Source organism: Ictidomys tridecemlineatus, chromosome 6, assembly GCF_052094955.1.
Source record: "Ictidomys tridecemlineatus isolate mIctTri1 chromosome 6, mIctTri1.hap1, whole genome shotgun sequence".
NCBI classification, from domain to species: Eukaryota; Metazoa; Chordata; class Mammalia; order Rodentia; family Sciuridae; genus Ictidomys; species Ictidomys tridecemlineatus.
Genome location: NC_135482.1, coordinates 36,457,086 through 36,745,443, shown reverse-complemented (window position 1 = coordinate 36,745,443; position 288,358 = coordinate 36,457,086). Strand labels below are relative to the sequence as shown.

Here is a 288,358-nt window from a genome sequence, read left to right as displayed (position 1 = left end):
CTGAAAATTGTTTTCATAGCTCTGCTGTTTTCTTGCTTTATTTATTTTTAATAAAGCACCATAGAATGTTATAAAGTTTGCCTCCATTTCTCTTACAAAAGTTTTTTTGGGGGACCTTTTTAAAAAATTTATAAATGACCAGCAGAATGCATTACAATTCTTATTACATATATAGAGCACAATTTTTTTGTATCTCTGGTTGTATACATAGTATATTCACACCAATTCGTGTCTTCATACATGTACTTTGGGTAATATTGATCATCACATTCCACCATCATTAATAACCCCATGTTCCCTCTCTTCCCCTCCAGCCCCTCTGGCCTATCTATTCCTTCCATGTTCCCGCTCCCTGTCTCGCTATGAATCAGCCTCCTTATATCAAAGAAAACATTTGGCATTTGGTTTTTGGGATTGGCTAACTTCACTCTTATAAAAGTTTGATGTGTCTTATATTACTTATGATCTATGAGACTTAACTAAGAAAACAAGGACACCCAACTCGGAGACTGATTTGCTAATCCAATTAAGTTTAATTAAATTGAGTTTGTATATTTATGCTCTTAATATACAAAGTGATTTCACATTCACTCTATAATCCCCATAATACCTTGGGAGGAAAGAATCACTACTGTCATTTTGAAGATATAGAAGTGGAAACTTAATGAATTTTTCAAGCTTCCCAGCAAGATTTTATTGTGGTGATAAAAAGGGACTTAGGTCTATTGTTGTCCAGACATTAATGTGCATGAAAATATGTATCACTAGTACTAACAGTGAAGTCAGAAGCCTATCTTGTCTGATAAAAATGATTACACAGTTAACAAAAACATCATTTGTGTTCAGTTTTAGGCATATGTGATCCTTTTGTAATTTTCTTTGAAGATAGTACAAATGATAAGAATAAGCCTTCAGTTGGCAATGTTCTTTAATTTGGTGGTCTGCACTTATTGCTAAACCAAACATGTTCTAAATGTGGGTGTGTAAGACGTAAACCCAAGTTGTAAACCCATGACTCCATGGGAAGCTAGGACTGGGATCGAAGCAGGTGTTAAATCTGTAACCAAAATACATGCAGGGATTCCTCAGAATTTTAGAAATCCACAAGTATCTGATATTATCTCTGGTTATAGAATGAAAGTGAAGGTCAGCAATGTGGGCAGGGAACTCTTCTCTGATTTTGCAAATCTGCCTCCCTGAAAATCGAGTTGGGGCAGATGCACAGGGAATAAGACTGCTCAAGGTTAACAGCTGCTTTGGGTAGCTGGTGGCAGTGGTGGTGGTGGCAATTCTGGTGGTGTGGATGTCCCTCAAGCCAAGGAATATGTCAGGATTGTTATGGAAAAAGAAACCCCAGAAGAATAAGCACAATTATTTATTGTGATGCCTGGACCAGGGAAGGTGGGACTTAAGAGCTTTTTCCAGTGGTGGTAGAGTGAGGAATAGGGTTAGTGTCTGAGTTCCTTTAGGTCAGAGCCTAGAGAATAAAACCTCACTGGTAATCATGGGTGTCACAGGGGTGGCTGTTGATTAGATATGTAACAGTAGCCTTCTTAGGGCTTCTGTAAGGGGGCTTCAAGAAAAAGCACTGTGATGGTGGAGAATGAGGACTGAGAAGTGATGGGAAAAGGGTCTGATAAATAGGTCTTGCTTACTCCAAGAACTGGAGGTGTGTGTCAATCATTCTCTTTAGTTTGGGAAGAAGGAAGAGGGAAGATCAAGCTACATATGTCAGTGTTACTCAACAAAACAGCTGTCAATTATATTTAAATGTATGCTAGTAGCTAAGAGCTGGATTGTTACTTTTCATAATCTCAGGGATATATTTTTTTTGTGCCATTTTTGACCTATTTGGAGGTAATACTGGTAGATTACCCTTTCTAGGTTGCTAACCTCATTAACTGGAGACTTTTCAAGGTTTCTGACCTTGCACTCCTTAACTTCATGGGAGTGTGTCTCTAAATCCCATTCCCTAAAACCTTTCTACACCTTCATCCCTATGATTCTATGAGGATCTCTAGACATTGGAAATAAATCAAAGGGTGACTCTTGGAACTCTCAGTACAAAAGCAAAACACTCTCAAGTAAGTTATTACTCTTTTCCATTCTGTAACCTCTGAACTATTTCTCATTCTTCCAGGCTACAGTAAGGAGGAAATGTAAAAGCCATAACAAAATCACTAATTATGTCCTTTGTTGGGTTTTATTCACTTATATATTATCCCTAATAAGGAATGAATTAGAAATTTTGGAGTCAAATCTCTTTTGCTTGTCAATTGTTCAAATTAGCTTCTGATCAATTAGTAATTCAAGTATATGTGATTTTTATAAATATATTTAAGATGAGAGCGATCAAAAGCCATGCATGAAATTCTCTGTTGTATATAATACACACTAAGGTATGATATAAAAAGAGCCACCTGACTTGGCCAGGTCTCCCCTTCTGCTTTGCTCTGTGTGTAGAAGCTTGTTGTTTTTAGAGAACTGAGTCTCTCCTTCTGTTCTACCCTTGAAGAGCAACTTTTGTAACATTTAGGAATCTATAGCTTTGTCTTAAAAAAAATTGCTCTATAATTTGTCCCACAAAACTTCCTCACAGTTATTCTGATAGTTTTGCCAGATAATCAAGGATAGCTTTCTATTTGTCTTTACTAGTAGCAATATCTAATGCCTTTATTCTGAAATATTCTACAATATAAACTGTAGATTTTTTTTCAGTGTTCCAGCTTTTTTTTTTTTTCTTTTTCACATTGCCTTCTGAAAGTATGTTAAAAAGGTCAGCTCATTTTCTTTAAGTTGTTTAACTTTTTGGCCTATGAGTGCTCATAACTTGTGCTATAAATCTTTTAATGTCTATAAGATTTCTAGTGATATACCATTTTAACTTTGTAATATTTACTATTTGTGTTCTTTCTCTATATTTCTTAGAGTAACTATGAGTTTATCAATTTTGTCAGTCTTTATAAAGAATTAGTTTTTAGCTTTATCAATTTTTCTATTGTTTGTATTCTATTTCATTGATTTTTTTCTTTATTATTTCCTCTTTTTTTTCATAGCTTCCCAATGTGATTTTATACCTTACTTCTTTTCTAATACAAGCATTTTAGACTGTAAATTTCCTTATAAGTAAAACTTTTTGTTATATATTGTCTTGATATATTGTCATTTTGTAACAGAAATTTGGAAATACTAAATTTTCATTGCCATTATTTATGATATATTTTCCAATTTTCTTTGTGACTTCTTAACTGACACACAGGTTTTTAAAAGTATGCTGTTATGTTAATTTATAAATATTTTAGGTACATTTCATATTTTATAATTTTTATTGAATTACTTCTAAATTATTTCCCATTGTGGTCAGAGAACAAACACTACCTAGGGTTTCAATCCTTTAAATTTATTTAATATTTATTACCTTTTTTGAGGTGTGTCTTACTATGTTCCCCAAACTGGTCTCAAACTTATGAGCTCAAGTGATTCTTTTGCTTCAGCCTCTCAATAGCTGGAAACACAAGCATATTCCTCCATGCCCAATCTTTTTTTAGAACTTAGAATATGCTCTATTTTGGTCAGTGATCAAAAGAACTTGAAAAGAATGTGCTTTTCACTCTTGTTTGGTGTTTGTGTGTGGGTGTGTAAAACCTTATTTTTCTCTCATTGTTTTAATAGGTGCACTATAATTATAAATATTGATGGGATTTGTTACATATTTATAATGTTCTATAAATATCTTTAGGTTAGGTAGACTGATACTGTTGTTCAATTCTATGATTTTTCCAAATTCATGTAGTTGTTGTTTCAATTGCTGATAGAAGGGTATTAAAATCTCCAATTATGTCTTTGTTAATATATCCACTTAATTTTTGTTTTATGAGTTTTGAAGCTATGTCATTATTAACCATATGTATATTTATCATTGTTATGTATTTCTGATTAATTGAGCTTTTAACAAATATGATCTCTATTTCTAATAATGATTTTATCTGGAAGACTATTTGAACAGATAACATAGCCCTCCAGACTCCTTATGCTTACTATTTGCATGATATATCTTTTTCTGTTCAATTGCTTTTATCCTATCTTTATTTTTATGTTTAAAGTTGTCTTTTGTAGGCAGTATTTAGATACTGCTTTTAAATTTATTCTGACAACCTCTTCCTTTACAATTTTCATTTCAATTTTTTCTTGTCTTATTTTGTTGGTAGAGTCTCTAGTATTACATTGAATACTAGCAGTGACAGCACTATTGTCTTGTTCTGGGGTCTTAGGAAATGTAGCTAAATTTTCACCATTAAATGTAATGTTTGCCCAATTAGTGTTCTGAGCCTTTTCTGTAGTATATTTTAAAGTTATCAAGTATCTGCTTTTTTATCTACTGAAATTATCATTTTTTTTTCTTATTTGGCTTTGAAGAAACAAAATAAGTTAGTTTTTGCACATCATTGTTTTTTGAAATAATTTGTACAAGAAAGGAACTACCTCTTACATGAATTTTTAGAAGCAGGCACATGTAAAACCGTTTGTGAGGCAAGCATTCTCCTAGCTTTTCCCCCTTGTGAAACCATTTGTAACTGGAGCTTCCTCCCCCCTCCCCCCACAGTGATTTGAGGAGATCTTTGATTAATATTTCAACTTATAGTTATTAATTTATTAAAATTCCTATTTTAATTTTAAATTTATTTTCATCTAGTTTTTAATATTTGTTAGTGTATAATTTTTTTTAAATTTATTTTTTAGGTGTAGATGGACACAACGTAATACCTTTATTTTTATGTGGTGCTAGGTGCTAGGATTGAATCCGGGCCCTGCTGGTGCTAGGTGAGCACTGCTGAGCCACAATCCCAGCCCTAGTGTTTATTTTTTGATAATTTTTTTCAGCTTCTGTTATATTTGCAGTTTTGTATTTCCCTTTTGTGTATTTTTAAAAGGCCTAGATTACACTTCTTCAAGTGAGGGAGGAAAAATGATTCCGGTTTTCCCTCCTTTTCCATCTCCCATCAAGTGTTCCATTCCAGTGACTCCTCCCTGAGCAGATTTTCTTAAAGGATAGATCTCTCTCAGCTGTAATAAGAATCTTATAGGGGAGTCAAGGAAGTGGAGGAGGAGTGGTAAACAAAAGGTGAAGAAATGAGAGATGGAAATGCTCAGTATCCAGCCTGCCTGTGCTTAAGAGTTTATCATCCGTATTTCCACTGAGCTCCTAAATTCCCTTGATGTTATTCTCTCCCATCCTGGTGGTTCTAGACTGGTTCTGTTTTGCTTTGGTAAAGAGATAGACAATAACATGTTAGGTTAGTGCTGTGAAAAAAATGGGCATCCACCATTAGAAAGTATTTTGTTAGCTTCTCCCCTACCCTGTCACTCCATCTCAGTCTTCTGAGTTATGTTGCCATTTTACTCTCAACCAATTATACCTTGCCCCAGGCCTCCCTTTCTTTTGCTACATGCTTCCTATACTTTTGATGGAAAGTTCTGGAATTCTTCAACCTCCCATCTTATTTTTGTGGCATCTTCAGAGTTTGGATTTAGTGGTGGCAACTTTGCTATTCTGCTATCTTTTATGGAACAATCAATAGACTATTTGTAAGATAAACTGTTTACCATGTACCCAATTATTTTCTAAAATTTAAAAAAAATATTGTGATAGTGATAAAGGCTGGCCAACAAACTGTTTTTATTTCTTTTCCTGGGCACATGGCAGGCTGGTATTTTCCTATGCCCTTGCTGAACAATTCAATGTAGTTATATGATTTGCTTTGAACAATGAGTGGTAAGCCAAAATCAGTGTGTCACTTCTGATGGAAGCCGTAGGATTTAGTATATGACTTGCCATTTTCTCTTTTACTGTCTACTATTGTGATCACCCATATTTCTAGTTCAATGATTGGCAGATCTATTTTTTTCTTTCTGTAAAGAACCAGATAATAAATATTTTAGATAACGTAGGCCCTATGATCTCTGTTGCAATGACTCAGATATACTAGTGCAAACACAGCCACAGGTGATACATAAACGAATGAGTATTGTTGAATTCTAATAACACTTCTTTCATGGACACTGAAATTTGAATTTTATGTAATTCTCACATGTTACAAAATATTATTCTATAAAAACTTATTATTTTTTGTCTCTTTAAAAGTGTAAAAGTTATTCTTAGCCATTCATTTTATCCTGGGTCAGACGGAATCAGGCAGCAGGTCAATTTGGTCCATAGGCCATAGTTTGTCAGCCTCTTTCTAGATGAAGGCTACTTCAAAAATCTGATTCCCAGAGGGAGGTAACACAGAGCAATGCCCCCAGCTGACCCACAAAGGATATCCTGTGTATGTAAAAAAAAAAAAAAAAAAAAAAAAAAGAAAGAAGGAAAGAAAGAAAACTTGTTGTTTTAAGCCACTAAAATTGTTTTTCAAATTGCACCATAACCAAGTTCAATTTAATACACTAATTCTGTTTTTGAATATAAGGCAGCAATGAACGACTAGAAGACAAAGGTCAATGGAAAGAAAGGGAAGCTGAGAAAAGACCGGGAGGAGTTTGAACTGAAAGTTAAAGAGCTCATTAAAATTCGGAGAGTTCATCCATTCTTTTCATTTGAACTGCTTCACTTTAAATTCTGAGCATCTGCCTATTTACAGATTTCATAATGTATCTTCTCTTTCAGGGGTGTTGGAATGTTGATTGTTTCAAATAATTACAAAAAAAAAAAAAAAAGAAAGAAAAGAAAAGAAAGTCATGGCAGGGTTTTAAAGCAGATCTGTAAACTGCGTCAGAAAGTCAGGAAGGCCAAAAGAAGGAGCTCTGTTAAAAGACATTCCATCAACAAAAATATCTCTCCTCTCTCTGCCATGGCAACTCCAAAATAGTAAAGAATATGTAATATGCAGCTATCCTTATTTGAACCAGGATGCTGAGGATTGTGCAGCCAGCAAAATGTCTATTTTGGTGGCAAGAAGGGGAAGATTCTGAAAAGAGATTGTTCTGATTCTGTAGCATTTTATGAGCTTTCTCAATTGTTAGTGGCAGAATTCCAGAGATACTCTCCATTGGCTTATAACTGTGCAGTCACCTTGTGTATCTTTGTAATCGTTGGGGCCCTAATTCAAATCTGGTTTGTGTGTGTTAAATAATCTTTTTCACTGGACGTGCCAGAGCAGGAAAGAGAAGAGATGTTTATTGTGATAAAAGTTACACTTGTCAGAGCCTCTTGCCTTAGAAATGTTGGTGGGGAAACAGTCCTTATTTGATCATTTTTGGGGTGAGGGAAATGAAATAAGTTGTGCGCAGAATCTCTAACTCCCTCAGGGCAGCTGAGTGGGAGAAAGAGGCTCTTTGGAAAATCTACAGTTTATTCTTACAAAACAATGTAGCCTCTAAGAAGTTGAAAACATTTGGAGAAAGTACAGAAATGAAAAGCATTATTGTGTGAAGTTCAAACTCTGGGGGTTGCTCTATCAGAGGCTCAGACTTTACTTTTTGCCTTGGAAATCCTCTGGTGCTATAATATGATTTGTTTAAAATATGGCACTTAAATATTTAAATGTAGCAGGCCCTATGTGTTTAATTTCTTTGTTTAACTGATGCATAGTTTCCCAACTATGTAGTGACTGGTGTAAAGTGTGAAGCTGTTCTATATTTATGTGGTTCAGCTTTCCAGAATATTTGGATACCAGCCTTAAATATGTACAGTATTATTCCTTTCTAGCAGTGTTGACAATGCCCAACTTTATTAATATTTTATCTTGATAGTCCACTTTTCTGACATGTGTTTAACAAGGAGAAAAGTAAATTAAATTTATGAAGTAGCATATCCAAAATGGAGGGACTTCAGAAAATTTCAAAGTAAAATTTCTGTTTACTATGTGAAAAGTCAGATGCCTGGTAAACCTTTTAATTATTTGTATTTTAAACAATTGTGCCTTTAGTATGTGAATTCTTTATGCAATGTTAGTATATAATCTGATGGAGTTACAGTCAATTAATAATATGAAACAGAGCAGGGCATTAAGAATTTTAAAAACATAATAATTATTTAGCTGATTTCATGTCAGAAGTAATGAAAAAAAAAACTTTTGGAAGAGGGAAAGAAAAAAAAAAAGAAATGTTACTCTCCAGTGAATGGTTTTATACAGAAATAAAGCTGTCACCCAACAAAGGTTTGATTATACTGGTGCCCTGTGGCACCAATACATTCTTCTAAAGTGGAGAGAAGTGAACGTGGATGCCACAATCTGGTCATTCCACTTTCCTGAACATGTGGAACCTCTCCCTGAGGCAGATTTTCACTGGAGTGAGGTCAGCAATGAGAATTTGACCTTGAAGAACCAAGACTTGATGAGCAGTCACAGAATCTGAAAAGGTATAGTTTCTACCAATGGGCCCTTCTTAATTTCTAGGGAGATTGCATATGTTTTAGAGAAATAATTCCAATCCCAGGAATTGGAGCCCAGGGCAAAAGTGAATGACAGAATAGGAAAACAGCCTGAGAGACAAAAGAGAGCTAAGCAGAGTTGATTTTATAAAGCATGTACTGGATTCTGTAATGTCCAATGTTCAAAGTAAACATAATTTTCAATGATACAGACATTTCTAAGATATAAAGTGTGTTGTGGTTCTGCTTTTAGGAAGAATCTAAAAATAGTCTTCTAGTTCAGCTAATAGGATATTATGTTTCTGTGTATTCTATAGGAGGCCATTAATCCAAAAGGTTCTGTACAGCTTCCTAAAATACTTTATTAACTCTCGAAGAATCTGTTTCCTAAAGGACTATGTTTTATTTTTTATCACCGCTTGTCTAAATTTAGAGAAGATGAGTATGAATTGTGTCCTGCCCCCTAATTCAGATGTTTAAGTCTTAATCCTCAGTACCTCAGAATGTGACTATATTTTAAGTTAGAGACTTTAAACAGATGCTTAATAAAATTGGGGCTTCTAGAGTGGTTGCAATCCAATCTGACTGCTGTTCTTATAAGAAGCGAAAACTCAAGAACAAAAAGAAACACCAGGGATGTGTGTGCAGAGGAAAGGCCATGTGTGGATACAGGAAGAAGGCCAAGGAGAGAGGTCTCAAGACAAACCAAACCTGCAGACTCCTCAATCTTGCATTAATGGCCTCCAGAACTGTGAGAAAATAAATCTGTTGTTTAAGCCACCAGGGTATTTTGCTGTGGCAGCCAGACACAATAAAGTTTTCCCTTGACCCAAAGGTAGGAGTTCATGATTGGGAAGAGAATAAAGAGATCGCAGGAAAAATGGATTAAATTTGGATAGGCCTTTTGCTTTGTTTCACTTGACCACAAATCCCAGTGTGATCTTCATTGAAAATGTGAGGATGAAGAGATTGGGAAACTGGACTTTATATCGTTAGTCAAGAAAAAGCATCCACTGATTTTTCCAAGAAAAACAAATCAATACTTTAAGTATCTGAGTCTCTCTGATAACCTGGTATTCAGAGATGACTACTTATTTTTATACCAGTTTTTAACATTAAAAATATGTTATATGGGGAAAAAACAGGAAAAGTGGACTTTTATATAACTGTAAAATATTAAAAAATGTACATGGGGCTATAGCTGTTATTTTCATTTTGAAGGTATATGAAGGAAGCTATTTGAAGACTAGGAAATTTTTTGTGATTCCCCTAGGTCAAAAGCCTTTGACAAGGTGAAGACTTATATTTTTCAGATTTATTTTTGTGGATTTATGGCAGGAGAAAACCTGAGGAAGACAGTGTTCTGGAAAATGTTATTCATCTCACTACACATAAAGTGAAATCAGAGCATGCGGCATGCTTGGAGAAAGCGTGGAGGGGTTAGGGTGGCCTTGTTCAAAGTTGTGGGGATAGGCAGGGTAACAAAAAGCCAGAGTTAAAGTTGGAATCATGGTCAAACACACACACCAAATCTATGCTTCTAAACCACACAACAGAAGTCTAGGGGTCAGTGGGGTGGTCCTACAATAAGACAAGTTTGCATATCAGCCAGGCAGTGAAATCCAGGAATTAAGTGGAAAGGACACTATCCCAATGTAATCACAGCTCATAATGGCATAAAGTGAAAAGCCAAGTTACAGCAGGGCAGCAATATCAGTTCAAAAACACGTGTTAAGAGACTTGATGTTTACAATGATTTTGTGATTGAAGCTAATATTCACTTGTTCATTTGATACATGAAATGATTATCTCAGCTGGTTCATGATTTCACAGTCTCTTTCCCAAACTTGCGGCCAATTTCAAATACCATATATGTCATATCCATGCAGTGGTGTAGAGAGCATCTGAGGATTTATATCCTGCCTGGGTTATTTTAACCAATCCATCCAGAAATATATAAAGATGGACATTATCTGTCTCCTATTTATCAATCCTTGCAGGATGCTGCCAAACTGTCTCTTGGTCTTGGGAGAAGTGTTGTTTGATTGCTAGTCCTCCCACTGTACACCATAGGATCTCTTTTACACTTTTTTCGCCTATGCATTCTCTGCAGCCAATATTATTCCACTGGTCCTGAACTTTACAGAGCCCTAAAGCTCTTGAGTATTATCTGAGAAAGGGGAATACAATTCTCTCACTCTCTCTCCTACCCCAAACCCTGGATTTAGCTTGGGGATTAGGGAACAGGACTCCTCTGGAGTTCCGGAGTCCAAATCTTTCTTGCATTTTCTCAGTTTCCTCACCCAGCCATTATCATTTTCAGGTCTGATTTCCAATGGGAGTCATAAACACTGCCTCTGACTGATAACATGAGTCACAAAGATATTACTAACAGCATATATTTATGACCCTGAGTTCTGAGTTTCTCCCACCCTAAATTTATTAAGGCATATTTGTCAGATTAATATATATATATATATATATATATATATATATATATATGTGTGTGTGTGTGTGTGTGTATATATATACACATATTTATGTGTATATTAAATATATACACATATATATTTAAGATACACAACATGATAATTATAAAACAATTATCAAAATCAAGTTATTAACACATTCTTCATCTCATATGGTTAATTTATTTTTTGAGAATTTTAAGATCTACTTAGTAAATTTCAAGTACACAATCCATTAACTATAATCACCATGCTGTATAGTAGATGCCCCAAACTTCTTATAACTGAAAGTTTTCTCCATTTGTCTAACATCTTTTTTTCCTTTACCCTAGTCCCCTGCTAATGACCCATATTCTCCTTGTTTTTATGAGTTTGACTTTTTGCTTTTTTAGATTCTACATATAAGTGAGGTCAAGCACTATTTGTCTTTCTATGTTTGGCTTATTTCACTTATCATAATGTTCAATAATGACCTCCAGATTTATCCATCTGGTTATAAATAACATCATTTTCTTTTTTTAAGAAGCTGAGTACTACTGCATTTATCATACATGTTTGTGTGTATTTTATCTGTTTATTAGTCCACTAGATTGCCTCCATATCTTGACTATGGTGAATAATGCTGCAGTGAATATGGAAGTACAGATAGCAATTTGACATACTGACTTCATTTCCTTTGTGTTTATATCCAGTATATGATTGCTTGATCCTATGGCAATTTTATTTTTAATTTTTTGTTTTCAATAATGACTGAACCAATTTATATTCCCATGAATGGCAGGAAAATGCTTCCCAAGGGTCTTACCTCTTAACATCATCTTGAAGGTTATAATTTTAACATCAATCATTGAGATCATAATACATATTTAATTTACTGAGGATTTTTAAAATCATGAACGTAAGTTGAATTTTGTCAAATGCTTTTTATCTGTTGGGAAGGTGGTATGAATTTTTATTATTTATTCTGTTAATGAGACATGTCACATTTATTGATTTGTATATTTTGAACTATCCCTGAATCCCAGACATAAATTTTATTTGATGATGGTATATGATCCCTTTAATGTGCTGTTGGATTTAATTTGCTAGTATTTTGCTCAATATTTTTGCATCTATGTTTATAAGGAATATTGGCCTTTAATTTTCCTTCTTTTTTTTTAATTGTAGTATGTCTGGCTTAGTATTGGACTAATGCTGGTATTGTAAAATGAGTTTGGAAATGTTCTCTTCAGTTTGATATTTTGGAAAAGTTTGAGAATGACTGATATTTTAAAAAATATTTGGTAGGATTCAATAGTAAAATCATAAGATTGTGGGCTTTTTCTTGATGGGAGACTTTTTTGGGGGGTGGGTATCAAGGATTGAACTCAGGGGCACTTGGCCACTGAGCCACATCCCCAGCCCTATTTTGTATTTTATTTAGAGACAGGGTCTCACTGAGTTGCTTAGCATCTTGCTTTTGCTGAGGCTGGCTTTGAACTTTTGATCCTCCTGCCTCAGCCTCCTGAGCCTCTGGAATTACAGGCATATGCCACTGAGTCAGGCTGGTAGGAGACATTTAATTACTGATTCAATCTTCTTACTCATATTGATTTGTTTATATTTTTATTTCTTCATGATATAGTCTTGGTAGATATTTGTCTAGGAACTTATCCATTTCTTCTAGGTTATTCAGTTTATTGGCATATTTTTTCAGAGTGGTCTCTGTTGTATTTCTGTGGCATTAGTTGTAAGGTCTCCTCTTTCATTTATGATTTTATTTATTTCATGCTTCTTTCTCCTTTTTCTTTCTTTCTTTTTTGGTGCTGGGATTGAACACAGAGGTGCTTGACCACTGAGTTACATATCTAGCTCTTTTTAAAAATGTTTTTATTTTAAGACAGAGTCTTACTAAGTTGCTTAGGGTCTCACAAATTGTTGAGGCTGGTCAAATGCAATCCTCCTGCCTCAGCCTCCCAAGCTGCTGAGATTACAGGCATGTACCACCACTGGCTTTTCTCTTCTTTTTTCTCAATCTAGCTAAAGGTTTGTTGATATTGTTTATCTTTTCAAAAATTGAACTATTAGTTTTATTACCTTTTCTATTGTTTTTCCAATATCTATTTCATTTACTTCTATTCTCAGCTTTGTGCTTTACTTCTTCTGTTAACTTTGAACTTAATTCTTCTTTTTCTTGCACTTTGAAGTGTAAGAGTAGATTATTTATTTAAGGTCTTTTTTTTTCTTACTGAGGGACTTTATACACAAATTTCTCTCTTAGAACTGCTTTGTTGCAACTCATAGATTTTGGTATGTTGTGCTTTCAGTTTCAGTGGTCTGAAAGTATTTTTTGATTTCTTTTCTGGCCTGTTGGTTGTTCAGTACTATGTTAATTTCCATATACATTTGAATATTCCAATTGTCCTTCTGCTTTGTATTTCTAATTTCATACTGTTGTATTTAGAAAGGACACTTAACGTGACTTGAATCTTCTTAAATTTGTTAAGATTTGTTTTGTGACCTAACAAATTTTATCCTAGCATGGGAATGTTCAGGTCTACTTGAGAATGAGTGCATTCTGCTTCTGTTAGATGGAATGTTCAAAATGCCTTTTAGGTCTAAAGTCTAAAGTGTAAAGTCTAATGTTTTCTTATTACTTTCCTGTTTGAATGATCTATCCATTACTAAAAGTGGAATATCAAAGTCCTCTACTATTATTGTATGCCATCTATTTCTCCCTTTCTAGCTACTAATATTTGCTTTATATGATTAAGATGCTTTGATATTGGTAACTTATACCTACAATTGTTGAATTATCAATTAATGAATTTATTCTTTTATCATTTTAATTTTAGTTTTTGATTTAACATCTATTTATCTAGTACAAGTATAGCAACCCTGCTCACTTTTGGTTTTTATTTGCATAGTATATCTGTTCCCTATCCTTTCCTTTCGGTTTATGTGTGTCCTCAAAGTCTTGTAGTCATCATATAGTTTTGGTTTTTTTTAACCCATTCAGTCACTCTGTTCTTTGAAGAACTTAATCCATTTCCAGTTAAAGTAATTATTGATATATAAAGACTAGTGACATTTTGTTAATTATCTTCTGGCTATTTTGCAGTTATTTTTGTCCTTTCTTTCTCTCTTGTTGTCTTCCTTTGTGATTTGATTATTTTTTTTCAGAGTGGTATGTTTTGATTCATTTTTCCTTATGTTTTGTGTATCTCCTACAGGTGTTTGCATTGTGGTTACAATGAGGCTTACATAAAACATAGCTATAATAGTCAATTTAAAACTGAGTAACAACTTAACTTTGCATACAAAACTATACTTTTATTTTCTACCCCTTTTATAATATCATAATTCATGTTTTTATGTTGTGTGTCCCTTGATGAATTGTTATAGCTATATTTTAAATACTTTGTCTTTTAATCATTACACTAGCCTCAAAAGTAATTTATTTCCCATCATTATAGTATTAAACTATTCCAAGTTTGACTAGACACTGACCTTTACCAGTAATTTTTATGCTTTGATGACTTTTTGTTTTTGGTACCAGGGATTGAATTCAGGGGCATTTAATTACTGAGCCACACCCCACCCTTTTTTATGTTTTATTTAGAGACAGGGTCTCACTGAGTTGCTTAGGGCCTCACTAAGTTTCTGAGGCTGGTTTTGAACTTGCAATCCTCCTGCCTCAGCCTCCTGAGCCACTGACATTATAGGTGTGTGGCACCATGCCCAGCTTCATAAGTTTTAATGTTATTAATCATTGTCCTTTTGTTTCAACTTGATGAACTACCTTTAGTATTTCTTATAAGACAATTGTAGTGGTGATGAATTCTGTCAGGTTTTGTTTTTTTGAGAGAATCTTTACGTATCCTTCATTTCCACAAGACATGCCAGATAAAGCATTTTTGCATGATAACTTTTTCTTTCAGTACTTTAAATATATCATTTGACTCTTTTCTGACCTGCAAAGTTTATGCCAAGAAATCCACCAACAGTCTTATGAGTATTTTCTTGTAATGATGGTTTATTTTTCTCTTGCTGCTTTCAAAATTTTGTCTGATTTTTGATAGTTTGAATATGATGTATTCACTGAAGTCCTTTTGGGGTTGATTTTAACTGAGGACTTTTGAGTTTCATGTACTGGATGTACATAACTCTCTTTCTCTTCTCCTTCAGATACTCCCACTTGCTTGTGTTACCTTTATTGACTGTGCTCCTTAAATCTTGTAGACTTTTGTTAGTCTTTTTCATTTTTTTTCTTTTTTTCTCTTCTGATTTTCTAATTATAACTGATCCGTATTTGAGTTCACAGAGTCTCTCTATGGCTTGATGAAATCTGCTGCTGGCATTCTTTTGTTGCCTTTTTAATTTTTATTATTCAATCTACAGATTTCTCTTTGGTCATTTTTTAGGACTTCTATCTCTTTGTTGAGATTCTTATTTTGTTCATGCATTATTTTCCTGATGTTGTTGAGTTGTCTACCTGTGTTCTCTTGCACCTCGATGAACTTCTTATTTTGAATCCTTTTTTGGGGGGCAACTTTTAGATCGCTATTTATTTAGTATTGTTTGTTGGAGCTTTATTAGTTTCTTTTGGTGGTGTCATTTTTTTTTGATTCTTCATGATCCATGTAACTTTTCACTGATGTCTGTACATTTGAAGGAGCAAACATTTCTCCTATTTTTACACATTTGTTTTATTATGTAAAGACCTTCTCCCACATGGTTCTTGGGATGCTGGGACTGCCTCTGGGATTGTAGTTGATTGGGTTTGGATACAGGTTCTATCACTGTTCCTAAGTCTGCAGATGGATCCATGGTTGGCAGACCTATCATCAGACTGAATCCCCAAATAAACAGGACTACTTCTGAGTCCATATCTGGGCAGGGATGGAGCAGCTTACAAAGCCATGTGTGGTCTTCAGTTCAGTCTGCAGATGGTGGGCTGATTACCAGGTGTACCTTTGTACTTTGGCATACGATGCAGTTTGCAGGACCATGGATAAGTAGGGTTGGAGCTGGATCCATAGAGAAATGGGGCTATTTGTGGGTCTGGAGTTGAGACTATGGTCAACAGGCTTACCTTGGATGTAAGCCTGCTTTCTTAAAACAGCTTTCCTTGGTTTGGGGCTCTGTTAGAATTTTGCAACCTCCTACCTGTATCCCAAAGCTCCTACAGAGGGACTGAAGTCCAAATGAGCAAGGGACCTCATATTCTACTAACTTGCTGTTTTTCTTCCCTAACTCTTAGCTACTTTTGATGTTCTAAAGCCCAGCTCTTAGAAACTCAAAAGCCCAACATTTTAACATGTTTCTCCCCTAAATTGCTTACACTGTACCTATACTGTTGCCTAAATGGGAGAATGGGTCATGTAAACAGGAATATGGAACAATGAAAGCAAACCAAGCCAAACTAAACAACAATAACCAATCAACCAACCAAACAACCAAAAAAGCCCCCTAACACCCTCCCCACCAAAACAAAAACACAAAAAAGAAATGTAACCAACCAACCAACCAACAACAACAATAAAATATCATTGATTACAACAAAAGAAGAATGCATAGGATTGAAACTTTAATTTAAGCTTTCAAGACAAAAGTCTGGTTGCCAAAGCAAAGAAGGTAACCACAAAACTAGACACATTGTAGTACATCTATGTATTTATCCTTTAAAATTCATAAGCCTAGAAAGGTTTAAGTAGGCTTGAATTGAAATTAGGTATACTCATCAGTGGCAATGAAAGATCAGAAGCAGGATTAAATAATTTTAAAAGCTCATTAAAGGCAATTAAAGGCAATAACTTCTTCCTGTTGGCTTATTTTCAGGCCCTATGGTCAGGGCAAATTCTGAGTGGTTAAAGGTAGGGAAGGACAGAAGTTCTGGTTATCAATTGAATCTATAAATGTCAAGTGAGGTCTTATGGGTCCAGATGGGATATTAATAATACCCAAATGGGGTTCATACTTTTAACTCAGAACTTTATAATGGTAATACATGGATAACAATGACTAAGATCATACTAAAAAATAGATTTTGTCAAGTTTACATGAACTAAAAGTGGTATGGTTCAGTGATAATGAACATGGACCTCGAAGTCCTATAACTTGAGCTAGAAACTTAATTTATCACTTTATCTTTTATCTTGGGAAGATTCTTTGCTTTCTTGAATTTATATTTCTTTATCTGCAAAAAAGAAATAATAATAGTAGTCACCCAATAAGGGTCTTATTAGGATTCAAAGTTTAAATTAATGAATTTGCTTAAAATACTTTCTGTAATTTCTTATAAAATTAAACTATAATAGTAAAATTATACCATCATTATCATGTAATATTTCTGACTCCACCAGTCTGCTGGTAAAATTCTTAAGGAGGTGTCATTAAGTGAAATGACACTTCATTCATTCTTGTTCTTATTTTTGTTGTTTTTCTTCTTCTTTTCTAAAATTTATTTCCCTGTAACTTACTGATTCTCCTCTATATTTCATGTAAATTCATCTTCCACTTAATTTTTTTTAAAATTTGTTCTAATTAGTTATACATGATAGCAGAAAGCATTTTGATTTATTATACACAAATGAAGCACAACTCTTCATTGCTGTGATTGCACATGATGTAGAGTCACACAGTCATACCTAGGGTAATGATGTTCTTCTCATTCCACCATCTTTCCTACCCCCATGCGCCATCCCCATCTCTCTTTCCCCTTTGCCCAATTAAAGTTCCTCCATTTTTCCCATGCATACCTCCTCCCAGTTATGGATCAGCATCCACTTATCAGAGAGAACATTTGGACTTTGGTTTTTTGGGGGATTGACTTACTTTGCTTAGCATGATATTCTCCAGCTCCATCCATTTATGTACAAATGCCATGATTTTATTCTCTTTTAATGTTGAGTAATATTCCACTGTGTATATATACCACGGTTTCTTTATCCATTCATCTACTGAAGGGCATCTAGGTTGGTTTCACAATTTAGCTATTGTGAATTGTGCTGCTATAAATATTGATGTGGCTGCATAACTGTAGCATGTTGTTTTTAAGTTCTTTGGGTATAAACCATGGAGTGGGATAGCTGGGTCAAATGGTGGTTCCATTCCAAGTTTTCTAAGGAATCTCCATCCTGCTTTCCAGATTGGTTGCACCAATTTGCAGTCCCACCAGCAATATATGATTGTGCCTTTTCCCTCGCATCCTTGCCAACACTTATTGTTGCTTGTATTATTGATAACTACCATTCTGACTGGAGTAAGATGAAATCTTAGAGTAGTTTTGATTTGATTTGCATTTCTCTAATTGCTAGAGATGTTGTTTTTCACATATTTGTTGATTGATTATATATCCTCTTCTGAGAAGTGTCTGTTCAGTTCCTTGGCCCATTTATTGATTGGGTTACTTGTTTTTTGGTGTTAAGTTTTTTGAGTTCTTTATATATCCTAAAGATTAGTGCTCTGTTTAATGTGTGTGTGTGACAAAAATTTGCTCCAAAAATGTAGGCTGTCTGTTCAACTCACTGATTGTTTCTTTTGCTGAGAAGAAGGTTTTTAGTTTGAATCCATTCCATTTACTGATTCTTGATTTTTATTTCTTGTGCTTTAGGAGTCTTGTTAAGGAATTCAGGGCCTAATCCTACATGATAAAGACTTGGGCCTACTTTTTTTTTCTGTTAGGCAGAGGGTCTCTAGTCTAATTCCTAGGTCCTTGATCCATTTTGAGTTGAGTTTTATGCATGGTGAGAGAGAGGGGTTTAGTTTCATTTTGCTGCTTATGGATTTTGAGTTGTCCCAGCATCATTTGTTGAAGAGGCTATTTTTTCTCCAATTCATCTTCCATTCTTTATCATGTTGGAATGATTGCTTTGATTATCAGGAATATCCCCACCTCCTCTCACTCACAGAAGATTATCAGTCTTTCAATCAGCACTTGCTTAAATTTCATTCTTTCAATTGTTATTAGCACCCATTTTATTTCTGCAGCTCTCTTTCTACTTAGGATTGTCAGCATTTGTACAATTACTGAAACTATAGGGACTCAACCTCATTCATCAACAGTATTTATTGAGCTCTCTTTTTATTTCTGCAGCTCTCTTTCTACTTAGGATTGTCAGCATTTGTACAATTACTGAAACTATAGGGACTCAACCTCATTCATCAACAGTATTTATTGAGCTCCTCATGTGTGTCAGGAACTGTGCCAGGTGCTGCAGCACAGGGTTTCTGTTCTCATGGAACTTTAGAGAACAGATTCTGTAAAATGCCTATAACAAGTGCTCTCTTCCCTGGGGATGACTGAGATGCAACCTCCTTCTTCTACATGTTCTTGTATAGGCTAATGAGGGAAATATTTTTATACTTTGCCTTGGCATGGAGGTAAAAGCAAAGAGATCTCCACTGTCTTTCCTGGTGCACAAAATTTATTAATTCCATGATTCTTGTTGCTGTGCTGCAACAATGCCTCCTGGGACCTAGTAGCACTGAAGCCTTCTCACACTCATTATTGTTTTGCCCATTCTTTATAAGGACTTATTTTGGGCAGTTTTTCATCACAGTGTCCAAAATACATGAACAACTTAAAGGAGAAAATATTTATTTTGGCTCATGGTTTCAGTTCATGGTTGGATGGCTCTATTGCTTTGGGCCCGAGATGAGCCAGAACATCATGGTGGAAGGGTGTGGTGGGAGAAAGCTGCTCAGTTCATGAGAGGCAGGAAGGAGGGAAGGAGAGAATGAGAGACAAAAGAAGAGGAGAAGAGAAGAGGAGGGAAGAGGGATAGGACAAAAACATAGCCTTCCAGGTCACACTCCCTGTGATCCACTTCCTTCAACAGGTTATACCTCCTACAGTTTCTGTCACCTCCCAATAGTGCATTCACATTATGAATCTACCAGCCAGGAATGGTGGTACACACATGTAATCCCAGAGATTTGGGAAGCTAAGATTGGAGGGGGATCATGAGCTTGAGGTCAGATTCAGCACTTAATGAGATTCTGTCTCAAAGTAAAAGGGCCATGGATGTAGCTCAGTGGTAGAGCCTCCCTGGGATCAATCCTGGGTATTAAAAAAAATTATTAATTTATCAAATGGCTTAATCTACTGATAAGATTTGGACCCTTATGATTCAGTCACTTCCTAAAAGTCACACCTCTGAACATTGCTGGACTGGGGACCAAATGTTCAGTGCGTGAGCCTTTGAGGCTTCTATCCAAATGCTTCTATCCAAACTGAAAAAGACTCAAATACAAAACTTTGTTTCTCTAAGTCTGTATATATTGTATTTAAAAACGAATTATATTGAAATATATAGACTTGGTATGGTGGAAAGTTTATTTGGGAGTCAGCTAAATTGGTGTTTCAATCCTGACCCTTGAGTTTGTTACTGTGTGTCTTTGGGTTGTATTATTCTTTGTAGTTCTCAGACTCCTATTTTCTCATGTATAAAAAAGATCAATCACCCTTACTTTTCTATAAGAAAAGAGATAATGACTTTAAAGTTCATGGTGCTGTGCCTCAAATTTGGCACTAAAAATGGAAGTTTATATCGCATTATGCAACTGATTCTGTTATTTGTATTCTGATGCTGTGAAGGTCTATCAGCATTGATTGTATGCTGTAGTACTTCTGGGCATGATTCAGAGTTTAAGGGAAAATATCCAGATGGCCCTGTCCTTTAAGTCAGGAAAAATCAAGGAAGAAAAGAAAGAAAGAAAAAAAAAGAATAGGAAGATGAAAATAGAGTAAAGAAATCATAATCAGGGATTTTTTTTTGTTGTAAAACAAAATCCTAGTCATTCTAGCTTGAACCAAGAGGAGATTAGTTTAAGATTCTGAAGTATCCTGAAGGAGTCAAGGTTGGAAAATGTATCTGTTACATTTATAAAAAAAGTAAAATTGTCAATAATTAATAAAAATTTGTTCGACATTATGTTTTTGGTCTTGATTTTGCTTCCTCTTGTCACGTGGCCTCACGTCTCTGCTTGTTTCTGAATAAGACCACCCTAACTTCTGACATAACCATAGCTTGGTAGCGCTCACTGTACATGGTTCTGGGACCATACAGGTACTCAAGGAAGAGGATATGATGGGACTAGCATGAGGGTCAGACGTCTACCTCTGTTCTATCAGCTCTCAGGGAGGAATGAGGCTTTGTGATATAAACAACTGGGACTGGAGAGAGAAGGAGGAGGCAGCTCTTGGAGATGGGGGCATGCACTGGGCAGGCATCTAAAATGTGTTGACGACATGTAATCTGACAAATACCCAGGATGGTTTTAATTCAGAGCACGGTTGCTGAGGAACAGTTTGGAAAAACAGCTTATGGCAAAAGTTCTCTCTCCCCCCCCTTCTCTCTCTCTCTCTCTCTCTCTCTCTCTCTCTGTGTGTGTGTGTGTGTGTGTGTGTGTGTGTGAGAGAGAGAGAGAGAGAGAGAGAGAGAAAGAGAGAGAGAGAGAGAGAGAGAGAGAGAGAGAGCCGAATTCCCATTATAGAATCCAGGCCTAAACAGGAAGGAAACTAATCTTCCAGATACCAAAAATGGATCTAAGAACAGTAGCTTCTGATAGGACCAAAGGGTAGAATTTATTTGGACTCCAGAGAAAACTGGACCCTGGAAGAGCATAGATTCTAAAAGGAAAGCTTTCTAATTTCACGATGTGTATGACAAGGACTCTTAGAAACAATGTTTTAGTGTAGCTTATCTTTCACATGTGCTTGGAGAGGCCTCTTGTACCCTCTAAGAGGCTCAATTCTGCTAGCCCTCCAACCCTTTATGTGAGAGCTTCTGGGAACACATGATAAAAATGAGAAGTTGATAGAAATAAATAAGGGGGGGTATTGACTGACATATTAAACTGAGACTGAGCTAAGAATTGGGAAACTACTTCAGATACATGAACTTTCTTAAAATCTCACACCCAGAAGTCCCATCCAGTGTGGTGAGTTAGCTGCATCTGTGAATTGTGTATTTGTGTTGGGAGAAAGAGTTCCTACTAGAGAAGAACCAAAAGAGAAAGTTCTGGATCCAGGGATTTCATTTTTTTTTTTCTGGGAAAATTTTTTTACAAAAATTTGGTGGGGTGGTAACATAGAGTGCATTCAATTTCTAACAATAAATGAGCTGAGTTTCAAAATCTAATACGTGTTGTAAAGCAAAAAATTAAAAATATATATCGATACAAGAAAGTGTTAGCAATGATTATTTCTGGGGAAATAGAACTGAAGGAATTTGAGGAAGAGGTAGAAGAATATTTATACTTTTTTTGTAGCATATAACTTTAAAAGTAATAAAAAATATCATTTGTGTTCAAAATTCATAAAAGTACGCTAATAGTGTTACCTAATATTTCCAGCTTGATTAAGGCCTTAGATTTTGGTATAAGTATTCCTTATATGTACATCTGAAGTTTACCATGCTGCAACAGAAACATTTTAACTTTTTTGAGTGAAAAATTTCTCTAAGGTACTTGCTGCTCTTTTGCCATATCAGAAAATGTATTACGCACTTGGGACTATGATGATCACAAGGTAGAAAAACTCAAAGAGAAAAGGTTACAAAGTTGAGTGCCTTGAATTTTATGTGAGTTTCTGTTTTAAAATAGAAACACAGCCTAAAGCACCATTGTAACATAGTTATTCTTTTTAGAGCTCATCACCTGCTTCCAGTATTCTGGAATGAAAGTACAGAAAACAATGACAAAAATAAATCTATTGAATAATCGTGATCCCATCAGAGCTGATTGTTCTTAAGTATTTTAATATTGAATGAGAAAAAGACAGTAGTGTTTTATTATTATAACCATAGTACTCTTTTTAAAAATGCCTGGAAACCAAATCAAACCTAACCTGTTGCCTAACAACTGTAAGAAACAAACACTTTGTTTCTTAAGCTAACATTAAAATACTACCAAGATTCCTAAAAATACCTGCTTAGAGTTCAGTTGTCTGTTAATATTTTTATTCTCAAGCATACTTTCTCCCTCCTCTTAGAACATGTGACATTTTAAGTGGTAAGATTCACTTTAGTAAGTGAATCAGTAACTCACTAACTTTTCTTGTTACATCTTTAAATGAGTATATTTGCTATTTATTTTCAGTATTAGTACTCTAACATCTCATAGCAGGATTATGAAAAGTTGTGTCTTCTAGATTGGGGCCTAAATAGGAAGTCTAGAAGTCACCTGAACAAGAGACAGCTATGTGACTCTCTAGGGGAAGTTAGGTTATGTGCCTGCCAGAAGAAATATCAGTAATTCATTGTTTTTTAAGATACTTTTTAGAAAACACTATTACAACAAGAATAAATTATTGTTTTTGTCTCATTTGCTTGGAGACAAATGGAAGTAAATCAGGTGGACAGGGTAGAACATGGGTATAAAAATGTTTCTCCAAAAAATTTGGAGAAACAATAATGATGCTTCCTAATATGAGTGTGTATTAGGTGCTGGGTACTGGTTAAATGCAATACATTTAACTCTCATAATTATGTTTGAAATCAATAGCTAATTCTATTAATTTTAAATGTAAATAATTAATAGATAGAAAGTTTAGGCATCTTGCCCAAGGTCACACATATAAAGTGGCAGAATCAGTTTCAATACTGAGCCTATCCCGGTGCCAAAGGCTTTGTTTATGACCATGAACATACATTGAAGTGCTCATCTATTGTTGAGTATTAGGTAATTGGTCTATATTAATAGTTTTTAATTCTATTTTGAAGTTTAAGAATGTCAGATAATAAAGAGACCACAAGTTTCTTGGAAAGTAGGCCATTTGCTTTTTGTTGAATTTAATCAAGTTTTTAAAAAAGCCATAATAAAAAAAAAACTCGTGGGGCTGGGATTGTGACTCAGCGGTAGAGCGATTGCCTCACACGTGCGAGGCCGTGGGTTTGCCACATAAAAATAAATAAATAAAGGTATTGTATCCAACTACAGTTAAAAAACAAACAAACAACAACAACAACAAAAAAACTAGTAAGAACAAATAATTTCATCTTACACATGTGGGCTTTATACCAACTCACCTTAATTTATGCCTTTTAGTATATAATATATTGATTTGTCAAGATCTAAATGTGTTAGCAACACAGAAGCACTGTGAGTCATAGTAACTGCTAGTGCATCTACAGTGGTTTGAGGTGTTGAACTCTGATTTAAATGATTTGCATACTTTATTTAGCTTATTTAATCCTCATGATAACCCCATGAAATAGGTACTGGTATCCCTGTCATTTCATTTTATTTTACTTTTTGGGGTCCTGGGGATTGAACTCAGAGGCACTCAACCACTGAGCCACATCTCCAGCCTTGTTTTATATTTTATTTAGAGATAGGGTCTCACTGAGTTGCTTAGTGACTTGCTGTTGCTGAGGCTGGCTTTGAACTTGCAATCCTCCTGCTTCAGCCTTCTGAGCTGGGATTATAGGCATGCACCACTGCATCTGGCTTGGTGTACCTATTTTATAGATGAAAAATCTAAAGCAGGAAGACATTAAGAAACTGTCCACAGTGATATGATTTGTAAATAGTAAGTAGTAGAACCAGGATTTGCACACAAGTCATCTCACTCTAGAGACTTATTATCTGTAGGCTGCAGTCTCCCAATGGGCCAAAGGAGTATTAAATAGTGCCAGCTTTATTTGAAAGCATCAAATTGAATTTCCTTTCCCTTTCTCTTTGTCTAATATTACAACTTTCTCTGTGCTTCTCCCTAATTCCTTCACTCTCTTTAAAAAAATTTTTTTAAATGTTATTTATTCTTATTTGTTATATATGACAGCAGAAAGTGATTCAATTCATATTACACATATAGAGCACAATTTTTCATGTCCCTGGTTGTACACAAAGTAGTGTCACACCATTCTTGTCTTCATACATGTACTTAGGGTAATGATGACCATCTCATTTCACCATCTTCCCTACCCTCATGCCCCTTCCCTTCTTCTCCCCTTAGTCCTATCTAAAGTTTGTTTATTCCTCCCATGCTCCCCACCCCATCCCCATTATGAATCAGCATCCTTATATCAGAGAAAATATTCGGCCTTTGGTTTTTTGGGATTGGTTTACTTGGCTTAGCATGATATTCTCCAACTCCATTCATTTACCTGCAAATGCCATGATTTTATTCTCTTTTAATGCTGAGTAATATTCCTTTCTTTATTTTTAATTTTTATTGATTTGAAAAAATAAATGACAGTGGAATGCATTACAATTCTTACTACATGTATACAGCACAGTTTTTCATATCTCTGGTTGTATATAAAGTATATTCATACCAATTTGTGTCTTCATACATGTACTTTGGATAATGATGTCTATCACATTCCATCTTCCTTGTTAATCCCCTGTCCCCTCCCTTCCCCTCTCACCCCTCTGCCCTATCTAGAATTCATCTATTCCTCCCATGCTCCCCATCCCTACCCAACTTGAGTCAGCCTCCTTATATCAGAGAAAACATTCGGCATTTGTTTTTTGGTATTGGCTAACTTCACTTAGCATTATCTTCTCTAACTCCATCTATTTACCTGCAGATGCCATGATTTTATTCTCTTTTATTGCTGAGTAAAATTCCAGTGTGTATATATGCCACATTTTTGAATCCATTTATCTATTGAAGGGCATCTAGGTTGGTTCCACAATTTAGTTATTGTGAATTGTACTATTATAAACATTGATGAGGCTGTGTCCCTGTAGTATGCTGATTTTTAAGTCCTTTGGGTATAGACCGAGGAGAGGGATGGCTGGGTCAAATGATGGTTCCATTCCCAGTTTTCCAAGGAATCACCATACTGCTTTTCATATTGGCTACACCAATTTGCAGTCCCACCAGCAATGTATGAGTTTCCTTTTCCCTCACAACCTTGCCAACATTTATTGTTGTTTGTATTCTTTTTTTAAATATTTATTTTTTAGTTTTGGGCGGACACAACATCTTTGTTTGTATGTGGTGCTGAGGATCGAACCCGGGCCACACGCATGCCAGGCGAATGCGATACCGCTTGAGCCACATCCCCAGCCCCTGTTGTTTGTATTCTTGATACCTGCAATTCTGACTGGAGTCAGATGAAATCTTAGAGTAGTTTTGATTTGCATTTCTCTAATTATTAGAGATGTTGAACTTTTTTTATATTTGTTGATCGATTGTATTTCTTCTTTTGAGCAGTGTCTGTTCAGTTCCTTAGCTCATTTATTGATTGTGTTATTTGTTTTTTGGTGTTAAGTTTTTTGAGTTCTTTATATATCCTGAAGATAGTTCTCTATCTGATGTGTGTGTGGCAAAAATTTGCTCCCAAAATGTAGGCTGTCTGTTCAACCAACTGATTGTTTCTTTTGCTGAGAAGAAGGTTTTTAGTTTGAATCCATCCCATTTATTGGTTCTTGATTTTAATTCTTGCACTATAGGAGTCTTACTAAGGAAGTTGGGGCCTAATCCGAGAACATGGAGATTTGGGCCTACTTTTACTTCTATTAGGTGCAGGATCTCTGATCTAATTCCTAGGTCCTTGATCCACTTTGAGTTGAGTTTTATGCATGGTGAGAGATAGGGGTTTGATTTCATTTTGCTGAATATGGATTTTCAATTTTCCCTGCATCATTTGTTGAAGAGGCTATTTTTTTCTCCATTATATGTTTTTGGTGCCTTTGTCTAATATAAGATAACTATAATTATGTGGGTTTGTCTTTCTGTTCTCTATTCTGTATCATTTGTCTACAAGTCTATTTTGGTGCCAATACCACACCATTTTTGTTACTATTGCTCTGTAGTATGGTTTAAGGTCTGGTATAGTGATGCCACCTGCTTCACTCTTCTTGCTAAGGATTGCTTTAGCTATTCTGTGTCTTTTATTTTTCCAAATGGATTTCATGACTGCTCTTTCTATTTCTGTGAGGAATGTCATTGGGATTTTGATTGAGATTGCATTAAATCTGTATAGTGCTTTTGGTAGTATGATCATTTTGACAATATTAATTCTGCCTATGTAAGAACAAGGGAGATCTTTCCATCTTCTAAGATCTTCTTCTGCAGTTTTCATTGTAGATATCTTTTACCACTTTAAGTTGATTTCCAATTATTATTTTTTTAGGCTATTGGGGTAGTTTTCCTTATTTCTCTTTCAGAGTATATGTCACTGATACTTGTGGGTATTGATTTTATATCCTTCTACTTTGATGAATTCATTTATTGGTTCTAGGAGTTTTCTGGTGGATTTTTTTTGATCTTTTAGGGAAAAAATCATATCGTTAGCAAATAGTGCTAATTTGAGTTCTTCTTTCCCTATTCGTATCCCCTCAATTTCTATTTCCTAATCTGGGATCTTTCTCTCCAGAGATCTTGTGGGTTGTGCTCTGGTGGCTCCACACCTATCTTGGAGAGCTATTTTGCATTGGGCAGTTACTGTGTGGGGTTAGCGGCTGCTGGGGAGAGTGGGGAGTTCGGGAGTATGGGTACTTGCCCAGCCAATATTCCAAGCTGGGAGTTTCCCTAACTAAAAATGGCGAGAAAGTTGTCCCAAGATGGAGGCAACTGCTTTTAGTGATGGGGTATCGGGTTGGGTGTGTGAGGGGGCAGATGGAGGTGATGGGTGATGTGTTCAAAGATGCAGCTCTGTGGCATGCAGTGTTATGGCTGTCAGCTGTTCTGGACCCAGTTGGGAACTCCGCAGGTGTTGGCGGGGCTGTTCTTGGCCTCCCTTCACTCTCTTCCAAGAAGAAATGTACCCAGGGTTACTATCTTAGTTTAAGTTGCTATAATATGTTACTATGGACAGAGTGGATTATAAACAGCAGAGATTTGTTTCTTATAGTTTTGGATGCTGGATGCCCTAGATCAAGGTGCCAGTATGGTTGGACTCGAGGGAGAACACTTTTCGGGGGAGTTGCAGATTGTTAACTTTTTATTGTATCCTTACATAGAAAAGAAAGAGGTTGAGAGCCCTGCTGGGGCTTCTTTTAAAAGGGCACTAATGTTATTCATGAAGGTTCCATTCTTACAACCTGTCTTCCAGAGGTCTCACCTTCTTACACACGCACAAGAGACTTAGGAGTTCAACAAATGAATTTGGTGTGGGGAAAGTAAAAGCCAATGTTAATTGGATAGGCCATGACAGAAAGCATAAACCTGGCCCACTCTCCTGGAAATTGGGATTTAGGGTCACCATATATATGCAGTAGCTGTGTTTTGTCTTTTTCTTTGGTGTTTGAAATTGTATAATGTAAGGAGTTTTGTCAGTCTCTATTGAAGGATGTTAAGCTGTGTTTAATAGTTTGCAATGGAAAAAAAGTGGCAATGCATGTTCTTATATTTTCATATTTTACACTTTTGCAAGTAAATCAGTAGGATAATCTTAGAATGTATGCTAAGCTAAAGAGTGCATTTGATAGCCATTACTAAATCACATTCCAAAGAGTGTAATTTTTTTTTGTGTGTGTGGTGTTGAGGATTGAACTCAGGGCCTTGTGCATGCAAGGCAGGCACTCTACCAACTGAATTATATCCCCAGCCTGAAAGCCTATAATTTTTTACCAATGTCTATTCCTGTCAACATAAATGAGAGTGCATATTGTCTACTTGCCAACAGAGTATGCAATAAAACTTTTTGATCTTTGCCTATTTGGTGGGTGAGAAATGATATTTCCATGGGGAGCTTATTTACTTTTTTCTTATTTGACTTCCTTTTCTATGAATTATATAATTGTACTCTTTCCTATTTTATTCTCTTGGGTAGATGGTTTTGCTATTTAGATTTGTTTGAGTCTTTAATGTACTACCTTCATGATACTTGTTGAATATATATTTTCCATATCTGTCACTTGTTCTGCATTTTGCTAGTGATAGTTTTTGCTTTGCAAATTTTTACTTTCTCATAGTTGTATTTACTTATTCTGTTATGCTTTTAGGTATTAAGCCAGGTGTAGAAGATCTTTTTAATTTTTTTTATAGATGGATACTATACCTTTATTTTATTTATTCATTTTTATTTGGTACTGAGGCTTGAACCCAGAGCCTCCTCACACAGGCTAGGCAAGTGCTCTACCACTGAGTCACAACTCCAGCCCCTTTAGGAGGCTTTTTTTTATACCTTATGATTACATTTTCTAAAAACCTATCACAATTCTTCTATAAATTTATTATTTCATTTCCTACATTTTATAATCTGTCCATCTGAAATTTATTTGGTGCAAAGGTGCTATAGATAGAATAAACGTGTTTTCTAGATAACTACTAAGTTTCCCAACACCATTTATAAGTGTATCTTTCCCACACAATTTGTAATGTCATTCTATTATATTAAATTTTGATAAGTATTTAGGTCTAATTCTGAGGTCATTCCATAGCAAAACCATATAGATAATAGTTCTGCTGATTTCTCTGTTCAGTCATTTGTAGATATGGTTTGTTTTAATTATTTTAGCTTTATAATATAGTTTAAATATTCAATAAATCTAGTACCTCCACTTTATATATCTTTCTTGGAATTGTCCTGTTTTTACTATTTATTTTATATAGGAACTTTGGTATCAGTTTACTCAGTTGCTTTTAACATTTTAATAAGATCATGCTAATTGTATAAATAGTTGAGAAAATTGGTGTTCTTATTTTACTGTGTGCTTTTGTATATGAATATGGCTTTCCTTTCCACCTGTCCAAATCTTCTTATTCTTTTAGTGCTTTAAATTTTTTCATATAAATTTTGCAACTTTTATGTTTATTTCTTATAAATTCATCTCTGGATGCTATTGTACATGGGATTTTCTAAACCTCAAACCATACATAAATAAATTTCCTCCCTCCAGAAAACCTAAATTACCCCACGTGCTATTCTATGGCATTGAATATTCAGATACAACAGAGTAGATAAAGATTCAATAAGAAAATCATTGCACCTATATTACTTTTGGTATATCTTTAAATTATCATAGAGCTTTCCTTCCATCTACACTGAGACTGTTAATTGTCTCCAATTTATTAGGAAGAACAGTTTTTCAGCTAGCTAGTAAAGTTGAGAGAATTCCAACTTAAATTTACTTCCTTTCTTTTAGTTTCTATCTCCCTTTCCTGAAGAATATCAAGGTGTATCCGTGATAGCAACATTTCAATTTTTTTTTCAGAAAAGAAAGTAAGAGGGAAAAATAACTGAAAAATGCACTGTTCCAAAAAAAAAAATTCTTTGTCCCCTCAGTGCCAGAGGAACGTTTGGGAAATCATTTCTTTCTGTGATAGAATCTTGTTGGACTTAGACCATGTTTACCCAACTGAAGCAAGGGAAGAAATCTTCCTTTTAGTAATTAATGTGTTTTACTTCTCATGGTTCCACAGTCATTATAGTGAAATAAAAACAGAGCTTTGTGTTTAGTCCACACCACTCTCTTCTTTCCCATAATTATTCTGCTTACTGATACCACATTGCCATTCTTTCCAGAGAACCCTGCCGCCTCACGTGGTTAAGGTTTTTTCTTCTTGCCTTTCTTGGTGACTGTACCAGCATTGGTACCAGAAAGAGAGGTGTTGACACATAGCCTATGTGCACAAGGCTGTCGGCTGGCAGGAGATTATTGCTCTCCTGTGGCTTTCCCCCCCCCCCCTCTGGCTGAGGCTGGCCTTATTTGATTTCTGTCCCAAATGAAGTTTTTGGAATATTGGAGGAAAAATCCTTCAGTTAGAGAAAACAAACAAAATAAGAAAACAAAAAAAAAAAAGAATTTTTTATTTTTTACCCTCACCATCACAAGTCTTTGTTATGATTTTGTTCCTGAAGATAATTTTAGAAAACCATTTCTGTATCATGAGAACACAAATTTGCCCCTGGTTCTTGACAGCCCAAAGTGTTCAAGACAAGGACTTCTCTAAACAAGTGGCTTAATGTGAAGATGATTTTTGAATGTTTGGAAATTCCAAGCTGGATGTGTAGAGAGGAAAGTGTCACTATGTTAGGAGGTGAATGTTTCTGCTTGTACTGAATGCATACCAATGTCTTGCAAAGGAAATATTAACTGTACAATAGTTGAGGATGTAATTACGATGTAGTTTTCTAGCCAAATGGTGCCATAAGGCAGCCTTCAAAGTCAGACAGACCCGGTTAGGAACTGCGGCTTCTCAACATCTAAGAATCATGAGCTTGGTTATATCCTTTAATCTCTGTAGATTTTAGTTTCTCAATCATTAACTTGCATGCACAAGCATGTGTGTGTGTGAGAATGCTAAGTGTATTGAATTAGCTAATAAATACAGAAAACCTAACAAAATGCTTTAAAAATAATATAGACTATTTTAAATTTTAAAATGGTTATGGTAAGAGTATAACAACAACATTTAAAAAACCTGGGTGTACTACCATCACAGAGTCAGAACTATAGGCATGTACCGGTAGTCCTCAGTACCGGGAAGCTGAGGCAGGAATATTGCTTGAACTCAGAAGTTTGAGGCCAACCTGGGCAACACAGCAACACTCCCATGAATAAAAATAAAATACCATCCCCTCCCCTAAATCAATGGACAATTTTATTTAACTACATTGAATTATTATCAACGTTGTGCTATAGTACTATGGGGATAAAACAGTGTGGGGACTATTTTCTTGGAGTAAAACTTGGGGCCAACTGTGAGTCAAAGGAGAAAAATATTAAACAATAACTGTATTAATCAGTCATTTTTTGCCACTGTGACCAAAAAGCCCGGCATAAACTACTTAGAGGAAGACAAGATTTATTTTGGTTCATGGTTTCAATCCATGGTTGACTGGCTCCAAGGCAGAAACATCACGGTGGAAGGGCAAGGGGGAGAAAAGTTGCTGAGCTCAGGGCAGCTAGGAAGGAGAAAGAGAGGGGGGTGGGGTGGGGTGGAGGGAGGAGGGCAAAAGAATGCTCCCAATGACCTACTTGCTCTAACTAGACCCCACCCCCTAATAGTCCACTCAATGATTCAAATTATTAGTCCCTTAAATGGATTAATCCACTGAGGAGGTCAGGACCCTCATGATTCAAGCACTTTTCCAAATTCCACCTCTGAACCTTGCTTCACTGGGGACTGAGCCTTCAACCTTTGAGACTTTGGGGACATTCCAGATCCAAACCTTAGCAATAACACTATCCTTAAAACTTCTGCCAAAAACTAAAATATTTTTATATCCATAGTGTGGCAATGAAGGTTGACTAGATTTTTTTTTCAATAGGAATTTACTACCTATATGAAAATACCCAGAAAATATCTGAGTTGAGTACCATTCCTGAAGGAGATTATTGTCTCATTGGATTTCTCATCAAGGGAATCCAGGATATTTATAAATAAATCAACAAACCTCAGCTTTGTGGTGAATTATGCACTTAATTTTATAATGTATTTTTCAATATAAAAGATGCAATCAAATAGAAAGGGTTCTGTTCCTGGATTGGGGAGATCCAATACTTCCATCTCCTCTATTTCTGGAGGAAAAAAAGCTCTTTCTCTACCTATAATCACATGGCTGTAGGAGGAACTATCAATTTGAGTTCCATAACTTGTTCTTTACACACTCTTCAGACTTGTCCCTTTCCAGGGATAGACAAGTGACCTTGGTTATAGCAGCATATCATCTTATTGCTCTCAGAGATTAATCATTAAGTGAGGGAATGACTGAAGTCAGACTAAATGACATGAGGTTTGGTTTCAGTTGTTATTGATATTGAGTTTTGCATTGGATTCCTGTCAATTTCTGGCAGTCTTAAGTAATTCCACCCTGGAGGAACTTGCTTATCTCATTTGCTTATTTTGGTCACCAGAATAATGACTCAGAGTCAGACCCCTATCTGTAATAATCTAAAAAAAAATATTAAACTTCCTTACATAAGACTCACAAAAGAATTAGTTGAAAAGAACCAAAATAAATCTACAAATTGAATTTATATAATTGACTATGTAATCTATATCTTTTTCTAGTTAGTAGAGTGGTCCTAGTATTTATGACTTGGGATAAATAACTTCACTTTGCTACTTCTTTACATAACTCTAAAATGGTTATAAACACAGTATATACCTTACCTAAGAGGCAATAAAGGATCATATTGAGAACATAGTCTCTGTGTGAAAGACTTCTTACAGTCAAATCCTACTTCTATAATTTTTTTTTTTTGCTTATGGTTTGTTGTGTTCTTCAGCAAGTTACTTAATCTTTAGATACCTTAATTTCCTCATTTATAAAGTGGTGATACTGTAGGCTTCACATGTATGTTTCCCCCAAAAATTCATATGTAGAAACTATAACCCTTAGTGTGATGGTATCAGCCTTAGGTGAGGCTTTCAGTACATAATTAGGTTTACAGAAGGTCTTGAGTGGAGACCCAATGATGACATTAGTGTGTGTGTGTGTGTGTGTGTGTGTGTGTGTGTGTGTGTGTGTGTGTGAGATAGTCAGCTTTTTGTCTCTGTGACCAAAACACCTTATAAGAATAACTTAGAGGAGGAAAGACTATTTTGGCTCATACTTTCAGAGATTCAGTCCATAGTCAATGGTTCCAAGGCAGAAACAGTAGAAGAGCGTGGTGGAGGAAAGTTGCTCAACTCATGGGGCCAGGAAGGATTGAAAGAGAGGGAGGAAGATAGATAGATAGATAGATAGATAGATAGATAGATAGATAGATAGGAGAGAGAGAGAGAGAGAGAGAGAGAGAGAGAGAGAGAGAGAGAGAGAGGCATAAAGGGGCAAGGTATCAATATTGTCCCCAAGACACACTTCCAGTGATCTACTGCCTCCATTCATGACCCACCTGCCTAACATTTTCACCACTTTCCTGTAAGTTCATTCAAATGATTAATCCATCAAATGGACAAATGGATTAATCCACTGATTAGATCAGAGTCAACAAATAATCCAATCTTTTAGCCTTGAACATTGCTACATTGCCTAACACATGAATTTCTGGGGGACATCAAAGATCCAAACTGTAACAGTATCCTTATGAGAAGAGATAGAAATGAAAGCTCACTTTCTCTGCCAAGGGAAAATACAAAGAGAACATGGCTGTCTGCAGACCATGAAGAGTGCCCTCATTAGACACTAGGTCTTAATGCCGGTCTTCTCAGCTTCCAGAACTGAGAGCAATGAACTTTCATTATTAAACCACACCATCTATAGTATTATACTGTAGCAACCTAAGACAAGTTATAATACTATCTACCTTGTTAAGTCAGTTTAGTGAGCTAATATAGTTAAAACTGTTCATCTAGCAAGTAATATATATGTTAATACCAATTACAAATATTGAGTTGTAACAGGGATTAAACAGAGTACTTTCTTGATGTCTTCTTCATAGGAACACTTAATTACAAGTCTACATTGCAATTGGCATACCACTTAGAGTGACTTTTATTAAGTCCTGCTATAATTGTCTTCAAACACCTTCAGTGGATACCTGTTATTTAGATAATAGTCCTACTTAGACCATCTCTAGCCTAATCATTTTAATTTATTCCCCATGATTGCCTCACATGATCACTTCACTTAGTTAAAAGACTTCATCATCATTCATTATCTGTTAATAACTGTGAAGAGTCAGATTTTACTTATCAGCTAAGAAATTAGATTGGTACAGTTTTATGGATGCTGCTAGAAGACCTCAAATTTCTGGGTCATTACTCACAAGTACAGCAATCAGTATGAACCTGTTTGCATTGGGGTAACCTTTGCTCCTCAGTGTCTGGTGGATAATACATAGGAGCCCAGGTAGATGTTCTGCATGTAGTAGGTTTGTGTGATAGCTCAGAATCTAAAGCTCAGTGTAGCTGATGTTCTTTACTAATAAATCAAAACTCAGTAAGTGGCAGTTTCATAAAGTTTAGTTGCAATGTAGAATCTGAAATGATATTTTTTACTATGGTGCACTGAAAATCCGTGGTTCTATCTTATATCTTGAATAAAAATTTCCCATGCATGATTTTGTGATATCATGTATTTGTCATTTGGAAAATATCAGTTCCTTAAGTTATGGAGATCTTCCAAATGTTGCGTATTTGTTGTTGTATATTTCAATACATAATACAAAAAAATCACATTTGTTAATGTCATCATATATCTTAACAGAAAATATTTTTAGTACAATTTTTTTTTGTTATTATTGATCCATACACATTTTAGGATTGTTTTTTTCTGGTAAGTTATCTGGCTCACAGTGTCAGGCAGAAGATTTTTTAAAAAAAATCTTAATTAGAATAAGTATTATTTTTTTTCTAACACTCTGAAAAGAGTGGCTAGTTCAACTTACAATGTAAATACCCACACAGTTGCTTTTTGTTAAGGTAAACTTTATTTCAGCATGTCAGAAGAGCTGTCTATATACTTTACTTATGCTTTAAATATTCTTATTAGAATATTCTGTAAGACTATTTAACAGGCATGTAAAAGTCAAGACTTTGAAAAAAATTAATATATTTGTTGCTTCATTGGAGTGTTGTGAAACTGGCAGTTAAGATAGATTTTTTTAAATTAAAATTTATTTTTTGAAGTAATAATGAAAACAAAATTGTATATATTTATAGGCACCCTGTGATATTTTGATATGTGTATACGTTTTTAACCATTTATCATTTCCTGTGGCGAAAACATTAAAAATCCTTTCTTCTTATTGAAATATACTGTACATACATTGTTAGTATTTATAGTCATTCCACTGGGCAATACAACATTGGAAATTATTTCTCTTCTCTAACTATAACTTAGTACCCACTGATCAACTTTTACCTATCTTTCCCTTCCCCTTTCTCTCCCCAGCCTCTGGTAACCATCCTTCTATTCTCAACTTTCATGCATGAGATCATGCAGTACTTGTCTTGCTGTGCCTGGCTTACTTTACTTAAGGATCCAACTGTATTGTTACAAATGACAGGATTTCATTCTTTTTAAATGGCTGAATAGTATTCCATTGTGTATATGTGCTACATTTTCTTCATTGATTCATCAGTTGTTTAACATGTATGTTGTTTCCATTTCTTAGACATTTTTAATAGTTCTAGAATAAGCATTGGGGTATAGGTATATTTTCATCATACTGATTTCATTTCCTGTGGACTTATATCTAGTAGTGGTACTGCTGGACCATATGGTAATTCCATATCAGATTTTTTGAGAAACCTCCATGCCGTTTTCCACAATGGCCATACTTAGAGTTCCACCAACTGTAAAGAATAATAATAACAAAAGGAGACACAGACAAGGTTCATTCTTTACAACCAATAGTGTGCAAGGATTCCCTTTTCTCCAAATCCTTGCTAGCATTTGTTATCTTTTGGGGTTTTGATAAGAGCAGTTCTTTATGAAGTAAGGCAATATTTCATTGTGATTTTGACTGACATTTCCCTGATGTTTAGTGATGTTGTGCATTTTTTTCCATATACCTGTTGGCCATTTGTAGGTCTTCTTTTGAGAAATGTTTATTTAGATTATTACTTGTTTTTATAAATTTAGATTATTTATCCTGCTAGTGAGTTTTAAATATCTTTATTTTTTTGGAATATTTTGTTTATTAACCCTTTGTCAAATGTATAGTTTGTAAATATTTTTTTTTTTTACATTCAGTATAATGTCTTTTTACTCTGGTGATTGTTTCCATTGTTGTGCAGAAGGTTTTTAGTTGGTAGCATTTTCTGGTAGCATTTCTCTTATATTTTCTTCTAGTAGTTTCATAGCTTCAGGTCTGGGATTTAAGACTTTAATCCATTTTGAGTTGATTTTGTAATTGGTGAGAGGTAGTAGTTTCATTCTTCTGCATGTGGATATCCAATTTTTCCAGACCATTAATTGAAATCTATCCTTTTTTCAATACGTTTCTTAGCATCTTTCTTTAAAAATCAGTTGGCTGTCATTGTGTGGGTTTACTTTGAGACTCTTTACTCTGTTTCATTGTCTATTTGTCTGTATTTATGGCAATATCATTGCCATTTTGATTATTATAGCTTTATAGTATATTTTGAAGTGAGACAGTATAATGGCTCTTTTTTTATTTTCAGAATACTTTGGGTATACAATTTTTTTTGTTGTAAATATTGATCAATACACATTTTAGGATTGTGTTTTTCTAGTTCTGTGTTGAATTTTTGTTATATTTTGGACCTGGAATGTTCCCAGCTGATGGCACTGTTGAGAGGTGGTAGAAACATGAGGAGGTGGGGTCTAGTCACGGGAAGTAGGTCATGTGGATGCATACATTTGAAGGGCTTATTTTGACTCCTTTTTATGTATCTCTCTTTTTGCTTCCTGGTCACCATGAGAAGAGTTACTTTGTCCTACCATCTCTGCTATAATGTTCTACCTTACCCTAAGCCCACAATTCTGGGGTCAATGACTATAAAATGAAAGCTCTGAAACCAGGAGCCAAAATAAATCTTCCCTCCTTGTTTTTTCCCCCTTCTCAGGTATTTCATCAGAGTGACTGAAAACCTGACTAATGCTATTTCCTTAGTAGCTTAATAGGATTTGTATTGGATCTGTATATTGCTTTTGGTGGTATGGACAATCTAACAATATTGATTCTTTCAGTAAGTGAACAAGAGAAATCTCATTCCATTTTTTGTTTCCTCTTCAATATCTCTCATCATTGCTTTATACTTTTAATTGTAGAGATTTTTCACTTCTTAACTAAAGAAGTAAATTTAGTTAAGAATTTATTCCTATGTATTTTGTTTTTAATATCTTTTTAAATGATTGTTTTCTTGATTTGTATTTTAGACAATTCACTATTGGCCTATGGCTATGCTACACACTTTTATATGTTGATTTTTTAAATTAAATTTTTCTATTTATATATGACAGTGGAATGCATTACAATTTCTATTACATATATAGTGCACAAATTTTTCATATCTCTGGTTGTACACAAACTAGAGTCACACCATTTTGTGTCATTATACATGTATTTTGGATAATGATGTCTATTACATCTCACCATCCTTTCTAACCCATGACCCTTCCCTTCCCCTCCCACCTCTTTGACCTATCTAAAGTTCGTCTATGACTCCTATGCTCTGTCCTCCCAATGGCATTATAGATCAGCATTCTCATATCAGAGAAAACATCTGGCATTTGGGTTTTGGGGATTGGCTAACTTCACTTAGCATTATCTTCTCTAACTCCATCTATTTACCTGCAGATGCCATGATTTTATTCTTTTATTGCTGAGTAATATTCTATTGTGTATAGATGCCACGTTTTTCTTATCCATTCATCTACTGAAGGGCATCTAGTTTGGTTCCACAGTTTAGCTATTGTGAATTGTGTTGTTATAAACATTGATGTGGCTGCATCACTGTAGTATTCTGTTTTTAAGTCCTTTGGGTATAGACCCAGGAGAGGGAGAGCTGGGTCAAATGGTGGGTCCATTCCCAATTTTCCAAGGACTCTCCATATTGCTTTCCATATTGGATGCATCAATTACAGCTCTCATTAATGGGATTAGTATCTTTCAAATGAGACTTCAAAGACCTGCCTTGCCCCTTCCACCACGTGAGGACACAGCTAGAAGGCACCACCAATTTATGAACCAAGAAACAGAACTTTATCAGATACTTGAGTGGGCCAGCACTTTGATTGTGGATTTCCCACCCTCTAGAACTGAGAGAAGTAAATTCTATTGTTTACAATCTTCCTAGTTTATGATATTTTTTTCCAGAATTCTGAATAAACTAAGTAAATTTAGATAGTACTCCATTTCTCAAATTTCTTTTTTCATGCTTTAGAATATATGTTCAGGTCCTCCTTGGTTTCATCTTGTAACAGCCTCCTAACAGTTCTCTCTGTCCTAGCAGCTCTCATCATATGATCCAGGAACTCAGAGATTTCTAACATCCCTCCAGGGCCATGAATAGATACAGATTGCCATATCCCAAACAGTGTTCTAACAAAGGTAAAAATTGTCTTCATAATAATTCTAAGACACTATTTGCTTTTATCACTGTGTTTACATTTGAACTAATGCTGCAAAAACCAGTGGTTTTAAAACTGCTAGTGGCATAGCTTAAATAGTGCAGTGATAGCAAACTACACTAGAATTATGTTGTATTCTTCACCACCATATACTCCCAGTTTAAATGTTAAAATGCCAATTTGAGGGATATAAAGATACTTTTACATCTACAAATCAATAAACGTGATAAATCACAACAGAATGAAGAACAAAAGCCATATGATCATCTCAATAGATGAAGAAAAGGTATTTGATAGTATTTGATAAATATTTAACATAGCTTTATGATAAAAGTGGTGAACAAATTAGGTATAGAAGAAACATACCTTAACATAATAAAGGCCCTATGTAATAAGTCCACAGCTGACATCACATGGAATGGGGAAAACCTGAAAACTTTCTCATAATATCCAGAACAAGACAAGGATGCTCACTTTGATCACTTTTATTCAACATAGTACTGGAAGTCCTAGTCAGAATAATCAGGTAAGAAAAAGAAATAAAGTGCATTGAAAATAAAGTACATAGGAAAAGAATGAATCATATTGCCACTGTTTGCAGATGACAAAATGTTATACATAGAAAATTGCAAAGATTCCAGCAAACAAACAAAAAAACAAAACTCCAACAACTAATAAGTAAATTCAGCAAAGTTGCAGGATACAAAATCAACATATCGACTGGCCTGAGTGGGACCCAGGCTCACAGTAGGCCCGGGTCCATCCTGCCACCAGCAGACACCCACCAGAGCCTAGCCTCCAGCACAGGACGGGCACAGGACCGCCCCTTCGGACCAGCAGACTATCACGGGAGGTTAGGCCTGGACCACCCTGTCCCTAAGCCCAAGCCTAACCCACTTTCTTCTTGGGACACTGTAGTCATCACCATAGCCTTCCCCACTCAGTAGCCCCTACCCTTTTGACAACAGACAGGGCCTAGAAGCAGCTGAAGCTTAATATTTCTGTCTTCAACATATATTCAGATTCTTCAGATGACTTCACCTCACCTCTACTGCTACCATGCTGGTCCAAGTCCTTATCATCCACAGTGTGGGTTACTTAAATAAGCTTTCAATTTGTCTCTTTGATTCTTTTCATGCTCCTCGCCCTTCGGTCTTCTCACCAAGCCTACCATAGTGAAAGTTTCAACATATGAGCTACATCCTGCTTCTCTCCTCAGAACTGCCCTCCACCCCAGTTTAGTCTCTCACTTCACTGAAGGAAAAGCTAAAGACTTTAAAAGAGTTGATCCAAATAGAAGGAGGGAGTATAATGTTGCTTGCCAAAGGCTGGGGAAGTTGGTGGGAAGGGGGCATGAGTAGAGTTGTTGGTCAAAAAGTGAAAAGTTAGGAGAAATAAATTCAAGAAGTCTATTATACACATTGTGATCGTAACTAATGATATATTCTATTCTCAAAAAGTGCTGAGTGCACATCAAGTGTTCTCATGAGAAAAATGGTAGCTGTATGAGATAATGCATTTGTTAATTAGATGTATTGAATCATTCCACATAGTACTTCAAAACATTGTGTTGCTTGAGATAAATTCATAAAAAAATGTCAGTTAAAAAGAAAGAAGAAGATGAAGAAGAGAGGGAGGAAGAGGAGGTAGCCTAGAAGGTTCTATGCAGTGTGTTCTGCTACACTTTCAACTTTTCCCCTTATCACTCTTCTTGCCCATGTCTCTCCTGTCCTATTCATCTCCTTATTATTCTTTGAACCTGCCATGCATGCTCTTGCTTTAAAACCTTTGAACTTCCTGTGCCATCTGCCTGGGCCGCTTGCCAACATATCCGTAAAGCTGGCTCTCTCAAATATCATATTCTCCTCTCTGGTGCTCTTTATATAAGATAGCACCCTTCTTCTACTTTGGTGCCTTTCTTTTTCCTCACCTTAGTTTATTGATTGATTTGTGTGTGTGTGTGTGTGTGTGTGTGTGTGTGTTACTAGTTTTTGAACCCAGGACCTCATACATACTAGACAAGTACTCTGCCTCTAAGCTTCATTCCCAACCCTTTTTGTTTTATTTTGGAACAAGGTCTTGCTAAGTTGCTTGTAATCTTCTGTTTCAGCCTTCTGAGTGGCTGGGATTATGGGTGTGTGTCACCACACTTGGCTCTTAGTTAGTTAGTTTGGTTTTTTCTTTCTAGAACTTTTTTCTAAACTAGAAAGCAAACTCAATATAGTAGAGAATTTGTTCTATTTCCTTATTTTTCTCCAGTACCTAGAACACTGTCTGACATATAGTAGCTGCTCGAAATAGTGTTTGAATATATGATTGAGTAATGAATTTAAAAAGTTCATATGGTTAAGGTATTATCAGACAGGTTTGGTATGCAACAGCTATAAGATCTGTACAGTGTGTTGGGACTCTTGATCCATATTTGGGGATAATACAGATGTATTTATGGAGCGAGGGGGTCCTTGGCTTAGCTCCCAGTTTTGAGACTGTTTCTTTTTTCCTTCTACTTGGTCATGTTCAACATTTCCTCATAAACCACAGTTCCTAGCAGCACTGGATTGTTTTTTAAGCCTCCTACATGTTTATAGAAGGTCCAGTCCAGCCACAGTTTCAGGCAGGCTGCCTGGTTCTGGCCACTCATCTCTTGCTCACGGCACTAGATTTCTTTTCTGTTTCTGGTTCGTGAGATATTTATCTTGGTTTTATACTCAGCTAATGTCATAATGCTTTTATCTTTTTATGTATTTCCAATCATGGCAGACTGTTTGGAACAGAGAGGGTGTGGTGATTTATGAATTCACTAAGCCCTCTTGATTAGAAATCCCTATACATTTCTAAACAATGTTTGAATTGTTGCCAAATTGAAAATCCAGGAGACAGCACATAAAAATCCAGATTTACAGTTTATCTTGAAAATTGGTAACGTCTGGCAACCCAAGACCTGCCTTTCTGCATGTGACAATGGACTGGAGGTAAGTAGACACTAACACCCTTCAGTGGGCCACGAACTCTACACAGTCACTAAGTTCTTACCACTGCATCTTCCTAACCTTGACACAAGGGACTTTGTTTTATCTACCCTGCAGGGAGTTTAATCTATGACCTCTATTTTGAGTGCATGATGAGCCAAAGCAGTCAAATAATTTGCTAACAGGTTAAAAATAAAATTCACAAAATCAAAAACATAGTCCTTATTTTGAATAGTATATGGTGGGGGTGGGGGGTGGAGGGAGGGAGGGAGGGAGGGGAGAGAGAGAGAGAGAGAGAGAGAGAGAGAGAGAGAGAGAGAGAGAGAGAGAGAGAGAGAGAGAGAAGGGGTGAGAGGGAGAGATTGATTGATTTTGCTGTTTTTTCCTCTTTCCTGCAAGGTTTCTCTTCTATCTTTTATGGATATAAAACTTCTAAACTGTGGGGCACAGTGGCTCAGGCCTATAATCCCAGCAGCTCAGGAGGCTGAGACAGGATTGAGTTCAAAGCCAGCCTCAGCAATGGTGAGGTACTAAGCAACTTAGTGAGACTTTGTCTCTAAATAAAATACAAAACAGGGCTAGGGATGTGGCCCAGTGATTGAGTGATTGAGTGCCCTGGAGTTCAATCCCTGGTACCAATAAAACAAATGAACAAAGAAAAACAAAAAAAACCTTCTAAACCTATAAAACCTGCCATTTTTACCTTTTAGGTGAGAATATGCCCTCAAGAATTTTTTTTTTCTCCTGTAAAGATGTCATATAAAACTTTATATCAGGGGAGGCCCTGGAATATGGTGATACCATTAAACAGTGAGTAACAGTGTGGATGGAGGTGCAATGCGTGTACTCTGTGTCAAAGTACATCTCCCTAATTCATCAGCCAAGAACGACTCATTCGATGACACTGATAAGCTTTTCTTTCTAAGTTGAGCTGAGTAGTTGTGAGAATCAGATTTTTAAATGCAAAAATCTGGGTAATCAACTCTTTTTGCACTACTATTATGGATATTTCCTTTAGAACAACCTATGACCAGTTTCAAGTATTTTTATATTTCTTGAAGTGTAAGTATCTGGTATTTACTAAACAGTGACTTCTGTCCAAAAATGTGTTGGTTTGCAAAAATAAGTATGGCAGGCATTTGTCCAGTTTTTGTGATTTGTCACAAAACCTGTTGCTTCCGGGAAAACACATTGCTCCCCATATTTGTTGTGCTAGTATGTCATGGTGCCAGAAGTGACTGTATTTCTCATTTATTCAGGTTAATGCAATCAAGCTATTATTAGATAGCAGGTAAATCCCCTTGTGTTTGTGCCTTTGTCATCTCATTGTAGATCTTATATTCATAAGGGCAATTTATACAACACTGCTTGTTATTTGCTGCATACTTTGCCAGAAAATTATTACATTGTGACTCATTATTTAGATACATTTATGACTTTTCTTACCTAGCTCAGGGAAATAAGAAGTGTATGTAAGAATTTGTGATCCAGAGATCACAAATTATAAATTTATTAAATATATTTTTAGTTGTAGATGGACACAATGTCTTTATTTTATTTGTTTATTTTCATGTGTACCTGGGATTGAATCCAGTGCCTCACGCATGCTAGGCAAGCACTCTACCACTGAGCTGCAACCCCAGCCGGAGAGTTTAGTTTTTGAAGGTATGGTTTTGAAGTTGTAGCTGTGGTCTGCTTTTTTCTGTTCCATTTTTATTTTCATTCTAATAGATGTTAGAACTCTTTCTTCAAAATAAAAATTTGCTATAATTTATTTGCTATATTTCCAAGAAAGAGTTATTATATGGGATAAGATTTAAAGAAAATCAAACATCAAGCACAATTGAATCTTAACAATAAAATTACATGTTATTAACCTCTAATAATGCAACCTTTTAACCAAATCTTATTTTCTCTCCCAAACTTGAGTTCCAAATATTGTTTTCAATTCACTTTGAATTACAAATATTATTTTCATTTTTATTATTTTCTTCTTGTTGTATATAAATCTAGATGGTGATATGTCCAAATCTACTTAGTAGTTGACTTCTCTCTTTAAAAAGGAAATCTTTAGCTACTTACTAAGAAACTAAAATCAAGTTACCATTTCCTGAAAACTTTTGGTTCATAACAAGGGACCGAAAAATGTATTTTTGTGGGCCCTCTTCATCACCTGACTCTAAGGTAAGATTCTTCTTTCTTACCCATTTAGATTTGAGTTTCTCATAAGTCAGACAGAGTAGGGTCTTTCTTTCCAGGGTCCATTTCCTCTCCTTATTGTCCACATATGCTTAAAGCTCTAAATAATCCCAATAAATTTTTAAATCACCTTATGGATTGGTTTACAAAGTCTGTTGAGGCTCCTGGATATGAAAGATTATGTTGGAAGACTACCTTAAAATTGTTGGGTGTGTGGGAGACTCACTGCTGAAGTTTCCATCTCTGGAGAACATCTTGGAATCCTTACCCCTCCCCTTCCTCTCCGAAGGGCGCCAAGCCCAGGAGAGCACCGAAATCACAAGTTTTCTTGACCAATCTCTGCGGGACATAGTGTCCGTTCACCGGTCCTGAGTCACCTTGCCAATCAGCACCTGCCACGTCACCTACATGACACTTCTTAAGCGGAAGCTTGCAAACTCATGCTCTCTGCCCTCCTCCTTCCTCTCTGCCCTCTTCCTCTCTGTTCTCTGCCCTCTTCCTCTTCTTTATTTCCTCTCTCTGCTCTCTTTCTTTCTCTCTGCCCTCCTCCTCTCTTTCCCCTTCTGGCAGTCCCCCAATAAATCTCTTGGTTGAATCTCAGTCTCGGGTGAGTCACTTGCCTTTCAAAAATTCTAATTTGAATAGAGTCATTTAAAAAGTTAGTCTGACCATTTGTGTCCCTAGTAATAGTATTATTATTATTATTATTATTATTATTAAACTACCATCTAGATAACCAGGACCTGCACAGCCTTTCTTTTAGTTACACTTCTTCATGTGGCCACAACAGAGAGTCACTCAGGTAACTTCATGTGAATGGTAAAGATGTGAGGGAGGAACAGCACTGGAAGGTGTACAGTGTCCTTTATGGAATCCTTGTCACCCCTGTTCAGAATTCAGCTACCACAGCTGTAGGAATCCAAGTGCGACTTCAATATTCATTCTTTCATATCCCACCCCCCTCTTTCCCTTACTCTCTCAAATTCAAAACTACTTTTAATCCTATTTGAACTTCGAATGCCTTGTTATCCATAGTTTGGTTCTCAGACCAGCAGTATCAGTACTACTTGAACTTGTTAAAAATATAGAATCTCAGTCCCCCTCCAGACTCAAATCATATTCTGCATGCTAACAAGATCCCCAAATCTTGAGAAGCATTGCCCTAATGAACTGGCCCCTTTATTTTCCTCTAATCCAACAGCTACCACCTTTTCATTTTTTTTTCATGATCTCATTATCTAGTCACATTCCATTCCGTGAATAACAATTTCACCAATACCCAACTCCATTGTCCCGCTTTTCTAATTTTTTTTTTCATTTGTCTGACAAATGCTCAAATGTGGATGAGTGCATCCATATGCCTTCTCTATGATACCTGAATAGCCTGGCACTGCCACAAAGTCATCAAACAGGCAAGACCGGTGCCAATTCATTGGACACATTAAGCCTGCCTGTTCTTCCATATTTCTCTGGCAAATTCTCTTCCTCCCTCTGTAAAAATTGTTTTAAAAATTCTATTCAAACCTCACATTTTCTTAACTCCTCCTCATTCTCAACAGATGACTTTACCTCCTACTTCCTAAAGAAAATAGAAGGCATCAGATGGGAACTCCCTCAGCTTCTCGATACCAAAGTCATACAGTTCCATCTGTACCTATGTTGTTCTCTTTTCCTTCTATTTTAATATCCAAAGTGTACTTCTCTGCCTGTGCTTTGGATCCCATTTTCCTATGACTTCTCATATTTTCAACCTTACATTATTAACCCCTTGCCATGTGTGGCATTCTATTATTTATTTAGCATATCCTTCTTAAATTGAACATATTAAATGTAATTTCTAATTACATGTAATTTTTTCATGATTTTCCATTTAAAAACAACTTTTTCTTGATTCCCCTATTCTTATTCCATTCTTTATATCCTCCCCATTTACTTCAATCTAAGTTTCTAAATAGCTCTCATTATTTGGTGAGTGCATTTTCTCATTTCTAACTCACTCCTCAACCTTTTCCAATTTGGCAGTTGTTCCTAGCACTGCACTATAACAACTTTGGCTAAGGTCACCAGTGACCTCTGTGATTTAAACCCAGTGGACATTTTCCAGTATTTTTTCCTGATTTCCCAGCATTCTCTCACTCTCTATTTCTTTTCTTTTATTTTTTTGGAAACATGTGTTGTGTTTACTTTGGCTCTCAAGACACCATGCTATCTAGGTTTTCTTTCTTACTTTCTAGCATTTTCTTCTCTGTTGCTTTGCAGATTTATCTATGCTTTCAAACACTTTCCATTGTATATTCTTTTATAGGTTAGTTTCCTTAGATTAGCTGGGTTGAAATAGAGAGTTTTTTAATTTTTTTTTTAGTTATACATGACAGTAGAATGTATTTGGTGTATTACACATACGATACCACCAGTTATCAGTGATGAGTCCTGCTTCTTCACATGTTGAAGTATAACATTACAGAAGCACACGGAGGCAAGCATATAAAGCTGGGTTTATTTAACATGACTTCTGGGAGGGAGAAGGAGGCCATAGCTGCTATCCTGGTATCCCAAGAAGCGAGGTGTTCTGCCCTTTTTATATGTCCTAGGCTTCCTTTGTTCTTCTACTCTCTTCCCCTTATCTCTCTTCTTCCTGCATAGGTGACTAGGCCCAGGAATGCTAGGTGGGATGGCCAAAAGGTGGGAAACAAGTGGGCTTGAAGGGGGAAAGGCAGGAGGGAGCAGCCCAGAACTACATTAATGAACAACCTTAGAGCTCCCTGTAGGGAGGGTCAATTCCTGGGACAGGTTATCTTAGTAACAGATTGGGGCAGGGGCAGTTTCTTGATGAGGGTGGAGGAAGGACTCTGAAGGCATTAACATTTCAATCCCTCAGGGGACAGTCTCCAACTTCCTGGACTCACTCAAAATTGACCTCCTTGATCTGACCTGACTCAATTTACCTACCTATACTGACTGCCTGTCTAATTCTGGCTTCACATACGTGGAGTAAATTTATTCTAATTAGAATCCTCTTCTTATGGTTATACATGATGTGGATATTCAAATACAAGGCTAGGAAAGTTAAGTCTGATTAATTCTACTGACTTTCCTATTTTCTCCCCCCTCTCTTCCTTCTGTCTAATCCAATGGACTTCAATTATTCTCCTCCCCACCCTCCCTTGTTGTAGTTAACATCCACATATCAGAGAGAATATTTGGCCTTTGGTTTTTTGAGATTGGCTTAGTTCACTTAGCATGATATTCTCCAGTTCCATCCATTTTCTGGCAAATGCCACAATTTCATTCTTCTTTATGGTTGAGTAATATTCCATTGTGAGGTAGAGTTTTGAGTGCAAGTTGTTTATTATGGATCAGCCCCAGTGGAAGGAAGGAAAAGAGAGGAGAAAGAAGTACAACTTGACCATAAGCCCAACGAAGCTTTGACCAAACTAGTGGCCATTCTGTATCATGGGCTTAGTTCACATGAGATGGATCTTTACATTGCTGCCTTGTCAATCACTGGATATTGTGTTACAGGAAAGAAACAAGGTCCAGTAAAGAGGCTAACTCAAATAAGGCAGGCACTGAAAGAACCCAAGCTGGGGGCTACCTGCTGATCTCATCCTCTGTCAATCTGAGCATGAAATATTTTGGTGGTGGGCGATTTGCTTGGTTCATCTCTGTGTCTATCACATAGTCTCTCTTCCAGATAGAATGATTCAGTTTTCATCAATTGGCTGCTGATTCCCAAATTTATAATTTAATTTACACCCATATCAGATTTCTGAATTCTTGACTCTTATACCCAGCTGCCTGTTCAATATCTGTACTTGGGTGTCTCAAAACAGATCTCAAGGTCAAAACAAACAAAACCCCACCAATGAACAAATCTTGTCAAGTTTATCTCCTACATAGCTGTGAACTCATTTACTTCTCTTTTTCACCACTGCCAACACTCTTATCCCTGCTACTATATTCTCTAGCTTGGACTTTTGCGAAGTCATTCTGTTTGGTTTTCTCTTGCCCATGGCCATTGCAGGCAATGGAAATGAGTTCCTCTTGGTAGAATGGGCTGGCTGTGGAATAAAAGCTAAGAAAGAGAAAACAGTGAAAAAACCACCGGGCACAGAGAGTAATTTTAAATAGTGAGGGCAGGACAGGCAACCTGATCTTAGGGATCAAGCTTCCACACTAAAAAGAGAAAAGCAAGATGGAGCCCCCACTTGTTTTATTTGCATTGGGGAACATCAAAGGTTTTCCAAGGAAGATTCTTTGCCAAATAAGGTAGAAAGTGGGCTGTCCACTTCCCAACAGGTCATGCCCTACTCCCTAGCTACGAGAGAGAGCTAGCAGTATTCCTAGTACAGCAGAGATGGAGGTCACGTGCATTGGGCAATCTGTTGAGTGCGAGGAGCCACAAAACAGTTTGCAATGCCAAACCTAAATCTCCCTGGCTTCCATATTAACTAAAAGACCCTCAAGTAATTAATGAGTGGCTTCCCGCAGTTTTCCCATATCTATTCTTCCCCCTTTCTACAGTATGCTACATTATGGCTAGAGAAATCTTTTCAGATGCAATTTTGAATACACAAATTTTTCTCTGACTCATATCTTTACAGCGACTTCCTACAGTAGTTTTAGATAGAGACCAAAATAATGAACACAAGTTTTAAGGGCTTGTATGATTTGGCTTCTACCTGTGTCTCCTGAGAACTGCGACTCTACTCTTTCTCAATTCTTACATTCTAGTGACACTCATTTTTTTTTCTCCAATAGGCAGAGAGAGAAAGAGAGAGCTAGAGAGAGAGATACTCTCATCATACTGTTTTATTGACTAGAAATAATTGTCTCCTATTCTTCAGCTTGTTACCTCTTACTTCTCTACAAAGCTCAAGCCTCGTTTTCTCAGATAAGATTTCTTATATTAGGCTCCCATAGCGTTATGTCTTATTTCTTCATAACACATGTTAGAATGCAAATGTATAGTCATTCCTATGATCATTTGACTAACATTTCACTTCCCATTGTTAATCTCCATGAGAACCGAAAATCAGTCACTCTTCAGTATTTCTAGCACTTGGTACTGACCCAGAGTGTTTTCAATACACATTTGTTGAATGAAATAAACCTCCTCAATTAGAACATTGGGATGGCGTTCTTAGCCACTATTACATAGGAGCTTGGTGTGCAAATACCCCCCCAACCTCTACTTACCACCTAAAAGTCTCTTGATTCAGCCTATGCAGGGAAAAGATTGAAAGATCTGGATAGTCTGATCCCTTGAGCTAAGTTCAGTAAATATTGCATTAAAATCTAGGTGTGATTCCTTTCTCTAAAGCTGCCTATAGATATAACAGACTTTGGAGTATGAAAAACTCTTTTCTGCTTCAGACCTCTGAATATTTATTTACATTACAGATTAGATGACATCACATTGAAGTCTTTAGTCAGTGTAAGAGGAATAAAACCTACTCCCACTTCACTTTCCTGCTATATGTGATGCCATTCTAGGAACAATCTGCAGTTAGCAAGTACCATTTAATATACTTTTTACTATTATTGAGTAGAGTTGAAGGAAAGTTACCTTAGGAATGCTCACTTCAGCTGACATTGCACAGGATCTAAATACTTGGCTCACATAAACCCATGAATTGTGATGGTTTTCCTTTGAAAAAGTTCTTAAAATGATTTGCTAACACACTGAAAGTTCACCAATATCAGCCAGGTCTGAGGCTGCAGCTGGTGGCAGCTGTTTAATGCAGCACAATTAAGCCTTTCAAAATGCAAATGCAAAGGAACACCTTATTTAACCAAAGCTTCAGGGGAAATTTATAAAGGCAAATGTAATTATGCAAATTGGACAGCTGCCAAAGAAGGAGTTGGCCACCATCTTTAATTTTGCAAAGAGGGCCATTATCAATTTTTATATATAAATCTCCATCTGCCCCTGGAGAGATAATGAGTCCTTTAGGGTACAAAGTGAAGAAATGTTTTTCATGGAGAACCAGTAATATATAAACAATAATGTTGATGCCAGGATACATATAGTGTCTGTATCAAACAGACAATTATCCTGAATATAATTAGTTTTAAGCAGCGGCCAAAATCTAGAATTTTCATTAGACATGAATTTTAATTTTTTATTATGAATAATTCCCTGGCGAGACTGGACAGAGGATAAGAGAATCAATTAGCATGTTGTCTCCCTAAAATGGCTTGGAAAAAAAATCTACTCACACGTATGCAAAAATCCCCTAATGTTTAAAAAGTAAATGGTAGCAAACATACGCTTATCATATCTCTTACCCTTAAAATGAAATCCTGAATCCAGTGAAAATTCTTTTTGTTTATCTTATATTCTTCTTTATTCTTGGGAAGCTAAGGGAGTACTGAAAAGAGGTTTGCTTGTATTTTATGTCATGAATTAAAAAACAGGCTGAGGATCCATCTATTTACCAACCCACATTAACCGTGTAGGGAGGGAAAAAATAGAAGTTCAGTAGATTAGACAAAGGGGAATGAAGGGAAGGGAGGGGGAACAGGAGTGGGAAAGACAGAGGAATGAATCTGACATAACTTTCCCATGTACATATATGAATACACCACAGTGAATCTCATCATTGTGTATATCCACAAAACTAGGATCTTAATAATATTCCACGCCTGAATAAACATATCAAAATAGATTCTTCCATTATGTGTAACTAAAAAGAACCAATTAAAAAAAAAAAAGAAAAAAGGAAGAGAGAGAGGCTTGGGATGCAGCTCAGTGTTACAGTCCTTGCCTAGATGGTGTGAGATCCCAGGTTCAATTCCTGATACTTCAAGAGAAGAAAACAAAGAATTAAGAACTTGATGGATTGACTCATTCAATGTATAATCACTTCATTGGGCACCAGCAATATACTGAGTATTAGGCATAAAACAATAAGCAAACTAAACACAGTCCCAATCTTCTCAGAGTTTATGAGTATTGCAGACCATAATCAAGTAATCACACAAACAACTGTAAAATCACAGCTGTGGCAAGGTATATCAAGGAGACGGACGTAGTGCAGTCCCATGAAAATTGAAAATTAATCTAATAGGAGAGTTGGTATGGTCAAAGAAGTCAGGGAAGCTTCTTTGGAGATTAGAACATGGATCAGGATGGAAAAATAAAACAAAACATCATCAACAACAAAACTCTTCAGGCAAAGATGAGACTTTATGTAACAGGTCTGAGAAAGGAGGTTGCCTCATCCATAGGAAGAAGAGACAGCACATGGCAGGGTTTCAGTGGCCAGGGGCAGCAGGAGATGTTGCGTGCCTGGTCCTGTGCCACCTTAAGGCATTTGATCTTTCCCTTCAGAGTAATGGAAAATCCTGAAGGAATCTATGCATCTAAGGTCCAATTTATACTAACTATTAGATTTAATGTCAATCCAATTTAGATTATCAATATATATTTCCTAAAATATAGGTAGAATAATATATGTATGCAGGCTTGCTGCATATTTTACTTTTTATCACCTCTTATATTTGAAATATTTAGAACAAAAATTATGATACTCTTCTCACTACCATTTTGAGAATGATTAATGAGTTAATTAAATTGAATTCATTGAATAATTAAAACAGCTTTGCTTCTTAAATAGTGAAGTCCTTCATTGACAATCTTGGTCAATGAAGTATTTAAGAGAGGTGAGGATTAAATAAATCTTTTCCATGTAGATTAATAAAGAGTGTGAAGTCAGAAATAGAATGATAGGGATGTGAAGAGGAGAAAGTGAAAAGAATGTTTGGCTGTTTCAAATGCAAAATGTAAAGGTTAGGTGTGGGTGTTAAAAGGAGACCTTTGATTTGAATTCTAAGGAGATACTTAGAAAGTAAAGTAAAAGAGGATAAGTGGTAGGTGTTTGAATTTTTCCCTTTACTTTTTTTTTTTTTTCTGTTTTGACTGCACTGTCTCTTTTCATTTTGGGAAATGACTCTCTTCTACACTTGTACTACAAGTGGTTTGAGAGGGACTGACCACACCTACTAGCTCCACAGGTGGCCAGAGTACCATTTCCTGAGCCATGTTGATTGATTTAGGAATAAACTTGTGATCCAAGAAGGTACAATGAGAGTCTTTCCTGTAATAATTTCTGAAGTTAACGGAAAGAACCAGGTTCTTTTTGAGGGGGAAGTGTAGAAGAGGCTACTCTAAGATGAGTTAAGGTTCAAATGTTCTCCTTTGCAACAAGTAAAGAGGAATTTTCCTGAAAAAGAAGCCAACGAAGAGGAAAACTGAGTCAAGAAATGAAGACGAAAAAGATAGATTGCCAAAGATAGTGGTTAACCGCCTGGAACAATCTATACTTTGAGATTTCCTATTATATACTCTGATCAATTTTCATATGTATTTTAACTAGTTTGAGTTCAATTTCTGTCATTGAAGCAATGAGTTCTCCCTTGTATGAATATCACTACAAACAAACAAACAAAAACTCCCAAACAAACAAAAAACAACCTCACATTAGATCAATCTAACCTACACCTGGGATAGTAAAAATAATTATAGCATCATTATAAGAATAGCTCAGAATGCAAAGTACTGCAGAAGACCACATAAGCAGCAGGCTGGTGCATTAACACAGTTGTGGTTCATAACAATGCTGGGACCTCAATACTGCTTGGCAATGTGTTTTTGGTGCCTGGGATTGAACTCAGGAGCACTCCACTACTGAGCCACATTCCCAGCCCTATTTTGTATTTTATTTAGAGACAGGGTCTCACTGAGTTGCTTAGGGCCTCATGGTTGCTAAGGCTGGCTTTGAATTTGTGATCCTCCTATCTCAGCCTCTGGAGCCACTGATATTATAGGTGTGTGCCACTCCCCCAACCTGCTTGGCAATTTTTATGTACTTATTTATATATGTTTAGTTTTAGTTTATTAATAAAAATTGAATATATTTATCATGTACATCGTGATTTTTGAAATGTAAACATTATGGAATAGTTCAACGTGTTAGCTTTGTGTCACTGTGACCAAAATACTTGACAAAAATACTGTAGAGGAGGAAAAGTTTATTTTGGTTCACAGGTCCAGAGGTTTAGTCCACACTCAGCTGAGTCCATTGCTCTGGGCCCCAGATGAGTCAGAACTTGGTGGAAGGGTGTAGGGAAGGAGTGCTCCAGCCAGGAAGTAAGGATTTGAGGGCAAGAAATATAAACTCATCTGGGGCACGTCCCCTGTGACCCATTTCCCCAGCCATCTGCTACCTGCCTACAATTACTAGTATCCATTCAAACTAGGATGGACTATGTTACTGTTCTCATAATTGAATCATCTCATCTCTGAATATTCCTATATTAACATAGGAGCTCATATCCAAATCATAACACTAAGTCAAGCTAATTAATAAGCATTACCTAGTATACATATTATTTCTTGTGGTGAGAACCCTTAAAATCAACTTGGAGAAATTTCTAAGAACACACTGTTATTTAACTATAGTCACCCTGTTAGATAAGAGATTTATTCTTCCTATCTGTTTTAGTAAAACTTTTTGTCTGACAAGAACAACTCAGAGCAGGAAATGTTTGTTTGGGGCTCATGGTTTCAGAGATTCAGTCCGTAGATGGTCAACTTCATTGCTCTGGGCCCTAGATAAAGCAGCACATTATAGGGAAAGGGTCTAGTGGAGGAAAGCTGCTCAGCTCATAGTGGGATCAGGAAGCAGAGAGAGGTGAAGAGGGAAAGGGCCAGAGAAAGATGGACCCTTCCAGGGCATGTCCCCAGTGACTCCCTTCTCCAGCCATACCCCATCTGCTTATAATCACCACTCAGTCAGATTAGGACGGTCAGATTAGGTTACAGCTCTCATAATTTAGTCATTTCTCCTCTGAATATTCCTGCATTAACAGGAGAATTTGGGGAATGTCTCATATCCAAACCATAATACTACCTAACTAAAAATTTGTGTTCTTTGAACAGCATTTTCCCAATTGCCTCCCCCACCTTCCCCTCTCTTCCTGGCTATCACTTTCCACTCTCTGCTTCTGTGAATTTAACTTTCCTAGGATCCACATATAAGTGAGATCATACAGCATTTATCCTTCTGTACCTGGCTTAGTTCACGTAACGTAATGTCCTCCAGATTGATCCATGCTGTTGGAAATAATGATTTTCCCTCCTCCCTCCCTTCCTTCTTTTATAAACCTGAATAGTATTCTGTTGTGTACGTATTCCACATTTTCTGTATTCATTCACCCATTTATGGACACTTAGGGTATTTCCACGTTCTGGCCATTGTGAACAATGCTGCAGGAGGATGGGAGGGTAACTTTGGCAATAATTTTTATGTCTTTGTACAGTGTCTCTCCCATTCTTGATTTTTAAAAAATTTATTATATCTCTGTCCTATTGGTTCTATTTTCACTCTTAGTAGATGCTGCTGCCTTTTTCTCCACGGAGAAAATTGAAACCATCTGGTCAGAATGCCTTTAACATTCTCCTCACCTGCTACCCATGCTCAGCATCTGCTCAGCATTTCTTCTTTTCCTCTTGCTACATATGAAGAGATGTCCTTCCTCCTATTCAAGATAACTCTCATCTTGTACTTTATTTCCTTTTTCTTTGCCTCCTTGTGGTCCTGGTACAATTTGTCAACCTTCTTGTATCCTTTGCCATTCATCTCTCTAATCATCCTTCATATGTAAGAATATTCATTCACAATATCCCTTCAATTTTATAACCTCTTCTACCTATGCTCCCCCACCCCCTTTTTTCCTTTCCCCTACCAGCCACACTTTTGGAAAGACTTGTACAGATATGTCATTTTCCTTGCCTCTCATTCAAACTTTAACTTGTGATAGCTTTGACTTCTGCCCCTGACTCAGTTAGCTGTGTTCAGGCAAAGCTCACCAATAACTTCCACGCTGCCAGATCTTTTCTCTTCTTGTCTGCCTTGGCTCCCTGCAGCTTTGGCATTGTACATGGCTCTTTCTTTGAAGGTCTTCCTTATCTTTTCTGTCGTAAGCCTTCTCTCTTATGATGTTTCTCTTAGCTCTCGTTGTTTCCTTCTCTGGCTTACCACTGAGGACTCCATCTACCTCAAGACATGAACTCATAATAGAACTCACATTCATTGAACCGCTGATTTTGTGCCAGACCATTAGTGTATGTAATCATAATAACTCTTTGAGGTAGGCACTATTATTATCACTGCTTACACATTGAAAAGTTGAAGCTAAGAGAGATTATATAATTTGTGCAAGGTTATGCAGTTTATAAGATATGGAGTCAGGACTGGAATCCAGGGTCTGCTTTATATTATTTTACATAACAAAACTATAACATACAAACAGAAAAGTGGACAAATGCTAGGTGAAGAGCTGGATGAACTTTCACAAAGTGTACACACCAGTGAAGCCAGTACACAGATAAAAGAGCAGAATGTTCCAGCACTCCAGAAACAGCCTCATGTCATCATGATGCTCCACAAAAAGGACCAACAGCCAGACTTCTGCACTACAGATTGTCTCTGGCTTTTCTCAACGTTGTATAAACAGAATTGTAAAATCACACAGCATATATATAAGATTCACCCATTAAGTAGTCTGTAAATTCACTCATTGCTATTATACTTTAGTAAGTACTTCACTGTTTAGAATTGCTACTATTTATCTATTCAATCCTTGATTGGGCATTTGGGTTGTTTCCTATATTTTTCTCCTACAAACAGTGCTATGAATGTTCTTCAATACATCTTTCAATGGAAGTAGATGCAGGAGTGGAATTTCTGGGTCATAAGGCTTGCTTCCCTGTGTTGGTTTTGGTGGACACTGCTAGGTGATTTTTCCAAATGATTTTGTCCTCATGATTGACTACTTCATATCCCATTTACCCCAAATAAAGGCATTGTCTTCCTAGTAGAATAAGAAGCACTTTCTGTTTTCATTGGTCCTATCCCCAACATGTATGTTTCAGCCAGAATTTATTTTTAAATGTAAAGAGGATACTATTATTAACTTAGACTTAAAATTATCATTATAAGGAAAAAAAATCTTTATCTTCTTCCTTCATTCCAAAAGTAGGATCTTGGATGGAGGAACATTCTTTTCAAGTGTGCTTTGTTCTCTTTTTCTTTATCCAAATCCTATGGGCACATCTAGTAGAAGTTGCCACAGGGTTATTGCTCTCAATGTGGTTGACATTTGTCTGATCAGATGGAAACTTGTCCTGGACACTGACAAGATAGTTACAGATATCATAATTGCATCCTTGGTTTAAACCAGGTTTTTGCTAGGCAGGGGGATTTTGCTTCAGTTAGTGTCACTGTAAGCAATTATTGTTTCACAGTGCTCTAATTGTTATTCCAACTTGTACCAGCTGACTCAAACCTAGAAAACCATGTGTGATGGAATACATACTGCTAGCCCAGTGGTTTTCTGTAAAGGAAGCCCATTGTGAGGACTAATTTTCCACTGTACACTTTGGAATAAAGTCTCTCTTCATTCTTTGAGAGATTCCTCTATCCCACAGATATGCATAAGTTAAAGTCTAACATTACCCAGCTGAAATGTTATGTGAACACATGCCAGAAAAAAAATGCTCCAAATAATATCCCCATGTATTTAGTTGACTTATACTCACTTCGTGATTACATCACTCATATGCTCCAGCTATCTCTTTTCATAAAGCAAGGATCATGGTTGCCCACACATTCATTCCCATTGTTATGGTTGTCAAAGCAGAAAAAAAGAATCATCCATATTTTTTCCTTCTTCCTGAGAATTCTGTTTAGAATTCCTCTTTTAAAAAATAATGTGTGTGTGTTTGTGTGTATGTATAATATTAAGAAGTATATTTGTAAGTATGCTGGAAATACATACTTCATGATTATCAAACCCTTAGGAAAAAACAAACTTGGCTGAGCATAACTGCTTTAATTAAAGAGGCATTATAATATAATACAGTGGCACCCAACATTCAGAATCCTATGAATTATTTTTCTATAGAAATGATGTGAAAAAATGTCTCTAGAAGTGAATTCACTTTTCACCTTTTAAATGGAATAGGATATCTACATTTATTGTGATCCCTAGAACTGGTTAAAAAAAATAAGATTTCATAAATTTCCGGGTATAGTGGTATGTGCCTGTAATCCCAGTGACTTGGGAGGCTGAGGCAGGAGATCAACAGTTTAAAGACAGCCTTAGCAAGCTAGCAAGGCACTAAGCAACTTAGTGAGACCCTCTTTCAAAATCCCCCCCCAAAAAAGGGCTGGGATACAGCTCAGTGGTTAAGCACCCCTGGGTATAATCCCTGGTACCAAAAAGGAAAAAAAGAAAAAAAGAAATTTCAGAAATTCACTTAAAATGTGACTATTAGTTTTCTTTAAATGTTAAAATACTGGCTCAAGGAAGCCATAACTGGTGAAAAGCAGAAGTTATGCTTGGACTGCTTGTTTTAGTGCAGGCTGAATTACTTGTGTCTGATGATCATCTCACTATGTTTGTTCTTGTCCTTTTGCATGTCATTTTTTACCTGTGTCATGATGGGGGTGACTAAAAAGCAGATAAAAGGAATTTCTTGCTATCATATTGTTCACTTCTGTTATAACTCTTAAGTATTCTGCCATTTTTCTTTTCACTTCTCCTTTCAATAAGTTGTTCGAAAATCTTTAATATCTTCCTCCATTTTTATACTTAAATAAACTAGATGTTCAGAAGAAATTCTTTAGCTTCATGAAGAAGGCAACATTTTCTTTTTTGTGTGTTTAGATTTTCTGGAGAGGGAGTAATTGTTGCAAATTGGTAGTTAATTTGGCTAAAATCTCACTGGGACATGTATGAAGTTAATGGGGTGTTTAGAGGTCCTGGCTCACTCAGTCTTTTGGTTGCTATTATTATGATCAGGTTACTAAAGTCTATCAGTTTTTTCATTGATCAGAGAGCAATTGTAATAATGGCTTGCATTATTCTAAGTACTATCTATATTTGTCTATTTACCTATCACCATGTTCATATATATGGTGCCATGTAGTACCATGGTCCCTGCTTCACAGATAAAGAGCAGTTATCCTTATTATATCAGTCTATGGATATAAAACACTGATGACTAGGGAGATTAAATTACTTGTCCAAGGGCAGAGGTAATAACAAAACTAAGCTAAACTACACTATATTGCCCATGACTTGACAAGTAAGGTTGTGAGAATTCAATAGACAATTCTATTAAACAAATGTGATGGTGAATTTCACATAATAATTCTCAACAAAGGGTGATTTTTTTTTAAATTTTAAATGAGCCAGCAGGAAAGGCAGAAGGCACAGCGGTGAGAGTGGAAGGTGATGTGTCTGTTATATTCACTTTGGGTCTCCCATGCCTGAAACAGATCTTTGCAGTAAGTGAATGAATGCATGCATGAAGAGTGATTTTTAAATTTTTTATTTATGATTACTTAGAGAATTATAGATATACATAGTAGTTGAGTTCATTATGATAAAATCATATATTCATGAAATTTTATTTACTCCATTTCAGTCCCTGGTGGCTCCTTCTTTCCTTCCCCTTCTCCTTTCCTCAAGTCTTCTTCCCCTCCTCTACTGATTTTCCTTTCAAGTGTTTATTTATTTATTTTTGATTAATACTTTCAACACATACATAAAGGTGGAATTCCCTGTGGTATATTTATATACATGTTAAATGTGATTTTATTAAATTCATCCTGCATTTACTCCTCTTTCCTGTCCCTTTCCTCCCTCTGATCTCCCCCTTCTACTCCACTAATCTTCCCAATATCTTCATGGTATCTCATTGTGTCACTTTACCCCCTTATTTTTCTTTCCAAATATGAGAGAAAACATTTGACCCTTGATTTTTTTCTGAGAGTCTGACTTATTTCACTTGGCATGATGTTCTTAGTTTCCATTCATTTACTGGAAAATGCCATGATTTCATTTTTTATGGCTGAGTAAAACTCTATTGTGTATGTATACCATATTTTAAAAATACATTCATCTATTGATGGGCATCTGGGCTGGTTCCATAATTTGGCTATTGAGAATTGTGCTGCTATAAACATTGATGTGACTGTATTTACTATAACATGCTGATTTTAGTTCTTTTGGATAAATAATAAGGAGTGGGGTAGCTGGGTCATATGGTGGTTCCACTCCTAGCTTTATGGGTAATCTCCATACTGCTTTCCAGAGTAGTTGTACTAGTCTGCAGACCCCCCCCAGTAATGTATGATTGTACCTTTTCTCCCACATCCTCACCAGCATTTATTATTTGTGTTCTTGATAATTGCCATTCTGACTGGAGTGAGATGAAATCTTAGTGTAGTTTTGATTTGCATTTCTCTGATTTCTAGAGATGTTGAACATGTTTTTCATGTATTTCTTGGTCACTCAAGTTTCTTCTTTTGATAAGTTTCTGTTTAGTACTTTTGCCCATTTATTGATTGTGTTGTTTGTTTTGGTGTAAAGTATTTTGAGTTCTTTATATATTCTGGATATTAATCCCCTGTCAGAGGAGTAGCTGGAAGATTGTTTTTCCTATTTTGTGGGCTCTCTTGAAGAGTGACCTTAAAGGTAGGATTAAACTGAATATAATTGATAGAAATTCTATGTAAATGTACAAAGTGTTCTAAAAGTATCATAAATGATCTGATTCAGTTAAGGTTTCTTACAGCTTACTTCTACAGTCATAATAAAGTTGTGGAAGAGTTACAAGAACAGAAGTAAAAAGAGGCTATAAGGGAAATGTACTTTCAATGTTACTTATTGTAATAATTTTTATCAATTTATTTTATAAATTATAATTATGATTTTTAGCAAAAATAACAAAAAGGAATAAAGAAAGAATAAAAAGATAGGAAAAGGAAAGGAAATCTACACAAATATGTTAAGTAGTTATAAATTTCTCAGAGCCAAAAAGGGAAGAATATTACATTAGCTGATTTCTTGGATTTAAAAACATGATGATTATTCAATGTTTGGGAAATTTTGTGAATCCATGGCTATTTTCAAATTACTTTTTTGAATGGATACTAGAAATAATGCTAATGTAAAACTTTTGTCAATTCATCTTTCCATAAGAAGTAGATCCACTTCATTGAAGTGTGTATAATCACACAAATATTTATTTATTTATTTAAGTGTATATAGTCACACAATGGTATTTCATAAAGTAGAAATACTTATTTTAGTCTAAATGCCTATTTAGTCTAATAGCTGTTGTTATCCTTGTTCGATAAGAATCATTTTGATTAAATAACATTTTATTTTTAATATATCAGGATAGCAATACAGTTCTTATAGATATATGTAATTGAGCAGAAAAAAATCAATTAACTATTGAAAAATACAAATTTATTTGTGCTTTTCTCCTTATGTGGGTTAATCACCTGTAAGTTATTCTTATAGAAGATGAAAAGGTCAGACTTCAGCATTTAAGTAAGTATAGTCTCCATATTAAATATCTTATGCAACCTGTGGTGGTTAAAACTTTAAGGTTTTGAATGTTAGATATATTCTGTTGTTATGGTTTGAATATAAGGTGTCTCTCAAAAGCTCACGTGTAAGTAATGAAAGCACCGTCAGAGGTGAAATGATTAGATTATGAACATTGCAATCTAATAAGTGTATTAAGCTACTGATGGATTAAATGCTAACTGTAGGCAGGTAGAATGTGGCTGAAGGAGGTTAAAAGACGGGTGGGCCTTTGCAGTTTTTATTTTGTCACTGCTAAGCTGAATTTTCTCTGCTTCCTGGCTGTCATGTCCTGAGATGTTTTTCTCTACCATGCCCTTCCACCATGACGTTTTGCCTCACCTTTGGCCCAAGCTATAGAGTTAAGCATCTATGGACTGAATCTCTAAAACCATGAGCCAAAATAGACTTTTCCTTCTCTATCTTGGTTTTGTTGGGTCTTTTGGTGACAGTAACAAAAGAGCTGACTAAAACAGTGTTAAGGTTTGCTAATGCTATTTTTAGCTGAGAAAATCAAACCATTAATTTTTTGCAAAACTATATCTTCTTGAATTACACTCAAAAGTTTATATCTTTTTAAACCTAAAGAATGTTTAATTCTAAATAAGAATATAGTAAAAATGATGTAATAGTATGGTCACCATCAGTTGTTTTTAAATGTTGGAGGAAAACCTCAGTAAAAGTCAATTTTGCTTAAACAATTATAATTCCTACAGCTAAATTCTACTTGACAACTTTCTGTTTTCAATAAACTTGTAAAGAAAGAAGAAGCCAGGCATTTTTCCTGATTGCTTTATTTATTAGTTTCTAGCAAGAAAAAAGTCACAAATTTGTATGCACATGAAAAAACTGAATGGATAATATTCTAGTTGATTTATGTGCTATAAATAAATCATATGTCTATTTTAAAATTAGAATAGAGTGTCAAAAAGAAAAATGTTAGAGTAAAACAAATTCAAATTTTATTATATATTTCGTTGGGATGAATTAGACACTATAAATATCCTCAAACATTAAAAAAAATTATAATTGAGTGGTTTTCAGTGAGAGAGTTGCTAACATTCGTATATTTTTATGTGCCCGGCACATTATAAATGTGTATTTTAACTCATTCAATACTCACCTCAAGAAAAATCATTGAACAGAGAGGCTGAGTAGTCTTTCCACAGTCACATAGCTAATAAGTGATTAATTTCTAATAATAATACATTTGGGGAAACTGTTCATGCTAGGCCATTTAAGGGAAACTATTCTAAGCACTTGGGGTGCAGAAGTAAAAGGTATTGAGGATTTGCAATTTTTACTGAGAGAGTGACTTGGGTAAAGAAGGAACTAAAGAAAGAACTAGTGAAAAAGAATGTTCTCTATCATGTGAAATAAAGAAAAAATTTCCAGGTATGGAGACTTTTAGAGGAAGAGTGGTGATAAAAAAGCTTGCATTGATGGTTAAATAGAAAATTTTTATATCAGTCATAGTGGTAGAACTCATTTTCTCTTTGCCTCTCCAGATCTCTGTTCACTGCTCTCTGCTCTTCTCTGTGTCACAAGAGCTTAAGAGTATGTGCTACTTCCAGAGCTAATTTGCCCTTCACTTCTAGTTTAGCTTGGCCAGTGGGATTCCCAGCATGAGCTGAAGGGAGGAAGGAGAGTGAGTTCAGGTGTTTTTCCCCTGGTGGTGGTGGTGGGGATCCTCCATTGGGCTGTGTGCTTTCTTTGGCCAAAGGTTGTGACTTCCATCAGGTGGCTCCTTCCACAGGACTCTTCCCTTTGTGTGTATGGTAACCCCTCCTTCCCATACCCTTCAGGCTTAGGATGGTAAAGATGTCCTCTTGTTCCTGGCCTCTAGGTGCTGCAGTATCCCTTGTGATTTCCCAGATCTCATCCTCTCCTTTGGAAAGTCTCCCCATTAAACTTTGCAGATCATCTAAGTTGAGCACACTTCCCAGTTTCTCCTGGGATCCCAACTGACACAGTGACAACCTAGTGGCCCAGCTTTAGAGTAGTTTTGAGTTTGCTTGTCACCATAAATTCCTCAAAACTAATGAACCAGTGTAAAAGCATGTGTTTATTAGGTATCTGATACACTCAATACACTTTTCCTCTGTTCTATCCCAGTTTTTAAATTTATTTATAATCGACTCTACAATCCTTTACTGAAACCTTCTTTACTCTTAAAGTGGTTTGGGCAACATTTCAGGACACTATAGTTAGATATTGTTAAAGCAAGGAGTGGTCCTTGCACAGATAAGCAGTATTTTACTTACAGATAATTGTCTTAGGAAATGCTAGGAAATTAGAGACAATTTATTCATGGAAAGTAAGACTAATGAAATTTTTAAAGGAATGATCAAATGTATTCTCCTCCCTTAAATATCTTTAAGAAATTTGGGAAAGTTATTTTCAGCATTTAAATGACTTCAGGGGAATCATAGATCATAAATGATATATAAATTGTAGAGGCAGCATAATTCAGAGGCTAAGCCTATTTATTGGCCCAGGAGGCAGAATACCAGGTTTGAATCCCTGGCTGGCTATTTAATTGCTGGATGACCTTGGGCAGGTGTTTTTATTCTTATGTATCCCAGTTTTTGTGTCTAAGCAATGAGATTAACTTAACTTCAAAAGATAGTTTATAATGAAAAACAAGCTAACACATGAAAAACAGGTAGAATACTATTTGACATGTAATAAGCAGCAGGAAATAGGTTAGAAAAGACATTTTAAAGCTCAAAATGAAATAATGAAAGCCTGTACAACTATAGAAACTAGAATGCTTTATAATAGTATTTCAAAAAAATTTCCAGGGAAAGCTCATGTTGACAATTTATTTTATTTTATTTTATTTTTTAGTTGTAGTTGGACACAATACCTTTATTTAATTAATTTTTTTATGTGGTGCTGAACATTGAACCCAGGACCTCTCATGTGCTAGGCGAGCTCTCTACCACTGAGCCACAACCCCCAGCCCTTTTATTTTTTTTAAATAATGTTACTGTATTTTAATATCTTTAATTAATTAATTAATTAATTTTTATGTAGTGCTGAAGATTGAACCCAGTGCCTCACACATGCTGTACCACTGAGCTACAAACTCAGCCCCGATAATTTATTTTTATTATAATATGATTTAAATATGTACAAAAATTAAGCTAGTTTTAAACTTCCAAAGATTATGGTTCTCATATGACAGTAACACCTATACAGAAGGGGGCTGGCATTGTGGCTCAGTGGTAAGGTGCCTGCTTAGCACATCTGAAGCACTAGGTTCCATCTTTAGCACCACATTAAAAACAACAACAACACAACAACTAAAATAAAGGTATTGTGTTCATCTACTATTAAAATATATTTAAAAAACTTATAACATGTATAAAACTCTAAAACTAATAAAATATAGAGACATTAATTTAACATGATAGATGATGTTTTGTTGAAAGGAAATGGTCACTTGTGATGTGACTACTCACGGCATAGGATTGTTTGAGTTTGATATACTTGTAATACATTTCATGATGACTCACTTTTACCAACTGTTTTAAAAATCTGAACTATAAGGAAGTCTTTATACGAACTGTCATGATGTCATTTCATCTTCATGTGGCACAAAGTCATCACTTAGGTATTCAGTCAATCCCTTCCTTTTATCATGAAGCAGTGACAATTAAAGCAGTAGTCTTTGCTTACAACATAATCATAAATATAGGACTGGTTATCAAACTTGAATGGCAATAATCAGACGTAAGATCAAATGATCCACAATCTCTTTTTTAATTGTATTATTTTAATATCAAAGGAAACACATAACATTCAAGAAAACCCACAGTGAATTCTCAGTTCTGTGAAAACAAACAAACAAACAAAAACAAAACAAAACAAAAAAAACATCTAAAGACCAAATGGAGAAACAAAGATTTGTAGAATTTTTTCTTCAGAAACTATAGCTGTCCATTAAGCTCATTTTAGTTAAAATTTTAAGAAAAGCATGTCTGAAAAAGTCATGAAGATATGATAGGGCAGGTAAAGAATATGAAAAAAAAAAGTTGAGTGGAAAATGGATTTCCAGGAAAGAATGTTGTTAAATTTGGATGGCTTGTAGCTCGTGTAATTTTTTAAACTTATCTGACAAATTTATTAGCCCTGATATAATACTGTAGTAGTTTAAAAATGAGATGATAGATAAATCAGGATAATACAAGCATCATACTTGCTTTATGTTTAGTACCAGGCATTGAAACTCAGGATGCTCTACCACTGAGCTACATCCCTATTCCTTTCTTAATTTTTTATTTTTTGGGATAGGGTCCCATTAAGTTGCTTTGCTAAATTGCTGGGGCTGACCTCAAATTTGTGATTTCCCCTGTATCAGCCTCCAAAGTAGCTAGGATTATAGGCATGCTCTATGACATCTGACACAAACACCACATTGCTTAAGAATTAAAAAGAAAACTTATTGCTGTTTTGATGTATGGTATTAAATTTTCACCCATACTATTGCATTTCAATAGTAAACCAAGTATTGCTAAGTAAAACAACTTTTTACTTAGTAAACCAAATTTGCTAAGTAAAACAACTTTTTTTTTTAGTTTAGTACTTTTTCTCAAACATTTAGCAAAGTATTCAAGTCTTGATTTTTCATCAGAATCATCAAAGACTTTGTTCACAAGTGAAAAAGCTGAAGACATAAAAACGTGTTGAGAAAATTGGACTTTTAACTGATTTTTAAAGTTTATTGCTTGGTAGATACTTCCATGAAGAGAGATATTCCTAATAACTTCCAATAAAAAAATTCCATGTACAAGAAAACAAAGCAGTAGCAACTTTAATGTCAAAGTCATTGTGGACAGCACTATTGCAGAAGTTAACACTGATTTAATTGGTAGCAAATGACAGGTACTACACTAACTGCTCTATTTGGATTTTGTGTGTGTGTGTGTGTGTGTGTGTGTGTGTGTGTGTGTGTGAGAGAGAGAGAGAGAGAGAGAGAGAGAGAGAGAGAGAGAGAGAGAGAGAGAGAGAGAGAATTTTTTAATATTTATTTTTTTGTTTTCGGTGGACACAATATCTTTATTTTATTTGTATGTGGTGCTGAGGATCGAACCCAGCGCCCCCGCACATGCCAGGCAAGCGCACTACTGCTAAGCCACATCCTCAGCCCTCTATTTGGATTTAGTATTCTTAATTTGCAGGTAAGTAAGTAGAGTAACTTACTTCAATCACAAGATCAGTGATTGACAGAGCTGGAATTGAACAAGAACATATGATTACTAAGCTTGTTTGTGTGACTTTAAGTTGGGGAAAGAATTCACTGGTTGAACCAATATGGACAAGTAGAACAAGTTTTCTCTGTTCCATTAATAATATGGAATTATTGCATGGCTAGTAGCTTAAATAACAAATAAACCCTGCATACATTACGTGTTTAGATCAAACTACTGAAACATCATTGTTGATGAAGTCTATAAAATTACATTAAATTTTTCTGTGTACTGAATTTACAATAATTGGGACTACTAATTATTTTTTAGGGGGTTATCCAGGATTTTTTGGGGGGGTGGGGGACTCAGGAGCATTCAACCACTGAGCATTTTGTATCTTAATTTAGAAATAGGGTCTCACTGAGTTGCTTAGAGCCTTGCTTTGGCTGAGGCTAGCTTTGAACTTGTGGTTCTCCTTCCTCAGATTCCTAAGCCACTGGGATTACTGGTGTGCGCCACTAGGACTGGAGGGAATACTAATTCATGATTAAAGAATTACCCCATAAATTTGGCAAATCAAAGTTACACACAGAATTAAAATAAATCAATTATTCTCTAAAAAATGTATTATAATATTTTATTAAAATTTTACATTAAAAAAAATAAACTTTGGACCATGAACTATCAGCTGTGTGGTGAATTCTTCCTTTGCCTTTAGTTTCTCCCTGATTAAAACATTAACCAGCAGCACTGCAATGTTGGATGCCAAAAGCAAACATGGAATGCATATATTTCACATAGTCCAGCAGAAAAGAATTCTCAACAAGACCAACCAAACAACTAAATAAGGTGCCATTGAAAACACTGAATATAATATATCAACAAAGTAATTTTGAATTGTCTCGAATTCAGGGGTGGAAATAAACAATTGAAACATTATGTCTTTTCTCTGTTGGCGAATATGTATTTTTCAACAAATGGAATGAAAAGAAAAAAAAAACCAATGAACCCAAACATTATGTTTTTACTTAGGTTTTAAATTTTAATTTATTTTGATTTTTTAACCTTTGGGAGATGTGTTAATTCTTGAAGCTTATGAGATAGAAAGGAGTGCAAGACATGAATTTTATACTAAAAACATTTTTTTGTTTATAAAAGTAAATTGTGATCCTTATAAAAAAGTTACAACAGAAAAATATTTTACTGACATATAATAATTGTCTATATTTATGGTGTATAGTGTGATAATTTGATACATATGCACAACATGTAATTACCAAATCAGAATAATAAGCATTCACATCTCCTTATACATTTATCATTTCTTTGTTTTGGAAACCTTCAAACTCCTCTCTTCTATTTCTTTATAAAATATAAAACAAACTACAGTGAACTATAGTCACTATTCTATGCTATGTAGAACACTAGAACTTATTTCTCCTGTATAAATTATTCCCCCCTATCTCCTTCTGACTTTTAGTGGCCACTATTTTACTCTTGACTTTAATGAAATAAACTTTTTTTTTTTTAGTGCTCAGATATGAGTGAGAACATGAAGCATTTGACTTTTTGTGTCAAGCTTATTTACCTTAGTGATTTCCACATCCGCCTGTTGACACCAGTAACAATATTTCATTCTTATTTATGGTTGAATAATATTCCATTGTTTACATATACCACATCTTCTTTAACCATTCATCCATTGATGAACACCTCAGATAATTCTGTTTTGATTGTTTTGAATAGTGTTATAATCAATATCAGAGTGAAGGTTTATATTTGATATATTGGTTTAGTTTCTTTTGGACGTAGCTGGAATAGCTGGATCATATGGTAGTTCTATTTCAAAAATTTTGAATAACCTCCATACTTTTCATCATGATGACTATATTAATTTACATTCTCATTGGCAGTGTATAAGTTCTCTTTCTTTGCATCCTTATCAATATTTTATAGTCATTCTAATTAGAATAAGATATTTCATACTGATTTTTATTTCCATTTCCCTGATGATTAGTGATGTAGAGCATTTTTTCCTCCATATACTTGTTGGCAGCTTAAATATCTTAAATATCTTTTGAGAAATGTCTATTCAGACTATTTGCCTATTTTAAAGTCAGATTATCTGTTTCTTGCTGTTGAGTATTTTTTTTTGAGTTTATTATATAGTCTGTATACTAATGAATAGTTTCCAAATATTTTCTATCATTCTTTTGTCTTCTCACTCTGGTGATTGTTTTTTTTTCTTCTGTATAGAAGCTTCTTGGTTTGATATAATCCCATTAATTTGATTTTTGCTTTTGTTTCCTATGCTTTTGGGACATTCCTACCCCCCCTCTAAAAAATTATTGCCTACAATAATATATTGAAATGTTTTCCCTATGTTTTCTTTAGTAGTTTCATAGTTTAAGGTATTGAATTTATGTCTTTGGCCCATTTTGGTTGACTTTTGTGTATTATGAAAGATAGCGATGTAGTTTCATTCTTCTGCAAATAGATTTTCAGTTTCCCTGGTACTATATAGTAAAGAGACTGTCCTTTCTTGATGTATGTTTTGGCACCTTTGTCAAGGATCAGTTGGCTGTAAATTTATTTTTGTCTTGTCTGTTTTATTCCATAGATCTATGTGTTGTTTTTTTTTTTTATTCCAGTACTATACTGTTTTGGTTATTCTAGCTTTGTAGTGTGTTTTGGGGTTAGGTATTGGGATGCCTCCAGCTTTGCTTCTTTGTTCAGGATTGGTTATTTGGAGACTTATGTGGAGTCATATGAGTTTTAGGATTGCTACTTCTATTTTTGAGAAGAATGCCATTGGTATTTTAATGATTTAATTGGGTCAAATTAATCAATATTAATTCTTCTAATCTACAAACATGGTTTGTCTTTCCATGTTTTTGTCTCTTCAATTTCTTTCGTCAAAGTTTTATAATTTTAATTATAGAGATCTTTTACTTTCTTGGTTAAATTTATTCCTGGGTATTTTGGGGTAGCTATTATGAATGGTATTGCTCTTTTTTTTGTAAGTATATTATTGGTGTATAAACATGTTACTGATTTTTGTATGTTGATTTTGTATCCAGTAACTTAACAGAACTTGTTTATGAATGAATGCAAGGATATTTTTGCAAATAAGTATAAGTTGATTTCTTTCCTAATTTGATGCCCTTTATTTCTTTCTTTCTTTTATTTTATTGCTTTTGCAAAGACTTCCAATGCTATGTTGAATAAGTGTGGTAAAAGTGGACACCCTTGTCTTATTCCTTATCTTAAAGGAAATACTTTCAGTTTTACCCATTTGGTATGATGTTGGCAGTGAGTTTGTCATACATAGCATTTATTGTGTTGAGGTATGTTCTTTCTATACTTGATTTGTTGAGAGGTTTTTTTTAATCATGAAGGAATGTTGAATTTTATCAAATGCTTTCTCTGAATATATTGACATTGTATGACTTTATTTTTCATTTTGCTGACGTGATATTTTATGTTTTTTGACTTGCATGTGTTGAACCATCCTAGTACCCTGGGTTAAATCCACAAATAATGATGTATAATATCATTGATATGTTGTTGGATTTGCTAGTATCATGTTCATCAGGAATATTGATCTTTAATTTTCTTTTTTTGACGTGCACTTTCTGATTTTGGTATCAGGGTAATTTTGGTCTCATAGTGATTTTGGAAAGGTTCTCTCCCTTTAAATAATTTGGTAAAATTCAGCAGTGAGGCCATCATATCCTGGACTTTTTCTTTGTTGAGCTATTTTTTATTACTGAATCAATCTTTATTTGTTGTTGGTTTGTTCAGGTTTTCTATGTCTTCATGGTACAATTTTGGTAGGGTGCATGTCCAGAAATTTATCCAATTCTTTCAGAGTTGTTGTCATATAATAGTTCATAATATTCCTTAGTAATTCTTTGTATTTCTGTGATATTAGTTGCACTGTCTTCCTTTGCATCTCTGATTTTATTTATTTGGGTCTTCCTCCAATCCCTTTCTTACTTGGTTAGTCTAACTGTAGATTTGCCTATTTTGTTAATCTTTTAAAAACATTTTTTGTTAGGTTGATGTTTTATATTTGGGGGACTATGTGTTTATTTCTGCTCTGATATTTGTGTTTTCTTTTATTAATTTTGGGTTTGGTTTGTTCTTACTTTTCTAGTTGCTTGTGTTGCATTGTTAGGTTGTTTATTTAATAACTTTATTTTCCTTTCCTTTTTTTTAATGTAGGAGAAACATTATTTAAAAGACAAAAATTCTTGTAATTCTATTTTGGTTTGTGAAATCTCTTAAACATTTTCCCTCTGCACACAGTAACATAAATAGAATATATTCTATATTCATGCTATCATCTATATATTGTGTTTATATACATATTCAATATGTGTACACTTTTTTAAAACAAAAATGAGTTCATTATATATCGTGCTTTGCACATTTTTTCCATCTTAACAAATATATCTTGGACATCTTTCAACGACATTACATTGAAATATAAGGTTTCCCCCATGGTTGCATGCTATGCCATTGCACCATAATTTGTTTAACTAACCCTTTCTTGATAATATTGGTGTTGTTTCCAGTTTTCTGCCCTTACTGAGAGCTGCAATAAATATATAATCTTATATATATTCAATTGGATAAAACTTTATGACTTCATCAGTAAGAATAGGCCAAGTTATTTCTCCATTAACAAGCAAACGAAATCATAGGTGCTTGAGATAAAATAAATACATTTCTTTTTATGCAAAGCACTCTGTTGCTTTAAGTGACTCTTCAGAGCAGTTTTCTTTTAAGTATTGATTCAGCATTATGGAATACTTTGATCTGATGATGTACCTATATCAACAACTATTTTTATGATCACCTTGACAGGAGAAGAATGAGCTAGAGAGTCAAGCAGTAAAAAGTATCTTTCTTTTGGAAGATCACTTTTGCTACCATATTACTGCTTTAGTCAGCTTCTGCATTGCTGTTACCAAAAGACCTGACAAGAACAATTTTAAAGGAGAAAAAGTTTATTTTGGCTCATGGTTTCAGAGGTTCAATTTGGGGCCGAATGACCCCATAGCTCTGGGCCCAAGTGAGGCAGAACATCATCATGGTGGAGGGGTGTGATGGAGAAGAGAAGCTCAGGACATGGCAATCAGGAAGCAGAGATTCACTCACCAGAGACAAAATATAAACCCCAAAGGCACATCCCCAATGACTTACTTCTACTTCCTCCAGCCACACCCTGCCTACTGATAGTTACTAACCAGTTAATACATTTTAAGGGATTAATCCACTGATTAGGTTATATTTTTCATAGTCTAATCATTTAACCTCTGAAAATTCTTGCATCATCTCACACATGAGCCTTTGAGTGTACATCTCATATCTAGACCATAGCAACTGACCTAAGGAAATAACATGGTTATGCCTCACTTCATGAACTCATCTATTCTTTATGTCTGTAGCAGAAGAGATCTGAATACTGTCAGATGAAAAAAATGACTACCACGGTGACTGGTTCACTGATTGTGGAAAATGAGAGAGGAGCCAAGATAACAAAGAATTTTAAAGCTTAATTGAGCATAGGAATGTCATTACTTAGACCTTAGGTTTCATCTGGGAAAGATCAGTCAATTAAGATAGGACACAGATTGTGGAAAGGAATGGGATCTGAAATTATACCTGCTCCTGGGATGGAAATATTGCCCCAATAGCTGCTGTGGACAGGAAATTTCAGTCTACAGAGAGGAAAAAAAAAAAAAGTAGAGTTGAAGAGGAAGCTGAAACTTCAGCTTTAGATTAGACAAGTGGTTGGCAGCAACAAAAAGATGAATGTGAGGTCCTGTTATCTCAACAGGTTGTGGGACCGGGACTTTTGAATCCAGCATTAGTGACATTTGGAATTCAAGTGTTAAAATTGAATTTGGAGAATGACGTGGATCAAATTGCTAGGATAGCATTCATGATAAGAAGTGTCATATTTCTGTGGAGTATGACAAGACTGGTCCAGGGGTTCTTGAAATTTATGGTATATAATACATTTTCTAATGCTAGAAAAGATAAGAATATTATATTTTAAAAAGGGACAATATTTTGGTAGCATATAAGGAGACTCCTACAGCAGAGGAACAGAAAAAAGTTAGTCTTAGTATAGAGCTCCAGAAAGATATCTTAGCTTCATTAAGTTTGCCATACTAGTTAGGATTTTGGCTGGGAAGATGTGGGTCCCTGAGACTTGAAATGGGGCATCTGAATCGACACATTTGAAATTTCTTTAACCCCAGGTTCTCCTAAACCCTGTGGTTCTACTTTTCATTCTTAGAAGCAATTCTCTTTTCTCTATCTCCAGCACCCCTGCCCTACTTCTCAAATAAGATCCTTCAGAAGCCTGTGCCCATAAAATATATCCCTTCCCTCTGCTCATCCTCACCTTGCTTCTGGCCTCTAAAGTGACAACATGGATCAAGTTACAATATATTCCAATTGTAATCTGCTAAGGGAGCAATGAAGCTATATCCCAAAGAACCGACAGGGACTAGTCACATGACTATCAATAGACAGCAGAATGAATGTAAGTACTAGAAAAGCATGAGAAAAATGTTTAAATTTTCATTGTACTGAGAGCACATTCCTGTGATACTAGATTTTATACCCTGGAGAAAACAGGGAGGTGATGTTAACATATTACTGCCTTAGAAAAAGTGATTTTTCTATGTATTAAGTGAAGTAGAAATGTCAAAACTGCATGGCAGAACATAGAAGTAGAGATAAAAACTCATGGCAAATAAAACATACACTGGAGAAGAGACAATCTTAACAAAATGGTGCTGGGAAAACTGATTATCCTTATGTAGAAGAATGAGACTAGACCCTTATCTCTCACCCTGCATAGAGGTCAACTCAAAGTGGATCAAAGAACCAGACATTATGCAACAACTTCTAGAAGAGAACATTGGATCAACTCTTCAACATAGTTGTGGGCAACAACTTTCTCAATACAACCCATAAAACTCAGGAAATAATACTAAGAATTAATGAATGGGATGGAATCAAATTAAAAAGTATCGTCACAGCAAAGGAGATAATTAAGAATGTGAAGAGAGAACCTACAGAATGATAGAATATCTTTTGCTAGCTCCTCTTCTGATAGAGGATTAATGTCCAGTATATGCAAAGAACTCAGAAAACTTAACAACAAAAAAAACAAATAACCAAATTAATAAATGGATGAAATAGACACTAAAATGAACAAAACAGACACTTCTCAAAAGAAGAAATAAATGGTCAATAAATATGTGAAAAAATATTCCATGTTGCTAAAAATTAGGGAAATGCAAATCAAAACTACACTAATATTTCATCTCACTACAGGTTGAATGGCAGCCATCAAGAAAATAAACAATAGGGCTGGGGTTGTGGCTCAGTGGTAGAGTGCTCGCCTAGCATGCACGAGGCACTGGATTCAATCCTTAGCACCACATAAATGTAAAATAAAGATATTGTGTCCACTTAAAACTAAAAAATAACACCAAATTAATACCATTTATTATTATTATTTTTTTTCTTTTTTTTCCATTTTTTTTATTGATTGTTCAAAACATTACAGAGCTCATGATATATCATCTTTCATACATTTGACTCAATTGGGTACTATTTTTTTTAAAAAAAGAATATAAACAATAATAAATACTGGAGAGGTTGTGGGCGGGAAAGGAGCACTTTTACACTATTGGTGAGATTGTAAATTAGTACATGGAACCCTCATATGACCCAGCCATACCACTTCCTGGTATTTATCCTAAAGAAATAAAATCATCATATTATAATGACACATGTGTATCTATGTTTATAGCAGCATGATTCACAGTAGTCACACTATGGAACCAGTCTAGGTGTTCACCAATGGATGAATGGACAAAGAAAATATAGTATATATGCACAATGGAGTTCAATTCAGACATAAAGAAGGATGAAAGTATGTCCTTTGCAGAAAAATGGATGAAACTTGAGAACATTATGTTAATACAGATAATTTTTTTTTCCTCCCAGTGCTGGGGAATCAAACTAGGGCCTCATGTATGCTAGGTAAGCACTCTACTACTGAGCTATATCCCCAGCCCAGAGAACGTTATATTAAGTGAAATAAGCCAAACTCAAAAAGTGAAGGTTTGTATGTTTTCTGTCCTGTGGAAGATAGAGAAGAAAAAGGAAAAGAAATGTGAATGTGTTGAGGGTGGGGAGATTCATGAAAATCAAAGGGAGATCAATAGATGGATGGCAGGGACCAAGGAGAGGGAAGAGGGCAGGGAAAGGGGGAAATCCTAGGGAATAATGTTGGCTAAATTATATTGTTATATTGTGTATGTGTATGAATATGTAACAATGAATACCACTGCTATGTATAACTACAATGAGCCCATAAAAATACGGGGAAAAACTCAGGGCAAATATGCCTAGAGAAGAGAGACTATGAGAAAGAATGACACTAGATCTGCTTGGAAAACATACCAGCTGACTTCATTCTGCAGAAGAGTCTTTGTGTTTACCAAAGAGATAAGGAACGTGCTAGAAAGAAGTACATCCATTCCGTTGAGAAGCCCACTGATGGCTCTCCTCTTCACGTTAGGAGATGATGAAGATAAGAGATTCTATTATAGAACTAGTTACATTGCTAGCACTTGCATGAAAAAATACTAACGTGATAGAGGTCAGGTGGTATCACTTAACTGACAGCTGTTAAATGGTATTAGTTACCATAACAAGCAACAAGTTTTTGGGAATGGCAACCACGAGATCCAGACCTTTGAAGAGCTGTGGAGATGATTAAGAGAACATAGCATCTTTATGAACAAGGTAAGTTGACATTTAACAAGGGTTTTTCCTAGGGTATACAATAAAGGATGGATGACAAGGAGACAGTGGGAAATTGCCCCAGCTGCTGAACCTGACTCAGTTTTTATACATGTAACCCCTTGGGTGAGAGTGAGTCTAGGTCCTCCACAGGAATAGACTCCATACAATACAGAAAGTGTATTCAGTAAAGATTTCTCCAGTTGATCCCTAAAGAAATCTATGGTCATTTTGGGTGGGGATAACTGTACACAGGGGAGAGAATGATACTCAAAACATTTAGAGAGTTGCTGAATTATTAAGCATAGGTCCGTGTCAATATTGACACTCGTGGATCTCAAGAATTTTTTCAGGGCATCATGTTGGAGTAGAGTAATAGGAGCAGGTAATGATGAAATTGTGGCCCTGATTCAGCTCACTATTATTCAGTTTTGTCCACAAACCCACTCACTAAGCATTCCTCTGGTACTTAAATGTAGAACTGGGATACACATACTTGAAAGTGGGCAGAAACCACACATTTGTTCCCTGATCTGTGGGGTAAGCATTACCATCATGAGGAAGGCTACCTGACAACCTATCAATCTCACCTTGGCCAAATAGTAAATAGAAAACAATATCGATTAATCAGGGGATGCGGTGGCAAAGAGCAAGGCCATTCTGTGAGACCTGAAGGATGAAAAGATCATGGTTCCCATCATGTTCGGGTCCTAAATAAGCAGTGGACCCTGCCTGGCAGATGACTGTGGATTACTTTATATTCAACCAAGAAGTAGCCCCAATTATGCCAGATATGGTAGCCAAGGTGGAGCAGATTATAAAATATGAGCAAATGATTACATTGAATTTTTTGTTTCCTGGCTTATACTCTTATCCTTCCATTAGAATATAATCCCCTCAAGCCTGGTGTGGTGGGTAAATCCTGTGATCTCAGTAGCTCTGGAGGCTGAGGCAGGAGGATTGCATGTTCAAAGTCAGCCTCAGCAACTTTTTGAGGCCCTAAGCAATTTTGTGAGACCCTGTCTCAAAACAAAACAAAAAAAAAATGGGGATGTGACTCAGTGGTTAAGCACCCTGGGCTCAATCCACAGTACCAAAAAAAAAAAAAAAAAGAATACAAGCCCCTTGAGGGTAGGAACTCTAACTCAGCACCTAGAGAAATTTAAGAAATTTTCTTATTTTAAGAAGGCCCATACTTGAAATTGGTAAGAATATCTACACTGAAATCCAGTTCTACCCTTTAGGAGTGCTGATTTTAGAAAGTGACTTAAATTTTATCTATTAGTTTTTTTTTTTTTTTTTTGATAGGTTGGCTTTAAAGTAAGTGCTCAATACATGGGCTGGGGTTGTGGCTCAGAGGTAGAGCACTCGGCCTAGCATGCACGAGGAACTGGGTACGATCCTCAGCACCACATAAAGTAAAATAAAGACATTGTGTCCACCTATAAGTAAAAAGTAAATATTAAAAAAATAAGTGCTTAATAAATGATAGGATGAGAAATATGATTGTCAGCTTATAATCATTAAGCATAATTAAAAACTTACATAGTCAATGTCACTTTCAAAAACAGTCACTTGATGAAATGTGTGACAAGAATGAAAACAGCAAAATCCTCCCAAATTTTCAGCAAGTTTTATGGGGGTCTCTGTGCTATGCAATATTATGTATTAAAAAATGATGAGGTTCCTGATTAAAAGGAGTTTGCCATTGAATTTGAGAGGCAAGTCACATATAAATGGGAGAATTTTGTAAAGCTCTCAGTACCCTGACTGTTACATAGTGAGAGCTCAGTCACTGAGAACAGATATTGTTATTACTATTAGTAATAAAAATGCACACAACAAAGTATTCTACTGACAGTAGAGGGGATATGTAATAAGGGATAATCAGGAGGTAGAGATAAGTTTAAGGGGAGAGCAATTTCTGTTTAAGTTACACTCAGTTCTTGTTACAGTAGTTCTGGTTCTATAAAATTGCCATAGCACTGAATTAGAAAATACTGAAATTGATTACTCCAGCAATTAAACCCTCATCCTGGAGGAAATATAGGTCAGTTCCTATGATTCTCTGGTTGCAACATGTTTGTTCTATAAGAGTGTTTCTGTTTAAAGACATTTAATATAAATTGTTGATTCATTAACATTAAACTTATGGCCAGCAGCACTATAACTCATGTTTGAATGATGCTCAGACAACGCAAATGTTTTCTCTATAAAGCACATCACAGACTTGTGTTTTGGATCACTGGAGAGCACTTGGGGCCCTTTGAAATAGCAAAATCACCAGCAAGCATACAAAAAATGCAAAACACATAGTATTGAATAGAAAAAGGCACTTGTTTACAATATGAAAGCTAAAAAAAGTCAGGGTTGCCTTGTTCTACCTCAGCTGAGGACATACCATTCTGTATATTTTTGTGCATGAGTTCAAAAGCATAACGAATATTGATTTGGGGGTTATACACATATTTTAGCCAGTAGGTAAATTTACACATACCAGATCCATGCATTATGAAAATTGACTGTATGTTGTAAACCTGGAACCTTCATAGAAGGTTTTGAGCATGGCCTTGAAGGATGAGCGATAAGTGGATGTGGGATCGCATGTGGGAGAAATGTCAGCCCCTAACGGGTTCCAGTTTTATCACACTCTTCCTATCCTGACCACAGATAATTTGCTTTCTCTAGTATGCCATGCTATCTCCCAAGCAGAGTTTCTGAGCTTCACAATTTAATGCTTATTAAAAAAAAAAAAAACATTTCATAATCAGACACAGGCGGTGTCTAACTTATAGAATAATGGGTTGTTAGGCATTTCTCCATATCTAAGGTAAACATCTTTTGTCTGTGATTGAAAACAGGCTGGAAATGTCACATTTGGAGATAGATATCAAAAGACTGGAGTCCAACTTGCAACTAAATCTACAAATCCGAACAGATTATTATTATTTTTTTTTGTTGTCAAATGCCTACATTTGAGAGAGAATTGAAGGTGTGCCGGGCAGGGTCCGGCATGCCGATAAATCCCAGCTACTCTGGAGGCTGAGGCAAGAGGATTGCAAGTTTGAAGCTAGCCTGACAAACTTGGTGAGAACCTGTCTCCAAAAAAAAAAATAAAAAAGACAGGGGGTGATGACCAGGGACAGTCTTTTAATACTCACCCCCTCCAAATTACTTAAGGTTGTTTTTGATTGTCTTTGCTAAGTGGAAAGAAATGATTTCCCTTAATCCATAATTTGAACATTACTTCTCAAAAGTGGTAAAAATAGCATGTAGGTATTAGTCAAAGATTTGTTTTTTCAAGATTTGGCTGAAAACCAAACTAAAACTTCCATGTGCTCCAATAAACCCAGTGTTTCTCATAGGTTGCTATTTCTGATCCCTGTTGCCATGGAAATGGACTTTACATCAGCAGAAAGGGGACGAGGTACTGAGTGATTTATATCCACTGTTTGATATTTTAAGTGATTCACCACTGCTCTTTTCCTTTTCTGTAGAAAATATAGAAGAATATTTTTCTTGTAGGGATTTTCTTGTAGGTCTTTCAGATAAAAAAGCTCTAGAAACAACTCTTAATGAATAAAGCCATAGCCAATACCTCCCTGATAAGAAGCTTCAGTATCATAAGAGAGCAAACCTAGAAGTTGTGGTCATGGGCTTCTCTATTCAAAATGGTTTGATGAAAATTAGAGTTTTATGAAGCACTTAAAATATATCCTATAATATCAGATTGGGGGTTGAAAACATTAAAAATTTATTAAAATTAACTATTTCAAGAATAACATTTATTTTACCTTTATAGGATAATACCTCCTTTGATAAATCCAAGAATCTTTGGATGCTCACTCAGTAGGAAGGTTCAGTGGCTTTGCTCCAATCATCTTGCAGAGAGGAAGCTGGTAATTCTGATGGGAGCATTGCCCAGTCTCTGTAGCCATTGCTGCTGTTGCTTCTACATTAATGGGAATAATTCATTAATCAAAAGTGAGCTCTGAAAAGGTCAACTGCAAACACAGTTCCATCCAATTTTCTTTTTGTTTTGGGCTAAGCTCATCTGAGTCCCCATGCCCTGGAAGGCAGGGATCACTTCCACTATAATTGACAGATTGACAGACTGAAAGTTTGTCTAAGAACTCAGGACATCTAGTGTCCCATTGGAAGCAAGTATTGGTCCTTTAAAACTGTAGTTTATACTAAGCTTATTAATAGTGAGTGGAGGCTCATATAAATTCATATAGCTGATTTTAACTTCTTAAAAACCACATTGTTTTTCAAACTGCTAGAAAGTATTTGACTGAATTCTCTGTTAACCTGTGTTCAGTTGTTATGGGAAGCTAGGAACAAGCTCAGTATTTTATAGAAATTAACCTCTTTTCCTTTTCCTCCAAGCTGATCTCGGGGGTGTGAGCCATTACAACTTGAGAATGTTTATGCAAAGGAAGAATGATTCAGACTGGCTGTAATCATTGTTCTATGATGAATAAATCCTTTCCTACTTTTGTTTTTCCAGTTCCTCTACTTTCACTTTTTCCCTCCATGTAGTTCCCATTTCAAATGGATAAAATGTTAGTACATTAACTTTTTTCTTTTCAGTTATCAAGGCCTTAAGAATATACAGTACATATATTTTAACTGTCCTCTCTAGCAAGGATTTTTTTTTTTTTTTTTTTGCATTCAGGGATTCTTCTTCTTCTTCTTCTCCTTTTTTTTTTTTTTTTTTTTTAAGAATCTATGTTCTAGTAACATGGGGTTTGTTGTTAGCACTGATCAAGAACTTAAATAAAAGCTTGATGAAAATTTGTAATTCATTTTCCTGGTGAATATGAAAGGTAAAATGGAAAGCCCCAATTTTAAAAAGTGAGTTTCTCATGCTGGATTCAAATGTTTGCTTTAAAAGCACTTAAGAAGTCCCTGCAGAATCTCTTGCTCTCTCTTTTGAACAAGTACAGCTTGCTCCTCCTACAGGGAAGGTTAATGTTACCATAAGAGTTTGAATAAAATGGTGTGGTACAAGTCAGCACAGGCCACATGCCTCTAAGTTCTTTTTGTGGTGGCAAGTGGGTGGAATACATATCCAGTTTTTAAACACAAAGAATTCTAAGTACTCTGAATATCTGAGTGTAAGAATCAAGGTAGCCACATATTCTCCTCCTTTTGGAACTTTTCCCCTCTAACCCCCCCTCCCCAACGGCCTCCCTTCTCATGTGCAGGCTCTTGAATGCTTGCCAAAAATAGAAGGCTGAGTGGAGCCTGTTTGTTCTCCTTCTTTTAGGTCTATGTTCTCTTACAATCGCATCATAGTTCAATTAATGTCAAGTAAGAAAGTGATTGCATTATAGACTTATAAATGGCATATTCATCAGGAGGCCTTGTGGAGGGGAGTATAATACAGAAGTTTTAAAATATGTAGTGCCTGGTCTTGTGCTCATGTTCTGTCTTCTAACTATTATAAAAAGCATGAAAATAGTTTTTAAGTTCTTATTTAATAGATAAAGAAATGGAGTTTCACACTGAGAAAACAACTTCTCTAAGGGCACAGAACTAGTTATAATGGAAACTTGAGATGGAATTCGTATTTATTTGAGCCCCACACGGCTGTGGTATTGATATTGTCATTGTAATAACAGAAAAGTTCTTTGGGAGGGGCTCACAAATTAAGCTGTTCCATTTTCCAGTTTTTTATTCTGGTGAAAGGATGTTGGTCTCCAAGGATCAATTGAAATCAAATAGCATTCTTAATTTGTTGTTTTATCTTTTGCTTCTGGGAATTAATTCCAGGGGTGTTTTACCATGGAGCTACATCCCAGCCTTTTTAATTTTTCTTATTTTGACACAGAGTCTCGCTGAATTATTTACGGCCTAAGTTGCTGAGGCTGGCCTAGAATTTGAGATCCTCTTGCCTCAGTTTCCCCAGTTGCTTGGATGATAGGTATAAACCATAACGCCTGGCCAATGTTCTTAATTCTGAAACACAACCTATGTTCTCTTATTAAAAATTTTTCTAATCCAGGCTTCCATCCCCCCCCCTTTTTTTCCCAGACTACTATTAATTCTAGACCTGGGAATTCACTAATTGATAAATCTATTCCAATTCCCTCCTAGACTCCTCAAACTTAGAATAAGTAGGTTGCGGAATATAGTAGCCCAGGAATCTACCATTTATTAGTTGTGTGAATGAACAACTTACCTAGTTCCCCATATCCCTGCTCACCTGTGGGCTGGGGAATGGGTAGACTCTATCTCAGACTTTGTGAAACTAATGTATAGATATGGCTATCTATATCTATCTTCTATCATTTGTTCCCAGAACATCAGCAGGAACAGAACTACAGCTATGTAATTGCTTTATTGTCATTCAAATGACCTATCTCCCTTTAGCCTCTCAAAGCTGGACCTTTTCAAAATGTTCCTTGTGTGAACTGCACCAGCATGCAGTTGCCGGTGGTCCAGAGGACTGGGGATCACCTTTTCTCCTCCTCCCCTTTGTTCAGGTTGTTATTAAACCTTATTGATTTATCTTTAAATAGATCTAGAACCCATTTATTTTCCCAATGTCAATCAATAGGAAATATAATCTCTTTGACTACTTGAACAACCTTGGTGATGGTCTCTTCCCTTCAATTCTCCCTCATGCCCAACTGCATCCATCCTCCTCACTATAATCAGCGTGGTTTGAAAAATGTGAAGTCTGAGTGTGCTGCATCTCAAGCAAAATATCAAAACCTACTAACTGACTTCCTCAGCAGTCATCTCTTACCATTCCTTGCTCTCTGATCTCTAGTTTCAAGGACCTGTTTTTGTTTCTTGTGGGTTTCACACTTCTAGCTGCAGGGTCTTCTCCCTTGCTGTTTCCCATGCCAGAATGTCTCCCTTCTCTTCCCATAGTTGATTCCTATTAATTCCTGAATGTTCAGCTTAAATGTCATTTCCTTGACTGCATGACTAATTCAGGTCCATCTGTTACTTATTCAAATCACTCTGTGCTTTTTATCTCCATAGGATTCACTTCAAATGTATTCAAATAATTAATTAGTTATCTTGTGTGCGAGAATGTAAATTCATGAAAGTTACCTTGTAATTGCTGTATACCTACCATGAAGCAGAGTGTCTCCCACATATTTGGCATTCATTAAATATTTATTGAATGGCTTTCTCCATTTAGGAACTTAGTAATAGCTGAATAATATAAGAAGTACTGTTAGTATTTTTAAAATGTTCACACCTTTGCAAACATTCATAAAACTGTTTGAAATAAAAACAGACCTATAATTATGTTAGCTGGTTTCATGGTAATGTTATATTCTAGACATCATAACTGATAATTTTTGTCTTGTTTCTGAAGATCCTTCAGTATTATTTTAAATGTGACTGGTCTTTTGTGGCTTGGGTTTTAAATTCAAATTTAGTTAGTGTGGGAAATAACCATATATTTTCTCTATTGACTCATTCTAATCATCTTCTGAAGATGAGCTGCAGAGGTGAGAATTCCCAGTGTTCATTTTTATTTTAATATGAAAATGATTTAAGCACTAGTAGGTATGAAGCTTGTGCTAGGTTCTGTAAGGGATACAGAGATATTTAAGGCAAGGAACCAATTCTGAAAGCAGCTTACAGGCTAGTAGAGAAGATAGAAGTACTGAATATCCAAATGCAATAGATTTGTGCATTATCTGTGGGATAAGATCAACCAAGGAATGTGCCCACTCCACTGCTCTTCCTCCATCCAAGCTGTGGGACTTTGAAAAATCCAGCCTCAAGGTCTTTACTTCTCAAACTCTTGCTGCTCATTAGAATCACCTAAGGGACTTTAAAAATACTTGGACTCTACTCCAGACCAGTTAAGTGAGAGATGTCAAGAGAGGTGTGTTCTGTGCCATGTGAGGCATCAAGCACATCCCTACTTGGGGAAGCACCCAACTCACTCAGCTAGCAAGCACCAATGTTGCATTTAGTATGGAGAAAAAACAGTGCATGATTCCACAGGGCCTTTCTGTTCCTTCAAGAATGGACACCTTGGGAGAAGTGAGAGCAGGGTTGTGGGTTTACATAGATTAATGTCACTCAAAAGCTTTTATAGTATTGCAAATCATCAATCTTTTTAAGAATATTGGTGAATTCATAGCTTTTAAATCATGAACCAAAACATGTTAGAAAATAAAAAAGTGAAATTAAGAAAATATACTGAGAAAAAAATTTATGACTGGATTAGCAATTTCTTTTGAATAAAATTTATTTGAAACTCTTCTAAGAACATATGCAATAGAAGAAAGTGTGGGTTTAAAACATCTGTGGAGAGGAAGTTACATCAAAATAAATCTATCACTCAGCTATAAAATGTTAGAGATAAAAGTGATCCTAGTGTTCATTTTAAAGTTAAGACCCAGAGAAGTTAGGTTACACAGCTAGTTGTATGGTCACACAGCTAGTTGTTTTGGGAAGGTTTCTGATATACTAGCTAAATTTCTAAAGGAAATGAAAATAGTGATATCAATTCAGAAGATGCCATTTCAAGATAACCCACAGGTTTTACCTTTGAACTATATATTATCATTGTTTTTGGACAGTATGCAAATTGTTCTAATTAAGATCTTTTTCATCTGGAGAACAAAAGTTATTTATGTTTTTAGCCCAGCCTGTACAAATGTTTGAATATATATTAAGTTTCACAACTCTCATGACTCTTGGATTTATAAAAGATGATAATTTTAAATCACGTTTTTCCTTTTTGTTCTCCAAATCTTGTCTCTCCCTTCATGTTCCCCTTTATCCCCCCAGATCTTATGATTCTGATTAAGAAGTAATAAACTGATAACCTTGGCATGGCTGCCTTTAGAAGACCATTATTGAAGGTGCTTTATGGAAAAGTTTACAAAGCACGGGAACTTTGCTATCAATACCCAACATTGTACCCACTGGAAATTATGGAAAGCATGGTTCTGAAAGATACTGGGAAAAAAGCATTAATCATTTGCAGATAAAAATATTTCCACCAAAACACGAGCAGTCATGGTTTTGGATCTGCTCAGAGTTTAATGTAAGACCAAATATCCTATGATAACATTAAAAAATGAAAGGGAATCATTCCAAGACCCACAGGATGAATGAATTGAAATCATAACTTGTGCAGTATATTGACTAAAACACTTGTTGACTACAAAGCCATGGGACTTCATTCAGATGCTATACTCAGATAATACCATTTAGTGTCTGTATGTGGCCATATTTATGCATGAGATGATGAAGGACCACTTCATGCTGACAGGGTAGCAGCTTGGTCTTCACAGATTATGTCTGGGGTCCCACAGCACTGGACTAGCAATCTGGTTTAGGTTTATTTGTCAGTGGATTGGCAATTGACTTTGTGTTTACTTTCTCTCTCCAGAGTCTCAGTGTTCACCTTCCTTATTTCCCCCTTTCCTCTTCTTTTCTCAGTATAATTTTTATAACTCCTTCTTTTGTCTTCTTTTATACATTCACTAAACTGACACACTTTGATTTTTAGGCAACTGACATATGTTCTACAGGAATTGAAGTCTTTTGAAGACATCTTGTGAAATACACACACACACACACACACACACACACACAATCTTATACCTCAAACTTCACTACTACTCAATATGTGAAATGCTTGGGATTGAATTATTCCACATTTGAAAGCTGTTTTTCCTATATTTAATTGACTATTACTGTGCAGAAGACAATTCAACAGGGGGAATAAGTTCTTTAATTTACTGTGCTTATCCTTTTACTTTTATCAACTCAGCAGCAAAATATATAGTAGTAACACTTCCTAGCACTACAAAAAACTTAACATGTCTTTGAAGCATTTTCTCTTATGTCTTGGTTAATCTGCAGAAAATCTTGTTGAATTATCAATCTGATAAATTTACCAAATATTTCAATTTACCAAAAATTTGTCTTCTAATTATGTATAAATCTTATAGCAACTTATATTGTGTAGAATGGCCTATCAGCTCCTTTTTGGCAGTGGGATTGCCCAGGTATCTGGGGACAGCTGGCAGCTTATCTGTGAAATGACTTGTCTTAGATGGCCATATTAATTTCCTATTGCTGCCATAGCAAATTATCTCAAACTTAATGAAATGTTATTCAAATGGTTAAACAAACAAACAAACAACGACAACAACAACAACAAAAGCATTGGTAAATTGCTAATATTGTAAATTTGGCAAATGAACCTAGTTTTTAATTTAGTCATTTAGCTAATTGATTTTCAGTGAACTGACCTTAGAACATTTGATTTTTGGCATACTGACTTCCTTTCCTTTCAAAAACATTATATCATCTGAATTTTACAGTAATTCTGATTAATTATTCTGCAGTAATTCTGAATAATTCGTTGTGGTGGTTGAGTGGCACATATCCAATTTTCTTAGCACAAATAATTTTAAATACTGTGAATCATATAAGAAGGCATACATATTGCCATTTTGTTCCAAACTGGTGATATGAAATTTGACCACTTGGTTAAAGTGGCATTTGATAGATTTTTCTATACTAAATACTTTTCTATCTTTGTAATCCATAGCAACCTACGTGGGAGGTACTTTGAAATCGTGTGAATATCCTCTAGCTCAAACTTTCACCCACTGGTTGTCGCATCCATTGATGACTCAATGCTTGAATCAATTATTACATTGATGGTTACACAAAGGAGGTTTTCTAATATTAACATTCCTTCTACATGTATTAGCTGAATTCTTCTACAAAGATTCTCTCCCCACACCCTATCTTTTTGTTTTGTAATTTTTTTTTTAGTTGTAGATGGACACAATACCTTTATTTATTTATATGTGGTGCTGAGGATTGAACCCAGGGCCTCACACATGCTAGGCAAGTGCTCTACTACTGAGCCACAACCCCAGACCCCCCACTCCCTATCTTTAGCTTCATTTTGGACACATAGATTCTTTTTGTTTTAAAATATAATTTATTATTGTAATTATTCTTTGTGATACTCAAATTAGCCCAAATTTGGCATTAGGACAGTTTTCGAGTCTTTTTATCTTCTCTCCATCAGTCTCTGCGCTCCTCTCTGTTTTACGACACAGCAACATGCTCCAGGCTCATCTTGTACTCCCTCTGCCCCAGACTTGGAATCATTAATTTCTTTAAGAAGACTGAATGTGGAATGGTATTCAGAAACAAAAATCTAAAACTGAATGTTTTCATTGCTACTAGGCTATTGTTGCTTCTAGGACTTTGCAGAGATGAGAGATAAAAATAGATTAAAATTTTTTAAAAAAGGATTCATATTGATAGCTGTATTTTAACTCAAATTCTCCATTCCACACCTGCACCTTCTCATTCCTTCAATGAGAACTTTGTTTTCTCAAACATTAACATATTTAGTAATTTACTTTCACACTCAATTTGAAGCTCACAGAATTTTCCTTTGTCTCTCACTTAAGTTTTTAACATGCATTTTGAGAATTTTTTTTTCATTATCCTTGTTGATTCATAGGATTTTGGGGGGATGTTTAGATATTTAGACAGGTTTGGATTGAAGAAGACCTCATTATGTTGTGGGGATACAAAGAACTAGGCCCTGGCTTTTAGCTAGACACTTTCAATTAGACACTTCTTCAGTTCATATTCATTATTGGCCACAGTAACACTTGATTGGTCATATCCAATTTCAAAGGAGGAGAGAAGTGCAAATCTTCCATATGCTTAGAAGAATAACTGGAATAACGTCGATCATCATATCGCTCTTAGTGCTTCTAAAACATGAATCAATTGACCTGTGTTAATGTTTTACTCTGTTAGAATAGATCCCCCAGAAAACAGAAACTGAAGTAAATGCAATCCCAGGGGACCTGGTATAAATGGGAAGGAGAATGAGACAAACGCAACTGATTACTCCATCTAAAAGGAGCTCCCTCTGAGCGGTCATATTAAACCATTGCATTTATAGATGGGATGAGTATTTCATCTTGCAAAGGAGAATTTATCCAGGAGTTCTCTTCTCTCATTGCTCAAAGGATTCCTCAGAAAGTGAACTATAGTTGTGCCTGTCCATATCCTGAGCACATGAGGCAGAGTCATATGCTTCAGTAGCAGTAGGAACGCCATGGAATGGAAGATGGAAGGTGATTCACCAGTAGGAGGTCAGTGCTATTGGGTCAGTCTATTGGAGCCCACACAGAATTGGTTACCAAACTGAAGGTAAAGATGGACCAAAGGGACAAGGACCTCAGAGACAAATGACTGGGAGCATCTGGTGTGGCATGAAAGAGGTATCTGACATTATCGTGTTTATCTCTGGATCGTCATTACCATCTTAATTACCATCTACATAATAGAGTCAATAATAATTACTTATGAGTGATTTAAAAATATAAAATAGAACTCATTATTGTGTTCCCTAAAATAAATTTTTTTCTGACTCTGTTTTTTCATTAATAGCTTTTGAATTATGAAATTAATTTAGGTTCATTCCTACTCTTCACTCTGCAGTCAGTCTAGTCATCTAGAGCTTATTATATCCACAATGGCTGTTGGATCTTTTGCCTCACTTTTTTCCCCAGTGCCTTTACTTTAACTCGGGCATTGAGTACATTTTGCCTGAAATAGCCACCTGATGTTTCTCCTGCCTCCTGCCTTTTGTTTCTCTTGCCAGAATTATCTTCCCAAAATATCTGATCATATTTTTTTTCTCCTTCAAAACATCAATTGCTTCCAACAGTCTACTAAATTGAATTTAGCCTTCTTTTTTGACTAACCAAAATAATCCACAAATTAATTAAACCTGCTTTTTCTATCTGGTTCTGTTTTGTTGTTTTCTGTGTACCTAACTGCAGCCAAATTAGATTCCACAGGTTTCTGTGGCTACCTACAGTGCTTTCTTAAGTCTGTTTCTTGCTTATATTCTCCCTCAGCCTTAAATGCCCTCTCTGCTCCTGACTTTTTACTCCTAATCTCCCCAAAATGTTTCCCTTATTTCAAAGCCAATCTTTGAAGCTGCCCCCCACCTCACCCCCCAGGAAGCCTGGATAGTACTTGTCAAGCCAGTTTTCATTGCTGCCCATGTCTGGGTATTTTTCACCTCTTATGTGGGATTATTTTTTACCTTCCCTTAAAGAGGTGGAGGGTTAGGCAGCTTCTCTATTATCTAACCCAAAGGAACATCCCAAGTCACTGTCTGGTTTAGAAGCTTGATTTAAGGCTGAGAAGAAGTGAGATTGGTAAGCCCAGATGATGGAAATCAGAAGGATCATACTGCATAGATTGCTGTGTTTTGTAGTCCTAAATTGATCATTCTTGATCCCACAGATCTATAGAAAGGCCTTTCTAAACTGCCACTCAGCTGTGATGCATGATGGAAACAGATGCTGACCGATTTTGCAAAGGCAAATTACAGGATTTGCTGATTGGGACCATCTGGCAGAAAAAGAATGTGATGTCTTTTTCTATTCTGGATGTCTTAGGAAGGTGAAGGGGCCATTGACTCTTGTATGCTCAAGGCATTTAATTGTGAATCAACTCTAAAATTCAATGCACTTACAAAATACAGTAAATAATATCTCAAGCAGTTAATCTCCACCACAGTCATTTGACATAATTATCCTTTAGAGTAATATAAAATATGGTTTAATTGACATTGTTTCAAACACTCATATCATTCGCTTTATTTGGGTGGAGTTATTTTTACTAATAACAGAATTGGGGATAAAGAACTCGTACTGAATGTAAGCTAACATTTTGTACTACTGGGAACATATTTTGGTAGGAAAAAGATGAAAGCTAAAAATAGCGATCTGGAAAAGTCATTTTTATTAGGCAGATCTGACTGAGAAAGGTCCTAAAACTCCTGTCTTAAGAAGTGTTTAATCTTAGATATGGTTTTTTTGTTTTGTCATCTTAAGCAAAGGGAAACGATTGCCCTTTGATATTGATATTGGATATTAAGTAAGGTTTCTGGTTTCAAAATAAATAGAATTTTATCTGTTGAGAAAAGGCCTGCTCTGAGGAGGAAACTGGTTAATTTTGGCCTGTTTCCCTGGAATCACAATTTCCTATCTGATGGGAATTCTAGGAGCATGATTGTTTATACTCTAGAAAAGACAGTGGGAAGAAGAGAGGGAACAGTAATGACCTTTTGACTCAGATGACAGCCACAGAACCCAGGATTTTAGAATTAGGATATTATAGGATATTGAGAGTATATCTTCCTAAGGCAATGAAATATGATTTTGAGTGCTGTGAACTCAAGCACTTCTCTCTTGACTCTCTTTATCATTTCAGGTCTCCTTGCCACCAGCATGAACCTGGCTCTAGTCCATCCTGGAATCAGCTACTACTGTTACAACGGCAATGGCAGAGATTGTTCATTTACTTAGCAACACAGAACCCGGTGAGCACAGACAAGTAAAAACATTTAAAAAGTGAATGAATAAACAAATTTTCCAAAAGAGAATTCAAATAATGTCACCCTCTGCTATAAGCCTTTGTCTTCTTACTCTTGGTTATAGGAAAATAGACCTTAAATACCTCTAAACTGGACCTTTCCTATCAGCTGGTGGTCCCCTCACGCCCACTCCATGCTCTGCCACTATACTCTGAACTATATGCTGATTTGTTGACTTGGTGCTCTCACACCTAACCAGTGAGCTTCATAAAGGTAAAAACTATGTCTTATTTTATCTCTGTACTTTCAACCCTTCTGACATTTTATTTTTTTTTAACACATGGTAGATGCTACACTTTGGATTTGGAATATCACACAAAGACCCATGTGCTGAAGGACCAATCCTCAGCTTAGTACTATCAGGAGGAGGTGGGAGAACCTTTTAGAAGTGGAGCCTAGTAGAAAGAAATTAGGGTTTCTGGGGGCATGTCCTTGAAGTGATATTGGGATCCCTTCTTTATCTTTGCATCCTGGTCACTATGAGGTAAGCAGCTTTGCTTCACTCTGTATTCCCCACCATTATGTACTGTCTTATCACAGAACCAAAGTGAGCAGAAGAACCAAGTGACCACAGATTGAAACTTCTGTAACCTTCAACCAAAATAAACCTTTCCTCTTTTTAAGTTGTGTTGTCTCAGGTATTTGTAATGCCAACTGCCGATTAGAAAGCTGACTAATATGGTAGTTATTCATTAAATTTTTTCATTTTGAAATTCCATCCAGTATACCAGATCATGTTCATTCTATTCACTTCTTGCTGTTTGATTCAAGGAATATTTATTGAATATTTATTATGTGTTAAACTTATTAAGGTCCTGATTTTGTAGACTTACTGTTTCCTTTCACTGATTATCTTTAGAAAGCGAGGTTGATTTTTGTTTGCTTGTTTTTTTCTTTTTCTTTTTTTTAAAATAGTTTGCTTTATAAAGCAATAATATTTTTTTAATCTTGTTAAAACAACTTTTCAAACTTTCTATCCCACCTTCTCCCCACCCCCTCCCCCCACCCCAGCAGCAGAATTCAAAAGCGCTGATTCTTTTTGAGCTTGCATCTTTAGCTTGATTATCTCAGCACCACATCTGGCCAATTATACAATGAAACACTGTGACGATCTGGATTTGAGTTGTCCCCCCAAAGCTCCTGTGTTGATGTAGGAATGTTCAGAGGTGAAATGATTGGATAGCTCTAAACTAATCAGTCCGTGCTAGTTTGAATGCACTAACAGGGTGGTAACTATAGGCAGGTGGGTGGTGGCTGGAGGAGGGGGGTCACTGGGGGTGTGCCCTGGAAGGGTTCATCTTTCCTGTGGCTCCTTTCCCATCTCTGCTTTCTGACTTCTATGAATGGAGCAGCTTTCCTCTGTCATGTTCTTCTGCCATGATCTTCTACCTCATCGTAGGCCCAGAGCAATGGACTCGGCTCACCATGGACTGAATCTCTGAAACTGTGACAAAAAATAAACTTTTCCTTCTCTAAGTTGCTCTTGTCAGGTGTGTTGGTCCCAGAGATGCAAAGTTGACTAAGACAGATATCTATGGCAATAAACTTCTAATTTTCTTAATAATACCTTCTTTTCAGGCAATGCATAGAAGATGTGTGTCAAGTTGTATCAAAGCAATTGTAAGATTTAGTGGCATATAGACAGTATGTGCCATTTATTTAGTGTTTTTAAATAGACCAGGTAGTATGCTGAATCCCAGCATTATTTTATTTAATGGTAACTATGATCTTTTGATGAAAGCATTAAAGATTTAAAAACAATTGATTACCTCCCCGGTGTCACACAATTAGCAGGCAGCAACATGAGGGATTTGAACCTAGCTCCTCCTAATTCTTGAGCTCAGATATTATCACTACTCACAGTGTTTCTCATATTTGCATAATGTAAAAACTTCCCCAGAACGATCCTTTCTTCCTTAGGGATCTCTCCAAAATTCCAAGTTTGATTCAAGAAACTTAAGGTTTTATTCTATGTCTTTCAATATGAATTTATTAATGCAAAATAGAAGTTTTAATTTATCATAAAATAAAATAAATTGTTAAAAGATTCTATCACCATAAAAACATTATCCTAAAAAATCTCAGATGTTCATGAATTTATCTGTAGACTAGGATCCTTAGGAAGCAGCAGAATCCATACATTTCCTGGGGCTAAGGAAAGGGAAGGATTTATGCCCCCACAGTCTCTGTTTTGCCCCTGCAGTGGACATTATGGTGCATACTGAAGATCCAGCCTTTGGAACTAAGTCCCACATTCCCTCAGGGAGCAGAAGTAGTGGCTGCAGAGGCTTCATCACTGATTCCTTCGCTAGGAAATTCTTGGAGTCATACACGTTTATATTTCGTTCTTGGAGGCAGCATATCTCCTATCACTAATTGATTGGAGGGTTCTGGGGTGAGAGAGGGTACAAAGGCCTAGCTCCTTACTTCCATTCAGTTCAGAGGTTAGGGGACGTTCCTCCTTCAGAGAAGCCTGTGGGTTGGGCTGAGGCCAATGTTGCTGCTCATTGCAGTTCAACCCCTCCCTGTCCTGTCCTGCTTTCCTAGTTCCCTTTCAAGATTTGCTGCTGAGAACATGTCCCAATAAACCACCTGTATGCAAATGTCTTGCTCAGGAACCAACTCATGACAATCTCAAGCCTTCTCAAGGAAATAGCCCAAATAAAAAGAGAATGATTATTATGTGCAAGCAGCTTTAAGACTACACTAAACTCTTGACTGTAACCTCGCTGTAAAGTATGACATTAAATATCTGCAACGACCTCCCAATCCTTAGAAACCATTCTATAAAACTCTCCAGTTTCTCCTTAGAGGGGAGAGCCTAGATAACACTAAGGCATTCAGATAGTTTAGGAAAAAAATACAAATACTTAAAAAACCATAGAGCAGCTTGAATGATCTTGGAATGATCCAATAAATTGGTCAAGTAAGTAGGATAATTGACACTAAAACTCTTTACTTTTTATCATGTAGATGATCTAAAATTATAACACAGTATTTTGGCTAAGGGTGCTTAACTGATGTTAGGAGGATGATAGAATAGTGTAAATCAGTAATAGGAAGTTCTATGTGGGTTTACGTGGGACTAGTGGCCAATCCTTACATCCTGTAATAATAATCATAAGCAGGAACAATTTGTATCAAATTCCAGTAACTGGAGGTGTGCCCTGATTGCTGAGTAAGAATGCAAGCAATGCACAGAAAGAATATGGAGTGACACATACTTGCAATTTGTGTTTAGTTTCAGAACTTGATTTTGTACACATAAGATATAGACGAATGAAAAATTATAAGGCTAATATAAATAATTCAAACCCCAAGTCCATCAGAGACACAAAGTATCTTGTTAGAATCTTTTTAGGTTGATTAACAAAAAACAATGAACAATTGCCAAATCCATTCTTTTCCTTTGAATTGTATAGGCAACTAAAAATAAAAGGTATTTGATATCCCATTTAGATTAATATATGTGTGTGTATATAGAGAGAGTACACATACACACACACGCACACATACATATATATCTCACAAATATACATCTTTCTACCTTCTGAACTTAATTCCAAGATAACATTCCAATTAGAAGCAAAAGAAGAACTAAATGTGCTGTCACCCCAACAACGAAATAATTTTCACTGCTACAGTGTTTCTTTTGTGTGGCCATCATTATGTACCAGAATAATCAATGGGAGACAAAAGCAATTGTTGTTTCCATTTCACTGAGCTATGGCAAAACTAAAATGAGACTACCAGTCAAGGGGGAAGTTAGGAGTGAGATACAAGGTACATTTGCATTGATAATTATTTGCATTATTATTGAATGGAACAAGGAAAACTCTCCTAGCCTGTTTAATATGTGGCAGCCAAGAAAAAAAAATCCAGATGTAGATTCAGAAGATAATTTCTTTGCACAATCTTTGGAACTATGTTTATAGAAGTAAATGTCAAGGTAAGCTTGGCAAGGAACAAAAGAGATGAGTCACATTTCTCTAGTCTCATTCCCGAGATGCTATCTTTTACCTTTCTGAGTATGTACAAGCCTGACACTGGGTTTCTGCTCCTTTATGGGAAACAGTGTGCAAACACTCATTTTTCACATATGGTTTGTTTTCATTTCTATGACTTGGAAAGACCAAGTTCCCAAACACAGAAATCCATGTAATTGTTCTGCAACTCGAGTCCTTGCTTGCACTTTGGACTTTACAAAGCAATTAGTTTTAAATGTGCACTTGGAAGAGAGAGTGTAAGCTCTGAATTAAAAACCCTTTTCTCTGTGTCTTGCTTTTACATCAAACAAAACCAAGTTCATTTAGAGAGTAGAAAGATGTGAATAACACTTGTCAGTACCTTAGTGTTTGTGTGTTTTAAGTATGTATTTTTTTTTTAATGTTTCTGAGGCTGCAAGAATGTAAGCAACTATGATGGTATAACCTACCAAGCTGACAGGTGTTAACAGAAAGAAATTGTGTTGGTTCCTTTTATAATACATTGTATTTCAAGGTAAAAAATGTTGACTTATAATACTAGCAAGACACCCTTTTACAGTTTATCTGTTGCTTTCTAGTGGGGACATGCGGCCTTAACTCAACTTTAATATCCTGATTCACTGTCTCATGTTTTTAACTTTTCTTTCCTTCCAAGCCTCCCTAAGACACTTTGTATATGCTAACTGCTTCCTCACTGTCTAGTCTTGATTTCTTTGTGGTATGAATTCAGCCACACTTCCCTGAAGTTTTCTGCATAGTCACAGGTGACATTTCAGGAAACATACCTAAAGCCTTTGACTCATTTTTTTTTTGGCCTCCCCACAGCATCTTCCTTATCCATCATCCTTACTGCCTTGGGACTCTTCCTTTTTTCTTTTAGTGGTTGATGGACTTTTATTTTTATTTATTTATATGTGGTGCTGAGTATTGAACCCAGTGCCTCACACATGCTAGGTAAGCACTCTACCTCTGAGATGCAAGCCCAGCCCTCTTCCTTTGTTCTTTTAACCATAATAATACTATTTAAAACTGATTCTCAAAAGTAGCATATCTTCTCAGTTTCTCTATTTTGGTCAGGCATTAAAAATATGAAGTTATTTTTGTTCATCTCTACTCATTTCCTTCTAAGTTTGCCTGTTTTGTCTTTGTAATATTCTATCTCATTTTTTCCTTGTAAATCTTTCCATCATCACCATTTTTCAAATCCTCTGTCATCAATGTTGTGCTTAACTGACTTCTTTGTATCATTTTTTTCCTCATTCCAATCATTACAAAGTTACTGCCAGATTCCCATTCCCCCCATAGACTTTTTATTGAACAGGTCCATCATGCTCTGTGCTTGGAAGTTGCTGGATTCAAGTCAGTTGGGAATGCATCTGTTCTGACGTTCCTTTAAAATTAGACAAATATTTCCAGTGACGATTCGAAGAAAACCCACAAGCATCTGTTTGGGATATAGATGCTAGGGTAAGTAGGTCAATTTGGTCTAAAGTTCTGAGCTGAATTTCATGGGCTAGAGGTCAGAACTGTGGACTCAAAGCAACCTGAAGAGCTGGAGGTGGAATGAAGCCAATGCACAAATGGGCTAAAGAGTATTTGAGGCTCTAACCCAGAATGGACAGGCCAGGGTGAGGAAACATGAGGGTAGATGTTACACATACGATCAAAGGAAATGGCCAGAAGGACTAGGATGGACAAATTTTGGTTGATACACTCCTAGAGATGATGTGGGGATGTGAAGAGAGTGGCCAAGCTGAGCTTCATAGTATCTGTGCTGACTTCTGCTTCAGGAGTTAGGTTAGACTGGGCTTACACTAAACAGAGAGTTTAAGGGTTTCCTAGGCTGATTTGCCAGAGGATTATCCTTCCATGAATCCTTTTACATTAACCTATTGTTTTAAGCACCTGAATCTAATTCTTGCTCTCCAATGCATTCTCTCATCTCTGCCACTATCATGCTATACTCTTTCTTCCATGCTTATCTGAATTCTACCTTTACTTTGAAATTTAGTTAATAGGTAACCTGTTATCAATTAGTTCTCGGTTCAAAGTAATGGAATTGACCATTGAGTTAACTTAAGCCACTCCTTTCCTACATACTGCACCCACAAAGAAGTCGAGGAGTCAGAATTTACCAGAAGTCTCACAGAATACCCAAGAGGCTAAAGGATCAGTTTTGGGATTACTGAGACCAAGGAAGCTCTGGAAGCGCAAGCAGTCTCATGGCAAGAAGAACCAAGTACAAAATCTGTTGCTGCCACTGCTATTGCCATCATATTGACCTCCAACTTTCCTTTGTCCTTGCAACTGCCTCAGAGTTCCAAGTCCTACCATAGAGCATCCTGTTGGATATAATTCCCATGCCCACCCATTGTTTGGTCCAGTTTTTTGGGAGGCATCTATGCTTCCACAGTACATGGAGAATAATATCTCCAACCAAGAGTACATATATTGGAAGCTTTCCCAAAAGGAAAAGTACAATATTGTAAGAAAAGGGAGATGCTAGACAGCTTCAAACTTATAAATTCTCACTGTCTACCCCTTCCATGAATCGCTCCTATGTACCCTAGCTCAAATTGACTGCTGCCGCTCCTTAAGGCATTTTTCCCCATTGACCACTACATTGGTTTATAGCCAACACTTAACACTTTTTCAATGTCTTTTTTCCTTAATAAGAAGGAAAGTCGTTGAGAACAGGAAGCTTACCTCTATATCCTGACATTCAAAAAAAGAAAATTTCACAGGTCTGAACTGAATAATTTTTTAGAATGCTATTTACCACCTGTTCCCTTTTCAGTGGATGGTGTCCTATGAGAATCAGTGGCATGTTTTATTATAATGGGAAATGAACCAGATTAGGGAAACTGCCATTTACCCCACAGTTATCATTTGCTAGGTACATACAGAATATTATCTCTTGTAATAAGAATGATAATAAAAATTTCTGGGGTCTATTTAGCTTTGGAATGAGCCATGTATGAAGCTTAGGGATTCAAATGCATTATTGCATTTAATCCTCACAACAACTATTTGGGTAGTTCTTATTGTTTTTGTCTCTTTTATAGATACAGATATTATTGGTTAGAGAGGTTTAGTAACTTTCCCAAGGCTTCACAGAAGATAAAGGTAGAACTAGAACTCAAACCTAATTCTATCTGATTTCAAAGTCCTTTTTAATATTTTATATTGCTTGAATGTCAAGAATGGAGTTTGGAAAAATATTAATTTCAGTATGCTTCCTCTCCTTCATTAATAACTACTCCAGTTTCTCAGTATTATTCAGAAACTTCCCCAAAATGATAATTCTCTGGCCTCATCACAGATCACTGAATCAGAAACTCTGGAGGTAGGGCCCAGAAATCTGTCTTTTACAAACTTGATGTATACTAAGGCTTGAGAACCACTAACCTGTATTTTTTCTCATTGTTTGTATCTATATGGTTCCACACCTATATAAGTCATGCTGTATGAAATTATTTAAATTTTATTTATATTTTTTATATTTTCCAATTTCTATTTTTAATTTATTTATAAGGCATATTCTTATAGACTGCTCTTATTGGATAAGGTTTCACATAAATTTAAAGAAGTACAAAAATAAATGTGGAACATACTGATAGGTCTCAAGTCTGTTTTCTCAGTATCCTGAACATTTTTTTTTAATCTTCTGGGAGGAACAAAACTAAATCTATGCTTCTGAGATTCAATTCTGCCCCTACATACTCTTCCCCAAAGGAGCTAAATGTTTTTATTAGAGATTTCACATTTTTCAGAACCATGGAATTTTAAAATTGTTTATTAAACAGTGTTATTTGCAGCAATTGCTGGCTGATATGAATAGGTTTCCACTCTTTTTTTCCTTTCCATTCTTGTTGCTACTATCCCATTTCTTTCACTATTCATAGTTTCTATTCATCTCAATTCATTTTATGTACCACACTAGATCTGTCTTTCTGTTCTAAAATATTTTATGATTTCACAGGATTTTCCATATAAAGTCCAGTTAAGCATTCTATCCTGTTTAGTGAAATTTATCTATCCTTTCATGTCCTTCTCAAATGCTACCTTCTTTAGGGACCTACTATCATTCTCCCACATATTTCATCCATCTAACATCCCACATACAACATCCACATATTTCCATGTTACTGTGGCTGTCAGTGAAGTGAGGATCTAGAGTTCTATTTTCTGGCAACATTCCTCCCTCCTTTTCACCAAAGAATATAACCTGTCTACTTGATATCAGCCTTGATGTCATAACTCTTGTTCTTATGTGTTTTTTTTCCTGTTTATGCTAATAGCCATGAGAAGCCTAGGACATAGGCTGTTCCCACTGCTGATTTCTCATCTTCTTATGGCTTTATATAACATGTTTTTTTGACATGTCACTAACCATTTGACAGATCCTGAAACCCTGTTCCTATGCCTCTGGAAAACAACAATAACAACAACAACAACAACAAAAACAACAAAAACAAAACAAAAACAAACAAACAAAAAAAAACCAAAACCAAAACCAAACAACTTGTATGTGTCTTCCAATCTTCTCTGAATTTGACTTTTCTCCAACTAAAGCATGACCCTTCTATAAAGATATAATTTCCACGTCACCTTCAAGTCTATTTTATCTCTTATATTCCTGTTACCACTTGTACCACAGACAATTGTTATCTTTTAGTCTTTATTGCTTTTTTTTCAACTCATTTTCCCTCACTTTTGCCTCAGCTCTGAATCTCATACCACTAGGCTATACCACCTATTACCCCTTCTTGTTGTAGTCCATTGCAACTTCCAGATCACTTTAAAAAAATACATATATATTTCTTAAAGACTTTATTTGTGGATGACCGCTAACTCTAATACAACTTTAATAGGAAATCTTGGCAATTTTAATACTTTTTATTATAATATCTGGGATAATTAATTTTATGTGTCAACTTGATTGAACCTTTGCGTGCCTAGATAATTTTAAATTTTGTTCTGGGTATTTCTTGAAGGGCACTTTTGCATGAGATTGACACTGAAACTGTCGAACTTGAGTAAAACAGATTGCTTTCCATAGTGTGGATGGGTTGTATCTAATTAGTTTGAAATTGAAGGGCTGAATAGGACAAAACTGCTGATCTTCCTCTGAGTAAGAGAATCTCCTGTTAGTCCTCGACTCTTCCTGGTTCTCTAGCAGGCTTCTGGTCTTTTTGTATTTGAACTGAGCCATGAGCTCTGTAGATTTTAGACTCACCAGCCTCCACAATCACCTAGGTCAGATCCTTATGATGAATCTCTTTTGTATTTACATATCTATCTCCTATTTCTTCAGTTTCTCTGGAGAAACCTAATATCTATCTTACCCTCTCAGTTCTTTGGTTTCGTGTGTGTGCATGTGTGTGTGTGCACATTATTTCTACTTTCTTTTATTCCTTTCCCTTCATTCTCTCTTGGTCCTACTTGAGTTATGCTTTAATTCCCTTTATTCCCAGAAAACTACCCTTCTCAAATAGTTTGGTGCTAGATTCAGTGCTTTGATTCTCAGTCCTCATTCTAATTATTTAAAATGCGTTGAGTGTCTGGGACCTTTACATTATTATTCTGGCCGAAGCCAGCATCACCTTTCACTTGGATTAGTATATTAGCCTCCCATCAGGTCTCCTTGCAGTCGCCACATCCTCAATACAATTTATTCACCACATAGAGAACACTATGCCACCTTTTGGACCTTAGGAGATGTGACTCATATTTTTGACCTCTTGCACTTCTCTGCTCCTAATTTTCTCTCTCTTTTAATTCTACCTTCTTTGCTGGTTTTCAAACATTCTAGGATTGTCTTAGGCAAAAAATTGTTCCCATCTGTACGTGGGACCTATTTTTTCCAGACAGCCACAAATGGGGAAACAGGTCATTGTTTTAATGTTCCCTACTAGAGAGGCCTTTTCCAACCAAAAATTTGTTCATCTTCACTCTCTAATCCTTCCAACTATATCAATATTCTCTGTACCCTCCCTTTTTATTCTAGAATGATATTTGTTGGCATCTGAGATACTATTTATTTATGTTTCTTATTTCTTTTCTGCCTTTCCCTTTCACTAGAATGTAAACTCCACAAGGATAGAAATTTTGATCTATTTTGTTTGCTATCATAATCCCAGTAATTAGACTTTTGATTTGCACATTATAGTGTTAAATAAGTATTGGTTGGTTAGATTAACACCTGCACATACAGGGAAAAAGTGCATATTTTTGATCAGTTTCAGAAAAGAGATTTTACTAATCTAGAAAGGCTATTTTCCTTTAGGACAACAAGACACGGATGTTTAGGCTATAACCAATAGGAAATATTTAACCTTTCTTAATATTCTATTAAGTCAGTTGTAGCTATCCAAAAGTTCTGTGTAGTATTTATGATGGAAAGTTGGGAGGTAGTAGTCAGTTTCTAGGTCAGCAAAGAAAAAAAAATGTCACTGACTTGATATTTTATTGAAAATTCAGTTATCATCTAGTCGTGTATGCTCTTGGCACAATTCATAGTGAACAATCTTATTTTCTTGTTTATATAACAAAAGACGTTGGCATGGTGTTTCAAAAGGATCACTTTAACCCGCCTAGACAGTACTTTCATGAGCTTGTTGAGAAATAGAATTGACCAAAATCTCTTGCCAAATCAGATGTTTGACCTAAAACAAATCAGGACACTGATGTGGAGGTTTTAACATTATTCTGCTTAGTGCTCAGGCTTAATCCTCTTTCAAAACAATAATTAGTGCTGACTAAATTCTGAGAATTTATTTTTAATGCTGATTTTACAGATGAGGAAGCAAATGGGGAAGAAGTTAAATGGCTTATTTAAAGCTGCATCACAAATTAACAGCGAGCTGGGACTCTGTGGGGCACTCTGGGCTCATGTTTCCAGGTTTATTAATGTCATGATCCACTGCCAGGGTAATCACTGGAATCCAGGCCTGAGGAACATAATTGATCTTCTCGGGTGCTTCTGTGGTGACTGGAGACTGGCAATTAAAATGTAGGCTCTGGAATGAGACCCGGTTCATGTTGATAAAAATGGAACTCTAATCTGTATTTCTGTTCTTTGGGAAGAAGTATCATTTTGTTTTCTCCCAGACTTCTAGATAGAGGATCTAAATTAGTGGACTCAATGGAAAAATAGAATTCCAAATGTCGTGATGTTAGTAGAAAGGCATGTTCTGGTTTATAAATCACGGTTGGAGGAGGTAAAGTGGTGTGATAACACTTTTCTAGACAATCACATATTCAGTTATATAGATGTGGAAAAGCTTGATGTGATCCAAATGTGTGAGTTTCTTAGACTGAATAGGGAATTCTGAGTCTTGCTTTTGAGCGAGGTCTCCTTTTTGTTAGAAGGGCTTAGAAGTAGAAATATGCTTGGTAAAAACTGCCAATTAACTGATAAGATTATTTAGTTATTTTATATTCTTAGTTTCTTTATCTGTAAAACAGTGGTCATAGTAACAAAGTTGCTCTAAGAATTAGGTGGAAAAAGCTAAGTTGAGCATTTAGCACTGTGATTGTTACATGGCAAGCCCAACATAATAGTAATGTTATTCTTCTTGTCTTTTTCCTCCTCCTCTTTCTTATCATTATTAAATGATGTTGACTATTAAGTGACATTAGAACATTTATCCTCAAAATAAGCAGCAGTAGGATGACAAGGGTTTTTTTTTTTTCATCTCTTATGTTTCAAATACTGGCTATAAGACTCTTTCTACCAGATGAAAGAGAAGATCAAATATTTTTGTAGTCAGATGATTTCAACACTGAAAACCAATAGCCAAATTAGCATTTTGAATCATTAGAAACCAATGTCAAGAAAATATGAGGTCTTATTTTTTTTAGATTAAAAAATGGCAAGAGTATAATAATAGACTGATGCTGAATACAGAATCAACGTATTTTCAGAGAATAGAAATTAGAGTGAAAGCAGAATGGTAAAATTAATATTGATTACTCCTTATTAACACTAAATTTCTTTTTTCAGTGAACAACTGTATGAACTGGTGGATAGATTTTGGATCCTTGCCTAAGCATGGGTCACTGAACATGTCCAGTGTGGCAGATAAATAGATTGTCCTAACCCATCATCATTTCCAACATCCTTGCTGTATGTCCTTTTGTACTGCAGAGACTGGAAAGCTAAAATCCACATTTCCCAGACTCCCTTCTAGCAAGGATATCAGATGTGATTTATGTTTGTCCAGTTAGATGAATTCACATGGTACTTCAGTTTTGACCTTGAATTGAGCAATGAAGAGAGCAAGAGCAAGAAGAATCTATTTGGCTGTTGCAGATTGCTGCAGAAGTGGATAGCACTGAGTTGCAAGTCTTCTAATACATGGGAAGTATAATACATGGGAAGGATTTTGTGCTATGTAACCAAGCCTTGACTTAAGCACTTGAACTTAAGCAAAGTTCCCAGTTAGAACTTTGATTTCTAACTTCTCTTATCCTTCTCTTTTGTAAAAAATATTGCCTTGATCAGATGTCACTTCTTTCCTTAAATACCTGATCTGTCCCCCAGATCGTGTACCCTTCCTTTTCTTTGTTCTACTAGGTTTTATGTTTTTTTTTTTATGGTTTTTGCCATATTCTGCATTGATTTCAAGTTTGTCTTCTTATTCCATTCAAGTCCAAGTTTTTGAGGGAATTGTAAAATTAAAATGTATAACAGGTTTCCTTGAGTTCCCACAGTGCTTATCATAGTGCCACAGATGTAGGGGATGCTTAATAAGTATTTAAAAATTAAAGTGAGATCACTTTAGGAAGGCTGCCTTTAGAAAGGGTTAAGGATTTTGTGCCTAAAGTTTAAACTATATTACACATGCTGACAACCACTTCATCTCTATTTTCAATTTAAACCTCTCTCCTGAGCTTCAGACCTAGCCTTTTCACTACTCCCAGAACATTTCTATCTACGTGTACCACTCATACCCTAAACCAAACATTCCTTAAGTTGAATTTATTACCTGTAACTTCAAATCTGCCTTTACTTCCAGTCCACTATAAATTGGTGGGAGATATCATGCTCTTCCCATGTCATTTAAGCTAGATCCCTAGGCAGAAATCTCAATGCTATATCCTTCTCTTGTTACATCCAATAAAAAACCATGTCACATCCACTCAATTTCCAACCACCTTACCTGCCTTCCTTTCTTCATTCCCTTCGTTACTTATGTTTTCTGTCTGCACCAGTTACCATGAGGATTCTGTTATCAATCTCTTCATTCTATACTGGTCTTCTTATAACACCTCTTTCACATCTTTTAGTTATTTTTAAGTTTTATCAATACTTCTCTTGATTGCAACTTTAGGGTCAGTGCAACTGCATATGACGTTCAGAGGCTAGTTTCTCACTACATGGATCCTTCTGAGTATAGCTAGAGTTTTGTTTTGAAGCATTTTTATTTTGGTGTCTGCTTTGTTAACTATTGTGCTCAGTTGTCAGAAGATGTGTTTTCAGACAGTCTTGCCATCAATTAAACAAACCAATGCATAAAATGTAAATTTATTATTATTATTGTATTATTATTATTAACTACTTTATTGTGAAGTAGAGCACATTGTTGAAAAGTTAGAACTGTGGAGTTAGAACTAACTGGGTTGAGATCACTCTGGATCTGCCACTAACTACGTGGTAACTTTGGGCAAGTTGTTTAATTTCTCAGTGCTTCAGTCTCTTCATTTGTACAATGTGTTAATAAGTATACCTACTTCTTCTTGTTGTAAGTGTTGAATAAGTCAGTATGTGTAGAGTGCTCAGAATGGTGCCTAGCCCATAGAAAATGTGCAGTGTTGGCAATTATCATGACTATTCATTTCAGATAATTATCTAAACGCTGTGAAATTTTAAGAGAAAATAACTACTCTCTCTCAGAATATATATTGATGTCAGTAATTTCAGTAAGTAGGTGGTTTCCTTACATTAATGAAATAAATATATGTAGAATAACTTCTTTATTTATCTTACTAAATTCAAAATCAGTGTTCAAAGATTGGATTAAATCCTAGTATTTTAGTTGGCTTTTTTTGTTGCTGTGACCAAGACCTGACAACAACAATTTGGAGTAGTTAAAGTTTATTCAGCACTCCTGATTTCAGAGATCTTAGTCCATAGACAGTGCCTCCATTGCTCTGGGCCTAAGGTAAGGCAGAACATCATGGCGAAACAGTGTGATGGAAGAAAGCAGCTCAGGACATAGTCATCAGGAAGGAGATAGCTCAGTTCACCAGGGACAAAATATATACCCCAAAGACAGGTCCCAGTGATTTACCTCCTCCAGCCAGACCCTGCCTGCCTATAATTACCACCCAGTTCATCCTTTCAAGTGGATTAATGTACTGATTAGGTTAAGGTTTTCATAACTTGATCATTTCACCTCTAAACACTCTTGCATTATCTCACACATGACTTTGGGGGAAACCTTACATATAAAACATAACACCTGGTAATTGTTAGTAAAAAATAGTTTCCTGTACAAGACCCATAAAGAACCAGTATTTTTCCACAGCTCTTGTAGATGTCTAGTTAAGCTTGGTAATCTCTGTATTCTTGTGCCTTTCTCTCTCTTTCTTTCTTCAAAGAAAGGAGCTGGTAACTACACTTTGTCACATTTCCTGGGTTCTTTAATTGTATAAAGTATAGTTGTGACTTCCAGGGAAAACAGGCAAGGTATTTTTTATGATCTATCAAGAGTAACCAGTGGAATGTATTTCCTTCCTTCCTTCCTTCCTTCCTTCCTTCCTTCCTTCCTTCCTTCCTTCCTTCCTTCCTTCCTTCCTTCCTTTCTTTCTTTCTCTCTCCCTCTCCCTCCCTCTCTTCCTCCTTCCTTCCTCTCTTCCTTCTCTCTCTTTCTTTCTTTTGCTTCTTATCTTTTAACCTGATTTGGGAAACTTTCATATCTGTAGTGTCTTATCTTTATTTTTCTCCATTAATAGAAAGGTGTCTATAATAATAAGACTTGGTTTTTTAAAATATTAAGATATGTCCTTAGAAGTTGATGGTGTTAAGATATGTAAATATAGAGAATTAGGTTCTTTTATTTGTTGCCACCTGGAGATGGGGACAGGTGGGAGATGGGGAGTGTGCATCTGGTGAGGCGATGGGGGTTGGAGAACAGTGATTCTGTATCCAAAGCATTTTGGATTCCTGCTACTCAGCACTCATACTATTCAACTCCAGCAGGTGCTCTGTACACCTTCCATGAGTAAATAAAGAAGTTTTCTCATAATGCTCAGACTTATTTTATCAGACCTTACTGTGCTTTAGATAGAATCTCTTTAAAGATTGTCAGCTTACTTTTACTTTCTTTCCCAAACTTGATCCTGGAATTTCTGAGATTCAAACAAACAAACAAACAAACAAACAAAACACACACACAAAAAACCCAGCCAGGGGGCTGGGGATGTGGCTCAGTGGTAGCGCTCGCCTGGCATGCATGCAGCCCGGGTTCGATCCTCAGCACCACATACAAACAAAGATGTTGTGTCCGCTGATAACTAAAAAATAAATATTAAAATTCTCTCTCTCTCTCTCTCTCTCAAAAACAAAAAACAAACAAACAAAAAAACCCAGCCAGTATTCAAGAAGTTTCATGTCAGTTTAACAAAAGAACAAAAACAAACAAAAAGCCCAAGTTTCAGCTCTCTTGTTTTAGTCAGCTTTTTCACTGCTGTGACCAAAAGACCTGACAAGAATTTTAGAGGAGGAAAAGGTTATTTGGGCTCATTGTTTAAGAGGTCTTAGTCTGTGGGCAGCAGACTCCATCATTGCTCTGTGCATAAGGTGAAGCAGATCATCATGATAGAAGAGTGTGGCAAAGGAAAGCAGCTGAGGACATGGCACGGGGAAACAGAGAGCAACTTCACTCATCAGGTATAAAATACATAACGCAGGGGCACACCCCCAGTCACCCACCTCCTCCAGCTACACCCTACCTGCCTACAGTTATTGTGCACTTAATCCAAAGTTCATCATTGATAAGTGGGTTTTTGAATGTATGTTTGTAGTAGAGAGAATATTTTCATTTTAAAAGTCAGCAGCAGTATTCTTCTTTAGGAAAGTATGCACTGTTTAAGAAGTACCTGGATGGTCACTCTGAGGATGAAATGGCAAATGCTCCCCTATCCTCCCTCCTCTCTTTCTTCCTTTCTAGACCAAGTCAAGATGGTATAGGCTGGGATCAAGAGGGAGCTATATTGCTGTTTAGTATGCTAAAAAGGAAAACTTTTGAGTTTCTGCAAGAAGCTCAAGAGAGGAGGAGGGCAGTCCCTTGAGAGGAGAAGGTATGAGAAACACTTAGATCAGCACTGTCCAATAAAAACACGTCAGTCATATGTAATTTTAGTTTTTAGTTGCTACATTAAAAAGCTAAAAAGAAACATGTAAAACTAATATTAGTAATGCATTTTACATTGACAATACACCACAGTTTTGACTAGCTTGATTTCTAGCACTCAGTGGCTACATGTGGCTCGTGGTTACTGTAATGGGCAGCACCAATGTATAGAAAAGAGCCCCAGCCTCAAGGCCAGAGTCCAGAGTCCTTTAAAGAAACAATTGGTAAACTTCTGAATGTTGGGAATATTACCTGGTTCTTAACTTAAAAATTTTCACTAATTATCTGTGTCAGACCCAAAATAAAACCTCCTCCCATTTTTCCCTATAACTTTTATAGAGATATCCTTTATCTTTTGTTATTGACTCTTAAGTATTTTCAATGAAACTTTAAAATTTTTGTTTTTAATTTGTAAACTTTTTTATTTTTTTAATTTGTTCTAATTAGTTATATATGACAGTAGAATGCATTTGGACACATTGTACACAAATGGAGCACAACTGCTCTTTCCTCTGGCTGTACCTGGTGTAAAATCACACCGGTAATCAGGTAATCATATATGTATATAGGGTAATAATGTCTGTCTCATTCCTACTGTCCTTCCCATCCCCATACCCACTCCCCTCATCTCCTTTGTACAATCCAAAGTTCCTTCATTCTTCCCTACCTGCACCCCCCATTATGGATCAGCATCTGCTTATCAGAGAAAAAAAACATTCATCCTTTGGGTTTGGCTTATTTTGCTTAGCATAATATTCTTCAGCTCCATCTATTTACCTGAAAATGCCATAATTTCATTCTTCTTTAAGGCTAAGTAATATTCCTTTGTGTGTGTGTGTGTGTGTGTGTGTGTGTGTATCACATTTTCTTTATCCATTCATCTATTGAAGGGCATCTAGGTTGGTTCCATAGTTTAGCTATTGTGAATTAAGCTGTTATAAATATTGATGTGGCTGAGTCACTGTAGTATGCTGATTTTAAGTGCCTTGAGTATAAACCGAGGAGTGGGATAGCTGAGTCAAAAGTTGGTTCCATTTCAGGTTTTCTAAGGAATCTCCATACTGCTTTCCTTAGTGCTTGTACCATTTGCAGTCCCACCAATGTATGAGTGTAGCTTTTTCCCCACATCCTCACCAACACTTTTTATTGCTTGTATTCTTGATAGTTGCCATTCTAACTGGAGGGAGATGAAATATTTGATGAAATCAAATCAAAAGATTTGCATTTCTCTAATTGCTACAGACATTGAACTTTTTATAAAGTTTATTGATCGATTGTATTTCTTCTTCCGTGAAGTGTTTGTTCAGTTCCTTAGCCCATTTATTGATTTGGTTATTTGGTATTTTGGTGTTTTTTGAATTCTTTATATATTGTAGAGATTAGTGCTCTATCTGAGATGCATGTGGTGAAGATGATTTTCTCCCATTTTATAGGCTCTCTCTTCATGTTATTGTTTTTTTTTGCTTAGAAGAATTTTTTTAGTTTGAGTCTATTCCATTTATTGATTCTTGATTTTACTTCTTATGCTTTAGTAGTCTTGTTAAGGAAGTCATGTCCTGGAGATTTGGTCCTATGTGAGTGAGGATGGGAATCCAGCAGAAAGAACAAATCGGAGAAGACATGGAGATAAGGCAGAGGTGGTGGAGGAAGGGGCTCCCCATTCTATAATTGGATGGGAACTTGACTCACTTCTACTTAAATATCAAAATTAAATCTGAGAACTTTGATCTACTCAAGCAACCGGTAATTTCATGGGAAGGCATGTGCATGACAGCTGGGAAAGATGGGTTAGAAATAATCAGCAGAGTGTATTCCCCCTTGGGAAAAATAATTTGGTGACAAAGGCTAAGGTGACCTAATTGGGTACAGACTTGTAAAGTGACATGAGGCTACTTACTGTTTTTTTTTTACATGTAATGTGAATTTTTATGTATTTTGCTGCAGAAATGTTAATGTAAGTGACAATGGGATACTTCCCTAAGCCCCACTATGGGGTGTTAAATAATATAAGGTGTATGTACTCTATTCACTTTTTGAAGTCCAAAATATTTAGAATTCTAAATTACAGCTGTTCTCTTGAGTTTCCAATAAGGGACCCTGCATCTGAATTTGGATTGGAAGTATAAGAGGAGGAGGTAAGTGTAAAAGGCTTTTCTAGAACCCTTAAAATCATAGTCTAGAGGCCAAGGCTTGACCTCCCCGTGCTTAAAATCACTTTTAAGATCCCTGCAGTTCTGCTAGACACACATGCTCTTCCATTCTTCCCCTTAACCATTTACTTCTTCCACTCCTCATTGATTGACTTCATTCTTGGGATCCTGTGGGGTTGTGTACATATCCACACATTCAATTCTTGTATTGCTGGGTCTTCAGAGAAAATTTGAACTCAGGAGCACTCTAAATGAGACGTTTACTTGAGAAGAGGAGGTTTGAGTCAGGTCCATTTTATTTGATGGAGTGTGTTAGTTGTTCTTGAGGGCATGAAGAAGGAAGATTGTGGGCAGTAAATATGTGCTCAAAGTCCACATCAGTTGCTTATTTATTTATAGCATAATGACTTTGATCTTATTGGGAAGGTAAGCTGTTTGTGTCATATCCCATTCAGGTGTTCTCTTTTTGTGTCTAGAAGTTTTTTCATGTGAAAAGAAAATGGTACTTGAGAAGCAGATAATTTACCCTTGGCCAGAGATAGAATAACTTACTTGGCCAGAGATAGAAGTGTTTATTTCTTTTGAGTATTTTAAGGCATTCAAAATGTTCTGCCACTTTGTGTCTTTCTTAATATAGTGTTGGATCAAACGAAAAAAAAAATAAACGTCAATAATTGTAGACAGGAGTTTTCTTCTTTCTCAAATAAAGTCCTGCATGACCAAAGGTCATTGTTCCCTGTAAATCTCTTCAGAATATATTTTTTTTTCTGTTTACCTTAGTGAGCCAAACTTCTTTCGTAAATTTTATCTGTCCTCTATGTGATATTCATTTAAAAATGCTTCTCTTTCTATGTAGCTATGACAGAATAATGTGTTCCTTGTTGGACAGAATGTCGAGTAATTTCTTATCCAATAAAAATGAGAAAATGAAGCTGTTCAAAAGAAACTTCCAAATTGTCTTGCAAATGAAACTCCAGAGATACCCCAGCAGCCTGGGAGATCAAAGAGCAATGTTCAGGACTCATCCATCTCTTTTTATCTTTGATCTGGGCAGTGGGTGATGTGCCAGGCATTGGATTTTTGCTGTTTCTAAGACAGCAAACAAATATTACAATTGCTGGAGAAAGAAAGATCCACAGCTTAGTAGTAGACAAAAGAATACCCAGAAGTAGACCATAGGTTCACCAACATATGTTGTGATTGGTTCTCAGTAAGGGGCCATATGGAGAAGTCATTGTTCGCCTTCTTTGAGTCACTGATCGTGACTGAAGAGTAAGGATCCTTTTCTAGAAAGATACATGCACACATAATTTTATATACTCTAAGGAACTGTGCAGATTCTGTGAAGCTTGTGTCTGTACCCTGTATCTAGAAAAAGAACATAGAAAACAAATAGAAATAGATGCTTTTTTTAACTTTAAAAAGTTGTTTCTGTAAAGTTATGATTATTTTGTATATGTATTTTAAAGAAATTATAAAGGAAGAATCCAAAATCATGTTTATTTTTTTTTAAAATTCTGGTATTATTCATGGCTAGAGTAAGAGAGAGGAAAATTTAATTTCAAAATCTTTGTGAGAAATGGTAGGCTGAATCAAAAAATCTTTTTTGATTTTTCTAAAGCCTAAAATATCTGTTTATCTGACTATATTGAAAACAGAATCCTATGGAGGAAAAAAAATCAGTGGAAATAGAACCTACTTATTGGTATTTGAATCAGTTTCAGTGTTCGGAGCATGGAATTGTACCTTTAGATATTTGCTAACTCCCTCAGGTGGATTCCTCTCCTGTGTAAATGCTCCAGAGCTGAAGAAAAGATATTGACAAGAACAAGGGGGAAGCAGTCAACTAGTTCCTAATGTCACTGTGAACGCAAATGGTTCTCTAACTCCGGAGATATTTAAAAATTACCATTACCCCAAAGAACATGATTACTTCTATGCTATTTGAAACCCAACAATAATAGGAACATATTTCCTTGTTTAGGGCTTTCCAGTTCAATTTACAGGTATGAGCAGAGTTTACTGTCTGTATAACCATGTATGGTGATGATTATTATCCTTTTCTGGCAAAGAAATGAAGGTCAGACAGATCAAATAGCTGTGCCCTTTCCCCTCATTCAAGTTATGATAGATCTGGGGCATAAATCCAAGTTCCTGATTTCCTTCCTTTGTAGTCAAGAGCAGCATCTTCCCTGTCACAGTCACCTGGTATTATTGGTGAGAATTTGTGAAATCAGACTGTCTTCTCCTAAGGCAGAAAGGAAGTGTCACCTGGGCATGTCTGGCTCTTGGTCAGAAAGGAGCACTGATAGATGGGCGTTGGGAGTTTGGTAGCCAAGAACATAGGAAACAGATTTCTTTGTTTCTCAGTTCCATTGGTGCCCAGTGGAAAGTAACGGTTTGATGAGGTGAAAGAGGTCTTTAGAAATAAAGGTGGGGGCGGGGCGGAAAAAAGCAGAGGCCAATCAGTTTGGTGTTTCATTCCCTGCTAAGGAAGATACTAAGAAGATTTTCCCTCCCAAATTCCAACTTGAAGCTGAAAGGTCAGAGGTACTAGAACAAATAGTGACAAAGGCACAGTATGTTCTAAACCTAATGACAAAGTAGATGCAAATAAATAACTGGAACTCAAGGGCACCCATCCAAGAGTACTGGAGGCACTCGAGTAAAACAGTCTGTGGGTCTCAGGCAATTTATAGTCACAGATGACCTTTGAACATTCCTAAAATTTGAGGACAGGTAACAAACCCAGTTCTCCGAAAACCCAAATTTTGTCTTCATTTTTTAAAAATTTAAACACTTATTTTTTTTTAAGAGCAGTTTTAGGGGAAGTACAGAGATTTCCCATCTATCCCCTGTCTTAGTCCCATCAGGCTTCTAAAAAAATGTGCTATAGTCTGTGTGCCTTATAAACAAGAGGCTTTCATTTCTGACAGTTCCGAAGCTGAGAAGACTAAGATCAGCACACTGGAAGATTTGGTGTCTGGTGAGGGCCCAATGTCCTGTTCGTAGGCAGCTTATTCTCACTGTATCCTCACATGGCAGGCTGGGTTGGGAGCTCTGGAGGTCTGTTTTATATGGACTAATATAATCCCAAACATGAAGGCATGACACTAATGAAATAATTACTTTCCAAAGATCATACCACCATTATCACATTGGGGATTAGGATTTTAAAGTTAGAATCTGGGGGACAAATTTAGTCTATAGTTCTTTACCTCTAAAATTGCATAGCCTCCCCATTATCAGTATCTTCCACCAGACTGGTATATTTTGCTACCACTGAGAAAACTACATTGACATATCATAATCATCTGAAGTCCATAGTTTACATTACCAGTTCACTTGGAGTTGCTATAACATTCTATTTGTTTTTACAAGTGTATCATAACATAAATCCACCATTATAATATACAGAATATTTTCACTGCCCTAAAAAAGTCCCCCATGCTTTGCCTATTCATCCCTTGCCTAACCTTCCAACTCTGGCAATGATAGATCTTTTTATTATCTCCAGAGTTCTGCCCTTTCCGGGATGTTGTATAGTTGGAATTATCCAATATGTGAAAGTTTTAGTTAGACTTCTTTTGATTAATAATATACATTCAAGTTTCCTTTATGATTCTTCATGGCTTGATAATTTCTTTTTAATGGTGTTAAAGTAAATTAAAATAGAGGCTGAGCCTGAAGAATCCCTGGAGAGACAAAGGCAGGCCTTATAAGTGACTTTAGCTTTGCTTGATTTACAAATGTAAGTGACACTTAATTTGGGCTGTTTCTTATAAATGCCTGTATTAAAGAAAAATGAAACTTGAGTTCAACCAGTCTGAATTTATAATTATATAACTAGAGACTTGGAACAGAGTAGACCAAAGAAGACAATGATACATGAGTAACAAGTCAAATATTTCTTTGCTTTACTTCCATATTTGTTCTATAAAAGCCTCCCCCTTGCATTTCTGGTTCCCAAACTGCCTAGTTTATTGTTTGCTCAAATAAACTTTTAAAAATTTTGTTGTACCTCAGTTTCCCTTTTAATAATCTTGAATAATTTTCCACTGTCTGGTATTTATCAATCCATGAACCTACTCAAGACCACTTTGACTCCTTCCAAGTTTGGGCCATTATTACTAAAGTTGCTATAAACATCTATATATAGGTTTTTGTGTGGGCAGAAACTTTCAACTCCTAAATACCTACGAGTATGATTGCTGGATCATATGGTAACAGTGTTTTTAATTTTGTAATAAACTGCAAGATTAGTTTGCAAATGACTTCCCTTTAGTAATGAGTGAGAATTCTTATTGATCTACATTTTTGATACCACTTGGTGTGGTCAGCATCCTGGATTTTGGTTATTCTAATAAGGTATCACATTATTGTTTTAATTTCCTTTTTCCCTGATGAATATGATGTGGAACATCTTTTTATATGCTTACTTGCCATATCTATACATTTTATGGTGAGGTGACTATTAAATGTCTTTGGTTCATTTAAAAAAAATTGAATTGTTTATTTTCTTAGAATTAAGAGTTCATTGTACATTTTGAGTAAGAGTCCTTTGTCAGATGTGTCTTTTGCAAATATTTCCTCCTAGTCTGGGGATTATCTTCTTGTTCTCTGGACACTGTGTTTTACAATGCAGAATATTTTAATTTTAAGGAAGCCCACCTTATTGGTTCTTTCATTCATGGATCATGACTTTATATTGAAAAAAACTTTATCATACCCAACTCATCTAGACTTTCTCCTCTGCTCTCTTCTGAGAGTTCATATAATTTTACAGTTTACATTTAGGACTATAATCCATCTGCATTTATTTTTGTGAAGGTCTGGGTCTAGATTTTTTTCATGTGGGTTTCCAGTTGTTACAGTACCATTTATTGAAAAGATTATCCTTTATCAAAGATAAATTGACTAAGTTTATAGGACTCTGTTTCTAGACTCTCTTTATGTTCCAAAGATTAATTTGTTTATTCTTTCATCAATATCACATTGTCTTGATTTTTATAGCTTTATAGAAAGCCTGAAGTTGGTTATGCCAGTCCTCCGATTTTGTTCTTCTCTTTTACTATTTTTTTGTTCTAGGTCTTTTGTCTCTCCTTATAAACTTTAAAGTCAATTTGTTGACATCTACAAAACAACTTGCTTGGATTTTGAGTGGGATATCTGAATCTATAGGTCAAATGGGGGTGAACTGGCATCTTGACAGTTCGTGTTGGACAGACTCACCTTGCTTCCTGCTTCTATTGGGTGTTCTAACCCCTGGACTCCCACAAGCTCACCTTCCCCTTTTGTCTCTATATCCTAGGGGAAACGTGGGCTTCCTAATATGCTGTTCTCAGGTTTAGCTCACTTTTTCTGTTTGGCTCTCAGTTCATCTTGTTACTTACATGGCCAATTCCCTGAATTAATTTCTTGATAGTAAACTTGTGAAGTGGTTTCTATTTCCCTAGTAGGTCCCATATTGATACATGTATAGAAAATATTTTTCATAATACCTGCCAATAATAATTGATTCTTACATGATGGGTACAGACAAATATAAATGAAGTAAAAGTATTTAAATATTTTAAAGATGAGAAAAACACCACAGGTTTACAAAGTCTACTTCATAATTCCAAAGTCAACATAGTTCTGAAAACTGAGTTTTAAAAAAATAAATTTGTGACAATCATTTGACTGCAAATTCTGACTTGGACTGTTATGAAACTACCTATGTATTACCACTTAGTATTTCATTTATATGTTTTATGCATAAAAGTAATATATTTGTTCTCAGGAGACTAACCAGACTCTATTGGGGATGTTATAAAATGAATGGCATTTATACCTATAAACTTAAAATAATTTTTGAATTCAAAACCTCATTGGATTTTAGAGTTTAGGGCAGGGGATTATATGGTATTATGATAATTCAGTAGGAGAAGATGCTGTCATTGAGAGTGACCTTGTAGACCTGGGAGAATGGCACATGTAAATAGTAAAGGAATTCTGTATAAAAAGAATGTTGTAAATAAAAGGGTAGGAAAAGAGAAAAATGAGGTTCATGTGGAAAATAGTAAATAAGGGTAGTAAGAATAAAGAAGGAAGGATAGTGTGACATAAATAATAAAAATTGTCAAATACTGAATATTGTTTTTAAGAAATGGAGAACTTTTAAGTAGTTTTGAGGATAACCTAAATGACATGGGGCTAAAAGAACATTGAACTACATGGCTGGTTTATTGGGGAAAATTTTAGAGATGGATTACATTTAATAGGCTGCTTTAATAGAATGGGCAAGTGAAATTGAAATGAGGTAAAAAGCATGCCAAACAAAATGCAAATATAGAATCTATAGAATATGATGATTGACTGGATATGGAGGAAGAGAAGGGTATCTTGGATGATTAAGTTCTTGCCTGGGTAATTGAAAGAGTAGTGCTACAATGATCAGACATATGCAAGGCACAGGGAGGAACAAGCCTGGGAGAAGATGGTATGTTTGACTTAGGACATATCAAGAGACTCAAATATAAAACCCATCTGTAACTGATGGGATATTTATGAAGATGGTAAATAAATATATGATTTCCTAAGGTCATTTATAGATTTGTGAGACTGTGAGAAAAGTGATTTCAAATATGTTCTTTGTTTGAAATTAGCATATGGAAATTTAACTTCAGCACTGATAGATTTGCTTTGGCAAAGCTCTTCAAAACAGAAGTCTTGCCAATGAGAGAATTTAAATGAATTCCTATAACTAAGAACAGAAATTCCTGTTTTCATATTAACAATTGACTTCCATAGCACATATGTCACGGTTCCAGAATTATAAGCTGAATGGATACACAATTATGAAAGGAACGAGATTTGAATTCACATTCTATGTGAAATTCTTATTCCTCAAAAGTAGTTTATTAAATAGATATTTATTCCTTCCTTTGTGCAATGTCAGTCACAAAACCACAGACTGTTTTTAATCATTACTTCAAGTACCAATGACACTGTATCATCATAGAAACAGATGCACTTCTCTAATTATAAAGACAGTGTTTTGCTTATAGACAAACATAGCTTTCAAATGTACAACTAGTGCCTTTTTATCAAATGGGTCTCTGTGGCTAGAATGAGATTAGTTATGGGAAGTGTACACAAACTAACACCTGTGTTGGTTTGCTAGGGCTGCTGTAACAACATCACAAACTGATAGTTTATCCAACAGAAATTGATTTTCTCTCTTCTGGAGTCTCAAAGTCTGAAAACAAGATGTTAGCTACATTGGTGGCTAGAGGGTAAGGTCTGTTTTAGAGCTCTCCTGGCTGTAAATGGCTGTCTTCTCCCTGTGTCTCTTCACATCATCTTTTCTCTGTGCATGGTGGTCTCTGTGTCTAAATTTCCTGCTTTATAATGGCACCAGTCATAATGCATCAGCGTCTTCCCTTATGGTCTCATTTTAACTTATCACTTCTGTAAAGACTCTATTTTCAAATAAGGTCACGTTCTGAGGTACTTAGTGTTAGGAATCCAGCTTCGGGAGAACAGCTCAACCCATAATAACACATCATCATAAAGTCTGCTCCTAGGACTCATGTATCCCTGGGCCCCATAATGGGCCCCCCATTACATGCAGAAAGGCTGTTGAGTGTCTTGATAACCAGATAGAACCATTGCTAAGGACATATGATAGAACTCCTAACTGATGATAGGCTGGCATAAACAATTCTTTCAAGGAGGAAAATTGATGACCAATTGAGAGATGATTACTAGTTCACTGAGTCCTTAAAAAAAAACTTGCGGGGACCTACCAGCAGAACAGACCCAGCGACCCGCCAGCGTGGTAGACACATCACCCCAATTGGAGGAGGGGCAGAGCAGAGCCGCCACCCACGCCTGCAAGGTAGGCAGGCCTGCGACCTACTGGGAGAACAGGCCCAGTGGTCCGCCGGTGTGGTAGACACATCACCCCAATTGGAGGAAGGGCCCAGCTGCTGCCCGCAAGGTAGGCAGACCACAGGTCCTGGAGAAGGGGCCCAGTGGCCAGCCGGCCTATTTGAAAGATTACCCCAATTGGAGGAGGGGTACAGCTGCCGCCTGCGCCTGCAAGGTAGGCAGACCTGCAACCTGGAGAACAGGCCCAGCGGCCCGCCAGTGTGGTAGACAGATCACCCCTATTTGAGGAGGGGCCCAGCTGTTGCCCACAAGGTAGGCAGACCACGAGACCTGGAGAAGGGGCCCAGTGGCCCGCCAGCGGGATAGACAGATCACCCCAATTGGAGGAGGAGCACAGCCGCCGCCCACCCCTGCAAATATATAGGGGGAAAATTCAAGAACACAACAGTTTCACCAAGCAGAAAGAAACACGAGCAGTATGAAAAGACAAGGAAAGAAAGGACCACAAGCAATGCAGGTCAACTCAACTTTAGAAGAGGTAATAGCTGCAGCAGATGGAATGTCAGATAAAGAATTCAGGATATTCATGCTTCAGATGATCTGGAGTCTCAAGGAAGACATTAGACAGCAAAATCAGACAATGACAGATCATTTCGATAATAAATTACATAAACAAATCCAAGAAGCAAAAGATCAACTATACAGGGAGATAGAGGTTATAAAAAACAAACAGAAATCCTAGAAATGCAGGAAGCAATAAACCAACTTAAAAACTTAAATGAGAATACTACCAGCAGAGTAGAACACTTAGAAGATAGAACACCAGACAATGAAGACAAAGTATTTCAACTTGAGAAGAACATAGACAGCTCAGCGAGACTGTTAAGAAACCATGAGCAGAAAATCCAAGAAATATGTGATAACATAAAGAGACCAAACTTAAGAGTCATTGGGATACAGGAAGGTATAGAGATCCAAACCAAAGGAATGAGCAATCTGTTCAATGAAATAATATGAGAAAACTTCCCAGACTTGAAGAATGAGACAGAATCCCATATCCTAGAAGCCTACAGACACCGAATGTGCAAAATCATATGAGATCCACACCTAGACACATTATAATGAAGATGCCCAACATACAGAATAAGGAGAGAATTTTAAGAGCTTCAAGAGAAAGGAAGCAGATTACATTTAGGGGTAAACCAATCAGGATAACAGTTCATCTTTCAACACAGACTCTGAAAGCTAGAAGATCCTGGAACAACACATTTCAAATGCTGAAAGAAAATGGGTTCCAACCAAGAATTGTGTATCCAGCGAAATTAAGCTTCAGGATGGAAGATGAAATTAAAACCTTCCACGATAAAGAAAAGTTAAAAGAATTTGCAGTTAGAAAACCATCTCTTCAAAACATCCTCGGCAAAACACTACAGGAAGAGGAAATGGAAAATAACAATGAAAACCAATAGTGGGAGGTAGTACATTAAAGGGGAAAAAATAATCAAATAGGAAAAACAAACCATGTTAAGTAACATAAATAAACAAATGTGGCTGGAAGAACAATCCATATCTCAATAATAACCCTAAATGTTAATGGCTTAAACTCACCAATTAAGAGACACAGGCTAGTTGAATGGATCACAAAACAAGATCCAACAATATGCTGCCTACAGGAGATGCATTTGATAGGAAAAGACATACATAGACTGAAGGTGAAAGGTTGGGAAAAATCATATCACTCATATGGACTTCAGAAACAAGCAGGAGTGTCCATACTCATATCAAATAAAATATATTTCAAGCCAAAGTTAATCAAAAGGGATAAAGAGGGATGCTACATACTGCTCAAGGGAACCATACACCAACAAGACATAACAATCATAAATATATATGCTCCAAACAATGGTGCAGCTATGTTTATCAAACAAACTCTTCTCAAGTTCAAGAGTCTAATAGACCACCATACAATAATTATGGGAGACTTCAACACACCTCTCTCACTACTGGACAGATCTTCCAAACAAAAGTTGAATAAAGAAACTATAGAACTCAATAATACAATTAATAACCTAGACTTAATTGACATATATAGAATATACCACCCAACATCAAGGAGTTACACTTTTTTCTCAGCAGCACATGGATCCTTCTCAAAAATAGATCATATATTATGTCACAGGGCAACTCTTAGACATTATAAAGGAGTAGAGATAATACCATGCATCTTATCTGATCATAATGGAATGAAACTGGAAATCAACGATAAAAGAAGGAAGGAAAAATCAGGCATCACTTGGAGAATGAACAATAGGTTACTGAATGATCAATGGGTCATAGAAGACATCAAGGAGGAAATTAAAAAATTCTTAGAGATAAATGAAAACACAGACACAACATATCGGAATCTATGGGACACAATGAAAGCAGTTCTAAGAGGAAAATTCATTGCCTGGAGTTCATTCCTTAAAGAAAGGAAAAACCAACAAATAAATATCTCACACTTCATCTCAAAATCCTAGAAAAAGAAGAGCAAAACAACAGCAAAAGAAGTAGAAGGCAAGAAATAATTAAAATCAGAGCTGAAATTGATGAAATTGAAACAAAAGAAACAATTGAAAAAATTCACAAAACTAAAAGTTGGTTCTTTGAAAAACTAAGATCAACAGACCCTTAGCCATGCTAATGAAGAGGAGAGAGATCTCAAATTACTAGCATATGGGATGAAAAAGGAAATATCACAACAGACACTTCAGAAATATAGAAGATAATTAGAAATTATTTTGAATCCTTATACTCCAATAAAGTAGAAGATAGTGAAGGCATCGATAAATTTCTTATGTCATATGATCTACCCAGATTGAGTCAGGAGGATATAGACAACCTAAACAGACCAATATCAATTGAGGAAATAGAAGAAGCCATCAAAAGACTACCAACTAAGAAAATCCCAGGACCGGATGGGTATACAGCAGAGTTTTACAAAACCTTTAAAGAAGAACTAATACCAATACTATTCCAGGAAATAGAAAAAGAGGAAGAACTTCCAAACTCATTCTATGAGGCCAACATCACCCTGATTCCTAAACCAGAGAAAGACAATTCAAAGAAAGAAAACTACAGACCAATATCTCTAATGAATCTAGATGCAAAAATCCTCAATAAAATTCGATAGATGCAGAAAAAGCATTTGACAAAGTACAGCATCCCTTTATGTTCAAAACTCTAGAAAAACTTGGGATAACAGGAACATACCTCAATATTGTAAAAGCTATCTATGCTAAGCCTCAGGCTAGCATCATTCTGAACGGAGAAAAATTGAAGGCATTCCCTCTAAAATCTGGAACAAGACAGGGATGCCCTCTCTCACCACTTCTGTTCAACATAGTTCTCAAAACACTGGCCAGAGCAATTAGACAGATGAAAGAAATTAAAGGCATAAAAATAGGAAAAGAAGAACTTAAATTATCACTATTTGCAGGTGACATGATTCTATACCTAGCAGACCCAAAAGGGTCTACAAAGACACTTTTAGAGCTAATAAATGAATTCAGCAAAGTGGCAGGATATAAAATCAACACGTATAAATCAAAGGCATTCCTGTATAACAGCAATAAATCCTCTGAAATGGAAATGAGGACAACCACTCCATTCACAATATCCTCAAAAAAAATTAAAATACTTGGGAATCAAACCTAACAAAAGAGGTGAAAGACTTATACAATGAAAACTACAGAACCCTAAAGAGAGAAATAGAAGAAGATCTTAGAAGATGGAAAAATATACCCTGTTCATGGATAGGCAGAACTAACATCATCAAAATGGCAATATTACCAAAAGTTCTCTATAGGTTTAATGCAATGCCAATCAAAATCCTAATGGTATTTCTTGTAGAAATAGATAAAGCAATCATGAAATTCATATGGAAAAATAAAAGACCCAGAATAGCAAAAACAACTCTAAGCAGGAAGTGTGAATTAGGCAGTATAGCGATACCAGACTTCAAACTATACTACAGAGCAATAGTAACAAAAACAGCATGGTACTGGTACCAAAACAGGCGGGTGGACCAATGGTACAGAATAGAGGATACAGAGACTAATCCACAAAATTACAACTATCTTATATTTGATAAAGGGGCTAAAAGCATGCAATGGAAGAAGGATAGCATCTTCAACAAATGGTGCTGGGAAAACTGGGAATCCATATGCAACAAAATGAAACTGAATCCCTTTCCCTCGCCATGCACAAAAGTTAACTCAAAATGGATCAAGGAGCTTGATATCAAATCAGAGACACAGCATCTGATAGAAGAAAAAGTTGGCTACGAGCTACATTCTGTGGGGTCGGGCTCCAAATTCCTCAATAGGACACCCATAGCACAAGAGTTAATAACTAGAATCAACAAATGGGACTTACTCAAACTAAAAAGTTTTCTCTCAGCAAAAGAAAAAATAAGAGAGGTAAATAGAGAGCCTACATCCTGGGAACAAATCTTTACTCCTCACGTTTCAGATAAAGCCCTAATATCCAGAGTATACAAAGAACTCAAAAAATTAGACAATAAGACAACAAATAATCCAATCAACAAATGGGCCAAGGAACTGAACAGACACTTCTCAGAGGAGGACATACAATCAATCAACAAGTACATGGAAAAATGCTCACCATCTCTAGCAGTCATAGAAATGCAAATCAAAATCACCCTAAGAACCATCTCACTCCAGTAAGATTGGCAGCCATTATGAAGTCAAACAACAACAAGTACTAGAGAGGATGTGGGGAAAAAGCTACACTTGTTCATTGTTGGTGGGACTGCAAATTGGTGCAACCAATTTGGAAAGCAGTATGAAGATTTCTTGGAAAGCTGGGAATGGAACCACCATTTGACCCAGCTATTCCCCTTCTCAGTCTATTCCCTAAAGACCTAAAAAGAGCATACTACAGGGACACTGCTACATTGATGTTCATAGCAGCACAATTCACAATAGCAAGACCGTGGAACCAACCTGGATGCCCTTCAATAGACGAATGGATAAAAAAATGTGGCATTTATACACAATGGAGTGTTACTCTGCATTAAAAAATGACAAAATCATAGAATTTGCAGGGAAATGGATGGTATTAGAGCAGATTATGCTAAGTGAAGCTAGCCAATCCCTAAAAAACAAATGCCAAATATCTTCTTTGATATAAGGAGAGTAACTAAGAACAGAGTAGGGAGGAAGAACATAAGAAGAAGATTAACATTAAACAGGGATGAGAGGTGGGAGGAAAAGGGAGAGAGATGGGAAATTGCATGGAAATGGAAGGAGACTCTCAGGGTTATACAAAATTACATACAAGAGGAAGTGAAGGGAAAGGGAAAAAAATAAGGGGGAGAAATGAATTACAGCAGATGGGGTAGAGAGAGAAGAGGGGAGGGGAGGAGAGGGAGGGGGGATAGAAGAGGATAGGAAAGGCAGCAGAATACAACACACACTAGTATGGCAATATGTAAATCAGTGGATGTGTAACCGACGTGATTCTGCAATCTGTATATGGGGTAAAAATGGGAGTTCATAACCCACTTGAATCAAAGTGTGAAATATGATATATCAAGAACTATGTAATGTTTTGTACAACCAACAATAAAAATTAAAAAAGTTGCTATATTATAATTGTCTAATTGTTTACCTATGAGTAAAGGCAATAATTTAGTTGTAAAAAATTTTTCCAGAGAGGTGCTTCTATTTTACTTACTGTTCATAATTAACATTTATTTACTTAATGGTAAGTTTCTGATAGGGGGCTTTGTCCTATAACCAATATATCTAAGTTATTGAAATGAATGAACTAATGAATATATAGTTTATGAGATTATATTGTATACTATTGCATTGTCATCTGGGGGAAAGGATAAGGAAGAGGAAACAATAATGAAATGGCAGAATCCTCTCTAAATGAAATAATAGGATATTAGAACCCAGAGACTTTAGAGACCAGTGCAAGAGGAATTCAGTTCCTCCTTTTACAAAGCAGAATTGGGGTTCAAAGAAATCAACATTTCTTTCAGAGCTCATAGGGTAAGTTAGCATCAGACTTAAGAAGAGTGTGATATAGTAGAAAAGCAAGGTTTTTACATTTTGAGTTTTTGTTGTTGTGGTCTTTTAAACAGCAATCATTTAGATCTGCAGGTCAGCTGAAAGTTGGCTGCTCTCAGTGGGGGTTAGACTGGGTGGTCCTGTGGTAGTCATCTGGGCTCACTCATGTGTCTGAAAGTCAGTTCAACTAGGCTGGGCTTGGCAGGGGTGATTTGGCTTTGTTCTCTGTTTCTTTTATTCTCCTTCTGGGATCAGGGGCCAACTTGAGTATGTTCTCATGGCAATGACGGAGGAGCAAGCCCATTTGTTGTAAGCATTTTCTAAGCTTCTGGTTGTATTAGTGGTTAATATTTCATTGGAGAAATCTAAGGGCTAAACCCAAAGTAAAGAGGATTTTAGCCCTCTTTTCAATGTGAAGAGTTGTAAAGCCATATGGCAAAAGCTATGGATATGTAGGGGGCTTGTGAAAAATTAGGGCCATTAATCTATCATGAATGATGAAAGATGGAATCAGGAGATGGAAGGGAGAGTTTGTTATTTTTTTGCCCCAAAAATGTAGTACATGAAATCTTGGCTTTACTCTGTAGCTTTTGAAAACCAGCTATCTTCAGTTTCTTCATCTATAATCAGATATTAACAATATCTGTAATTGTAGAGGATAAAGAGATGCCATTTGTAAAATATTTGTCTTGTAGTGTAGCTTGAATTTATGTTAAACTCCTTTACTTTTCTCCTTCAGTGTACTATTTCACGGTGAACATAACTAAAACACAAGACGACAATTACAAATGCACAACGATCTTGTGCAATAAATAAATGCACAATGGTATCATACATGAATGTAGAGGAGTAGAAAAGTAAGGGAAAATTTCTTGGCATGAAGAAGATATTCAATGAAAATTAATGAAAATTAATTTTATTGTATGCCAGTCTCCCTCTACTCTCCAGTAGTAGAGGGCGACAGGCATACAATAAAATGTGAAAATGATGTTGAAATTTATACATTTAGAAAATTATCTCAGGACAGTGGTTCCCCTGTCTGTGGCAGACTCAAGAAAGAAGGTTGACCCAGGGAGGGCTCCTTAATAAACATGAATGATATTTCTTCTTTTATGTCCACTTGATACCTTTACTTCTTCTTGGATTCTTTAGATACTTGTTAAAACCAGAAAGAAAACCCAAGGAGGTTGAGAGTAGATGTGTTTTGTTTTACTCCTGTATTCTGTTATTTTCTCACTGTTTATGCTAACCCTTGCTAAGCAAATTTATACCCTTATGTTCTTCATTCATTAAGCACTTATCAAGGGCCAATTATGTACAAAAAATTATATCTTATGTGAGGAGAGGAGATGGGCTAGTGGTGGTGGGATGTGTATGCAGAGATACATGCCATCAGAAAACTGGATATTCTGCATTTGCTCCCCCAAACCCCAAATTTCTATTCTTCTCCCTGCATGGTCCACCCTGCTCTGTGTTCCAGACTCCCCTCCATACACAGGTTCAACTGAGTTTGGTTGCCTTCTGGCTTCCTTTGAGTCCAATCAACATGCTATACCAGCAGGGGCCAGAGGCTTGGAAGAAGATAATTTGGTTCTTGCTCTGTAAATCTGAATATTGACAGTGGCCATCAGGCAGCAATAGATCTTTCTTAGATCTACAGTTACAGCTTACCCTGAATTCTGGTAACTGTTCCCTCTTTTCTTTTTTCAGGCTTAGAGGTAGCCATCCCTTTCTACTGAGGAACTTTTGCAGTATTTGTTGGTTTCCCTTAATTCCATTATCTGCTTCTGCAGATGGTCCTTTCACTAAGTCTTGCTCGATTGCTCCTGACTATACCATCTGTGTTCTGTCAGGTCCTGACTGTATACCTTCCTCCTGCAAAGCCAGTGTGTGAATCCAGAAACAGATGGTGCTTTCTTTCCAAATGCAGTCTTTGCTGGTTTAGTGATACCCTGTTTCTTTTTATATATTTTAATACATTTTTTTTGTTTGGAAAATGCTTTTTATCCATGCTTTTTGTTTTCTCTGAGATACTAAAGATGGCATGTACTATATAGTACAGTAGCTTTTCATTCCTTCTTTCCTTCATCCCTCCCTCCTGTCCCCCTCCCTCCTTCCTTTCCTTTCTTTCTTTTTGTTAATTGCCATGTTCAAGAAAAGCATCATCTGAGATTCAAGAAAATTGGACAAAATTCTAGAAATGGTATTTTAGGGAAAGAGGCTATCACCAAAGGCAGATAATTTGATAGTAATTTTGTATTAGAGAGACATTGTATTTCCATTAATGCCTTGAACTTCCTCAGGCATTATACTCTAACCAGGTACTTCACTCTCAGTAAATGTGCATGCTGATGCCTAATGTTATACTTCTAGTTCCCTGGTATCTCAAGAATTTCTTTTTATACCCACTATAATTGCCTTTAAAATTTTTCATTCAGTGGTACATTTGAAATGGAAAATAGTTCACAAAATTGTATGTGTGAAGGCTTACTTTTCTTTTATTCCTTGGTAGAAAGGCTCAGCTCATGAACCCTGTTTATAATTTTGGTAGAAGCTCTTTGTTAACTAAGGGCTAACTTGGTTGGCCTATCTTCCCTGGTAGAGTGAAGACTTCAGATGGAAGAGCAAGATAAGAGCCTCATGTGTAGTCCAAGCTCTGCTTACTTTGTTTCCTGTCTCATCGTTTGATGGTCAATCTCTGTTTACATGAAGCCATGCTGAACCACTTGTTGTTCCCCAAACAGTGTACTTGATGATTTTCCTGACTCTATTTTTGGATATGTAGTTCTTTGTGCTGGGTAAACCACATGATTCTCTCTTTCTCTTTACCTTCACTACAAATAAATTAATAAGGGTCTACTCTACTTGATCTCCCCTTTAAAACATTTAATAAATACCTAGATTCCAAAAGCTCCATGGAAGTATGATCATTCTCATTTAAAAAATAGGGAAACAAGGCTCAGAGAATTACCTAGTATCATGATATTGGTGAACATGTAAGTTGCGAAGACAGAATTGGGATTCTTGTTTCTGATTTCAAATTTGTATCTCACTGTGTTTGTCATCTTTTTGTTACTAGAATGAAATACTTGAAAGAAGACCCAGAATAGCTAAAGCAATCCTTAGCAGGAAGAGTGAAGTAGGTGGCATCACCATACCAGACCTTAAACTATACTACAGAGCAATAGGAACAATAGCAGCACTAAACCAGACTGGTAGACCAGTGGTACAGAGTAGAGGACACAGAGACTAACCGACAAAATTATAATTATTTTATATTAAACAAAGGCTCCAAAAACATGCATTAGAGAAAAGATAGTTTCTTCAACAAATGGTGCTGGAAAAACTGGAAATCCGTATGCAACAAAATGAAATTAAACCCCATGCACAAAACTCAACTCAAAATGGATCAAGGACTAGGAATAAAACCAGAGATCCTACGTCTAATAGAAGAAAGAATAAGCCCTAATCTCCATCATGTGAGATTAGGCCCCAACTTCCTTAATAAGACTCCTACAGCACAAGAATTAAAATCCAGAATCAATAAACGGCATGAATTCAAACTAAAAAGTTTCTTCTCAGCAAAAGAAACAATCTGTTTTGGCCTTCTGATGAGGCAGCACATCATGGCAGGAGCATGGGGAGGAATAAACTTCTTACCTTATCAGCTAGGAAACAAGAAAGAAAGAGGAAGAAACTGGGGTCTTATAATCCCCTTAAGGGCATGTCCGCATTTACCTAAAGACCTTCTACTAGGCCCCATCTTCAAAAGGTGCCACCACCTCCCCAAAGGGCATACTGAGGACCAAGTCTTCACCACATGAACCTTTGGGGAAGCACTCAAACCATAGTAATCACTTTGTGTAACCTGTATATTCATTGAACAGGTATTTGTGGAACTCCTAGTATGTATTAATCACTGGAATACAGAAATAACTTAAAAGTTTTCATAGTTTAGAACAGAAGGCAATAGGTAAAGAGATAAGCACAACACAGATTGAAGAAGAGTTAAATGGTGATAGAATTACAGGGCAGAGGAAAATGGTACACTTTGGGAAGTGAGGAGAGTTTCTTCAGACAGATAACATTTAAGTTAGTCTTCAATATAAGTAAGATTTTCCTAAGTGGAATAAATTTCAGGTAGGGATAAGTGAGACTATATCTTTATTCAGAATATTGGTATTTTATTTCTCTTGAACTTTTTTCCCTATTGGTTTTGGTTTTTAAAAATATTTTATTAAAATATTTATCTTTTTAAAAAAATTTTAGAAGTAGTTGAACACAACATCTTTATCTTATTTATTTATATGTGGTGCTGAGGATCGAACCCAGGTACTTACTTGCACATGCTAGATGAGTGCTCTACCGCTGAGCCACAACCCCAGTCCCTAAAATATTTATCTTGATTCCTATGTTTTTTGGCATCTCTTTAAACTTTGTTTCTGAATGTGAATGCCTCTTTATTCTCACCCTATTCTTTTCCCTAGTAGCAGTCATGGAATTAATCAGAAAAAAAAAAAACTTTCCCAATAATTAATGAGCAATTTGGCCTTGGTAGAGTGAAGAGTGGGAGTTTGTGGGAGTGCTGGGAGGTAGATACTGCCCAAAGATGGGGCTACAGCTGGGTTGTGAAAAGACTGTGTAACAGGCTAAAATTTTGAGTTTTGATTTTTTGAAAGACTAATTGAAAGTATTTTATAAAAATCAAAAGCAATGTCATCTAATTTGATTTTTGGAAGATCCCTTTGTAGAGGAGTGCGTAAAATATTTGAAGCAGAGCAATAAACAGAGAATAAGTTTCATTAAGTAAGATATGAAATTTTAAGAATGTAAACAGAAGCAATAAAGATATATATTGATTTGAGGTAATATAATCGCATAATTAATTTTTTTAAAGGTTTCTTTTGTTGATCATAGAATTATGATTTTTCTTTAGGAAATGTTCATTTTGTCAAGAATTATTTTAAGAAGTCATACTCTATGTATGTATAATATGTCAAAATATACTCTACTATCATGTATATCTAAAAAGAACAAATAAAAATAAAAATAACAGAATTATTTTAAGTGTATCATCATCTGATCTATCTCTTAATACTTTACATGTCTCTAGTTAAGCTATGAAATGAAGGTGAAGTGCATCTTTACACCTCTCCCACACAATGCCTTATCTGATGAACACTGATTTCCTTGTTCTCAAAAAATCAGCAGCAGGAAACCTCAGAGTTTATTTTGTTTAGCATCGCACTACCTAGTGTGGAATGAAAAAAGCAAAAATAAGAGCAAAAAACCTAAGCAATTGTAAAGAGACCCTAGTGTCTCAAGAATTATATCTCATAATTCTTTATAAACTCTTTTCAACCTTAATAAGCAAAATACTCCTGTACAATATAAAAGTTCAACTCATTCTACTGTATTTTTTTTTCTCATTTTTTGACTTAGGTACAGTACACCTTGACTCCATGAGAATTTTAAAAAATAATAGCCTAATTTTTATAGGGATAAACATTGATTTGCATAATGAAATAAGCATCCTTTGGAGACAATTTGTCCAAATCCAGGTCAGTCAATGTTATGTCATGTTTCATTATTTAAATTGTGCCATTTTTTTAGGGGGGGATCTCAGAATTACTATTCTGGGTAATAAAGATATGAAATTGATAAAGGTCAAGTGCTGAAGGCATTTAATGTTCCCAATCAGTTTGTACCATATTATGAACAAAGGTCCTAATTATGAAAGTATGAAGTTAAAAAGAATAGAGCAAAGTTTGTAGAAAGTTTGTTCTGTAAAAACATGAGTTAGTTTGGGAGGTATTAAGTAACTTTATTTGGGCAGGGACTCCTGGCTCACTTAGAGGATAACTTTTTAAATAGATTTTTTCTAGTGTTTTCCTAACAGAGTGTCTTCCCCATAAACCTCAGTGTCAAGTGTCTTATCTGGGAATTTATTATTTCTTCTTTCAGCGGACACAGGAAGAGGAGCTGAGAGGCCTATGAATAGAAACTTTTCTAAGTAATTAGATATATGAATATGTATCTATAGTAAATAATAATTAGTGTCATCTCATCATCTTTTCTTTCCTTCCTTCCCCTAGTTTTCCATTCTTTTCTGCTGACTTGGCAATTTGTCTGTCCTCAAAATTTCAAATATCTCTAGACCCATGATCCAGTCCCTCTCCTAAGTCATTCCATATTTTAGAGATCTAGAGCTACAGTCTTGCTTGTGTTCTGGTCTTTTCTCTCAGAATAGCTCATTTGCTGTCCAAACAGTGTGTTATTTCAAATTTCCCTGTTTCTGCAAATGACACTATTACTGGATTTGATTCGAAAACCTATGAATAAACTTTGATTCTTTTATATATATATATATATATATATAAAAGAATATATATATATATATATATATATATCTTAGTTGTTGATGAACCTTTATTTTATTCATTTATTTATATGTGGTGCTGAGAATCGAACCCAGTGCCTCACACATGTGAGGCAAGCACTCTACCACTAAGCCACAACTCTAGCCTGATTCTTTTCTTTTCTTTAGAATGATGTCTTCTTAATATTTTCATTCTCTTCTTCTTTTCCATCCCTCCAGATCTGTTCTCACAGTGCAGCAGTAGGTCACTTATTAACACATGCCCAGAAGACTGCAGTATCACCTTCCTGGTCGTCCCTCCTCCAGCTCAGCATTCTCTAACTTCCCCGGACCCCTCCAATCTCTAGTTTGTCCTGGGAATTTTCTTGACAGATAAGAGTCATTGTGTTACTCTCTTGCTCCAAAATCACTGCTTCCCCTTATTTGGACCATAGCTCATAGTCCTAACTATCTTTATTTGATTGCATTTAATTTTTGTTTTTAGGTTACAAAGTCTAAGACCATTTGCAGCTTGAGCATCTTGCTCATCAGTGTAGTTCAGAAGTCCATGGTGGTGGTTGGTGGGTAACTGGACAAGACATTCATTGGACAGGGAACATGTTAAAAGAGAATAAACAAGGCAGCCAAGCATTATTTTTTTTGTAAACTTTAGCATAAAAGTAATTAATCTTATTCCTGAGACCTATGAAGACAGTGACTCAAGTTACTGCACAGTTCTGAAGCACTGCTTGTTTACAATCATGTCTGCTTGTTTTCCCACTTGAGGAAGGAAAGTTTCAGGGTGGGCAGGTCAGGTCTTTAACCGAACTGCTGGTATTTCTAGTAATGATGTTTGATATTTGAGGAGATGATTGTTTGAAAGCCAAAAACTTCCTTTGGAGTATAGTAGAATTGCCACATTATGGGGATAAATACTGTCAGTTTAGTAAACTACTAAACTAACTTTTAGTAGCCTCAGAAATCAAGAGTACTACTGCTGCCACAGCTCCTAGATGGTGGGCCAGTATCCCACAGGTTGTTGATTGGGGTCTCAAGCCTGAGTTGGACTCCTAGTGCTATTCCTTTTTCTTTTTCCCCCAGAAACACACAAAAAGTTTTGTCCTATTGGGAGCTTTAGGGCTGGAGCATGAAGAGGGCTTGTTTAAGTTGGTTAAATGCCAATTAGATCTCAGGTTCCTATTTTAGAAGATGAATTTTGCCATTTGAGCCTCTTTTACTAGTTGATATAGGGAATTAGCTATTTTCTATGCTCTGGGATCCATAGTCTATAAAATCCTGTTATTCCGAGAAACCCCCTTAACTGTTTTAGGGTTTTGTATAATGGGAAGGAAGAAATAGGTTTAATTCTGTCTTCTCTTAACTTTGGAGTCCCCTTAGCTAATATTAGGCCTAAATATCTTTCAGAGGTTTGGCAAAGTTGGGTCTTAGATTTTGAGTCTTTGTATCTCTTTCTTGCCAGGAACTTCAGCAAGGGTGAGGTGCCTTCCTGTGAGGTTTTCTTAGTCGGGGCACAGAGGAGGACGCCAGCTACATGGTGTATGACCTTAACTTGTGATGACTAAATTGAAATAAATCTTGGACCAATACTTGGCCAAATAGAAGGGGGCTGTAGCTGACCCCCTAAGGCAAAACAGTCCAGGTTAATTGGGTGGATTTGTTGGAGGGATCCTCAAAAGCAGATAGGTGTTGAAGGTATTGAGAAGCTGGGTGCAGGGGTGCACACACACACACACACACACACACACACATACACACACACACACACAAAGCATATTTTAAATCTGAAACTGTGAACCAACTAGATCTTCAGGTATCTGGGATAGCAAGGTGTAAGGACTGGGAACCACTGGATGGATAGGAACTACTGACTCATTCATCAATCCGAAATCCTGTACTGTTACATAGACTATGACAGCGTCTTATGAGGCCCTGTAACTTTAAGTTATCTATTTTAGCTTGCAATTCTTTTTTATTCTCTGATCTCAAGGAATATTATTTTTGGTGGCGAAATGAGACTGGATCTTTGAGATGGATTTGGACAGGAGTAGCTCATATTGCTCGTCCTACTTTTTTTCTCTGTATCCGAGACTTCTAGGTTAATCTCTGTTTCTATTAGGGCAGACAAGGTATCTGTTCTGGTGTCATAAGGACTGTCGTGACTAAGTGAGGTAAGGTATCCCTTCCCATAAGGGGAGTGGGACTTTCAGGCATTATCAAAAAGTCACATGAGAAGAGGAGATTGTCCCAAAAGCAGCTGAGAGGTTGAGAGAAGTACCCAGTCATGGGCTTTCCTGACATACCCCTATGGTCATCCTGTGAGAGAAGAGGAGGCTTGGATTTCAGAGGAGAACAGAAAATGTGGCTCCAGTGTTGAGGAAGAAATTGATTTCTCTTCCCTCAACCATCAAGATTACTCAAGGCTCCTGTATGAGAGTAACAGTCTGACTAGTTGGAGCCAAAGAAGGGGACCCCAGAAACCTTCAGTCCTGTGGGACCATTTGAAGTGAGCAGTTATCACCTGTCCCAAATCAAAGCCCTTTTCCTAGTGATTAAAAAGGCTCTTTCCTTTCTTTATATTTAGTCAATTGCATGGTTGAATTTTGGTAATATGAGTCATTGGTGTTTTCATAGGTTGACTCTGGAGGTGTGGGTAGTGCAAATCCTGCAGGTCAGGAAGGGAGAAGGGGAGTAGATGGAGTTGCCTCCTACATTGGCTTGCTTTCGTTTCCCTAACTTTAATTTTTCTGCCTCCCTAAGTCTTTTAAAAATTTATCATCTGACTCTGTTCATCTTATCAGCATCTACCGTATAAGACTCATATTCTCTCTTTCATGTATCTTCCAATTCTATTAACTTAATTGCAAAAGATATCCTATTTAATCACCTTTTCCAAATTTATATTTTTCTTTCCCCAATGAGTAGGTGGAAATGTACTATACCATGCGTTATATTATTTGACATATTTACTAGACTAGAATGTTCTTCAAAGATGTGGATCAGTTTGTCTTTTTAAACTTATGTGGTTGGGGCTGGGGTTATGGCTCATGGTAGAGAGCTTGCCTATCACATGTGAGGCACTGAGTTCCATCCTCAGCACCACATAAAATAAATTTAAAAATAAATAAAATAAAATAAAGGTATTATGTTCATCTACAACTAAAAAAAATTAAAAAAGAATTATGTGGTGCCCTCTTATCATCAGTTACCAAGATGCTGGATATCTAGTGTGCCTTCAAGAAATGCTAAGAATGAGTAAAATTAAGATATGGGTAAGAGAATAAACCAAAGTATAATATCTGGAAAAGTTTATAAAATGAGGAGATTTAACCAATATTTGCCAAGCTGTTGAGATAAAGAATGCAGCATAATGGCTTATCAAAAATACAACTTTGGCTGCAAATGCATAGAACACATGAAAGAAATGCAGTACAGTTTTAAAAAGTATTGGTTGGTCCATTTTCTATTCCCCAAACAATTCTCAGTGGAAATAAAAACAAGTATCTGAGCCACCCATGTAGAGTTAAATAATGTAGAGTTTAATTTAATATCTACTTATAATGCTTTTAAACAGCACCTTTCATCCATGGGTTAGATACAAATTTCTCATCTTAAGGTAAGAAGCTCTCAGATGACTACACTTGGAAAATAGTAATAGTACAACGAGTCAGAAAATTATATGATATAAACCAAAATCTTCTTTTTCAGGGAAATGTGCTGAACGTGTTTCTAAAGGTGGACTGGTGTTGCTTCAAGAGGGTTTAGTAAAGATGCCTGTACCATTCCCTGTTCTATGAGAAGACTCTCATGCTAAGACTCTAGAGATTATAGAGCTGAAAGAAATAAGAATGATTCACACTTTTTATGCAGGGGAACTGTGCTCCTTCATCTAAGAAAGCAAATTCTTCTTTTCATGCTCCCACATGTTCTCCGTCTAAGCTTTCCCCACACTGAGCTCGATTTATAATCTGTTTCAGACTGGGTGGCTTGGCATCATGACTTCAGGTGTGGTCCCTGTTGGGATCAGTGTCATGGTGACTGGCACCCTGCCTGATCCAATCAGAAATAGCCCTTGTGTATCCAAGATGAAAACTCAAGTGGCTGATGTGACCACTGAGACTTAGATGTCTGTTTTAACAGTAGCTGAATAGAGTTTATTAAAATTCTATACTGGAAGAATTGAGGTTGATTTGAGGATATAAAACAAAGCTACCAATCATGTGAAGATAGGTTTTTAAAACAACAAATGTAGGCTTATAAATTACTAATTACAACATCCACCAATCCCTAGCCACTCTTCATTAGATGAGCTAAAAATATTTTTTTAGCTCTAGGTAGCTAGTAAAGAAGTAGGAAGCCAGTTTTCTACTCTGCCATAATTGTTGCATGGCTAGTGTTCATCTTTTAATAGAAATATGTAATTCAAAGATGCCTAGTTGTGGAAGTTCTCAGATTTCACTACACAGATCAAAACCCTAGTTACACATATACAATATCTTCTGCCAAACTCTGGTATCATTTTTAAAATAGTTTCATTTAGTTAATTGACATACGTTAAACTTCATATATATAAAGTGCACAATTCAATAATTTTTCACATATGACATAAACCTTTCAAGTCATTGCCACAAACAAATAAGGAATATTTCCATCATACTCAAATGTTTTTTTGTGTCTCTGTCATTTTTCCACCTCACCTTTGAAAAGATGCTGAATATCATTAGTCATTAGGGAAATGTGGACAATAATCAAAATTACTGGTCATATCAATTGTCAACAATGATGAAAAACAAGTGGAATTCCCATACACTGCTAATGGGAATGTAAAATGATGATGGTTCCAAGTGTTTTTACATGTGTGTGTGTGTGCGCGCGCGCATACGTGTGCACATTTTGGGAAACTGAGTGGATAGCTATGTCATCCACTAAAATGGGTAATAGAGAAGGAAACAGGATGGTAGTTAGGTGTATTAGGAGAAGATGAGTTCAGTTCAGTTTTAGACCTGTAGCATTTGTGGACTTATCCATAGGCACTGAGATATGTTGGTCTGGGGCTTAAGGAAAGAGAGTGGGGTGAAGTTGTAGACTTTGAAATCACCAGCATCTGTGTGGTTTTTAAAAGACACAGGAATGTGTAAGTTACCATGTGCTCTATGGCATCAAGATTAATTCTAGACACTATCATGGCAAATTAGTTCGGATAGGCCCAGGGATGAGTGAGGTTAAGACTGCAGGGTGAAGATCTTCAGCTGGTTGCTGGAGGGATCAGAGTAGATAAAGACTAATAAATAGGATGTTTTTTTTCCCATAGGAATATTTCTCAAACTGTGATTCTAGGTCAAGTGGCACCAGGATTCCCTGAGTATATTTCATTAATAGTTTATATCCCTGGCCATGAAAATAGCTCTCATGTCACAATCTCGGGGCATAAGGCTAAGGAATCTACCTTTTATCCAGTGGCTCTGGAGGCTGAGGCAGGAGGATCTCAAATTCAAAGCTAGCCTCAGCAACTTAGCAAGACACTAAGTGGCTCAGTGAGACCCTGTCTCTAAAAAAAACATAAAAAATAGGGTTGGGGGTTCTGTGGTTAAATCCCCTATACAGGGGGAAAAAAAATCTACCTTGTAATAAAACTGTGTGGGCTGGGGATGCGGCTCAAGCGGTAACGTGCTTGCCTGGCATGTGCAGGGCGCTGGGTTCGATCCTCAGCACCACATAAAATAAAATAAAGATGTTGTGTCCACTGAAAACTGAAAAATAAATATTAAAAAATTCTCTCTCTCTCTCTAAAAAAAAAAAAAGAAAAGAAACTGTGTGAATGACTACTACATAGGTCACTTTCCCCACAGATACTACATTTGTGATCACATTGCTTAGAAAGTAAAATTGTAATTTACATTAAACTAGGAATGAAAAAATATGTAGCATATTATCTTCTATTCCCCTGGTCTATGCTGCTGGCTGACCCTTTACTGCTGAACTCAGTAAAGACCTTAAAATACTCAAAGTTCTGATTCAGATGGGCATGATGACACATGCCAGTAATCCCAGCAGTTTGGGAAGCAGAGACAGGAGGATCACAAGTTCAAGGCCAGCCTAAGCAACTTATCCAGACCCTGTACCAAAAAAAAAAAAAAAAAAAATGCTGGGGATGTGGATCAGTGCTTAAGCACCCCTGGGCTTAATCACCAGTACCAAAAGTGAAACAAAACAAAACCAGGCAGATGCTGGTAAGCAATGAGTTACCAGGGTAGACATAATGTATTTGCCATTCCAGGTTTAAATTCTGGCCTCATAAGAAGACAAACCCCTTTAATATGAATTCATTATTTTAATTCTTCCTTTTTTTTTTCTCTTTTAGGGACAGACTAATAGATATCTCAATATTTTTCATTCTGGGGACTGGGGTTGTGGCTCACTGGCAGAGTACTCACCTAGCATGTGTCAGGCGCTGGGTTCGATCCTGAGCACCACATAAAAATAAATAAATAAAATAAAGGTATTGAGAAAATATTAAAGAATTTTTTTTATTCTGACTAATGTAAGGGAATTGATAGAATAAGAGGTATTTTATTATTCTTTCCCATAACAGGAAGGTTTGAGAGAACTTGGGTTCCCTTGGCTTCCATAATAAATTAATAGAAAATAAAAATTAGTTTTCTAAAGTGTGGAGGTAGAGTTTCTAAAGTAGGGGAAGCTCCTCAAGTCTTTGGAGAAGGGAGAAATGGCCCTATCTAGGGGGAGGGCCTTGAGCATTCTTGAAATTGAGGTAATCTGTGGGGGCCTCTGTTGCACACAGTGCCAGATCTCCCTAATTTTGGTTAAAGGCTTCCATATGCCCAGTTCTCAGGAGTGAACCTTTGTACTTATCTTGGTCCCTTTTTCTGGTATCTACTTCATTAAAGACATCTTTCCTTATTTGGAGAGTGTCTCCCATCAGGCCCCACCTTTCCATCCTCACTGCCAACCCTGTACTTGCGATTGTCACTTTTTGGGCAGCCTTTATATTTTCTGCTCTGCCCTTTGATCTCACCCTGTTTCAATCCCTATCAGATGTGCATCTCCCTCAACAAGAGTTCTACTTGTATTACTCCCCTCAAAACTTTGAGTGTCTTCCTATTGCATTTCAAATAAAGGACAAATGCCTGACAGTCAAGGAATGCTCACTGTCTCATCCGATTCTTATTTTCAGACTTATCTTTCTTATTCCCAGACACATGGCAGTGTTCTAACTGCTGTTCCCCGTGCTCTATTCTTTCCTGATTCTTACATACTTAGAGCTGTCTTTTTCATCTCTGTATCCTGTGCAACAGTGTACGTGCCTTGCTTATGATGAAGAGCTTAATGAAAAACAGTTTTGATTTCTGTTAATTCAAAACCCATGGAGTGCTGCCCTCTTTTGGTTACAGTAGCCAGAGTCCAAACCACCAAATAGGGAGTGATGCTGCATGACTCATCTTTTCCTTTTGGTTAGAACCCTCATGGAAACAAACAAGGCAGGGTGAAATAATTCCGTTCTCTTTTCTCATTTTTATCTAACTTCAAAGACTGTTCATTTAGGGAGACAGAAAGAAGATAAAATTCTGTATAGAAAACTGGGAACTCTACTGATTCAAATCATATAGTATATATAAACTATTTATTTATTGGGGTAAAACCAATAGTTACTTTGAACGCATCCCAGAGCTCCAAAAATCTTCAGGTCTCAACACGGGGCTTTTTATAGAAAAGAATGACATTCTCTCATGGCCCTCCCAGAGTAAGAATAACTTCCTGACTTAGGGACTACTGAAGCAAGAGGCAAGGTCATTTTTCATACTGATACTAAGAATTTGGCCAATTAAGAAAAATAGGGACTGGCCTAGAAGGTTAAGTACACTTTTGTAAATCTTGCAGGTTCTCCAGTTTATGCCCCTGCCTGACACATACTTGAAGATTCAGCAGAAGTAGAGAGGAAGGATGACTTGGAGCCCAGAAAAGAATTATCCTTATGTTTTTATGAAAGGATGAGAGGATGAGAAATGCACAGGAAAAAGGTCCCCAGTGGATGGTGTCTCTTATATCATTACCAGTGTCCCAGGGTTGTTAATTTTAGAACTCTATGACCATGTCTTTGTAATGAATCACACTGAACCTGACTAGGTACAGAGACAATGAATAGTAAATAGGAATGCACTATAAATAACAGGAGAGCTCAATTAAGACAGGCCTTGAACTTTATCTCAAATGTCAATAAAACCCAACTTCCTTGGATCTGAAAGGGAAAGGCATTCCAAAACTGAAACTCAGCTGGTGACAGGATGCTCCACACCTCTCCTAGGAGGAAGGAAAGGTTTGTGGGCTGGTGCCTGATGCAATCTTGGCACCATCTTTGATTAGAAGCTAATGTTAGCAGGAAGATCAGGTGTCAGTCATGAGCAGAGTTCTTTACTGTCTTGAGAAGGTCACCGGATTGCTGCCCCTTCTTTTTTGAAACCTGATCTGGGGTCCACAAACAGCCACAATGAGTTGGATCTCGGCCATGTGCTCTAAATTGGGCTGATGAGGCTGGGTCAGTGCCAGGAGTTGCACAGGATGCAGCTTGAAATATTCAGTTGGGGAGAGGGCTGTTTTGGTTTTTTTTTTGTTTTTGTTTTTGTTTTTTCTCCCCCCCCTCATTTTTAATAATGCTTTTTGAGGGGATATAAACTTCAAAGAGTGAATTAAGGGCAATTTGTCATGCACTTGGATAAAACGGATCCACCAAACTCTGAAACTTTCTTGCGTTAAATGTTGGATCCTCTGGGTTACTTTGCCTTATTGGGTGGCTGCTGTTCCTTTTAAATGAGGTTGGCCTTCTCTTTAGCATTATTAAATCTAAAATTTGTGCAAAGGTCCATCGGAACAAAGGAAATGAATCAATCTTGCAAGCAAGGATACGTACGCCTATATAAATACAGTTTCTTTTATTTGCGTGTGAATTTGCAAGCAGCACCTCACTAGAGCTGAACTTTTGCTACATAAATAAAACCATCTGGTGTATCCTAGGAATTTCAGTCTCTAGAGAACAGGATCATAAACAATCGATTCTCCACAGACCTTTCAGTATTTTAGTTTGAGTAAAGCTTTCCCACAGCACAGCTTTAATTGTTTTATCTGTTTTTAATTTTCTAAGGATTTTATAATTTGGCCTTTCTAATTCAATGTCTTTGTGCGAATACATAAGGAAAAAGTCTATATCCCTCCATTTTTGCCATTGTTAGAAAAGAAAAAAAATGCATCTTTTCAGGTATTTTGATCAACAGGTCATCAAGAGATATTCAGACAGATTAATAGAATATTTGGAAGAAGGAAGTGTATTATTCATTTTTTTCTGATGGGAAAATGACACGCGGAGTGATAAGTTCAAGGGCTCATGTCCCACAACTATTAACTGCTGAACATGACCCAGAGTTTGTGAATCCCCAATTGAATAATCTTTTTACTCAACACTGTCTTTAGTTTAATGTGTATTTTCTTTTAAGCACTGATAGCAAGCGTGCCTCTGAATAAAACAAGCCAGTCTTGGACTAATTGAGTTGGTTAAGTCTCATAAGATGTCTTTTTTTTTTCCTTGAACTACTCCTGCTTCATTTAGCAAAATTTATTCCGTATTAATTTGATTTTTAGAAGAGGTAAATTTCTAGGAGGCTTCTGGTACTAGAATATATTTGAAAGACAAAAATGGGTTGACTGCAAAACTCATATCGTTAAAGGTTGACCAGAGAGTATCTAGCCACAAAGCTGCACTGGAATTGCCTAGGAAGCTTAAAAACAGAATACTAATGCCTGAGTCCCATAAGTGGAATCTCATTGGTCTTAGGATACGGCTCTCTACAGGATGATTCTAAGTGTGCAGGCTGGGCTTGAGCATCATTATTTGCTGCACCTGCACCACAATATTCAAATGGACAGCAGGTCTACAGATTTGTATCTTTCTTTTAGGGTTGTCTTCTTTGCTCAGCAATAATTTGAAGTGAAACTAAGACATGATAGCAGTAAGGGAAGAAGCTCTGGAGGGATAGAAAATAGCTGACCACGATGGAAAGACTCATGGAGAACTGATTTCTACTTCTTTCTGAGGCTTGACTAGACCTCCAGTGTCGCTTGAATGATTGGAAGTTGGGGAATCAGGTTATGAGTCTCCTGAGGCTGGCTCCTTCTAAAGCTGGCCACAGAATTTGGGCACCATTATTTTTTGTAGCTGGCTGAAATATTATAGACTCTGCTTAGTTTTTTTTTTTTTCAATTTGGATACATAGCAATGCTGTTATTTTCATGATTTATTTTGGATTGTAATTTCATCTATAGCAATTATCTTCGTTGAAATTATATTTGGATGTGACTTATTAGGCTGTTTTACTCATGCACTAATATTTGCTGAGTCATTTGTTCGGGAAGAATATGTGCCCTGAATCTTAATGGACATGTAAAAAAGCCTTTTCAGTAAAATGCAGACATCATTTTAAAAATATTGTAAAGCTTAGAAGTAGGAAATTCAAAGAAGCACAAAAATAGTTTAAGTTCACTTTTATCTTTGTCTTTTTGGACATTAGGTTTTACTGATATCAAATCAATGCTTGCAGTTTGGGAAGAATATATTCATGACTTTATCTCTTGCAAAAACTGCAGGAAAAGTAAACCTTTACATTTCGTGTGAGAATGAATCCAAGTTTTGTTTAACGTTAGTATTCTTAGTGGTTCCTTTTTAAAAATAGTTCTTCCTTTACTTTGTAGTTCAGGCTTTTCCCAGGCTGGTACAGGGGATCCTTGGAAAGGCTATAGCTAACAGGGAAGGTGGGGCAAATCTCCCATTAGGTGGACTTTCAGTTACTGTAGGGGAGTGAGCTGGAAAAGACAGGGACATGGAATCCACAGGCCTTAGACTGCTTTCTCTTTACCTTTCAGGGTAGATCAAACCGGGCCAAAAGACATCCTCAAGTTTGTTTTTACATTGTGGCTCTAAAATTATTGGATACTGCCCAGATACTGTTTTGGAACAAGGCAGAGAAAAGCTAAGTGAATTTTTAAAAACCACTTAATGTGCTTCTTAATATATTCACGTTTACTCAAAGAACCAAATATGGTTACATTTTATAAAAAGTTCTGTACTGTTTATTATTTGTCCTTCAGAAAAAAAAAATGTAACATTCAAACAACTGACCTCTTACTGAGATAAGGTACTGAAATTTTATTGACAACTGGTTTCTGTAAAAGCTTTGGTGTTATCTAGTTTTATAATGATTATATTATAATAGAGAGCTGGGGATCAGCAAGAATGATCCGGTTCTGGTTCCAGATTTGCTACTCTTTAGCTCTCACACTTTGGGCAAATGACCTTAATCTCAGTGCAAAGGATGAGAGAAGAAATTGGAAATGCTGTCCCAGCTTTAAATCCTGTGATGCATTCAATGTGATTTACATTTTATCGAAGAAATTTTGAGTGAAATATCATTCAGATGTGCTTTTGAGAACTCTATACCAGAATACAAGTTATTACATTAGTCTCCCCTTCCTTCCTTTCTCCCTCCCTCCCTTCCCCCATTCCTCCCTCCCTCCCTCCCTCCCTCCCTCTCTCTCTCTCTCTCTCTCTCTCTCTCTCTCTCTCTCTTTCTCTCTCTCTTTCTCCTTCCTCTCTTGCTCTTTTCTTCTATGAAAAAAATCTACTTCCTTGGCTTGTGTAGCTCAGAAATTAGGATGTATTACTTTGTCACTCTTTGATACCTACAGGACATATGTAAACTTTTTGATGAGACCAGGATGACAAGTCAGAACCCAGAGCAAAACTCTGCTCAGTGATTGCTTCTGTTCTCATAGGCCTTGCTGTTCTGTTGGTTTTCTACCTCTAACAACACCAGTGCAGCATCCCTGGGTGGGCTCCAGCCTGCTTGTCCAGCCAGGATGGCTGCACCACCCTGCCTGGGATGGATTTCGTTCAAACCAGTCAGGGAACCCCCCTCTCCCCTTGGAATTCTCTCCCAGTTCTTTTTGCTGTGAGAGAATTCCACATGACCTTCTTCACTCTTGCCACATGACCTTACTTTCTCACAGAATTCTATGGGAAAATTGAGGTGTATGTGCTCCATTTGATTGAATATGAATTTCCATTGCGTTTGTTAAAATACAATCTTAGATTTTATATAAAAAGCAAGTTTCTCTAAGATGCTGTGGGGGATTACCCAACTGCAGCAATGTTACTGAAAATAAAAACAACACACTTTTTCCACAGGTGTAATTTTATTTGAAAAAGAACATGTGGATTTTTTGTCCAATTTTTTTTTATTATATTTTAAACTAGGTGAAATAGCTGACTAAAAAGAAAAAGCTTTTATAAATCAACAAAATGATTAAAAACTTAAGATTTTAAAAGAATAATCATATTTAATTTTTAAACCATAAACTCTTGGTAAAGCACGGTGAGCATATGTGTTCTAAATATATATTCCAAGTATCTCATGAACAAAAAAAAATAATATTTAGATAATCAACTGTTCAGATAGAGAGATGAAGTGAAATATCCTCTTTATTCTCTCATAGTATGAGCACATTAAAATATTTAAAAAAACAAATTAGTTGTGTTTTATAAAATTGTTGGTAGAATTATCATAGCAAGAATCAGAGGACTATAGTAAGCCCCCGAAGACCTAACCAGAGGATCTCTAATAAACCCCTAAGCCCCTTAGACTGGAAAAAATCAAAATGTCCTCTAGATGGAGCACCAGGCTTTTCTTTGTTAGGAAAAATAATTCTTATTTTTGTGAAAAGAACTTCAGAACTCCATTTTAAACAAAAAATAGCTTAAAGCACCTATTCTTAACTGTGGCGTATGTTTCCAGAGCATCTGTTTGGTGAAGAAAATGTTATATTTCAGACAACATAACTTGTCCTCGCATTTACTAAAGTGTATTTGATTTTTAAGTTCCCCAGGTGAGATCTATTGAGTCCTGAAGGCTTGCAGTGTCAGGTGCATGAACCAAAAAGCTGTGGATGTTCTCCAAAGACTTGAGTGTAACTGGAGGGGGTGAGGGTTGGGGTGGTGAGGAACAAGGAGTGCAAAGGTTAGGAAAGGTCCCTTTGTCTAGATCGAAGCACTTTCCAAGGGTGGCCTCCTGTTCTGTCTAGTTGTAATCATGAATGTGAAATATAGGAAGCTTGAAGTAATTTAATAAATCCTTCTCATACAAAGGAAGAAACTGAGACCCAGAGAGGTAGCTGTCTTTTTCTTACATTGATGGAGTTAGTGATAGTGCAGGAAAACATTTAGTTGCTTCTTCCTAGAAACCCTGATTTTCTTTTGAGAATTCCATTCCTCAAACTTGGAATCTTGGGAAACTAGTAAAGGAAGCAGAGGGGTCCCTAGAAACCCTCTGTATAGCCAAAGGTTAGGCATGTGACCCAGTCAGTCACTCAAGGGACTTGAAGTCTTCAGCAGAGTTTTTGCAAGGAAATATGAAGCATTTGGAATTCCTTTATCTTAGGTGATAACCTAACATCCATTTAACTGAGCATGATTCTTCAACCTTCCTATTTGTTCTATGGGTTCTCCAGTAACCGGCTGATAATTCCCCTTTTTGCTCAAGTTGGCCAGAGTTAGTTTCTGATACTTGCAAACAAAGAACCTTAAGTAATTCCAGCAGCTACCATCTACGCCAACGAAATGAAGCAAAATCTTCTCACTGCAAATTTGAATCTCTCAACAATGTCGCCATAAGTCACCAAGAGCAATTTAAGAAGCATTTATATAGGAAAAATAAAAATACTCCTATAAATGTCCTCACCAGAAGCATAACTAGAGTATTATGTTCAAAATATTTTGAACTGTGACAAAATTACAATTGTGGGAAGAGTAACCTGATAACACTATCATAATAAATTTATTGACTCAATGAGATAAATTTTCTTTATATACATTATACCAGAGAGTATGCTAAAATTACATTTCAGTACAGCATTTACATTTATTTTTTCTAAATACAAAAGTCATACTGATTCATTTTGTGCAGCTCCTTCCTAATAAATCTTAAAACCTATATAAATTGGATAAACTATAGCTTGTTTTCCTGTTAGAAGCAAGAGAAAAAGCAAACAAGCTACAAAATGGAAATCTAGTATAAGCAACGAGCATTTATAGAAATATATGATGTCTGAGTCAGACTAAAATAACAGTGAAATAATAAGACCTTTAACATTTTTCCCCTTTCAAATTCCTTCTCAAAAGCATTTGGCTTAACTCTGCTATTTAGAAAATATGTTACAAAAACCTCATTTTTCTTTTTAATGTAATTCCTTTAAATGTATCCAGCAAATGGACACTCACCCCCGCCCTTCATGACTCAGAATACACTTTTTAAAAAGGAGCTTGATGTTTATAAAAGTTTCTTTAGGCTATTATAACTTATCTTTGGAATAATGCAGTATTATATGATTTATGAACTGACAAGTCTTATGTATTAACAATGAAATCTACTAGAAGCAGGCCATTCTTATCTTAATGGCATTTTAAGACAAAATTTGTGGTTGGTGTCAGCTTGGCAAGGCAAGTGCAAAGAATGTAAGCAGCCCAAGAGGATACATGTTGACTTTCAAAAGTGAGCCAGCAGAGGGCTTTTCTATACATGCAACAAGTGACTTGTTAATGGCCGGTTCCTAGCACAAAGGAAGAAAGATTACCATATAAAATATAAGCTCAGGTTAAAGGGAAATCTGTTTCCTAGACATAAGCGTAAATAAAAATAAGAGAAGCTGGTTAGCAGGATGAAGGTTATGTGGTTGAATTCAACTTGATATTTGACTTACCATGCTTTTAAAGATCACAGTGTTTATTCCTCAGGTAGAAAAGTAGGTAAAAATCTTACCAGTTTGTGGGGTCCACTCACATTAGATTTTGATATGGACAGTGCTCTATCAAGACCCTTTTATGGAGTCATACTGGGTGTGCTGGAGGTAGGTTTTTTTTTTGTAATGAAGATTGAACCCAGTCAATCATTCAAGGGACTTGAAGCTTCTAGGGACTCCTCTGTTTCCTTTACCACTCAGCTATTTTCTTATTTTGAGGTGTTTTTTTTTTTTTTTTTTTTTTGAGACAGGGTCTTGCTAAGTTGCTTATGACCTTACTTAGTTGTAGAGGCTGGGCTTAAACTTGCCATCGTCCTGCATCCACCTCCTGAGTTGCTGGGATTATAGGTGTGAGCCATTGTACCCTACTGGAACCAGTTTTTACAGGCTCATGAAAGCCAGCTATTAAAGTTGTAGGAATTTTATGAGCCACTTGAAATTATATTATAGACCAAAGTTGGCCATGGTAAGTAGAGTTACATCACGGAAATATGAAAATGCTACAAATTAGGGTTCTCCCTTTCCTCTGGAGTTATTTAAACGTTTACCAGCATGTCACTGGACATAACAGAAAGGGGATTTTCTTGAGAATTGTGCTATCCATCACCACAAATATGTTGTCATGACTCTTCATGCCTGCCCTGTCCAGCATAGCTGAGAATACAAAAAGTCATCTTGGAAGGTTTGCTTTCAGTTTTTAAAATATTGAGAGCTCCATCTGGTTCTTTCTCTATTAATGGGTGGAGTAGGATCTAGAAGTAGACATAGATCCACCCTAGGGGTTGTAGAGGATGATAGGGTGAGTGTGACTTGGTGTGTATGTGAGCCTTGAGCTGCAGCCTCTCTTCCCTTACCATTTCTTATTTTGTCCTCTATGACTTTTCATAGAGTGTAGTAAATGCAATTTCCTAGGGATGCTTAATGTGTGTCTCAGTTGTACCTTCTAAAATGCTGTAGCTTTTCAACTACATGCTTCGCACAGCATCTGACATTGGTGATGTAATAATATTGTTGTTTTTAAATGTGTTGGGGGTGTCAGCTTTATTAACACAACATTCAGATGCATAATGAACAGTTACGTTATTATTGTTATTTTTTTCCTCTAGCTTAACTGTGATCACCATCTATTTACTCTATTTGGTTGACTTAGGTAAATGTCTTTCAGGATTCCAGTCATCTAGGCGTGGAGGCTGGAGGGTGGCTTGCTTGTCCTTGTTTGTCTTTAAGAGGCAGGATCTTAGTTATCTGTGACATTCAATGGAGGAGTTCTGGTCTCTCTTGCCAGTGCTGGGATTCCCCTTCAGCTCATGGTCTCTGCTACAAGTTGGTCTTATCCTGGAACTCAGCTGATGTCTGATGGAAGCCACTGTAATTCCTGCTTTGTTCATCTGGTTATTTTCTCTGATGATTCAGGGCCCTACATCAATTCTCACTGGCCTTGTACACTTCCTGAATCTGTGAGTCCCTGGTCAGGCAATTTAGCCTGAAGGCTTCTGCTGTGGAGGTGGTTCTTTCCTAAGAGAGAGAGGCCTCTTGTAACTCTTGGAAGCCAGACTCTCAACCCCTTTCCTGGTATTAGCTCAGAGACCTGTGATCTCAATTCTCAAGTGGTACCTGAGGGCTGCCTATGAGAGCTGAACTCTTGTCCTCTGTTTGCGTATCCACACTGTGTTTCTACCTTTTGTGGAGTCATTTTCTTGCTTGCCTCTGATTCTTTTTCCTTCCTACAGTCCCTTTGGCTGGGAGCTATGAGCTTTAACACCTTCCTCCTCTTGTCTCTATTGACATAAAACTCTGAAGATTCAATCTTTCAATTTTGCCCCTGAATGTATAAATGGGGAAGATGAACAATACAGAAAATTCCTTTCTGTCTTGGAAAAGCTTGGCTGTCAAATTTATTGTCTTTTTGCACACAAAAACAAAACAAAATCCTATTTTGTATGTGTGAAGCTGAATATCATATTTCCCTTTTTGTTTTCTGGCTGAAATAATCTGAATCCCCAAGGCAGATGCGTGAAAGAAGGTCATACACATGAAATTGCAGAGAGAGACTCATATTACTACACTTCAAACATTCTCCTCATATATTTGCTTCTCTCATGCTCTGGCTTGGAAGCTCCTCCCAGAATGGTCCTATCTTGATTATCCTCCTTGAGTTGTGTCTTCAGCATCTCCCTCTCTGTGATAGTCTTCCTATCAGCTTTAAAATAACCACTTGCATTCCTCTAAATAAACAAAATAGCTTTCCATGAACTTCACATCTGCCAAACCTGTATTTTCTACAATGTTATCTTTCTTCTTTTTTCTTTTTTTTTTATTGGTTGTTCAAAACCTTACAAAGCTCTTGACATATCATACTTTGAACAATAGTTTCAAGTGAGTTATGAACTCCCATTTTTACCCCAAATACAGATTGCAGAATCACATAGGTTACACATTCACATTTTTACATAATGCCATACTAGTGACTGATGTATTCTGCTACCTTTCCTATCCTCTACTATCCCCCTCCCCCCATCTTCTCTTTCTATCCCATCTACTGTAATTCATTTCTCTCCTTATTTTTTCTTCCAATTCCCCTCACAACCTCTTTTATGTAGTTTTTTATAACAATGAGGGTCTCTTTCCATTTCCATGCAATTCCCCTTTTCTCTCTCTTTCCCTCCCATCTCGTGCCTCTGTTTAATGTCAATCTTTTCTTCCTGCTCTTCCTCCCTACTCTATTCTTAGTTGCTCTCATTATATCAAAGAAGACATTTGGTATTTGTTTTTTAGGGATTGGCTAGCTTCACTAAGCATAATCTGCTCTAATGCCATCCATTTCCCTGCAAATTCCATGATTTTGTCATTTTTTAGTGCTGTGTAATACTCCATAGTGTATAAATGCCACATTTTTTTAATCCATTCATCAATTGAAGGGCATCTGGGTTGGTTCCACAGTCTAGCTATTGTGAATTGTGCTGCTGTGAACATCGATGTGGCAGTATCCCTGTAGTACGCTCTTTTAAGGTCTTCAGGGAATAGACCAAGAAGGGCAATAACTGGGTCAAATGGTGGTTCCATTCCTAGCTTTCCCAGGAATCTCCATACTGCTTTCCAAATTGGTCGAATCAATTTGCAGTCCCACCAGCAATGTATAAGAGTACCCTTTTCCCCACATCCTCTCCAGCACTTGTTATTGTTTGACTTCATAATGGCTGCCAATCTTACTGGAGTGAGATGGTATCTTAGGGTAGTTTTGATTTGCATTTCTCTGACTGCTAGAGATGGTGAGCATTTTTTCATGTATTTGTTGATTGATTGTATGTCCTCCTCTGAGAAGTGTCTGTTCAGGTCCTTGGCCCATTTGTTGATTGGGTTATTTGTTGTCTTATTGTCTAATTTTTTGAGTTCTTTGTAAACTCTGGATATTAAGGCTCTATCTGAAGTGTGAGGTGTAAAAATTTGTTCCCATGATGTAGGCTCCCGATTTACTTCTCTTATTGTTTCTCTTGCTGTGAAAAAACTTTTTAGTTTAAGTAAGTCCCATTTGTTGATTCTTGCTATTAACTCTTGTGCTATGGGTGTCCTATTAAGGAATTTGGAGCCTGATCCCACAATATGTAGATCGTAGCCAACTTTTTCTTCTATCATATGCAGAGTCTCTGATTTGATATCAAGGTCCTTGATCCATTTTGAGCTAATTTTTGTGCATGGTGAGAGGAGGGGATTCAGTTTCATTTTGTTGCATATGGATTTCCAGTTTTCCCAACACCATTTGTTGAAAATGCTATCCTTCCTCCATTGCATGCTTTTAGCCCCTTTATCGAATATAAGATAGTTGTAACTTTGTGGATTAGTCTCTGTGTCCTCTATTCTGTACCATTGGTCCACCCGCCTGTTTTGGTACCAGTACCATGCTGTTTTTGTTACTATTGCTCTGTAGTATAGTTTGAAATCTGGTATTGCTATACCACCTGATTCACACTTCCTGCTTAGAATTACTTTTGCTATTCTGGGTCTTTTATTTTTCCATATGAATTTCATGATTGCTTTATCTATTTCTACAAGCAATGCCATTGGAATTTTGATTGGCATTGCATTAAACCTATAGAGGACTTTTGGTAATATCGCCATTTTGATGATGTTAGTTCTGCCTATCCATGAACAGGGTATATCTTTCCATCTTCTAAGATCTTCTTCTACTTCTCTTTTTAGGGATCTGTAGTTTTCATTGTATAAATCTTTCACCTCTTTTGTTAGGTTGATTCCCAAGTATTTTTTTTTTTTGAGGATATTGTGAATGGAGTGGTTTTCCTTATTTCCATTTCAGAGGTTTTGTTGCTGATATACAGAAATGCCTTTGATTTGTGCATGTTGATTTTATATCCTGCCACTTTGATGAATTCATTTATTAGTTCTAGTAGTTTTTTTGTAGACCCTTTTGGGTCTTCTAGGTATAGAATCATGTCATCTGCAAATAGTGATAATTTAAGTTCTTCCTTTCCAATTTTTATGCCTTTCGTTTGTCTAATTGCTCTGTCCAGTGTTTTGAGAACTATATTGAATAGAAGTGGTGATAGAGGGCATCCCTGTCTTGTTCCTGATTTTAAGGGGAATGCCTTCAATTTTTCTCCGTTCAGAATGATGCTAGCCTGGGGCTTAGCGTAAACAGCTTTTACAATATCAAGGTAAGTTCCTGTTATCTCTAGTTTTTCTAATGTTTTGAACATAAAAGGATGCTGTACTTTGTCGAATGCTTTTTCTGCGTCTATCGAGATGATCATATGGTTCTTATCTTTAAGTCTATTGATATGGTGAATAACATTTATTGATTTCCGTATATTGAACCATCCCTGCATCCCAGGGATGAATCCTACTTGATCATGGTGCACAATTTTTTTGATGTGTCTTTGTATCCAATTCGCCAGAATTTTATTGAGGATTTTTGCATCTAGGTTCATCAGAGATATTGGTCTGTAGTTTTCTTTCTTTGATATGTCTTTGTCTGGTTTCAGAATCAATGTGATGTTGGCCTCATAGAATGAATTTGGAAGGACTCCCTCTTTTTCTATTTCCTGAAATAACTTGAAAAGTATTGGTATTAATTCTTCTTTAAAGGTTTTGTAAAACTCTGCTGTATACCCATCCGGTCCTGGGCTTTTCTTGGTTGGTAGTCTTTTGATTACTTCTTCAATTTCATCCATTGATATTGGTCTGTTCAAATCGTGTGTGTCCTCCTGACTCAGTCTGGGCAAATCATATGTCTTAAGAAATTTATCGATGTCTTCACTATCTTCTATTTTATTGGAATATAGGTTTTCAAAATAATTTCTAATTGTCTTCTGTATTTCTGTGGCGTCTGTTGTGATATTGCCTTTTTCATCCCTTATGTTAGTAATTTGAGTTCTCTCTCTTCTTCTCTTCATTAGCATGGCTAAAGGTTTGTCAATCTTGTTTATTTTTTCAAAGAACCAACTTTTAGTTTTGTTAATTTTTTCGATAGTTTCTTTTGTTTCAATTTCATTGATTTCCGCTCTGATTTTAATTATTTCTTGCTTTCTGCTGCATTTGCTATTGTTTTGCTCTTCCTTTTCTAGGGATTTGAGATGAAGTGTGAGCTCATTTATTTGTTGGTTTTTCCTTTTTTTGAGGAATGACCTCCAGGCGATGAATTTCCCTCTTAAAACTGCTTTCATTGTGTCCCATAGATTCCGATAGGTTGTGTCTGCATTTTCATTTATCTCTAAGAATTTTTTGATTTCCTCCTTTATGTCTTCTGTAACCCTTTGATCCTTCAGTAACATATTGTTCATTTTCCATGTGATATTGGATTTTCCCTTCCTTCTTTTATCATTAATTTCCAGTTTCAATCCATTATGATCAGATAAAATGCATGGTATAATCTCCACCCCTTTATATTTATTGAGGGTTGCCCTATGGCATAATATATGGTCTATTTTTGAGAAGGATCCATGTGCTGCTGAGAAAAAAGTATATCCATTCGATAATGGTTGGTATATTCTATATATGTCAGTTAAGTCTAGGTTATTGATTGTGGTATTGAGGTCTATAGTTTCTTTATTCAACTTTTGCTTGGAGGATCTGTCCAATGGTGAGAGAGGTATGTTGAAGTCACCCATAATTATTGTGTTGTGGTCTATTTGATTCTTGAACTTGAGGAGAATTTGTTTTATAAACTTCAAAGCGCCATTATTTGGTGCATAAATATTGATAATTGTTATGTCTTGTTGTTTAATGGTTCCTTTTAACAGTATATAATGTCCTTCCTTATCCCTTTGGATTAACTTAGTCTTGAAGTCGATTTTATTTGATATGAGGATGGCCACCCCTGCCTGCCTGCGAGGAGCGTGTGCGTGGTATATTTTTTCCCAACCTTTCACCTTCAGCCTGTGTATGTCTTTTCCAGTCAGGTGAGTCTCCTGGAGGCAGCATATTGTTGGATTTGTTTTTTTGATCCATGTTACCAGCCTATGTCGCTTTATTGGAGTGTTTAAACCATTAATGTTTAGAGTTACTATTGATATATGGTTTGTACTTCCAGCCATGTTTGATTATTTATCTCGTTTTTTTTTTTTTAATTGCGTTTGTTTCACCATGATTAGTTTTCCCCCCTCCGTCTGTCTTTACTGAGGTACTTCCCACTGTTGGCTTTGGTTATTGTTTTCCATTTCTTCCTCGTGAAGTGTTTTGCTCAAGATGCTTTGCAACGCTGGTTTTCTGGCTGCAAATTCTTTTAGTTTTTGTTTATCGTGAAAGATTTTTATTTTGTTGTCGTATCTGAAGCTTAATTTTGCTGGGTACAGAATTCTTGGTTGGCATCCATTGTCTTTCAGTGTTTGAAATACGTTGTTCCAGGATCTTCTCGCTTTCAGCATCTGAGTTGAGAAGTCCGTTGTTAACCTTATTGGTTTACCCCTGAATATAATCTTTCTCTTTTCTCTTGTAGCTTTTAATATTTTCTCTTTGTTCTGTATATTGGATATCTTCATAACAATGTGTCTTGGCGTTGGTCTACTGTGATTTTGTATGTTCGGTGTCCTGTATGCATCTACAATTTGTATATCTGTTTCCTTTTTTATTTCTGGAAAGTTTTCTGTAATTATTTCATCTAGTAGATTACTCATTCCCCTTGTTTGAATCTCTATCCCTTCCTCTATCCCAATGACTCTTAAATTTGGTTTTTTTATATTATCACATATCTCTTGTATGCTTCTCTCATGATTTTTAACCAGCCTATCTGAGATGGCTAGCCTCTTTTCCAGATGATACATTTTGTCTTCATTATCTGACGTTCTAGCTTCTACTTGCTCCACTCTATTAATGATACTCTCATTTGAGTTTTTAATTTGGTTTATAGTTTCCTTCATTTCTAAGATTATGGTTTGATTCTTTTTTATAGTCTCTATCTCCTGATAAAGATGCTTAACTTCTTCCTTTATCTGTTTGTGTAATACATTCTCAATGTGTTCTTTCGCTGCTTGAATTTGCTGTCTTGTATCCTCTTTAAGGTTCTGTTCCATCTGTCTCAGGTGTTCCATGAGTTCTTCATATGACCATTTTTCTGGTGACTCTATATCCTCCTGAATATTTAGGCTGCCCTGCATTGTTTGCACTCCTTTTCTTCCTTGCTTTTTCATGCTGTTCATATTGTTTCTTGTTCTGTTTGACTGCTGAGTTACTGTTTACTCCTATAAATATATTTGAAGCTTGGGAGGAAAGGTATTAGAAGGGATGGGTAGAAGTAACTAAAGAGAATAAGAGTAAGCAGGTAGAATTCAAGGAAGGGGGAATAAGAAAATTAAAAAGAAATGTAAAGACAGGAGAAAATAAGGATAGAAAAAAATAGAAGATTAAAAGGGATTTAAAGAAAAATAATAATAGTAGAAATGGAAAATGAAATTAAAAAAATAGAATAAAATAAAATAAGATGGATTAAAAAACATTTAAAAAGACAGCAAAAAAAAAAAATTTATAAATGCAGTCCTAGAATTCGATTAACTGCTCTTCCAGTGGATGGAGCTATGCCCACCGGGCCAAGTTTCTCCTCTCAGTAGGCGGGAGTCAATCACTGTGCAGCGGTTCTTCCTCCCGGATTGGGCGGGTCTCCATCCCTGCTGTTCGCCGTGTGGGCGGGGCCTTTTGCAGAGCTGGTCAGGGGTCGTTTGCAGCACTGGGTTGGCAGGTGGAGGGTGGTCGTCTGCAGCTCCAAACCGCCAGAGGAGGTTCACAGAGTCGGGCCGGCGTGGCCGGGCAGGCAGCGCCTGCTCCCCCACTCACTGCAAGGGTGTAGGCATGGCGGTAGCCAGCGGCGGTTCACAGAGCCGGTCTGCGGGGGCCCAAGCAGGCTCCCAAGTTCACTGCACCATGTGAGCGGTGGCTGGCTGCAACGGCTCCCAAGTTCGCTGCTGCTACGTGTGGGCGGTTCACAAAGCCGGGCTGCGGGGGCCCAGGCAGGCAGCTCCTGCTCCTAAACTCGCTACAGCGTGTGGCCTGCGGCCATCAGCGATTCACAGAGCCAGCTCGCGGGGGCCCAGGCAGGCCGCTCCTGCTCCTAAACTCGCTACAGCGTGTGGCCTGCAGCCAGCGGCGATTCACAGAGCCAGCTCGCGGGGGCCCAGGCAGGCCGCTCCTGCTCCTAAACTCGCTGCAGCGTGTGGGTGGCGGTCGGCTGCGGTTCACAGAGCCCGCCCGGGGGGGTCCAGGCGGTCAGTGTCCGCTCCTATGTTCACTGCAATGTGTAGGCAGCGGCCATTTGGCGGCCCCGGCGGGACTGTGCCCCTGCTCTGGGTTGCCGAGATTCAGTATTCTGTGACAATCTGACACCTCCTATTAAACTTACTAGTTCCAGGAAGGTCTCCTTTCAGAGGAATTTTGCTTGAAATTTCTCAGCAGGACGCATGTGGGTGTATTAATGAGTCTCTCTGATCCCCTTACCATGGAGGCATTGTATGTGCTGCCTCTTCGCTGGCAGCCATGTTCTTCTTTTCCAATGTTATCTTTCTTAGTAAATGATATCACCACTCAATTATTCACACCTGAAAACATCATCTTTTACATCTTCGTTCTCTTCATATCAATGTCTGATTAACTAGAAAATTCTGTTATTCTAATTCCAAAGTCTTCTCAAACTTTCCTACCTTCCATCCTAGACTAAATTGACATCATCATTTATGGACTATTGTGGTTTCCTGTGGCTATTTTCTTCCATTTACCTTTATTCTCCTTGAACACAGAGTGAAGTTAAAAAATAAAAAATATATACAAAACATACAGCATATATGAGTGTATATATTTATATGTGTATTTATATGTATATGTGTATTTATATGTATATATATTTGTATATGTGTATATATGTATACACTTACATACACAATCATGTTATGTTACTCTTTTGCTTCAAACTCTCCACTAGTTTCTATTTTTATTGGGATGGTATCCAAAATTCTTAGAATGGTCTAAAGTTCTCAAATGACCTCACTTTTCTGCATAGCCCAGCTTTGCACCATTCTCTTCCCAGTTCACTCTGCTCTGGCAACGCTGGGTCTTTTATTTCCTCAAGCCTACTAAGCCCCTTCCTTCTTAAGGAATCTACATCAGCTATTTTCCCTACCTGGTAAAATCTGAGTTCTCTATGGCTAACTATAGTTTTCAGTTGAAAAGTAACTTGTCAGGAACTGTTCATGGGTTGCATATGGGTCACCACGCGTGGAAGTCTCATGGATAGAGACATCTAAAGTCTGGGAATGACCAGTGGACATTTATATAAATAAATCAATGGAGCCATTTGTCCTTCATCTAGGTCCAGAACTCATGTGGATTAGATCTATCAGGGGCTTTGCATTCTGTAAATATATTTCTGAGTATTTGTGCTTTGTTAAGTCTTAGGGGTGGCTTGGGTAATCCTGAGTAGGAAGAAGGACCCCTTAATGAGACGCTGGTTGTCCTCCCCCAACAGTATTTTTTTCTGAAAAGAACTTTTGGGCCTTTCCTTTTCTTGTAAGTCCCTCTCAGAGCACCTTGAGTTTTTCTTTAATAATACACACCACAATTATATAACATAAATGAAGATGGAATTGGTGCTTTCTTCAAGCTCACCTGGTGAATCCAGCCAGCACTGGGCTATATCATCATCCTAGCTGCTCCATCCATTGAAGCACTGGGCTGATAGACTCTTCTAAATAAGTCAGATAGAGTCTACAATAACACTGCACAGAACTAACAACCTGAGATCTTGGCATATCGCACATTTATTTCTCTTGCCTATGTGAGTCAACTCTTTGAGGCTATTTCAGGGTGGAGTCTTTTCCATGTGTTTTTTCATTCTCTTTGGACTAGTACCAGTCAGGGTTCGTTCTTTTTCTCGTGATTAGCAGAAGTACAACAAACTCTCATGTCTATTTGAAGCCTCTTCTGGAGTTATGTCTGCTAACATTAATTTATCCAGAGAAAGTCACTGACAATTCTAACATAAATGGGGAAAGGAAATATGCTAGAGGCACATCATAAGCATGGTCATGTTGAGCAATTGTGGGAACTTCAAGAAGTCAGGCCTGGTGGAAGGTGATTAGGTCACTGTGGGTGGGGGGGGACTGTCCTCAGAAGGGATTAATATAGCTTTTGTGAGGATTGTTTAGTTCCTGTGAGAGCAGGTTGTTATAAAGAGAGAAGTCTGGCTTTTGAATCTGTCTGCTGTATTCTCATGTGATGACTTAGACATGCTTTCCTGCCATTGTGATATGAAATGTGCCCCAAAAGCTCACGTGTGAGTCAATTCAAGACAGTGTGGAGGTGAAATGATCGGATTATGAGGTTCTTGTCCTAATCAGTGCATTAATCCCCTGATAGGGATTAACTGGTAGTAACTGTAGGCAGTAGGGTATAGCTGGAAAAGGTGGGTCCCTGAGGGTATGTCTTTGGGATATCTATTTTGTCACTGAGCAGAGCTCTCTCTACTTCTTGGTGGCCACGTCCTGATCTGGTTTCCTCTGCTACATTCTTCTGCCACCATGATGTCATGCCCTATCTTGGGCTCTGAGCAATGGAGCTGACCATCTATGGACTAAGACCTGGGAAACCAGAAGCCCCCAAATAAACTTTTCCTCCTCTAATTGTTCTTCTCAGGTCTTTTGGTCACAGCAATGGAAAAGCTGATTAGAACACAGACCCACTTGATCTTAGACTTTCATCTTCCAAAACTAAATAAATCTCTTCTAAATAAACTAAATAAACAAGCTAAGTAAACATCTTCTCTTTTATAAAGTACCTGGCTCCACATATTTTATTACAGCAACAGAAAATGGACTGAGATATACCCCCTTAATAGAAGGCCAGAGAAGAGCTACCAGTAGGATATATTTACAGGGAATTGGATCATGTAATTAATTATGGAGACTGAGAAGTCCTAAGATCTGCCGTTGGTATGCTGGAGATCCAAGAGAGCAGATAGTATAGTTTCAGTCTGATTCTGAATCTGAAGGCACGAGAAAACTTTTTCCCCAGAAAGCCAGGCAGGGGGAGTAAATTTTTTCTTATTCCACTGTTTTGTTCTATTCAGGTCTTCAATGGATTGGATGAGGCTTACCAGAATTGGAAAGGACAATCCACTTTATTTAATCTATTGATTCAAATGTTAATCTTATCCAGGAATATTGAGAATATTGTGTAACCTATTATCTGGACACCCTTTAGCCATTTTATGAGATGAATCAACAGAGCCATCATCTTTTTTCTCCATTTCTTTGCCTCCATTATGAACTATTACATATCAAGGAATAAAATCCTAATCAAGTTAACCCAAGTAAGAAGAAAGTTACTGGATAGATGTAGTCATGGAAACCACTTCTCAGGGAATAAAATTCTAATCAAGTTAACTCAAGTGAAAACAAAGTTACTGGATAGATGGAGTCATGAAAACAATTTTGCTTAGGTTTTTTTTTTTTCTTATTTCTGAACAACTGCTCCATTCTACTTCTTTCTGCAGAATACCCTTTTTTCTTATTTAACAGAATGTATATAAATAAAAAATAGCTGCCATCTTCAATATCACCTTACCACAAAGCTCCATGGCCCACAATCTTATGACAACATGTGCTTTTATGTCTGTGATTTATATTTCAGTACCTGAGGAAGAGGACTAGGTCAGTTCTAGGACCACCAATGTGATTATTCTTACAGTCCAATATCTATCCCTAGTTGCTGGAAAGTTTGAGTGTATTTGTTTCTTATTGGCACTGATTACCACAAACTCAGTGGCTTTAAAACAACAGAATTTGGATACCAGAGGTCTGAAAGGGGTTTCACTCTGCTAACATCAAGACATTGGCAGGATCACATTCCTCCTGGAAGCTCTAGAAGAGAATCCATTCCTTTGCCTTTTCTGTCATCTAGAGGCTGTTTGCTTGGCTTATGTCTGCTTCCTCCATTTTTAAGTCTTACACTCTGACTCTCCTGCTCTCTTCTTACCTGTAAGGGTGATTACAGTGGGACCACATGTATAGTTTAGGATAATCTCCCTATCCCCAAATCCTTAATCATATCTGCAAAACCTGTTTTCCTATGTAAGATAAAGTTCACGGGTTCTGGGTATTAGGACAGGAACATCTTTGCCCAGAGGGTTGTGAATGGGGAGCACATTACCTCACCTATCATGGTGAGAGTCATAAAGGTTATGTTGCCAGTGAAGCAGAGGTGAATGGGAAGAGTATCTTTGCACAAGGAGTGTGAAAGGGTAGGAGAATTACATAGTAGGTTCATTCATCTAAAATGCTCAGTGAGGCTACTGAGACTGGCTCTCAACCTCCACTTAATTTTTCTATTTTTTTGCTTCTTTTCCCTCCAGAGGATCCTATTGAAGTCTGCCTATTTACAATTTGCTCACTTTCCTTTTTCCACTTAGCTTGATATTTTATTTTCTTAAAATTGGATTCTCTCTTTATCAAAATACACATGCCTAATGACTTTAGACTTCAGCAGAAAACATGAGAGGTAGTGGAAGTGGTTTTGGGAATCTGTGCCTCTAATATGCTTCCTAGGTAACTTTTGAATACATCAGTTAGAGAATCTCCACTGTATTCTAAGTAAAGCTGATAAATTCATCTTGTTAGAAGAGAAAACTAAATAAAACCTTCCAAGGGAATTAGGGTTTTTTCAGCTTCCGGGAGATAACAATTTGGTGTGCAATTTAGTAAGACTCTAATTCAGGGAAACAGGTGAAGAGATCATGTCAAGATAAGGGGAGAAGTTTTTTTGGGGAATTGATCCATCTTTATACTTCCCTCACCAAAAGAAGGGCTTAGTTTCTTCTGAGTTGTGTTTTCATACTGATTTATACTCTGCTGCAAATCTCAATAACCCTGTATATCCAATTGTAGTTTTTCTATATCAACTTTTCCAATTCAGGGGTAGTGGAAGATGAAAAACTGATGTTTGACATTCCACAACGGTTACAGTGGCTCGGGTGATAAATCAGACTGTCAGATGTCTGAGTCTGAGTTGGTATATTGTGTTGTAGGAAGCCTTCAATCATGACATTGAGGGATCTGACAGGTTTTGTTTTATAATTTAAATAATTTGATCCATGAAGAAGATATTTTGATGGGTTTTCTTTATAAATGTATTGTTACTTTGAATAGCTTTTGTTTGTAATTAAGTAAGTTGTAATTAAGCTGACAAAAGTAAAAAAGCAAATACATAAAATATTTAGCAAAGAAAGGAACATGTTTGATGGTTGGTAGTTTTGTTTTTAACAACATGGCAGATTGGATGATCTAAAAATTTGACAGTTATAAAATATTTGGAAATACCAAATTTAAAAAATAAACAATTATGTAAATAGTTCGAAGATTTCACAAGTATGTAAAGGATATCATCAGAGACACAAAGTAGAAACTGGACTTGAACTTCCATCACTTTGAGTTTATGATTTGCATTTATTTTCCATGGTCTGAGAGCCCTCAAGCTGAAAAATTAACATGAAATTCCCTGAAACACTAGGCAGAAGTAGAGACAAAATCTTTTTTGAAGGGACACATCCTCAATCCTGGCAAGTAAATAATTCCAATAGAAAATGTCCTGCCACCCATGAATCTAAAATTCAAAATTACAAAACCCATAAGAAAATACAACCAGGGAGAAGCAAACACATCAAACAGCAGGATTATAAACACTACCACCCTCCTTGAGAAATTCCCACATTCTCCCTCCACACTCTAAAATTAGCACATTAAATTGGTGAAAATACAAACTGAAACTGGATCCATGAGAAACTAGCTTCAATATACTATTACTTGTTGTTTTATATATTGTATTGTACTACATCGTACAAATACAAAGTGCTTTGGTAGTTCAGAGAATGAAGAGAACTGCAGAGAGTGTTGATGTAGGTTGAACTTGATGCTAAAATGTTGACAAGAGGAAACTTTAATTAGAGGAATGTTACTCCTTTCAAAATATCAATTAGATATTGAAAATCAGTGGTACCCTAGAATATTAGGAAATGAATGTCATTATAAAAAGTAACACATTAACTTTTGGATATGAACATTAAATTGAAATCATGACCATATATGAAACATAATTATGCCCTTATTCAGAAAAGCTAAGATAAATGCCACTTCTAAATTAAGTTATATGAGACATCCCAGAAATTACCAAGTAACATACACCCTGAAAGTATAAGTATACTACTACAAACTGTCTTATAATAAGGCACTTAAATTCAGAGTGGTAAAAATCATCTAAGAGATATTGGGTTCTTTTTGCTGGCTCAGTGGTAACATAAATTCTGGATACAATCACAGGACTTGAAATGTGTTAAGTGTAGTAAAGTAAGTGAAGAATAACTGCATTTCATTAGTAGAATGTGATATTATGGGAGTCAAATGTTATCTAGTTTAGATTTGATCTCAATTAATGTAAATGAGTATTATGTAACTCACCAAAGAAAGTAAGTTTCTCAGAGATGATGAACTTCATTAAAATGTACCTTTATCACTGACATATATACCATAAGGTCAAAATTTCCTCATTCTTGCTAGATTTTTAATGTGGTATGTTGAGGCCAATAGGCTGTCAGGTATCAACTTTCTAAAGATCATATTCCATGTGGGAAAATGTGCAGTGCTCTCTAGCAGAAAGGGAACTATTTGTTGTTTGCATCATGGTAGTCTCTACAGACTTCTTGCGAATTGCACCTCTTTACTAGCTAGTGCTGACTCACATTTTACCAAAGTTCCTTTGTCAGGGTAGAATGAAATATATAAGCTGTCAACTAAAATTTGACAGTAATAATTACGACTAGTATCAGTCATAAATTATTGTTTTCTTTTGTAGCTCTGGGTCTATTCTCTCATCTAAGCTCTCTGATCTATTGTAGCTATTCTTGAAAGTCTCTTTTGCTTATTTTCATGTAGGCTGCCATTTCAGGTAACAAATTCATAATGTAGTTAGTTGAAAATGAACTTGAGATTTTTTGCTGTTGCTTTTTTTGGTCACTGTCCATCTTTCTTTTCTAACTTCTTTCCTATTACAAGACTAGATGGAGGAGAAACAGAGAAAAGACACACACTCAGCCTCTACCTATGCAAGAACGGCCACCTCAAGGATTCCTCTTATAATTTCTGTCATTTTCTTTGCTAGACAGAACTGGAAGTTTCTGAATGCATACTGTTCAAAACAGAAAAATAGCAATAAAAAATGTCAGGTAATATAGCATTAGAATTTTCAACTTTTTCAGTGAAAATAGCAGTATGCTTTTGAACTAAGAGTTTAAATATATTGCATAAAATTTGAGATGAAAACTTGGAGTTACTGTATTTTAATTAATTTCTTAATGTTCATATGAGAAACATCCTTTTGCAGGGCTTTATATTGCCATCTAGTAATTTTTTCTCACAAAATTCTAGGAGTATTTGAAATAACTGTATTATAAACATATAAACTTTATTGAATTATAAAATTTAACTTTGATTTCCATTTGAGATTTTTCTATATGTGTGTCACTCATAAATTTTTAAGTTCAAAGAAAAAAGTCAAGCAGTTGTTAGATTGGAAAAATAAATCCTAAAATATGAGTTATTATAGGTTGACTTATATTCAAAGCTAGAAAGCCAAAGGAAACTATTTTAAACTAAGGAGGGGATTCAGTAATGTATATAGATTATAAATATTCAGTGTAAAATATTGCTTTTTTTTTACGTGGTAGACTGCTATTCTTAGTTTAAAAATTTCTTAGGACAATTATTGTGTTTTAAGTAGATTTAAACCATATCTTAAGAGGTATTTACATTGTAAGAATCTAGGATTTTTTATAGTTTTCATTGTGATTGAGTAGATTCATAGTTTTGAATCAATATCCAAAATGTAAGAATGAATAATTAAATTAATCATCTATTTACAGTTAGGTAATTTTCTAATTAGTTTGAGAATAATAGATTATAAAATTTTCAATAATTAGTATTAAACACATTCTATACTTAAATTATTTAAACTTATCCATTAAAAGTTCAAAATGAGTGTGTGTGTGTGTGTGTGTGTGTGTGTGTGTGTGTGTTTATAGACAGGTACCTAGCTACTTTATAATTTTAGTGATACTTGTGTTTTCATGCTTAACCTTTTTCCCAGATAGACAAACATCATCCACCAAACATCAACCACCGGTTCATGGAAAGGAATTAAGATCATATAGAGCAAGAGTAAAGGAACAATGAATTTGAGACACAAACAGGAAACAGTTTACATCTTGGATATTGAGACAGACAAAGTGGGGATACCAAGGACACTTCACAGAAAAGACTTAGAAGTCACTGCAGAAGTGTCTGGCTACCACAGGATGTAAATAATCTCTTGCTTTTTATATTTCATAAGTAATTCTTTTGTAGTCAGAGAGTCGTTACTACCGTGCCTAGGTCTATTAAATCAGTCTGATAACTGTGTGGGTGACGTCTGGAATCTGCTATAGTAAATGTGCACCCGATACATAAGCATGGCTTTCACGTGTTCCTAGGCTTTGATCATCTCAGTGCAGTTCATCATGAAATACTAGAGCTCTTCTCTGATGCCAATCTAGGCAGTCAGTTGCTTCTAGAGCAGAGAGCTCCTACTGCTGGGATAAGAAGTCTTTGTTATCTAATTGGGTATTTGTCACAGAGAATGGAAGAAGGGGGTGTGAAGGGAAGGTTTTCAGGACCAGGTAAGTAACTTTATTTTCTTTTTACTTTATAAAATCAAGTATTATAATGTTATCTTTAAAAATTCTACTTTAATTGTGGAATGTTTAATTGAAAGCTCTCTGGGCACATAAAAATGTCAACTTAAGCTACACTATAATGGGATTAGAATTGAAAACATATGCACATAATTTTAGTCTAGTTTTTTTTAATTCTTTAAGAAAAATTTATGAGCATAGACATTTTAGGAAATATTGATAGGAGTTTATTTCCCCCTTTTTTGAAGGACACTTTTATGAATAAAAATTTAAAACAGAATGGATCAACATTTAGGAATAATGGCTATCTCTTATGTCATTAGGAGATATCAACAAGTTTTTTCTTTTTGATGCCACTGTCTTTAGAAATCATAAAAGGCAGACATAGGCTAAAGAGGCTATGATGTGCGGGTGTGGGGTGGGCTGTAACTAATACCAGCTCAGGTGAGCAGCTGCCATGCATTGCTAATGAGGAACCCAGCTAAAGGATTGTTGCACATTCTAAAGCTTCAGATGCTGTGTGTGGTTAGAAGCCTGGAATTCCTTTTTAAATTACTTTGTTACACAGCTATATTTATTAGAATTTGAGCACACTACAAATACACATACTTCTAAGATGTCATTATAGTAAAGGCCCACAATCTGGTTACATTTCAGAGAGAAAGTCTACACTGAAATGAACATTGTGAGAAAATTCAATTTGATGATACCTTGGGGTACATTCTTGCTCCATATACTGCTGTTTTCCTTACAAGGTAAGAACTTACATTAATTTTTTACCTTAATTTATCAAATTTTAGCCTTTCTTACAATTGATAATAGTTTTTTTTAAATAAAGCATTTTTAAGTCATTGGAATGACATTCAGGTAATCTTATTGAAAATTCTTAATGATATGGAAAACATGGACCTTTTACTTGTTATTTTTTGTGTCTTTTTAATGGCTATTTAGAATCATGCTTCAATAATGTGCAATTATACTAGAAATTCTGGTTAATTTTTTCTTCTAAAAGATTATTTAAAATAATTGTCTATGTTAGAATAAAGATTGGGTATTTAAACTTTCTTCATACCATCAAGCCCCCAAATGGAAAAAAAAAATTGTTTGAAGACTGACTTTTAACAGTTGAGGTTAAGAATTAATTTCCCATTATTTTTGACAGTAATTTTACCCATAAATTAGTTTTTATGATGTATTTTCATGGGGAAATCATATATTTACATTTAGTTTTTAGTTTTTAATCCCTGAAAAAGGCTGTATGCTTGGGAGATTGTAGGGAAAAGGGGAAAAATTATTGAAGTGCAAACCACAGGAGAGATCAAGAGACACCACCTTCCAATCCTAGTAGTGACTGGAAACCCAATGAAGAAGGTGTCCTAGGATGCTGGAAGGGACATTGGAGATCCATTTGCACAACACCAGCATTCTGTGGTATGTTTGTTATCTTGCTTAAGTCTGGCAAATAAATGATAGGACCGGAACTATAACTTGGATCTCTGATTCCAAGTCTAGTGCTCCCTTCGTTGCATTATGTCTCTGTGTAAATCCATGTACACTGCTTGTTCTTTTTGAATTATCACTTAACTCCAGTGTCTCACAGACAATGTCCTGGTCAGAATTCTCTGTAAAGTACAAAATAATTAGCAGCGAAATTGATGTTACAATGAACTGTTAAGCAACCACAACACTGACCAAGATACTTGTAGGCTTTTCATTCTTATCTTTATATATTTATGTCTGGCAGGATATATTTGTGTATCATCCATCTTGATGGGAACATCGAAGTGAGTATTTCTTGTTTTTTTTTTTACCCTCGAAAACAAGAAATAATGGAAATAGCACAGCTCTGCAGACAATTGTATCTGCTTTTAAAAATGAATGACATATTTTACGAAAAATGAAATAAATTTTATAAGACATTTCCTCAAGTTATAAGTGATTTGGCATACATTTCCTTATTTATGAAGCTAAAATATTTCCTTTTAATTACAAGAAGAGTTCTTGGTGGTGTCCACTAACTATAGGTACTAACGAGATTTTTATTTCGAAGATTTGTAAAGAGGCTATATGCAGTAATATAAATTTTTATTATTAATACACATTGATTACAAATGTATTTTTTTCTGAATTCTTAAAATAAGGTAAAACAAATTTTAATGATTAAAAAAATAAAGTAGTTCTGGCAGTTGAATAATGAAAATCACTTTTTGGACTAAATTAATCTGCTGAATAAAAAAACCAATTCTATTCTGCATTTGATTATTGACAAAAATTTTTATCAATATATATAAAACACAAAAATATAAAACACCATAAAAAATATTCACCTTAGTGAATGAACTGGTTTTGAATAATAGCAATGTGCGGCCCCTACTCACATTAATTTTAGTCTGCCCTTTATGACATGGAACAGGAGAGAATTGAGTATTATGATTGAAAAGAAACCGGGTGTACTCTTGGCAAAAACTGACTTCACCAGATTTACCAAGTCATGTGGTGGAAATATTATGCTGGTTGGTGCTACAATATTACACTATTTTATTTCTCTATTTCCAAGTTCCTTCCTAAAATCCAGTTTACATCAGAGACTGGAGAGATTTGGGGACACTCCTAAGTTTTGTAAAATGAGACAGCACCACCACCCAAATCTAACCCCTTCAAAAAGGGGAGGGGGACCTTTTAAATGTTAAACCAAGAAAGACCTCTTTGATAAAGTGATGGAAATCAGGAGGAAAACACCAGCTCTCTCTTGGGAGAGGCTTGTTCAGGTTGCCTAGGGGCCTCTGATTATACAAGTTCTTTTTGTTTTCTTCTAGAAATGAGTTTAATGAAAATCGACAGAAAAGAGCTCTTTTAGCAGCACAGGTAGGTTATGCCTCAGATGGAGAGGGAGGCAGAGAAATAATCCATTCTGCTTTGGACTCTGCTGTCACTTCAACAATGAGACCTTTGTAGAGGGGAATAAAATGTTAAAAACAAAACAGAAAGCGGGAGAAAGAGGCAAAGTAACTTCTCTGCTTTTTTTTTTGTGACCCTCAATTTCATGCTTGGTTCTCATTGACATATTTGAAGTGAAATACGTTTTTTTTTTTTTTTTTTTTTGTGTGTGTGTGTGTGTGTGTGCTCTTCATCTTAGTTATCTAACAGATGGGCTTGAAGCATTTATGGAAGATTGAATCCCATCCACTTGGTAGGAAATTTGAATTTGTTAGGCACAATGTCAATGAGGACCATAGCAATAATACAAATACTTTCAAGAAGGAGCGGACAAAGATCAAAAATGCTACAAGTTAAATACTGTAGGAGGGCATCAAATCTTGATGTCCTGACAGAGATGGCTTTTGTATTTTCTGAAGAATGTAAATTGTGGGCATCTCTGAAGAGGTAACTGGTTTTCGGAGGACAGGGTGACATTGAATTTGAGGAGCTCTTCTTGCTTGGGTCCCTTTATATAAAAGATATTGGGTAACATAATTGCATTACCTACAAACTATAGTCAGAACATTCAAATGAATTGATTTCAGAAAATGTTTCTCTATAAGAGATAGTTTGCAAAATAAGAGAATCCTAACTTAGTAAAGGCATTTAGGGGAAAGTAATGTGATTTGAATATTTATATAGCAAACAGCTTAAATATTCAAGGAAGCCTTTGACAAATGCTAAAGTGCAAACAATTTCTACTAGCATTTTTTGATGGATGCCTGCATTTGTATATTTTATGGTATTGAAGAAAAGAATTAGTAGATGAATGTATGACAGATTTGATATGCTGTTGTTACAGTTTAGGAAACCAAACTGATTTATTTTTGTCAAGAGTAGAGACTTTTTTTTTTCCCTCCAGAATGGGCAAAGGATTTTATGTAGAATCCAAACACTATTTTTTTTTTCCATCACCAAACCTATAAAAAGGGGAACACATTGCCCGCTAACTGGATTCCACCTTCTGGGTCCCCTTCTTCCTCCGGGAGAAGTCTTTTCTTCTGTCCTTTAATAAATTTCTAATCTCTACTCTGAAAAAAAAAAGAAAAGAGAGTGTTTTGCATACAAAGTACTTATGTATCATGTGAAGTGGTTAAAATGATTTTTCTCTAAGAAGGAAAGGTACATGTTTGCTAGAAGATACTATGTTAATTAGACAAAGTCATCCACATGACTCAGTAAGAAATCTGATTTTGAGAAAAACTTTCTGGTGAATCCAGTAGATTGAGGGACCTTTGAAATATACTCCGAAGGTGTCAGTCATATAAAGTGCCCTATGGATGAGACTATACTATTGTGCATTTCAATGTATAATTTTCCTGAACACCTTCTTTCTGATACTGAGTGAGGAACACACTTTCCTTGTCTTGATGTCCTCCTTAAGGAGAACAAAGAGCAGGGGACTTGCACTTCTATTTTCTATAGCTAGAGAGTGTGCATCAAAATCATGTAATATTCCTGGACAGATTTAAAAAGAAGAAATGTTAAAGAAGGTCAATGAGAACATAATCATGCACGACCCTCTGTCAGATATCAGTCTTGTGTTATAAGGCCATTTATGTCCATTGATTCACTCACATGCTTTAAGAACACAGCACTGATGGGTAAACAACTGTACTCAGAAATACATTGGCAACGAAGTGATCCAGAGAAGGATAGACAGACTTTCACAGATGTTGCAATGATTTCCCACATAAAGCCTGTAATTTTTTGGTGCTTCTCCTGTGGAGTTATAATCAGTAAGGCAGAAGAATGGGCTGTCCTCTTTTATCACTTATGTGAATATGTGCACCCAATGCCTGGGGTATTTTTGTATTTGCATTCCAGTCCAACTATTCCCTGGAAGCAGGTGCTGAGACATAGACTTAGGAGCAGGTTATTTACTTGCAGAGTGCACAGATGAGGGAGAGGCAAAAGTAAGGGAAGAAGGGAGAAAATTGAATATAGGGTATATTAATGAGGGGCTTTCTGTTGTAGGCACTTGGGACCTGCTCTTATTGGGAACCCTATGAGGAACTGGGTAGCATGTATCCTAGAATTATTTCCACAGTGAGAATCTAGAATATTTATGCATCAATTCCTCTTTCTCACTGGTCAAGAGTGGCTTCTGAGGACTTTTAAATACCCAGGAAAGCACTATTTGTCATTTGTCCTGCTTGGACTCTGTCCTCAGGCAGAGAGAGAAAGAACCTAAGGTTTGAAGTTAGAGGCTGTCAGTGTGCACAGGAACCCAGATAGATTTCAAGGTGAATTTGAGGAAGTTCTGAAAGGGGCATCAACAGAGTCTGCTGTAGTCATGACTCTCAACACCCTTGGGAACTTTTTTTTTTTTTCCATTCAGTTGATGTTTGTTGCCAACATATCAAGCATTATGCTAGAGATATAAACAAGAATAGCAGGGCTTGATATCTAGAAACTCCATGTCTAGTGGAAGTAGGGTTATAGAGAAGTAATTTCTGTGCAATTGGCTCATTGAATGTAAGATGCCATCAATTACCTGTCAATATCCTTGTGACGTAAAAATTTAAAAGCTCTTAATTATCCGTGTAAAATGCCATTTTAAGTTCAGATTTATTTTTTTAAAAAAATGCTGAGTGTCACATCTAGCACTGGTGAAATGGGTAATGATGCTCTGATACATAGGATGGAGGCTGGGGTAGTTAGGAGGCTGGTGTGTAGTAGTCATTGCAGTGTCTATAGTGGAAGTGTGGGTTGGGTGGGCCAAGAAACAAATTATATTTTTTTGCCTTGGCCTTATATTATCCAGTGTATTCCATTTTGCCCAAGAATAGCAATAGGAGGCATGTTTCTAACCCTTGTTACGTGCTTGGAACTAAATGCATTACTTCTATGATTTCATTTAATCCTCACAATTCTGTGAAGCAGGTGTTATTATTCCTTTTTTATATAATGGGAAACTGAGACTGAACAGGTTGAGTAATTTTATCAAGGGTATGTGGGACGCAGAATTGAAATTACTATACACATTTGTTGAGCATCAGAGATGATTGGTTGGCGTACACTAATAAGATTGGCCTAAAATCATTTGGGAGCAAAGTAGGAAGATGTTGGTACCCAGTAAAAAAATCAACTACATTTGGTTTAGGCAGCCAGAAAGAATATGGCTGATGAGAAAATAAGACTTGCTGTCCAGGTGGAATCAAGGTCATAGACAGTTGTGAGTTTAATTTGGTTTGTAGACAGAGGCAAAGACAGATAAATAGAGGAGATGGAGCAGTGGGGATGAAACCTGGGAGGATGTGAACAGGAAACAGTGAACTTGGAGCCATGGCGTGGGTCAAAGAGTTTAGAAATGAGTCTTCAAGCTGGGCATGGTTACACATACCTGTAATCCCAGCGGCTCGGGAGGCTGAGACAAGAGGATTGCAGGTTCAAAGCCAGCCTCAGCAAAAAAGCAAGGAGCTAAGCAACTCAGCGACACCTTGTCTCTAAATAAAATACAAGATAGGGCTGGGGATGTGGTTCAGTGGCCAAGTGCTCCTGAGTTCAATCCTGCTATCTCCCACCCCTACCCTGCAAAAAAAAAAAAGATTAATAAAAAGAAATGAGTCTTCAAATATTGAGAGATAATGAAGCCAGAATTAGACAGGCAGTCAGGATAGGTAAGTAAATCGAGTCAGGCAGGATCAAGGAGGCCAATTTGAGTGAGTCCAGGAAGTTGGAGACTGTCCCCTGAGGGACTGAAATGTATTAAATGTATTAAGGCCTTCAGAGCCCTTCCTCCACCCTTATCAAGAAACTGCCCCTGCTCCAACCTGTTGCTAAGGTAACCTGTCCCAGGAATTGCCCCTCCTGACAGGGAGCTCTAAGGTTGTTCATTAATGTAGGTCCTGGGCTGCTCCCTTCTGCCCTTCCCCCTTCAGCCCACCTGTTTCCCACCTTTTGGCCATCCCACCTAGCATTCCTGGGCCTAGTCACCTATGCAGGAAGAAGAGAGATAAGGGGAAGAGAAGAGGAGAACAAAGGAAGCCTAGGACATATAAAAAGGGCAGAACTTATCGCTTCTTGGGATACCAGGATAGCAGCTATGGCCCCCTTCTCCCTCCCAGGAGAAGTCTGTATTACCCCTTTTTAAATAAACCCTGCTTCATATGCTTGCCTCAGCGTGCTTCTCTAATGTTCAAACTTCAACATGTGAGGAAGCAGGACTCGTCACCGATAAGCAGCGGTTTCATATAGCATAGAGCAGGTTTTCCTATTCAAAGAAAAAGTACTGAGACGGAAAAATGCCAAAATAAAACTTCACATGTGGGCAGGTGACCAGAGTCTGTGGAAAAAGGACTCCGTTTCTCACATGATGTCCCTCATCCCTCCTTCCTTTTCATCCTTCCCCTTCTCCGGTTTTTCCAACATCATCAGCTGCTTTATTTGACAATTGTGTGGCAAATTTGGGGTTTGTGTTTCTTCTGTCAAATATGAAAAATGCTATTGGGAGAGATATGGCCCGAGTTGTATATGCAATTGGTACTGATTTGGACTAATCATCTACAATTGATTAGTTTTAAATCCACAATTATTTGATATGGATGTCTCACAAGCGTTGTTCAGATTGAGACAAGTCCCTTTATTACTGATTTCTCTGTGAAAGAATTATGCTGAAAACTTTACCTATTTTGTTTTACTTCATTGTCATAACTATGAAATGAAGTAGGTGCCATGATGGTTTCCTTTTTACAGATGAGTAAAGGGAGGCACTCACTGAGAGGTTAAGAAACTTGCCAAAGTGTAAAGTTATGACAGAGTCAGGACTTTACTCCAGGTCTGTTTGTTTCTATAATTCATGCTTTTAACCCTTACTTGAAACTACCTTAGGCTCTATAAAGAGATGTATTTTAATGTTCCATGAACTTTAAAGTGCCAACTCTTTGGAGCTAAAGGTGACACATCGACTCTGAAACAGCTGGTGCTTTTGTGGCTAGTGATTGGTGCTCAGGTTGCAAGACAGCACCCACTGTTGGTCCATTAGCCCCATGCAGTTTTTTCTAGCCCCATCTGCACCTGGAAATGTCAGAGAACTGCTGTTCCTGCAGGCAAAGCAATCAATTAATCCACAGATTAGGCTCCAGCCAGGTTCCTTTCCCAAGGGGGTGATGGGCCTGAGAATGAGGAAGCAAAGTGAGGATGAGAGCAGAGAAGGCAAATGACTTGTCAAAGTCATGGAAGAACCCAAACAAAGGCTTGAAACCGGGTCATCTACCTACAACCCTGAAGGAGCCCTTTCTGCCTCACTGAGACAGTCTCTATAATCCATGGAAATACAAAGTCAGTACTTCATCATTTCTGTATTTGTAGCTATTTTCCGGATTTTTCCATCTGCATGTTTGGCTTGAAAAAATAATTCTTATTTCTTTCAAAGCTTGAAGCAACTTCTCCAAGATATTTTTTCCATGAAGCTATTAACTGGGGTGAGAGCAAAATAAAAGGTCAGTTGTTATACCTGTGTTTTTGTTTTGTTTTCTCAAAAGGTCCCTTTGGGAGATAATATTGAATCACTTCTGTATTGTTTCCATGTACTTCATGGAGGAAACTAAACCAGGGTGGTAATAATAGTTAATAACTTAAGTTCATTTCCTATAGAAATTCAAATTATTTTTTAAAATAACCAGAGCTAAACATTTAGACAAAACCCATAAAACCTGGAATGATGTCACTGGGAATCAAAACCCCCATTTCTGCATCATTTATTTTTTCCTTAATTCCTTGACATTCCTATTTTGCTTAAAATAATAATAATAATTAAATAATAAATAATATCAATTAAGTATTAATTATCATTTAATAATTAAGTAATAATTTCACATTTCCTTTAAGTAATTTAAAATTTGAGAGGAAACTAGAAAATAGAAATTCTTATTATGATGTTTAAAATCACATGGATCCTCACCAGTTTTGGTTTGCTATTTGTTTTCAGGAGAACAAACAGGAGTGTAAATAAAATTTTGAAGGAGATACATTTGTTTACTTAAATATTTAAATATATATTCATTGGTAAAGCTTAAGACTGTAACTAAGATAAACTTTAAAGGTAAATGTGCACCTTAAGGAAAAAACTGCTTTTAAGTTTATGAAAAACATAATTTTCACCAATATTTATAGTTTAAGGTAAAACAGCTCATTTCTACTCACTAAGGATTTATGAAGAGATTTGTGCATTTTAAACTGTACAGATAGCAATGAATCTTAAGTTGGAAAGTAATAATAGGATTTTCTCATTCTTGTCTCTGGCAGAACTGTGGTTAAATTACTAAAGTTAGATGAATGTCTTCCATGAACTTGACATATCCCAGGCGGGCCCAACTTCTTTAGTAATACTTTATGGTGACTCAAAGATGTTCTCTAATTCTTCTGATATGTGACTTAAGTTCTTCCTGCTTGAGTTTTGCCAGTTGCCTCTTGTCCTCTCCTTAACAGAAGAAAAATTTTTATTGTGATTCATTTGCATTTTTTAAATCCACTCCAAAGATGATAACAAAATTAGGATTGGAGCTCGTGGTGACTTGCTTCCTCTTTTTTAATGTAAATCTTTGGAGCAAGTTTTCTTTCCACAAAAGGTAATCCTTTTGGTGACAGCCAGCAGTGACATGGGCTTAGGTCTCATCAATATTAAGCACAGGTTCCAGAGATATTGCTTCATTTATATTGAGCCTAAGGATTATTAATAAACAAATTTTGAATGCAGTGTTTAATCATTCTATTCAATAGTAGGAGTTCCTTTTTTTTTTTTTCATGATTCCTTAAGTAAATGCTGATACCATTCTTTAGTACCATGCTTGCTCCTGGAGAAGGAGCAGATCGGAAGTGCAGCTGGTGCTGAACTCCATCAATGGAATCCTCTGCAGTTTGTGTATTTCTGGTTCTCATCATCTGGGACAGTGATTCCTTACATGGGAACTTGACCTTTCAATTGCTTGAAGGAGGATGACCTTTGCTCTCAGAGTAGTTTGAGATGTGAAAGCCTGTCTTTCTTGCTTCACAGCTCACATAATGAAATGAGCTAGATAGAGATTTGATAGGTTTAATTCTTTAGCTTCTCAATGCAAGAGGCCCAGGGTTCTATTTAAGTTTATGGTGGTTACAGTTAGTCCAAGTTGGATCTTGACATATTGTGCTTATAAGAGCCCATGCATGCCAGAAAATAACTTATTATTTTGCTCCTCAGGTTCTTGTCCTCATGAATGCCTTAACGGAGCTTTCTGTTCTAAGACTGGTACATGTGACTGTCAAATATTTCAAGCTCTTGGGACAAGGTGCCAGATTAGTAAGTGTCAGGGATATTTGTGAGAGAATTATGGGATGCTGAAAAGAACATGAAGGCATAATTTTGCTATGGCAGTGTTCATCCATTGGGAGTTGTATATTAACTAGAGAGCTGACAATTTATTTTCAGTGATTTGAAATGATTTTGAAACAATGTAAAATAAAATAAATATGCATACTTTTCCTTCATGCTGATTTCTAATGTTTTCCTAGTATTCTTTACACTTTATACACTACTAGTCAATCATAATAAATTCTCAGTCATCTCTCTTTTATTTTGTAAGTTAGATTCTTTATTTGGAGCCACACATTCTTTTTGAATTTGAGTTAACTGATTATTCTGTACAAAAATATTGTAATATAATTGAGAGTTCTTCAAAACAGGGGAGTTTTTTCTTTTTCTAAGTTTTTATCTATAGTGTTTAAGATAGGATCTTATGTGAATATGATCAATAAATTTTCATTTAATCAATATTTATTGAGCATTTACTAGATCCCAATGTAGGCAAAAGGCTATACATGTGTGAACAATATCGACATGTTCCTGTTCTCCTGGAGGCTGCAGTCTAGAAATATATCTTATATACAAGAGATACACAATAATTAAACTTGTGACATGTACTATAAAGAAAAGTACAAGATGAATGAAAATATACCACAGAAAATATGCACTGGCAGGAAAGACTGCTTTAAAAGTGAATCACCTGCTGGGCATGGTGATGTATGTCCGTAATCCCAGTAGCTCAGGAAGCTGAGGCAGAAGGATCCCAAGTTCAAAGCCAGCCTCAGCAATTTAGCAAGGACCTAACTGATTTAGCAAGACTGCCTCAAAAAAAAAAAAAAAAAAAAAAGAATCATCCTGTGTCTTTTACTGGCTAGAAACAGTAAATTTAAGTAAAAATTACAAAAAGAAAGAAAAGGCACTAAACAGAATATCTACGAGGGTAGATATGATGATCACAGGAAATGAAGTTGTATCATATAAGATGAATATTGCTTGAGATTTGGCCACTCTGAGGTCATGATTTCTGAAATTCCAGTAAACTTTGAACAACTAATGCTGTTTTATTTTGTTTTGGTCAATATGGTATCTCTTCGAATACCATAAAAATATTTTTGAAAGAACTGTGGAGACTGGAACACTCTAATGCTACCTATGCAAAGTTTTAGGACAGGCAATGGTGACATTTCTCCTTTCTGAGCCACATATTTGCTTTATCAGCACCACCTTCTTTTCTTATATCATTTCCTTGGTCTTCCTTTCTCCTACACTCTCCTTTTGGAAGTAAAAATTAATATCAATCATTTTTCAGAACAAATTGAAGACCCTGTTTTTCCTTTAAAAGTTTGATAGTTTTGACAGCATCTAGTAATTTCATAATAGTTTTTTTTTTGTGATAGAAACTACCAAAGAAGAAAATACTTATTTCATTGAAAATTAGAATCATCATAACTGAACATGACTAGAGGCAACTAATTTCTTTCATTTTACTGAACTTTTTCCTATTTCTTTTCAGTCCCAAACATGGGCATTGGCAGAGATGGTATTTGCAAAACCTGGGGACAATATCATTTTGAAACATTTGATGGCATCTACTATTACTTTCCAGGAACTTGTTCCTATATTTTTGCAAAGGACTGTGGTAATTTGGAGCCTCGGTACACTGTATGGGTAGGTGATCCTAGAATATATTCATTTAAAAAAATTATTTCTGGAAAAGTGTATCCTTAAAAGAACTGGACAAATGATGGGGAATAGATAATAATAATAGAATGACTACTCAGGGTTCTGTTTTTAATGGATAGACCAAATTTGTGATTATATTGAGTATAATTCTATTGAGATGAGGCCTAGCATTGTGAGAAATAGGGTTTGAATCCCTGTTGGAGGATCTTATAGGCAATGCATAAGTGTCTGTTATGGATGTCATGATGTCAACACCAGTCATCATCTCTAATCTTCAAGTTTTGTTTGATTATTGAAAAGGGGGTAGGTTCAATCACCAACCCTATTGCTTACACTTATTTCCTTCTTGACACTTTAATTGAGGGGGGTACATACTTAACCCTGAGTTCAAGTCCCAGTACCAAAACAAAACAAACCAAACCAGCATTCTTAGTATGGACTGGAAGCTGACATTTCTTCATTGGCATATACAAACTACATAATTGTTAGTTAGATTAATATTATATGATGGAGCTCAGAGAATTAGTTCTTAGATGCAGAACTACTTATTCAAATGAATAAGTAGGAGACATCTCAAGATTCAAATTGTAGAGTAGCTCTAGTTCAAGTAAGATAATTCCCCTGTGAATTATCCTTTAGTGAATTTCTAGGCATCTCAAAGCACAACCAAGAAACGGCTTGAAGTCCTGCTTTAAAAGCTAAATCTTTTCATAGCCAATATGTGTTTAAATTCCTGCTAATTGTTTTTCCTTCTAACTTATATGTTGAAGTTGCCTAAATTCTTCTTCTGTCTTAGATGATGCAAATATTAAAAAGTAGGAACTGAAACTTTATTCAGGGATCTGGGTCTGCAACTCAGAAAGGCAACGAGGTATATTGACCTTTGAAAGTGTGGAGCCTATGGCTAAGAAATTAGAGGTGTCTTTAGATAGGAAAGTTAGTGGGATGCATTTTCAGTGCTCACAGAGTTCTTGTTGTTAGCTTCTTCATTGTCATTGACTCCCTCTTCCCCTCCTCCCAATAGGTTTCTCTCTCTATATTGGTATTCCTGTTTCTCTATATTGGTATTCACTTAACTCCTTTGACTTTCTCATTGAAATGTTCTTGTCCAGTGTCTTACTCTTCTGAGGCCTAAGGTATCAACTAGTTCATCATCCTTTGATAATAATACAAAGTGTAGAAAATTTGAAGATTCAGAGAAGTCTAAAAGAATAATATTAGGGTTATCAGTCAAGAATTACCATTACCATTGCTAATGGCTTCATATATTTCTTTATAGGATTTTTTTTACTCTACATTTTATACAGATTTATAGAATTGAAATTACACTGTGTATTGTTTTTCCATTCTAAATTTTTACTCAATGTTATATCAAGAGCTTTCTTAAATGTCAAAGTGTTTTAACAAACATAATTTTTACTAGCTGTATACATTTCAATTCATGGTATGCCCAAATGATTTAATGATGTCCATTTTGGAAATTTTGGTTTTTAAGATCAGTATTTAAAAAAACTATTTATGCAGTTTCCTTCTTTATACTTCTGATATTTTTTCTTTTTAAATGTAATTTTATTTTTATGAATATAGTACATGACAATAATTTGAAAGATTTCATAAAAATAGCAAAAAATAACCCTACCTTCCTTCTTTTTTTTTTTTGGTTTGCTACTAGGAATTGAACCCAGAGGCTCTTGACCCCTGAGCCACATCCCCAGCCTATTTTACATTTTATTTAGTCTTGCTAAATTGCTTAGAGCCTCACTAAATCATGGAGTCTGGCTTTGAACTCGAAATCCTCCTGCTTCATCCTCCAGAGTAGCTGGGATTACAGGCATGTGCCACTATACCTGGCCTTTCTTCATTCCTGTTGCAGTTTGGCTCCACAGAGGCAACTTTTGAAACTCTTTCTTTGTGTTTTTAATCTTACATAAAGATATGATATTATTTCTTTATTTTTTAAAAGTTAGAACTTATTTGGAGCTGGGGTTGTGGCTCAGTGGTAGAGGGCTTGCCTCGCATGTGAGGCACTGGATTAAATTTTCATTACCACATAAAAATAAATAAATAAAATAAAATGTAGAACAATAATTTTATTGTTCATCTATAACTAAAATAATTTTTTAGAAAGTTAGAACTTATGTATTCACTTCCTTTTATGGAAAATGAGGAATCATCTTAATTACAGCATACTTTAACACTTAGTTACATGCACACACACAGAAACAGATACACTTGCAGATACACAAACACACATACACGTATACCCCCACTTCTTCATTCCTTCTAATAGAGTTATATCACTATTTTTGGTTCAATCAACATATGGATGTTACATTGGAGTCACTATGTAAGCATTGCTTAGAGCTGCACCCAATAGGTTAGAGTGAGTTTATTTCTCTTGTACATTTTCCTAGAGTAAACAGTTATCCCATCTTTTGTTTGCTGCATTTCCTTTACTGATTTCTTTTGAGGCCACTGTGTATCTACCACGTGGGATTTCTATTCAGTCTCCTCCTGGAGAATTTTGTTCCCTCTCTATGTTGCTATTACTATTTCTTGGATCCTAATGAAACTCCAGTGAACTGGGAACTGTATTCATACTTGAGAGACAGGCTCTGAAAAGCCTATTGGATGTTCTGAACGTATAGCCAGTGTTTGCAGTGGTGTTTAAACAGGGATTCATTTCTTCTTTTTTAACTTACTTTTCACTAGTTCTTAAGTTTTTTTTTTTTTAAGTTTGAAAAAAGATTCTTTTCCTGGAAAGTATGCATGGGGGGAAAACACTTTTGAAATATTAATTATAATTTGAAAAACACTTTCAGAATTTTGAAGTTCAATTCACTGTGATTTCTGATCATTTGCATTTAGAAAGTTAATTCTGTTGTCCAGCTTGTGGGGTAAATATTTCTTTTCTCTCAATATTCACAAATGTCATATAGCTTTGTAGAATGTCTTGGGACTAATGAAGCTACAGAACTATAAACATGCATTGTGATTTTAATAACCCAAGTGGATTTCATTTGTTATTGTTGTTGGTTCCTATGCTTTTTTTTTCCATTTTTCTCCCTTAAAGGTTCATAATAGTCCTAGATGCTTTGGTTCAGTGTATACTTGTTATCGGTCAATCAGCTTATTTTTTTCAAACCAAGAGGAAATTCGAATTTATGGCCATGAAATTAAAAAAGATGGAATCAGGTAATGTATGATAAATGATATAATAAAAATGATACAACAGATTAACAGAATTTTAAAATATCTCAGTCTGGAAGTGAATTGTAGAGATTAGGAAGAGATTTTTCTTCAACAGTACCCTTCCATTGTATGGGAGATATGAAAACTTCAGTGGAATCTAAGGCCAAGCAGGTAGCCAGGAATCTTACCAGTTTGACCTTTCTAATTCTTGTGCAGGACAGAAATATATTTACACAGGTACAGATAAGTTTATCATATTTTTTAAATGAGAAATTCAAGAAATTTTTATACTGAACTCCTGATTATTTTATTTTATATTCAACTCCTGATTATTTTTTTTCTTAAATATTTCCTCTTTATCTTTGTAGCAGGACCTTACAAAAATCTATTTTGTTTTATTTTTGAAATGATAATTGAAGGCCTTTCCAAGTTTGTGTGAATGAAGTTTGGGTGTCACTTGAGATTTTCCATTGAAGTTCTGACAAAGACTCGGAGACAATAAATAACTGGCCTTCTTGAATAGATCAGAGAGCAACCGCTTCTGGCTTCCTGTCTGCCAAGAATATGACCCAAGAGTTTGGGGGAGTGTATATTTATATATTTTGCAAAAGGTTTTATGCATTTAAAACTAGAAATACTGGGAATAAACTACCTTTCCATCTAAATAATTACAGAGACACTTTTAAATATTTAAATATTTCCTAGCTGAGTTATGCCAGAAAAAGTAAATTGGGGGCTGGAACAATTGCATCCATCATTCAGAATTCACTACCACGTTTTGAACAATGAGGATTCTTTCCAGAGCAATGGCTTTACCAACCAATGATGCCTTTTCTCAGTTTACATTCCTCAAGAGGCAGCAGGCAGTAGCAGAGAGGGCTTCTGACAAAGTACCAAGGAGCTTTGTCACAGTTGCAACCAGGAATAGCCCCTCCATCTCTCTAGGCTTATTTTCTTGATTATTTTCTTCTAAACAAAAACTTAGCATTTGAATGGGAAGCATTGCACAGTTAAACATGTATTTCCTAGAGCTGAATTTAAATAGTTAATTTAGGATGCTGTATGTGGGAATTTGGATAATATAGTGGGCACTTAAAAATTACATGTTTTGTAAAACAGAGATGCCATTCAGATAGGTTAACCCTTTGTTAAGTGGAAGGCATATATTTAGTTTTAATAAGGAGAAAGCATTTCTATGGTGATTTCCAGTTACATGATAGAAAAAATGATTTTCTTGTTATTCAGCAATGCTGCTTATATTAATGCTGTTTATGGCCTAGAGCCTAACTCACAGTAAGTGCAACAGAAATATTTGCTAAAATAAACTCAAATATGGTGGCTCTGCACATTAACCCATATCTCTCTGGATTTTAATTTTCTCAACTGTGAAATAAGGGGTTTTGGTAGAAATGAATCCGTGAATACTTTTTAGCATTAATCTGTGTATTTATTTTAGCTTGCGTTTTAATGTTTTTCTATTATAAAATAAAATCAGAACTTTATACACATTTGGGGTTTGTCTTAGACTAACTGGAGTTTATCTAGTTCTAATTTTTATTCCCTATCTTCTCTAATATACTTCCATGTTATAAACTTCCAAATAAGCACAAGTACACTTTTTTTTTTAAAAGAGTTGTGTATACAATTAAATTATCTATTATACAGAACAAGTAACAAACCAAGTAACAGACAACCTGACAAAAAAATTACCCTCAACAGAGTAATTATATTTACAATTAGCATCCCATTACTATAAAATGTTTATAAAACATGATTTACTTTTTCAAGTATGGTTTTTATAAACTTGCAATCTCAAGCAAATAATATTCAATATTATTTCAGACTGACTTTATTAATTCTTCATATTTATAATTTTCATAAAAACAAATTTAGTCTTTTTTTTCTCCAATTAAGTTTTTAGTTATTTTCCTATGTTATAACAAATTTTTTTTTGTAAATATTTATCTATAAAATATCTTTGTGCAAATGGTTACAGACATTTTGAGTTGCTTCTTTGGGGATTGTCCCTTCATGTGTTAGTATGTTTGGTTTTGTAGTGTCTGTTGCATGTATCCATGCTCTATGGGAAGAAATCACTAATTTGAAATTTTTGAGAGAAGTATATGAATATACCTATTCACCACCATTTTACTCACATTATAGTTTGTGATTTTATTTTGACATGCTGTCTTAACAGAAATAAATTTTTTTCCAGTTTCCTTAATTATCAGCACTGTTTTTTTCAGCAATACTCATGGATGGGAGAACAGTGTTCTCTTAAATGTTTCCTAGATGACTTTGCTTTTTACATGTCCAGTTGTTTAGTTTTCTTCAATTCCCTTATGTTTCTGATTTCCTAAGCACACTTTTTGTGTGTGTGTGTGAAAAATGGAAAAATTAGACATTAGATTAGGAGTTTAAATATCTTATTTAACCTTTGTTTAAATGGGCCACACTGTATCCACCTTAAAACCTAGGAAAAAGTCTATGCAATATTACATGACAAATTATATTATATTCCTAATGTAAGTATGATTAACTATTCTGAGACATTTTTCTTTTAGAAAACAATGGTTTATGCTAAGGTGATATTTTGATAATGGAAACTCTTATTTCCTGATAGCCACATTGAAAATAAAATTAAAGAAAGTTAGAACTTGAATATATTTGCATATTTTGACCATTGTTTGTCTTGACTTCAGAATTGTTGAGCATTTTAGATTATTTTTAACTCTCTGGAAAAAGAAAACATCACTTAAGTCCTCATTATTCTAAATAGGTAGCTACTTTGCAGATTTTAAAAAATTACTGATACTTAGCAAGTGTGCAGTTTTGGTTGATTAAAAGAAGCATCCAGTCAGGACAGTGGCACATGCCTGTAATCCCAGTGGCTCAGGAGGCTGAGACAAGAGGATTGCAAGTTCAAAACCAGCCTCAGCAACAGCAAGGCACTAAGAAAATCAGTGAGATCCTGTCTCTAAATAAAATACAAAATAGGGCTGGGGATATGCCCCTGAGTTCAATTCCTGGTACCCACCCCCTTCACTCAAAAAAAAAAAAAAAAAAAAAAAAAAAAAAGGAAGAATCCAGTTGTAAGGATAGACTCCAAATTGGTATGGGAAAAGATGATTGTTTTCCTTGTATTTTAATTTCAATATTAAAGTTTTAAAAAATGTTGAGATTCCCATACAGTGATTACTTTGGGGATCTCACTGCATAGTTTATTCTGTAACTGAGTAGCATTTGGGGATCTCACTGCATAGTTTATTCTGTAACTGAGTAGCATTTGGGGATCTCACTGCATAGTTTATTCTGTAACTGAGTAGCAATTGTCTTTTAATTATTATTACAAGAAGAAAATACGTCATCTATAATTGATCCTTTATCATATTCTTAGATTGTCTTCATTCTATTTTTCAAGTTTAACATTGCCTCAGACAATTGGACAGGTTTTCATTGAGAAACTAGCTGACTACATTCTGGTGAAAACCACCTTTGGCTTTTCTTTGGCTTGGGATGGAATATCAGGAATTTACCTCAAACTGTCTGAGGAGCATAGTGGAAAATCATGTGGCCTGTGTGGAAACCACAATGATATACAGTCTGATGATTTCATAATTCAGCAAGGTAAGTGGAACAGGAAGAGTGTGTGGTACTTTCTAGAGTCTTCATCCCTCACTGATTAAGCAGTTAGTACCCTGAAGACTTGTCACAGGTTGGGGAAAATTCTTGGCTACCCTGTTCCTGCTTCAGTGATTTTAAGTGAAGTGAACAGTTAAACATTTTTGTCTCATTCTTGAAATCTATGAGATAGTTTTGTAGCTATTGCTAAATTAAAATGAAGCACTTATTCCCATAGCAAATATTAATTAAGCATTTACTTTGTGTTAGCAGCATGGGATAGATCTGTATCTCTTGCTATAGGAACTTGGGCTACAACAGTGAACAAAACAAAGATCCCACTGCTTCTGGAGTTTATGTTCTAGTGAGTGACACCCTTCTGAATCAAACATCTATTTCAGGATAAAAGCCATTTTGTATCTCATCTTAATAAGAATAAATTAAATCAGTGACAAATAATAGTTAAAAATACAATGAAATACGGACAGGATTATAAAAACTGAATAGTAACTTAGAAAGGGCTTACATACCTACCCAATATCTATTAAATTTAAGTCATAAAACTAACCTCTGTGAGTTATTAGAAATGGAATCTGTTTCAATTTGGGTATTAGTATGCAATGGGAATAGAATATGAGAGCCACAAGCCATAATTGTGATTTATGTCCACACACACAGATGCAGCAAGAAAAGAACATTGTTCTTAGTACCCGTGGACCTTGCTTTGAATCTTGTTCCAACTCTAACAAATTCTATAATTTGATCATTTAAGCTTCCAGATGCTCAGTTTATTCAGCTGTAAAATAGGAATATAACAATTCTGAAATTATAGAGTAGCCAATACTACTACCACTACTAGTAATAATAATAAACCTTAGTACTATTTGTCATAGTGTTAATTATGAACATATAGTTACATTGTTCCCAACCCTTACAACATCCTGCAGGGTAGGATAGAAGGGTATTACCTTCTATGCTCTTTGAAGGTAATATGCCCAATGTAACATAGCTTGTAAATGATACTGTTATGGTTGGATTACAGATGCTGTATACCTGACTGTCTCCCAGCCCTGTGTTTACAGACAGGAGCAATTGCTTTTCAGACTGTAATTTACTACATGATACTTTTTGTTTTATCTTTCAAAATTAATAGATATGTGTTACCTCTACGTTGTGTTTTAAGAGAAAGTAAAAGGACCACTTTGAGAATGGGCTTAGGAATCAGACTATAGGATTCAAATTCTGCTTTGCTATTTATTAAACTTCCTAAGGCGAATGATGTAATACTACAAATGCTTCATAGAGGCTTAAAGGAGACAATCCATGTAAAATACTTATTAGAGTGCCTGGCATGTAGATAATACTCAATACATTTTATTTATAATCATCTCTAAGAATTCCTCAACAAGACTGTAATGAAGCTGAGATGAAAATGTTTGAAAACGTCCTTACATAGCTTTCAGAAGCCCTCATTAAAATGCAAACATTTTGCCCACGATGGATAATCCAGCATCAGGATTAGTTTAGCAGGAGCTATGTTAGCAGGACTCAAAGGAGTCAATTTTCTTATACATAAAATGGAGACAATAGTAATGACCCTGAGAGCATCCCAGACTGTGGCTATATAATGAGAAAATGTAAATGAAAGTGCTCAAAAATTCGTGAGCACAATACAAATGTACAGTATTAGGATCATCATGAAATAGTATTTTGCATCCAGTTGGGTATTTGGAATGAAAGGGTTCGTAAATTTGGAATCTATTGACTGTTCTAGGAATTGAGGTCTTGACTTAGGCAGAAAAAATCAGAGGGAGGGTCATTTTAAAATTTATTTTTCTTCTGTATCAAAGCTTCATGAAAAAAGCAATATTCAGTCCAGTTCTCTTGGGTGATCCCCTGGGACATAGGTGAGTGTGGTGTGGGTCAGAATAGAAAATAGCATCTGCTCTTGCTAGAGGCATGGAGACTCAGATTAGGGATCTAAGTGAAGGGCCAGATTCCGATAACCTGGAACATAAAATAGTTTTTTTTTTTTTTTTCAGCAAGAAAACTGGGGCAGGAGGCAGAAGGGTGTTAGCAGATTAGAAGTGGGAGAAAACTGGCAGGAGGCAGTTAAACTAAGTTATGGTTGAACTAGTAGAAAACAAAGACTTTTGAAGGTATGTGGGAGGAGGCCTCAAAGAGACTTTAGCTTCTTCACAATTTTATTTGGTACACAGTGTAAGGCAGGGGAATTTAAAAAAATATATATCTAACTTACAGCTTGTGGAAATATGACAAGAAACTGTCCATTTCCTTCCATATTATAAAAGTGCAAGAAAGTGTCTGTAGAGGAGCTGTATTATCTTTAGCTTTAAGATGTCTCGTATTTTCTTGAAACTCAGCCTGTACTGTGCTGATTAGAAAAATCTTTAGAGAGAATTGGACAGTTTGAATGTCAATGAATGCAGTTTCTTAACAGTAATTAAAACTTTTTTTTTCTCTCTGCATTCCTACTCATCCTTCAAGGATGACTTCACAAAGAAATGAGACTTCAGAATTTCTGTGCACATACAAAGTTTTAAATTTGTTGTCTAGTTGAGAATTCTGTTTCCATAATTTATGGCTGGGTCTCACTATGCACCAACATAGAAGCCCTGGTTTGCTCTCATTTTTCCCAGCATAATAATTTAATAGTGTCTCCTCTTCACTATCGAAAGTGTCCCAATATGAATAATAAACTATTCTACTTACAGTGTATTTCATACGAACGATTTTAATTTTAGTTCAGCAGCTCCCAGACCACCAATAGAAATGGATTTAAGTTTTTGAAATAAATTTTGTGATCTTTTATGAATGCAATGTAGTGAATGAAAATAGCTAAGTGACTTAAAAGCTGGGATTGAAGTGATCTCAAAGGGATTGCCTAATTGGTTTATTAACATTGAAATTTGCACCCTTGCCCTCTTTTGGCTTTTTCATGATGCAGGAGAGCAGGGTCTCACAGTGCTGGGGTTGGTGAGCATGTACCAGTCTTGTTGAGACAAGAGGTTTTCTTACTGTTCTAGGAAGGAAGAAGGAAACCTACTCTTATGGGACCTTGGTGGGACCAAGGGGTAAATGGTAGTTATCTGTGTAGGTGTCAACTGGAAGAATAAAGTGTTGATTGGCTAGAAAAAATATTGAAAATAAGTGTGACTTTTTCTTTATATTTTTAAAAATGATAATTTTAAATGAAATGTGACTATATAAGGTTTTCTTGAAGGGGCTGAGTTGTGGCTTAGCAGTAGAGCACTTGCCTACATGTGCGAGGCCCTGGGTTCGATCCTCAGCATCACATAAAAATAAATAAATAAAATGAAGGTATTGTGTCCAACTACAACTGAAAAAATAAATATTTTTTTAAAAAGATTTTCTTGAAAAAGAACATCAATTTCAAAATTAGTATATTAGAGCAAGCCTATCCTTTGAGCTATATGTAATATTTCCAACTAGAGATAATGAATTGGTCCAGACTAGTTTGAATGCTCTAGGATTCTAATTTAATAAGTATTGCAAACTTTCCTATATTTTTTTAATTCACTCATTCAGCAAATATATTTTGAGCACCTGCTTACTATATGGTAGATACTGAACTATTTACAGCAATAGAACAGCTTAGACACGATCTCTCTTTTCATGTGGTCCATATTGTGGTGGATAATAAATAGAGAAAACAAATATATATATATTTCGAGCCATAGCATCCATGAAAAAAAGATGGTGGGGGAGGGAGATAAAGAGGTTTAGGACAAGTGTGTGTTTGACGTTAGTCTAGATCATGTAGCAAAGGAGGCCCCTGTGATGGAGTCACATTCAAAGAGGTCTGAATTCATTAAGAGTGGGAACAGAGGGAAGATCTGAGGGAAGAGTAGTTTTGAAGGAGGAGTGAGAACAAGTACCCTGAGGTTGGCATGAGTTTGAATGTTTGAAGAGCAGTAAAAAGCCAGAAAGACTGGAGAGGTTGAACAAGGGTGAGAGTGGGAGAAAAAGATGTAGGAGGTCTGTGGAGAGAAGTAGGGAGAGTGCCGAGGCCAGATTACTCAGTCTTCTGGGATACAGTGAAGTTTGGAGCTGTGTGCCCTAAGAGAGCAAAAAATTCTTAGAGATAGTGAACTTAATCTTCACAATATTTGTAGAGACATGCAGACATTATGTTTCTATCTGAAAGATGATCAGAGACAGTGGGAAACATTCAGTTTAAGATTTTTGATTCATTCAGTGGTGCAGTAGACCGCCCTTGGTGGTGGACCTATAGTCCTGCCAATCTGAGTGGTAGAGAACCCAAAGCTCAAATCTGACATCCAACAGTGTTAAACGAAGCTTCCACATGACATCCCAGGTTGGGTCTGCCAAGTCCCTGAGACTTGAGAAAGCCTTTGTGTGAATGTGAGGCAGGATCGATTTCCATATCAGGTCTTAAACTTGTACACAGGTCAGGTTTGGTAAGCCATTTAAACTAGATTTGGAGCCAAGAGTCCAAAGTGTTCACCATCAAATGTCTGTTGGCCCATATATGAGCTCCTAAATCTTCCCTCTGAGTAAGTCTGGAATCGGTTCAGGATTCTTGGTACTGAGCTCTTTCCTGAGCAATTTTAGAACCACTGTTTATCACAGAGTCCCTTCTTAATTGTCTCTGTTTTTAGGTGTCTTTTCTAGTCTTTCATTGTTTATGTAACTGTTCTCTGAACTATCCCAAAGGGCTCAACAATATTTTTTTATTGTTAAAGGCCCTAAAAATGAAAGTTTGACTTTATTAAGATTCTGATTAATGTAAAATGGAACGAGAGATGCCTGAAAAACTTCACACCAAACTTTTACTTATTTTTTATTTTTATTTTTTAAGTTTGTCATAGGTTTTCTCCTTTATACAGCGCTAAACTGAATGCTGGATAGTTATCACTGTCTGGGTGTGTATGTCAGACAAGCTCACTTTTAATCCTTCCTCATGTGGTTCCAGTGGGTTTCCTTTTTCTCTACAATGGTATTAAAATTTTTTGGTACTTATATTTTGTTCAGTTTATTTTTATCATGCTAAAGTAATGTTATAATTTGATATCACATTGGTAATTATATTATTGAGCTGATCTTTTTGACCAGGAAATTAATGTTTAAAAATGGTGTCTATGTTTGTAGAAAATGATATGCTTATGTCTATTTGCTTGTGTGTGTGTTTGTGTAAAATAGAGGACTATACGGAAGACATTGCTATGTTTGCAAACAGCTGGTTGGTGCAAACTTCAGAGGACACCAAATGTGTACCCACACCCTCAGATTTCCCAAATCCATGTTCCAGTGGAATGCCAGCATTTGAGGTAAATTTTATATAGAAATTTAGGCATTTGGAAATAATATAGCCATATTATATTTGTATATTTAATATTAGGCTTTTCAATGCAGATACAACAAAATTAAAAATATGAAATTCAGGAAGTGTAATTGCAATAGCGATCAGCTTTTAAGATAATTTTGGAAATAGTGAATATAATTAGTTTAATAAATGTTCTCATCATGAAAATATATAGTTAGAAAACTATTGTTTAAAGTTTGTAAGTACAAATTACCTTCTCTTTCTTGGTGATATCAAAGAATCTTGCAGATTGGTCAGTAACAAAAAAAACAAACAATCAAACAATAAAAAAAAAAAAACGAGCTGGGGGCTGGGGATGTGGCTCAAGCGGTAGCGCGCTCGCCTGGCATGCATGCGGCCCTGGTTCGATCCTCAGCACCACATACAAACAAAGATGTTGTGTCCGCTGAAAACTAAAAAATAAATATTAAAAAAAAATTCTCTCTCTCTCTCTAAAAAACAAAAAGAGGCAACTTAAGAAACAAACAAACAAACAAAAACGAGCTGGGTGCACACCTGCAATCCCAGCGGCTCAGAGGCTGAGAAAGGATAATCACAAGTTCAAAGCCAGCCTCAGCAATGGCAAGGCACTAAGCAATGCAGTGAGATCCTGTTTCTAAATAAAATACAAAATAGGGCTAGGGATGTGGCTCAGTGGTTGAGTGCCCCTGAGTTCAAACCCCATTACCAAAAAAGAAAAGAGACAATATTAAAAAACATGTTCTGACAACTGGATTTTTTTCCCCCACAGGCAATCTTCTTCAAGTGTCAGATACTGTTGCAGTTTCCTTTCCTAAGCTGCCATGAATATATTGATCCATACTTATATATTGCCAGCTGTGTTAACGATCTTTGCAAGTAAGTGAAATGATTAGTATTTTCAATGAAATTTTCTTTATGTAAAATGAAAAGCAAAAAGCACTTCTGTAACAGCCATTTCAGAAAATATTGCAATTTGAAAAAATATAATGAGGAATATAAAACATAATCTTTACTTACAGTTATTAAAGGCTTGCTGTATAAGAGGTACAGCCTAAATATTTTACATAGCAAGAGTGAGTGGAATATATTGACTCTTAAAGATTTTTGTTCTGCTGGTACCTTTCTGAGAATCCAGATTATATCTATCTCTATACCTATACCTATATTTGTATCTATATTTATATATAGCCATTTCAAAAAAAAGGTTTGAAATGCACAAAATATCACAAGATTAAAAAGGAAACTAAATGAAATGAAATAGTTACAAACTATGTATGTGTGTGCTTGAAATAACGAAATATGTTACGAATCTAATAACTACTGCAATTTGACATAGTTATGAATGTAAAAATATTTTGTGATAACCATAGCAATTGTAATGGGAAATGAAAATAAAAAAACATGAGAAAATGAGATGTGAGGTACATTGATGACAAAGATCACAGACACTTCTAAGTGCTCTGTGATCTGTTGTCTATGTGCATAATCAATGACCAAGCTGTTTCATTAGGAGATGAGTGTAAAGAAACTATATATAATGTTTTTCCTATCCAAGGTTACAGATTGCTGCATGCTACTCTAGGTTAAGAACACTGAGAATGTGTGGTATTCTAGGCAATAATTCACCATACTTTGTTTACCATTTCAGAATTTAGGATAATTATCCATTATTGAAGTTAAGTCATTTTTATTTTTATTTATTTTTAAATCACATACCAAGTGCATGTGATTAGCCAACTTGAAGGTTCAAGAATGCCTCAAGGAATTGTACTATGTCTGTCTACATATTTTATGAATCCTAAGAAGTGTAAATGATACATTGGAACCTTTTTGTAAAAGACCAGACTAGTTTTTGGTTAAGTAAAACCACTTAAAAGGAATTTTAGAAGCCAGGTACAGTGGGCACACACCTGTATCCCAGTGGCCCTGGGCAGAAGAATCATGAGTTCAAAGCCAGCCTCAGCAGAAGCAAGGTGCTATGCAACTCAGTGAGACTCTGTCTCTAAATAAAATCCAAATCTGGGCTGGGGATGTGGCTCAGTGGTTGAGTGCCCCTGAGTTCAATCACCAGTACCAAAAAAAAAAAAAAAAAAAGTAATCTTGGGTAGCTTGTTAGGATGTGTAAGTTTTTCAAAGATGAGCTCAAAGAAGGAAGATTGAGGTGGTATATATCTCTAACTATTCCTCTTTAATTATAGTGAGATTATTATAAAAGTAATGAATGCAATATTTTCCAAATACTAAAATAAACTGACTTGTGATACTTGTTAATTTTAAGTACAATATAGTTGTACCTTGATTTTTGTATATTGTCTAAATTTTAAGGATTCCTAAACTTGGAATAGTTTCCTCTCTGTCCAAAGTAGTGGGTAGTGATCTTTCCATATATTTTGAAAAATTCGGCTCCCTTTTGGTTTTATTTTTTTGTTTGAGAGCTACTTGTTATCTCTCCTTGTTTTTTACTCAGTCTTTTTTGTGAAGATCCTTATGAGTAGGTCACGATCCTTATTTCACCATATATATGCAACTTTTTCCACAGTGACTCATTCTTGGACTGCTATTCAATAGTCTTTTTTTTTTCAATCACATTATCATGAACATCTTTATCATCCATTTCTCAGTTAGGCTGAGATGAACTATCTTTCGTTTGGCCCAGGAAAGTCATTCTTCATTTACTAGTTTGGGATATTTTTGTTTAGCTGCTCCATTAGACAAAGAAACATGGATTAAATTAAATGAGAGGTTTATGTTTCTCTCATATAAAAGTTCAAGCTGGTAAGTGCTCTTGGATTGGTATCATAGCTCTGCTACACAAAGTTCCCACTGAATGTTCAATCTTGTTGCCATACCATCCCCTTGGCCTAATGTGTTATTCTCAATTTCATGGCCAAAACTGGTTGACCATCACCGTATATGCATTTTTAACCCCCTAGAAATGGAAGAAGGGACTAGAGGGCTGGCATGTTTTTGACCTGGAAGTTCCATGCATACTCCAACTTTTAACCATTTGGGCCAGAACTTAGAAACTTGTCTACTCCTGATACAAAGGAGGCTGGCCATGTTGTCTTTGGTTGGACAGCTTCATATCCAGCAAAATCTTCGTGTTCTAATATTGAACAGAAGGGGGAATTTGAGACAAAAATAAGTCTATGGCACTTCTGATATTTCATCATTGAGAAATTAACATTTTTATCTTTGGGAATTCTGGTATCTTTAGGCTTTGGCCTTCGAAATTTTGCTTTTTCCAGAGCAAATTAAAAAGTAGGGTAGAGCAAATTGTACTGGTTGAAATTAGCTGATACCTTCGGAGATGTGTTTGAGGTGGAGAGGCCAGGTTTGGGGCAGAGCAGGCATGTAATATCGGAAGAAGAGCATCATAAGCGAGTGAGTGGACATTAACAGAATGGGAGTGAGAAGCTATAGAAGTCAGCCTTTCACATCCCTCATATTTCCTTCAGCACTCAACCTGGTTACAGTCTTTCTCCCATTCAATAGTAAATGAATGATTCTTTTTCATTTCCTGTATTAGGGAACTAAGTCACAGGGTCCTATGCCATAACAATGAAAATGTGAATTGGTTGAACACAAATTAATTTCCGGCTTGGCTTATACTGGTATATTGAATTTAATTCAACATTCATCTTTTGAGCGTCTATTCTGAGCTGAGCATTGGGCCACAGTGAGAGAAATAGAAACAATGTAGGCGTGATTTCCGTCCTGGGAACTCATTCTAGTGAGACAGAGAAACAGGTTCCTAGCAATGACAGAGTGCTCTACATGAAAAGTTCAGTGCATGTGGAGGACCACTGACTTCCCCAGGAGCACCTCTGAAACTCCTTGGAGATAACATTTGTGTTTGAGCTTGAAGGACAACTCAATACCAATCCTTGAAACTATAGCCCCCATTTGTGCTTTCAGAAATGCCAAAACCAGCAAGGAAATGACTTTAATTTTACCACATCAAAGTCAATTGAAGTAGGGGAAAAAAAACTATTATTTAGTGCTCACTTCCGTTTTTAAAGTTAACATGCAGAATGGAAAAATAAGCTCATTTCCCCTCAGTAAGTTGGGATAATAATTTCTTTCCTGATCAACTGTAGAGAGTTTTAATGAGGAACTGTATGATAATGTGCCTAAAATAATTCCTAGAGTAACAAGACACTTAATAAATGGTAGGGTTTTTAATGTTAGTTGCACTGGGTTAGAAAAACCAATGATTGCTTACTTTGCTAACTTTTAAAACCACTGTTAATTGCAAGAAACATGCAAATATATTAAGATAAATCATAAACTTAATGTCTTTCCAGGAGTTCAGCATTTTTTACCTTATGCTGCTTATCAAAAAGATCTTTATAGTTTTAGAATTTTCTGGGTTTCTAAAGTTTAGAATCCTTTTTTTTTCCTTCTAAAGTTCAGTTAATTAGACTGGATAAGCTGCATGACTCCAATTACAGTAGCACAGGACAAGAGAAATTTGAGATGGTGGCTTTTGCAATTGAGGTACTGAAAATGTTAAGATTCACAAAATGAAACATTCCTAAGGTCGTTGTCTTTTAAGATATTTAGCTATTTAATTTTGAGTTTGGGTTGGGCTGAAAAATAAGCCCACTGACTTGTTATAAACCAAATGCCTAGTTAACCTGCTTTGGAAATTGGCAGATCCCATAAGAAATTATTGTTTGGAGAATTCCTAAAGTGATTACAAGAAAATAATTGGAGATTATTTACTCCTGGCAATGTTATAAAAACACCGAGCTTTGGTACAAGAATTCATAATTTTCTTTTAAATCTTAAGTTAATGATATTTATTCAATCTTTCAAAGTTGTTTTGGAGCCTTATTGCAAGGACTGCTGAGGAACCATCAAAATCCTTTTGAATGGTACTTCAGTGCTGCAGACTTCTGGCATTGGTTTCTTTGGCATGTGGACAATCAAGAGCATGGTGTTTGCAAACAGTTTTCATACTTGATATTGTTTAGGGGATAGAATTTTATCTGTTTAGTGGGACTTAAATTTTATCTATTATGATTATTAAATCCTAAAAGGTCTGGAATTCTTTGTGTAGAAGTTAATATTTATCTACAAGGATTCTGGTAAGAATATTATAATTAAAACAGAAATGTTTTCTAGTATAGTGGTCTCTTGACTCAAAAGAGAAGTGGTCAAATTACTGAAAGACTTTGATGAAGACAGTGTATCCAGGCATATTTAACTGAAATCCCATGTTGGTGTTTTGTTTTTTTTTTAACATTATTGTCTCTACTAAGACAGGCATACTGACATCTTTTTGGAATGTTTGCTAGGCGCTCATCATTTTTATGAGTCAGTAGCTCCAAGGCAGGGTTCTCAATATTTCCTATGTGATTCTGGTTCTGTCTTTTCATGTCCCAGGACTGATGATGATGAAACCTACTGTCGAGCAGCCACAGAGTATGCCAGAGCCTGTTCTCACGCTGGCTACCCTATTCAAGACTGGAGAGATGACTTTCCAGCTTGCAGTATGTTCTTTATTTTTCAAACCCTGTGCATTTCCTGTTACTTTTGGCCTTGACCTAGAAATTAAAACTTATTGAAACTAATGAAATGAAAAGATTTTTTAATTGAAGCAATTGTATTTATAAATTTGCATATTTTTTGAAATACTGATTTTTTTGGAAGAGAGGTATACACAATTAAAGTTGTCCTGTCTTCCCATTTCAGCTGATAAATGTGATGATAGCTTTGTGCATCGGGATTGCATTAGTTGTTGCCCGCCTACCTGCACGTTTGAGAAGCAGTGTCTTGGCAGCAATCTTCACTGTCTTGATGGATGTTACTGCCCCGATGGTAAGTGCCTCTTGAGGACACCATGTTTTTACCCATTGGAAACTAGAACTCAGCAATCTAAGGATCACATCTTGGTTTTTTATTTGTCCTCTCCAAGGCCATCAGGTCTATTGCAATTTTCTACCCTTGCAGGATTTGAGTGGAATGGTTGCTTTTCTTGAATAAAGGACTCATTACTTTATATTCCCCAGGAAACTTCGAATTTATAGTTCTAGGATTACCATGGCAAATATTTTATTCTCTTAATGTTTAATGATATTTAATAATTTATGTATTTTCATTTTTTAAAAGATGAAAGTTTGAGGAAAAGCCTTCAGATTTTCCCATTATAAGATTTAAGTCTTAATGTAATTTTAATATTTGAAATAAAAAGTAACTTAGAAGAGATAGAGATGAGGTTTAAAAATTTTAAGTATAATTTTTCGGTACTGATAGACATTAAGGAAGAATACTGAGGAATGCACAAACCCTGGTAGTTTTACAGATTTTAAAAAAATAGACTCCAAAGGTGCTAAGTGATTTCCTCCATGTCATATGCTTAATATAATGAGAATTACACGGAAATGGGACTGTTGACTTCAGTTCATTATTCTGTTGGTGTCAGTATGTTGAACAGTGCCAGTCCTGAGTTGTTTGTTACCTCCATGACAAGATAAGGATGTTGCAGCATAATATAAACCCATACTCAGAAATAGAAATGAATGCTTTCTCCTATAATGTTTTGCTAAGAAAATGGCCAGCTCAATGAAACATTGTACATAGTAACATGGTTGATTAAGTTCTGGTTCAACCTCCTTGTTAATAAACAGTACAAAAGCAGGTAGGCTGTTGAGTAGAACGACCTGGCTCTGTTATCTCTATTACAACCATGCAAATCTCTCACCTTAGAATGAACAGATAGATACTAACCCAAGAATATGTTTTCTCCCTCCTTCTCTTTTTTCTTCCCTCAAATACAAGAAACACTATTTGGTTATCTTATTCTTTTTGATGAACCTGGAGTTTTTGTTGGGATAAAAAAGTTGAAACCATTGAAATAGACCCTTATGAAATGAAATAATTGCTAGAGCAATGTCACTGAGTAATTAAGACAAGATGGAATATAGTTTGCTGGTGAGGAGACTAACTTTAGATAGGAGCAAAGATGAATATCTAGAAGTGGGTGGGAAGACAGGGTTTATGTGCGCAGATTCTGGAGGGAAGGTGATGATGATGGGAGTCCATGGAAGAACCTTCCCCACCCCACCATCTTTGTTTTAGTTTTCTCAGTAAAATTTTAAAAAAAAGATAATTTTTTTTCAGTGTAAAAAGCTAGGTTATATGTTGTGGGTTTGAGAAAACAGAAGAATGAACAAGAAAGAAAGAAACAAATAAACCCTTATAAGGTAGCTATTGCCTGAAAGCCAGGTTGCTGTTATTCTCCTTGAAACTAAAGGAATTTGAATTTCTAGCAGTTAGTATAAGCAGATATTTGACAAAAGCTAATTGAATTATAATATTTAAAGAATGCAATCTTTATTATTTCTTTTGAGAATGTGATATATATTTTTCTTAAATAGGCCTTATAATGGACAACGGGACTTGCATCTCCTTGGAAAATTGCCCGTGTAGTTTTCATGGATTAGCTTATGCAGTTGGTTCAAAAATTGAACAAGAATGTACTGAATGGTATGTCATCAATGTACAGCCAATTATTTTGGGGTATCTGGTTTATTAACAACTTTATCACAACAACTGTTTAAAAAGCTTATTACTTATTTTCTTATTTACTTATTACTTTCTTCTAAAAATTCTGAGATGCAATTTGCATTTTATTTAAACTACATGGGGGTATCTACATTTTCTTTTATGATGTAATTTTTACAATCTTCCTTAACAATTTCATAAAATACTATGCCCATATGACAAGTCTGTTGCATTTTCTTATTATTTATAATAATTAACTTGCATATACTTTTACTCTTAGAACATGATGCTGTTTCTGGACTTCTCTATTGGATATTTTAAAAAGTGACTCCCTATATTGCCAATTTTGAGCTATGGTTAGAAAGATTTATATTTCCTTAATAAATTAGCTAAGGTTATGGGGAAACATTAAATCCTTCTAGCACAGTCATAGAAAGAAACAAGTTTACCTGTTATTGAGCTCATTAGTGTACATAAGAGAAATGTAGTCAGATACCTAACTGTGCTCTTAGATGCTGGTGTCTTCAGAAATTCTACCTTCATCCTCTAAAACTGTTTTCTTTGTGAAGATGGAAAGTAGTGTTCATCTTACTTGGATGATGTCTTTTCTCTTGTCACAATGCTTTGTGGCAATAAAAATAAATACACAATAAATAATAATTTAGATGCTAACCAGCACAAAGTTATTAGTAAATTAAACTTTTGTAGAGATGTTTTTTAAGTCCAATTATTCTGAAACTATAAACATATTTTGGTATATTAATCAATACATTGGTACAAACATTAATACAGTTTCTATATACCAGTGGACTAATGTTATTATAATTTTATTTAGTGTATGTGTTGGTGGAGTTTGGAACTGCACTGAGCATGACTGTCCAGGTAATCTTTTAAAGTGTTTTTGAAGAAAATTTTTAAATTTTTTCTAAACTAGGGAGGAAGATAGCAATATTTTAAAAACATCTCTTTATATATATCTTGGATATAACAAGAGATGCAATAACCTACAAATTCAGGTACTCAAAGGATAAATTGAAAATTGGATAAGTGATAACTTTGAGCACGCAGATTTGGTAAAAATTCATTAAAATAGTACATATTATAAAACTTATGAAGTATGTAGAAAAATTATCATTTAATAAATTTGAAAATTAAAATGGATATTAAGTGGAATAATTTCATCTGGCCTAATAAATTTGTGAAACCAATAAATTTTAAACACTTTAGATGTTCTTTTTAATGCATTATTGATTATTTTTCCTAAGTTGACTTCCTTTTTTTTAAAGAATTAACATAATTTCTTCGTCATTCACCTCCTTCTCTCCTCTCCTTCTCCCCCCACCCCTTCCTCCTCCTCCTTCATTTTTTTTTTTTTTTTTGGTAGTTCAATGCTCTGTTGTGGGTGATTCTCATTTTACAACTTTTGATGGTCGACATTATTCTTTTATTGGCATGTGCCAGTACATCCTTGTGAAAGGAACTGGAAAAGATAAATTCACAATTACTTTGCAGAAGGCCCCTTGTGAACAGGTAAGAACATCTAAAAATGACCAGAAGAATATTCATTTTTCAAACTTAAACTTCATATCTAAATTAAGAATAGTAACATGAATGAATGTGGTTATTGTCTTCACAACTGAGAAGACAATGACTATTGAGATGTACAAAAGAAAGGAAGAAATGCTATTAATCATGACATATCTTTGTTTATGATGAATTCTGATTTCAGAGATACTACAATGTGAAAACAAATATATCTTAGACTAAATAAATACTGAATATTTAATTGCAATTTTTTTATTTAAAAATTTAATTGCTTTTTCTTTTTTTAAGTGGTATTTGTACTTTGAAAATTGCATGCATGATTGCACAATGGGCCTAGATTTTTGATTACTCCAAAACTATGTTACAGAGATAATTTTTTAAAATATTTTTTTTCAGTTGTCAATGGATATTTATTTATTTATTTATTTATAAGTGGTGCTGATAATTGAACCCAGTGTCTCACACATGCTAGGCAAGGGCTCTACCACTGAGCCAAAACCCCAGTCCCAGATATTATTTTTTGATAGGATTGAATAGGTTTCTTATTATTCTAAACAGATATAGTGGTTTTCTTAATATATTGAGATATACCTTTTTGATATTTTTGTGAAACAACAAACATCAAATACTTTGTAAATGAAGAAGCCAAGATCTTTTATTCATCTCTCAAATAGATGGCCAAAAATTTGCTAAAACCTTTAGAATTTTCAGTTTTATTCCAATGTAAAATAGTTATTTTCAACAAATATTCTGAACTACTTTTTTGTTTTTTTTCCATTTTGATTCTTTTCTTTGCAATTTATCAGAGTCTGAATTACCTTTCTAAATGGAATCTTAAATCTTTTGGGTATGTTCTTTATTGAAATTTATATATCAAATATACCAGTTATATGAGTTTTGAAAAGTATTTTGGCTATATACTATGGAAACATTTTTATTTAATATTTTATATAAAATATATGTATGTTTATTACATATTTAATGTACCATAGATATGTTTTATTGGGAGTGGGACTATATGGCATGGATTATGTAGCAGCCATGTTATTATATTACTTATGCTCAAGATTTCTGTATACCAGAATATATTTACAGGCATTCTCTCCTTTCTTTCTTTTCTCTCCCTCCCCTTTTCCCATCTACCATGTCTCTTTCTATGTCTGTATCTCCCTCTCTTTCCTCTCTTTGATAATTTGATTTTTATGCAGAATCTTGGCTTGGTCTGCCTGCAGTCTATAACTCTAATTCTGGAGGATGATTTTAACAAACAAGTGACCCTTAGTAGGGGAGGACAGATCCTCACCAGTCCTAACCAAGGCCTTAATCTGAAAGGTAGGAAACAGTGCTAATGCTGCACCTTCTGTACATTAGAAACAGCAACAAATACAACCTACATGGTGTCTTTTCCCAGGGGCTGGCTACCTTGTATTTTTTGGGTGCCTTTATGACACTAGGTCCTCAGTTAGAAAGAGCAAAGACCACCATGTTTATGGGATTTAATGTTTAATAACTTAGTTTGGAAGGGACGAGATAGAGGCAAATGGATGTTTCTAGCAACATGTGATACACTCAAAGGTTTGTAGGCAAACTTTGTAGGTTTAAATAAGGTATAGCCCATGCAGCCCTGGGATGGGAGAAACATGGAGTAAAGGTCTGGAAAGTTATCTGAAGGAGGTAACATCTCACTGAGCATTAAACACATGGGGTAAAGATGGGGAAAATGGTCCATGAAAAGCTGGGTGGTGTAGACCTGGGTGAGTTGTGTAGGGGTAACTTTAACTGGTTTGACACTGCTATAGCATGAAGAGGGTAAAGTGGAAAATGTCCAGAGATGAGATTAGGAAAGTAGGTGGGGATGACACTAGAAAAACCTTGTTTATTGGGCCTCATACATGGTGGTTTCATGGAACAAGCCTTGTTTATGACTGGACTACAGCATAGTTGTTAATAATTTTAGTATCAGAGTGAAACTCTCAGAAATGTTCCAAGTTGTACTACAAATTACATACTGATGTGTAATTACATACACAGGTATCATGCTAAGGAACTTGAACTTCAAATGGAGTCAATATGAAATTATCATTATCTGACAATTTTATGTACAAAGATGGCAATCTCATATGGTTCAAGCAAAGAAACAATGAGTTTTAAGTAGCTTTCGTGATTTCTTTGATAGATTACAAAGACAACTCTGTGGAAGTGACTTTGCAGATCACTAGACAAGAGACACTGACAATGTTAGGATGTTGTAAAGTGGGGCATGCAAGAAATAAGGAGGAACTGATATAAGGTGGTGACCGTAGAGATGGAAAGAAGGCGTAGTGACTGAAATTAGTTGTGGATTAGACTGAGGTTAGTTGGAAATGGCACTGAGGGAAAGAGTGATCAAAGAATGAGTCTCAGCATTCTGCCTTATTTGATCAGATGGATGGCCAAACTTGTAATAAGGATACAGGGGCAATGAAGAACAAAATCAGGGCAAAAGCCATTGATTTACTGATGATCCAGAAAAATAGGAGAAAGAAAGGGAAATGGAAGAAAAGAAAGCAGGATAAGGTGGCAAATTTTGGCCCCAGGGCTCAGGAAGGAACTTCAAACCTGCCGCCCCCACTTCCCAGTCCAGTAGAAGAAGAATCATACTTTAACATTTCTGAACACTGCCTATATGTCTTAAAACTGATTTATATATGTTCTTTTCATTCCTTAGGAATTGTTGAGATTCAAACTCTGTCATCATTATTTATTCTTCTAAAAACCACATTTGGCTTAAAGATCTTGTTTGCTATAGATGGGGAAAGAATTTATATTCAACTCACTAGTGCCTGGAAGAGAAGAACATTAGGTCTGTGTGGCACATTTAATGGAAATATAAGGGATGATTTTCTGTAAGTATGATTTATGAATAGTCAACTGAGTTTAATGACTGGCAATTCAGAGGATATAAATTCATTAAAAATGTTTACTTAACTAAAAGGAGCTTAGCAGTCACTGTTTGAAGAACTTAACATAGATCATCATATTTAAATTGTATAGCAATCCCCTGATTAGTGTCTTTGTTTCATAGATAAGAAAGGAACCAAGATCTCAAAGTGGCATATAAATCTTCAAGGTCATTTAGCTCATGTACTGGAGCTAGGCTTTGAATATTGGCAGTGTGACTCAGCCTTTGGGCTAACCACTACCTGTTGTTTTCTATGACCTATCAATACTTAATAGTATGTTATTTTTGAAAACGTGCAGCCTTTTAGACAATCTTAATGTAATTTTGTATTAGTGGCAGTAAGTTATACTTTAAATTATGGATATTATTTGGTAGTAATGATAGCTTTAAAGCACATGTTGTATCTAAATTTATTGTATTTTATGGAAGTTTGTGTTCCATTGGAAGAAAAGCAATAAAATACATCTGTATCCCTCCCTTAAAATTAACACTTATCACATACCTGTGAAAACAAGCAGTGCATAATTTAGTGTAGATGTTTTGAGCAACTGTTATTTTGCTAAAAGCACAGTGAGAGCAATTTAAACAGGATGACATGGTTTACCTCCTCAAGGCACTGGTATTGAAGGTTGGGAGGGGATCAAAACTTTTAAGAAATATTTGGAATCTGAAAATGTAAAAAAGTATGTGGTTGTTAGGGACTGAGGAAGGGAGAGGCTGGATGGGAGATGTTAGTCCAAGGAAACAGTTTCAGTTGGAGAGGATGTGTAGAGATTTATTATACAGCATAATGTCTGGAGTTAATATATTATATACTTGAAAATTGCTGAGAGAGTAGATGTTCTGTGTTCTCACACAAAGATGGTAAGATCATGGTGAGGTGGCAGGTAAGTTCATTGGCTTCATTTAACCATTTCACAGTGGGCACATGTATATACCACCAAAACATTACTTTGCACACCACAAATATATACAATTTTTATTTGCCAACCAGACCTTAATAAAAAAAAATTAAAGAAGAACTGTTTAGTGCTAGGCAAGGTATTCACCAATAAATACATAAAAACACTGAGATAATTTTAAAAAATTAAATGTTGAGCTTTGTGTTTGTAGCTAAAAACATAGTAGGAATTAAGAGAAGGTCATTAGGGCAGAGAAGTCAAGGGACATTTCCCAGGGGAATTGTTCTCCATGTAGCAGGCTTTTTTTTTTTTTTTTTTTTAAATACTTTTACACATACTCTTTTTTTTTTTTTTTTCTGTTTGGGATTCTTTGCCCTTCCTAATCTTTCCCATGAGCTTTTACTTATTGTTCAACCCAATTCAGACATTACTTGCTTCTAAAAGCTAGTTTATATCCCACCAGATAAAATTAATTCTAATTTTATTGTCTGCGAAAATCCTTTGTTTATCTGTTTGGCTTCCACCAAACTGCAAGGCCTGTGAGACTAAGGATTATATCCTTGATTCTTGTATTCATAGGAATATATGTTTTTTTAGTTGTTGGTGGATCTTTATTTTATTCATTTATTTATATGTGGTGCTGAGAATCAAACCCAGTGCCTCACACATGCTAGGCAAGTGCTCTACCACTGAGCCACACCCTAGCCTTTATTTTATATGCATAGGAATCTTGTATATATTGGACAGACAAATTGAACTGAGCAGAACTTTTAATGAGGCATTGAGAAGAAAATTTGGAATGGGTTGGGAGAAGTGTCATTTAAATTTTTTTTTGAAATTAAAAAAAATTTTTTTTATCTTATCTCCTGTGTGATTAATTTGTTTGGAGATAATTTTTTGTTTTATTTACTTGTAGGTCAGAATATTAATATATTTATCCTACTTGAAAAACAGATACTACATCAAGAGGCTTGGTTAAGATGTTCAGAAAAGATATTAAGCCTGCTTTCTTTGCCTTGTTTGTCAGAATGGGTTAGCCGTCAGTGTTTAACAGATGGCAGATCTGTCTGCCACTTTCTAAGGCACCAGTCTCCTCCATGCATAAACATTCAGGCGCGATAAGAGTACAGGATAATATTTCAGAGTCAGAGATAACTTTTGAACACTGTTTAGCTTTCCAACTAAAGTAGTTAAAATTCTTTGCTTCACAAAGGTTAATGTGAATCTGCAAACATAGTTTAATGGAAACTATTAATTGAAAATTTATTTTACATGCCTTGTTATAGTAAATCAAGTATGTTGAGCTGAAAGGCTATTTTTTTAAAATGAAATATAATAAGTAAATAAGTCTATATTTTGGCTCCTAATTCTTTTTTTTTTTTGTATTTATTGTTATAAGTAAACTAAATGAAATAGAGCAGGGCTCTGGATCAGTTCCTCCTGGGAACCCTGACTATGTGCATCATCCCAAACTGTTTTATTGTCCCTGGGAGGGAAGAAAAGGGGAGGGGAGTGGAGGAAAAAAAAAAACACAAGAAGAAAGGACTAGTGTAGGTCATGCAATTGAACCAATGAGATTTTGAATCAGATGTTTGTTCTAATTCTTCGAAGTTCCAGAGTGGTTTGATTTGAAGAATAATAGAAAAGGAAGGAGAGGGTGGGATGGGCATTGAATGAGCATTGTGGAGTGACTTGTGAAGCCCCTTTGTTTCTTTCCTGTCTCAGTCATTCTGGTGAGGAAACTTCATTGAGGGTGGTTGAGCTAAAGGCTTACCAAAGTAGTTACCAAAGGACAATGTGAAGAATTTAGGAAAAGCCTATCTTTCTAATTGTTGTGGCAATTAATGCAGTCAGGACTTGTGATGTGGTCAAATGCTTCCAAAAGGAGACTGAGTTTACCTTAATTCCATATAAGTGGTTTTGACAGTGTCTGGCACAGTGTCCAGTAGGGACTGTCACTTAATAAATGTTTGTTGTTGAATCAAATAAATCTTGATGGCTGCTGGAGATGGAATTGTGTATTGGCTCCTAAACACTGATGTGGTTTCTAAATCTGATTTCAGAATGCTAAATGGTTTTCTTCAATTTGGGTTTGTTGAGGAAGCTGAAGAAGTGAGCAAACTTGGACAAAAGGTGTCTTTCATACTGTTTTCTTGGAATATTCTTTTGGTTTGCTTACTTCACGATGGAACTTCAGTATGTCAGGATTCATGATGGAAATTGATATGTTCAACCAAAAATATAGCTTATTTATTTTTTGAGACGTTTATCTTTAGCCTGAAAATAATCATCTGAACTACCCACACCTTTGACTCCACATGCACTTAAACAACACACATTAAAACTTTGGTTTTGTGAGTAATGTTTGATTAACTCAATGAAAACTAGATTTGAATCTTGGTTTTGCCATTAATTAGCTTAATGAAATTTAATATTTCTCTGAATTTTTGCTTTGCTTTCTCAGTAGAAGCAGTGATAGATTGAGGTGAAGATTAAATAGAATCCTGTATGCCAACAAGTTGGCAAAATGTAAACTCTCAATAGCAGGAAGCTATTATCACTACATTTTTAAAAACTGGCAGAAAATTTCAAGCTCTAAGATTTTTTTTTGTACATTAAGAAAACTAATATTCTATTATTTAAATATTTGAAGATTATGAACTAATAAAATGAATGAGTGAACTTTTTCTTTGCTTTGTAGTTCTCCCTCAGGCATGATAGAAGGAACCCCACAACTTCATGCAAATGCATGGAGGGTTTCCTCCACCTGTTTCGCACCTGTTCATGTGCCAATGGTAGACCCCTGTAACATTAATCAACAAAACAGTAAGTCTTCCTTTCTGCATGTAAACTTAGGGAGAATGTTCCATATGCTGCTCTAATCTTGTGAAATTGTATGGTGATTTTAAATTCCAGTTTTCTTTATTATGCTAAGTCAGTACCATTCCTTATATATTTTTGTTTAATATTACAACTGCATGTAATTGAGGCTATCAAAAAGAACAGAAAACGACTTTTATTTACTCTTTTGCACTCACAAAATTACTTATTTTAGGTGTTTAAAGAAATCCCTTCTTCCCAATTGTTGGTTAGCATTTTGGAGCTTTTGAAATATTTGAATGCTAAAGAAAAGTCTCTGGAAATACTTTAATAATGATGTCATAGTTCTGAGATGTTTGACTTCTGTTCTACAGTGTGTTAACTTAGTGATTCTCCTGTTTATGACAATCCCATCATGATATCTTATTGACGCCCATCACCATTCCTACTCATAACATATGTTGCATCTCCATAAGCAGGAAGCCAGTCACCCAAAGATGGTCTGGGACTGTTAGGCGGATATCAGTTTGCCCCAGAATTCCAATTTGCAAAGATAATGCAACTGATGTGAAAAATTTGGGGGTGTATGTTTTTAAACTAAAGCTTCAACAAACCATGTTAAAATTCTACTTAATTTTCAGTGAAAGGAGATTTCTTTTTGGTAAAATTACTTTATAAATAAAAATGTACATGCTTAAATAGATATTCTTATAATTTTAATCTTGTTCCTTTAATTGTTTGGCTGATTTAACATTTTTACATAGTTAATTTTAAACATTACTAATACTGGTTAGGCATTCACATACAATTTCTAGATTTTATGGTGGTTATATGGGAAGATTCTGTTGATTGTCATGGTTTTTATTAATAACTTGTTGTTTTGGTGTATTGAAAAAACCACAAGATAATATTGCTGTCAATACTTTTTCTAAAGAAGAAAGTTGAGATAGCTTTTAAAGTTGAAGAAGATTGTTAACTTTATTGATTTTCCTGTCCAAAGATGGCTAGACTAGAGATTTTGACCCCTATGATTTACTTACTACTTTTGATCTCATGCCTATTTAAAACATTTTTCTCAATTCTATACCCTATATTTCACTAACCTACCTTTTCTTCAAATAGTCTTATTTGGTTTGTTTCTTCATTATTAGATTTCTTCCTTGATATTTCAACAAGTTTATTTTTTAATAGCATATACAAGTTTAAATAGAGCTCAATTAATAAATTCAGTTTCCCTCTTGTTTCTTCTCCAATCATCTTTTACTGTATGTCATTTTGCTGTGTTTTCCATCACTCTTTCCCCATGCTCTATGTCTTCTATAATGTATATTTTAGATATTATCTTCCTTTATTTTTGCCATGAACTGTGATTATTTTGAAAAAATTTTTTGAATGGGTAAATTCATGAAGATCCTCAAAGAAAGGAAAATAAATATACAAAAGTCAATAGCTACTCTGTATTCTGAAGATTTTTTTTCCCACAAAGATGTTCTCGAGTTACCCTTTACTTAATGTCAGTAGAAATATCTTTTGGTTGACATATCCTTAGGGCACACAATAATGGTCTCATTCATATATTATATTGCTTGTTCAGGATCCCTTTGTGTTAGGAATATGTATACCAACAATATACTGCTAAGTCTAAATGCCTTATTTTCAGATGTATGTGCATACCCAGAGGGGGAAAATGTAAAAATGTAGGCAATTACCATGTCTCCTTACTAATAATTAATATACTTAAATTTCTCAACCAAATAAGTTTAGTATAATTCCTTAGTATTGAAAAAATTCTGATGTCTAGCAGCTTATCTGCTCTCTCAAAGACAATGACAATGTAAAGATTGATTAGCTATATCTGAAGGAAACCCTGGCAACCCAGGAGCACTACATTAAGGAACCACAGACCCAGTCTTTTTCAGCAAGATAGGATCTAGATTATTTTGCCAAACTTGTTTTGTTAATTCAATAAAGGATTATATCTGGCTAGTCATTCTCAAGGGAAAAATCAATAGATTTCAAGATCTGATAATAAAGACCTGCCTCTAAATGAGATAATGGCAGTTATAGGTCCGTGACCCTTAACATTTAATCCAATGCCTAATTTCTATTCATTACTTTTGTTCTTACATTCAAAGATTCATTTATCAAGCATGATTAAGCTCTTAATGTCTGCCAGGCATTGCATACTATGCATTGTGCCAACATTGAGTTCAGTGATTATGTGGCATCTGCCACATTACCATTCACCTTGGAGACTCCAGTGGAGTGAAAAATGATTCTTCATCCCTCCTGAATAATTATATTTTCTATAATGTTATCCTTACATCCATAATCTGGAACCACTTTCATTCTGTGTGGTTGTCTGGAGTTAAGCCTCTCAATATTCCCTAGTTTTTCATAGCAGGTTTCCTCAGATGGTCCTCAGGCAATGGGTGATTGAGGCTCCTGCTTCTATCAACCCTTTTGTTACTCCTATCATTCAAGTACAAAAATATTTTTTGTTGTTGATATATTTTTGGCTAAAAAAATTATTAAATATGTACTAAGTGCTGTTATTAGTATTACCAAAATCATAAACACACACACACAGGAAAAAACCCTGTAGAAGCTGGGTATATTGACTCTCATTTAAAGTGATGTGCAACATAGAATGCTTCAGTAGGAAATCAAGGATACTTGAATATGCTTGAATAGTTCTGGAACTTGGTAATTAGGGGTAAGATATGAGATGCTAATGGGAATCTTTGCCTGTCAGTTGGGTATGCAGCGCACTGTGATGTCATCCACCAGGAGCTCTTTGCTTCTTGCCACATCTACGTGAGCCCTGGGCTGTACTATCAGCTATGCCGCCACGATGCATGCAAGTGTGGGAGCCCCTGCCTGTGCAATGCTCTTGCCCACTATGCCTACCTCTGTGGTCAACGTGGAGTTCCCATCGACTTTAGAGCTCAGATTTCATTCTGTGGTGAGTTTGATGGCACTGATAAAGACTATCAAAAAACACATCAGAGATTTTTGTTTTTACAATTATTGCTCTTATTATTTTTTTAAAGTCTCAATATTGTGTGTAAGTTATTTGAAATAGTGTACAAACATGAAAAACAGATGAAGTATTTTGTTCCCTAAAATTGGAGATATGTTGGATAAGACCAAGAACTTTTGATTGTTTATGCTGTAAGCAAAATTAAAGTGTAATTATGTTTGATATGTGCATCAGAAACAATTAGAACATTTTGAAAAAATTCTTAGGATGAAAATGTCATATTTAAATATTGAAAAGTATGGAAAGGCATCATGTGATACAGTGGCAAGTTGATCTGTAGTTAAAAAGGATGGGCTCCTTGTGTGTCTGGTAACTTTTTTATTCACGAATCTTTATCAGGTCCCCAATTAAATTGGTGAGACTCAGGTTTTGGGGGAACTCCTCTGTCTACCTCTCTACTCCCACAGTAGTTTGACAAAGCATTGTTATTCCAGGAGTATCGTTGGCCAATATTGGTGGTAATTGTTTAGCTTTAGCTTTCTGAGAAAAAAAATAATATAAATATAAAAATAATATAAATTCATATACCAAATCTGTACAGAATGTGTCTGGCATTATGAGTTTGTACAGGTAACTTTATTTTATCACATCTGTCACAGACACTTCCTAGCTTCTTTCTGTATCATATTAGCAGATTTCATCAATTGCAGGCATTCGCTAGCCACATCCCTGGGGCCCTTGTGCTTTTGTGGATGAAATTCTTTGGAGAAAAGCCTGCTTCTTTGTTTACATGTGGTCTCTGGGGGTTTTTGTGCTTCAAGCACAAAACGTTGAATAGTTGTGAAAGATACTACTGTCTACAAAACTGAAAATTCTTAATATTTGGCCCCTTGGAGAGGAAATTTTCTGACTCTTGCTTTGGTCCTTCCTTTCAGCTGAGAGTGCTGATCTTTGAGCATCTGAGTTAAGGGTCTCCAAATTCCTTACTTCGTAAAGGACCAACTTATTTTTTTTTCTGTTTCTGAGATCCAGGATTACTAGGATCAGTCCTCCCCTCCAGCTCTCACAGCTCTGGATTTTCTTTCTCCCTTCATCTCTGGCATCTGGGATATCCTCCCATTATATATTTAAAATAATAAATTTATTTATTCAAAACTTTTTAGTGTTTGTACAAGTGCATTTTTAGAATATCTCTGTTTGTCTACCATAATCAGTCTGTTTGGAGAAATTGGAAGGGTTTTGGGAAAAGTATAAACATGGTTAAGAAGCAGAAAAAATGGCTGGGGTCGTAGCTCAGTGGTAGAGTGCTTTCCTAGCATGGGTGAGGCCCTGGGTTCGATTCTCTGCACCGCATATAAATAAATAAAGTCCACTGACAACTTTAAAAATATTTTTAAAAAGGAGAATAAAAAAACAAAACTATGAATGGGCATCCATAAAGTCAAAATTTGTCTTCTTTGTAGAAGACTGAAAGTTTACCTAGGTTTAAAGAATGCTGTAACGATGATGGTGACAGTATAATAATACCGAGATTCAAATTGGAGAAAAAGAAAGTTTATTCAGATACATGAAAACCTTACATATTAAAGATCAAGTGAAATATCTGTTCTTATCAGTTTAATATTTGATATATCCTCTATCTGTGGACAATATATTAAATGGACTTTTGGAGCAGGGAGGTGGAATAGGAGCTTATTCCATCCACCCCATACATCGACCTGGTATTGTAGTACCTCCAGGAATGGTAAAGAATCACACTTGAAATAACTTCAAAATAGAAATTTTATTCTTCTGTTATACTTATTGCTAAGGCCAGGAATTGTTTATTTATTTACTGTTGTAGGATTCTGGAATGTTCTATGCTAATCCATGTAAAATAGCTTTTTTTTCATGATTTGTGTCCATCCTGAATCTTTAAGTAAATGTACCCTGTTTCTGTGCCCTGTGGACATCTTTCTCAAGTGACTTTCCTTTGTCTTTAGCTGTGGTATGCCAAAAGGGCATGCTGTATCATCACTGTTCCTCATTTTGCCGCCATTCCTGCACCTCTCTCTCTTCCCTGGAACAGTGCAATGATGACTGTGCTGAAGGCTGTAACTGTCCTGAAGGCAAATTTTATGAAGACACCCTTAACTTTTGTGTGCCCATGTAAGTCATGGAAATGGGTTGATACTATCAGTTTTTATTCTTATAAGTCAAATGGGCTTGCTTGCTTATTTCTTAATGCCTTTCCCCACTCCCTTTGTGTTTTTATATTCACAAATAGCTACAGAAGGAGCTAAGGAATCTGACAGTTAATCCTAAGTTTATTCCTACTTGCTTTTCACATACCCAAATCAATAACAGGGCTTATGTTTCACTGTTATGTAGCACATTTTAGTAGCAGGATTGTAATGTCTGTCAGCACTCAGAAGTTTCTCAGTTTCCACATGAGGTGAAGACTTTGGTCGTAACACACAGTGCTAAATGATTTATTAGTTGTGCTTCTCTGAAGTGCATTCAGTGACTTTTCTTGTAACTAAACTAAGACAGTTTGTGATTTGTATTTTGAAAAACAAAATCTGAAGCCACACAAGACTATATTTAAACAATTTCTGCTATTTGTGAATAATGACAACTTGAGCATATGCCTAACAATGACCTATTAAGAACACAGGGTGTACTTTTAGTGACTTGACAGAATTCATATCCCATTTTATTTACTTAACCTTGTTTTTCTGTGGTAGATATCACTGCCGGTGTCATTATAGGGGCAGCGTTTATCAGCCTGGGGAGCTCATCCCAACACCCTCAGGGTTATGGTAAGTTTCAATGAATATATTAAATACATGCATAAATTACATTTAAATAATATAGAAAGCCTGAATCTTGTATTCATCACTGCATGACAGAGTTCTGAATTTGTCACACAGCGAAACAAAAGCCTTTTAATTAGTTTTAGTTCTTTGACTGAAATTACAGGTGGGATGGATACTCATATACTGTATATTACTAAGGGTTTTAGTTTCATGGTTTATCTACCAGCTCATAAAAGGTAATTCCAAAATAGATTTGAATGATGTCACATACAGGAGTAAGTGCACCTCTTCCCCAGGGACAGCAAACCTTGTATGATATCACCGTTATCCAGTTGTAACTGGCCTGTTGCATTTCAATTGTAGCCTGCCTATTAAAAACACAAGCACGTCTGTGCAGCAGTCCACATTTATCTTTATCCAACTGCTAACCTCCCTTTTTCAGGTGCACCATAGATGCTTACGATAATAATATAATGTGAGATAATGGTAATAACAACCATAGTCTCTAGCCATTACTGTGCACCTTCTGTAGTCCTGGTACCATTCTGTGTTTTACATTTATTATTAAACACTTAACACTCTCACCCTAAGAGACAGGTGTTTTTGCTTTATGCCAATTTATATGTGAGGAAAATGAAGCATGAGTGGCTAAGCAACTTGAGGGCAGAGCTAGGATTTAATCCCAGGCATACTGACCTTGCTGAGCTTGCTGTACTGCAGACAGCGCAGTAACTAACTTGGCATCTACAGCAGGATATCATTTATACTCAGCTTTCCTTATTGTTGTCTCCATCTCCTCCTCCTGCCCCCACTTAAGCTCTTGGATCTTTCTCTAGTAGATTGCACTACTATTCATATAGTTTCCCTAGCTAAAATCTGAGAGTCCTCTTTGATTCCTTTCTCCTACTCAACACACCTAGCCAACAAATCCCCAACAATTTTGGATTTTCCCTAATTTCATTCTTTATGTTTAATTGATATCCGTTCCTTTCTTCTCATTCTATGTTAGTAATGTCTTTCAACCTGTCTTCTCTAAATCTTTCAAAATGATCTTAGTTTTTTTTTTTTTTTTTTTTGCGGGGGGGGGGGGTGTTGCTATAACAAAAGATCCCAGGCTGAGCATTTCAGAAGAAAAGAGGCCTATTTAATTCACAGTTTTGGAGGCCCAAGAGCCTAGTACCCATGAAGGCTTCTGATGAGGGCTTTGTGAAATCCTTTCTTAGGATGTGCCCCTATGATGGAGTCAATTAGGCCCTACCTTATAATATTACCATATCCTTTGGGGTTCAGGCCTCAACATGAGTTCTGGTGGAGACAACCACATTCAAGCCACATTCTTCTTGCTTTTAGTCTTGCTTCACTTTTATTTTGCCAAGACATTGACTCTCTTTTGAATTTAATATAGTTGAATTTAATATAATTGAATTTATTTATATAAATTAAATAAGAATAAAGTCCTCATTGCAAAAAATAAAAAAAATTCAATATATTCAAGTATAGTGATATAATTTGCATTCTTTTTTAAAAACCTATGTCCCAGAAGAGGTATGGTAGGAAGACCTGGATGTATGGTCTGAGGTCTGTCTGTCTGTCTCAGTTTCTCTGCACCCATAGTGTCGATGTACTGTTAAACAATGCACAGGCATATTTTTCATGTGATGTGGTCCCTTAAGACATCAGTCAGTTTCTTCATCTGGGGTCAAATATAGGACACAGGATCTGCTCAAAGTTGAAGGAAAAACCACTAACTGAGAACTCGTGTGTTGTTCCCTGTCATGCTGTCTTCTGAAGGGATTTTCAAGGTCAATTTGCCTGATACTGTTTTCGCCTTATGCCCTGACTTTAGATTCTGGGTTGCAAGAATGATGCGATTCCACTCTGTTTTCAGTGCTGCTGTCAGAATGAATTTCCTAAAATTCCAGCCAACCATATGGCTTAACTCAAGATAGCATCTCAGTAGGACCTGGCATCTGCCTCCTTTACCATCCTCACCTCATGGCACTTAGTCACAGAGAACACTGTTTTACCCTCGTGGTTTGTGTTTCCATCTAGTGTTAGAGCCTTCCTACCTTGTCCATGTCATAACTGCTATCCATTCTTCAAATTGTTCAGGCTTTACCACCTTTGACCACCCTGATGTCAGTTGCTAACAGATTTTAAAATATCTTGTTTTGTTTTTGCTATCTCTTAAACCTATTTCTGTATTGCAGATATCACACTGCATAAATTATTGTCTATTTTCCTCTCCTAGCAAGATATAAGCCCTTGGGTCAAGACAATTAATCTGAGTCTTTATTCCTATGCCTCTCACAGTGGTCCATACATAAAGCTGTTGGATAAAAATATGTTATACTGAAATAGCTGTAAAGTTGGACCTGAGGTAATAACTTATTTGTAAAAAATGTTGTGGGAAAAAATGTAATGTTTGTGTATGTATTCAATTCTTTCACATTAAATTATTGTTGCAATATGAAAAGAGAGAGAGAGAGAGAGAGAGAGAGAGAGAGAGAGACAGAGAGAGAGAGAGAGATTTGGATTCAGAAGTTAACTATTTCTTTACTTCTAGCCAGTGTTCAAATGGGACTGTGCAATGTGATGAATCAGCAACGCCCTCCACTGGTGAGTTCCAGATCAGTATTTGCCTCAAGGAGAATGCAATCTGGTGCTGACCCTGGTCTTCTGAGAGAAATCCTCTGTCCACCACAGCTCTCCTTGCCCATGTGCCCAGATGCAGCCTTGCAATGTTTCCCAACATGATGTGATCCCCAACTTTTTCACATTTATAATTAGCGTATTTCTAGGACAGTTTGGGGTGAGCGTATGTTGTTGCCTAGGGCAGAGCTGGTCAGCTCAGGGATGCTGCCTAAATGCTGCCTGCCTGTGCTTCAGGTGCCCCAAAGGCTTTAGGGATAGTGTCTAGACACTTGTTGTGACCCATTACCGAATCAGAAATTGAGACACTCTACTCTAGACCAGCACTACTGAGATGTTAATGTGTATGAAACCAATGGAATCTTATTAAAATGCAGATTGTGATTCAGTAGGTCAGGGACAATACCTGAGATTTTGCATTCTTATCAATGGCCAAGGCAATGCCAATGCTGCATGTTCCTGGACTACATTATGAGTAGCAAGGATCTGGGTCTGGTAGCAATCTATTAAAAATGGCATATAAAAGGACATCTGTTGTCATATCTCCTTAGCCGTCATTTTACACTTGAATAGCTTTCTTGATGATCTTATGTTTTAGGGGATCCTATATATTTGTTTTCATCATTCAAAGAAAGAACCCCAATTCTTAGCAACTTTGGAGTAATTCCACACAAATAATAATGCTTATTTTCATTTATATTGGACAGGAAGAGATAGGCTGATAAAATTAATAGTGAGCTATTGCTTTGTTAATTTTTGAATGGCCAATTATGTACTACTGTAAATTAGCTTTGAATTATATGCATTAGATTTATTTTCTGAGTATTCAGGTCAATATAGGGCTTCTTTACAGACGAGATGGATCACACTTATATTCAGTAGGGCATTCCTGCTCTGCCCCATTTGCTTCAGGGTGATGTATAGTTAAAAGGGGAACCCCTGGTAGCCAGCTTTCTCATACTTAAGAATCCTTAAGATTTATCTTTTGGGTCCCACATAAGGGGTCTTATTGATCCCTGAGAACTCAAAAGCTCTCTGGAGAACAGGCAGTGCTGATTGGGCTTTTATTATACTCACTTCCATATGTTTACAACATAGGGATGAAAGTAATAACTCATCGTGAAGAAAGATCTAGAAATATTCTGTTTGTTGTGGCTTTATAAAAGTTTAAATATATATTGTTTTCTCAGCCCTCAAAAATTTTAAATACACATTTGAATTAATCAAAATAGCCTGTTTCGTGACCTCAGAAAATTATAAATGAATTAGTTACTGCCTTATGGAAGGCATCTATGGATTTTAAACTCATATTTTGAGTTTTGGAAGCTTTTGTGACTAAAGAGAAGCTGCCTAGGGAATATTTGTAAGTCCATCAACTAAAAATCACAGAATGGTGGGCTATGGTTGTGGCTCAGTGGTAGAGTACTTGTCTAGCATGTGTGAAGCACTGTGTTTGATTCTCAGCACTGCATATGAATAAATTAATTAAATAAAGGTCTAGCAATAACTAAAAAAGAATAAAATTAAATTAAAAAATCATAGAATTAATAAGAGCATCAAAACTGGTGCAATAGTCTATGGTGACTTTTGTTTCAATGACAAATCTATAGGATTATTTGTCTATGGAGCAAATATAAAGTTAAGGGCATTTCATCTGCGATTTATTTCTGTAGTTCATGCCTGCCCAGAAGGAAAGGAATATTTTGACTGCAGGTTTCCTCATCCTGAATTACCAGCTGGTGGTGTAAATTGTGAGACTACATGTGCAAACTTGGCCATGAACTTCACTTGTGCCCCATCTTCACCCTGTATAAGTGGCTGTGTTTGTGCTCCAGGGTAAGACATTTTTTTTCTTGATAACACAGACCATTCAGGATTTGACAGAAAGCATAAGAACTCTTAAAAATATTATTTACAGAAATAGCCAACATTATTGTTTCGATCAGTGGTTAACTTTGAGTTGGTAGCAAGAAGACTGTTATTATTTTGTAGGTTCATGTAACATTCATGTAACATTGTATATTATTATTATTATTATTATTATTAGGTACCGGGGATTGAATTCAAGGGCACTTGACCACTGAACCACATCCCAAGCCCTATTTTGTATTTTATTAGAGATAGGATCTCACTGAGTTGCTTAGCGCCTTGCTAAATTGCTGAGGCTGGCTTTGAACTCTCAATCCTCCTGCTTCTACCTCCCGAACTGCTGGGATTACAGACATGTGCCACCGTGTCTGGCCCTTGTATAGTATTATTAAAGTAATACATGAATTGAGGAGAGAACTTATTTCAGGATGAAATTGGAATTTCTTCCCTGGTTCAACTGGGATTTTTGAAAACTGACACAACTAATCACTCCTCATTTGAAACATTCAAATATGTATTTTCTATATATTTTGTTGCTGCAGTAACTTGTTGATACTAAGTTGTAATAGTGATGCCAATTGCCTTATCATATGGATGTTACAGAAAATAGTGCATTGAGGCTAACCAGAGGAATGGTTAAGAGATTAATTGGTTAAGAGTAGGAGCTCTGGCTTCAGACAACTGGAGCTTAAATCTCAACTCTACCACAGTTAGCTCAGGGATTCTTTTTGCAAATTCCTTTTGAAATTCAATTAGGCATTGTGAGTTGTGGTGTGTAGGGGGCACTCAATAAATATGAGTCACTGTTTTATGGCTGTGCATCTACTCTTATCTTTGTAAATTTCCTTCAGTTGCAGAGAAGTTGGTACCCATGAAAGATGAAAAGAATCTTGAGACTAATAGCTTCCTAGCAGGCACACATAAAATCTGTTCTCCCAGGCCCTCCCTCCTCTGTAGAGAATAGAGGAGCCCCGCACGGGGAGAGCCATCTCAGGCAAACAGGTCACCTTTTCTTCCTCTATGAACATGTCCACACAAAGAGATTCCGGGGATCAGCTCATATAAACCATGAGCAAAGAAGAGAGAGGTCTTGTGGTTTGGTTCCCAGGAGAATCACCTTTGTCTAAATGGCCCCCATCTGGAATAGACTAAAGAGCCAAATAACGTGGGACTGGCATTAATCTCTTTACAAAGGAAGGGCATAGGAGGCAGAGAAAAGTAGTTCTCAAAAGAACAAGTGCCCATAGAACAGATGAGCAAGGAGGATATTTAATAAAAAGGAAAAGGAAAGATAAACCTATATATGGTAAATAAATTAAAACCTACACTATTGTTTGATTTATTTGATTTAATTATGATTCTTAGGGATTCAAGGCTGATTAAAATCATCTCCTAATCTTGTTTCATAAAGTGTGCTTAATGCTATTATTTTTTTTAAATCATCTATTTACTGATACCTCTGGCTTCGTTCTATTTATTTACTGGCCAAATCTCATTACGAACACAGAAATTCTCTTCTACCTTCTGTGATTGTATTTAATATGGCTTAAATTGACTTAGAGGCCTCTAATTGGTTTGGAAATAATTTTATTAACAGGACCTTGTATTATGAAGTCAGTTATGGCAATGTGATTTTCTTTGTCTTCCATGTGACCTTATCTGGCTCATTTTGGGACAATAGCCTAGTATCACTTGTTTTCATGGGGCCTGGTAGTGCCAGAAGTTCATTCTCTATAAAAGGACCTTATAACTCTAGTTCAGAAATTGCTGTGGACTGAAGAGATGGAAAGTAGAATAGTACACAAAGTCAGATAACAGTTTTAAATATTGGTCCTCATTAGTTGTAAATCTTAGGGTGAGTTACTTTCTCACTTGGAGTACTGATTGCCTCTTTTTAAAATGGATGTCATGATATTTATTTCACAGATGGTTGAGCATGTGCAGCACACCAGTAATGTGGTAGGAGTCAGTAAATGTTTATCACACACCCCACTACCCAAACCTACTTAAAGAAGTTAATTTACAGTGATTTGTGCTCCGCTGTTCCTACTTCCAGTTTTTGATCAGTTATAAAAAACTCACCAGCATACATAATCATTTTTAAAACCACTACTTTGAGTGGGTATGAAGGTTCATTTGGGTGAGACAATTAATGTTTATGAAACACCCAGTGTTTGGGACACTATGGGGATCAAGAGGAGGTACTAACAGTATCTAATGGTAGGGTAGTATAACTGGGATAAAATGAGTTAGTGACATATTTAAAATGGTTTGAATAGTGTCTGGGTCGTAGTAGTCAAGAATATTGTTTTTTGTTATTGATGTCCCTGTTATTACTATAAGACTTTTAATCAGTGCTTAGTTCATTGTGATGAGCCCTCCAATAAAGATTTTTTTTAAAAATTACTAAGAAGCGGGGAGCATATGTGGGGATTGGGGATATAAAAGACTGCACTGAGAAGATTGCACTCAATTGAAACTTAAATGATGAGAAGGGTTTTCTGGAAAGAAGGAAAATGCAAAGCTCAGATGGAATGACAAGAAGTTTGGGAGAGTTGAGATGAAAGATTCTAAAATCTAGGGTATTTTTTTGTGTGAAAGAATTTATACACATAAGCTTATACATAATCATTTGTACACATAAGTTTCTTTGTCCATTTTTACTCAACAACTGAGTATCCTCTATATGCTAGGCACGGAGACCGAAACATCGACAGGATATTCCTGGTCCTCCTAAAGGCTATAGACAGCATATACAAATGAGGAAGCACAATCCTAAGTAAGAAGAACTATGAGAAGGACAGCTGAGCCCTAAAGAAACATATGTCATTATTTCTATTTGAATTATTATACTTTAAAGCAAATTGAGAAAAATTATATATTTTTTCTATTTTAGCAGCTATTTGTTTTTATTATTTTATTGTAATTAATAATACATTATTTCATAAATTAATTCATGGATTTACATAATAAATTATTTTAAATTTACTATTTTATTACTATATTATATACTTAAATTATTATATTTATAATATATCTCTTTCATATTTATTACTTACTTATATTAATATTTATTAGTTATAAATTATGAAAGATTTTAGAAAACAATTTTAATATTGAATAAAGATTTGTAGTGAGGGCATTGAAAAAAATTCTACATATAATATATATTTAATCTTCATATCAAAATACTTTAACACACTAAAATCAATTATTCTGACAGTAATTTCATATTAATATTTATATTATATTTTAAAACAAAATTTGTATATATGTTTTAATTTTTATATTTAAAGATACATTTAGATACTTTTTCATAAAAGAGTGACATTTTAAGAGGGAGATAACACCTCAAAAGTAACTAACACTCAAAAATCATGTTAATGAAAAAGAACATGAAATATTTGATTTGATAGATTTTTACTTGAAAGCACACTTAAACAAAATTCTCATGATTTTAACTCTAAGTGCTCAGAAAGATGCTTTTGCTTGTTCTGTGTCCTGTAGTAGAAAATGTCATTGATTTCATAACTTACTATTTCATCAAAAAGTTATGAGATCCCCACAGATAATCTTTAAATAGCAAATAGTGAGGATAGTGTCCTTTACTTTCTCTTTAAACATTTTTTTTCAGAATAACTTGCTTTATCACGAATTTAGGCCTTTGTTTCTTTTTTTTAATTGTACTATGTGAATAACAAAAAGGTAAAAATATCACATGTAGTCAATTTGCCTGGCATTTTACTTAATACTGTGACATATATTTAAAAAGTGGGAGAAAGACTGGATTCAATCCCCCAATTCATCAGATAGAATATGCCTTACACAGCTATAGTAAATATAAAAGACAGTGTTGAATATGATGAGATTAGTGGGTTTTTTTTAAAACTGGATTTAGCAGACTGTACTGATTATCTTATTTCTTCATCTGGAAGGATGGCAGAGCACAAGGGAAAGTGCTATGTTCCTGAAAGCTGTCCTTGCATCTGGAAAGACTGGGAGTATCTCTCAGGAGAAGTGATTGCTACACCTTGTTACACCTGGTAATGAGATCCATTAATTTCACAAAAACTTTCCTAAGCAATTGTATGACTTTCAATTATGTTGTTGAATTTACTTGATGTACAAATTAAGCCTGAGGAAATAAGGTTTTAAAGGCATCCAGGAGTTTGGTGGAGAGCTACTATCTACAAGGGCACCATACCCTTGTTTTTATGTGTTTGTTCAACCTAGAAGAAAAGTGAGAAATACGACAATTTGAAAATTTAATAGGAAAAAGTATCTTGAATGTGTAAGAAAATGCTAAAATGTTCCAAAGAGATCATATTTAATGATAGCTTTTCTGTTTGGAAATAAATGAAAACAATACCATAAAAGACAACTTGAAATATAATTTCCTTAAAATAGAGACAAAGATTCTAAAGTCATGTCAAGTATTCAATTGACTTAAATACAGGAGATGGCATTTTGCTTTTTTGGTTCACTATCAGACTTATGTTCAAAGACCAATGTTCAGTTTTCATTTCATTAATTATTTTCCATGTGACCCAGGCACAACTATAGGCTTGATTTTTCTGTCTGACAATATATTTAAATGAGGGGATAAACATATGCCTAAGTTGTCAATGTAGTAGGTGTTATGAGAATGATTGGCAGTATTTTTATGAGTTATTGGCTCAGTGAATGCTCTTGCCTACACACCATATCCTATTTTTTGTGCCACTTGAAAAACACCAATTAGAGCCAATTTCTTCCTAAGGTAACTTGTGTTATTTTTTAATAGTGTTTGTCGACGAGGAATGTTCAATTGCACATATTATCCTTGCCCAGCTGTGTGTACAATCTATGGGGACCGGCATTATCATTCTTTTGATGGTCTGGAATATGACTACATCAGTGATTGCCAGGTTTTTTTGATAAAGGTAAGTCACAGTTACTCATTTTTACTTGAACTAGCAGGGGGATAATATTAAAAAAAAAAAAAAAGGGACAAACTTGACTCAGAAAGAACCCGGTGGTTGAGGTTCCGAGATGTAACTTGTAGATTTGGAATACATCAGCCTGTAGGTATGGCTAAGATTGTAGGGGTAAATGAGTATATCAGACATTAGGAGAAAAGGGTAGATAAGTAAGAAAACAAACTAATCTGTGACATATAAATTCATGTATCATTAATAAAACTTATGAAAGTCACAGCAATTTTAAACAAATTTCCTGAACTCGTTTTTAAGTTTTACCGTTTGTAGGTGGTAGGCTAGTTCTTTAGCTTTCTGTGCCTCTGTTTCCTAATCTATAAAATGAGGATAATAATTGTATGTGGCTCCAAGTTAATTTTGAGAATTAAATAACATATGTGAGGTTCTGGGTTTGATCCTCATCACCACATAAAAATAAATAAATAAAATAAAAGTATTGTGTCCATCTACAACTAAAAAAAATTTTAAAAAATATGTCATAAATGTGTAAAATGCTTAGATAGTGCTTGATATATAATGATGATCTATAAATATCAACCATTCTTCTTATTATTAACTTGGTTTGATGAATATAAATATAATATGTTAAACCATACACTGGATTATGTATTTTTTGTGATGATAATGAGAGATTATTCTTAATTCTAGAAATGCTACTTTGAAGATATACTTTGGTAAGTTTTAGTCTTTAGATATCTGATAAAATCCTTAAAGTCTCTCACACATGTAATATATTTGGATTACCTGTGTACCTAAATTTTATTTAGACATCATTGATGCCAGAAGTAAATTTCTAAATGAAAAATGTAAACTTTAGAAAGGATCCACACAAGAATACACTAAATGACATTTTTCCCTCCAGCAAAATAAAATGCAATTAATGCATATTTTTTTTCTGGGTATGGCTTTTATGTTATTAGAGGTGTATGTGTGATCCTTCATCAAGAAAGTAGACTACATCCCTATATCAAGAAAGTAGACTGTTATTTTCATTTTGTATTAATTATATTAAAAATAAAAAACAGTAAAATCTGTACTTTCTAAATGGAAGCAAAGCTTTTGCATATATTTTAAGCTATTGAATTTCTCTATTAGTACTTATCTCTTTTAGGAATGATTTTAAGTTTCTTATAGAAACTTAAAATCATTCTGGGAATGAATTTGGTAGTCATACAGAGAGGATGGTAAGTACTTTCCTGTCGGTTTTGTGTGTGTATATACATGTGTTGTTTTGATTATTTTTGAAGCATGAGGAAGGTGAAATAACAAATATGCATTCCATTCTATCTTTATTTGTGTTCTTCAAATAAGCCACATTTTAGCAAGCAATTCCATGTTAGAATCTTCTCATTCCCCAAAGTGTAGATAGATCATAAACTCAAAAGCTTGAAAAGATACTTAATAGTTTATAGATTTGTATGCATACACAGATTTCTCCTCAAAACTTTCAGATTGACTTTGGATCTAATTCTCATTTTCTTTAATATATATGTGCCTTTGCTACTCCTTTAGGTTACTTCTGCTTTTGACTTTCTGGGTGTGTGCTCTTTGAGTCTTTTAATATCTTTTCTGGTTTCCTCTCTGACTTTTGTTGCCTTTTCTTCTTGCATAAGCCCCCATCTCTAGATGAAGGAGTTGGCTCCCTCAGGGTAAAGACCAAGTCTTTAGTAACCATTATTTCACAAGGAAGGAAGCCCCAGCTGGGGAAGAGTGATGGGTATTGAATGTTGATGGAACTAACTGTGTATTCTTGGCTCTCTGCCCTTTCCTCTAATGCCTGGCGAGTTTGTCCACTCCTACCATCTTAGCCATACCTGCAGGCTGATGCGTTCCAAGTCAACAAGTCATAGCTCTGACCCTCAACCGCAAGCCTGTCTTTCTGACTCAGATTTACAATAATACATCTTTCTATTCTATAAATCTTCCCACTACTCATCCTGCCACTATGTTATTGTTTACTAAGAACCTTAGTGACGTCCAGTGAGCTGCCTCACAGTCAGGATGCCTTTGCCGGTCCTTTAGAAGTCTCCATTAGCCCCCTCTCTTTTCTATGTCTTTTCTCAGGGGATTCTCTGTATGTGAATTCCTCTTCTCCCTCAAAGAGATGTTTCCAGCTCACAGTCCAGTCCTATTCTTACTGTTCATAATAAATTATAATTATACTAGCAATTTGTTATTATCCATGGGAAATTTCACTAAAATTAATAAAGCCAGAGTCAGGCCCCGAAATGTTTCAGGACAAATTAACCAAAACATACTTGGTAAGTTAAAAAACACTTCCTTTGGTCATGAAACATGGTTACTGCATATCAAAGACAACGTTGCCAATGCAACTTAATTTTTACAGTCTTAAAATATGATTATGGCAAATCGAACCCCACAGTGCTTGAGTTATTTTCTGCCTTAATTTTTCTTTGGTGGCATTTTGGTTTTGCGTACTCCAAATGCCAAGAGCTGCTATGAAGGAGCCTTTCTTCCTCTGGCAGAATCAGTATTTCCTTTGAGAGGCCAGCACCTTTCATTAACTCTGCCTTAGTGTCAGGAGTCACCACTGTGAATGGTGGATTTAATTCTTTCTTCCTCCTCAGCCTGCTCTCTTTCCTTTTTGTGTGTCGATGAAAAATTCCAGGATTTATCTTTTTTTTTTTTAATTTAAAAAAATTTGTTCTAATTAGTTATATATGACAGCAGAATGCATTTCAATTCATTGTATATAAATGGAACACAACTTTTCATTTCTCTGGTTATACATGATGTGGAATCATATGACTAGTGCAATCACACATGTAACTAAGGTAATGATGTCTGTCTTATTCTGCCATAATTCTTACCCACCCCTCCCTTTGCTCAATCCAAAGTTCCTCCATTCTTCCCATACCCCACACACCCTCCATTATGGATCAGTATCTACTTAACAGAGAAAACATTTGGCCTTTATCTTTGTTACTTATAACATCTTTTTGTCTTGTGAAACTGGTCTTTTATTTCTTTGGGCCCTATTTATCAAATTCAAAAGTATTTCCCTTTTATTTTCCAATGGACTCTTAAAAAGTTAATATTTAATTTTATTTTAAAAACATATTTTTTTGACCTCACATTTGAAGAGGTGTTTTCAAATAGTGATTGTGCAGAAAACATTTCAAGTAGGTTTTTTCTTATCTCTGAATTGTGTGTTTTTAAATGTAACCAAGGTCAGGGACAGACCACTTACCCTAATTTCAAAAATGCATGTTCTCTGACCTTTTATTATTATGGAGGTTGTTTGATTTTGACTATAAATAGCACAAAGAATAGAGCAAATTATTTTTTAATGTCTTGAAACAAATTTAGGAAAAAGGTCATAACTATTTCTTGAAGTAAGATATGGTTTAAGAGAAAAAAAAAAAAAGATGAGAGAACCCTCCACCAAGTTTCCCAGACACCAGCATCTTGAGCTGTGCTATGAACTCAAAGAAAGAGAAACTTGGTGACTTCAGCAGAAATGGGCAGCAATTATTTATTCCAGCTCCCAGGTTTCAGAGCCAAATGCTTCTTCCATGAAATCTATGACAAGCCCCCTGCACAGCTAGGTTTTATGCCATTTGTTCTAGATGAGGTTTTTCAATTTTCTCTCCAAGTAATACTGCAAATATTCACTGCTCTCCTGAAGCCTCTAAAAACTTTCCTAATTTCATCACTTTCAAATTTGGATACATTGAGTAGTTATTACACAGTATTTCTTTAGTGTTTGCTATAGGCTGGGTCCTAAACTGAGAAGTGGAGGAACCGTGATGAGTGAAAATAGATGTGGCCTTCCTTTATTTGAACGTCAGGTTGGTGGGGGAGAATTGTTTTTCATTTAATTACAAAATTCATGTAAAATCATTACTGTAAAAGTGAATAATTACCTAAATGCAAATACAAAATTCAATGAAATTTTTAAAATTTCTTCTTCTTTTAGTCTTGAAATCTCTGTTTCCTTGCCTTCTCTGATGTAAATTTGCTGATTCTAGTCTCTGATTCCCTCAGTCTTCTCTGGTGGCTCCTTTCTCCAGTTCTTAAAACAATGGGTCTCACAGGTTCCACCTTTCCACACTTTTGTTCTCCACAAAGCCCTCAGTCGCTGGGGATCTCATAAGAACTTGAAGACGCCAGACACAGTGGTGCACGCCTGTAATCCCCACAGCTGAGGAGCTGAGGCAGGAGGATGGCCAAGTTCAAAGCCATCCTCAGCAATTTAGTGAGGCCCCTAAGCAACGCAGTGAGACCCTGTTTCCAAAAATGAAAAAGGACTGGGGAGGAGTTGGGGTTATGGCTCAGTGGTAGAGCGCTTACCTAGCATGTGTGAGGCACTGGGTTTGATTCTCAGCACAGCATATAAATAAATAAAGACCCTTTGACAACTAAAAAATATTTTAAAAAAAAGGGCTGGGGATGTGGCTCAGTGGGTAAAGTGCCCCTAGTACCAACCAACCAACCAAACAAACAAAATCTTGAAGTTTTAGACCCTGTTTTATTTACTTATTTGTCCTTAGACTACTCTATCAGCAGAGGCTTCTTTTGGGGGTAGTTATCCTTAAAGGGGGTTGGGTTATGACAGGTTCAGAGATGGATGTGGAGTATGATAGTATACCACCTTGAGAGGTGCTGACAGCTCAAGTTTTGAAATCATTTGGAGGAATATTCTCTATTAATGTTTTCAGAAAAAAGAGAACAAGAGTTTTGAGGAACCCATGTAACACATCGATATTGACCTTTTCCCTTCACTTTGTAATCATTACTTACTATGTTGCCTAGCAACTCTGTGGCATTATTTCCAAACCTAATATTAACTTGAAATAAATTAGAAATGGAAATTTTAAAAACATGACTCTTAGACATTTCTATTCTTTCAAATTTCTGTCAGTAGAACATGCTATTGTAAGGCAGACCCTATAATATAAATTATTTCTTGACATCCCTGATTTAATATAAAGAATGAAGCTAACATTAAGAAACGGTAATTAATAGCAATAGAAGGGTAATGACAATGGAAAGCCTTTCAGCCAGTTTTGCTCATTCTTCCATCTAAATAACTCTTCTTGAGAGAAAGAACAAAACAAAACCCTGAATTATATATTTTTCTTCTTTGAAAATTATTCATAAAAGCATAAATATGTGGCATTTTTTTTAGTAGTACAATGTCATATCATCTTAATGACCCTTATTATTTTGCTTTTCAAAATTTAGGCAAATGCTTTGCAAAAGAATTGTCAAAGAAGATGCAAATGCTCTCAGCACCTATCAAAGAAAAGTGGGTCACATAAAGACATATTAATTACTCCGTCAGCAGCATTCATTAAAAACCTTTTCTCTAGGCACTAGGCTGTAGTGATACTAATCAGTCAGGATGGATTTTTGCCAAACTAAAAGATATATTGCTTTCATGTTCATATTGCTAGTGATGTGAACAACCAAGTGTGGAGAATTTACATGAAGACCTTATAAAAGTTTCCAAACCTTGGATGATGTTTTCTCACCATGAAGTTAGACACTGACTTACCTGTCTCACAATGAAGCCTCAGGAAATGTTTGTGGGCCTTTGAAACTTGGACACAGAGTCCAAAGGGAAATGTCACATTCCTTTCTTTCCTTTTGATGAAATTCTCCCATGAGTTAAGCGAAATGATTTCTACAAGGCAGTAGTTTTTAACTTTTAGGGGCATCAGGACTGCTTTGGAAATTGGACAAAAACCATGAACTTTCTTCTGAGAAAACTAAATATATGAGTTAGTTAGTGAATATGTTAATTTGCCGGATTTAATTATTTCATATTGTATACATATATTATTTCATCACATTTTACCCAAGTATATGTAATTATAATTTCTAATTGAAAATTGAAAATTGAAAAAATATGTGTAATATATATAGTATAATTTTTATAATGAATTTCTGAGGTGTGCCAAACCTAAGAAGCCCATTCATAAAGGTGGCCTATGGAAAGGATCTAAATACACCTTAGATTTAGAGTGTATAAGGCTAAGTGATGTTCTTTGAAACTTATAATTTCCTATAAAGGTAGCCTAAAGCTTACTTTTCTCTTCAACCATTGCTAGACCTTTCCTAATTTCTTTTTTTTTTTTTTAAAGAGAGAGTGAGAGAGGAGAGAGAGAGTGAGAGAGAGAGAATTTTTTTTTTAACATTTATTTTTTAGTTCTTGGCGGACACAACATCTTTGTTGGTATGTGGTGCTGAGGATCGAACCCGGGCCGCATGCATGCCAGGCGAGCGTGCTACCGCTTGAGCCACATCCCCAGCCCCCTAATTTCTTTACTAGAAATATAAAAGTGAGACAAAACAGATTAGGGATTTAAATTCTGCCTTTTAGTTTTTAAGAGACATTGAACAATCAATTAATCCCTTTTAACCTCAGTTTCCTGATATGTAAAATGGAGATAATATCACATTCAAAAAGTATCATAAGAATTAAATAAGGTATCATACATAACACTCAAAGCAAACTCTCAAATAATATGCATTATTTTATTTACTAACTGATTCCAAGGGTTTTATATCTATTTTAATTTGTAGTCAATAATCATTCAGCCTGAAAACTCCCTAAAACCAAGCTTTCTGCTTTATTTTACATGTTGTCTAAAATGAAAATATTTAAGATTTTCCTAACTGCCTCATTGTCTTGTTGAATATTTACTGATAAAAAAATGACAGTTGTTGATAAGTTTGAGCTATAGTGACTATATGGAAAGGAAGTTTTGCTAGAATAAATGTTAACAGAGGGCTTAGAGGTAAGTGTTTAGGATTGAGCTTCTTTTCCATAAATTTTTTCACATTGTTAGATACAAATAATTTTCATTTTTATTTTAGAAGCAAATTGTTTTTCAATTCCAATGCAATATATTATAAATCTTGTTCTTCTTTAATATAGTTTATTCAATAGCTGAAGTTATATATTGTGTGTATTTATATTAATGAAATGTTTTTGACATTACAGAGCACGGATGATTCAGATATATCTGTCATTGCCCAGAACAAGAAATGCTTTGACAACGATATTGTTTGTTCTAAAAGTGTTTTGATTTCAGTTGGGGACACTGAAATTTACTTGAACGATACTCCTTACAAACAGGTTAGTGAACTATTTCTCTCAGGATCATTTTAACTTGCCCTGAAGATACTTAAAATAGAAAAGAAATAATTTAGGGTACTTCTTTCTCTAAGTAGTTATGAGATCAAGACTTTCTTTGGTAATTTTTTTTGTGTGTGTGGCTTCACACACGCCTTGTCTTTTCTGTTTATACTCTACTTTTTTAATTATCCAATTCTTTCCCCATTTCTTCCTTCCCTAGCCATCAACACCTATTACCTGGATTCCTTCAAAAGCCTCCAAACTGGACTCCTGGTATCCAGTCTTAGTTCCTCCTCTCTAACCCAGCCTCACATACTGCATCCAAAGTGGTTTTCCTAAAACAGAAATGTTTATTCATTCCCACATTCTAAAAATTGAAGCTTTTCATCAATTCTCCACATGCTCTAGGTTCTTTGACTCATTTTTGGTTATTCATGAAATGCCATTGCTTCCACCTGGATCTGTATTTCCAATTAACTTACTCTGGTGCAATATGTCTTCGTTTCTGCAGGGAGCTCCTCCTCACTCTTGTTAGATTATGCATCACGGTTAATGAAACTTTTTGTTTCCCCAGTTGTCTATGAGCTATGCGAGTACTGGTGACATTGTTTCTATCATTTATTCTTTTTTCCTTGGAGCCTGCCTGGATTAAAAGAATGAAAGTTTCCTTCATTCCCTCACTTTCTCATTCACTCATTCTTTCATAATGTCTACTATATTCCCAAACCTGTGCTAAGTAATGAGGCTACAACAGTGAGAAGATACTGCTATGCTTGCCTGTAAGGAACTTACACTCAAGTAAATAAGGGTGTGAAGTTTGATATGCCAGGACTAAAGTCTATAAAGGTCAATAGAGGAAATCTCGGAAACAACCTAGGATGTTTATGGTAAATGTTAGGGGCATATACTTTGTAGTCAGCCAGGACTTACTTAGCACCCCTGTCTGTCACATGTGAGCTATGTCAATCTTCTTAAATTCACTTAACTTCTCCAAGCTGTTCTTTCTCATCCATAAATTTGGGATGATTATAGTATCTATTTCTTAATTTCATATGAGGATTGAAATGAAAATATAAAATAGTGGATTTCAAGGAATGGATCTCCTCTTCTTCATCCTTCTCTCCTTTGAATACTCAGAAAGCATGCTCTGGATGTAATGATTTGAATGAAATACTAAGGGATGAGTAGGTATTAGCTAGACAAAGAGAGGGATGAAGATGGCAATACAGAAGAATGTCACACTAAGGAGCAGAATTGGAAGATGAAATATATGTCTAGATAACTGCAAGTGATTTAGCTTGATGGAAGCATAGCATATGGAATAATGGATGAAGGATGTGGCAAAGGGATCCAGGAAGAAGTGTTCCAATCAGCAGGAGTATTGGAGGCATAGCAGCAAAGGCTGGGGGAAGACTATGGAGGCTCTTGAATGACATAAGATATTTGAACTTCATTTTATAGGTAAGAAATTGTCTGAAGAAAGGCCTTTAAATGGTGACCTCTGAGGTTTCAGAACATTTTCTCTAAGCTTAATGAAATCTTTATCATTAAAGTCATCTGGAACACTTGTTATAAATGCTGGTTTCTGTGTTCTGTCTCAGTATTTGGGATGTCTTAGGTTAAAAATGAGAGTGTATTTTAAATTGTACCCCAAGTACTTTTGCACACTTAAATTTGAGAACCTTTACCCTGGAAAATAGCTTACATCTCAGTTAGGAATGTTGATATCAACTAGGCAGCAGTTAAACTTTGGGGGAAACAGTTTCTGTAGTCATGTTGAGATCTTTTTGAAGTAATTAGAGCAGTTTATCTTCACCATCAGCTGGATATTCATTTACAGGTTAAAGTTCTGTCTAAGAGCAAGAATGTTTTTAAAAAACGGAGGAGAAAATAGTAAATGCTCTTATAAAGACAGTTTGACACATTTTTGAAGTGGTAATTACAGATTTGTTAACTTTCAACTTCCAATTTTCACCCAAATGCAGGTGTTGATGAATTTCCTTTATGTAGGTCTTGAAGAATGACATAAGATTAAGAAGAGTCATAAAAATAGTTTGACCATAATAAATCTCCTGCTAATATTTTTTCTTGAACATCAAAAGTGAAAATAAGTACCATTTATTTTATGGACTGCTCATTCAGGAAATATAAAAAAACCCTCATTTAAAAAATATAAATGCACAATTCTAATTTAATCAAATATATAGAATATAAATATCTTATTAATTTAGTCAAGCTGTATTTTATTATTTTTTTAAATGGCAATTCTTTTTTAAAATATTTTTATTAGTTGTTGATGGACCTTTATTTTATTTATTTATTTACTTGCAGTGCTGAGAATCAAACTCAGTGCCTCACACATGCTAGGCAAGCACTCTACCACTGAGCCACAAACCCAACCCCCAAATTGTACTTTAAATGTTTTAGTTATTTAGGTTTCTATCTTATCTTTCTAACATTGGTAGAGTTTGTTTAAATGGCTATAATTCTCATTTGGAGTGAGAATGTCTATATTTTAGACAACTCATAATACCTTATGCTTCTAAAAAGGAGCATTATCTTGTAATCTGAAAAGTATGGAGTACAGCAAACACTTTTGACCTAAAAGAATTTTTCTTAAAATAAATTGTGTTACCTAATGAAATGAAGCATTTCATCACTAAAGGCGAATAGAAAAGATGTGCTTTTGTATGGGGATAACTGATTTAAAACCAACCTGTAGGGGGAAGACAATACATTCCAAGACAAATAGGATAATATAAAGGTACTGAAAGATGCAATGAAAACAATAAAAATAGGTTTTATGGCAAAGAATGACTTGGAGGCAGAGCCAGTTATAGAAAGTATTGGTTTTAGTGCAAAATGAAAATGAGAGGACCTTTGCTCAACACAGAAAAAAAAAATTTTTATGGTTATCACCGTGTTTTTCTATTTATCACATAATGCTGTGCTTAGTGGGGTTCGAGGGACTGACGGGCTGAGTGCAGACCTTTGCAGGCTGATGGCCTTGCCCCGTTGCTCCTACTTGGCACTTGGCTCCTCGTGTGTCCACCCTCAGCTTGCTCTGGCTCTGTACTGTGGGTGGAGTGCAGCAGAGAGACAGGCAGCTAAGAAACAATTCCAGGAGGTGGGGGACATCAGGACCTGGAAGGCAGGCGTGACAGTCTCCAGACACTGGTACATGCTCATTGTCCCATTGAACTTCACTTATGAAATATAAATTCAAAAGTAGAATTATTAGAATTTCAAGATGGCAACTACAGAGCATCCAACCTTAAGTGAGGTGACCCTTCTAAGCATGGGTCTCACCATTACACTCTCCATAGGTTCACCAATCCAGCCCATTTGGGGAGTGAGAGTTTTGTGCAGGCAATTAAAAGAGGCCTCCCTGAGAAGAAAGCATATGGGTCACAGATGATGGGAAAGAGGTAATCATGCCAAGGTCTGGGAGGAAAGCTTCTAGCAGGAGGAATATCAGATATATAGTAGCTGAGATGGTAGGGACTTGGGCAAATTGGAAGTGCAGAAAGGTCAGCATGGCTAGAGTCTAGTCAGTGAAGGGAGGGACTGGGGAGTGGAAGGATGTGAGGCTAGGTGGAGCCAATTAACAATGTGCGTGGTTATATACAATGTAGGTATTCTGAACAATATCATAATGCATGCCTGTTATAAGTGCAAACTTGGTCTAGGAGACTCAAAACTCTTTATGTATTTTACTGGTTTTATTTTGTTTGCCCTTTGAAATATTTATTAAAAACCATTGTAATATAGTATTCTCAAACTATGCTTTTGTTATTACTTTGGGAAGAAAAATGAACAAAAGATTTCATATCTCCTTCCCATCTTTCTGCTTCTGAATAAATTAGTTTTGCTTACATTGACATAACCATGCACTTTTGAAGTTATTATATGAGTTGTTGTCAAGGTCATATTCAATGTAATAATATTTAAGATATAGCTGCTGTTTACAAAAATATTGCATACTTTTACTCAATGCTAAAGGTATTCTAAGTCAATATCCCAATGTGTCCCATTTATAATTACCCTACTACTTTTACCCTGTTTAGTAGGTAAATTATTTTCTTTTAATGTACAAACATGATCTGACATTGCCCTGTTAAAAAGACTTCATAGACTACATTTGCTCTGTTATGGATAACTTGATCACAACGGGTCTTGGACTGTGTTCATCATGTAATTCATACTTCAGCCCTTTATGCTCTTCTTAGTTCTGGACAAATCTTGGATGTTCTTGCCAATCAGACTTTTAAAAAGCCATTTTTTCAATTTGGAATAATTTCTTCTCCATTCTCATTTCCAGCCTTCAGTTTGGTGATGTGATTTGTTTGTAATGCAATTAGATTCATTTGTTACAATCTATTTTCTATATGGTGCTACACACTCTGAATATCTTCATAAGTTTACACACAGTAAAATTATAATAAAATATTATTAAATTACTCTATGCATGGCTGCAAAACGCCTTCTTAAGTCCCTTTGATGCTAATTTGACTATTTGTGCTCTCCTGTCTCCTTGCCCCCACAAATAATATATGTATGTAATATGTGTGCATGTGTGTATGTGTACGTGTGTGTGTATGTGTGTGCTTTTGTTCTTATCAAATTCTATATTATAGAGAAATTTTCACTGGATTGTGAATCAATAATTTTGCTTTTCAAAGACAAATTTGAAAAAATTTGTTTTTCAAAAAAACAATAATTTTGTTTTTCAAAACATACTTGAGAATGTCAGTAGACTATCTTCATGCTGTCCTTAACTACTCACAAATGTGAGCAAGACCAAATTTCTCTTCTTTGCAGGCAAGGTCTTATGGTTTTAGTTCTCAGCCATTTATTCATTACTAATGTAGGGTCTCCAACTCAGCAGGGTCTTCCCTTAAAGTCCTCTGTGGTCGTACCCTATAGCTGAAATACCTTTTATTTTTGTTGATTTATCCATGTTGAACCATCTATTAGTTTGTGTCTGATTATCACTCTTAAATATTTCCTATTTTATGCAGTTAGTTTTTCTTTTCTTACAGAATCAGAAGAGACATGACCTAGCAACAACACTAGTACATAGCTAGTTATTGGCAGATCTTAACTTAATTAACTTGTTACAGTTTGGTCAGATAACATGATACTGTTTTTACTTCTTTTTCTCTCTCTCCCTCTCTTTGGAAGAAGCGATCAGGTTTTTTTCTGGAAAGTAAACCTAGATATCAGCTCTGGAAGGCTGGGCACTACACAGTGGTGTATTTCCCAGAGAAAGACATCACTATTCTTTGGGATAAGAAGACAACTATCCACATCAAAGTTGGGCCACAGTGGAAGGTCAGTCAACCAAATCTTTAATAACGATACAGGAAGTGAAATTACATTCACTTGTTGATGTTTGGAAATAAAAATGATTGATGTTTTCCTTTAAAAACTAGGTTGTATTTTCAAAATTACTAATCATCTCCTGTGAAGAAGAACTTCACTAACCAAGGTGCAGTGCTTGTGTATGGTTATTTTTTGACTTTACCTTACAGTATCTGTTTTCCAAGGTTACTTAAGTCAGCTGCTTTCTTCCCTCTCCCTTCAGTTTGGCTTTGTGATTTGTTTGTAATGCAATTAGGTTCATTTGTTACAATCTATTTTCTATATGGTGCTACCCACTCTGAATATCTTCATAAGTTTACACGCAGTAAAATTATAATAAAATATTATTAAATTACTCTATGGTTCTGTGGATTTTGACCAATGCATGGAGGCTGGATCCACCATCACAGTTCTATGTCTTGTCAACCCTTACCCCTTACTACCTGCAAAGTCCTGGGTAAGCACCATTCTATTTTCCATGGCTATGGTTCTTTCTTTCCCAGATATAATATGAATAGAATTGTTTAATTGGTAGCTTTTAGAGTTTGGCTTCTTTGACTTGACAAAAATATGTTAAGATTCATCTGTACTGTGTGAATTAATAGTTTGTTCCTTTATAGTGCTGAATAGTATTTTGTTGTGTGAATGTACTGGTTTGTTTATCTATTCATGGTTGAAGATTCAATCTGATTGCTTATAATTTTTATGATTTTTTTTTTGGTACCAGAGATTGAACTCAGGTGTACTTGAGCCATATCCCCAGCCCCATTTTGTATTTTATTTAGAGACAAGGTCTCACTGAGTTGCTTAGCATCTCACCATTGCTGAGGCTGGCTTGAACTTGTGGTTCTCCTGCCTCAGCTTCACGAGCTGCTGGGATTACAGCTGTGCACCACCGCCTCCGGCAATTTATGTTTTTAAGTAGTTTTATGAGTCATTGTCTGTTAATTATTTTATTAAACATTATTAAATTTTAATTTAAAATAAAATTTGACTATATAATTTAAATTCATATTTAAAAAATTTTTTTAAGCATTGATATATCTAAAAACATCCCATTAGTCTGAAATTGAGATGCATGAATATAATCTGTGTCAAGTTAAAAAAAAGTTGGGATGGCAATATCATACTCTCATAGAAATATAAGAAAGAGGGGCTGGGATTGTGGCTCAGTGGTCGAGTACTCACCTGGCATGTGTGGGGGCTCTGGGTCGCATCCTCAGCACCACATAAAAATAATTGAATGGAATAAAGGTATTGTGTCCAATTACAACTAAAAAAAATAAATATTTAAACAAATTAAAAAATATAAGAAAGATACATCTTAAAAATATTTAATATGCTTACATTTGACGTTATTTTATATTAAAGTCATAGTCTTTCTATTTTAAGGGAGATAAATCCCCAAGACCTGTATCTAGCATGGCTCAAACATTGCATATCTTCCATTGATTTGACATAATCTCTAGTGGTTGCCATCCTTCTTCAACTCACTTCTCTGCATTCTTCTTTATGTATTTTCCTTTCCCTGCTTTTTGGAAACAAATTATTTGTCCTCCTCCCTCTTACTGCTGCCTCAGTTTTTGGATGAACTTTAGATTGAGGTAGTTTCTGAGAATAGAGGCTCCAGGGTAGTAAGTGGCCCTTGATGGTGACACTAGAGTTATCAGCTTTGCTGGAGATAAGGGCAGTCGACTGCACCATTAACAAAGGGCTGAACAAAGAGTTCAACAAGTTTAAATTCAAGGTTTTAAGGAAGAGTTTCATTGTTTTTGGACCATCATCCACGTCCTTCTCCTTTATAGTCTTTTAAGAAAATCCAGTGGATATTGTTGGTATGAACAGCCCACATGGGTATTAAAATACCACTTTATGACTCATAACAACCTAAGTTATCTTCAATGTTTTAACATTTATACTGTTATCAAATTTTAAACATATCAGTCAGTGGGCACTTCATCATTAAAAGATTTATATTTGTATATAAATTATATATGTATACACACATCTTGGATGTGTATGTATAAATGTGTATATTTAATGTAATGTATGATTATATTTTAAAAATTTGTTATTAGTAGTATCAATGCTAAGATGCTGGCAAGTATAGATAGATGAGATTGGGAGGCTGATAAATATTTTTGAGAATTTAAATTGATTTCAAATATAACTAGGTATGAAAATTCACTTTCTTCAAAAACATTTATTTTTAAATTATTTTTATGGAAGTCTTATACGTATATTTTAAATGTTTCATCTTTTAGTGACTATGAATCCTCAAATGTTAAAATGAATATAAAATATTTCATGATAATTTTCTTTTACTTTAGAACAAACTATCAGGGTTGTGTGGAAACTTTGACAAATGTACTTCAAATGATATGACCACATCTAATAACTTGGAAGTGCGAAATGCTCAGGTGTTTGGAGATAGTTGGGCATTAGGACAGGTGAGTTGAATGTATATTTATTTTAGAATAAAATAAAAATTTTTAGAAATTTTTAGGAGGACATTTTCTTCTCAAAAGAAAATTTATTTAGATTTTTTACATATTTTTAAGTAATTTGTGGTTAATGAACTTTCATATTTATCTTCTAATATAATTCTTATGATGAACTTATAATGCAAAAGCTATTTTCTCCATAGATGAGGACATCAGTGTAACAGTGTGGCCTGAGCATCTTGCTCATTTAACTGCAGCTTAGTGCTCATGGATCAGCTTTTTCCCATCTCTCTCTCCACCCTAAGTTCATTCACTAAGTTTTATTTAGCATAGTGTTTTCTATTATATACAGACACAGAGTATGAATAAAACTCAGCTCCCCTTAAGGAATTTAGAGTCTAGTTAGTAGGTCAAGTAGAAAAATTAAGAATAAAAATATACTGAGATAGATGCTTTGATAGAAGTGCATACAACATGGAGGTCAGATGGTCCAAGGCAGAGTCCTACAGAAGATGCCCCGAAGATGAATTCTTTAAATTTATGGAAGCTGAAGATGTGAAATTTATGAGAAAGAACATAAAAGGAAAAGGAAGGAGCAGATGCTTTCAAGGCTGGAGAGTATGATACATAAAATTAATTTCAAAATTTTAAGGTGGTTGTAGTTGAAATAGAGAATGACTAGATTGCAAGTACAGATCTGCAAGATAAGAGGAGCAGGGGACTCTGTATTCCAGCTAGAAACATTGTCAGTCAATATTGAGAAACTACATGTTCAAGAACACTGAAGATGAGAACCAGCAGCCTCTGATGAAAGACTGCATTAGGAAGGATGGATTTGAGGGGCTCAAGAAACATTCCTACCTTGTGGCTTTGAAATAACAAAAGCTGTTGTTCTTCCCTGAAGCAGGGCATAGAGGAAGTGGGGGCTGGTGTGGAGATCAGTGCAGTTTAATTTGTGTCTAGAGAGAAGAAGATCAGGAGGTACTTAAGTAGAAATGTCAGAATTTCAAAATTCAGGAATGAGATCTGGGATGGAAACAGGGATTTGGTAGTTGCTAGTATATTCATATTGTTGAAGTCAGGATGTGTATAGAATGAGCAAAATAGAGGTTTGAGGATTAAACTTTGTTAAGAGGGAAAGGAAACTGTCTCAGGGCAATTTCAGGCAGTTAGATTAGACAGAGGCTAAATTGCCCAGTGTATGGGAGATGAGCTTACACACCTGAGTACATAAAATTCCTCAGAACATGGTCAATGACAAAAAAAAAAAAAAAAGAGAGAGAGAGAGAGGTAAAAGTGAAAGAGGTCCATGCTTGTAGAATTTGTCTTGTAAATGTTGCATTTAAGAAAAATTAAAGATTAAAGTGATCCTACTCGTTCTAATAACGCTATTATTTTAATATTCTTGTTCAATTATTTTAAAAATAAAACATTCTAATTACCAATAGTATATGTGGATAAGGGCAGGTGCTGTAGGTAGAGCCTGTCTAAAAGAATGGTGTACATTAGCTGCCCATGTCATGAATGGAGCCAAGTTACTTTGGTTTCAGCTTGAGAATCACTTCTTGAAAAACTTCTCTTTCTCCCTTAAAATGTTTCAACAGTGCGAGGATCCAAGTGAAACCATAAAACCCTGTGAGGCACATCAAAACAAATTTCCTTATGCCAAGAAAGAGTGCTCCATTTTGTACAGTGATGTTTTTGCTCCCTGTCGCAATGTGGTAAGTGAATACTTAACTAAAATCTCAAATTTAAAAAGGTACCATGATATCTCCAATATAGAGATGAATGGGGCAGATAAGTTAGCTTTTCAGATGTACTTCCTAACCTATCTCTTAGTGTGTTTTTCTGCAGAAGTGATGCTAAATGTTGATTTGCCTTTTCTTGCACTACAGCTCATTTAACAGCATGCATTTATGCATAATATTTGTTATAATCTGTTCTAGTTCATTAAATATTATTTTTATACAGCATTTTCTGAGCAGGAGTATCAATCTTATATCTGTCTATGGAAAATAACATCAAATGGTTTTAGAAGCACCTTTTAAGATGGAGTATAATTTCTTCAGAAATTTAAATTTCTGAACTTCTTTCCTGCATAATAATTTTAGGTCCCATTAGAAGTTTAAAAAGAAGTTTCATACATTTGTAAAAATCAAGCAACATTTCTGCTGCAAAACCCACATTCTAGCTGTCTCAAGGAAGGCACTTGTGTGATTTTTGAGTTGTGAGCTGAGTTAGCTGTTTTTCTTTCAGAACATCATTTTTACTTGAAAGAAAAAATGATAGACAAATTTGGTTAATCAGACAAGGGTATTTGGCAGATATTTTCTTGAAAATAAGTGAAACAAGTCTGTGGCTTCAAGGAAAATACCTGATGGTATTTGTTGTCCTTAATAATATTTGAGGTGGAAAATAGAATTTTGTAAAGCTTGAATCCACTGCTGTGGATTTATTATATTTTTATTAGCTACTTAACAATTACAATAAAAAAAATTAAGTAAATAGGAAAAATTTTAAAGAAATTGTTTTTGCCTTTTGTGGTCACTAGGATGTTGCCTAAAAGGAAGATAAAAAGAAAAAAAATCACGTAAAAATACAAATGTAAGTTGTTGAACATGCACTTTTTTAAAAACCAGGCAAATATGCCAATAATGAAGCAATAAACTTTAAAAAATAATAATGTAAGATCTTAATAGTTATATTGTAGATAGTGTAATTATACTTGTTATTCTTATTACTTGTCTTCTAGTTCTTTGATATGACATTTGCCTAATAATTCTTTTCTCCTTTTGGCAGCATGGAAATTTGAGATAATTAGAACTCTAGGTGGCAGTGTTAAGCTTATAATGCCAATCTTAAAAATGTACCAGTTAAGTTTGAGTTTTAATCAGAGCACTTATTGAAATTATGTCATGTTCCACTTCATCTTCAGATTGATGTTACTTCTTTTGCCAAAAATTGCCATGAGGACACGTGCAACTGTAATCTTGGTGGGGACTGTGAATGTTTATGCACTAATGTAGCAGCCTATGCTTACAAGTGCTGTCAGGAAGGGGTGTCTGTCTCCTGGAGATCCTCCACGGTGTGCTGTGAGTACCCTACTTGGAACTTGGTCAGGTAGAAAAGTTTAGTAAGTTCTATCTTAGTTGTTTTATCATAGAACTAATTCCATGGAATTCATGGAAATGGAATTAATTTTAGATGACCCAACTTTTATATTCGTTTGACAATCACAAATTACCACAGCAGAAATTTGAGATAATGTTTCTGTTGTGTTTGACTGATATCTCTGCAACATTTGAAGTATGAATTAGATCCCATTCTCAGAGAAATTGTTTATGATCTATGATTTTAGTTCCCTTACACCTGTGAAATGTCACTATTCTGATCATAAGAAACATGTTTTTTACCAAATTTGGTTTTTAATCTTTGATTTTTGTATTAATGCTTTAGAGTTATATGTAATATTGGGGTTTATTTGGACATAATTATATAAGTATAGAATATGTTTTGTGAAATTTTAATTTGCTTTCCAATTTGACTACTTTATTTACTCGTATAGGCTATTAGCTATCTGAATAGATTATCATTTGAACAGCTGTAGCTGAAGTTTCTATATTGTTAGGTGCATTTGCCTACCTTTAAAATAATCTTATGAACTTTAGTTAATTACAACATATCACCTTAAGGAACACTCTTCACTCAGAGGAAATTCCTAAATAATTACGTCATTCTATGATCTTTCTTGTGGCTATTTATAAACAAATGGCCATATAGGTTAAGTGATCAGTTTCTTATAGTGTAACACTTATTCTTCTTTCCCTTTTAGCACTTGATTGTGAATACTACAATGAAGGTATGTGACATTTTAATAAAGAATATCACTATATTTTTCTATTAGATATATTTTTAGATTAAAACTTTTTAAACAATTTGTACAGTGAACTCAGTATAAATAGTTAATAATTTGGTATAGAACCTTATAAAAGACTTTAAATTTCATAATTTATCTAAATTTCTGAGTATTCATGTTAAAATTTATCCCTGAAAAATAATGAAACAGTACATAGCTTAAGTTCTCAGGACTAAGACATTTTCAACAAATAGTTTTTGGATTTATATATAAATAAATAAGTAGAGCTGATTCTTTTCTTAAATAAAAATAATAAAAAGGCATACACTAAATACATATCTTTAACCACTATGTATAAATATGGACATTATTTAAAAATCTTCAAATTTCATTTTTAATTGACAATAATTATGTGTGTGCATACATATTTACAGTATACAGTGTGGTGCTTTGATACATGTCTACATTGTGGAAAGATAAAATCAGTCCAATTGGCATATTCATCACTTCAATATTTATCATTTCTTTGTGGTGAGAACATTTTAAATCCTTTCTTTAATCTATGCAGCCTTAAAAAATTGCAGCAAATCCTGTCATTCGTAACAACATGGGTGAATCTAGAGGATATTATGCTAAGTAAAATAAGCCAGAGAGAGAAATACCATATGATCTCATTCATATGTGAAATCTAAAATAGTCAAACTCAGAACTAGAAAGCAAAATGGTGGTTATCAGAGTTGTGCGGTAGGGGGTGAATGAGGAAGGCAGGAGATATATATTGGTCCAGACTACAAAGTTTCAGTTAGATAGGAAGGATAAATTCTGGTGATCAAATGCACAGCATAAGACTAGGACTGTACTCAACTATCGCCCCTCCCCTCCCCTCCCATCTTCTCTCTCTACCCCATCTACTGTAATTTATTTATCTCCTTGTTTATTTTCCCATTCCCCTCACAACCTCTTATATGTAATTTTGTATAACAATGAGGGTCTCCTTGGAAAGGTAGCAGAATACAACAGTCACTAATATGGCATTATGTAAAAATGTGGATGTGTAACCGATGTGATTCTGCAATCTGTATTTGGGGTAAAAATGGGAGTTCATAACCCACTTGAATCTAATGTATGAAATATGATATCTCAAGAGCTTTGTAATGTTTTGAACAACCAATAAAAAAACAAAAAACCAACCAACCAACCAAACAAACAAAAAGACTAGGACTGTAATCCATTTTTTTATTTTGTTGCAGAAATCAAACACAATATTAATGTAATGATAACATAAAGAATTTATTTTGCCACCACTATAAGAAAACATAATAATTTACTTACCCCAGAATGGAAACTTATTGATAGAACGATAATGAAAATCTAGCCTTACCAAGCATCCTGATTAATGATGAGAATCTGAGAGGGTGTGCTGCCTAAAGCTAAGACATAGAAGTAAGAAGAGACAGAATTATATCCTCAGTGAAAATGCCAGAAGATAGCAGAGTAGAAGTCTGCTTCTTGTCAAACCTATTTAATTAAATAGCCACCAAAACCTAATACAGACAAGTGAGATGGTCTAGGGAAAGTACATTTTGTCAACTGGACAAACTCTGAACTCACAATGAATGGATGGTAAGTTAACATGATAGTTATAGAGAAGTTGAATCAAGCAACTATGGCACTTTGTATGACTTTTGAGCCAGGGAGGGATCTGTCATCTGTAAGTGTCTAATGAAGGTTAGATACATTTGCAGAAATAGAGATCATGAGTTAAAAATAAAAAGGGAATTTTAGCATTTGGTTGTTTTATTACATCTATGGAAGTTTGAAAGTTGAGGTGAATCCAATATTAAAAAAAAATCTGTAGTAATTAAAGAAATTCTAACCAAAAATATTTCTTGTTCAAGATTTTAAACAGAAGCAGACACACAAATGCACACAAACACTCTATATTAGTCCTTGTGGATTCCATGATTAAAATGAAATCGGGGAGGAGAAATGGGAGAAATTTTGTTGGGCAAAGAGGAGGAAGAGTGGGGAGGGTGCATGGGGATAGGAAAGATGGTGGAAAGAGATGGACATCATTACCCTAGGTACATGTATGACTGCACATGTGGTGTGACGCTACATTGTGTACAACCAGAGAAATAAAAAAGTTGTGCTGCAATTGTGTACAATGAATAAAAAAAATAAAAATAAAATGGAATTGACTGCCTGTTAATGACAGCAACAGTAAAAATAGCAATAGATTTTGCTGTCATAACTACTTTTCGTATATCATATAAACTTCCAAATATGTTATTATTTTATTATTAGCACTTTACAGAAGAGGGAATTGAGGCAGAAGAGATTAAATAGCTAAAAATATGATTAGCTGGAACTTGTAAACAATCTCACTTCAGAGCCAATGGGCCTGACCTCTGTGTACCTTGTGTAGTGTTGTAGGGATGAACACCATCCACTTTAATCTCATGTTCTACATAATGTGCGCACACACTGACTTGAGAAAATGCTCCAGTAACTTCCTCACTGAAACATTCTTATCTCATACAACTCTGCTGTGAAGGTCTCCATCTGTGCCTCTGTACTTTCTGGCATTTCTTTTGCAGACCATTGGACACAAAGAGTCAGAATTCTCTTTGCATACTGAATCACTATTGCTTACTACTCGGTACATTTTGCCTTCTGTCAAGGCAGCTGCACTTCTAGTGATGGTTCTGTTTTCTAATATTCTAGAGAATTCTTTAAACCAGTTCTTCTGGTTCCATTTTAAACACCATATTGATCATATCAGAAGGTGAACACTAGGCATTTGGCCTTCATGATAACACTGGTAGGCTCAGCGCAGTGCCAGGGGCACTGTGATCAAAGTAATAAAATGTAATCCATGTGTCATGTGGAGTAAGAGTTTGTAAAAGCATTGCAGTAGAGATAGATGATTAAAGGAGATTATAGAATTGTGGAGGCTCTTGATAATAATCATAAAAAGAAAGTGGTTTTAAATGACTATTCTTGATTTGTTTTATTCTAAACAATGTCACAGCTATTTTGTAAACTTATCTACTTAGGAAATTTATTACTGATCTTTATTTACCATATAGCAGCTACTATTATTAAGATAGTTATGTATTTAAGGGAAATATATAAAAACAATATTCTGTGGAAGAAAAAATTTAAAATAGTAGGAGAATTCAGAGGTTACAGAAGAGATTACTTCAATAAGCCTAAGCACAAAGATTCTACATAATACATTCATGTTCATTATTATGGGATTTACTTAGAATGTGAAGATTTTATTATTGTTATTGTTGTAGGTGAGGAAGGACTTTAATATTCTGGTAAAATTGTTTTGCAACTTTTTAAAGTTTAGAATGATTTTATTAGATAGAATTGCTTATTGCTGTGTTTAAAGAACCACTGTAGGAAATTATTGCTTTTAGTAGATAGTTAAATTATATTCTCCCTGCAAAAAAAAAAAATAATGATAAGGTTAGTTACTTTAGTTAGTTACTTTCTGAATTGGTGGTGAAAATGCCTGAAAATATTCCAGAAGCAAGGTACCAGTGAATGAGGAGTCAATTTTAAAGCATTAAGTTTTTATACAAATGGACTTTATCCATGACAGTTGTCCCTTGGGGCTGATGTAGTAGAGGCATCTGCAACAGGGTGAAAGGGGGTTTTGTTCAGCAGTCCATCTCCTTTCTCATTCTTCAATTGAGTGTCCTTGAGGGTGCTTCAAGCCCTCAAGTGACTGTTATATTCATGATTTCTTCATTTTGACTTGTATCTCATTATAACTTACATATTTATTTACTTATTGATACATTACTTACATATTTACACAATCTGCATATTTATAAATTGAAGTACATTTGCATCTTGGGAGTTTAATGTTATTTTGCTCTTGTTCTTCCTAGAAAATTAGTCATTAGGTAGTGAAAACATTTGGTCTAAATTTCTTTGGCTCTTTTATGTTTTGACTCACAATGTGACACTGTGTGTAATGTATATTTGCAATAGGGAAGTGATTGCATTGCTGCAGGCTCTAGGCACACTCTTCAGCGATACTGTTCAGCCACGCCCTGGTGTGGGAATAGGTTTTCAAGTCCCCTTCTCTACTCAAATTATCTGAGTCCTCAACAAGACTCTTGTTCTTGTGGTGTGTGCTTCCCAGCTGTTCCATGGTGACATGTACCAGATGAAGTTAGTGAAGGGAATAGCCCTTGAACAAAAGTCGTCCTCAGAGTTTCTCCTCCTCTTGGTCTGCATGATGGAAATTTTGATCCTCATTCCTCTTCCTACTTGGATGACTACTTATCCCTCCAATCTAATTTCCTCTTGCCTTTCCTCAGGCCTGGTTTTCACCCCTTAATTAGAAAAACCCTGTTTACATCTGTTGATTTTTTTCCTTCTTCTTCAGGGTGGGCTGGGAAGGTAAAATTGTGCTTGAGATAAAAATGAGAGAAGTAGAAAGTGAAATATATCAAGAATAATAACAATCTTTTATGATATAATCTAGTGCAGGTATATTGACATTTAAAATAACCTATAGCACACACAAGCATATACTCATGCACATATATCTGTTAAAAGTATACAGACAGTAATTATATAATTTAATATTTGATGATTGAGAAGATGCTTCAAAGTTTTATAATACTCAGTTATGTTAAGAACACTAAATGACAGAAATTGGGGTGAAGTCAAACTGATTTCATCATAAAATATAATTACATTTTTTGAATAGCAATGAAATTATTTGTCATTTATAACACCTTTATAAGATGAAGTTTGCAAAAAAATCACTCTTGAGTTTCAGGCTTGATTCTATATTAACTAGTTTTTAGTGGATTGAATATTTTCTTCCTTAGTTGGGAACTATTTAAGTGCATGGGAAATAGTAGTTTAAGTGTAAAGACCTTTGATTTCTTGGTTGAACTGAGTCTTACTTTCTCTTTTTTATAGATTTACCTCACTGGCGAAATTTAGTAATTCCCAGAGCAATAAAATGTTGTCTATTATGACTATGCATTATTTTAATGCATTGGCACTAAGGAGAGATGATTTTTGGAGGACTGTCATAATATGTGGCTGTTATTTTGTTTATTGAGGATAGATTAGAATCTTGAAATGTTAGAGATGGAAAGTCACCTAGACAAATTTCTTCATATAGGGGAGAAAATCTGAGGCTCAGAAAGCATAAGTCAATTGTCTATCCAATTCTATTTGACATATACAGAGATAGAAACATGTGCATATATGTATTTGCACATATATGCATACATATTCATGTGTATTTACTATATATTACAGATTACATATTTGTAAATATGTATGATATATTCCAAAGTATATTATTGAAAAAAGAGTTCAATTATTTTATTAGGGATAAATTTTTAGTTGTTCAACATTTTTGGAGTTTTTTGTTATTAAAACATTTTATTGAAATAATAGATTGAAATTATAAAATCCTATGCTAAATTGTAATTCTCCTACTTGTACTTATGTAGGGCTTGGAGAAGGACCATATATGCTGGCAAGTTATGGACAGAGTGGCCTTATTCTTGGTGCCAATATGACTAGTAGGAGCATTTTCTCTTTGCCAAGAAGTAGTATGCATGGCAACTTATTTTTTAATTTTATGATCACTCCAGGCCTTTTTAAAGAGAAGGCATCATGTAAGTATAATTGAAAATATTAATTTAGTTTTCTATTTACAGGTTTTCATTATTCATTAAGCAAATACTTGAAAATTTTATGTTTTGGATATTTTTCTAGCTTCTCTTAAGAGTACAAATATGACATTAACTCATGAAACACTATCTGTTTTGCATGTAAAATAATTTGTTTATCTAGTGGCAAATTTTTCTTAGAACAGCAATTTGTTTTGGGTTTTTGGTGTCTAATAAAGCACAGCTTACATTTTTTTTCAGTATTAATGACCGAACTTAATTTGAGATTTTTGAAAGTCCATCCACTAATTCCTGACATTTCAAGGATTTTAATGTCAGGTCAAAGTAAAAGAAAAAATGTATTTGATATCAAAGAAGTTAAATATCAAGTGTATATATCAGAATGTAGACAGTCACTGAAACAGCACATGATTCTTAGCGAGCCTCATCTGTCCTGGGTTATTAGAACCTGGTCCTACATTTACTGGTTGTACTTGCAGGTCTGTGCTTAGTGTCTAGTTGACTGGCAGTAGGTTACCTCTGGCCCAGTGATGCTAGAGTATGTTGTTATTACTATGTACTTTACTTAGAACCACACATGGCATGTTGTTTAAGTTCATGAATAAATTTTTCAATGGGTGAGTCCAATGAATCCAACTTAATTTTACTTATTCCAAGAAGTCTTCCCTGTCTCCAGTTAGGATGAATTCTTTTAAAAAGAAAATTTTTGAAGCATCTGTCACTTTCTGAAGTTTTAATTTATGTTGGACACATTTTTTTTCTCATACAAAAATTTCTCTTTTCTTCGAATCTTCCAGTGCTCACCAGAGGGACTTGTAGATTTTTACCACACAATAAGTGCCTTTGAAATAAAATTGAATATGATAGAGTTCTTCATTTTATGATTTACAATAACTAATGTTCTTGAGAGAAAAATCCAAATAATGTTTATTTCAGAAAATTAGTCAAATATCTTAATTAAAAAACTTTAATATGATAGATTTTATAAGTATAAAGAAAATTTTAAAGCACAAAAAAGATGTTCATTCCACAATATTTTGTAAAGCCTAATTGCTCATTAGTCATTCAATCATCTTTTGGGAGATAAATAATAATATTGGGTAAATAATCTTTACTTGATGCAGAAAAATGTCTTGCAAGAACATCGCTCATTAAGAATGCAGAATTATTGAAGTTTCTAAATTGATCTATTTCTTTGTTTTCTCGCTGTTTTCTATCATCCAATCTACCTGTTTGTAGATTTAGTGCACTTCATAATGTTAAACTTGCAAATACAAATATACTTCCATTTAATCATTTAGTTCCTTGTATGTTACTGTGTATTCTGGAATCCTCATTGATAGCTCTGTTTTCCTCCCAAAAGGCCTCATAAATTATTTGAAAAATACAAGTCACTCAAGATTGATTTTGGGGTGAAGAAAGCTATCATTGTTCTTCACTGCATTTAAAATACTATGTTTTCATTTAGAGATCTCAAGAGCTCATTTCTGAAATATTTGAAATTCACAACATGTATGGCAGTTGCATGGTAGTATTTTTTCAAGTTTATAGGTACATTGTATCATGTACTTATCATGTGCTTTAGTGACCTGCCTCCTCCTGAGACCCCAAGGAGTTGTCAAAACACTGCTCTGTGTTTTACAGCATTGGCACTTGTCTCCTTGGAATCTGCTGAAAGACCCAACTATTTTCTGTGTGTCCACAATGATGACACTCTTAGGTTGGAGCTGTGGGAAGCGAACTCAGCCTTTCATCGGAGAGCAACATTTTTCCACCATCAGAGCCTCTGGATTCCTGGTTACAGTGCATTTGAATTATACAGCAAGAAGGGCTTTTTCATCACATTCACAGACTCCAGTGTCAAAGCATCAAAATATGATGATTCTGAAGAATTCAAACAGTCAAGTAGCTTCAGCATAGAAGGTATGTTCCCAAGATCTCTGAAAATAGAATAGAGAATTTATAGTATGCAGAACACTTATTATTTCTTTATTTGTTGTTTTTAGATATACATGACAGTAGGGTGTATTTTGACATACTATACATACATGGGGTGCAACTCATTGCAATTTTGATCCCATTCTTGTGGTTGAACATGATGTGGAGTTACACTGGTTGTGTATTCATATGTAAGCATAGAAAAGTTATGTCTGATTCATTCTACTATCTTTCCTATTCTCATTCCTCCTCCCTTCCCTCCATTCCCCTTTGTCTAATCAATGAACTTCTCTACTTCCCCTCCATATCCTCCCTTGTTATGGGTTAGCATTCACATATCAGAAAGAACATGTGGCCTTTTGTATTTTGGGGATTGGCTTATTTCACTTAGCAAGATACCCTCCAGTTCCATCCTTTTACCTGCAAATACCATAATTTCATTCTTCTTTATAGCTGAGTAATATTCCATTGTGTGTGTATGTGTGTATAATTAGTCAAATATCTCAATAAAAAACTTTAATATGATACATTTTACAAATATAAAAAATTTAAAGCACATAACAAAAAAGGATATTTATTCCTCTTTTTAAAAATCCATTCATCTATTGAAGGGCATCTAGATTGGTTCCATAGCTTGGATATTGTGAATTAAGCTGCTATAAACATTGATGTGGCTTTGTCACTATAGTATGATGATTTTAAGTTCTTTGAGTATATACTGAGGAGTGGGATAACTGGGTCAAATGGAGGTTTCATTACAAATTTTCTAAGAAATCTTCATACTGCTTTCCAAAATGGTTGCACTAATTTGCAGTTCCATGACCCATGTATGAGTGTACCTTTTCCCCCACATCATCACTAACATTTATTGTTGCTTATATTCTTCATAATTGCCATTCTGACTGGAATGAGATGAAATCTTAGTATAGTTTTGATTTGCATTTCTCTAATTGCTAGAGATGTTGAACATTTTTTCATATGTTTTTTGACATTTGTATTTCTTCTTCTGTTAAGCATCTGTTCAAATCCTTAGCCTGTTTATTGATTGTGATATTTTTTTTTGGTGTTAAGTTTTTTGAGTTCTTTATATATCCTGGAGATTAATGCTCTGAGGTGCAGGTGGTAAAGATTTTCTCCCATTCTGTAGGCTCTCTGTTTACCTTCTTGATTGTTTTTAATGGTAGACTCTTTTTTGCTGTATATAAGTAGAGTTATATGTTGTTAAATAAGTTTCTTAATATAGCTATCCATCAGTTTATTCATCTGTAGAACTGGAGAAATAAGAACAATCCTAAAGAAAGATTTATGGCTATTACCCCAAGTATTTTACCAGTACTCTCTGGACTTTGGGATTAGAACTCACCATTTCTTGATGCCTGGTGTTAGTATCTACTTGTTACTTTTTCTTTCCTAGAAGGCAACTTCTGATTCGTTTCATTGTCAGTGATAGGGACAAGATGTTTATCTCTGTCTTTTGATTTCAAGGGTGTCTGGTTTTATTGAACCTCTAGAGAATTTCCCTAGTTTAGCAAAAGCCGGATCTTGTTTCTGTAGAGCCTTACAGCAATTAAATTGCTAGAGGTCTATAAAAATTGAAAGAGTTTCAGAAAATAGCCTCACTTCCTTATACAATATTTAAAAGTCATGTTCTGTTTTCAAAATCCAAAAGATTGATTCCACCTTAAGTCTCCCAAGCAAATTATTTCATCTTAACCAACTCAACCCCCAGAAGCAGTCTCAGAGGGAGAACTCCTTTGTATTGTGCATAAGTTCTTGCAAACCTCTCAAATCTTTGGATTAAAAAGAATTCAAACTGGCTTCAAAAGTTTGCCTATTGAATAGAGTTCTTGTATTCTATCAAAGGTTCTAAGTCTGGCGGGAAGTTTTGCACAAATCTAGCTGCCAGAGTTCTACCCTGGTGAGGGTCTCTAAGCCGGGCAAAAGGAACTCCAAAACTTCTACTACTGGGATTCTTAGTTCTAGTTTGATAAAACAGAGGTCCAACAGGGTAACTTTATTACTTTTGTATAGGCAGCAAGAATTAACAGAAGCCTAGGGTCCTCAGTGAACCAGTGCCCCCCAAGGCTTAGGAAAATTGTCAAGGGCAGATGGTGTCTTATTTGTTCATGAAGCTGCACTTCAGCTGAGGGACCCCAAATGCAGTCCACTCTGGATTCTGTACTCTAGGGCCACTGGCATTGCTGAGACAAATTTTCCTCTTTTAGGTGGGAGGGAGGCAGAATCTGGGCTGTCCAGATAGTTCCTCTTTATCTCAGAATGCTAAATTCTCAGAGCATTGTACACTTATTGTAGTAACTGCAGGTGGGAGCCAGCTAAGGTCATCTGGGGACCTGTCCTTCTGCAATGTGCTCTTGAGAACAAGTCACCGACATGCCTACACCTCATTGCATAGATCACATATAATCATTTTACTTGAATTTACTTAAAATTAAAAGTTGAAGTTTACCAGCCTTTGTTTTCCCTTTACTCTAGAAATTTACTCTATGAGAACCAGACCCAGCAGGCCTGCTTATGACTCAGAGAACTGCAGCCAATGGCATCATTAGAATTTCAGAAAGTGATCTTTGTGGGTTTCCTAAACCTAGGAAACTCTGGTGGGATGCACTATTTTTTGTCTTAACACTAATCCTCTCTCAGGATCCATGAGCCCAGGAACTCAAGATTAGTTTAGATGAATAGTCGCTCTTCAGGAAGTCTTATTTTCTTTGCCGTACTTGAATTTTATATCCCAAGTCCATGAACCATACCAGTGTCTTGAATTTTCTCCCCTCTATGTTCTTTTGTTCAGAGAAAATTTTGAACTGCTACTGAGGTGCTTCTCTAGGATGTAAAAAGAGGAAGATATTGGCAGTTTATAGGAGAAAAATCTTCAATCAGGACAGGTGTTATAACTATAAAAATGTATTATTCAAATCCATTCATTTATTCTTTCATATTCAAATAATATCATGTAGGAGACGAGGTACTAAATTCTTACTCCAGATTTGTGGTTCTGACCCATGAGTTTGGTCTTGCCATTTTCCTAATTGTTTGAAGTTGGCAAGTCTCTTTGTGGCTTGAAGCCTTGATTTCTTCATTTTGAGATTGGAAATAATATGTACCCAAAAGAGTTCTAGCAAGGATAAAATAGAATAATGGAAAAAAATTACTTTGCAAAAATTTAATTGCAAACAAGTGGTGTTGGCACTTTATTCTGATATGAAAATCAGTGAAAACTCATTAAACATTCGAGAAAGAAAGATTTAGAACTTTCCTTCTTCCAACCCCTTCTTTTTAAAACTCTTTGGAAGATAGATTAATATTTAGATACATTATCTGAGCAAGAAGTGCTTTGGTCATCAAGCCATCAAAATATTTTTATACAATAGCTTTCATATCATAAACTATTAGTTTTTAAGCTGTGCATTAAAAATGGATACAGTCTAAACATTTTTTTCCCCCAGAAATCCAGGCAGCAGTGCCTTACAGGAGGATGTGTGAATGGAGATACGAACCTTGTGCCTCTCCCTGTTTTAAAACATGCAGTGACCCTGAAGCACTAGCATGTAAATTTCTTCCACCGTAAGTAATGTTTACCACTAAATAAGCAAATTCCAATATTTACAGTCCTCTGGTCTCAGTAAATTCTGTGTTATATTTTAAAACATTCTCATGAAAATTTATGTATGCAAAATATACTAATTCATGACTTTATTTTATTTTGATGAAAGAGAATTGTTGAGGGTTTGTTTTGTGTTAGGAATTCTTGCTGCCAGGGATACAGTATTATAACAGAATAGATAAAAGTGCCTGCCCTCATGAAGCCTGTGCATTAATAGGTTGAAGCAGAAAATAAACACAAGTGTAAGTATATAATGAAACATACTGGTAGATTACAAGTTGTTATGGAGTAAAAGAAAGGAAGGTGAAGGAGACAGAGTATAAGGTGTGTCCATGTGTTTGCTAGATTAACTTGGTGGTCAGGGAAGAATACACTGACAATGACATCTGGTCAGAGATGGGAAGGAAGCAAGGAATCTGATCTGAGAACAGTTCCTGGCATGGGAACATGCCTGGTGTATTTGAGAATTAACAAGGAGGACATTGTTGGAGCCAAGTGGATAGAATTGAGTTGTAGAAGAGACCATAGTGGTAGGCAAATCAGAAGAGGCCTTGCAGCCTGTTGTAAGGACTTTGAGTAACACAGGAAGGCTTGATATATTTTGGAAAGAAGGCTTGATATATTTTGGAAAGGGGAGTCACAAGATCTATTTATATTTTTTAAAATTAGTTTGGCTCTTGTATTGTGAATGGGCTGATGGGGGCGGGAGGACAGGACAGGGAAGAACTGGTCAGTTATAAAAACAACAGAAGATGGGCATTTGACTAGGTTGGTAGCCTTGGGCATCAGAGAAGTGATGAGATTCTGGATGTAATTTAAATTTAGGACCACTGGGGGTGCTGGTGGGTTTCATATGAGTGAGGAGAGGAAGAAGAATTAAGGACTCCAATTTGGCCTCAGCATTTTGGGTAAAACCATATGTAGCTGCCACTTTTGTAGTCAAAACTGGTCAACTATTGGTAATTTCATATAATTTGATTTCATAGAACATTGTGTTGCCAGTTGCTGAGATAAGAACAATGTCAGGAGGAACAGCTTAGAGGAAAATTGTAGAATCTTCTTTTGAGGATATTGTGTAAGACTGAAAATTGTTCATTGAATTTAGTGACCTGGATACTAGGAAGAAGCAAAGTAGAATCAGAGCATGTAACTAGCATTTTTTAAACAAAGAGTTTGCTGTAAAGGGGAACAGGGAAATGGATCAGTAGGAGGAGGGAATATTTTTGAAAGCATCATTTTACATGAAATATCTATGAACTTTTACTCTTGGTGAACACCAGCCTTCCAGAACATCCTTAGAGAGAGGAATGCACTCAGAAACAAAGGCAGATAATGAGAGTACAATGGGATGAGGTCTAGAGAAGTAAATGTAACAAATAGCATATTATGTGCTTCAGCAGGATATAAACTGTCCTGTAAAATGCACAATCTCATTCCATTTGCAGAGGAGAAAACTGAGGCACAGAGAAGCTACACAATTTGCTCTAGGTCACACAGTTTGTAAGCAGGGAAATCATGCTTTGAACCACTATGCCCTGTTGTGCGTCAAGTTCTATAGAAGAGGGAAGGAAATTATATTTCCTTTAAAATAAGAATAACCTCCCCCCCCCCCTTTTTCCTATGAGAAATCTAATCCTTTGCTTGGACCACTCACATTCACAAGTCTTTTTCCTGCTTCTTCTGGGAAGTATCAGGAGGCAGGGATACCATAGTGGCCCCACAGTGAGGCTCATCACTGGGAGGGCACACTGGGAGGAAGACAGCAGAGGACACACCTGGCCCGACATTCTAATGGAAATTGAGCTACATTTTGAAGTGTTATTTGGCTAGTTTATTTCTTTTTGTGACATGATCGATCTCCAAGGTGATGGAACACAGTTCCGTAATGCTCCCAGCTTACTGGCCTGCAGCTATTTGTCTTTGGGTATAGTTAGAAGACTCAGGAAACTTCACCCCTGCCAGGCTGCTTCTCCTTTCCACCTTCATCTCTGCCTCTGTGTCCTTGCCCTGTGTTATGGGACCTAACAACTGCCCCCTGCCCCTTGTCCTTGAACATTCAAGTGTGGAGCCATGCCTCTTCTGTGCTCCTGCACCCCTCCTCCGTGTGTCCCCAACAGCCTTGTTCTAGGTGATTTCAGTTTCTGGCACAAAGCGAGTGTTAAAAATAAAAATATCTAGTGAAAATGAGAACTCTTCATAAGAAAATATGTCAAATGGCACACCCTAGAGCGCAAATGCAAATTGTTACTCCCATACGTAAGATTTATTCTAAGAATGATTCTGTATCTGAAGCATTATATTTATCAGTGAGAAGTGGAGTAGATTAACATCTGTATGACAAAATAAAGAGAAAGCTAGAATTGTGACTATAAAGACATTTTAAAAGGGTTAAATTAATAGTTGTTAGAAAATATTTTAAGAGTATGCTGTGGTTTTTATGGGTACAAAATCATTGCAAAATAGTTGAGCTGCATAAAAAAATTAAAGGTGACTTCACTTAGTGGTAACCTACTGGCTGAAGTCTTTCCAAAAATCAGAATGTTAATTTTTTTCCTTCTGCTTGATAAAATTTAGAGAATAGGATTTTGTGCCTGTTAAAACTTATTCAAATTTATTTATGGAATATACAATTGGTCACCTATAAGCTAACTATTTATATTTCAAAAATTATTATAACGGGCATGGTGGTGCACACCCGTAATCCCATTATCTTGGGAAGCTGAGGTTGGAGGATTGCAAGTTCAAAGCCAGCCTCAGCAATTTAGCAAGATGCTAAACAACTTAGTGAGACCCTGTTTTAAAAGTAAAATATAAAAAGAGCTAGGTATGTGGCTCAGTTGTTAAGCATCCCTGGGTTCAACCCTTGATACCAAAAGAAAAAATGTCATAATCCATGACTGTTGGTGCTCCTGTCATCCTGTCAACTCTGGAAGTTGAGGCAGGAGGATCTCAATTTCCAGGCCAGCCTCTACAATTCAGCAAAACCTTGTCTCAAAATAATTAAAAGGGTTGAGGGTTTAGCCCAGTGGTAAAGCACCCCTGAGTTTAATCCTAAGGACCACACCCACACTAAAATTAATAGGAATGAGGTATTCAAGAGATTGCTAACTTTGTCTCATAAAGGCTCATTCTATAACAAGATAGAAAAGAGTTTTCCTTGGATTTTAGTGTTGCCTGAATTTGCTTGCACGAACAGTGCCCTCTAGTGGTCATATTGATCCGCAGTGGAGCAGCCTTGACCATTTTTGTCCAAATTCTTTATTAATAGATCAACCCAAGGAAATGTTTATAAAATACTAAAATTATTATTATAACTTGATAGTGTGTTTGAGATGTATAGTAAAAAGCCTTTTTATAATAATATTGGCATTAATTTTCTGTAGAATGTATGAACCTAAGAATCAGATTTGATTATTGAAAGATCACATTTATTTCCTTAGAATCAGAATAAATTGGACTCTGAACTTTAATTAGAGAAGAGAGAAATGTAACCTCAGTCCTTATGTTAGCTTTATTTCCTTAGTAGAATACTGTTCTAGGTGTTGTTTCCTGAGTTCATGGACTGTTGAAATTTGAGACTCTTACTTGGCATCAGACAAGGACTCTTCTTGTTACAGACAAGGACTGGAGATATTTACCATGGCAAAATGTCCTGGGGCTTCAAACTGGGGCTCCTGTGGGTCATACGCAACCACTTCCTCCCGTGGGATTGCCACAGTGGGGTACAGACACCAATGCTTTTGAGAATACAGCCGATGACCCTCCCCGGCCCTGTTCTCACAGGCAATTCACCAGAGGTCTGGATTCTCTTTTCAATGAATGTAGGTTTAATAATAGACAGGGAAAACCCCTGAAGATGCTATTTTTGACCTACAGGCATCTTGAAGGCAAGGATAGTCTAAGATCATGTCAGTCCATTTAGATGTAGGGGAATTTAGGAATAGAAAGAAATAACACAACTAATATAGATTAGCATATCAATAATTTTTTTCCTGTATTTCCAATGATTTATAGAATGTGGCCTTAATGTGCCTCAAATATAAGTGTATATTTTGAATGTTTTGGATTCAAATTGTGCCTTAATCATAATGATTCTTTATCATCTACTTGCTTGTGATTTTGTAAACTGAAGTATGATGGAGTGGTGGGCAAATGGAGTTCTCCTCAGAGCTTGACAATGGGGGACAGAAGAATTTTAGGAAGGATGTATCTTATTTTCATATATTCAATGCAGTTTTTGTTTTGTGCATTTTACATTTTTCTCATTTGGTTTTTTTTTCCATGTAAAGGGTTGAAGGATGCTTGCCTTACTGCCCTAAAAATATGATCCTTGATGAGGTCACGCTCAAATGTGTTTATCCAGGAGACTGTAAGTGTGAACCTTGCTTAATTTACTCTGACAAGTGAAAAGCATGAATTTTTTTTCCTCTATGAAGCAGGTGGTTGTAAATCAGAAGTTTTAGACAATAAACTCTCATAAGCCTTTAAATATACTTTCCATGGGTTTTGTGATGGTGTTATTCCTAATTGCTTTCTAAATCATGTACTTCTTACCTCTCACATCCCTCCTGTTTTTTTCCTCCAAAACATTTTCTTTGAAGGAAAGAGCCCTGTGTGAATTATGTGGGTCTTACTGTACACAAATATAAATTAAAGAAGAGCATTTTTTTGTTTCTTTGTAGGCATTCCTGTGATTCCCACAGAGCCAACCTTAGTGCCACCAGGTGAGCTCTCTCTATCCATGTTTTCAGGTATCATTACAAGGTTAGACAGTAAAATGAGCATTCCATAATGTAAGTCTTGGCACACTTAACAGAGCTGCAAGCATTAGGATAATCCCATTGACTAGAAAACCCAGAAGGTACTTTTGCTTCATTAAGGAATTGTTCATGGGCTCAACATGTCACATTTTCTACAATGGGGGTCTGCATACTCTTTTAGTTAGAATACTACTAAGATTCTACTAGAATTTTCCTCAAGTTGCCCAGAATTTAGGTTTTTCTAAATCCTACTTAAAGTTGCATAGTGATTGAATTGGCTCCAAGGAGATGCAGATGTAATTCAACTTTCCTTTGGAGCCTCTATTGCCTTTTTTTGTGTTCTGTCCCTGGCTCTAGTAGCCTTGCCTCCCTCTTTCACTCTGAAACTTGCTTCAGGAAAGAATTTAATAAAATCTAGTGAACTGGGGCTTGCCAAACTAATCATATTATTTTTCCTGGAATTATTATCTAGAAAAGTTCAAATTCAGATATTTATATTGGACACGTTTTAATTGAGCATCAACTGTGCCAGCATCTGTCCTGGCACTGAGGGCATGGCAGATAAATCACAGCCCTACCCCGAATAGCTACTAGTCCACAGTGTATTAAAGTATAGTCAACCTTCTGTATCTGTGGGTTCCACATTTGTAGATTCAACCAAGTGCAGATCAAACATTTTTGGTAACAAAGATTGCATCCGTGCTGATATGCTGAATGCATGCAGATTATTTTCTTTGTCATCATTCCCTAAGCAATACAATATAACATGTGTGTGTGTGTGTGTGTGTGAGTGTGTGTGTGTGTGTGCAGCATTTATGTTTTATTAGGTATTAGAATTCATCTAGAGATGATGTGTATGTGGGAGGATGTGTATAGGGTATATGAAAATACTATGTTTTTTTTTATATGAGGAACTTAATTGTTGTAGATTTTGGTATGTGTGGGAAGTCTGTAATCAATCCCCATGGACACTTTGGCATGATTGTAGTACAATCAGGGTACCTAGGAACAGCACATGGGAGAGGCATTGTATTTATTTTGGAGTTGTAGTCTCAGAAGGGTAACAGAAGGTAGGGACTGTGTAGGAAGAAATATGTTCTAACAAGATGGTAACAGTAACTGTAAAAGCTGGATGATAGAGAATATTTCACATGAAGAGACATCCAGCTGGTCAGTATGTCTTGAATCTGCAGCATGTGAGGAAAAGTTCCAAGAAATAGAATAAAAGAGATTATTAGGGGGCTAGGTAAAAGGTTCATGGCAAAAAACTTGGAATTTTTTTCCCTGAAGAATTACTGAAGGATTTTAGGAGTCTTTTGACATTTTCCAAATTGTGGACTCACTATAAGCATTACTAGTACAATTATTCTTATTAGCTAACATTCATTGAAATCTTACGTGCCAGACATTGAATTAAATACTTGGCATACATGTAAACCTTATAAGAGCCACAAGAGAATGGGTTTATCACCCTTGTAGAGGTTAACAATTACTCTATTTTTGTAAAAGCATGTTTAGGTCGGGGCCAGAGATAATTTTCCAACATCGTTCGATCTATGGAGGGAATAAGTTTATTAAATAAGACTGAATATTCTAACATCCAGGGCGTAGATTATTAATTCTTCTAAGTGCTGCTGTCTACTTTGACCTGATAACCGCCCCCCATCAATATTTAACATGTATTGCAAATGTGTAAAACTATTTAATTGTAACTATACTTCATGACCCTCAGGGATAAGAAAAGTAAAGCTGTTTCTATTTGTAGATGACATAGATAGATAGGTAGGTGGATAGATAGATAGAGCTATTATCCTAAGGAATCTGCCAAAACCTATTAAAAATAATAAATGAGTTCGCCAAAGTTGCAGAATACAAGACCAACATAAAAAAATCAACTGTATTTCTATACACTAGCAATGAACACTATGAAAAGAAAATAATTATATTTACAGGAGCATTGAAAAAGAATAGCATACTTAGGAATATATTTAGCAAAAGAGTTGAAATACAGACTTAAATCTGCAATGAAAATTACAAAACATTACTGAAGGAATTGAGCAGTTAAAGTAAATGGATTTGAAGATTTAATATTGAGATACTAATACTCTCAAATTTGTTTTATAGGTACATGTAATCCCTGTCATAACCCTAGCTTGTACTTTGCAGAACTTGACAAACTGACCCTAAAGCCATATGAAATTACAAGGAATGTAGTATAGCCAAAACAATCTTGAAAAAGAAGGAAAAGTTGGAAAACTCACACTTCTCAATTTCAAAACTTACTGAAAGCTGCAATTGTCAAGACATCTTGACTATTATTTTATATCTAGACAATTCTCATAATCCTTTGATTATTTTAGATAACAATGCACTCCTTCACATTTAGACTGCTGAACCTCCTAGTCACGAGAATTTTCCATGAATTTGTGCTTTTATTGTACTAGAACTTTGTATTATCTTTCTTTGCCTGAAAGTTTGTGGTAATGGAAATAAACATATTTAAGTCTATTAAATATCATGCTCTGTACACAATACAACATCTAATACATGTATCATGAACTTTGCTCCTAAGACCAAGGAATTTTTGTTGTACTTTATCTATCCTTCAACTTGGGAACTACAAAATAATAACAAAAATGGGAGTTATCTGTGGAAACTATTTAACCAAAAGTGTAAAAGTTATCTATTATGTCATTGTGGTAGGCTGAGTAATGGCCCTCCAAAAATGTCCAGGTTTTAGTCCCTAGAATTTGTGAATATGTGACCACACATGGCAAAGGGCTTTGTTGATGTAAAGATGCTCATCAGTTTTATGACTGGATCTGAAAATGGGGGAAACTAACCTAAATTATCCACATAGGAGACACGTTAGAATCAGAGAAGATGACAACAGAATCAGAGAAGAGAGTATTGGAGATGTTAAGTTAGTGTTATAAAGGTGAAGAAAGGGAGCACAAGCCAGGGAATTCAGGCAGCCCATGGAAATTGAAGGCAAGGAAACGCATACTTTAAAGCCTCCAGAAAGAATACAGCCTTCCTGATTCCTCAGTTTTAGCACTTCTGATCTCCAGTTCTGCTAAATAATAAGCTGGTTTTTAAATAATGTTTTAAGCAGCACCAACAATTTGCTACAGCAGCAATAGGAAACAAATACTATGTTTTTAAATACTATCAATGATGGACATTGCAACCACAGCGTGGGAAAATTTCTTCTATTATTCTTATCTCTTCTGTAGTCCTTCAGACTGAATGTTTTAGAAATTTCTCAAGTTCTGCTAAAAGCATTGTAGTGCCTTACAAATGTATCTGCCAATTGTGTCTTCCCTTTTCTTGGCCACTCCTTCACCACACCCACCGATGTTGTCCAAAGTATCACTATTCTGTTTGCAAGGAACACACCAAGGTTTCACCAGTGGAAAGGGACCAGCTTCTCTAGTTATTTTGAAAATGCAATAAGATTTGTAACTCCTGAGCCTGGAGACACCACTGGTATTTTTACCTGTTCGAACAATTGTGTTAACACGCTAAAACAGTGAAGGTGTTTATAGACTGGGCATTAAAATGTCATATTTGATATAAGGAGAGCAACCAAGAACAGAGCAGGGAAGAAGAGCAGGAGAAGAAGATCACCATTAAACAGGGACGGGGGGGGGGGGGGAGGGGAGAAGGGAGAGAGAAGGGAAATTGCATGGTAAAGGAAGGAGACCCACATTGTTATACAAGATTACATATAAGAGGAAGTGAGGGGAAAGGGGAAAAAACAAGAGAGAGAAATGAATTACAGTAGATGGGGTAGAGAGAGAAGATGGGAGGGGAGGGAAGGGGAGGGGGGATAGTAGAGAATAGGAAAGGCAGCAGAATACAACAGACACTAGTATGGCAGTATGTAAAAGAGTGGATGTGTAACCGAAGTAAATCTGCAATATGTATACGGGGTAAAAATGGGAGTTCATAATCCGCTTGAATCAAACGTATGAAATATGATATGTCAAGAGCTTTGTAATGTTTTGAACAACTAATAATAAAAAAAAATACAAAAAAAAAAAAAGCCAGGGCTCTGGAATCAGAATTCCTGGTTAGAATTCTGCTCCTGTCACTTTTCAAACTGACTTCCCAACAGCTTAGTTTCCTTATTTGTAAAATGACGATAGCATTTTTATCTCCTTCACAAATGAAATAATCTATATAAAATTCCTTAGCACACTTTCTATCACATGTATTCCATGCATGATGAATACCATTCCACTAATGAATTTCATCTTCATTTTTAGTAGGTCCAGAAATGATTACCCCCTCAGACATTACTGTATTTGACACACTAATGCCTACAACAGGTTTGGAATGTGAGGTATGACTTTTTATTTTCTAATAGCATTGGCTCTTGTTTCACTCTTCAAATAGCATTAAACTTCTTTGGGTTTATCATTGCTAAAAGATAATGATAATAATATGAATTACATTTTAACAACTATGTTTTCTTAACTGACAGATAATTCTTATTGATTATGTTATAGTCACAGTAGTAAAAGAAAAATTAAATAAGAACCTAAATGCGATTTCCTAATAAAGAGTCATCTAGTGTGGCCTTCTCCATCCATCAGGCATTCATAAAATATTTATTGAGCAGCTACTATATGCCAGACATTATGCAAGATGATAACAATATATTGGCAACCAATAAAGATAAAAAGTCATTGGCCCCTAGAGCTAATAGTTTTCTAAGCTGATACTTGAGCAAATATCTTTTTCAAATATGACACTCATTTTGATAAACTAGCTATTTATTTAGTCAATATTTATTTAGCATCATTTCTGGCCAAGAACTGGTTAGCTACTATTGGTAAAGTATAAAAGCAGGCCAAACTTCCTGCCTTTATGGAGTTTGCATTATATTGGAGTTTCTGAGATTGCCAATAAGCACAATATGTCACATTAAAATGTTCGAAAAAGTACTATTCAGGAGAGTAATGAAACTATTTTCAATAAGTTTGTTAGAAAATCTCTACTGATTAGGTAATTTTAGAGCAAAAGATCTAAAGAAGTTGAGAGCTGAACAATGCAGAGGACCAGGAACACAATGTTCCAAACAGGGGGCTGGCAAGTGAGAATAACTGGAGACAAGAATGTATCTAACATTTAAAGAATAAGAAAATAAAGCTGGGCTTGCTGGGGCATGCCTATAATCCCAGCGGCTTGGGAGGCTGAGACAGGAGGATCATAAGTTCAAAGCCAGCCTCAGCAAAAGCAAGGCACTATGCAGCTCAGTGAGATCCTGTCTCTAAATAAAATACAAAATAGGGCTGGGGATGTGGCTCAGTATTTAAGTGCCCTTGAGTTCAATCCCTGATACCCACCCCCCCAAAAAGATAATAATTATTATCATACTTTCAAATAGAATATGATTTATGAACTTTGAAATCTTTAACTCATATTTATCTGTAAGTTTTAAACTATATATTAAAATTAACTTGTAATTATACTAATCATGTGCTATTAATGTCACATATGAATTTTTAATGAGATATTTGGGTAGGATTAAGTTGTGATTTTTTAAACCAACATGAACAGAAGTTATATTCATATACTAGCTCTACATAACATAATAGGAAAGACTGCCTGCCATCATACAAATTTGCTTACCAAGTGCTAACCTCAGAATGTATGAAAGGACTTTATTTTGTCTGAGTGTATGGGTAATCCTGACGCTAAATCAATATTAAAATAAAACTTAAATTAAGTACATATTGAATATTATAGAGAGGACACATCAACAAAAACTTGTAGTGAAATTTTTAATTTTTTCTTTCAGAGTTTTTGTATTTAGGAAGTATACACTATAGGCAATGGGATTGTGAAACTAATACATCAACTGAGAATATTAGTTGAAAGTAGGGAAAAACTTACTACTTTTTCTCTTCTATTAACAGCCCCAGCAATTTGATCCTGTATATAACTGTAGCCAATATATATGCCTTAATATGGAATGGACATTATACAACTGGTCTCTTAATTGCCCAAAGGAAGTAGAAATGCCAGACTGTGGTTTCCGGGGAAGACCTGTTCAAGTGAACACTGATATCTGCTGTCCCGAGTGGGAATGTCCTTGTAAGTTTGCATTTCTTATGTGCTGGCTAAACTTTTAAAAAGGGGAGATTGCTGTTTTTTGGAACTGATCATGTCATTATACCATTATTGTTTTTGAGCTTTCTTCATTTGATTGAAAAATTTTTGTTTACAGTATGTGACATTTTGAGTTGCTTCTTATCAAATGTAAGGCTAAGTTGAGAGATTTTCTTAAAGCAGCTATTACTAAAAACAAATAGTTCATAGACTAATTCCACTTTACATCACTTTATCTTAGGTCGATGTTCCATGTTGTCAGAACTGAGCATTATTACATTTGATGGAAACAATGCTGCACTATATAGTATGGCTTCTTATATCTTAGTAAGAATTCCTGGGGAGATCATAGTTGTTCATATTGAAAAGTGTTCCTTGAATCAGGTAGGTCCTAATCCATTTTTGTGGTCATTTCCTTATAAATATATAGTTGAGATATATTGTAACATTTGAGATTTTAAGAATAAAAAGGTGCTTGAAACCTTATATTGATCTTCTGATATTTAAATAAAAGTGTTTTATGTAAACATATCTAAAGGCATATCATATTACTCTAAATGATGTTTTTAAAAGTCAAGTAATGAATTTCTTTTAAAAGTGTTTTTTGGCCAGAATGGATAGTGGGAAATGACTGCTAATAGGTATAAGGCTTCTTTGGGGGATGATTAATGTATCTTCAAATGGTTTGTGGCTGCACCATTTATGAATATATTATAAACCACTGAATTATATACTTTAGATGGATTAATTGTATGTTATCTGAATACTATGAAATAAAGCAGTTAAAAATTTTAAAAATTATGTTCTGTACTTCTTTTCAGAATGGAAACTCATTTAAAAAGCTAGTGAGTATTTGCAAATTATTTAACAAATTCATTCTGTTTATGATTTAAATTATGTTCAACTTCATCTAATTTTTATTTTTTCAAAATAAGGCTTCCTCTGGAAGAATCTCTGGACTTTGTTTTAAGAAGTTAAATGTGACAACATCAGTAAATAAAATTCTTGTCAATAGGGTAGCAAGAAAGGTAAGAACACAATTGAAAATTTTCTTTACATGACATGGAAATAAGAAATTATATGAAAACATTTGGAAAAAGAGGAAAATTAAACGTATCAGTGCAGTTTCATTGCTCTTATGGATAATCATTCTTTTCATGGGAAGCCTAAAAATGTGTTTCTTAATATTATTATATTTCTACCTCCATTTATGTGCCAACTGTTGCATATATCTCTTTCCTGTGAGGTTAACTTAAGGGCCTTGTTAAACATTCTAATGCCCCTCAGATAATACGGATGACCAAGATTCTTCATAACAGAGTTAATGTTTGTGTTTCAAATCATACAAGGTGGAAATGATGTTGAAAAGAGCAGTGGCCCTGGGGAGCACAATGAAAACCACTTAGAGAAGAAGAGGTGGGGAGGGCTGGTTGTGAACTGTTCATATCACTGAATTTTTGATGAATGATTGATTGCTAAAATGAGAAAAAAGAAAGAATATTTACCTTTATTGTAGTAAATGAAACAAGAACAATGTGTTATGAATAAGCTTGAAAGGAGTCACTTGCTTCTGAACGAAAGACCCTTATCATAAGAACTGTATGTTTAGGATGTAAGAGTGAGTTATGAGCTGGGTTCTTAACTCAGATCTGAATTGTCCTCTCTAAAGTGTAAGAAAAAGATGTGTAAAGATTTTACTTAAATTGGCTGAGATGTTATAGGCTTTCTGAAAATAATTATATTAGTTAGCACAGGTGCATAGGTCCATATAAAAATAATTTTCTCTTTAATTTGATCTGAAATCGATGATATTTCATCTAGTTACCAATTTCCTGAAAGGTATTATCACTACTGTGTCTTTCTTTTCCTAAGTTACTTGTGCATACAAAGCCAATTGTCATTCAACAAGGGGAAGAAAAAAATAGTCTTCCTTATCTCTCTCTTTTTTAAAACTTATTCAGATATCCCTTAGGCTAGAAAAATAAAATTTTAAACATTTAAAAATTAGTCCATATTAAAACAGAGTAAATGGAATAATCTGTATTGTCCTGAATTTGATTAGTGTGTATTTAAATAAATACCTTCCTACCAGATGTATTTATATTATTCTAGGTAGAAGTGGATTCTATTGTTGTGCCTTTGCCCTTTTCAAATCAAGAACTGTTCATAGAGGATTCTGGTACTATGTACATGATTACTACCCCAGCTGGATTAATCATCAAGTGGGCTCATCTTACAGGAATCATAGATATTCACTTCAGCTTCCGGTTTAACTTGTCATCCTATACAGAAGGACTTTGTGGTGAGCACTGATCTTAAGATCTTTTATTTCTTCTAATATTTCTTTTCCTGCCCACAGTACATTGTTTTGAACACTGTTGGCCCACTTTTCAGACTTGAGTTGTGATACTCACTTTCAGTTCCCCATGTGAATATTGAAGAAAGCAGAGGCTTTCAATAAAGGGCTAAGAAAGCAAGAAATAACAGTTTAGCTTGAGTATTTCATGGAATGAATGTTTACTATTATTATTATTACTATAATACTTTATATTTCTACTAACTCTTCTTTATTGAGAATTAATAAAGTATCAGGCATATTTTAACTCACTTTATTTTAACAACCCCTAATAAGATAGTACTAGTGTTGTCCTAATTGGTAATTGATAAAAAATAAAGCATAGAAAGGTCACAGGCTTAAAATCTTTGTTTCTTCCTTTTTGTAAAGGTTAAACTCAGGAAAATTTTATGTCATATTGAAAGAATACAATGTTCTGAATACATGTCTCAGCTTGATTATGAGGTGTACAACTTATATGTACCTTTACACTTAGGCTTAATATTGTAACATGTTACATAGATATAAAAGTCAAAGGAAACAAACCAAATATATCGGTGGGCATATAACAAATTTTAAAAGTACTGGCTCTTGTGTCTCCTGGAAAGGTGAACAGATATTATATTCAACTTTCTGTACATATTAAGAGATTAGTTTCCTCAGCTTTCTAGTTAGTGCAGTAATATAATTTCAAGATCATATGCAGAAATCAAAATATCAACTTGTATACATAAATTTGCATAAGATTACATGTAAATTTTAAGTTTTAATATTTCTCATTGATAGGATTATATGTGAAAAATTAATGTAGAATGCTTAAAGTGTTACTTACATAACAGATGATAAATGATAATTTGTAAAATATACATAAATTTTAACTTCATTAAACATTCAGTAAAAGTTTCTCCATTACCTTCTGAGTGTTTGATATTATTTTTGATGCTAAAAACTCAAAAATGAATATGACTAAGCAAGTTCTTGCCCTCAGAAAATTAAATGAAATGACTGTTTCTTTTTTAAAACACAAATATCTAGTAGAAAGTTTTGCTAAACTGATTTGCATATTTCCTTACAAAAGAAAATGTTTCTTGTCATGGACTTCAGCAGTGACTTAAATTTATCATGTGGAAATAGTTAAGTAAATGTAGTTCAATAGTTATTATTAACAACTCAGACTTTGGAAATGGATTTTTTGCTATGATTTAGCACTTCTGAATGATATGATTTTTGTTTGATTTTTATAGTTTCTTCCTCCTCTGCTCTCATCTCTTGCTTTTAAGGTGATAGATACTCTGCTAGCTGAATTGTTAACTAAGCAATGTAGAAAAGCAGTCTCCTAGGATCACCTTTTTGCTACCACCTTTTTGCTGGCCTAAACTCCATGACTTTCAGAGTATGAGAAAGGTAGATAGTTAAAGGGTCATCTGAGTGCTGTCAGAACCACTAGGTTGGGTGCCAACAGAAAAAGCTGAGGTAAACAAGAGTGTTATCCAAAATGAACATGGACACCATAATGGAAAAAGCTTTATTGACATCTAAGTCTATATAACACTGAAGTCAGCTGGGGTGATGGATGGAGTTGCAGTGAAACACATTTATATTAGAAATTACCTCTCTCTTCAAAAGTCTCACCTTAAATTCTTAGCAGTTACGTTGCATGAAGTTGGGTTTTTGTCATCCCTACAAAAACCTGTATATTTGTAGGGATGAGATATCTGCAGCAGCAGCAGCCTTTTTCATCCTGATGCACCTGCTTGGTGATTAAGATTTGATGTTTGAATAAAATGTTTACTTCATATATTATAACTTACAGTCTTGGAAATTAAGAAAAGTATGTGTTAATGTAGGATGGGACTTTAGGAAAGGTATGATAAGGGATCTGGTTCTTATCTCTGTACTTTCCTTGGCTCTGTACTCCACTGGATGAAGAAAAGCTTATTCTCAATCTGGCCTTATTCAAAGCATCATAGTCATCAATATGTCATGTCACTCCAATGAAGGGAGATGGTCTGTGTCCTGGGATTCCCAGTTCAAGCCTTGAGTTTGACAATGGTTTTCCTAATGATGAATAAATCTGTGTGGTTACGTGACTGCTATAAGTTGGCTGTTTTACCTGTACAATTGCTAATATAAGGGAGTAAGGATTGACTTTATGTCAATCAGGGTCCTCACCTGGAGTGGTGTCATACACTGGACCATGGGAGTGGGGCAGTGGATAATTCCTGAAAGGGAAAGCTTAATATTTCCAGGCACAGTTATCCTGGGTGAATGTGAGCCTGGAATTCAGTCACTCAGTGTACACTATTTTAGGCGATATCTTGCCAGGTATAAAAATTTGCTCTGAACTAATGAGATGGTGGTAATAATGGAAATGTGTAGGAGGAGGATCCATCTTCTCTTTCTTATCTTTCTATGATCTTTTCATATATCTTTACTTATAGCCCCATGACTTTTTTCTTATTGGGTTAAGGCAGTTCTATGCTATTTTATAAAGGAGTTAGATATATAATTTTAAAAACCCTGTCAGTGCTAAAGCCAAAGACACATAAATTTGGAACTTTGATAAAAGAATTCATTTAAAATAAATTATTAAGCTGATTTAATTGTGCTAATTATATTTGGTTTAAGTGAAAAAAATTTTTCCCTCTAAATGTCACATTTCTTTCAAGGAATTTGCAATGAAGATCCAGATGATGATCTGAAGATGCAAAACGGCACAATTATTGTGAATATGGAAGACATAGAGTTATTTATTGAGAGCTGGGAAATTGAGAAATCTTTTGCAGTAACAACAAGAAGACCTGTTAGGAATTGTACTGAGCATGATTGCAGTCACTGCATTGAGTTATTAAATAGAAGAGTTTTCATTCCATGCCATGATAAAGTAAGCCAAAGCACCTATAAATAAGAACTGTCATGTTAGACATATTGAAAGTAAAAGCCAATAAATTCCTGCTTTTGCTATGATATTTTCCTACTGAGAATAGTTTATCTCCAAACCTTCTGCCAGTACGTTTTAGAATTCAGAATCACTTACTTTTTATAGATTTACAGATACAGGAAGGATAATTATCTTTTTTTCCCCATCCCATGTTTTGTTAGAACTGTATTTATAGCTTAAAAAAATGAAGTTCTTTCCTATGAATAAATGCCTCTAGGAGAAAAAGATCAATGGCATTTGATTACACAGTATAGGAACTAAGACATTGAAACTTTAATCATTTCCTTACAATTCTGGCCTCTTGTAAAAACTTACAAGAACTTAATTGATCTTTATTACTTGCTAGGCTTCTGACTTGAATAATTAATACATATTTTAAATAATCTATGTCATTAAAAAAGATTCATTGTTAGAGACAAAAGACAAACAGAATTTCAAAAAGTGTTTAACTAAAAATTAATGAGCATTTAGCACATAGTAGGCACAATGTTAGACTCTTGTGATACAGGAATAAGAAATTCTCCTGATGTCAAGGAATCTACAAGAAAGGCAATCTGTGAACAAGTATATTACAGTTACAGTATGAAGATCCATAAGAAACCAGATTGGAAAAGACTTCACACAGGTTTAGACATTTGAACTGTTCAGAAGGATGGGTTTTCCAGGAAAGAAGGGAGAAGAAGGAAGATCTAGACAGAAGAAAATAGTACATACAAAAAAAAATATTTGGAGTAAAAGTCCATGCAAGGAAAATAATGAAGCAGTTTTGTGCCACATATATAGAGGAAGAATCTAGGAAGGAGAGTGATGAAATTATTGAGTCAGGAAGGAGCTCACTATGTGCTAGATGGGGAGATGCAGATTCTATAGTTAGCCTGTACTATGAGTTCCCTGAGGGAAAAGTAAGGGTTTGAAGTCATGGAATAAAAAGGCATATATTTTTGGAGGTTCTCTTCACTTAGAGATTTGAGTGAAAGTAAGTTTTAAGTGTTTAAATTTTTTAAATGCGTGCACATAAAATTTTAAAAAGCAATACATTTAATGCATGTTGTTGTCACTTTAATTTATTCTTTAAAGCACCATGAATTCTAAAAATTGCATCAATAACTGAGAACTTAGAAGGTTGACTGGAAAGTTTTCAGCTTGACTCATCAAAGTGTAGAGAGGTAATACAGGGTGCCATTTAGTCTGCAATAGCTTCAACTTTTCTCTTAGGATCTTCCCAGTGAATTCGATGGCAAAAAAAAAAGAAAACTGGAGTCCAGATATAGATGAGGAATTGGACATTTGCACAGATGGATAATTATTTAATATCTCAAAATATAGTAATATAATAACTTGATCTGCTACATAGATAAAAAACCATTTTAATTGGGGACAGTAATGCTTATGTTTTCATAGTCAGGAGTAAATAGATACATTTTTCACATAGGAAAAAAAGACAGGGGTGTGAATTTAACCTGTTGTTTAAGAAGGTGAACTAAAAGGCATCTAGCTATGGCCTTATAACTGGGTCAAGCAACATACCCTCCAAAACTGTATTATACCTGTAACTCCAGGTTCTAGGTCATGGAGAAATTGGTATTAGAAGATTTCTATTTTGGCCACTGGGTCAAGCTATGGAGGACATACTCATAATAGCTGGTGACCACATTGGCTGAGGCCACTGCAATCAGACTGAACCATACTAGACATAGTATGACTGGCTTCCAGGGCAATACTCCCATAAGGATGATTAGGAACAGAGAAGCGACCATATTCTTCTATAAACATAAAGTGAGGCAGGCATGAAGAGGCTACTCATCAGCTAAGCAGACTTCTCTTTTCTCCCTACAGGCAAGTATAGGCCTAGGCCTCTAGAGAAGCAGTTAGATTGAGAAAAGGAAAACTCAGAACTTAGCATCTACATATAGATGCACATTTTGTGATTACTGAATGAATGAGGGGAGAGAAAAATTGGAATAAATTTTAAGTTATAAGCCAAATTATTGAGATATCACAGTCTCTAGATCAAAACAGAACATAGTCCATAGAAAAAAGAATTGAGTGAAAATAAAGCATAACAAATTATATGAGATGAACATGGAATATTAATATAAAGAATTTTAAGAAGCATTTATAAACTGGTTTAATGGATGATGCTCTATACTATTATAGAATGCTTTGGTAGCTTCCAATTTTATCTATAGTAGCTCAATCTCCTATGTATTATATAGAAGAGATGATTGTAACCCAAATCATAATATTAGAAATAGATTTTTGCTAGACCTGAGTTACTCTTTTTCTTTTCCAGCCTTCTAAGAAAGATTTCTATAGATTAGTATAGATAATAGTTATCTCATTTAAAATCTGTTGGGAAGTATAAATTCAGGGATGACATCTAGTATTGTGAATTCTTGAAAATCTGAGATCTAAGAGGAACTATAATGAATATCAACTTGCTGTCATTTTATTTTCCAAATTGTCTTAGTCTAGCTTAGGGCCTTTAGAAAAATAAAACAGCATAACTTATCCCAAGGCAAAATGCATTTGTAGGTTTCACCAAAGGAATTTTGTGAAAAGATGTGGATCAATTATACCTATTTCTGGAACTATGAATGTGATGCTCTTTCTGCATATGTAGCTCTGTGCAACAAGTTTGACATCTGCATTCATTGGAGAACACCTGATTACTGCAGTAAGTAACCACTAAATCTATACAATATTTTCTAATTATTAAATAACATTCTTTTTATTCATTTTTCTTTTTCTTTTTACTTTTAATCAAATAGTAATTATAAGCATAAGATACACAAAAAGCAATATATCACAAACAAGTCAGATCACTCAACTTTACAAATAAAATTTACAAGTGTTCCTTTTTCTCCACATCCTCACCAACATTTATTATTATTTCTATTCTTGATGGTTAACATTTTTACTTGAGTGAGATGAAATCTCAATGTAATTTTGATTTTCATTTCCCTGATTGCTAAGGATGTTGAACATTTTTTCATATAATTGTTGACCATTTGCATTTCTTCTTTTAAGAAATGTCTCTTTAGTTCATTTGCCCATTTGATTGCAAATCACTTTGACTGCTATGAAAATCAGTATGGAGATTTTTCAGGAATAGGACCATCATTTGACCCATTATTCTGCTCCTCACTATTTATCTAAAAGAATTGAAATCAACATACTATAAGAGAGATTTGCATTCCAATGTCTATAGCAATGTAATTCACAACAGCAAAGGTATGGAACCAGTGTAGGTGCCTGTCAACAATTGAATGGATAAAGAAAATATGGTATATTTTATATGGACTTTTACTCAGCCATAAAGAAAAGTGAAATTATGTCCTTTGTTGTATATATAAATGGATAGAACTGGAGAACATTATGCTAAGTGAAATAGGCTAGATTTAGAAAGTCAAGGGTCAAACATTTTCTCTGGTATGAGAAAGCTAGAGAAAAAAAAAGAAATAAAAGATGGGGATCTTCTATTTTCATGAGAAAATAGAAGGAGATCAATAGAGTAGTTAGGGATGGAAGGGGAAGGAGGAGACAAATGAAAGGGAAGGAACTGAGGAATGAAATTATCCTAAATGTATAATCTGCATATATAAATATATCACAATGCATCCTACCTTTATGTATAATTATAATGTACCAATTTAAAAATATGCAATTAAATGGAAGGGAGGCTAATATAGTAAAGGAAGGGGAGGGAAGAAGAGAAGGAAAGGGAAGGAAGCAAATTATGGGGAATGAAATGGAGCAAATTATGTTATTTGCACATAAGAAAATATCTCAGTGAACCACACTATTATGTACTATTATATTGTACCAATAACAACATAAAAAAATAAAGTTGCATACAAGGCTTCTCTGTTCCCTTCTCTTATCCCTTTTATCTTCCTCCTTCCACAGATGAATCATTATTTGAGAGCAGCATTCCTGATTCATCTGGAATGTATGCCATCTCCACTTTCACTGGGTGCTCTCAAATTGTTCTCCACTGATATTGAACCAATTTATACTCCTATCATCTGAGTATTTCTTTTCTAACACTATAACTTTTTAAAGATTATTTAAAATTAATAAGAATTTTCTAAAGCATCATTTAAAGACTGTTCAACAATCATTTTCTTTTAACAGTGAAAGATTAAGCCTAAATATGACCCACATTTTTTTATGACTTGGTTGAATTACATTATTTAAAGCTGATCTCTATGTTTATTCTGAGTAGATGACATATCTCATTTGACTGCACAGAGGATTAACTTTGTAATAGTTGACTACATGGAAACCAGACTTGGACTGCCTATGTTTATTTGATATAAATCAGATGAACTTTTAATATTAGCTGTACACCTGCAAGATGCTTGAAAATACTCATTGATGATCTTGCTCCTGATCTACAGTACACAGAAAATAAAAAAAAATGGACATTGAAGAGACTAAAATGTGCAAAATTCTGTTTCAGAGACAAGCTGGCATTTCTTTTTTTTATTAGAAATCAAATGGGTCATGTTTATCATTAGCAAATTCCATCCTTTTTGTTCATAGCTCTGAGTTGCCCAGATGGGAAAGAATATCAACCCTGTGTGCGACCTTGTGAGGCAAGAACATGCCTGAACAAATGGTCCTATGGACACTCTTCATGTTCGAATTTAAGAGAAGACTGTGTGTGCAAAAATGGGACCATTCTTCACAGGCCAGATAAAATTCAGTGTATTCCAGAGAGAGAATGTGGTAAGAAGCAAAATACAAAATAATTTCTTTGAGATTTTACACACAGATAAGAACTTTTCTTAGATATTGAAAAGATATGCTGAGAAAAATTAATCAAAGGTAACCTAAGTGTTGGAAAGGAAATGAGTTTGTAATGTGCTGTTAATATGGTTTCAGTTGAATTTAACAAAATTAGTAGCTTTCATTATGATGTATTTTGATAGTTTTATATATATACATATTTATATGTATATATATGTAATAACTAGGAAAGAACATGGGAAATTAAGAATTAAAAGCATAGGTTGTGGGATGGACTTAAATTCCAGTTATTTTCTGTCTTTAGCGTTCATTTTACCTTTGAGCCTGAGGTTATGCCTCTGCAAAATGAGAGAAATGATAGTGCTTATTAACTTATCAGGTCAGCGTGGAGAGACATCAAACAAGAAAAAGAAGTTTACATTTAATGGTGCCTTGAGAAAATAAGCACTTTAGAAATGGCAGATGGAATTATTATCTGGGGAAAATTTTAATTTTTCTGCTGTCATTTCCCAGCAATTTAATTTTGACACGTTATCTAAATGGTGGTGGCAAACGAAAATGTGAAAAACTGAGGAAATCACTGCACAGTAGTTTGATAGTCATAGGGGTCTTCCTTATGGTCAGACAGGTAATTAGCTAGCAGTTAAAGGAAGGGTAAGTAGAAGCAAATGTATATAGTTTTAGAAACAAGCTTGAGGTTGCCAATAAATAAAGGAAGGAAGACTTCAGAATACATAGAAACAGTTATGCTCATAACTTTAGAGATTTAACAGCTTGGTTTGCTAGAGAAGTGCTTGAATGCTGAGGATATGATTGTAGCTATTTAACTTTATTATTCCTTAAAAAACTACTAGAGGGACATATTTACATATAAGATTTTTCCTAATTGCCTACTTTTCTCTTTTAGATTTTAAAGTGGAAATGTTTTATATTTTAGTATGACATGAATTTTAATGTGAGATAGGGACTACTTTTTTTCTAATGTCATTTATTTATAACAGTTATTATTTTAAAGCTAATTCACATTTATATCACTGAGTTTGTTCAAGCTAAATAAATTGTATTGATAACATCTTACATGTATTAAAACAACTAAAAATCATCTTATTTATAGAGAAGGGCATATAAATGTATAGATAGTTGTAGGAAGGAAAAATATTTTCTGTGGAATATACACAAAGGTTGGTTAAAGAAAAATGTGAGCTGATGTAGAAAAAAGGAATCTGAGACAGGATGGATTTGTGACATGTCAGCTATGTGACTGGATCAAATCACAGTCTGAAATCGAAACATAGCAGCTTGATTTATTTTAGTGACTAGGTTATGAATGTCTTAACATTGTCAATTTCTTCAAGTTTGCACTGATAGAGAAGATCAACCCCGAACTGCTGGGGAGATTTGGAATGGGGGTATTGATGAGTGTGCCCTGTACAAATGTTTGGAGAATGGAAGCATCATTCCTGTAGAACCTGACTGTGAAGAAGAGCCCTCTCCCTTTTGTGAACGAGAAGCCGAAATTGTCATGGGCACCATTGATAAGCTGACCTGTTGTTCAAAGGAAGTTTGTGGTATGTGCACAGGTTGATGCCTCCAAATTAGTACTGCAAAATAGGTTCATTCTTTGTGTCCTTGACGCTTGGTCTAAACAAACATATAAGGGTTGAAGTAACAATATAGTCCTGCCATAAATGTCATTTTCTCAAATAAATTATACAAATACATACAAAAAACTCTGACTATTAATAACAATACAATTATTCAGCAATATATGACAAGAGAAAGGATATGGAAAACTTTAAGTCGTGACAATCAGGGGTGAAAGACTACCAGACAAAACTTAAAGCTGCTCTTTTTTTTTCAAATATAGATTGCCTTGTGAATGGAATAGGTTTAATGATGGTGGAAAAACATGTTAGTGAAAGTCATTTTCCTGTTTCAAGTTCACAGCCCAAGTTTTTAGTTTTGGCCACTATTTTTAATGTTCTGTTTCTTGCTTCTAGGATGTGACATGAATTTGTGTGAAACTACCATTCCAACATGCACAACTAGTCAAAAATTGGTTGTTGGTTATAGCCCTCTTTCTTGTTGTCCACAGTACAAATGTGGTGAGTTAATCAATTTGTAAAACTGAGTAAGGTTCATTGTTCATTCAGAATAGTAGATTAGAATCTCTTTCTTTGCATCTTCAAGAAAAATAATTTGTCATAAGAGATTTCAGAGTTGCTATTTCTAAGTTTCTGTTAACATTAAGATCTTTATATCACTAAATTCAAAGAAAACTAAGCACTATTTCATTTATTTTACTTTTATTTATTATTTCTTCATCTTACAAATTTTTAAATACATTTGTGTTTCTGCAGAATGTGACCCACTCAAGTGTCCTGTTATTTCAACACCAGAATGCAGAGAAGACCAATTTATGATTCATGTTCAGCAGGGAGAACCTTGCTGTTTTCTCCCTCTCTGTGGTGAGTATTCTAGAGATAATTTTTAGAAAGAAGAGGGAGGATCTAGAGAGACTCCTTTATTTGCTTTGAATTTCATGGTGACTGATGGAAACTGATATTCTAATTTTATACTCATAGGTATAAAACTGAATAAGAACTGTATTCTTTCTACAGACACGAATTGATGTGAATATACTTTGTATACAACCAAAGATTTGAAAAATTGTGCTGTACATGTGTAATAAGAATTCTAATGCATTCCGCTTTCATATTTAAATAAAAAATTAATTAAAATAAGGAAAGGAAGGTACAGCATTTTAAATGACTCTTAACAGTTACTATTCTTAGAATCTTCCCCTACCCCAAAATATATGTATGTATCTGTCTAAAACATGATGAAGACAATAAAATCAAGTTTTTTTCCTTTAATAATAAGTATCTAATTTTTTTGAAGAAAAATTTATTACTGACTTTCCTTGAAGAACCAGTTAGAATAATATGCTCTGCTAAGACATTATAGGACTTTTTAGAACTTTATGTTCTGCACATCAGAATATAAAGTTCTGATAATCTCAAAAGAGAATGGTAGACAATAGAGTATCTAGGAAATAATTAGAGCTAACTAATCTGACAAATTGGATATTGAAAAATAAAGAATTATCTACTTTCCAATCCAAATGAATTGTCATATCAAAGATTGGTGCTTAATATAGGTTTCAGATATACCTAGGAATATCAAAACACATTTGTTTGTATCAGTTAAGGTCCTTTGCAAGTGGCAAAAGCCAAGAGATTTTGGGTAGATGAAGCACTAGCAATTATTGGAAGGATTTGGGGAAGTATGAAAGCTATCCAGCCAGGCTCTGGGAGGAAAAGCCAGCTGCTGTAGGTGGAGGCCACTGGTGATGAGCCAGCTCAAGCCATTTTCTTGTCCCCGGGTACCTTTATTTATGATTTAAATTCCATGGGAGGAGATTTTGATTATTCTACAATGGGTTATCCTACAAAGTGGGCTGGTGAGAGTGAGGTACTTCATTCACAGTCATTTCGGTACTGTGTGGGTGGGCCTTTCTCAAGGTTATTCAGAGAATTATTACATTTGGGAGGGATGCTAAACAGCTCAACAGAACAAGTGCCTTCTCCATTGTTATTCCTTAAATTAGAATAATCAAGGGTAGTGAATGAAGTAAACTTCAATAAATTAATCAATGATAGTTTGATCTTAGTAAGGATGAATTACTCCAGAAAACTGAATGCCCTTTATTTCTGATAGATGGTGTTCTGTAGGGTCACTGTACTTAGGAAAGCATAAAGCAATATATCATCTGGGCAGTATCATTGTTTTATGATCAAATAAAGAACCATGCCTTATTTTCTTTGTTTTGTATTTTATTTAGTATTGATGTATTTTATTTTGATTTGATTTTTGTATTGTAACTTGAATTAACATTTGATTTGCTTTCAGCTCAGCAGTGACTTTTGGCTTTTTGTTTCACCTTTAGTTTGTGAACCTTGCACTGAACCTATTCTACTATGTTCTGATGGGGAATTTTTAACGGTGAATCTTAATACCACACATGTCTGTTGTCCTCAGTATTACTGTGGTGAGTGTATTGAAACTAGTTAAAAATATTTTGATGTGTCTAATAAATGACCAGAAACATTTATATGTTTAAGAAGCCCAGTGGCTCTTAGGTGCACTGTTACAGCAGACCCTTTATCAGGGCTTTGCACTTGAGGAGCTGTGCCAGCACTGCTATATTACTTACAAGACACTTGTTCTGTCTACAACTTCACATGGTGAGGCAGCACTTGGGAGATGAGTCTATGACTGCATCAGTAAACAAGATGATAGGTAATAAGAGTCAGCAATTACATAAAATTAATCTTTACCCATGTGGTTTCTCCTTCTAGTCTGTGAAACAAATCTTTGTCCTCCACCACTGCTCAACTGTGCAGAAGATATGAATCTTGTCAAAGAAAATGTATCTGGGCAATGTTGTCCAACATGGCATTGTGGTAACTAATTTCATATTTAAAAGCTTTATTATAATAAGCTGATATATTTTGATCAATGTAAATATGTCGATTTTTGCCTTTTAGAGTGTAACTGTGAGAACCTTATAATGCCAACTTGTGAAGTGGTAAGAACACATATTTAGAATGTTTATTATTCAAATTTACTCTTCCTTTGTCTCCTTCATTTCTGAATTCTTCAGAGTTAATGGAAATATCTTAATTGTACTGAAGTAGATTCAATTAATGTGCTCTTTTATTACAGAAGTCAACCTTTTATATTTTATGTGAGATAGGAAAATGCAACCCATGATTTTTTTAAACTAGTGACTAAATCTACTAACATTGTACTTACTGAAGGTCACTGGTTTTTAAATGAAGCAAAATATGGAAAAATATTATTTGAAAACTGAAAGGTATTTCAAATCTCAAATGTCATAGAAATACTATTTATAATGGCCCAAAGTAGAGATAGCTGAAGGTGATTTTACTACTGACTTTAAAGGAGAAAGATGCTTATATGGGAGTAAAAAAATACCATTATATTTGATATAATACTAAGTATTGGTAGAATAATCAAGTGGATAATAGGTGGGTACTATTGAGAATAAAGGTGTAACTAAATATGTGGAAAAGATCTCAAAAGAAATATGCATAGACTATGAAATAGGGAAGAATAGAAAACTTAAAGCTAAGCTTGAAAGAAGGGAATGAGCACTGTGGCTTTAATTATTAAAAAACAGGTGTATAATTACTTAAAAGAGTTAGGACTAGCCAAATTTTTCCTTATTTCATCTTTGGATTAGCTTAGGCACTGGCAAATTTTTTTTTAAATTCCACTGGGAATTTATCTTATTTATCTAATTTATCTTATTTTCAATAACATTGGAATGATGTCTTTTTGAATAAAGTCATAAAATTACCAAATGAATTAATGCTAATGAAACTAAAATATATAAGGCACTATAAAAAGTAAGATATTAGCTTATGGGAAATGCCTTTTATATGTTATTATGAATTCATTTGAATAATTTTCTTATGTCAAGAATAAAATTCATTTTATTTCTAATGTGATATGAAAATTAAAGGAACCCAGGAAAATTTTATATTTAAAATGTAATTCTCAAAGATTTAAGTCTGGATTGATCAAATTATGTTAAATGCATGTACAAATATGGCATAATGAATCCCACTATTATGCATAATTATAATGTACTAATAGAAAAATTTAGGTCTGGTCCTGGGTATTCCTTACAGGGCAAAGTATGAGAATCTGTCAAGATAATATTTACTAACAATCGAAAATTATATACTACTTTCTGTGTGTCAGCCTATTTCTAAGCCCTTTAGGTACATTGACCCATTTATTTCTCTCAATAATACTAGATGGCAAGCAATATTTTATCTCTCTTTTACAATAAGGAAAGTGAGGTGCACATTGGTTAAGTAACATGCCGTAGCTCACACAGCTAGTGAACAGCAGAGCCAGGATTGGCAGAACAGGATTACAGTCCTGTTCACAAGTCCATGCTATTATCTGCTACACTACACCCTTCTGTTGCTGCTCTATCTGCCATAGCAGCCTTGTTTGGATGCAGACTGCAGAGCTCTGGACCACCTCTATAGAGATCACAAACATTTCCACACAGCAATGTTTCCAGGGTGTCAAGCACTCTTTTAGCTCCAGTTGCCCTCTAGAAGTTCAGAATCAAACAATGTAATTTTAAAGTTATGACAGACCACAAAGATCATCTTATTCACCTTCTCTCCCTTAATAGTAATAAAGCTTAAAGAGATTGAGTGATTCATAGTCAATGGATCACAGTGACCCATCCCCATGGGTTACTAGTGAAATGACCACTAGGTTAACCTAAGCATAATCACTAAAATATCTTGTTAAGAACCTGTTGTTTGTTTAGCTGTGTGATAAGACATCTATTAGATGTTATAATGAATGTGTGTTTTAACAATTGTCATAATAAGCTATAGAAGTCACATAATAATAATAATTTCTTTCTAATAGGGAGAATTTACTGCAATAGATCATAACTTTCAGAGTGACTGTGGATGTTTTCAGTATCTCTGTGGTAACTACTTTTTAAAATAACTTTTAAATAATAGATGAATATTATTGGTATATGTTGCTTTTTGTTTATAAATTTAAAATGATCTTCTTTGAGAGAGATACATATTAAACCAATCACCAATATTTAAGTAAAAAAAGTACTATTAATTTTCTTTTGAAATATCTCAAAATGTTTTGAGAACTTGGTAATAAGAAAGAAAAGCTTTTTTTCCAAAGCTTTCACAGGATTTTAAAGTTGATATCAGTTTATATTTAATTTTTAAAAACAGACAATATCTGTGTGAGGTTTTTTTCCCTTTGTTGTATATGATTGATGTCAATGTTGTAAAGCATAAGTAAACTTGATTTTTCTATTAAATAAAGAGTGTTCATATTAAGTAGTAGCAGGATAATAGGAAGCAAAACTTTTGCTCAATGGCTTGAAATTCTTGTATTTTTTATATTAGAGAAAGCTCATGTTCAGAGTTGGAGAGGCACAAAGCTGTGCTAAGTATATCATATAAGCTGTGCTGAGTATATCATATTCCAGCTCACCCTAATTTTTACCACTTTTAAAGACACAGTAGTGCATTAAATTAGCTCTCTCCCTCAGGAAATATGATCTATATGACTATTTATATTGTAACACTAAAAACTGAATAACTGCACTCAAATAACCATTAAAAATCATGAACACTGCAGAATCCCAACTTCATGAATTAGATGTAGCCTCTGTCCGCATCCATGTCCAGCAGTGGTTGTGCTGTGTCCTAAAGAGGAAGCAGCAAGTAGCTTGCCCCTCACTGGGATCTTATATTTCTGAAACCCATACAAAATATAGATTTTGAAGGAAGTTAAAGCAACTGATTTTATAGAGCAAATGTAATTGAATTATAAGGGATGAATGTGCTATATTCATTAGTAATTAATACTCTAGGGTTATTACCAATGTGTAAAAATCTTACTTGATTTTGAAAAAAAAAACTGGCATATTGCATGAAAACGTAGGCTTAAATGTAAGTTTATTTGATTGATTAATATAAGATAACATTTTATTTTCGTATTATTTTTTGTACTTTAGAAAAGGATGACGTGTGTGTATTTCAAGAAACATCAGTGTTGAACCCTGGACAATCTTTGATAAAGTATTTTAAAGGGGACTTTTGTTATAAAATTGAGTGTCTGGAAGAAAAAGATAACCACACGGGGTTTCACACTTTGAATTTTACGATGGTGAACTGTTCAAAAGAATGTGATATTGTAAGTATCCTTTATAAGTCATTCTGATAAGAATTAATGAATCTAAAATTGGCAGCTGCAGAATTCGAACTAATGAATACTCCATGAGTTAAAAATGTACTCTTGAATGTTCTTTAACTGTCTATAATGTAATAACACACTCATTTAAAGCAGATTTCCACTTTCCTATGTATGACCTTGAGCTTCAGGAGTCTTATTATCTGCAGCTTGCCAGCTTGCTTGACCTGATATCACAATTCACTTTCTTGATGAATCTTGGTTGCTAGGTGTAAAGGTTAACATCGACTTCACCTTTAATATGGTTATATAAAATCAATTATTATTTAAAGCTCTTCAAACTCAACCTCAGAAATGCTTATGGCTGTTCTGAGAGATCATATAATTATGTTGGGAAACAGCTCCAGAACTAATTCAATAAGTGTTTGTATTGTTGTGTGCTAACTCAATGTACTGTCACCATTTGCAGCACCAGGTGTACATTCCATCCCCAAGTGATTATGATTGTTGTGGAACCTGCAAAAATGTATCCTGCAAATTTCATATGGAAAATGGAACATCAGTTATATATGAGGTATGCATTCCTTATTTCTTACCTTCTTTAGAAGGTAGATTTTTGTGTTGCTTTTTGAAGATGACATTCTTGAGTTACATAAATCTGAAAAGTGTCACACACCCATGGAGACATACTTCTACATATAACAAACATATAGTGCACATAACACACTGCACACATTTGCTACATTTTAAAGCATTTGATAATGTCTATTATCAAAAGATAAACATGTTTTATTGTCTTCACTTTTTTCTCCTAGATGTGGGAAATGGGCTATGGGAAATAATGATTTCTAAACATATAAATGAAAAAGAAAATATTTCTTTGGAACTGATAACTTTTTTATAAACTAGACATTAGTGTTTTCTGAATTAAAATATTTTATCTTCTTTTATGCCAGAACTTATGTATCATTTCCAATTAACATTCACAGAAGACTGGAAGCTACTCACAAATTGAGATAGAATCTAGAGAAAAGAAAGTGGTCAGGCTTATTAACATGTTTTACTGGTCTACATGGCGTCTTCAAGTCAGAGTTTAACTATAATTATAAAATTTAGCTTATAAAAATATAGATCAACTGTAGCCCAATACTTGGGTAATAATTACTTCAGCTGACTTTATTTCTAAATAGGAATTCTGAAACCAGGAACAAAATATTATATTTATGTATTTGTTAAAAGAATAGGAATAAGTTTTATAATAACCAAAGGTATATGAAATTAGAATCATAGGTCAATAAGCACTATCATTCAATTTTTTAAAAATTCTTTTCTGATAAGGGAGTAGAAGGAAGAATAAACAAATTTCAAGAAAAGAGGTGTATAAGTAATATGATTTGTTTTTTTATAATTAGTGAGGAAATGTCAGAGTAAGAACTTTGAGACTTGGCCAGATTAGATAATTATTTTTTTTAGTAGAAAGTGATACCTATTTTCTGATTTCTTCTCTATTGCCTTATTTCACAATTACATATTTGTTCTATTATGAAACCAAACACAAACAAACAAACAAGTATTTTCAATAGTTTTATGTAAATTTGGAGACATTTTCAGATGGAACATTTATTCCACAAGAAGTTCTCTGCATCCTTTTGAAATTGATTCAGTAAGATGGAAAATTGTTTACTTAAGAAAGTAAGCATATAAGGAGAGCAACTAAGAACAGAGCAGGGAGGAAGGGCATGAGAAGAAGATTAACATTAAACAGGGAGGAGAGGTGGGAGGGAAAGGGAGAGAGAAAGGAAATTGCATGGAAATGGAAGAGACACTCATTGTTATACAAAATTACATATAAGAGGAAGTGAGGGGAAAGGGGGGAAAAACACAAGGGAGAGAAATGAATTATAGTAGATGGGGTAGAGAGAGAAGATGGGAGGGGGAGGGGGGATAGTAGAGGATAGGAAAGGCAGCAGAATACAACAGACACTAGTATGGCAGTATGTAAAAACGTGGATGTGTAACCGATGTGATTCTGCAATCTGTATATGGGGTAAAAATGGGAGTTCATAACCCACTTGAATCAAATGTATGAAATATGATATGTCAAGAGCTTTGTAATGTTTTGAACAACTAATAAAAAAAGAAAGTAAGCAGATTTTAACATACACAACAGTAGCTTTCTCTCTCTCTCTCTCTCTCTCTTCTCTCTCTCTCTCTCTCTCTCTCTCTCTCTCTCTCTCTCTCTCTCTCTCTCTCTTAGGAGGGAAATACTTGGCATTATAACTGCAGCACATATGAGTGTGTTAAGACTGAAGAAGGAGCAATGATTCTGAACTACAGTATGGTCTGTCCCCCTTTTAATGAGACCGAATGCAAAATGGTTGGTACTTTGTTATTTCTAAGAAAACTCTGTATTAACTATAATTTAAAAATATCTGAGGTCATACTTATATTGTGGTGTATATTTTATAGTGCATGCTTTATTTTTTTGCCTAAATAAAAGTTCTATTTTATTTCCTTAGTTTGCTATTTTAAGTTCTATATGGTGATCCAGATTTGAGTCTCTGAATGGACACTTTGCTATCCCTGGGTTTTCATGTGTAGTCAAAAGATTATTGAAAAGTCCTATGCTCAGCAAACCTAGCCCTCCTTGTAATATAGATTCATAATTGAGTTTAGCCATTTTTTTCATAGCCAAATGGCCAGATTCATGATGTCATTCACTTTTTTTTGGTATGGAGATTGAACCCAGATGCACTTAACCACTGAACCACATATTCAGCTTTTTAAAATTTTTTATTTTGAGACAAAGCAAGTTGGTGAGACTTGCTTTGAACTTGTGATCCTCTTGCCTTGGCCTCCCAAGTTTCTGGTATTAAAGTAGTGTGCCACAGTGCCTGGCTCATTTCACTTTTTATTACATGCTGGCCTACGTGACACTTGCCTTAGGTTCTTTGAGCACAAGCCACTGGAGGACTTAGTGTAGCATTGTTGGTTCTTTACCTTTGCCTTTCAAATTATCTATTCTCTCAGAGAAGAGTCTATTGAGAGAATGGATTTTAAAAACTAATATAAATTTTATTTTAAAAGATTTTTTTATGTTTTTTTTTTAAAGAGAGAGAATTTTTAATATTTATTTTTTAGTTTTCGGCGGACACAATATCTTTGTTTTGTATGTGGGGTTGAGGATGAAACCTGGGCTGCATGCATGCCAGGAGAGTGCACTACCACTTGAGCCACATCCCCAGCCCGCTTTTTTTATGTTTTTAATTATTTAGGCAATAATTATCCATAATTAAAAGTGAAATTCATTCCGTTTTATAGAAAAATAACATAGTTCCATTGATTATTTTTCTAAGAAACACCCTTTTACTGCTGATGGCTGGTCAACTAACTTTAACATGGACTGAAGTCACAGAATTAAAGCACTGGAATTAAACTTAGGCATCATCGTATTTCACAGACTCATTTTTAAAGAATAAATTGCTCTTTTATTTGAGTTACAATTAGAATTTAAGTAAAAGCAATTAGTAATTACTATGAAAATTATAAAAGCTAATCAATAAGATTTTGTTAATTGAGCCTTCCACAAGAGCCTTACATAAGGAATGGAATTTTTATGAATAATAAGATATTAAAGAAAAAGATATGGTATTTGACAATTATATTGATAAACTCAATTTAGTCTAAAAGGTTAGTTTAGATTGGAGGAGTTGAAAAAATATAATAACATCTATTTTTTATCTGTTATTATTTTTCTTTGGTAAAAATATTTTGAAGTGTTTGAAACATTTTTTTTAAGAAGCATGTTTTTTTGCATTATTTTACACATTATTAATGTAGAAATAATATGCTTTTAAACAAAATATCTGCTCCTAAGAAATTCTTATTAGAAACAGTTAAACTCCAATAACTTTTCAATAAAGGCTTTGTGATATTTGATTAAAAAAATTGTGAAGAATTAAGTTTCCAATTTCTGGTCTAGGAGGAAATACATAAACTGTATTTTTTTTACTTTATTCTTTTTCTCTTTTCCTAGAATGAAGGACTTGTAAAGCTTTATAATGAAGGCTGTTGCAAGATCTGTAAGTGAAGACATATTACATGCAATAACTTGATAGATTAGTTTTAATTGCTCACGGTGATTGTGGTTTTCTCATAGGATTCGATTCCTATGTTACAGAGGAAAACAGATTTTATAAAGTACATTATTTCAACCGCATTATCATGTGGTTGATAACTTTTTAATTTAATCTTTATCTTCTGCAGTTTATATACAATGTTTTTAATTTAGATAAATTTTAATTTTATCCTTAGAAATTTCTTTATTATGGCATCTCCCAAAAGGGATTGCATAGGATTTTAATAGATTTTAAATTTATGAGTGCATCATGGTCAAATTTTCTTGGAACATTCTGAACTATATAAAGTTAAACAGGTAATGGTGAGAATGGCCTTGAGACTGCAGTAAGGACACAAATAGTACAATGTATTCCAGATGTATTTGAACATGTCTGTGGTTCTATACTTTTGGGAAATATCATTTTAGTGAAGTGTATTTAAATCGTACATATAAAAGTTCCCATGATTATATTGATAATAAAGTTATGTGATATATTTTATGTTTGTTTGAATTATAGTGATTTTGTATATTCTAAGGACTAAAATAGAATAGAGGCATATCCATGCAACTATTTTTATTTTTTTAAAAAGCATTTATGAATTTTTGTCAATATAAAAATGGAAGGTCTTAGAAAATTGCGATAGTAATTTAAAAGTTGCTGAGGATGCTTTGAGGAAAAGGGCAAAAGAGTTCAGGTTAATAATGTCATTATTAACATTCTTAGATAATGTTATGGATTCTTAGATACAAATTGGCTGGATTCTTAGATACAAATTGTCATGCTTCTCAAATGAAATTTCTGAATTTCAGGAAGCAGTAAATCCCATAAATATGTAAGAGTAGTCTTACCTATTCAGAGCTGTACAGTCTTACTGAAGAGACTGTTAAAATGCATTAAAATAATGTTGCAACAGAGCTATAATATACACCATGGAACATAATAATAATTTAAAATTAGAAACTCTCTTAAATTTTCTGCACAGTATTTATTCCTTATGAAAATTCAATAAAATAGGTTTTAAAATTATCCTGATGTTCAGCTCAGAGATTTAAGTAACTTGTTCTTATTATCAAACTTCTGTGACTGAGGAGGTGCTGAACTATATATGACCAAGTTGTATTTGCATGACGTCTGAAAAGCCAAATTCAACACGCATATATATATAAAAAAGCAAATAGTCCAACATAAAATGGATTGATGACTAACTTGTCATTGGATTAATTTCTACAGCAGCTGTGTGACAAAGTACTGCAAAGTGGTGGCTTAAACTAGAGAAATTCATTGCTTCACAGATTTGGAGGCTAGAAGTCTAAAACCAAGATGTTGGCAGGGAGGCTTTCTAATTGGGGCTGTGAGGGGAAGGGTCTGTCTCCTTGTATTGTAGATGGCTGTCTCTGTGTTTACATGAGACATGTCTCCTCATGTGACAGTCTCCAAATTTCTTTCTTTAAGGACAGCAATCATATTAATTAAAGCTCACTAATGATCTCATTTTCTCTTGATGACCTCTGTAAAGACCTTGTGTCCAAATGAAGTCACATTCTAAAATTCTAAGGGGCATAGGAATTTTGGGAGGACAAAGATCAGCTGATAAGAGTTACATTGCTTGGACATTGAGGATAGCATAAAATCACTTATGTATTTTTAATTACTGGAGATCTTAGACACACACTAATTATTTTTTTCTATTCATTAGAAATAGCTATTTTTCATTCAGTGTTTGCTGAATCAAATGAAAACTAATGTGTATCAAATAGCTATGTATCATGAACTCAAGGAATAAAATTTTACTGTAAAATCTGGAGAGGTTTATATCTTATTTCTCTTCTACTTCCTCCATGTCTAAACTCTTAGGGATAAGACAAAGGCACAAAGAGAGGCATGTTATAATGTGAGGCCCTGGTTTTCATAATCCTATGTTAGTTATTAGAGAAGTGAGCATGTTTATTTTATATGAGGGCAGACAGGGGAATTGATGTGACTAATCTAATGAACAACCATTTATCTGCCACACATTGACACTCCTAAATCCATTACAGATAAGACCATAGTTAATCTTTTCAGTCTTCTGGGAGGTAAGGATGGTCCCTCTACAGGTGAGAAAATGAAAGTTCACAGAAGTTGATCTCCTTAGTAATGGCTTTAGACCTGTCCAATGCCTGGACCCAAGATCTTTCAACTCTACCTGGCTCTTAAAATTTATAGATCAATAATAATCCATATTGGTTTCTCTCATTTGATATGTAAGGAGTTGTGAAGTAGTTCTGTTTTGGCTTTAGAGAACCTGGTCTGTGGTTTGTGCTTTTGGATGAACAGACTGTGTTGGAGAAATTATGGAGGTTGGATATTATAGCAGATGCTGTTTCACAAAATCAGTCACAGTAAGGTCTCTGAGGAATGAATAGGAAATGTGTCTTAGTACAAACAGACTCTGGTAACAATGAATTAATGCTGTCCCAGTTTCATTTGTTGAATGAATTTATCAAACAGGTTTGTATTGAGCCCCTACATGTGCCAGACACCCTTTTAGGCACTGGGACTGTAATAATGAATGAAATAATATCTGCATGGATAGTACATATTACCAAGAAAAGGGGAAAAACAACATTAAATGCACACATATATACTGATGTGTAAAGTAGTGATGAGTGGTCTAAAGAAAAATAGCACCAGCCGGGCACAGAGGCGCAATCTGTAATCCCAGTGGCTCTGGAGGTAGAGGTTGGAGAATTGTGAGTTCAAAGCCAGCCTCAGCAAAAGTGATGTGCTAAGGAACTCAGTGAGACCCTGTCTCTAACTAAAAAAATACAAAATAGGGCTAGGGATGTGGCTCTGTAGTTGAGAGCCCCTGAGTTGGATACCTGGTACCCTGCCCCCACCCATCCCCAAAAGAAAAATAGCACCAAATAGAAGAGATGGAGAATAAGAGTAGTTGGGTTGCTAATTTTAATAGGGGCTTAGAAATTGCGTGTTTAATGAGATGTCATTTGAGTAGAGACTGAGTTTCCTAAGGGAAACATACAAACAATGAAGAGTTCAAAGCAGAGGAAATAGCAAAGCATGGCTACAACACAGAGTGAAGGAAGGAGAGGGATAGACAAAAGAGGGTAAGGTAAAACTTAGGTCATGGTAAAGATGATTTCTTTCTTGCAGGAGATTAGGAGGGCTAATGAAGTAATTACTGATGAAAGCACTTCAAGACACAAAATAATCTGTGCTCTGCCAACAACACTGAGCCTTGGGCCTTACTGAAGTAGAGCAGTCAGGGAAGAGGAAGGATCAGCATAGGAGACTGATGAGGAGCAAAGTGAATTAAGGAGGATAGAGTGATGGACTGGATCTGATGCTGTCAAGAAGTGATGAGGACTGAGATGTGGCTTTGAATTCAGCAATTTGGAGGTAGTGGGTGATCTTGACAAGGATAGGGTAATTCCAAACAGTTTTAGCTACTCATGTCTCTTTCAACCAGAGTGGTTTAATCTGGGTCTACTCTATATGATGGGATTTCACGTAAGCTTTTATTTCAGATGAAGACTTCGTGACTAAACTCATTTGAAAATTGGTAATATAATTCCATCCTTTTGCAAATAAGGAAACTCACCAGAATGATTCAGTGACTTTCCTAAACTGGCAGAGAAATTTAGTAACAAGTGAAGTGAGAATCCTGGACCTTTACAACCTGATTCAGGAGTTATATCCACTACCATACAATATTAAATATACGTTTATGGTGCATAATCTAGTGACAATCTGTCGTACACAAATGTACCATGAATGATTACAAAATATTTTCACTTAAAATCCTAAAAGATCATCACAAAGCCATAAAATCAAGGATGACTCATCCATACATTTGAGTATGATTGATAAATAATTCATTGCATTTTTGCATTATTTTATGTTAATATTTGCTAAGATAAAGTGGCTTTAAATCTCTTAATTTGTATTTTAAAATTGATGTGTAAATGTGTTTATGCATTATTTATATATATACTTATTCATATCATGGCTCATTCCCAAATTAATTTATATGTACACATATAGTACAATATAGGTTCATTTAGCATTATTATATGTGCGAGATAGTTTTGATTTATGATAATGATGCCTATTATAAACCAAGAAGTTTAAAAGTAGAAATAAGTAAGTATAAAGCTAGAAAATCTAAGAATTTATTTAGAAAGTAAAAATAAATATTGGAGTTTTAAATTTTAAATTATTCATTTAGTTAACTAAATTATTGTGTAAATAAAATTTTAAATATCTTTTAATATTGGAATATATTTTATATAAATATCTAAAATTTCAAATTTAAATATATTTATGTTTAATTAAATTAAGAAACAATTTTACATGGCCCTTTTATGAAATGTGTTCTGTATTTTATTAGGCAAACGAGAAGAAAGAATATGCCAGAAAGTGACGATTAAATCAGTCATAAGGAAACAGGACTGTGTAAGCCAAAGCTCTGTAAGTGGAAAATATCGTTTGTTACACAAAGAACGTGTGCTTTTCTAGAAGCATATGTGTCACTAACCCATAGCAGTAACAAATTTGTATGCCAATAAAAAATGCCAATATACAATGTTCAAGTTTAAGAGAATTCTTATATTCAAATATTAAATATTCTCTTTGTGAAGAAGTATGACTTATTCTTAGTATAAATAATCAAGAGCTCTAAAAGATAATTGCAATCCAGAGAGGTAGGAATTAAATCCAAATATATTTGACCACATGTTGTCTTAACTATGCAATTTTACTCAATGAAAATAGTTATAGTCATGTCTGCCCCCTTTCGAATGACTCAATTTAATGTCCTATTTGAGTCATGACATAACGCAAGTGACAAGAGAATGATTAGATTGTGATTAGCATATCCCACACATCCATCTAGATACGTTTGCACACTTGATGCTTTGGGTTTTTGTCAGTGTTGCTATTTTGGGCATCATTATGGAAAGGCTCTTGACTTCCATGAGTTTCAATGTTGTATTTTCCACAATTTTTTTTTAACATGCAGGAAATTGAGGGTTAAAGTGATAAGGAAGAAAGCCTTGCTTTCATCTGACTTCTTATGGAACATAATAATAGTCAGTGTTTTTTAATTTTTAAGATAATTTTCCTTATTATATCTCCTTACAGATAAATGTTGCATCATGTGATGGAAAATGCCCATCTGCTACCATATATAACATCAACGTTGAAAGTCACCTAAGATTCTGCAAATGTTGTCGTGAAAATGGAGTACGAAACTTGACTGTGCCTCTGTATTGCTCAGGAAATGGCACTGAAATTATGTACACTCTCCAGGAACCTATAGACTGCACATGCCAGTGGAATTAAAATCTTGGATTCCAAGAACTCTGTACATCATAATGTCAAATTCAGTTAAATTTTATGACCATTATTTAGGCACTTGGCAGACTTACACTGTTTGACAATAATGTGTTTTTAAGACTACTGGGATTTGATGATTTTATAGTTGGTACAAAATATATACAGCTCCAAGGGCAAAAATCAGATTTAATAGATTTATTGCTTCATTTTAGAGAATCAAATGATCATAAATTGTTCAGTTGAAATGCTATTATGTTTAACTGCAGCACAGCACAAATCTGGAATGGTCCCATTAAATAGAAGGCTATTTTGCAGAATTCCTTCAATTTCACTCACGAGTTTTTTTTTTTGTTTTAATTTGCCGTTTTCCAAACCTATACAGATTAAGATATCTTGTAATTTCTACTGTTTTGTTTGATGAATGTGAGCAGTTAAATTGGCAGCTAGATAACCATAGAGAATTGTGTATTTAGAGACAGATTATAAAGCTATAGGATTTTAGGTTACTAAAGTGAATATTAGGGATTTTATTGCAAAGTCCTCTCGTTTTGCAGGTGTAACTGATACCTAGAGAAGACTTAAGACTGGTGCAAATCCATTCAGCATAACAATGTGCAGAATTCATGTTAACAGCTGGATTAAGTTCTAGGCCTCTTATTGTATCATATGTTCTTTTATTTTGAACAGCTTAGTAAGGTGTCTAAATCCAGAATCTTTAATTCTTAAGGAGTTTTCATTGGACATAATTAAAAATTTTAAGTTCAATATGTTTATAAAAATGCCACATATACATTAATAGTTATCTCAGTAGTAAGGAGCAGGGAAATAGAGCATCATTTTCTTAATAGAAGAAGTATATCTTTAGCTTTTATTTTTTTGTACCATTAAAACTGCTATTAAAGTTGTTACTAGTTAACATTTAGTTAGATAATTACTGTATCACTGACATCTGATTTTTAAGATGTATTTGCATACTATTGAAACTGAATGCTATTTTGCCATTAATGCTGCTGCTTTGCCAACAAAGAGAGAATTGAAACTAACTGAATGTATTAATAATTTTACAATGGGATGGTACACTTTTTAATACAGTAGATAATTGACATTTGCAAGGCATATATCCTGAAGTCTTTGCCAGTTCACAAATTCTTTGCCACCTAGAGCACACAGTTATCTCAGTTTCTTCCTCAGTAAAGAAAGGAGTACTTACTTAGTCTGAGGGGCAAAGGATGTCCAGCATCAATAAGAGAACACTAAAATGACAGTGAGAAGCAAATGCTTGAGTCTAATAAGCTAGGCTCAGGCTTGAGGGAGATGATTTGCTTTCACATACTAATGTTTCCACTTCACAATCATGCTTCCCAGAAACACTGCAATTTATCTTGGATCTCCATGGTTACTTAGAAATTGATAAAAGGATTAATATTGCATCTGCAAAGTCCCTGCATCTACTGTGTATAAAAATGATTTATCTTGTTTAATATAAATGTTTTCTGTAGACATAAAACATCTCAATCTCTTTGATTTTTATTAACATATTGATTGAAATAAATGTTTTTTTAAAAAAATATTAACATTGTACTTAAGAGAAAGTGTTATGTACCTCAAATAGAAGTGTGTAATGTTGTACATTACCTATTGCCCATTTCCAATCTGTGAAATATTTGTTATTAAATTAAAAATATTAAATGATCTTTAAATATATTTGTGGGGAAAAGGGAAAAATTCTTTTAGAACTTTGTGAATATTCACCAAATATAACAAATAACAATTAAGGCTCTTTCATGTTACCGGCACTATTTTAAACTCTGGGAACACAGGCCAACAAAATGAACATAGCCCTCACCTTCATTAACTTAGAGTATAGGGAGAAAGCATACCTTAACCAGCTGTACATATGTGGAAGTTCAAATGGGGACCCCAAAACTTATTGGAATGTAGTATAAGCTAAAGGAGCCCTCAAATCAGCAGAATGGCATAAGTGAGCTTTCTATAAATGGTGTTGAAACAATAGGATAGTCACTGGGACAGAGAAATTTGGATTTATACATTCACTGACATTGGGATAAACTCTAAATAAATCAGTAACTCAAATGTTCCAAAACAACAGGACATAAGTTCTAAAACAGTTATAAGATTCATTATAACCTTAGATGGAAAGGGCTGTTCTCATTCTGACTCAATATCTAGAAGGCTAAAAGAAAAGATAAACAAATTTAATAAGAAAATTGGAAACAAGCAAAGTCTTCATGGCAAAAAAAAAAAAAAAAGTAAAACCAAAGAGACCGTATTTGCAATGTGTCACTGACAAAGTCTAGTATTCCTACATGGAAAGAGTTCCTGATAAAAATCACAAAAGGGAATAATTGATGAGAAAAACTTGTCATATACTAATAGTTCCAAGAAAAAATAAATAATACTAGTAGACCCTTTAAGAACAACAACAACAACAACAAGAAAGCACACTTTTAATAAAAGCACTTCACATTTAATCTACACTGAAATACAGTTTGTCTCCTACTGGACTGCTAAAAATGCAGAAGTTTAATAATATTATATTTTAAGATACTGGGAAAACAGGCTCTCTCATATGTCTTTGCTGATGACACAAAATCATAGAAATCTTAAGGAAGACCTAGTGATATATATACTAATATTAGAGGGATGTTGTGTTTTGATCAAACTATCTAGGATGTACATTCTAGACAAGCACCTGTACAAACACAAAATGGCACTTTTGCAAGGTTACTAATTGCAGCATTGTTTGTATTGAAAAAGACTGAAACTAACCATCAGAGGTGGAATAAGCTGTTAATTCATACAATGTAACATGATGCAACTGTGAGAAAGAATGAAGAAAATTTATATACTGACGAGAGTCAATCTCTAGAATATAGTTTTAATTGGAAAGACATACTATAGAAATATTGAACAGCAAAAACAAAAAATAACAAACCAAAAAAACCATGTAGAACACTAGGTTTTGTTAAAAGAAATAGGGGTCCAAATAAGAGAATGCAATCCTATTTACTTCATATTTACATGGGGCAGTAAACAATGGGCTATATGGCACAAATAAATAGTGGAGAGGGATCAGGGCAGATGGAGACTGTGATTTTCTATTTATTTTATTTTATTTTTTGTGCTAGACCATGTACTTACTTTGGACGGTGTCACTACTTTTTGTATTCCTAGTGCCTTGCACATAATAGTTGTGCAACAAAGCACCACAATTGTACATATTTATGGGGTATAGTACAAATTTGATTCATGTATATAATGTACAATGATCAAATCAGAATAATTAGCATTTCTGTCTTCTCAGACATTGAACTGTTGGACTTTTTAAATTATTTTAAAATATAGTATAAATTGTAAACTATAGTTACCTTACTGTGCAATAGAACACCAGAATGAATACCTCCTATCTAACTATATTTTGGTATTTGTTATCTAACCACTTTCCATTCCCATCCCCCTCTTTACCTTTCTCATTCTCTATGGAACACTGTTCCAACTCTACTTCTCTGAGATCAGATTTTTTTAAAAAAAATTAAAAAAATTATTTTTAGCTTCCACAAATGAGTAAGAACATGTGGTATTTATCTTTTTTGCCTGAGATATTTCACTTAACATGATGAACAATTCTAAATTCTGACAAATTCTATGTATTTGGGTAGAGGTTGTGATGAGAAAATGACAGCAAAATCTACTTTAGACTGAGTGGACAGTACCGGGGAGCCTCCAAAGTGAGCCATACATAGGACAAGTAGAGTCAACCAAGAAAGCATTTTTCAGCAGAGAACAGCACACACTAAGGACTTGTGGGAGGGCAGAAACAGGTAAAGCAGGGAATCGATAGACAGTGAAGTGTTTTTGTGCATTTTGGAGTAATTAGAGTGGGGCATGTATTGTAGAAGATGTGGCTACGATGTAATGCAGATCCAAATAAATGCAGAGAGATAGGTAACATGCCATTGTTGTAGAAAAGGTGAGAAATGGTAGTGAGTACTGATAGAATAAGTAGTATTCAAGATATATTTTGGAGGTAAAGACAAAAGTCCTTGGCAATCATTGTGGTGAAAAACAAAAACAAAAACAAAAACAAAAAAACCCCAAACCGTTTTGAGAATATCTCTGCATTTGATGAGCAGATGGGTGGATGGAGAATGAAAACCTTGGAGAGAAAGGAACATTTTTGGGGATAAGAGGAAAGATCTAGAATTCAATTCTGGTCATGTTGATATGGCATTTAGACGACTGAATGGATTATTAGAACTTGGCCTTTTCTTTAGTTCTGGTAGCAAGAAGAGACGACCATAAGAAATATCTAGAGGATTTGGTAAAACAGAAATAGCGTAATGCTACAAGAATGAAGTTAGATAGCATGAGAGTACAGTGAAAGAAAACAGGACGCATGATTAAGGACAGAAGATGTTTAGAGGTCATTTTGGAAAGAACAGTTAAGGAAGGAGTCTGGGAAAGAATGGTCAGAGAGGTTGAAATAGAGTTTGAAACCTTGATGGGGTTCACGGAAACTCTGGGAACACAAGATTATACAAGGGAATGGAGAAGGAGTGCTAATGAGGAGTCACTGAATTTATAGAGGTAGAGCTCACTGGTATTATTTTTTATGGACAAAAGCCATACTGAGGAGGTATGATGGTGTTTGGTGCTTGATATGTCAGACTCCTTTTGTGCTGCTCTCCTGCTGTCCTCGTTCACAGATTACTTCAGGCGCATGCGCCCTTCTCCCAGCTGGTGGTGTGGACCTGCCGCGCATGCGCTTTCACGGAAGCTTGCCTACCGAGCTGAGGCACTAAGTCAGCAGGCCTGGCGGAGACCTGGACTTCAGTGACTCACCTTCTGTGATCTCAGTCCCAGTCTTTTTCTTCTTATTATTCTTTTTTAATATTTTTTTTTTGAAGTAGTTGGACACAATACCTTTATTTTGTTTATTTGTTTTTATGTGGTGCTGAGGATCGAACCCAGGGCCTCGCACATGCTAGACGAGCTCTCTACTGCTGAACCACAACTCCAGCCCCCGCGCCCAGTCTTCTTGTGTGGAGGAAGGACTCTTTCCTTCCGGCTTACCCGCTATAGGAGCTCTGGCCTCTCGCACCGCCTCTGGGCCTGGAAGAAACACCCTCAGGAACCGTGGGAAGCATCCTGGAACAGAGGAGGTGAACTCTGGCCCGGAGTGGCAGGCCCAGGAGCCAGCAGGTGAATGGCTCCCTCTCGCTGCTCTTCTCACTCCTCTCCACTGCTCCAAGGGCTTGTGGTTCCGTTTGGCCTTTCAAGAAGTTTGTGTTCCATGGGTCTGTGATCTGCTAACAGTGTGACTTGTGTTCAGTTTGTTTGTCCCCTACCTCACCTCTCTTCCCTCAA

The 288,358-nt window shown here is 35.4% G+C and overlaps 1 protein-coding gene and 1 non-coding gene across 3 annotated transcripts; both read left to right on the top strand.

Moving 5' to 3' along the window:
* The first annotated feature begins 160,371 nt into the window (after positions 1-160,371).
* Otogl (otogelin like) lies at positions 160,372-284,654 on the top strand. 2 transcript variants are annotated; one of them, XM_078053100.1, is made up of 58 exons: positions 160,372-160,450; positions 161,440-161,479; positions 162,512-162,560; positions 168,052-168,118; positions 169,855-169,953; positions 171,470-171,624; positions 174,713-174,834; positions 178,253-178,458; positions 183,658-183,785; positions 184,572-184,678; positions 189,194-189,300; positions 189,503-189,628; positions 191,188-191,296; positions 192,150-192,196; positions 192,699-192,844; positions 194,068-194,191; positions 195,567-195,744; positions 199,404-199,528; positions 202,278-202,487; positions 204,488-204,653; positions 205,232-205,306; positions 207,870-207,922; positions 209,629-209,791; positions 213,760-213,867; positions 214,608-214,746; positions 221,774-221,908; positions 227,093-227,242; positions 229,603-229,722; positions 231,321-231,437; positions 232,652-232,808; positions 233,549-233,575; positions 239,074-239,241; positions 240,901-241,179; positions 244,659-244,776; positions 249,106-249,185; positions 249,499-249,567; positions 253,851-253,924; positions 255,504-255,681; positions 255,938-256,080; positions 256,518-256,541; positions 256,632-256,724; positions 257,809-257,998; positions 260,701-260,915; positions 263,508-263,649; positions 265,521-265,706; positions 267,083-267,295; positions 267,728-267,832; positions 268,088-268,195; positions 269,677-269,778; positions 270,089-270,193; positions 270,278-270,318; positions 272,214-272,277; positions 273,337-273,515; positions 273,982-274,086; positions 275,770-275,889; positions 277,549-277,594; positions 282,024-282,103; positions 282,776-284,654. In XM_078053100.1, exons 1-58 carry the CDS (start codon positions 160,372-160,374, stop codon positions 282,974-282,976), a joined length of 7,062 nt encoding a protein of 2,353 aa, XP_077909226.1. In that variant the 3' UTR covers positions 282,977-284,654. The 2 variants fall into 2 exon arrangements, with proteins under 2 accessions (XP_077909226.1, XP_077909227.1); XM_078053101.1 differs by lacking the exon at positions 221,774-221,908.
* On the top strand, positions 204,077-204,260 carry LOC120888769 (U2 spliceosomal RNA). Its single transcript, XR_005732456.1, has one exon. It is a non-coding gene; the product is annotated as a U2 spliceosomal RNA (small nuclear RNA).
* Positions 284,655-288,358: the final 3,704 nt, after the last annotated feature.

Excerpts from the sequence above, each read along its gene's own strand:
- Otogl (XM_078053100.1), top strand. The coding sequence starts at position 160,372 with ATGAACATTGTGAGAAAATTCAATTTGATGATACCTTGGGGTACATTC. Across the intron at positions 195,745-199,403 it reads AATATAAGGGATGATTTTCT|TTCTCCCTCAGGCATGATAG; the intron begins GTAAGTATGATT and ends TTTGCTTTGTAG. Across the intron at positions 204,654-205,231 it reads CTTAACTTTTGTGTGCCCAT|ATATCACTGCCGGTGTCATT; the intron begins GTAAGTCATGGA and ends TTTCTGTGGTAG.